The sequence below is a fragment of the Gracilinanus agilis genome, chromosome 1 (assembly GCF_016433145.1).
Source record: "Gracilinanus agilis isolate LMUSP501 chromosome 1, AgileGrace, whole genome shotgun sequence".
In the NCBI taxonomy this organism is placed as follows: Eukaryota; Metazoa; Chordata; class Mammalia; order Didelphimorphia; family Didelphidae; genus Gracilinanus; species Gracilinanus agilis.
The window spans coordinates 180,836,843-181,057,172 of NC_058130.1; the positions used below are offsets into that span (position 1 = coordinate 180,836,843).

The window sequence follows — 220,330 nt, forward strand, 5'->3', positions numbered from 1 at the left end:
CCTTTCCTTTCCTTTCCTTTCCTTTCCTTTCCTTTCCTTCCCCCCCCCTCTCTCTCTCTTTCTTTTTCTCTCTCTTTCTTTCTTTCTTTCTTTCTCTTTTTTTGTTACCTTGCCTATATGTTGAAGTTCTGTTTTGCTCTTGGTGTAGAGGGAGTACTGCTCCAATTCTGCAGTGGAGCAGGCTCTGTAGTTTGGGGTGGATCTGGCCTTTGGGTCTCACAGTGTCCACTTGCTGGGGAGGTGGCCTGGCTGGTTTGCTTTGGGGATGCTTGCAGGTGTTTTGTGTAGCTAGATCTGTTCTCCCTGTTGCCAGTTACCCTGGTGTCTCTGGAGGTGGATTGGTCCCCAATCCTACTATATCCCAATCTTTCGTCCCCCCCCCAACAGTAGGTGGACTAGTACACTAGGACTAATCTTATACCTCCCTCTTGGGCTGCACTAGGTGGACTGGTCCTGCTGTTACCTTTTCCTTGGGACACTAAAGAACTATTGGTGGAGTTGTGAAATGATCTAACTCTTCTGGAGAACACTTTGGAACTATGCACTAAGGCCTTTAAAACTGTGCACACCTTTTGACCCAGCAATACCACTATTAGGTCTGTATCCCAAAAAAAATCAAAGAAAAATGAATAAATCCTATGTATACAAAAATATTTGTAGCAGCTTTTATTGTGATAGCAAGGAATTGGAAATTGAAGAGATGCCCATCACTTGGGAAATACCTAAACAAATTGTGGTATATGAATAATGATGGAATACTATTGTGTATAATGATGAGCCAAATGCTTTTGGAAAATCCTGGAAAGACTTATATGGACTGAAGCAAAATGGAATGAGCAAAACATGGAGAACATTTGTAGATAGAAACAACAATATTGTACAATGATCAATGGAGAATGACTTAGCTATTCTCAGCAATATAATGATCGTAGATATTTCTGGAGGATTTAGATGAAAAATTCTGTCCACCTCCCAAGAAAGAACTAACGAAGTCTGAATGTAAATTAAAGCATGTCCCCATCATTTAGACATAAAAGGTAATATCACAAACAAAGAGGAGCATGGAAAATATCGCCTGTTAGATCTGACTTTTTCCCAGATAATATTCTGGGTAGTTGCATGAACCACTTAGATGAGTTATTATTGTTATTCTCCCAGAGATAGAGCCTAGTCCAATTTCCAAGAACAGAGGGATTTAGGAATCCTATCTGATTCTGCAGTATATCTTATTTTGCAAAATTAACGTGCTTTCTCAGGCAAAATTTAACTCAATCAATATCCAATGACAACATTTTATCAAACTCCTAATATTTTCATGGTACTGATAGGTGCTGGGGATACAAAAACAAAAACAAAGCCATCTCTTCCATCAAGGAGTTTTCATTCTATTAGGGGTATATAGCATACTCACAGAGAAACAAATACAAGATAATTTGAGGAGGAAGAGAACACTAACATCTTGGGTGGGGGGTGGAATGGAATATCAGGAAGGACTTAAACAGGAGGTGGCAATCTAAGCTGAGCCTTAAAGAAAGCTTAGAATTTTAAGAGGTGGAGGTGAGGAAAGGGAATGTATTTTCTAATTTGGTGATAGGTTTTGTGAATACATGGAATTGGGAATGGAATACTGAATTCAGGAAATAACATGTAGTTTAGTCTATAAAGTAACATGATTGAAGAAGGAGAATAATGTGAAATAAATTAGGAAAAATAGATTAAAGTCATTTTGTGGAAGACTTTCAGTGCCGAGATGAGGATTTTTTATTTTATCCTAGACAATAGGGAGCTACTGAAATTTTTGAATACAAAGTCTGCCTGGTCCTATCTAGGCCTTAGGAACATTATTTTGGCAGTTTCCCCATTTTACACTTAAGGAATCTGAGGCAGACAGAGGTTAATGACTTGTCCAGAGCCATATAACTTGTAATTGTCTGAAGCCACATTTGAACTCAGGTCTTCCTGGCAATAGTCCTAGTCTCTCCATTATGACACCTAGCTGTCTCTATAGTATGAGAGATGATGAGGGCCTGAAGTAGGGTGGCCTTGTTATTGGAGAGAAGGAGACAGATCTAAACAATGGTGTGGAAGTAGACCTGATGAAAACCAAGGTAACTGGCTGGATATGGGACAGGGATGAGTGAGAATAAGGAGTCAAGGATGATGCTGATTGTGAAACTGGGTGACTGAAAGAATGGTGGTGTCCTCAAGAGCTCCCTCAAGGGCAGTTCAAAAGAGGGGCAGTTTCAAGGGGGAAAATAGTGAGTTACATGTGGAAATTTTTATTGACTTTGAAGAAGAAGTAGAGATATGGTTGGAGATGATGATAGAAAATAGGAGTTTAGGGCAGAGGTTAGGCTTGGACATATTTCTTCTGTAGTCATCTGTGAGATCATCAAAGAAAACAGTATAACAAGGGAAAAAAGAAGAGGGTTCAGGAGACAGTAGTAGGTGATAACCATGGCTTTAAAAACGTTATTTTATTTCCAGCTTTGAATTCTCTCTTCCACCTTTCTCTCTCATTGAGAAATTATGTTTAGCCAGACATATCTAAAACCATATTTAGCCATATTTAAAGCAATAGACTTCAATCTGTCCCCCGAATCCATCTTCCCTCTAACTGGAGGTGGGTAGTTTGTTTCATCATTTCTTTGTGGTGATCTGAATTTCTAACTCAAAATTTTTTTGTCTTTACCATATTATTGTTATTGTATAAGTTGTTTTTTTTCTTCAGGTTCTGTTCACTTCACTTTGCATTAGTTCGTACAAATCTTTCCAGGTTTCTCTGAAACCATTATCTTTACTATTTCTTGTAGCTTTTTTGGATCACTGCCTTGTCGTGGGAGGGAGGACCTTGTTTAGTTCAAAGAAACTATGAGTTATGCCATGTTGGGTTACCCAAGACAGACAGGACAAAGTGGAGAGTGTTTTTTTAATATCACTAATTAATTAATTAACTAATCAATTAAGAGTATTTCTCCATGGTTATATGATTCATGTTCTTTCCCTTCCCTCCTCCCTTCTCCTTCCTGGAGCTGACAAGCAGTTCCACTGGGTTATACATGTATCATTGTTCAAAACCTATTTCCATGTTATTCATATTTGCTCTAGAGTGATCTTTTAAAGCCAACTTCCCCAATCATGTACCCATTGAACCATGTGATCAATCATATGTTTTTCTTCTGTATTTCTACTCCCACGTTTGTAATATTCAATAATCTGGGAAGAGATGGATGCTACCTTGACTGACAGGGATGGCAGTTGAGAGACTCAGAATGTTCCCAGGTGCCATGAATCAGGGGCAAATGTCAGTTGATCTCACCCTATAAATACCCCTCACAGCCACTTTGAGGGAGGTCTCTGGACTGAAGTCTCTGGTCTCTGAAGTCTCTGGACTCAGAGGCTGAGAACTGGAGATCATGGATCTCTGCCAACCTCTGTGGTTCAGTCTGGGCAATGGGTGGCTGGAAGGGTGGTTTGAAGAGTGGTTGAAGGGTTGCTGGGTGGTTTAAGAAGAAGAGGGTAGGAATGAACCTGAATCTATTTCCTGATAGACTGTGAGAGCTAGTGAATCACCAACACTGGTGATAAGAGAGCTGAGAGAATAAATACCATCAATACATCTGCAGCAATAGCCTCCCTATTCTCTGGCTTGGCTGTGGCCAGCTCCAGCCAGAGGTAGAGGAGAGGTGAAATATCCAGCTTCTACCTGATCAATAGCCTCCAGTCCTGATTGTTATTTAGTCTATAGATAATAGAGCAATAGGGTTTCCAATCCCCAATCCTTGACCTTGTTATAGATAAAGACTGTTCAACAAGTACCTTCCTGAGTGGTCTTTCTATCACAGCCCTTGGGAAGGGAGTCAAACGCAGTCAGATCCTGAACGTTATCCAAGTAAGATCAATAGCCCAATACTAATTTATCCAACCCCAGGTTGGAGGTGAAAGGTTACCCATTTATCTAACCTCTCTAGGGTCCTTACTTGGGCAGTTGTTAGAGGATAACTTGCAGCAGCAGTCAGGGTAATAGGAGTAGGTGTTCCTCCAACCAACTGCAGCTGAGGAGATCATAGATAGATACACATCATCACCATCACTATATCTCTATATCTCCCTTGCACCCCATATTCCTATAACACATTTCTACTTCTGCATTTCTACTATTTTTTTCTCTGGATGTGGATAGCGTTCTGTCTCATAAGTCCCTCAGAACTGTCCTGAGTCATTGCATTGCTGCTAGTAGAGAAGTCCATTACATTCGATTTTACCACAGTGTATCAGTCTCTGTGTATAAGGTTCTCCTGGTTCTGCTCCTTTCACTCTGCATCAGTTCCTGGAGATTGTTCCAGTTCACATGGAATTCCTCCAGTTCATTATTCCTTTGAGCACAATAGTATTCCATCACCATCAGATACCACAGTTTGTTCACCCACTCCCCAGTTGAGGGACACTCCCTCATTTTCCATTTTTTTTGGCAGTGGAGAATTCTGTCAAAACGTGGTCCACCAGGGAGAGAAATGACAAACCACTCCAGCATCTTTGTCAAGAAAACTTCACAGGCCATATTAAAATGATAAAATATGCCACTAGAAGATGAGTGCCTCAGGAAGAAAGATATCCAACACATTACCGGGGACAACTACAAGTAGCTCCAGAAAGAATGAAGTGTCTGGGCCAAAGCCAAAAGGAAACTCAGCCATATAAGTGTCTTGTGACAAAAGGAAAGTCCAAAGTTGTAAAGGTCAATAGTGCATAGGAACATGAGAGTTTAAGATCTAAGAATCAAGGTAAGCTGGATGTGGTCAAACAGGAGATGGCCTTGGAGTACAAAATGGAACAATGGTTTAAAGCCCTTTTCCCATATTACCACCACAAATTTGGATTTCTTCCTCTGAAAAGTGCTTATTTGTGTCCTTTGATTAATAATTAACTTGAGGATGGTTTTATTTGTATGCATCTTTAGTCAGTTCCCTCTATATCTTAGAAGTGAGAACTTTATCAGAGAAATTTGAAGAAATTCCTTTCCCTCCAAGTTTCCTGTTTTTCTTCTAATTTTAGCTACTTTGGTTTTGTTTGTGCAAAAACTTTTAAATTTTATATAATTAAACTTGTCCATTTTGTGTGCTGTGAATTTCTGTATCTCTTACTTGCTCATAAATGCTTCCTTTATCCATAGATCTGACAGACGATATTTTCTGTGCTCCTCTTTGTTTGTGATGTTACCTTTTATGTCTAAATGATGGGGACACCCCTGGTTTAAGCAGGGAAGAGATAGATAATGATTCGATAAAGGAAACTGAGAAATATTCAGGCAGGGGAACTTGGGAGCCAAGGTCAGTGAGAGTCTATGGGAAGAGGCGATCATTGATAGGGTCAAAAGAGAGAGGTTAAGCAGTTAAGAAGTTGCATTTTGTAGTTAAGTGATCTTTGGTCATCTTAGAGAGAGCAGTTTCCATCCAATGCTGAGACCAGAAGCCTTGAAAAGTAGTCAGGCAGTGAGGACACGAAGGCAATGTGTAGATGCCTTTTTCTAGAACTGTAGCTTTGAAAGCAAGAGCTGTCCTCTCACTTGAGAGGAACAAGGTTGAATAAAGGTGATTATAAGGATTGTGGGGAGCTGGGCAAGTTTTTAGGCAATGAGTAATGGAGCAACAGTTAGGACTGAAAATGAACGGCAAAGACTAACTGACAGAGAAGGATTCTTTATCTGAAATTACTTTTATCTTGGGCAATGGTCCAAAAGTCTGTTTTTCATTCCTGCCATCCTATTATCCAGTGTTGTTAGGTGTTGCTGTTTAATCTACAGAAACACCTTTATTTTAAATAAGTAAGATCATGTCATTCCTCTTTATATTTTTAACTCTTATCTTCTGACTTAGAATGAATACTGTGATTTGATTTCAAAGCAGAAGAGTGGTAAGGACTGGGCGATGAGGGTTAAATGACTTGCCCAGGGTATCATAGCTAGGAGGTATCTGAGGCTAGATTTGAATCCTGGCTCTCAATCCATTGAGTCATCTAGCTATCCCTGTAATTTATCTTTTAAAATTAAATAATATGAATTCCTTCCTTTCTGAATACACGAAAGGCAATTCTATAGAATTCTATTTCCTTCTTGTTCAGTCATTTTCAATTGTGTCTGAGTCTTTGTGATCTCTGTTTTTTTTGGGCAAAGATATTGGAGTGGTCTGCTATTTCCTTCTCCAGCTTATTTTTCAGCTAAGGAAATTGAGATAAACAGATTCAATGACTTGACCAGGGTCACACAGGTAGGAAGTGTCTGAGGCTAGATTTGAACTTGGGAAGAGGGAGAGTTCCTGTCTCCAGGTCCAGCACTCTATGCACTGTGTCACCTAGAAAAGCTGCCCTTTTCTAGGGAGATTAATTTCAAGTAACTGATAAATGTTGTGGGAGGATCTGAAGTAGTTTGTATCAGAGAGTCAATTTTAAAAATAAACATAATATTACATGACTTAAAGTGCACATAATTAATGAAGTAGGGCATAGTTTGACTTTATTATATGACCCAAAGTCTCATAATTAAAGGATTTAAATCTATAGTTCTTAAATTTGATAGAAGTACCTGCTGGCAGAATGATACTAAATGTAGTAAATTATCAGATAAAAGATATTAGGAAGCTAAATTCTAATAATTTAAAGTATGAAATGGAGAATTTGTGAGAGAAGGAAAAAGGCTTGTGCTACAATCAGAGAATTAGAACCGCATTCAGAGCATATTCCATAGAGCCCAGAAGTGCTTCAGAGACCTCTTGGAAGGCATGGAGTTTCTGGTGTCATTGCACAGTATATTCCAGATAGGCTGTCTTTTTGACCTCTTCCATGCAATAAAAAGAATTCGACTTTACCTTTTGGATGATTGGGAGAGGGCAAGAAACAGGGAATTCTTATTAATTTTATAATGGAAGGAAATTGGCAAATAGAATTCATTTTTATAGAAATCTACTTTACAATTAATGTTGAAATGCTTATATTATTGCATTCTAATAGAAAAGATGGAGTATACCACTTCATCTTTGGACCTCACTTTTCTAATTTGCAAAATGAGTGGACTATATGAAATCTAAAATCCTTCCAGCTCAAAAATCCTATTGATTTGTGATCTCTGTACTTCTGATCTTTCTCTCTAATGAGAATGGAATAGTATTTTTACAAATATAGGGCCTCTCATTTCCACTCATTTTATTTAATTCTGAATTTCTATATCATTAGAAAAAAAGTGCTTAGGAAATGAATGGCATGGAGAAGAACAAAAAGTTACACCAAAATACTTGATCCAAGTTTTTCATGTTTGGTTCTCCTACATTTTTGAAATATTGATATAAATTCATCTAATTTCTGGTTTAATACATCATCATTTTTTGGGGTACATTTATAAACCAATATTTGTTCTTTTGGTGTGTTTGTAAAAATGATGATGAGTCACTGATAGATTTTCCTTGGTTATACATTGGTCCATTATACGGCTCTTTTGAGAAGTGTGCTGAAAGGACATGGGTTCCTGGATATATAGTTTGAAGGAACCTTGCGGATAATCTAGTCTAACTCTTTAATTTTACATATGAGGAGAATAAGGCAGAAAGAGGCTAAGTGACTTGCTCACCATTACACAGAGAGCAATGGCAGAGTTTGAAACTTGGGGTCTTTTACTCAAAGACAGTGCTTTTCTCACGGTGTGTCAGCAATTTCTCCTTCCATACAAAGACAGCTCAACTCTAAAACGAGGGGCATAATCATAGCTACCACATAAGACTGTTGTGAGGATCAAATGAGATCATGTTTGTCAATGCTCCTCTCTCCTGGTATTGATATTAATAGCAATTAGTAAAATTTGTAATTGTTACTTGAGATCTTTGCCATTAATTGAATTCTTTAGTACTTTTTAGATACTCAGAGATGGTAATTTATTAAAAGTAGAATCTATTAAGTAATTAATAGCAACTATTTTAAAATGTCATCTGCTGCCAAGAGATGCCAGCTATTGGATTTCTTCATTTTAGGGATAGGAAGCAATTTTTTCCAGAGCTATTTTTGGAAACTTGAAAATAAAAAAGGGGTGGAAAAAAAAGGCAAATGAAAATCATAATGAATTTAATTTGCATGGTTGAATGTATCTTTTATGTTTTTGTCTTACGACTATTTTGGTACCTTGAAATTGTTGATGCTTTTGGTAAACCATCTATCAAATTAAATCACATTTCTCTCTTCTTTTTCTTTTTTCTAATGGATATATTATAATTTTATTTTTGGAAAAATGGACACTTTTTAAAATCAGAAAGCATTTCACATGTATAAATAATATCAAATTAACTGCCTTCTTGATGAGGGGGAAGGGATGAGGAAAATTTGGAATTCAAGATTTTTTAAAATGAATGTTAAAGTTTTTTTACATGTATTTAGAAAATATTCAATGAAACAAATAAAATATATTAAAAAGAAAAAAATTTCTCATTCAAAACTTGACCATTTATAAACTGGAGAAAGGGTCTCTTACAAATTTGAATTCTTTTCTTATTTACCTTGGATATGAGGTGTTGTAAAGATTTTTTTCAATTACTCATTTCCCTTCTAATCTTAAATGCACTGATTTTGTTTGTACAAAAACTTAAAATTTTATACAATCAAGATTATGTATTTTATTTGTGGTGATCCTCTTCATTCTTGGTGGTTAGAATGGTAGGCCTAGAGTCAGGAAGACAAACTCAGTTAAATGGACCCTCAGACACTGATTAACTGTGTGGTCTAGAGCAAGTCATGTAACACTGTAAATTTGGGATAAAAATAGCATTTACTTCCCAGGTCATTGTGAGGATTAACTAATATTTGTAAAGTGTAACAGCCCAGTGCCTGGCACATTTTGTCATTATTGTTCAGTTGTTTTTCAGTCACATCCAATTCTTTGTGACTCCATTGGGGGTTTTCTTGGCAAAGATATTGGAGTGGTTCGCTTCTCCAGGTCATTTTACAGATGAGGAAACTGAGGCAAACAGGGTTAAATGACTTGCCCAGGTCAAATTCCTATTCCCTCAATTTCATTTTTTTGTCTTGTTATAGAACTTCCATTCATAGAACTACATCAGATAGTTGAGTAAGGAACATATCTTTGTTTTGCTCCAGATCACTCAGTTCCCTCCTGGACATCTCCTGTCATAAATACTCTCCACCTTGGTGGTCTCTTCTTATGCTGCTAGACTGTTTCCTCCCAGAAGGATGCTCAGGTTCTTTATGTCCTTTTTCCTCTCCAGGCTGTGCTCCTGACTCTCTGGACTTCCTCTAAGATGCCTGCCTCCTGCACCGGTACCTTTACCTCCTTCTTTCGTTGCTATTCAGTTTCCTTTTATGTGTTGTGTTTACCCATTAGAATATGAACTCCTTTAAGGCTGCCCTTTCTTTCTGCCTGTATTTGTATTGACAGTGCTCAGAATAGAGTAAGTGCTTAATAAAGGCTTGTTGCTGGATCTTATTGGAAAGACCACTAACTTTTCTCCTTTATGTATAACACTTTTGCTTGGATTTAGATAAATAGTATTTCCTATATTTAAAAAAAAATCCTTTTATTCCTGTGATTTATAAAATTTTGTTTTTGAAAAGAAATGAATGTTGGATTTTGTCAAAAGACTTTGATAAAATCACATCATTTTAATTAATATCAGTCACATGGTTTATTATGTCTTCTTTATGTTGAACCTACTCTGAATTCTGAGTATAAACCCAACTTGGTCATTGTATATAATCTTTTTAATATGCTATTATCTCACTTGCTAATATTTCATTCAAAATTTTTCATCATTGTTAAGCATAGATATTGGTCTCATTTAGGTATCAAGACCATAAGAGATTGGAAGAGTGCTTTTTCTTATTACTGCAAGCAGTTTAGGTAATATTGAAATGAATTGTTCTTTGAATTTTCAATAGAATTCACTTGTGAATCTATTAGGTCCTAAAGTTATTTTCTTTGGCGGTTCACTTGTGGCTTATTTCAATGTATTTTATAATATTGAGTTATTTAAGAAGTCTACTTGTTCTTTTGTTAATCAAAGCATTTTATATTTTTTGTAAATATGTATCTATTTCCTTTTTTATCAGTTTTGCTAGTATACAATTGGACAAGTTTCTAATAATGTCCTTTATTTCCTCTCTTATTGCTCTCAGTAGTCCTTTTTCATTTTTGATATGAACAATTTGGTTTTCCTTTCTTTTTAATGAAGTTAACTTTTATTAACTTTTTGTGGGAAAACCAGCTCCAAATTTTGTTAATTTTTTTCTTTCAATTTTATTCATCTTTATTTTGAAATTTTCTTGTGTTCAATTGGGGTTGAATTTTTTTTCATTCTAATTAAAAAATATATGTCTAATTCATTACTTTGTTCTTCCTCTTTTTTGTTAATGAAAGGGCTTAGAGATAAAACTATTTCTCCGAAGGACTGTTTCCTCTAAGTTTTAGTCTATTATCTCATTATTTTCTATTGTTTCTATACTTTTTCTTTGATTCATCACTTCTTTAGAATTGTTATTTAATTTCTAATTTCTAATTCTTTCTTCACATTATTAAACTTTTTTCATATTATGAAAAAATATTTTTAGTATTTCTGCTTTTCTTAATTTTTTGATGAGATCTTTATGCCTATCAAGGCACACATGGTCAATTTTTAATAACGATATCATATAAAGATAAAAATTTGGTAAATCCCTTTCTCTTCCCAGGCAGTACTCTATTCACTTCTTAATTTTTCTAAACTTCTATTTAGGTCCTTAATTTCTTGCTTGTTTATCTTTTTGGTTAGATTTGTCTCCTTTTGAAAGGGGTACACTGAGGTCCCCTAAAATATAGTTTTACTATCTATTTCTCCCAGAAGACTGATTAAAATTTCCTTTAAGCATTTAGACACATTGTTTTAGTGTGTATATGTTAAGTATTGATATGGATTCATTATCTATTATACTTTTAAGCATAATATAATTTCTCTGACTGGTTTTTGGCTAATTGCCCATTTATATGTCATTCCTAAGGAAGTTTTTGATACTTAAAAACATTGTTTCATGTAACATTGTGCTTTCAAAAAATAGAATATAATAGAATGTAAACTCCTTGAAGGTCAAGATTGTTGTTTTTTTTTGGCTTTGTATTCTTAGTATCAAGTTCATAAGAATAAATATTTAAGTAGGTTGCTGACACAATTCATAACGAGAGGTAACATTGAATGAACTAAGGTCACTATTCAATGGAATTCATTGGAAAAATGTAAATCTGATTAATTTTTGACGTTTATGGATTTATAGATGAGGTCATATAGTATTGAGACTTTTAGCATAATTATTAGACTTAAAAAGTAAATTTAAGTGGCAGAGGAAAAAGACACTTTTGAGTAGTCAATTGGAGGTAGAATGCTCCTTATTTAGCTGGTAAAGCAAAGAAGGGCTTGTGGGGCTTTTAGGAATTTTGTTGAAAGAAAATGAAATAGGTCCTTGTAGATTGTCCCATGTCTTAGTGGAGCAAGAATAAAAAGTGCTAAGAATGATGGCATCTTGCTCTAGTACTTTTCTCATTCTTTATAGCTTCTGTTGAAGCTCCCATGTACTTTAGGATATATAATAAACTACAATCTTTAAGAAAAATAACTTTTCCCATTTAGAATGATTTTAGTTTTTTAAAAATATCTTACCCAGATTTATAAGCATGAACATCTTTTTTCCTGGTTAGTAGTGCCTTTATTGTCTCTCATATAGAAGTCCTTTCCCATTTTTTTCTTACATTCATTTGATGCTCTTTTGGTGCCAATTTGTGAAATGGACCATTATAGACATGGCAGCATCCTGGTAAAGGCCTATTTTTGTATTTTCAGTGGGAAATATTTTGATTTCCTTTAGTTATCAATCATTTAAAAAAGTTTTGGACGGAAGTTAATGCCTACTATCTGTGGCCAGATTTTAGTTTTTTAAAGATGTTTGGTAATGGTAGAATTTGAATAGTTTTGGTTTAGCTGTTAACCTGTTAATTTTATGAGGAACAACTCTACTATACAATTAACAACATTAGAAATACAAATACTACATTGTAATGTATTACCAAAGGTGCAATTTGAGGAGTGGTTATTTTGGTCAAGAAAGACTTGGATTTTTTATTTGACAGTGAAAAAAATGTTCAAGATTCTTCTTTAAAAGGAATAAAGAAATATTAAGAGATGGAATTCATTTATTTTTTTCCACTTGGAAAAATATTTTTAATAAAGAAATATTAAGAGATGGAATTGTTTTTCCATTTGGACTTTTACATGGTGATGTCTAAATATGGATTAATAAAGATCCTGAACCATGATGATTATGTGACTGGTAGCACATTACTTACATGTGCCTGAAATGAAGATGTTTTTAATATTTTGTTGCATTAGACCCCATCTATCATAAGCATCAAAAAGTTCTTGTTGAACCTTCTAAACATATGTGTTTTCTTTGAAAACATCAAAGTATTTACAAACATTTTTGTTTCCTGAAGCTTACCCAATTTCTAGTGTTTGGGCACTAAGGCTTGCCAAGAAGTTAGAATACAAGGATAAAGACTTGGAAGTGTAATGTGGATGCCCTGAGTTGCTCTATCATTTATATTTAACATTTATTAGAAATGTTTGCAGTGAATCCTTTAAAAACTGTATTAGAAACAAAGTACAATTTGATCCCTCGCTACAACGGATGCTGTTCTTCTGGGTCTTTAACAGAATAATATGTCTTAGATCATTAACTTTGTTCTGTTTTAAGCCACCAACAATCTCTTTTCTCCTCTTTCCAGTATAAACTATTTATTCCTCCTTAAGCAAAAATAGATTATATTTTCCTCTCCTATTATAGATTATAAGTAAATAAACTCCTATTTCTACAAAATAATTTTAAAAATTGGCAGGCATTTTTCTCTATATTAAACCTAGACTTGAAAAAAAGTATGACTGTTTGAACTCCCTGATACACAAACTGCATGGACTTGTTCTGTTTGTAAGTTAAATTATCATTTTAGCATCTTTAATTATAGCATTTTATATAATAAAGGAAAATGTCCAGAATACAATATCCTAAGCAGTTTTGAAGACCTTTTTGAATGAATTGTGAAATAATTTAGCATTAACAAATGCTTGCTATAAGGGAGTAAGACCCTAAGTTGAAGTGATTAGAAAGTCCCTTAGACATGTTACATCTTATTGATATTCATATTCATAAGAATATAGATTTGCTTTCAATAATATATTTTGTTACATGCAGAAGCAAACACCCAAATTTATTCCATTTTACTTCAATTAAAAAACTACATAAGTATCTAATATGTGGAAAGTAATGTAGATTTGGGAATATGACAAAATACGGCTCTTGCCTTAAGGAACTTGTCAATTTAATAAGAAGAGGGTAAGCCAGGTATGTACACAAATAGCTATGATGCAAGGTAGGCAGGATATTATTGTTTCATAGGAGAGATGATTTAGAAAAACTGCTTTGAAAAATTTGAAGCAAGAGGGCTAACTTACAGTTTGGAACAGGGAGAAAGCTTCATGGGGATAATATGCAAGTAGAACTTTCAAGAAAGGGATTTTTCAAGGTGGACATAGTGAGAATACACGGCAAACATGAGAGTTGACATGAGCACAAATAAAATAAGAAGGGATAATGGAAAGTCCTATTTTGTTGAAATGCAGAGTAGATGGATGGTTACATAAAATATTGATTTCTTTATTCTAAAATTTAAAAAAAATTGATCCTTTTCCTACCTCAGCCATTATTTTTCTTAATATTTTGATTTCTTTATTTTTTCCCTTTTTTTAAATTTAGAAAATGTTTCCATGGTTATATGATTCATGATCCCCTTCCCAAAGCTGACAAGCAGTTCCACTGGGTTATACATGTATCATTGTTCAAAACCTACTTCCATGTTATTCATATTTACAGTGGAGTAATCTTTTAATATCAAAACCCTAATCATATCCCCATCCAACCACATGATCAGACGTTTTTCTTCTGTGTTTCTGCTCCCACAGTTCTTTCTCTGGATGTGGATAGTGTTCTTTCTCAGAAGTTCCTCTGGATTGTTCTGGGTCATTGCATTGCTAAATACTTTGGTTTTCTTAAAGGAAACTGCTTATAGGGGACAGCTAGGTTGGAGCTGGATTGTAGAAGATTTAAAATAACAGGGTAAAAAACTAAAATTTTCTTTGGTAGGTGGTGGGGAAAGTCAATGAAAGAACAGGCCTATTCCTTCGCTTTGGCATGCTCTACCTTACCTCCACCAGACCCTACTATTTGCCTGGCTGTTGTGTCCCAAGGACTAGCAGGCTTTATCATCATTGTATTGCTACCAAATCTAGACCTCCAGGCCTTGACATTAAAATTTTTTTCCCCCATATTTTTTTACCTTTTTTTGTGTTCAAAATTCTTTCTCCTTCACGACCCATTGAGAGGACAATGTATGACTCATTATGCATATGAAGTTATGCAAATTGTATTTTCATATTAGCCATGTTGCAAAATAAAAAACGCAAGAAAAAGAGTGAAAAAAAAAATAGGCACTCAGAACTCATCAGTTTTCTTTCTGGAGCTGGACAGCATTTTTCATGAGTCTTGATCTTCTCAAGCAGAATATTTCTAATTTGTTGTGTTCTTCTATTAGAATGGGAATTCCCTGCAAGCATCTCCTAGGACACCACTGCTTGGTAGTCTTGCACAGTGAGCTGTTAATAAATGCTTTTTCATTCATTCACTGGAACCCCTAGCTTAGCTTGGTAAAGAACCAATAATTCTTAGCTGACCTCAACTCCCCATTCTATATTTGAAGATATTTCGTATTTACTTATAGATGGATCTTTTACCCTGTTACTAGAATGCAAACTCCTTAAAGGCAGAGACTTTTTATTTTTGTCTTTGTATGTTCAAGTGTCAAGGAGTTACAGGTTTAGAGTGGTACATTAGAAAGATTTTGTGTAAAGGATAGGTTGAAAGGTTTTAAGCTATTATAAAATTCCAAGTGAAAGGCAACGAGGCCCGAAAATAGGATTTTTATAGGTGGGGGGCAATAGATGGTTTGAAAGCAAGTTTTCATGGATGGAAAATCAACAAAACCATGAGGTAGAGTAAGAAGATTCTAACCATTTGAACATGGCTGCTTGGGAAGACTGAATCTATAAGATCTGAGGTGCTAATGGGTCATCTGGACAGTGATATTAAGCAGGCAATTAGGAATAGGGTCCATTACTTTGAAATGTTCTTAGTACTGTGGACCAAACACTCATTTTAAGTGATGGAAAATAAACACTTATTCTGACACCAGTATCTAATGCTGAACCAGAGTATCTAATTAGCTTCCTTGTTCTTCACATTGTTTAAGAAATTCGTGTTTATACAATGGCTTTATTTTTTTTAAAAAAGCAATTAGATTCTGGTACCATCTTTGTGGCTTTCTCTGTGGCTCAAACCAAGAAGTGTTGAAAGTCAGACTCTCAGTCGCAGCTGTAGTTTGGAATCACTTGTCGATTTGTAGGCATGATGGCTCAATTTATAGCTTTTTTAATGTAAAACATTATCCCTCTGATTTATTTGTAAAATAAGGGAGGTTTAATTCTAAGGTCCCTTTTAGTTTGAAAAATTCTAAGTATAACCCTGACAGAAGAATTTTCAATTTTTTCTTCTGAAGGCCTTTTTGAAAGTTTTTTCCCCCACTGTCAACCTCTGAAATGTTGCAGTATGATGTGGGGTTAGTGTCTTTTCTAAAAGACACTCTATTTCACAAACTGGAATTATAAAATGTTAAATCTGGAACATACCTTAGAGATCATTTAGTCCAACTCACTTATAGAGGAGGCTGATGTCTAGATATAAAAAAGAAAATTCCTCTATGCCCTGGCCATAGCGGTCTTTGAAAACCCATCTTTTTGAAACTACATGCATGGCAAGCAATCACAGTACATCAAAAAGTTTTTTATTTGAGACACAAAAATGCAAAAATGCTGAGATATCAAACATTTTCTCATTAGCTACAATATTGCCACTATGTACAAAATATTTGATGATAAATGTGCTACACATATAAAAATACAGTATGCATTACATATATACAGTACAATGTGCAAAATGTATGGCATTCAAACATGATATGGAATTAATTTCAGGGGTGCAAACAGCAAATACAAAGGCATCATGGTTTGTTTGTTTTGAACAGAAAGGCAATACATGAATGGAACCTCCCCCTCCCCTTTACCATAATTTTTTTGTTTGAAACTAGTGCTTAAAGAACAAAGTCCTAGAGACTATGGTATCTTCCTTCTTTTTTCATAAAGTGAGATGCTAAGACAATGTGACTATGAAAATAAGAAGAGAAACACCTAATATACTCCACGTTTCTATTGCAAGCAAAAAATGAAGAAAATTCACTTCCACCTGGAAAGGTTGTTACTACTATGAAATACTTAAAAAAAAAACAACCCAACAAAACACATCTACTCTATTATACATGGAAAACAATTGTAGAATATCTACATCTTTATGAAAGTAATATTTCAAATAGTTAACACCTTTTTGGGATTTATTTTGAGATATCCTCAAATTTCAAATACAAAGTGCCTTCTTTTGGCATAATTCTTGGCAATGCCTTTGGTTCCTTTAAAGCAAGTTTGCAGTACTGTCTGTTTACTAGAGGATGAGTGTAGGTATGTAACCACCGCTTCACTCATCTCACAAAAATGAGTAAGTTTTCTTACAGCATGATGTATAGAGAGGTACTTGGTATGATTGTAGGTGATTGTATTAACTTTGTTAAAGCCTTATCTTCAAAGCGGTTGGCATGAAGTCATTCAGACTTCTATAGCTGTGCATATAAACCTAATAAACTTTGCTTTATTTGACCACAGATAGTACACTGCAGAATAGAGATTACAACTATGTATTGAGTCATATGATTGTGCCACTTATTAGTAATGTCTGACATGCTATTTTCTAACAGCAGTGAAAAACTAAAACAGTTTTGTAAACACGTACAGCTTTTGAATTAGAGCTTCAAATCTAAGATTTGGAGTGGAAACGCTTTTAAAAGATGTGTTTTCTAAGACAATGCAGGAAGAAGTGCCTGGAAAATATAGAGACCTGCCATAACAACATGCAGAATCTGTGATTTAAAAAATTATATCCTGGAAATATTTTTAAAAGAACAATATTTAAAGAGCATTTCAACATGTAAGGTTTTAACAATTAAAAACAAAGCCAAAATAAACCCAGAACAAAAAAAATCTTGTTAATTTTCCAGTTTTAAATGAAATCACTTAAAAGTTTAGTTGTCTGTATTAAGGGTGCAATCCAAATGAATGTTCATGCAATGTTATGCTTGTCTGCACCTAACAGGCATGTAATACAAATCTATACACACATATATCATATATATATATATGCATGTAAGTATATATTATATAATGCCCTTCCAGTTAAAGTATTCTGATTGGAGGGAGGGGGGCTTTTTTCGTGATTTCTTAACAGAGTAGGATGGTATGATCTTGTGAGTAATGCCATTCAATTGACAGTATTCAGTAATTTTTATTTTGGCAGTTAGCCAAATCCTAAGGTAAACATTTAACATATTACTTATTTCCTCAGACTTGTATTGCTTTGCTGGTAATGGCCATTGAACACTGAGCAGGATTTTTTTCCTTCAAAACTGTTTTTTTAAAAAAGGAAATCAACTATTTTGGAGTGCTGTTATATCTCTATTTACATTATTTTCCATAGAAATGGCATGAGAATACATACTTTAAATTCAAGGTCCCTCTAAAATAGCCTAAAAGTCCCCCAAATGACAGCTCTTTTACTTGAGGCCAAATTTATTTGCACAAAATGAACAGATTCCATCAAAGAAGATCCATTCATTTTATTCTTGTTGAAGATGGTCATATGATAGTCACCCTTGGCAATTTTTATTTTATTGACTGTGAAGTCAGCCACAATGATTGGAATGGTCAGTGGCTGTGTTATGAACATGTCCTGAGTTAAGCTTTGGTGACAAAAATAAAGATTTGACTTTAGTGGTTTTTACTCTGATAAAATAGGGTATTCCTTAATACATTTATGTCCACTAAATTACATGATTGAGCAGAAACATTTTATCTTTCCTTGTCTTCAGAAGGCAGCAAGTTCAGATTGATACTAGTGTATCTTTTGCAACTTAAACTGCACTGCAAAATAATGTTATCAGTTGGTGACAATAATTTTTTTAGAAATTTCAAAGTTTTAGGTATTTCCTCAGTATTACAAAAATATTCATATAAAACACACAGATAATGTTCAAGCAAGAATTCTTTCTACAAATTTGGAATACATATATATGTATACACACATATGGCAAATTCTATACAGTAGGTTGCACATTTCAGGAAAACACTCTAAAGCAAACCATTAAACCATTCTATGTGGTTTTCTAATAGATGCTGTTCTGAAATGCACAAGATAATTGCGTAACCCTACACTTCAGGTAATCTGATAAAATCTTTGCGAAAATTATTTTTTGTTGACTCCCAAACCTATCATCAAATGACCTGATCCATATAAATTAGAAAGCAAAGGTTGATACTAAATGTTTTTAAAGTATGGAGGAGTTATGACAGGGACAAGAGATAACATAGATATGAACTAATTAACATTTTCTTGGCAATGTATGATATTTTTCAATGATATATAATACCACTTATAAACTATATACATGCTAATTGAAAATTCAACAGTTTAATTTTACCTGGTACTTTTACTATGGCTAATTGAAACTGACCATAAACAAAATTTTCCTTTAGGAAACTGAGACTCCTTTCCTGAACCCCTCCCTTGTACATTCACATAATAATCATTGAAATAGGTTGGGGTTATTTTCTTAAATTATCATCTTTGGTCTATGATTACACACTGCACATTTTAAAATACAAAGATCCTAAACATGAGTGTAGTATCCTGTAGAGCAATAATAATCATTTCACAATTATGTCTTGCTACCCAAAGCAAAAGATGGCCTAATGGAATGGTACATGTGCTTGTACAGTTAATAACTGAAGACTCTACCTTTTTTTTATTAACTGCTGACACACAAGGACTTAAATAATTCGGGAGATGGCAGTAGAACGTATTTATCCAAACTAGTTATAGTTTCTTAGCTAGAAGATAAGTTACCAAGAGTACATTCATTTCACAACATCATGTATTTCTGTGAATGACCTTATGTGATAAAGGTGCTTTGTTTAACTCATTTATGGTTGAAAAACAGTAAAAGGTTATGAACATCTCCCTTAGAACTCCTCAGAAAAATGTGTGTTTACAAATAGGGATTATGAAAATACAAAGATATTTAGAAAGTTACCATTGGTTATAAAGTTGATGAATCCCTAAAGCTTCATGACGCTTGATCTTATTTTAAAGAGTTATTCAAAACTGAATACAATAGTGTTTAATGTGGGGCAGCTTAAAAACCAAAAAATCCTCACAAAAGACCAGATGACAAACACATATCACTTTCTAACGTTAAATACTTCTGCCACCAAAGTGATGGCCTTTACTCACTATTACAGAAAAATATTATCATCATCAAATACAACAGAGTCTCCATTATCTCACTTAGTCAGGGAATGGGGTGTTCTGGTGCATCAGATAAAGAATTAGGTATTACACTGCATGGATTATCAATTTTTGAAGTCTTCAAGTAAAATAAAATACACAAAACTAAAACTATACTAAGTATAATTTAATCTTTGACAGTTCCAGAAGGCACTTCAGGATTTGATGTTGCTCCAAAAGTATGAAGTGCCAATTAAGGGTGAGTTCCAGTGTTCTGGCTGAATGAACGATGGATAAATAAATTTTACCATACTCAGTATATATATAATATATATAAAACTGAAGAAAATTCTGAAAGGAGAACAACTCTTAGTTAAGAGCACATCTAGAGAAAAAAAATTAATAAATCCCTTCCAAGCAAAGAGCCTGGTTAACACCCTGGGAATTTTTATGGGAATGTCACTGAATGAATTACAAAGGCAGCATCAGATCTAGATGTAGGGCTCATATAGGTGTTAAGACAGATGAAGAAATACCATTATTCTAATAAAATTGCAAATATTTATAGCAGGTTTCAGGCCATCTATTTTCATTTTATTACATTTAGACAACAATTAAAAATTATGAAATTTTGCTGTGAAGAATTTTAGAAAATTCTTAAGAAACTCTTCCCCAAAAGTCAAATATGTACCATCATTTTTACCTTGACCAAAAAATGTATTAATGGAAACTTCTAGTTGTTTTAATTTTTAGATACTCCACTCCTTTAACATTACTTGAAGAGTTGGAGCTCTACTTGAAAAGTTAGAACTCTTGTATAGTATCCAGTTAGCAAGCTTCTTCTTGAAGCTTCAAACTAGATATTAGTTGCAATGAACAAAAATCAGAGCAGAAAAGTCTCTATTCAGAAATGGCCCTTAAAAATACCTTTGTAATCTTTATAGGAATGTTGTCAGATATTTTACATACTCTCCCTTTGTTTTCTATTTTTACCTGACCAGGTCAAAAAGAAAAAGATTTAATGCTAAGTTTTCTTCTTCATTCTTTGAGATGGATCTGGTTATCAGAAATATAGTTCACAAGGAAATAAATGTAGAAGAAGTAAGTACTCTAGGTACTCTAAGAGTTATTAAACAAATAGAACCACAGAATACCTATATTCCCAACCTATAATACTCTGTATTATACAAGCTATAATGTCGAATAGTGTACAAATTGCCTGATATACATATTAAAAACCAATCTAATCAAAAGCAAGAATGCTGCTAAATTTCAGTGTTATCAATAATATACCTGGACTTTTCAGTGGCTTGTTCATGATAGTACTTTCAAATGAAATCCTTTGTTTATAGTAAATGTTTTCCCATAAATTTAAATTTGGAAATCTAAAGTAAGATTTCAAAAAGTCACAAAGCAAACCACAGTTACAAAATAAAAAAATTCAAAAGGTTTCTGAACCAGAAGACATCACCCATAAGGGCCTTGTCCCTGAATTGGCCAGGTCTCTTTATTGCCTTTTATCTCCCTAATGAATCTTGATCTTGGCTCAGGCTCTTTACAGGAACAATCAAGTGCAGTGATTTCTTAACTTCCTCTCAAACTAGCTCTTGTTTCTGCTTTCAACTGAAAGTTAAAATCAAAACAAACTATTTGCCTTTCATTCAGTCTTAAAAGCAGCCACGGAGTTTTAAATGTAGTTGACTTATTACCTACAAAGGACTCATTGCTATTTTCTACAGGTACTCTTCCATGCTTTTTCTAGTGGCAATTTTCATTACTTGACTAGTATACTTTTCAAATGGCCCTGTGCTATATTAAATCATAGAAGAAGTCAGAGAAATTCACTACTAAATGCAATGAGAAATGTTTTCAGAATTTGTTTCAGAGTTATCACCTTGTATTCATTCTGTGATAATATTTTAATTGCAATGCTGCAGCTGTGGACCTATCCCTTAAACTCACCTCCAAGAAAGTTATTTACATGTTCTTATAGCTATTAACTTTGGAGACCAAAAACTCTAATTTTAGTCCCAGTGTAACTGTAGGTCTTGTGGATCTAAAAAGTCTGTGGAAAACATACTTGGAGCAGCAGAGCTGAGAGGAGTAAGCCCTGATGAGGAGTTAGGCATAGTAATGTCTAACCATTCCATATTGTCTAAGTTTGAATCAGGAAGATCAAGAGACAAACAGGAATTATTTGCAGCAAATTGTGCTTCTGAAGTTTCCATGGGAGAATGTGAATGATCCAGCATGCCAGAGTGACTCAGCAGATCATTCTGGAGATCCTCAATCAGAGAGAATGATTCTCTGTCCTCGCTGTTACTTGTAAGTTGAGGAATTTCACTTGTTGAAGGTAAAGTTCCATCCAAGAAAGCTTCGAGCTGGTTCTCTAAACTGATAGACAAACTGTTAATTGGTTCTAAGGATACTGGTGGTGCCATTTGGACTTGGGGGGGTGGTCGTGATATCACTGTATTTACTGGCATTGTGGTGATATTGGCTGTCACTGGTCTCATTTTGGAAATAGGAGAAGGCTCTTCTTTTATAGGGAGAGAAATCTCTGTACAAAAAAAAGTTTTTTAAAAAATAGACGTTTTAATTATTACTCAGCACAATTGATTACAGAAATAATATTGCCTTTATGTGGTACCTTTTAGTACTTTTTTACTAAGAAGCTCTATGACTTGATTCAATTAGCATAAATCTGTCACAGAGCAGGAAAAAAGATTATTGCATTCTCACTCATAGTTCCCCAAAAGAAAATTCTTCCTGTCAACTTAGGCTATATTTCCTGAATAATTTTAGCTTGAAAGCTTACTATGTGTTCATATTTTGAAATATTTTTCTATCTTTTTTAGGGAGATTTTAATTAAGTTTGTTTTTTTTTTTCAAACCCTTAGCTTCTGTGTATTGGCTCCTAGGTAGAAGAGTGGTAAGGGTGGGCAATGGGGGTCAAGTGACTTGCCCAGGGTCACACAGCTGGGAAGTGTCTGAGGCCAGACTTGAACCTAGGACCTCCTGTATCTAGGCCTGACTCTCAATCCACTGAGCTACACAGCTGCTCCTTTAATTAAGTTTAAAGTAATTATATTCCATTAGGAGGCAATGCTTCTAGTTGTTTGTGTGTGTGTGTGTGTGTGTGTGTGTGTGTGTGTGTGTGTGTGTGTGTGTGTGTGTTCTTTTTAAGCTGAAAGTTCTAAAATTTTAGAACTGTGATTGGGAAATTTTTGTTCTAATTACATCATTGATTTATCTATCCCATAAGTATTGATAGAACAAAAATTAATTTCTTTAAAAATTTTAAAGCATAGGCAAAGCAATGATCTGTGCATATTAAAGGACTTCCTTTTGGCTTATATTACAAAGTAGTTATACTGCATCCTCCCATTTTCCAGATAGTTTGATATCATAATATTACTTGATTTGCCATTTCCATGTTGTAGTTTCAAGAAAAGCATTAGAATATATAATTCATCCTATTTTATATAATTTTAATAAAGGCACATGAGACATATGGCACATTTGTGTATTTTACCCTTTTGCTTGAGTCATTTGTTTGACTCAGTTTTTTGGCTTGTTTTCTGACATTATATAAAAGTTTAAGGATTTGGCAATGATTTGACTAACACTAATCATGACTTTTTCTTGCTAGGTGATGTGGCATTTTAATATACCATCTGCTACCTCTAATAGTACTCACCCCCATTTCTCTGAGTGTCATTGGACAAAGAATTATACTCTTTCTTTTGAGCATCTGAGTTATATAGTTTGTGTTAACGCATACATTCCACAATTTCCAATGTAGACTGAAATTGCATTTAATGAGTCTATTTTTTTTTAAACCCTTAGCTTCTGTGTATTGGCTCATAGTTGGAAGAGTGATAAGGGTGGGCAATGAGGGTCAAGTGAATTGCCCAGGGTCACACAGCTGGGATTAATGAGACTATTTTGTCAAATACTTGTAATTCCAATTTTAGATTTGCATTATTTTTTCAATGCCTCAGACCCCCTTTTTAGCTCTCTCCCAAGAAGACAAAATATCTGGCATTCCAAGCCCTCCATACCCTGTCGGCCTTCTACCTTCCATGTTTCTTACTCCTTTCTCTCTTCCATGTACTTTGCAATTAATTATACTGGCCCTTTTGCTATTCCTTGCACAAAAGACACTCCATTTCCCGACTCCAGACATTTTTGTTGGTTATTGTCTTCCATGCCTAGAATTCTTTCATTCCTTAACTCCATTTTCTGTATTCAAGGCCCAACTAAAATTTCACTTTCTATAAGAAGCTGTTCCCAGTTCCCCCTTAATAGCTAACTCTGCTGCTTTATTGCTAAGTTATCATATATATATATATATATATACACACACATATATATATTTATATCTTGTTCACAGATAAAGTTTTTTTTCATAAATTAACTCCTCTGTTAGTCTGTGAACTCATTCTGTAAAAGCAAGGACTACTATATTTTAGGCCCTGAATAAATAATTATTTGCTTTTTTTTATTCCTTTAGTAAAAGCATGAGATGTCTAATTCCTTCAATTTCTTAAGCTGGAAATAGCTTTTCTTAAGTTAGCTAAGTTTAGGCATAACATGAATTTTTTTTAAACCCTTGCTTTCTGTCTTAGAAAGAAGAACTCCAAGATAGAAGGGGCAAAGGCTAGGCAAATGGGGGGTGGTGTTAAGTGACTTGCCCAGAGTCACACAGCTAGGAAGTGTCTGAATCCAGATTTGAATACAAGTCCTCCTGACCCCAAGCCTGGCACTCTACCCATTTTGTTAACTAGCTGCCCCCATGAATAACATGAATTTAATTTTTTTTCAAAGTCAATATAGTTCTTGAACTAAAATAGTTTAAATATGTAGTTATCCTGTGATGTTTCAATAATACCCTATATATACCAAACATTACAAATGTCAACCTCAGTGTCAAATATTTTTAAATGTATAAGTAGTGAAGTTTTTTAAACTTCACTTCTAATAATATTCCTAAACTTTTTTCACATCAGTGTCTTAGACTCCTCTGAAACATTCCAATCTGTACAAAAGAAATTTCATTATACTCATTAAAAAATACAGCAACTGACGCAAGGATATCATGACCTCTTTGAAGAAATGTTCTAGTTATAACTCTAAGGTTTACAAAAGAATCATAGTAAAAGAATGACCTATGAATTTTCTGTTTTTATATGCAGAACTTTAGCATTGCATTTGAACTTTACTAATACTACTAGAGTACATACTAGTTTTACCCACTTCTTATAGTCACTGTTGAATAATGTGGAATAATATTTTAAGTTCTTTTATTCTTCTTTTGGACTTCTATGATTTTTTGGTATTTTTCCAACTAATATCAACAAACTTTCAAAAATATATTTTGTAAATTGTTAACACATCCAATTCTAATCTGCTATTTTAATCATCTTTCTTTGCTAACTTTTTTTGTGCATGTGGCCACTAAATTGTTATTTTAACAGCTGTATTCTTGCAATGCCTGTAAATGAAATCAGTGGCTTCCTAACTATCATTTATCTACCTATTATCTATTTATCTATTGAAGAAAATTGCCCAAAGTCACAAGGCTGTTTAGTGGCAGAAAAAAGTCTGGGAGACAGGTCTTGTGACTAAGCTTAGTTCAGTGCTAAGTCAAACCTAGCTGCTTCCATTAGTTCTAGTAAGACTGCTATTTTTATTTTAGTCTAGAGGTTTTGTTTTGAGAATTGTAGCTTTAAGGGATTTTAGGGAAAATATCTATTATTTATAATACTTTTAATGCTTTAATGTTAATATACCTTTTTAAAAAATAAGTAGTTTGACTAAAGCTACAGGATTATGTTCACAGTCAAAAAGATATACTCTGAGCTATATAAAAATTTGTATTTTACTATATTGATATGTTTAATATTCTCAAAAATGACAAGTTGAATGAATTTTCTTGTTTTTTACTGAAAGAAAAAGAAGTGTTCAAGTTCTTTTCTTGCACATATTGTATTGTAACTTTTGACTTACCTCCACTTTTAATGAGGATATCAAAGAGGTCATCCATCTGTTGACTATGTGCATTGGAAATCTACAACAGAAAGAATAAAGATTAATTTTTTTCATAAAGAATCAAAATGAAGACACCTAATAAAATTATAGAATATTCAAAGATTGCCTAATTTGACAGAGTAGAAAACGAGAGATGAAGAAAATTGCTCAAGGTCACAAAACAGAAACAAATCTAAGAAATAGGTTTTGTGAAACTTGTGAGGTCTTAGTTTAGTGCTATGTTAAACCTAGCTGCTTCCATCAATACTAATAAGATTGCTATTTTGTGATCGTCTAGAAGTTTTGTTTTAAGAACTGTAGCTTGAAGGGCTTTTGGGAAAATATATTTTCAAATGAGAGCTTCTTTCCACACAATTGTGGAAAATATTTTTCTTTCTACTTTGACCCCCTCTTCACCCCAACCTGCACTGATTTAACTAATGTGGAGAGAACAAAAGAAGAAAAAGTGGAAAGGAATAGAAAGGCATTGAGATGAGATATCCCCAAGGGCATGAATGACATGTGTTATGGTGACTACAGAATTAGTCTGTTTGCTGATTATCAAAATTACCCATTTTCCTTTTTCAGACATGAGATATAATTCTAAAGAAGCTGTTATACTCTGCCCCCCCCCCCAATTAATTGGGTCCGTATCACTTGGTTCATGCTGCCTGCCAAAGTAACATGAGACAAGAGGGGATCTTATTGGCAAGTTTCTAACATTCTGTGATTCTATGATTCTGACATGAGATAATCAATAAAGACTTCATTTCATAACAAATTTCATGTACATACCATATAATCATGCAAAAGGGAAATTATTACTTTATAATGTCTCATTATTCCCTCGAAATTTAGAACATAAACTAGATGTAAATTTCTTTTATTATAAGCAAACTAATAAATAACTTTACCTACAGCAGCAATTAAGATCCATATTTAAAATAATGATATGAAAAAATCTATCCAAAGAAACAAACATATTTTTCAAAAATTTAAATATGGAGTTGTTTGTTATATTGCATATTTAATTAAGTAACTCCATTGTGACATTTTCATTCACTTGAATCACAGGCTATTTTCAGTGTAACCAAAGAAGTCAATTCAATTGACAGCTAGTGATTAGAGGGTAAATGAATTTAAAGACAGAAATACATATATACAACCAACTACCTCAGGCTACTGGAACATTGCATTCATTTAGCATATGCTAATGACAGAAAAACTGATACTGACCTTTGCCTCCACCCTTTAAATACTAACACTGAAATATGAAATTCAGGTGTCCTTAACAGCACCCTCCCCCTCCTCCTGCTCTCCATCACTTTGTAAGCAGTAAACATCTTACATTCTTCTAAGCTTCAGGGCTGAATTAAGCAGAATTGAATTCTATGTTTCCATTGCCATGGAGTCTACTTAGAGCAACATGGCTTACTGCTATAATGTAGCAGAAAATTCTATTGGCCTCAATATATGATAACAAAAGCTAGGGTTAAAAAAACAAACTAAGGGTCATCACTACTTACAAAGCATTGACCATATCAGTAGGCAAGAAGTCTTCTAAATGAACCCTTCTAGATAGCAGGGAGAAGCAAACTAATGGGATCTGTTGGCTGATGTGCCTTTACTATCACAATACCCAAAGAAAGACTCCTTAAGGATGTCCTTGCCTTCTAGTTACCTTTTTTCTTTCTTTGTTATTCCCCAGCTTTCTCCTCTCATTTCCCTTGTGTACACTCTATTGCTCAAAAGAAATCCAACAGAAGCAATTAAAAAGAAAACAATTCAAACAAAAGAAGAACTACTTTGGCTTCCTGCTTGTTACCCAGGCTTAGGCATTTCAGTTTTTTTAACTTTGTCCTTGTAAGAGTAAGCTACTATTCCAATTATAAGAATTTTTTTTTAGGATGACAATATAACAAACAACAATGTTGATATTGAAATAGAAACCAGACCGACATGCTATCTGTGGATGCTTGCTGTGACATATGCAAAGTCAATGTCTGAGATTTGGCTGTCCTCATCCTGACCAAGACTAGGCATGTTTGGAGGTTTCTCTGCCAAGGCCAGAATGAAAAAAACTTTCACCTAGAATGGTTTCAAACTGAATTCAGAAAGAAGTCAAGTTCCTATAAACTCATGGAATTTATAATTTAATTGGAGAGGCAAAACAATATATATGAAATAAAGAAATGTAAGAAGTGATGTAATGTGAGATTATATATGTATATGCATGTATATATGCACTTATATATGGAAATATAATATGTAGGATATAAATATTGATAATTAAAAGGAGAAGGTCATGGTAGATTTAGTATTGAAGTATGAGGCATGGATTATTCAAAGCTATTTGAAACTCATTCTTGAAAAATCACGATTAGCTTTTCTTACCTCCGAATGAGAAGATGACTGTATATTTCGGGTTTGCTTTATGGCTTCCTCATACCGTGGAGGATCTTTTGTTTTGGTGACTGTGTTGCCAAATAGAGAATGCTGTATGATAAACTGCTGAGGCTGAGATGGAGAGCCAGGCTATGTCAAACAAAGTTGAGAAATATATTACAACAACACAAAAATCTGCATACTTTTCAAAAGGAATGGTGGCTACAATAATCAAATAATGCTAATAAAGAACTCTTCTCCTTTTAAGCAATTTTAAACAATATAACACTGTGAAGTAGATAGCAAAGGTAGATTCTTAAGAAGCTAAAAGGGTAAAAAAGGGATGATTTCAATATTAAGATACTGTTTTAGAGGGGTATGGCAATCATCACTTACCTTCTTTCCTGATTAACTAATTCATACTGATATATAAGTACAAAATCGTGATAAACGTACTTGCAGTAAGGGATTATTGTATTCAGTGTAGGCATTGCTATATAACAAGCACACCATTACCTTGTTGGTAGTGCTAGGTCCATTTTGCACGGAAGAAACCTGAGTGTTCCTGGACTGAAGAACACTGTTGGATGTGCTATTAATGAATGGCTGCTGGACTGTTGTAACAGGTGGTCTCTGGTAGGGAAATATTGTATTTGATGGTGAATTAGATGGAAAAACCTGAAATGGATCAATATTTTCACATCAACTTATTATCTATTTATCTTGAATTATTTATAAACAAAAAATAACTTATGAACTCAACAAGTTAAACCACTGGCCCAACTTAAGTCAATATTTTCTGTCTCTGATATTGGTAATAATGTGGCATATTACTGTTAGAGAGCATCATGTTTTAGCCTCTTTGATGTCTACCTTAAAAAAATCAATGAAGGGGATATCTGGGTAGCTCAGTGGATTGAGAGCCAGGCCTAGAGACGGGAGGTCCTAGGTTCAAATCTGGCCTCAGACACTTCCCAGCCGTGTGACCCTGGGCAAGTCACTTGACCCCCATTGCCTACCCTTACCACTTTTCTGCCTTGGAGCCAATACACAGTATTGACTCCAAGATGGAAGGTGAGGGTTTAAGGAAAAAAAAAATCAATGAAGTCCTAACATCTCCAGCTTCTTTTAAAAGCTCATTATGATTCCATTTGTGAATTTATTTCAATGTTTTTTAAGCTTGGAAGGAATTTTCTGAGTCCCATGAATTAACCACTTGCTATGCAAAATTTTACCTCAAGCACCAAAGGCCCACTAATTCTCTTATTATAACATTAATTATGACTCAATTTGCTCATAACTATAATAGTGTTATAGATTTATCAAATGCTATTTTAACTTTAGTCTTTCCAGGTAACAAGTCCTAACAATAAAAATTATATTAATGAATTCAGGAAGAACCATCTAGTTCTAGATAAAAAAATTTTGGGGAGAAAATGAATGAAAAGCCTAGCCCTGTATATATTTTTTAAAGTAAATTAAATTATATGTAGTGAAAAGCATTGTGGCCTAGATATGGAGCTAGGAAGACCTGGATTCAACTAACACTTTAGATATTGTGTTACCCTGGGCAAATATCTAACTTTCATTACCTGTAAAATGAGGGGATCAAAATGATCCCTTAAGGTTCCTTCTAGTAGGCATTCTGGGCTTGAACAACCATTTTCTAATGATTTATTAATTAGCCCACAAAATCTGATTACCTACTATATGTTTAACACTTGTTGACCTTCTCAGAGTTGGTATCAAAAGAATGCATATTTCTACTTGTCTATATCAAAGATGATGTTTCCAAATCTGCTCTCACTCCTAAACCAACAAAAGTTATTATTAATGCATTAATTTACATAAACACATAGATCTAATTTCTAAGATATAAGTACATCTTTTATGTATAACTTTTTTCAAAAGGTACTTTAAAAATATTGTCATAGGGCAGCTGGGTAGCTCAGTGGAGTGAGAGTCAGGCCTAGAGACAGGAGGTCCTAGGTTCAAATCCGGCCTCAGCCACTTCCCAGCTGTGTGACCCTGGGCAAGTCACTTGACCCCCATTGCCCACCCTTACCAATCTTCCACCTATGAGACAATACACCGAAGTACAAGGGTTTAAAAAAAATATTGTCATAATATGATAAAAAGAACATTGAACTGGAGACAGAAGATCTGGGTTATGTTTTACAACCTTGAACAAATTATTTAATCTAAGTTTTCTCTATAAAATAAGGAAGGTTAGTTCTCTATAAAGTGACTTACATTTCTATATCCCATGATAGGAAGGATTATAGTATATTCTTAAAGCCATAAAGTTCTACCACTATGATATGCATCTTATAGCTTATACCTCCATTACGAGAGTGAATTTCTAACAGCTTTTGTCTTTAGTGAAAAAAATGATAATTTAGAGGCACCTTTCATTTAAAAATACAATGTGGGTGAAGAGATGTTAAATGACTTTACCAAGACCATAATCAGTTGGTGTTAGAACTGAGAGGGTGAACCAGTTCAGATGGCATATAGAATTACTGAATATTAGAAAGGGGGACTTTTAGAGGTCTAAAATTTAGTCTAATCCACATCTGAACAAAAGTCCTCTCTATAGCAGAAGGGGTCATTCAGGCTTTACTTAAAGACCTCCAAAGAGGAAATTAACTTGCCAAGGCACATTCTACTTTAGTTAGCTCTAATTTTTTTTTAACCCCAAACATTCTGGTTTAGAATTAATACTAATGATCAGTTCCAAGGCAGAAGAGCAGTAATGGCTAGACAATTGGGTTTAAGTGACTTGTCCAAGATTTCACAGCTAAGAAATGTCTGGGGCTAGCCCACGACTTTCCCTTTCCAGGTCTGGCTCTATCCACTGAGTCACCTAGCTGCCTCTGATTAGCTCTGTTAGGAAATTTTTCACTGCATCAGACTCAAGTCTGTCTTTTTGCATCATCTACTTGTTGCTTATGGTTGTGTTCTCTGGAACCAAGCAAAATAAATTTAATCCCTCTTTCAAGATAACTAACACACTGCCTCCTAAATACTCCCTCCTTTCAGGTTACATATATTGATTCCTTTAACTTATCCTCATATAGAATGATCCTGAAGGATTTCTTGAAGTTGATTCAACTTGCCTTCTCCAAAATATAATAAAGGTTGGGCACCAATGTCCTTCATAAAATCATTCTAAAAGGGTAAGAAACCAAACAATACTCCAGACATGGCTAGATCAAGACTGTCACTTCCTTCATCTTGTTTTGCTTTTCTTAGCTTTTGTGACTGTAAGTTTCATACAGCTGACTGTAAAATATTAAGGCCCTTTTAGTTTTTAAATTTATTTTAAAACCCTTACCTTCTGTCTTAGAATCAATACTGTGTTTTGGTTCCAAGGCAGAAGAGCAGAAAAGGCTAGGCAATGGGGATTAAGTGACTTGCCCAAGGTCACACAGCTAGGAAGTGTTTGAGGCCAGATTTGAACCTAGGACCTCTCATTTCTAGGTCTGGCTCTCAATCCACTGACTTACCCAGCTGCCCCCCATTTAGGTCCTTTTAAAAGATATGACTAACCATATGTCCCTCATAGTAGACTTATTAAGTTGATTTCTTTAACTAAAGTGTAAGATTAGATTTATCCTATTAAATTATGTTCTAGATTCTAAATTCTACAATATGTCAAGATCTGTTTGGTCTTGCCTTTGTTATCCAATGTGTTAGTTATTCTTTTTAATTTTGTACTATTTGTAAAGTTAAGTTCACAAAAATGTTAACAGGTGGGCTAAGCACAGATTCCTGAAGCATTTTACTAGGGATCTAATTTTCAAGATGATATTAATTAAGCCATTAATAATTTTATTTTTCAAGTCTGGTCATTTAACCAATATCAAATTTATATAACAATATAATTATACTTATCTAGTCCAAAACTCTCAATCTAGTTCAAAATAATAACATGAAAGATTGCTATATGCTGGTTCAATTATATTTATGGTATTTCCTGATTTATCAGTTTAGTAGCACTATCCAAAAAGAAAGGAAAATGTTCTTGATCATGCCATGCTGGCTTTTGAAAGAAATCATTATCTTCCGAATACAATTATGATTATTAATCTTTAAAATAGGTTCTAAAGTTTTGTCATTAATCAAAACCAAGCTTATTGATCTTTAGTTTCCATACCTCACTTTCTTCCTTGTTTTGAAAATTGGAGCATTTACTCTTTTCCAGACCTGCAGCACGTTTCTTATTCTCATTATCTGTCAAAGATAGCTGATGTTGGCTTAGCCATTATACTTAACATTTTTAAAAAAAGCACATAGGGGTGTAGTTTATTTGGGTCTAATGACTTCAATTCTTTGTACTTCACCAAAGCTACAATTTATCCAAAAAAATTAATTTTTTCTAATGATAAATATTACCTTATTTTATTTTAAAAAGTCAATTTAAGTATATTTGAAGATATACTTTCATATAGAAAGGCACTATTTAAATAGATTTTGGAGGATTATCCATTTCTTCAATTAGAAGCATATGTCAAATTATTCAGGTAATCTATGGACTTAAATGTTTTATGAGTCAAGTCTTGTTCTTGGAGATGAAAAATTAGAATGACCACTATTTTAAAATAATAGGTAGACATTCTGTATCTAGGGCAGCTAGGTGGCATAGCAGATAGAATGCTGATCCGGGAGTCAGGAAGACTCCTTTCATGAGTTCAATTCTGGTCTCAGACCCTTACTTCGCTGTGCGACTCTGGGCAAGTCACTAAACTATTTGCCTCAGTTTCTTCATCTGTCAAATGAGCTGGAGAAGGAATATCTTTGCCAAGAAAACCCCAAATGGGGTCATGAAGAGTTGGACATAACTGAAAATAACTGAACAACAACAATTCTGTCTACTGCTCCACTTCAGTTGTCACAAACCTTTCTTATTTGTTGAGACTGGTTGAGTACATGTTGTGTGAAATTGTCTTGTTTTGGATGGGATGTTTGGGCCAAGCCAGAGGATGATACAGATGCTGAAACTTGGGGCTGAGTTGTAATTCCTACCTGTGGTGGAGTCTAGGAGAAAAATAATAAATTACTAATTTCACCACGTGAAAATAAAACTCAATGCTTAAAGAAAAACGAGTGCTTTCAGAGTCTCATTTATAGTAAATCATTAAAAAAAAAGGTTGAGATACAAGTATTAATGATTGGGCTACTGTCATGTATAGATGTTAATGAAGATTTAGCCTAGAGTGTTTTTAGTTAGGGAAACAAATTCTCAAAACAAAATATGTCAAGTATGCACATGAAATGATTATCCATAGTGTTTTAAATCAGAATTTGGTTTTGTTTAAATGTACCTAAGAAAACCTATATCATAAACTAGAAGTTTTTTTCTCAAAAAGCAAACAACCCAAAGCAACTTTTTTACTTGACTCTCTTTTGAGAAAACATAGGAAACTATGATAAATGGAATGTGTAATAGATCTAATCATGATACAAGTATTTTAATAATCTCATTGTTTCTATAAGGAAATGCTTGAGTCCTATGTATTTAAATTTCATTTTGTTCATCTATTATCCAAATAAGCTTATATAAATGATTTAAAGTATAAAATTTGCAGAACACAAATAAATATATCTAAACATGGATAAGGAATTTATGATAATAATTAGTCTCTTAACCATTCTCATTCCCAAATTTCAATTCACCTTTTCCATAATTCAGGATTTTAACTATTCTTACATTAATATAATTACATATTTTTGAATATTCTATAATATGTCCATGCCTTTGATTTAATAAACAACTATGTATATAATGGCACAAATTATATGTGTGTGTGTATATATATATATATATATATGTGTGTGTGTGTATAGATACACACCCACACCCACACCCACATGGTATACTATATAAACAAATATATTAAAATATAAAGACATTGACCATAAAAGAACATAAGTTTAAGAATTAAAAAACTTTATTTCCTGTCTCTGCTCTGCCACATTCTAGGAAAAGTTTTTAGCCTTCATTTTATTGATCTAAAAAGTTAGAGTGTAATGAAGTTGGATGATAGCCTGTCAAGATATTGTGGATGACATTTATTATACTAGATGATATCTGAGGTAATCTGAATAGCGATATTGAAGCTACCTTTATGCATTTAAAAGAGATCTTAGAAAACAAAGGGGAGGACTTGAAAAAACATTTATTTAAAAAGTGCTATCTATTCAGATTTGAATAACCCCACCAGTTTTTTACAACCATGAAATCTGATTTACTTTGTAGTTCTTATTGTGAATAAAACTTCATTTTAATTCAAATGAAAAATGAGTATTTAGAAGATAAACTTCACACCTGTAGTTTTATACTGCCTACTGGTAGTTGAACTGAAGTTACATTCGAACCCTCGATAGACACTGGGAGTAGCAGCTGTGCAGTTTGGGTGGTTAGTAAAGCTTGAGGCTGAGCAACAACTGTGGTTTGTGGATGTCTCTGGGAACTCACATAATACTGAGAGATGATGTTCTGTTGGTCAGCTTTGGCCACAGGTACCTCTTGCTTGATAACTACAGCCTTTTTGGCAACGAGGTTCTGGCTAGCAGTAGATCCCGGCTGGCCTAAAGAATGGCTGGCTCCTGGTATTGATTGTCTTGAGCTAGAACAGTCAGGGAGAGAATTCTCATCTTTGACAGCAGAAATGACATGCTTTTGATCTACATTATTTACAGAATTAGCAGTGGGCTGGGGTGCTGGTGGTGGCTGTTGCCCCCGTTTTTCAACTTCAAGTTGCATTTTTAGTACTTCTACAAGTTTTTGTTCTTGTTCCAGTTTCCTTTTTAGCTCTTCAATCTGTTTTTCTTTCTCCTGAAGCTTTCTGTCTTTTTCAGCCACATCCAGTTCCATGTTTGACAGACCTCCACAGGCAGGACTTAGACTGTCTTCATTATTTGTCACTCTCAAAGGAGATGAACTTAAAAACTGGGAGGGGGACATCATAGTCATAATTTCTGTGAAAGTATCTGTCATGTTAGTATCATCAGTACTAAGACTGGAGTGTTCTGAAGGAGATGGGGAGATCGGCAGAGGGGAGCTGATGGTTTCAGTGTGCGTCACACTGCTTGTTCCAGTAGATGATGTTTCTGACTTAAAACTAGGAATGGTGCTAGCCACAGAATTATTTAATGTAACTGGGAATGCCATAGTGACTTCTGGATTGCTAGTGACTACAGTAGAAGTGGATACTACAACAGCACTGCTAGTGGAAATACCACTATTAAGCTCCTGATAGGGTTTTAGACGTTCAATTAGGTCTGTCTTGGTGCCTGACACTGGTAAACCTCTTAACTTCAATTCCATCTTCAGTTCAGCTACCTAGAGACAAAATATTAAGATTAAATTATTTTCCCCATTCAGAGATATAGTAAAATTTAGGGAAGAAAAGGGGCAAATTATTGCCAAATGAAATATGTTCATTTAGGAAAGAAAGCTTTGTATTGTTAATGTTCCAAAACAAATAATGCCAGGAATATAGTTTTCAAAATATATATTGGGTGCCCCCAAAGTCTCAGTGCAGCTTTAAAAAATTTTCTTTTTAAATTAATTTATTAATTTAGAATACTTTTCCCATGGTTACATGACTTCATGGTCTTTCCCACACCTTTTCCCTTCCCCCTCCCAGAGCTGACAAGCAATTCCATTGAGTTATACTTGTATCATTGTTCAAAACCTATTCCCCATATTATTCATATTTTCAAAAGAGTGATCTTTTATAAAGCCAAAACCCCAATGGCTTTTTTTTAAAAGCTCTAATAGTTAAAAAAAGCTATACTAAGTCTTTTAGTATAGGACACCTTTAGGATGCCATCTCATAGCATTCTTAAGTGCATTAAATACTCTAGTAAGTTTTATTCTTAAAAAATTATATCAGTGTTTATGAAGGTCTCCTTAAAGTATACTTCATTCTTATGCATTAAATAAAATACTTGTTAGGGGACAAACTTGTCAATCAATAATATTCATCTAGTTTTTCCCTTTAAAATCAATTGGGATGACTTTAAAATACTATGGAAGGGTTTCAACTAATCTATACGCAAGAATAAAGCAGAAAAGACACTGAAGTGAAAACAAGCATGTCCATAAAAGGTTAATATATTTCTTCTAACTTAAGTTTCTAAGGGAAATAATTCTCATTTGCCAAATACAGGAAATGGTCATAGATTTTGACAAAGGTCATTGCCCTTGTCAGTTCACAAGTGCAGAAATTCCCTATTTCAATTATTACCTTCAAATCATCCAGGCTAGAAGGCAGTGGTCCCGGTTTTCTAGTAGGAATAGAAGCATTTTGTCTTGTGTTGGCTACTGCTGTAGGTGCATTATTGCTCAAAGTTGAATTTCCACTGTTATGTTTGTCATTTAATGGCCTTCAAAAGAAAAAGAAAAACCAAAGCCATAGTTATATGTGTTTTCTCAAAACAGGTTAACTTTAGTAGATCTGTTGCTGGTCCAAAACATGAATTTGTCAGCAATGCCCCCACTCCCCCTTTTTTTTCCAACACATTTTTTACTAGCATATTTGGGGGCTATCAAACTACCATCAGATTCTGGGAAGATGGCGGCTTAGACAGAGCAAATCTTAAAACCTCTGCACCCTTACATATGGAGATAGAAAACGATACTCTTTAAGAAGAAAGAGGAACAAATTTTAACAACGGGACAGAGCGGGGGAACCCTACTGCTTCACAACTAAAGAGGTACACCAAGAAAAAGGCTTTAATTCTTAAACTGTCGGGTTTGAGGGTATTAGAAGGAGAATCCCAGGATGCCTCTCCCACGTGCTGTGTGGAGTCTCCAGCGGCCCCAGAAATCTCAGGGGTCCCGGAGAGAGGGCCTTGCTGGCACAGGACTCAGGGAGTTGAACACAGGCACTGGAGAGGTGACTGCAGTTGAAAACCAGAGAAACAAAGCAAAAAAGCCCAGAAGAAGGTGGCTTAGAGAAAGCCAAACCTCAGACCACAGATCACTTGGCTTCCTCACACCAAGATAGAGAACAAAGGGCTTAAAGAGGAAAGGAAACCAGATCAAACACAAGGACAGAGCATGGGGACCCTACTGGACAGCTCAGCTCAGCTCAGCAAAAAAGTTCTTTCTTATCCCCCCCCACGTTTTTGTTTGTTTGTTTGTTCTCCTCTTGACGTTTTAGCCTCAGGGCAGATTAAGAAGTACAGACTAATCCAATCAATACAGGCTAAATGCCAGTAATTGGAAAGACAAGAAATCTTCAGAGGGCAGAGAAAGTAACTACAAACATCCATTGCCAATGAGGGGAAGATCTTTCATCAAAGATCTTTAAATACATCTGCTCAAACTAGCAGACCAGAAAAGGAAAAACTATGAGTAAACAATAGAAAAAGAGAAAAGAAATGGCAACTGACAGCTTCTTTCAAGGAATTGAAAAGAGAGCAAATGGAATAGAAATAGAAGAAGAGGAAGTTCCAGCAAATTGGACATAGGCTTTGGAAGATCTCAAAATTCAATTAACTCAAGAACTTCAGGAACTCAAAAAGCAATCAAGAGGGCTGAACACAATTTAAAAAAGGAAATACATGAACTAAAATAAGAAATAAAGTCTTAAAAGCCAGAATTGGCCAGCTTGAAAATGAAGCAAAGAAGGCAAAAGATGATCTACAAAGAAAATCAGACCAGAAGGAGAAGGATGACCAAAAAGCTAGGGATGAAATTCAGTCTTTAAAAAACAACTCAAAAACTAGAAGCAAATGACTTCACAAAGCAGTAAGAATATATAAAACAAAATTTCAAAAATGAAAAATTTGAGAAGAATATGAAATACCTCATTGATTCAACCAAAGATCTGGAGAACAGCACTAGAAGAGACAATTTAAGAATTATTGGTTTACCAGAACATCATGATAAAAGAAAAAGTTTAGACATCATCCTACAAGAAATTATGAGAGACAATTGCCCTGACATTCTAGAACAAGAGAGAAAAGTGGAAATTGAAAGAATCCATAGATCACCTCCTACATTTAATCCACAACTGACATCTTCCAGGAATATTATAACCAAATTAAAAAACTACCAGACCAAGGTAAAAATATTACAAGCTGCTAAAAAGAAGTCATTCAGATATCAGGGAACCACAGTTAGGATTAACACAGGATCTGGCTGCATCTACACTGAAGGACTGGAAGGCATGGAACACAATATTCCAGAAAGCAAGAGAACTGGGTCTACAACCAAGAATCAACCATCCAGCAAAACTGACTATACTATTGCAGGGGAAAGTATGGTCATTCAATAAAACTGAGGACTTCCAAGCATTCATAAAGAAAAAACTGGACTTAAACAGAGAGTTTGCTAACCAAACACAGAACTCAAAAGAATCGCCATAAGGTAATTAAGAGAATGGGGGGGAGGGGAAAATCTTTTCTTTAAAGGACTCAATAAGTTCAATCCATTTGAATCCCAAGAAGAAAAGAAGATATTGCAAATATTAAAAATTGTTATTACGAACAGGGTAACTAGAAGAAGTTTATACAGAGGGAAAAGTGACAAACTGTATAGCAACGGTCAGCAACCTTTTTGGCCATGAGAGCCATAAACGCCTGTGGAAGGAGGAGGATGGAAGCGGAAGGAGCTGGAATATGGGGCGGGGGCTGAAGGGCCCCCTGGGGCACATCCTGGGGCTCTGCCCAGACTGGCCGGTCGGGAGGTAGAGCCATATATGGCTTGAGAGCCATACGTTGCCAACCCCTGCTGTATAGGATGAAAAGTCAAGTGATATATATATATATATATATGTATGTATGTATAAATATATACAAAACCAAAGGGGGGGGGAAGAAGGTAATATTAAGAAAAATGGGAAAACAAACAAAATAGAGTAAATTTATATTCCATAAAGAAGCTCATGGGGCAAACAGGGAGGAATAATAATACACTGTGAGTGTAAAGAGACTGGAGAGAGGAAATATTTAATATTTAAGTGAATTGAAATCAACTTAAAGAGGGAAGAACAATCAGATCCACTGGAGCAGAGAATTGATTCGTGCCCTATAGAGAATTAGAAGGGTAACAGAAGAATAAGAGGGGAATAAGAAGAGAGAGGGGAGAAAGGGAAGTACAATAAGGAAGGGGATTAGGGGAACTGATTAAATACAAAACACTGGTACAGAAGGAAATAGTGAAAGAAAGGTCAGGACAAGGAAAGAGAATAAAAATGTCTGGGAATATACAGTTGATAATTATAACTCTGAATGTGAATGGGATGAATTCACCCATAAAATGGAAGCAAATAGAAAAGTGGATTAGAAACCAAACTCCTACCATATGTTGTCTACAAGAAACACATATGAGACAGGCAGACATACATAGAGTAAAAATGAAAGGATGGAGCAAAATCTATTGGGCTTAAAATGAGAAAAAAAAGGCAAGGGTTGCCATCATGATCTCTGACAGAGCCAAGTAAAAATAGATCTGATTAAAAGAGATAGGGAAGGTAACTACATCCTAATGAAAGGCAGTATAAACAATGAAGAAATATCAGTACTCAACATGTATGCACAAAACAGTATAGCTTCCAAATTTCTAAAGGAGAAGCTAGTGGAGCTCAAGGATGAAATAGATAGCAAAACTATACTAGTGGGGGAACTCAACCTTCCCCTATCAGATCTAGATAAGTCAAACCAAAAAATAAATAAGAGATAAGAGAGGTGAATGAAACCCTAGAAAAATTAGAGTTAATAGATGTATGGAGAAAAACCAATAGGGAAACAAAGGAATACACCTTCTTTTCAGCAGCACATGGAACATTCACAAAAATAGACCATGTAATAGGGCATAGAAACATGGCAAACAAATGCAAAAAAGCAGAAATAGTAAATGCAACATTATCATATCATAATGCAATAAAAATAGTTATTAGTAAGGCTACCTGGAGAGGCAAACCAAAAACTAATTGGAAATTAAATAACATGATTCTCCAAAAAAATTTAGTGAAAGAACAAATCATAGAAACAATTAATAATTTCATTAAAGACAATGACAATGATGAGACTTCTGACCCAAACCTATGGGATGCAGCCAAAGCAGTTCTAAGGGGAAAATTTATATCACTGAGTGCATATATTAACAAATTAGGGAGGGCAGAGATGAATGAATTGGGCATGCAACTTAAAAAACTAGAAAATGAACAAATTAGAAATCCTCAGATGATAACTAAATTAGAAATACTAAAAATCAAAGGAGAAATTAATAAAATTGAAAATAAAAGAACGATTGAATTAATAAAAAGTCTAGAAAAGCTGGTATTTTGAAAAAACATAAAATAGACAAAGTACTGGTCAATCTAATAAAAAAAAGGAAAGAAGAAAACCAAATTAATAGCATCAAAGATGAAAAGGGAGACCTCACCTCTAATGAAGAGAAAATTAAGGCAATCATTAAAAACTATTTTCCCCAATTATATGGCAATAAACATAGCAATCTCAGTGATATGGATGAATATTTACAAAAATATAAATTGTCTAGATTAACAGGAGGAGAAATAGAATACTTAAATAATCCCATATCAGAAAAAGAAATTGAACAAGCCATCAAAGAACTCCCTAAGAAAAAATCTCCATGGCCTGATGGATTCACAAGTGAATTCTATCAATCATTCAAAGAACAACAAGTCCCAATACTATACAAATTATTTGATATAATAAGCAAAGAAGTAGTCCTACCAAATTCCTTTTATGACACAAATATGGCACTGATTCCAAAGCCAGGTAGATCAAAAACAGAGAAAGAAAACTACAGACCAATTTCCCTAATGAACATAGATGCAAAAATCTTAAATAGGATACTAGCAAAAGGACTCCAGCAAGTGATCACGAGGGTTATCCATCATGATCAAGTGGGATTTACACCTGGAATGCAAGGATGGTTCGACTTTAGGAAAACCATCCACATAATTGACCATATCAACAAGCTAATAAACAAAAATCATATGATGATCTCAACAGATGCTGAAAAAGCCTTTGACAAAATACAACATCCATTCCTATTGAAAACACTAGAAAGTATAGGAACAGAAGGACCTTTCCTAAAAATAATAAACAGTATATATTTAAAACCATCAACAAGCATCATATGCAATGGGGATAAATTAGAAGCCTTCCCAATAAGATCAGGCATGAAACAAGGATACTCATTATCACCTCTATTATTTAACATTGTACTAGAAATACTAGCAGTAGCAATTAGAGGAGAAAAAGAAATTGAAGGTATTAAAATAGGCAATGAGGAGACTAAACTATCACTCTTTGCAGATGAGATGATGGTCTACTCAAAAAATCCTACAGAATCAACTAAAAAGCTAGTAGAAATAATCAACAACTTTAGCAAAGTTGCAGGATACAAAATAAATGCACATAAATCATCAGCATTTCTATATATTTCCAACACATCACAGCAGCAAGTTAGAAAGAGAAACACCATTTAAAATCACCCTAGACAATATAAAATACTTAGGAATCTATCTACCAAATCAAACACAGGAATTATACTAATACAACTACAAAACACTTTTCCAAACAATTAAAACTAGATCTAAACAATTGGAAAAACATTGAGTGCTCATGGGGATAAGCTAACATAATAAAAATGATCATTTTACCCAAATTAAATTACTTAGTTAGTGCCATACCTATCATACTACCAAAAACCTTTTTTACTGAACTAAAAAAAAAACTATAACAAAGTTCATTTGGAAGAACAAAAGATCAAGAATATCAAGGGAAATAATAGGAAAAAAAATAAAGGAAGGTGGCCTAGCAGTACCAGATATAACTATATTATAAAGCAGTGGTCATCAAAACAATATGGTATTGGCTAAGAGACAGAAGGGAGAATGGGTGGAATAGACTTGGGGTAAGTGACGTCAGCAAGACAGCATATGATAAACACAAAGATCCCAACTCTTGGGACAAAAATCCACTATTTGACAAAAACTGCTGGGAAAATTGGAAAACAATGTGGGAGAAATTAGATTTAGATCAACATCTCACACCCTACACCAAGTTAAATTCAGAATGGGTGAATGACCTGAATATAAAGAAGGAAACTGTAAGTAAATTAAGTGAACACAGAATAGTATACTTGTCAGATCTCTGGGAAAGGAAAGATTTTAAAACCAACCCAGTTAAAAAAATTACAAAATATAAAATAAATAATTTTGATTATATTAAATTAAAAAATTTTTGTACAAACAAAAACAATGCAACCAAAAACAGAAGGGAAACAACAAACTGGGAAAAAATCTTTTTAACAAAAAATTCTGACAGATGTCTAATTACTCAAATATATAAGGAGCTAAATCAATTGTATAAAAAAATCAAGCCATTCCCCAATTGATAAATGGGCAAGGGACATAAATAGGCAATTTTCAGATTAAAGAAATCAAAAGTATCAATAAGCACATGAGAAAGTGTTCTTAATCTCTAATAATTAGTGAAATGCAAATCAAAACAACTCTGAGATATCACCTCACACTTAGCAGATTGGCTAAAATGAGAGAAGGAGAGAGTAATGAATGTTGGAGGGGATGTGGCAAAATTGGGACATTAATGCATTGCTGGTGGAATTGTGAACTGATCGAACCATTCTGGATGACAATTTGGAACTATGCCCAAAGAGTACTAAAAGAATGTCTGCCCTTTGACCCAGCCATTCCATTACTGGGTTTGTACCCGAAAGAGATCATAGATATACAGACTTGTACAAAAATATGTATAGCTGTGCTCTTTGTGGTGGCAAAAAACTGGAAAATGAGGGTATGCCCTTCAATTGGGGAATAGCTGAACAAATTGTGGTATATGCTGGTGATGGAATACTATTGTGCTCAAAGATAATAATAAACTGGAGGAATTCCATGTGAATTGGAAAGACCTCCAGGAATTGATGCAGAGTGAAAGGAGCAGAGCCAGGAGAATTTTGTACACAGAGACAGATACACTGTGGTAAAATTGAATGTAATGGACTTCTGTACTAGTAGCAATGCAATGACCCAGGACAATTCTGAAGGACTTATGGAAAAGAACGCTACCCACGTTCAGAGGAAGAACTACAGAAGTGGAAACACAGAAAAAAAACAACTGCTTGAACACATGGGTTGATGCAGACATGATTGGGGATGTAGACTCAAAATGACCACATCAATGCAACTATGAATAATATGGAAATAGGTCTTGATAGATGACACATTGTTAAAACCAGTGGAAATGTGCGTCCTCTATTGGGGATTCAACATTTTTTAATACTGATTGGTGAATAGCAATGTCAATAAATACTTGTATTTCTAATTCTTTTAAGATGAAAACTACATATTCTTGAAAAGCTATGGAATGTGTGTTTCAAGACAACTGTATTCAAAATGAAAAGGTAATTGATTACAGCCTATGATTTCTATAGAGAATATTAAGAGGGACAGATAGGTGCCTCAGTGGCTAGAGAGCCCACCCTGGAGATGGGAGGTTCTGGGTTCAAATATGGCCTCAGATACTACCTACCTGTGTGACCCTGTGCAATCTCTTAACCCCAACTGGCTAGCCCTTACTGCTCTTCTGTCTTGTAACTGATACTTAGTAGAATAGAAGCTAAGGGTTTAGGAAAAAAAAAAGAAAGAATATCAGAAAATTAAATACATGTAACAGATTAAAGTCTAGATTTTGATTACTAGAATTTCTTGTGGAATGTTTTTTTGGTGGAGGGTTTTGGGTTTCTCTATCTTGCCCAGGGTAGAAATGTAACCAGTCACTCGCAGACCCAATTCCGTTGATGACTAGCATGGAAACTCTGCCCTTCCTTGTTTCTAACATGGACCACTTTGGCCTTCCTTGAATTGTTCCCAGGGGCTCACCATATTGGTTCTAGATTTGATTTGAATACCTTATTAGCTTCAGCTTTATTGCAGCTCAGAATTCCCAAGTCCAAAGGATCAACCAACCTCAACCCCCATGAAGTCCTTCTCCAAAAGTCTCCAGTAGAGACCTTAAACTTTTAAATAGGCATTAGCATCATTTGGCAACCACTATCACTTTTATTATTAGTGTCTATTTATAAATAGCTTACTAACACTTAAAACTTTCAGTTCAATTAAACAGACATTATGTAACTTAATGTACTGAGCTAGACTGTGGATGAAATACAAAAGTTTAGCTAAGATACTGTTCCTAACATAAAATTTACAGACTACACAAAAATACTATTAAAGGGGAATGAGGGTTCATTTTAAGGATAAAATTTTCTTCAGATAGTAGCTAAGGAATTTAGAGATGTCTTCTGTTGGATATCAAGGGCCAAACTCTAAGTGTCCATGCCATTTATCAGTGGGATTGGGCCAATTCAATTTGCTGTGCTTTTTGGATGTTTTGCCACTTTTGGAGTAGGTTTTGGATAGGATTACTGGTTGCAAATATGGACATTAAGGCCTTCAGAATTAATGGAAACCTAATTAGCCTCTTCCGCGACAATGCTTGACTTGTTTTTAACCACCAGAGTAAGTATCTGTGGAAGTTTGGGGAATCAGCTTTTCTTTAATACCTTCTTGATTTGCTTTCATTGTCAGGTAGAGATAACAAGATGCAGTAAAACTTCGAATGTCTTCCTCATTGTTTTGAATCATTAGATCAAAGGAGCTAGAAGAGACCTGGGAGGCCACCAAGTCTCACAATCTTTTTTGGAAGAGGAAACTAAGAGGCTCAGATTAAGTACAGCAACTTGCTCAGGGGTCACAAATGTAGCAAGTATCAATTGTAGAATTCAAACTAAGGCTACTGACTCCAAATCAAGTATTCTTTCTATTGCACAATTCTCCATGGCTTGTAAATATGCCATATAGTAAAATCCCAGCAGAAGGAATTCCATAGGATCTCCAAATATGATTTCTTGTAATGAAATAGTAATAATATTTATGAATAGCTAACATTTATATAATGCTTACATGTGTCAGGGACCATGATAAGCACTTTTAAAACTATTATTTCATTTGCTCCTCACATCAAACTTGGGCGACATTATTATAATCCCATTTTCAGATAGGGAAACAGAGGCAAACAGAGTTTTAAGTGTTAAAATGAATAAAATATGATGGAAACAATCTATAGTCTTAGTTTGAAGGATTTAGGAAATAGCCTATGTCCAAATTCTCTGTTGAATTAAGCCTATTACTCACTTGTATCTGAATTAATCAAATGAAAAAGAAGTACTTATGCTCTCCTAACAACCATTTCTTCTTTTCTGTTTTCTCCCCAGTTGATAATGTAGTTATTTAACTGGTAGGTATGTTTGAGTTAAGGGTAGCTGAAGAATAATTGCTACGTGAGCCTCAATTTCTTCATCTGAAAAATTAGATTATCTCCTATTGTATAAACCTCACAGCACTGTTACAACAATCAAATGGGATAAAATATGAAAAGTTCTTTATAAAACTTAATATAGACATATATTAGTTATTATTAAGCCTTCTTTATTATTTTTTCCCAACCAGGCTCCTTAATCACTTATGTAAACTTCATTGTTGAACCAATTTATTCTTCAAGGGTTAAGCTTTTTAGGGGATATTTGCATTTTGAGTAAAGAACTGTCTTGTTGCAAATAACTCTTTAATTAGTAGAATATAAGGGAGATGCTTCTTTATTCCTTTCCTCTAAGGGAGAAACAACTTGATCCTCCCTACTTCTGAAAAATTGCTCACTTAAAGTAGAATATTGACCAATAGGAAATACATAATATGTTCTTATAATTAATTATATATAAAAAATAGAATTAGCCTGTATTTTTAGTGGTAGTTTCAACACAAAAACAGTTGTCCTGTTGCCAGTTATACAATACTCTGTTCAAGTTCCACAATAAAAGGAGGCATAGTGGAATGGAAAGAGAATGGGACAGTGGGAAGTCAAGAAGCATTATAGACTAGTTCCCTCTAAATTTCCTACACAGAGATCTTAAAAAAAATCAGACCAAATGCTAATCCAGAAAACCAAGAAAGTCACATTGAGGATTTTCCCCCACCCAAACAAACTTAGGGAGATAGGTAGAAGTCTGTGGATAGCTAAGGGCAGGGTTTGCCCAGGATCTCATGCAACACAGAATATTTTCAGTGGATAGGGTCCAAAAGAGGGCCATTAAAGGGTAGACAGGACCAGGGTGTGAAGAGATCACAGGGGAATCCTTAAACCATCTGCTATTTGGAAGCTCTGTTGGCCACTACTCAGTCTGAGGTCACAAATGTAAGGTAGAGAGAAGTAGTTGCAATTGTAGGCCTTGGTTGATACAACCTGAAAAGTACCCAGAGAAAGTTGAATTCTAGAGTATAAGGGAAAGAATAAAAGTCCTAATACCCCTCCCCCACCTACTGCACTGAGACCTGTGTAGAACTAAGGCTGGCAGTGGGATCTCAGGGAGAGGGCTGCAATTACAATGGGGTACCTTGGTTCTACCACATTAAGCTCAGGGCTCTAAAAATGGTTGAGATGGAGGTGGCTAGCAGAGAGAAGTAGAGGAGAAGGCCAGCTGGTTGCTACCTTCAGCCTCTATAGGCAGCTGTGGAAGATTTGGTCTTAGGACAGATTAACTCAGCAGGTCAGCTCAACTCATCTAATCCAGTACACCAACAGAGCAGAGAAGAAGAAGCCCCTTTAGGGCAGAAAAGTTCAAACTCAAGGAGCCAGCAAACAACCAGAGAAGCAAATGTTAAACCCATAAGGTGGGGGGAAAAAAGAAAAAAATATGAGAAAAGAACAGAAGAAAATTACAATTGAAAGCTTTTATTTGGATGGAGAACAAAGAACAGATGGAACGGAGGAGGACCAAGGAACATTAAGCAAAATCTCAAAAAATCCAGTGAATTGGACTCAGGCTCTGAAAGAACTCAAAAAATAATTCAAAAAACAAATAAGACAGGTTGAAGAAAATTGGAAAAAGGAGAACTTAAAAAGCAAAATAGGTCATCTGGAAATAGAGGCACAAGAACTAAAACAAGGAAATAGGTCTTAAAAGCTAGAATTGACCAGCTCGCAAATGAAGCAAAAAAAATTAAAAATGAAAAAATGACTTACAAAGAAAAATAGATCAAAAGGAATAGGAGGATCAAAAAGTCCTGGATGAAATTCTGTCTTTAAAAATTAGAATTGAACAATTAGAAGCTAATGACTTCATAAAGCATTAAGAATTTATAAAACAAAATCAAAAGAATGAAAAAAAAGAAAATATGAAACACATGATTAAAAAAAACTGACATGGAAAATAGATCCAGGAGAGACAATTTAAGAATTATTGGATTACTCTTGACAAAACAAACAAAACAAACAAAAAAACCCAGGCATCATACTACAGGAAATTATCCAAGAAAATTGCCCCAATATCCTTGAACAAGAGGGTAAAATATAGATTAAAAGAATCCACAGATCACCTCCTCCATTAAATCCCCAAATGACAACTCCGGAGAACACTATAGCTAAGTTCAAGAGCTCCCAGACCAAGGGGAAAATACTACAAGAAGCTAGAAAGAAACAAATCAGATACCATGTAGTCTCAGTCATGATCACACTGGACCTGGCAGCCTCCACATTGAAGGACTTGGAAGGCTTGGAATATGATAATCTGGAAGACAAGGGAAATAAGTCTACAACCAAGAATCAACTACCCAGCAAAACTGACTATACTCTTTCAAGGGGAAAGTATGGTCATTTAATAAAAATAAAAGACTTCCAAGCATTCCTGAAGAAAAGACCAGGCTTGAACAGAAAATTTGAGGCCCACATACAAAATCTAAGAGAAGCATGAAAAGGTAAATAAGAAAGAAGAAAATATTAAGGGCTTCAATAAGGTCAAATGGCTTATATACCTATATAGAAAGATATCTGTAATTTAAAAATTGTTATTGTTGTCAGAGTAATTAAAATGGGACAAAATATATCACATAAAGAAGTGTATGGGGGTGGGGGGGTGAAGGTGCAGAAGAAGACCAATATAATGGAAGGGAGGAAGAGGCTGGTGACAGGTAATACTTAAACCATACTCTCATTGGAATTGGTTCAGAGAGAAGATCAGCCAGACTTATCGGGGTCTAGAAATGTATCTTACCCTATAGAAAAGTAGAAGGGAAATAAGAAATAGGGTTGTGGGGAGGGGAGTAATACATGGAAGGGGAATTATATAAAGGAGGGAGAGGCTGGGGAAGGTGATCAAAAGGTCCTATAGTAAGAGGGAAGTAAGAAGGGGGGGGTAAGGAGAGTAAAATAAATGAGGGGAAAGGGGGGAGGAGGCTGTCTAAAACAGGGGTCGGCAACATATGGCTCTTGAGTCATATCTGGCCCCACCTCCTGACCGGCCAGTCCGGGCAGAGCCCCAGGATGTGCTCCTGGGGGCCCTTCAGCCCCCGCCCCATATTCCAGCGCCTTCTGCCTCCATCCTCCTCCTTCCACAGGGGTTTATGGCTCTCACGGCCAAAAAGGTTGCCGACCTTTGGTCTAAAAGCAAAACACTAGAGGGAAGGGAAAGAATAGGAGGGAATAAGGTCAGGATGAAAGAAAGAAGTCAAAATGGAGGGTAATACACAGATGGTAATCATAACTGTGAATGTGAATGGGATGAACTCATCCATAAAAGGCAAGTGGAGAGCAGAGTGTATTAAAAACCAGAATCCTAGTAGTTGTTGTCTATAAGAAACGCAAATGAGGCAGGTAGACACATACAAAGGGTAAAGGTAAGTGACTGGAGCAGAATCTATGGGCTGGAACTAAGACAAAGAAGGCAGGAGTAGCAATCATGATCTCAGACAAAGCTAAAGTAAAAATAGATTCAATTAAAAGAGACAAAGGGAAAAAAACCTACATCTTGATAAAAGGTAATATAAATAATGAAGAAATATCAGTACTCAACATATATACCACCAAATGGTATAGCTTCCTGATTTTTAAAGGAGAAACAGAAAGAGCTTAAGGAGGAAAATAGATAATAAAACCATATGTGTGGGGGACCTCAACCTTCCCCTTTCAGAACTAGACAAACTGAAACAAAAAATAAAAACGAAAGGAAGTAAATGAAATGTTAGAAAATTTAGAGCTAATATATGTCTGGAGAAAATTGAATAGGGACAAAAAAAGAATATACCTTCTTTTCAGCAGCACATGATACATATACAAAGATTGACCGTGTACTAGGGCAGTGATGGACAAACTACGGCCCACAGGCCAGATGCGGCTCCCTGAAATGTTCTATCCAGCCGCACGACATTATTCCTAATCTGACAAATACAATGAGTAGGATGCAATATAATGAAACTTCGAAAGAATTGCCTTAGAAACAGACTGATAGAGGGCATTTCCTTTCCTTTGGCCCCCTCTTTAAAAAGTTTTCCCATTATTGTAGTAGGGCATAAAAACATCACAAACAAATGCAGAAAAGCAGAAATAAGTACAGCTTTCTTAGATCATAATGCAATAAAATCATAATTAATAAGGGTTTATGGAGAGCAAAATTTAAAATCAATTGAAAATTAAATAATCTAATTCTTCAAAACCAGTGGGTCAAAGAACAAATCAAAGAAACAATTACCGATTTCATAAAACAGAATGACAATGAGGAAAGAAGATATCAAAACCTATGGGATAAGCCCAAGCAGTACTCAGGGGAAAATGTATATCCCTGAGTGCCTATATCAATAAAATAGAGAGGAAAGAGATTAATGAATTGGGTATGCACCTTAAAAAAACTAGAAAAAGAACAAATTTAAAAACCCTGATAAGAACTAAATTAGAAATCATAAAAACCAAAGGAGAAATTAATAAAATTGAAAGTAAAAAATTATTCAACTAATTAGTAAGACTAGGAGCTAGTTCTTTGAAAAAACAAATAAAATAAAGTATTGGTTAATCTAATTTTAAAAAAGAGAGAAGAGAATCAAAATAACAGTATCAAAAAATGAAAAGGGTGATATCTCCAAGGAAGAGGAAATTAGGGCAATTATTAAGAGCTATTTTTCCCAATTGTATGACAAGAAATATGACAATCTAGGTGAAATGAACAAATATTTACAAAATTATAAACTGCCCAGATTAACAAAAGAGGAAATAGAATACTTAAATAATTCCATATCAGAAAAAGAAATTGAACAAGTCATTAAGGAACTCCCTAAGAAAAAATTCCCAGGGCCAGATGGATTCACAAGTGAATTCTATTAAAAATTTAAAGAGGGCAGCTGGGTAGCTCAGTGGAGTGAGATTCAGGCCTAGAGACAGGAAGTCCTAGGTTCAAACCTGGCCTCAGCCACTTCCCAGCTGTGTGACCCTGGGCAAGTCACTTGACCCCCATTGCCCACCCTTACCAATCTTCCACCTATGAGACAATACACCAAAGTACAAGGGTAAAAAAAAAAAAATTAAAGAACAACTAATCTCAATACTATACAAACTATTTGACAAAATAAGCAAAAGAATCTTTAACAAATTCTCTTTATGACACAAATGTTATTGATTTCCAAGACCAAAATCAGAGAAAGAAAATGATAGGCAATCTCCCTAATGAACATAGATGCAAAAATCTTAAATAAAATAATAGTAAAGAGATTACAGCAAGTTATCATGAGGATTATTCACCATGATCAGGTGGGATATATACTAGGAATGTAGGGCTGTTTTAATATTAGGAAAACCATCTGCATAATTGACCAGATCAACAACCAAACTAACAAAAATCACATGATTATCTTAATATTTGCAGAAAAAAGAACTTTGATAAAATTGAAGATAAAATTTGATAAAATCTATTGAAAACACTAGAAAGTACAGGAATAGAAGGGCCTTTCCTCAAAATAATAAGCAGTACTTATTTAAAACCATCAGCAAGTATTATCTATAATGGGGACAAGTTAGAAGCCTTCCCAATAAGATCAGGAGTGAAGCAGGGATGTCCATTATCACCTCATTTATTTAATATTGTACTAGAAATGCTAGCAGTAACAATTAAGAGAAGAAAAAGAAATGGAAGGGATTAAAGTAGGCACTGAGAAAACTAAACCATTACTCTTTGCAGATGATATGATGGTATACTTATTTCCACTAGTTTTTTGGTTTGCTTTTCTAGGATTCTTTAACAACTTTAGCAAAGTTGCAGGATACAAAATAAACCCACATAAATCATTAGCATTTCTATATATTTCCAACAAAATTCAGTAGCAAAAGTTAGAAAGAGAAACTCCATTTAAAATCACTCTAGACAGTAAAAAATATTTGGGAATCTATTTGCCAAGACAAACAATGGCATTATATAAACAACTACAAAACACTTTACACACAATTTAAAACTAAACCAGGAGAACATTCTACACAGAAGCTGAAATATTGTGGGACAATCAAAGGTAATAGACTTTTATACTAACAGCAATGCAATTATCCAGGACAATCCCAAGGGACTTATGAGAAAGAACGCTATCCACATCCAGAGAAATAATTGTGGTAGTAGAAACACAGAAGAAAAAACATATGACTTATTATGTGTTTCTATGGGTATATGATGGAGGTTTTGGTTTGATTACTTGATTACAAATACAAACAATTTGGAAATAGGTTTTGAGCAATAATACATGTATAACCCAGTGCAATTGTTTGTCATCTCCGGGAGTGGGGAGAGAAGAAAGGAGGGAGAGAACATGAATCACATAACTATGGAAAAATATTCTAAATCAATCAATCAATTTATTTAAAAAAATCAAAGGTTGGCCAGTGGAACAGATTATGCACACAAGACACAGAAGCAAATGAACAAAGTAATGATGTGTTTAATAAACTCAAAGATCCCAGCTTCTGGGGCAATAACTTACTATTCAACAAAAACTACTGGAAAAACTGAAAAGTAGTCTGGCAGAAACCAGGTACAGACCAACATTTCACACCACATAACAAGATGATATCCAAATTTGGTTATGTGATTTAGGCATAAAGGGTGACAACATAAGCAAATTTAGGAACAAAGAAATTGGCTTTCAGATCTATTGAAAGGAAAAAAGTTCAAAACTAAAGAAGAGACAGAGGTTTCACAGGAGGTAAAATGGACAATTTTGATTATGTAAAACTAAAGTTTTTATAAAAGCAAAACGAATGCAGCTAAAATTAGAAAAGAAGCAGGAAATTTGGGGAGGGAATCTTTGCATCAAATTTTTCTGATTAAAGTTTCTCATTTCTTATATATATATCTGACTCAAATTTATAAGAATCGGAGTCATTCCCCAATTGATAAATGAACCAAGGATATGATTAGGTTTCAGAGGAATAAATTTAAGCTATTCAAAAGCCAAATTAAAAAAAAAGTCTAAATAATAGAGAAATATATTAATTGAGGTATCATCTCACACTATTCAACTAAATTAACCAAAGAAGAAAATAACAAAATGTTGGAGGTGGTCAAGGAAAATGGGCACTTTAATGTACCATTAGTGGAACTCTGAACTGGTCCAACCATTCTGGAAAGCAATTTGGTACTATAACCATAAAGCTATTAAGCTGTCCATACCCTCTGACTCAGTGATACTACAATTAGGCCTATACCTCTCAAAGAGATTAAAGAAAGAGGAAAAAGACTCACATGTACAAAAATATTAAAAATATTTTTTGTAGTGGCAAAGAATTGGAAACTGAAGGGACATACCCATCATTTGAGGAAGGGCTGATTAAGTTATAGTATAGATTAAAAAATAAATTATGGTTTATGAAGGTGAGGGAATACTACTGTGTTGTAAGATATGATGAAGGGGATAGTTTTAGCAAAACCTAGAAGGTCTTATACTAATGGATTCAAAGTGAAATGAGCAGAAAAAGGACAACAATTTATAAAACAATGACTAATATTTTAAAGATAACTTTAATAGAATTGGGAACTCTTATTAACACTATGACCAGCTAGAGAGGTGATGAATTGAGTGCAGTTTGAAGTACCTTTTCCCTCCCTTCCTTCATATATAATATAGGAAATATTTTATTGGGATAACTTTTTTTAAAAAGGTCCTTAGTTAAAATTCTTTTCTCCCTCTTCCTTAATGTTTTGTAGTTACCTCAAGCTTAATATAAATTGAATTTGAGGTGACTGCAAAAAATTGAATTCATGGTCTTTTGACTCTCCAAATTTCCTTGTTCATTATTGACCAACACCATTCTATCACAGATTAAGTTCTTTTGATTTTTCTTTGAAATGTTCCATCTCTCTCTCTTTTTCTTCCAATCCAATATGATTACTATTTTTAGAGTCCAGGAATCATTTCAAGTTTAAAGAATTATAGTAGTGGCCTAGTGAGAAAATAAAGTAGGGAGACTAATTATATATCCCAATGGACTAGCTTTCCTTAAATAGATAATAGAACCATATATATTTAAACTTACAGGGCCTTTTAAAAGATTGTCTTGTGCAAACTCCTAACTTTTTAGCTGAAGAAACTGAAGCTCAGAGGATTCAAGTGATTTGACAAAGGTTATAGTTTTATATGGTACAGAACTTGAAAAGTTATCCCAATAAAATATTTCCTATATTATATATGAAGGAAGGGAGGGAAAAGGTACTTCAAACTGCACTCAATTCATCACCAGTATGAATGTTCCTTACTTCAATAGATGCAGATTAAAATCCCTCTATAACCTGATTATTTTCAAGACCAGTCAAAGCTGAAAAATTGATCATTCCACTATGGTCAAATTAGTGAATGAGCTTCTCCATATTTAGTTGGGCAAGTCATCAGTTAAGATACACAGTCTTTAGTTTTGTAGGAACTGTCATAGCTTATGAACTATTGCTTGTCTTCTAGAACACAAAGCACTGGACATTAGGAGAAAGATCTTCTTTGGCAACAAATCTAAATTTGAACCTCACTATGTCTATTCACATTTCTTTTTTTAATTTTTATTGATTTATTATGAAAAATTTTCCATGGTTATGATTCATGTTCTTTTTCTCCCCTCTTCCCATCCCCTCCCATAGCCAATACACAATTCCACTGGGCTTTACATTTGTCATTGATCAAGACCTATTTTCCAATTATTGATATCTGCATTAGGGTGATCATTTAGAGGCTACACCCCTAATCATATCCCCATCGACCCTTGTGATCAAGCAGTTGTTTTTCTTCTGTGTTTTTGCTCCCACAGTTCTTTCTCTGGATGTCTATCCACATTTCTTAACACAGTCTCTACTCTAATTATTCTCATCAAGCAAACAAATCTCTGCTAATTTCTGCACACATCTGTACCTTGACTCTTACTCATTCTTCCTGAAATGACAACTTTTTAATGTGGTTCTCAACCTTTTCGGTTCCAGGACCCCTTTTCACTCTTGTCAAGTGTACCCCCCTAAACCGCAGAATTTTTGTTTTTGTATTATATCTATAGATATTACTGTATTAGAAATTTAAGTGTCTTAGTATTATTATGAGAAGTTTCAACTCTGTGAACCCTATGAAAAGGTCTCAGGGACCTCCAAGGGTCCCTGGAACACATTTTGAGAACTCTTGTCTCACTGATTTCTTTCTCTTCTGAACTATTATGGCACTTAAAGTATATACCATAAAACTTAACACTTGGGGCAGCTGGGTGGCTCAGGGGATTGAAAGTCAGATATGGAATTGGGAGGACCTGGGTTCAAATCTGGTCTCAGACACATCCTCACTGTGTGACTCTAGGAAAATCACTTAACCCCAACTACGTAGCCCTTACTGCTTTTCTGCCATAGAACTGATAACTTAGTATTGATTATAAGATAAGGACTAAAAGTAAGGAGTTAACAAACAAACAAACCAAAAACCTTTTCAACAAATTATATACTGTATTGTATTATTTGCTATTGTTTCATTTTTAACAGTCTTGTCTCAATGGTAATTTCCTTTAAGAGATTGTGTTTATATTTTCATGCCCCTCATATCACACCTAGTACTGTTCTGAACACATAGTAGATACTCAATTAGCTACTTCTATTCTGTAGAATGCAAAGTTATATTACCAAATGCAGATTTAGGCCCTCAACTATTGACACTTTAAGTTACTTATGGGTTTTTAAGCCATGAGGGAATAAGCATCAGAGAAGAGCATTAAATAACTCTAAGTCTCTAGGAACATGTTTTCTCAGTCAAACAATACATATATATATCTCAGCTAACAAAATATGGACAAAATCTTCCATACTTAAGTGGTGCAGGTAGAATAGTCTGGTAGTTGTAGTGTTGTTGTTGTTGGCTCAGGATCTGTAGCTGCAGGAAAAGCTGCTGTTGTTGTAGCAAACGGGCATAGTTGGAGTCCATCTGTGGCTCGTTCTTCTCACCTTTCTGATCTGGTGGGATATACTGATGGTACTTCAACTTCTTAACCCGTGGTTTGGGATCTTTACATTTCTTGCTTCGGTGCTTGTCATTTGGATTCTTAGGATGACTTTGCTATTTAGAGAAAGAAAGGAAACAACAAAAGTTTCACAGATGACATTATACTAAAATCTATTCTTTTACCTGTCTAATTTTAAACCATCAAATAAAGGATCAGGGCATTTACTTGTGAGAAAAATGGAAATTAGAGAGTCTTTCTGCTTGGTGCCTTTTTCTCTCAAGTTAAAAATGACTGCAATCTGATCATCCTTCTTTTTTTCAACACCTACTTAATGGAACATATCACTTAATATTAACCTGCAAGGTTGTAATCCTCAATGAACTGACTTCATATTTATATTACTTTAAAAGATAGATCATGGAATTATTATCATGGCATTATCACTAAAGATATGCTTATTCAATACTTTATGGGAAGTTAGCCACCATAGCACCAAAGCTTCTGATTATTAAATGAATGCAATTCAAATTCCCAACAACAGTTGCTGGCAATTTACATCAAGTAAAATTTAATAGGACTAATGATAGATTATATTGAGATGTGTAAGACCATGTTCACACTAGGAATAATAGGTATGGTTTTATGTCTCTCACACCTACTTAGAACCTCAATTCATTCTTTATCTTCCTTTTACATAATTCTGCAGAGAAAAGGGTATCTATTTTTTAAGATAACAAAGGTAAAAATATGTTATATTAATCATAGATTGCTAATTTGCATATTGAAGAAAACAAAGAATGATTATATATATGAATGACCACCCAAAGAGTGGTCAAGTCAGTGTACCAAAACCTGAACTACTTGCATATTTTTCCATTACTAAATCTGTTTATTCAAGTCCCATAATATCTGCTGTCAAAAATATATGACTTGTTCCTAGGAAGCAGTATTTTCATCCTCATTATGATAACTGCAACCTGACTGTAAATCACACATTCTAAATTGCATTTAATTATTGAATACCTACAGATTGTATATCATTATTTCTATTCAAATGTCTCATGTACAGTAAATCACAACTAATCTGTTTTCCTTACTTCGTATCACTGTAATGAGTTTTTTCCCCCTAAAGCAGCTAAATCTCAAAACCAAACTGTGATGTTTATGTGTTTTTTGAAAAAAGTTTACTAGACAAGAAATTATATGAATCTAATAGCCAGCAATAATGGTATGAATTAGTAAAGACAGGACACTCTACTGAAATAACTGTTGTACTTGTGTCTCCTTTTTCTCACACAGAACTTTGCTTTATTTTAAAATCACTGACCTGATTTAGATTAAGATATATTATACTTGGTAAGAAATATATATATTCTAGTAATAATTGAAAATTCCATATTGCTTTATTGTTTTGCAATGCATTTTGCATATATTATCTCATTGAGATAGTGTTTTAAAATAAATTTTTATTAATCATTTTGTGTTTTTTATGTAACTAAAATTTCTCCCAACATCCCTCCTCCCCTGCCCCTGGAAGCCATCCCATATAACAAGTGCCATTTTTAGCAAACTTATCAATACAATGAAAAAGTCTGAACATGTATACAATATATTCACCTGGAGAACTCCCACCTTTGGCAAAGGAGTGTGATGGGGATGTCTTTTCATATCTCTTCTTTGAAGCCATGCTTTGTAATTTTGCAACATTCACATTTGATTTCATACTTGTTTTTTCCGTTTACACTGTTGTGGTCACTGTGTTTATTTTCTTTGTTCTGCTTACTTATATAAGATCATATGAATCTTTCCATGCTTCTCTGTACCATTTATTTATTATATCACAGAAGATTCCATTACATACACGAACCACAACATTTAGCCATTCTCCATCAATGGGTATCTATTTTGTTTCTAATTCTCTATCACAAAAAAAAAATGCTGCTATAAATACTTTGATGTATATGGAGGCTATTCTCCCTATCATTGGTCTCCTGGGGGTACAAGCCTAGTAGAATCTCTGGATCACATATGAACATTTTAATCTCTTCATTTGCATGATGCCAAACTGTTTTCCAAAATGATTGTCAGGGGGCGGAGTCAAGATGGCAGATTAGAAGCACCAGAAGCTGAATCCTCTGTGACTATCTTCCCATACCAATAAAAAATAAGTGCTTCAAAAAAAGACAGAAATCCAAACCCAACAAGACAGAGCCACAGGACTCTCCTACTCGAAACAACCTGAAAGGTACACAGAGAAAGTTGAATTCTAGGGTATGAGGGAAAGACCTGATACCCACCTGACACCCCTCCCCAACATATTGAATGAATTGAGACCAGCATTAGGACCTGGGCTGACTGTGGGATTCCAGAGCAAAGGCTGCAACCAGGACTGAGTACCTTGGTGCTGTCACTCAAAGCTCAGGGCTCTGACTGAGGCTGGCAGAGAAGAGCAGAGGGGAGGGCCAGCTGGTACTACCTTCCACCTCCACACCTTCACCTTCAGCCTCTGCAGGCACCTGGAGAAGATTTGGCCACAGGACAGATTAGCTCAGCAGGTCAGCTCAATGGGTCTAATCTAGTATATAAGCAGAGGAGAGAAGAAGCCCCTTCAGAGCAGAAAAGCTCAAACTCACAAGACTCAGCAAACAAACAGAGAAGCAAGCGTACAGCCCATAGGGAAGGGAAAAGAAGAAAAAAATATGAGTAAACAATAGAAGAAAAAAAATTATGAGTGAAAGCTTCTATTCTGATAAAAGACAAAGAACTGATAGAACAGAGGAGTGTGCAAAGGAAATTTATCCTCCCCCCCTTTCTGGGGTCGCACAGCTACCTGCATACCTGGCATGAGTTTGACCCAGAGGCGAATATTGTATGAAGGAAAACATTGAGTAGATTGGGTCACAAGGATAGAATGGCAGCTGGAAAAAGGCAGCAAGAGTCAAGAGATCACGAGACAGGGGGAAGGGTGGATGTTCACTGCACTTCTCCCTGGATTAGCCCCCCTGGACAGCCCAGGCAAAAATAGGAAGCCACAGTTGGCTCCCAAGATGTGAAGTGTGAGAGTTAGTGAGCGAAAAAAAGATTGATAAACTGAGGCAATAGTGGATTTTGCTCTCTTCTCTTCCGTGTTTGTGGCTGTCTGGACTTCCTTGTAAGTGTAGCTAGGGGGCCCTAATGGAAGCCACAGAATAGCAAACTAAATGGAGAAACAAGTAAAGTAACATATATCTCTCTTCTATTTTTCCATCTTTTCCCCTACTACTTTTTATTTTTATTTTTTATAAACCCTTACTTTCTGTCTTGGAGTCAATATTGGGTATTGGCTCCAAGGCAGAAGAGTGGTAAGGGTAGGCAATGGGGGTCAAGTGACTTGCCCAGGGTCACACAGCTAAGTGTCTGAGGTCAGATTTGAACCAAGGACCTCCCATCTCTAGGCCTGGCTCTCAATCCACTGAGCTACCCAGCTGCTCCCCCTCTACTACTTTTTTTTTTTATTAAACATTTATTAATATTCATTTTTAACCTGTTTACATACTTTATGCCCCTACTTTCCCCTTCACCCCCAGCTCTCCCCCCACCCATGGCTGACGCACATTTCCACTGGTTGTAACATGTGTCCTTGTTCAGGGCCTATTTCCATATTGTTGTTCATTGCATTGGTGTGGTCGTTTCGAGTCCACATCCCCAATCATGTCCGCCTCAGCCCAGGCATTCAAACAATTGTTTATCTTCTATGTTTCCTCTCCTGCAGTTCTTCCTCTGAATGTGGGTAGCATTTTTTACCATAAATCCCTCAGAGCTGTCTTGTCTCATTTGCATTGTTGCTGGTACAGAAGCCCATTACATTCGATTTTACCATAGTATATCAGTCTCTGTGTACAATGTTCTTCTGGTTCTGTTCCTTTCACTCTGCATCAGTTCCTGGAGGTCTTTCCAATTCACATGGAATTCCTCCAGTTTATTATTCCTTTTAGCTCAATAGTATTCCATCACCAGCATATACCACAATTTGTTCAGCCATTCCCCAATTGATGGACATACCATACCCTCCTTTTCCAGTTCTTCCCTCTACTACTTTTGATTTAATAAAATGATTAATTTATGGTCAATTTCATAATTATCCCTCTTACAGAAGGAACAAGGAACATCAAACAAAACCTAAAAAAATCCAGCGAATTGGACTCAGGCTTTGAAAGAGCTCAAAAAATCATTGAAAAACAAATAAGACAGGTTGAAGAAAATTGGGAAAAGGAGAATTAAAAAAAGCAAAATAGATCATCTGGAAACAAAGGCACATGAACTAAAACAAGGGAAATAGGTCCTTAAAAGCCAGAATTAAATTAATAATTAGTAAGGGCACATGGACAGACAAATAAAAAACTAATTGGAAATTAAATAATATAATTTTCCAAAACCAGTTAAAGAAGAAATCATAGAAACAATCAATAATGTCATTGAAGGCAATGACAATGATGAGACACCCTACCAAACTCTGTGGGATGCAGCTAAGGTAGTACTCAGGGGGAAATTTATATCCTTCAGTGCATGTATTAACAAATTAAAAATCCCCAGCTAAAGACCAAATTAGAGATTATAAAAATTAAAGGAGAAATAATAAAATTGAAAGTAAAAGAAGTATTGAATTAATAAATAAGACTGGGAGCTGGTAATTTGAAAAAACAAACAAAACTGACAAAGTACTGGTCAATCTAATTTAAAAAAGGAAAGAAGAAAACCAAATCATCAGCATCAAAGATGAAAAGGGAGACTTCACCTCTAAAGAAGAGGAAATCAAGGCAATCATTAAAAACTATTTTGCCCAATTATATGGCAATAAATATAGCAATCTCAGTGATATGAATATTTACAAAAATATAAATTGCCTAGATTAACAGTAGAAGAAACAAAATACTTAAATAATCCCATATCAGAAAAAGAAATTGAGGGGGGCAGCTGGGTAGCTCAGTGGATTGAGAGCCAGGCCTAGAGACGGGAGGTTCTAGGTTCAAATCCGGCCTCAGGCACTTCCCAGCTGTGTGACCCTGGGCAAGTCACTTGACCCCCATTGCCCACCCTTACCACTCTTCCACCTATAAGTCAATACACAGAAGTTAAGGGTTTAAAATAAAAATAATAATAAAAAAAAAGAAATTGAACAAGCCATCAAAGAATTCCCTAAGAAAAAAATCCCCAGGACCAGATGGATTCACAAGTGAATTCTATCAAACATTCAAAGAACAACTAATATCAATAAGCTAACAAACAAAAACCACATGATTATCTCAATAGATGCTGAAAAAGCCTTTGACAAAATACAACATCCATTCCTATTGAAAACACTAGAAAGTATAGGAATAGAAGGACCTTTCCTAAAAATAATAAACGGTATATATCTAAAACCACCAACAAGCATCATATGCAATGGGGATAAATTAGAAGCATTTCCAATAAGATAAGGCATGAAACAAGGATGCCCACTATCACCTCTATTATTTAACATTGTACTAGAAACACTAGCAGTAGCAATTAGAGAAGAAAAAGAAATTGAGTATATTAAAATAGGGAATGAGGAGACTAAGCTATCACTCTTTGCGGATGATATGATGGTCTACTTAAAAAATCCTACAGAATCAACTAAAAAGCTAGTAGAAATAATCAACAACTTTAGCAAAGTTGCAGGATACAAAATAAATGCACATAAATCATCAGCATTTCTATATATTTCCAACATATCACAGAAGCAAGTTAGAAAGAGAAACACCATTTAAAATCACCCTAGACAATATAAAATACTTAGGAATCGATCTACCAAAACAAACACAGGAATTATATTAATACAACTACAAAACACTTTCCAAACAATTAAAACTAGATCTAAACAATTAGAAAAACATTGAGTGCTCATGGGTAGGATGAGCTAACATAATAAAAATGACCATTCTACCCAAATTAATTTACTTATTGAGTGCCATATGTATCAAACTACCAAATTTTTTTTACTGAATTAGAAAAAACTAATCAGAAAATTTTTCTAAAAAAATAAGATATTTAAATTAAAAAAAAAAAAGCCAGAATTGACCAGCTCGCAAATGAGGTAAAAAAATTAAAAGATGAAAAGAATGACTTGAAAAGAAAAGTAGATCAAAAAGAAAAGGAGGATCAAAAAATCATGGATGCAATTCAGACTTTAAAAATTAGAATTGAACAATTTTAGAAGCTAATGACTTCATGAAGCATTAAGAATCTATAAAACAAAATCAAAAGAATGAAAAAAGGAAGAAAATATGAAACTGACTGATCATAAAAACAGATCCAGGAGAGACAATTTAAGAACTATTGGACTATCAGAAGGCCATGACCAAAAAAAAAAACCCTAGACATCACATTACAGGAAATTCTTCAAGAAAACTGCCCTGATATCCTTGAACAAGAGGGTAAAATAGAGATTGAAAGAATCCAAAGATCACCTCCTCAATTAAATCCCTACATGACAATTCCTAGGAACATTCTAGCCAAGTTCAAGAGCTATCAGTCCAAGGGGAAAATACTACAAGAAGCTAGAAAGAAATAATTCAGATATTATGGAGTCCTAGTCAGGATCACATAGGATCTGGCAGCCTCCACCCTATAGGACTGAAAGGCTTGGAATATGATATTCTGGAAGGCAAGGGAACTGGTTCTACAACCAAGAATCAACTACCCAGCAAAATTGAATATACTCTTTCAGAGGAAAGTATGGTCATATAATAAAATAGAAGACTTCCAGGCATTCCTGAAGAAAAGACTAGATTTAAACAGAAAATTTGAGGCCCAAATACAAAACAATTTTGTCAATTCGCAACTTGGCCAATAATGTACTAGTGGGCTCATCTTCTCATTACAACTCTATCATGACTATTCCCATCTCTGCAAATTTGCATTCTTTGCCTCTGAGGTTGTTTTGATTTGTACTTATTATTAATGATATAGATAATTCTTCTGTATGACCATGTTTGTAATTTTTTATCTTGGATACAAATCTTATCTAAGAAACTTGATATAAAGGGTTTTTTCCCCCAATTGACTGCTTCCCTTTTTGTCTTAGGTACATTAATTTTGCTTTTGTAGAAGCTTTTTCATAAACCAAAGTCATCAAATCTATCTTTTTGATTGATAATTGCTAGTATTTATATTATACCTACTATGTGTGAGACACTGTGACACTGTGCTATATGCTTTATAAATATTATTTTATCTTCACAACAATCCTGTGGGGCAGAATGCTATTATTAACTCCAATTAAAGTTGAGTAAATTGAAGCAAACAGAGGTTAAATGGCTCTCCCAAGGTATATGTTACATACATTTTCAAATAAAAAATCTGTTTTCCCCATTAGATTTGAACTCATAGTAAAACAAATTCTACAACTCCCTGCAACTTTCCTTTTCCTTTTCTGTTGAGCATACTATCACCTGTCCCACTTACCCAGGAGTCATCTTTGCCTTTTTCTCCTACCTCTCTTTGATTCTACCTTCACAATATCTCTGATATTCACCCTTTTCTCACTGGATGAGGGCTGCCTCTTGCTTGGACCATTGCAGTAGTCTCCAAATTGGTCTTCCTGAATCTTGCTTTTCTCCTTTCTAATTCATCCTTCACATAGCTACCAAAATGACCTTCCTAGGGCACTGATATTTACTAACTCAAATTTCTTTAGTGGTTCCTTTTTGCTTTTAGGATGAAATACAAACTCCTTAGCCTGCTATTTTAAGGTTTTCTGCCATCTGGCTTTCAGTTAACCTTTACGAAAATTTTTGTCATATTATTCTTCCTTTACATACTCTATATTCTAGCCAAATTATACTACTATATATACTAGTTCTCAACATTCTATCTCCAGTCTCTTTTGTTGGCCTTGAATCCACTCTCTTCTTAGGTCTACCTCTTTCAGAAGTCTTACTTTTATTCAAGGCTTAGTTCAAATGTAACTTCCTCCATGAATTCTTTCCTGAAACTCTGGGCTATCAATGTCTCCCCTCCCCCACCCCCAAAGACTTTTGTATATGTTCTATTCCCTTAAGTAGAATCTAAGCTCCTTGAGGACAAGGATAGTTTTTGTTCTTGTCTTTCTACCTCTAGTGTCTAGAACACAGACTAGGGATGACAGTGCCCAAGGATCTTGTGAGTATAAAGACAGGGCAGATGTTTAGGCCTGGTGGTTTTCCATCTCACTCAAAAGAATAGAGTTGGAAACCTTTTTTCATCCAGACTGAAGGAAATCAAGCAAGTCAAATAGCATCTCAGTAGCCTTGGGAGAGGGTGAAAGGCAATCTACTGGTAGGTTTTCCCTGAGAAAATAGAAAGAAATCTGGTTGGTGATATTAATACTAAAATTTCTGTGCTGATTAGAATGAAACAATGTTTTTACCCAATAGTTTCCCATAATTAACTTTTTCAATTGTCCAAGTATCTCAGCCATTAAAAATAACATTTAAAAATTAACTTTTAATTTATTTTCAAAGATCAGCCTTCTTTCTCTCTTATCCCCCCATCTTCAATTGAGAAAGCAAAAAATAAAACAAAACAAAAAAACTACCAATGTTACAAACCTACTGTTTGGCAAAACAAAATTCCTCATTGACTGTCTAAAAAATTGTCTCATGTGCATGACGTTACTTTTCAGTGGGCAGCATGTTTCATCATGAGAACTTAGTAACTGAGGTTTGTTATTTTGTTGATCAGAGTTCCCAAGTTTTCATATATATATATATATATATATATATATATATATATATGATGTTTTAATTAGCCAAGATTCATCTTCTCACCAGCCCCCACCAACTGAATTGAGAACCCAAGAAAAATAAAACCCATTACACCTGTAGAGTCAACCTAAATCAAATGTCTATATCGACCATGTCCCTAAATATCTGTCTTATTCTGCAAATCCTTCATCTCTCTATCAGGAGTTTGGTAGCATGTTTCATTATCAGTCCTCCGGAATCTTGGTTGGTCATTATTCTAATAAAAATTCAGCACAATAGTATTCTATCCCATTTATATACTATGATTTGTTTATCTATTCTTCAAAATATATGCATTCCCTCAGATTCCTATTCTTTGCCATTTCAAAAAGAGCTATATTTTTGTATATCCTTAGAATTTGTGATTCCAGTTAAAACATTTCTCTTTTAATTTGTCATAATCTCCCTTATTCCCATGCTGTCCTCCTTACCCTTTCCCTCTTTTTACTGTCGAGGAAAATGTATTTCTGAACTCAACTGTGTATTTGTTTCCCCTTTGACTAGTCAAGGTGAGTGAGGTTCAAGCATCAGCTCTGTTCTGCCCCATCCCCTCCTCGTTCATATTTGTATAGATGTCTACTTGTGCACCCTTAATATGTGATAATTCCCTCTAACCTTCTTTAATATTCCTTGTAATGTATTACTCGTCTCCTCTTTTTCCATTCTTAAGATCATTAAGATATAACTTATCTAACTGGTCTCCCTCTGTGAATACTACAGAGACCACAGAGGACACATATATTATTCTCCCCATATTTAAAAGTAAATAGTTTATTCTGTAATCCATCATTATTTATTCACATTTACATTTTTATTTCTCTTCACTTCTGTGCTTGTATTTCAAGAGTTTCTTTGCAGCTTTGGTCTTTATTAAGAATGCTTGGAAGTCCTCTATTTCATGAAATATCCACCATCCCCCACCCCCAAAACAGTTTATTTATTTTTGGTGAGTAAACTATTCTTGGCTATGAGCCTATTTTTTTTGCCTTCTGAAAGATTATATTCCAAGTTTTCTGCTCCTTTATAAGGTGGCTACTAAATAATGTGTGATCCTGACTGAGACTCTTTGATACTTGAATTCTTTTTTCATGGCTGCTTGCAATATGCTTTTTTTTTCTTTTTTCTTTCTTTCTTTTTTTTTTTTTTAATCTGGAAGGTCTGGATTTGGCTATCTGTGTTCATGGGAGTTTTCATTTTAGGTTTTTTTCAAGAGCCAGCTGGTAGATTCTTATTTTCACTTTACCTTCTGCTTATAATAGATCTGGATAGTTTTATTTTAATATTTTTTCAAATGTGATATTTAGGGTTTTGGGGGATAGTGTTCAATAGTCCAGTGATCCTATTTTTTCTCTACTTTTTTTGCATTAGTTTTTGTTTTTACTCTGACACATCTTACATTTTTTCTATTTTTTAATCTTTGATTTTAATATTTCTTGACTCATGGAATTACTGGCTTCTATTTGGTTCATTTGAATTTTCAGGCAGTTTGTTGTTTTATACTTCTTGTACCAAGCTGTTAACTCCCTTTTTAATTCTTTTTTCCATAGTTCTCATTTTGATCTCCATTTCTCACTTCATTGGTAAAAACATTTAAAAACTCCTTTTCAAATAACTTTTCACAGGTTTCAGGAATTTTAGTTGAGTTTGTTCCCAACTTCTGTTTTTCTGAGGTATTGCTTGTAAATGTTTTGGAGTAATTTTCTTCTTATAGGTTTGTTTTTGCTCTCATAATATATCAGTTTGATGGGATTCTTTTATTGTTTGCTCATTCTTTTAGCCTACCTTCCTGACTTTGGACTTCAGGTTAGAACCAGGTTTTGTACACTTCTACAAGGAAGGGGTAGTCCTATTATATTTTCCTTGGGGTATTGAGTTTTGTGTTACTCCTGGATCTCAGGGACAACTCAGGTTGGAGACTTTCAAGCTTTCAATGTTTTCAAAGTGTTATGATCCAGGGCAAAAGTCTGATTGCTTCTCCCATGATCTGAACTTTGCAAACTCCTGACCTTATTTTTGGGTCTGAGTAAGAGTAAAAGGCTGTTGGACTTCATCTCTCTCAGGCAGCTGGAAACATTTATTTGCTTCGAGCAACAGAAGTTCTAGGCTCCCCTTTGTTCTGAGATTCCTGCCCTGGTTATTCTTCTGCAAGCTAAGTTAGCATTTAGAAGTGAGATTTTTACACTGCACCTAGGGTCTGAGCCATAGCCCTTGCTGCTGTGAAAACTTTCACTTTTCTTGGCACACTGTCTGGGGACTTCCTATCCTAGAACACCATTGCCTGTGAAGGTGCCCTTCTCACTGCACTCTGCATCTGTGACTATGGACAGGATAGTGGGTGACAAAGCTGCCAGTTAGCACCTGTCCCTGTTGTAGTGCTCTGGTGTAGTGCTGAGGCTATTCTGTATGGGTCTGAGGTCTCTTGCCCTAGTGCACAGCCCTTCTCCCTCTACACTAGAATGGTTTACTGTTAGAATGCTCCTGGACCAATCCTATGCTCCTTATGTTAAGCACAGTTGGACAAAGGACTCATTGATACTTTTTTTTTCTGGATTTCCTCATCATTTGGTCTGGTACATTTTCTAGAACTATTAGGATGAGTATATAGAGAGGAATTAATGGAATTCCTATCACTCTATCACCTTTGAGTCTGCCTCTTCTTAGATATTAGAACTGCCTTTAAGTTACACAAAATGGAATTGACATTAAAGCCAGATCAAGCCTTTTGTTTTAACCTTGGTCTGTGGGGGTGGAAGTTCTCAGGCCTGATGGCCAGTGATGCAGGAGGTCATTTGTCTAGGCCTGTGACAGGGATATCTTGGTGTCCTGCCAGGTTTTACTATTGTGGCAGTTTCTGTCCCAGGCTCGGGCAGATATTGGGAGATGAGGAAGGGGGAGGGGCACGGGCCTTTGGTCCCAGGGTCTATCAATGGTTTTGTTAGAAAAGGATCTATTTGGGGGAAAGAAAATGAAATAGTTTTATGTTAATTAATAAGCTGAGTATTTTGGGGGGAAAGCATAAATTTATTGGACAAACATATAAAATTTAGGTTTATTTTTTGCTTTATTGATAGGAAATAGTTTTTATTAAAGACACTCTGTTCTTCCTGGAATCTCTTGGATTACTCTAATTATACTGTTTCCAGTATAGCTAGAAAGCTAAGATGGTATGGTAGGAAGGATAATACACAGTGTTAGAATTCTTGGGTTTAGTTTTCAGTACCAGTACTGTGAAATGTGACCTCAGGATAGTCACAACCTTTTCAAATGTCATTTTCCTCATTTGGAAAATGAGGATTATAAAACATGCACTCCCAATTTCACAGGTCATTTGGAGGATCAAATAAGATCATGTATGTGGAAGTTTTACTTGATACTTATTATAGAAAAAAGCACAGCACAACTAAACCATTTACTTTGCTTTTTTTGTGTGTGTTTTATTGATGCCTTTTTTTTATTAGACATTTATTAATATTCGTTTTTCCTTTTGTTTTAACATTACAGTTATTTCCAGATATCTTTTCCCTTAGTAAGCCTCAACATAGGACAAAGAAAAATAATTAACAAATCTACACAGCATCTATTCTGACAGCATATGCAACAGTCCAAATCTATAGCCCTCCGCTATCTAATGAAAGGAGGAAGGAGCATTTTCTTCTTTTCTCATATCAAGACTGATTTCATACTGATATCTATACATAATGATATTTCTATATCTTCATACATGGACTTCTTTGGTTTCCTTTGAGTATATTCCCTAGAATAAGTTTTCTAGGTCAAAAAGTAGAACAATTTAGTCATTTTTCTCATATAATGATAAACTTTTCCAGAATGGTTAGATTAGTTCACAGTTCCACCAGCAACATACATATATCTGTCTTCCTTTAGCACTTCCGATACTAATTCCATCTTTTGGTGTCTGCAAATTTGAGAGGTATGAAGTAAAATCTCAGGGTTGTTTTTTTCACTTTCTTATTAGTGATTTGGAACATGTTTTTATATGGTTTATAAATTCTTCTGAAAGCTATTCTTTTGGATATCCTAAATAATATTTTGAAAAAAATCCTTTAATTGCTTACCTATTAGAAAATGTTCTTCTTGATCTTGAACTTTTTTAGACCAAATGTGATTTCACTGGTATGGGAAACTCCCAGTGAGAAGTATTCTTGTCTTTATTAATGCAGACTGGCACATGGTGTGAAATTTTCACCTTAAGAGAGGTGCCTGTGGCATTAAAAAGTTAAAATGACTTGCCCAGGGTTACAATGTTCTGACCTAGCATGTATTAGTTGGGATAAATTTAACCCAGGTAGTTTTCCTGATACTATGACTAGCCTTTTAAACATACGAAAATCTATCTTTAGTCTACATTCACCATAAATCTTAGATATCAGACTTTGTCAGAGACAATTCATACAAAGATATTTTCTCAATTTACAGTTTCTAATCTTGTGCTTTGATACATCCTGCATTGATTTTCTTTTTCTATAGCACACAGAACCAAAGAAGTATTATTTAATTTGTGAAATGACTTGCTAGAGAACACCTTTTTTTTTTTTTTTTTTTTTTTTTAAACCCTTACCTTCTGTCTTGGAGTCAATATTGGGTATTGGCTCCAAGGCAGAAGAATGGTAAGGGTAGGCAATGGGGGTCAAGTGACTTGCCCAGGGTCATACAGCTGGGAAGTGTCTGAGGCCAGATTTGAACCTAGGACCTCCCGTCTCTAGGCTTGGCTCTCAATCCACTGAGCTACCCAGCTGCCCTCCAGAGATCACCTTTTTTTTTTTTAAAGCCATAGTATTAGCAAAAATAGAAACAAAGTGGGCTGAAAAGAAATTACAGCATCTGAGGGTAGTGAAATATATTTTGTATGAAATGATAAATATAAGGAATTCAGAGAAACATAAGAAGACTTGAATGAATGGTTACAGAGTTAAGAAAGAAGAACCAATCAACAAAAATCTATTAATTATCAGTTATGTGCTAGGCAACTATGAGAGACTTTTATATAAAACAAAAATGAACCAGATAGCGCAGTTTTAAGGTATTAAGTACCTTAAATATATAAATAATAATACCTTAAAACTGCACTAAGAATTTTGAGATACTGTTTACATGCAAAAAGAATACAGGGATACAATATAATTTGGAGGGGGCACGATCAAGAAAAGTCTCATGCAGAAGGTGGTACTTGAGCTAAGTTTTGAGGGAAACTAGAGATTCTAATAGGTAGGAATGGGAAAGGTGTGCATTTCAAGCTTGGAGGACCATCCTGAGTAAAAGTATGCTAAAAGAGATGGAATATTGTATAAGGAACAGCCAAAAGGCTGGTTTGGCTGGCCAATATAGTACCTGAAAGGGATAATATACAATATTAAGGCTGGAAGCTAGGGGGGAGCTAGATTATGAAGGGCTTTAAAAGATAAACAAGGGAATTTCTATCTGATCCTAGAAGTATTGGGAACCATTAGCTTTTACTGAGTAGTGACTCAGACCTCCTGTGCTGTAGAAAAGTCACTTTGGAAGATGAACTGGATTTGAGAAGAGAGGTGAGACTTGAGGAAGGAAGACCAAATGAAAGGCTACTGATATAGTCTAGATGAGATATGGAGAGGAGTGGTGGTATTGACTCTGGATAACTAGGAGAGTGCTGCCTTAGCCTTCTGAAACAAAACAAAGGGACATTTAATCCTCTTATCTTTGGAATGACCTCTGTGGGGCCATGCTGTCCTGGCCAGTGAATCAGTCAAGGCTGATATGGTCCACTATCATCTAGTTACTGTCAAGCTATACTTTATCCCATTCTTTTATTTACTTTGGCCATATCTTTACTATCCATTATGCTAATGTGTGTTACATATCGTTCTTTCTTAAGAGTGTAAGCTTATAGGATCATAGATTTAGAGATGGAAGGGACCAAGTCCAAGCTCATTTTACAGATGAGGAAACTAAGACTGACTTGTTTAACTTTGTCCAGTCATATAGCTGTTATATGTTAGAGGCAGGAACTCAGGTTTTCCTAACTTTATACTCAGCACTCTTTCATGATAACATACCGTTTCTTTTCCTTTTAGTTTTCTAATGACAAATTCAGTTCAGAATTTTAATTTTAGAGCTTAGCAATTATAAATGCTTGGTATATTTAGTCAATCAAGAATCAAACCTTAGTCTGAGCCATTGCATATATACATGGAAACAGAAAATTTGTACAAGTCATGAAAAAATGCTTTGGGCTTCTTTACCATAAGGAAATGATGATATTAAACTATTCTGAGTATTGAATATCATAAATTGTAAAGTCAACATTTTATATATTACTGATTTTATTTATTAACTTAAAAAAACACAACTACAGTTAAATACTACCACAAAAACAACAGTGAATTAAAATGACTGTCCTTTATTTAGCATTGCATACAAAAGCCAGCATTGTAATAAAGAGTACTTTGCACTGGCCCCTATTCAGAAGTTTGAGAATAAACATCACCTCTGGGATAATTTTCATCATCCTCAGAAGCTTCTCCATTATAATGGCATCTTCTTTCTTGAGATGGGTCAAAGTCCACCAGTTTTACCTGATCCATTTTTTAGTCTCCTCTACTTTTTCTCTTAGGCAGTGACTTTTCCAACAAAGATGAAAGAAACCCATTTTCTAGGAAGTTTACCTTAAATTTAGCTATTAGAATCCCTTTTCCATAAGACGAGTGACAAATTGGTATGCCTTAATCCAGCACACATCTGATATCATCATGTTTGACAATCTGACTGGGATAAGAAGTAATGACTACAGGTAAGTTTAGAGTTTATATTAGTTTCTTTAACGAAACTGGTTATTTCATAAAAATAAAAAGGTCCTGGTGGCATAAACATAGCATTGCCCTTTCTGATCCAAAACAATGATAATATCTTTTGGCTCAAGTTTTGGTTCCTGGTGCCCCTCATCATGGAATATTATTTTCTGACCAAATATTCATGGCCTTGTTAATATGAGCCTCCAGAATCTCTTTCTTTTGAATAATTTTCCTTCCATTACGGGTTAAACATCTCTTTTTGGTGCTGATCTGTTTCCAATCCTTAGATATTCCAAGCAAACTAATTAAATTTGTTGAATCATTCTAGGTCCTATCTGATCAATTCTTATATGCATTCCAATACTTTTTCAATCGGAATAGCACTTGACAGTTCCTTTCTTACTACCATGCCCTTCATATTTATCACAAATAACATTCTTTTGCAAAACCAGTTTTCTTGTTGCCCCATTGTATAAATTTTCTAAGGTCACAGTTCTTAGCATACAGTGATTATTTAACAAATGCTTTTCATTCATTCAGGGTCATAAGAGAGGTGGGTTTTGGTGGGAAGATAATAAGTTCTGTTTTGGACATAAGAGAAGCCAGAGTAATTAAATATAGAAAGAGTCAGCCTTGAATCTAGGAAGTCCAGAGTTCAAATGCCTTTGACCCATGCTGGCTATATGGTCTTAAATAAGTGCTATAGGCAATCTCTGAGATTTAAGTTTCTGAGAAGGTGTTGGCCTGCCTATATACTTAGAGAAGACTTTTTCTCGCCTGAAATTGTCTATATCAGTGGTGTCAAACTCAAATAGAAATGGAGGCCAGTAAATTAATACATAAGGATTCTTATGGACAAATAATGTCTTAATTTTGAAATGCAATATGTTTTATTGTAGTTGGTGATGTGGGGCTATAGATTATGAAAGAGATTAGGGCCAAGTATAATAACAATGCCAAACTTATGGGAGATGATTGTGTATTACACAATGACCACAATATTGTTAAAGAACACAATGTTAGAAGAAAGTTGAATTAAGCTGAATTTGACATTAAAAGATCATTCTCTCTGTCATTTTGCACAACTATTTTTATCCCTTAAAGGGAGGTAGAGAATTTCAGAAAATAATTGTTTTGTAAAAAACAAAAGGTTCAAATAAAGCTTTAGTAATATTAAAAGTTAACCTTAAAAATATTTTGTAAAATTAGAAGGAATCCTCCTACACAATACCTAGTCTAGCCACATGATTTTCTGGATGAGGAAAGAGAATCTTGAAGAGGCTAAGCTGCTTCAGGTAATGTAACTAGTTAATGAAAATAAAGCAAAACTTAGAACAGGAGTGTTAAACAAGTGGCTAGCAAACACTCCTGAGTAAGGTTAGAATCAGCTTAAAATGTAACTGGAAAATATTTAACAAAACAAATAAAAGTACAAAAAATATGAAAAACATTACATTTTCAAACTAAAGCAATATGTGACCCACAAGGATCTGTATGTATGGATTCACAGCCCTATTTCTCTAAAATCATTGGTTTAGAACACAGGTTTCCTGATCCCCATAGCTCAATGCTCTTTCCACTATACTACATTAGATTTTAGGGTAAGGTGAAAATAGATAGTTGAAGATAAGTCAGTCTTTAGAAAGCAGACAGTGGAACATTATAAAGGAATGGCAAAATGTTAGAACACATAAAAAGAAGGCACTTGGTTGAATTAAGAGAACCCAATAAAGTGTATTTTGTCACCCTTTTAATTATTTGTATCAAAGCCTTCATTGGTATGCATGAAAACTATGCTTTTAGGTTCTCTAGCATCTATTTCTAATAAAAATCCATTACTCTGAATAAATATCATCCTATATGTAAACCAAATTCCTGCCCTTTTCAGAGGTAAAGTTAACAACTCATATATAAAAATTAAATACATAAGAATCTGAAAACAAATTTTTTCACTTCTTAATTGTATAATTATTTGGGGAACAATTTGCATTCCTCTTTGACTCCATCATACACTGGTTCTTTTAAATAACAGAAACCATTCAAGTGATATATTTTTCTCTTCTCTTAGTCAAGGGTAAATATGAATGTCTTTTTCAAGACTATAAATAACTTAGCTAAACATTACCCTTACAACAATTGTCTTAAGACAAAAACCACTGTTTTGAATACACATGGCATTATTTCACAAAACACGATTGACAACAGAAATTTAGAAGCACTGAAATATGTATTTTTTTGTTTTTTTAACCCTTACTTTCTGACTTAGAATCAATACTAAGTATTGGTTCTGAGGCAGAAGACTTGCCTATGGTCATACAACTAGGAAGTGTCTGAAGTCACATTTGATCCCAGGATCTCCCATCACCATGCCTGGTCCTTTATCTAAAGAGTCACTTAGCTGGCTCATTAAGTACTTCGATATTATAGAGAATATAAAATGAATTTCCCCTGTGTTTCTTTTAACCATTTTCCCTACACCAAAACATACCTAATAAGCATTTAGATATTGCCAATAAGCTCCCTCAGAACACCTTTATCTAAAAGTGAGATTGACATTGTATTTTTAAATGTTTAAAAATTCACATTGTACCTCCATGCAAAGTAAATGAGCATAATTTGAGTGGCTGAAACAAAGGTATGAAGAGGATCATTAAAATTGAAAAGAAATTTAAAAATTCCAAGGTTAATCCAAACAACAGAAATTAAAGTCACAGTTTAGATTCAGCTATCAAGAGGAACTGAAACAGAGAAAATAAGTAGAACAAACTAAAAAGGAGGAAGCTTTGTTTGCTCAGATCTTTGATGCTTTTGGTTCTCCTTCTATTAGCTATATCTATTCACTTCAATATCTTGGCCTTACGGATTTTAGCATGGTAGGTCACACAGTGGACTAGATATAATTCCCTGATTTAAAACTTTTCTATTCAATCAAGAATTGTACTTAACTGAACTGTGTTTGGGAGGTCTAGTCTTACTTGGAGTACAAACTTTTTTCTGGAATGACTGCAATGCAGGGGAGTGTAGTGTTTCTTTAGGAACAAGGGCCAATGAAACAATTGAGCATAATGTTGGGGAGTTCTAGTCAGAAGGCCCCACGGCTAATGACCCTGAATGACTCAAAAAAGCTGATTTCTCAATCTAGTTTCTCAAAAGGTACTAGAACTAGAGTTACTTTGTTGAAAGACACACCTTTTTCTTCTACTTTCAACACTCTCTAGGTGTCAGGTAGCACATTATGGCAAATCTGATAGTTTTCGCAGTCAGGAAGGCAGACAAAAGGGGATTATTAGTGAGGGGAAATATTGTGAAAAAGTGTGGTTTAAAAAGAATGTTGTATGTTGTAAGTGAATGAGCAATAAAGTTGATAAAATAAAGTTTTGCTATCAGTCATCAGGATAGTAGGAGAAATCATCCAGAATGAAATTCTGAAAACACAAATAGAAGCTGGTCTAAAGAGAAGGATGTGGATACCAACCAACAAATTAAGATTTTAAAAAGACATGTATAGAAGAAAAGAAGTTTTGCTGTTCTTATTTATTACAAGGGTGGGACCTGTTAGGAAGGATTATGTGGGGAGGAATGAATAGTGATAGTGCTGCCAAAAAGAAATGAAATGTCATTGTCCAATTAAGATGAAAAGAAAAAAGGAAATTGAAGAGGCAGAAAAGTAGGTAGCACAGGTACTATCATATTACATTTAATATATATTTGAAAAAACAAGATGTATTAAATATTCACTGTTTCACATTTAATAATTTTTTTATTCTTTTTAGTTGAATAATTTCAAGTTTGTCAGGTTTATAATAAAGTTAAGTATTGAAGATGGAAGCAAAGACAGAGAGATTTGGAAGGAGGGATCTAATGGAGTACCACCTGAGATGTCTGTGCTTGGCCCTATACAGTTTAAAACTTTTATCCATTACTTAGATAAAAACTTAACCACTGTAACTAAATTTCAGAAACTATGAGGCTTGGAGGGAGATGGCACATCGATAAGATTTTGACAAGCAAGGACACTGAGTTAAAATCACTAAGATGAAACACAACAGAGATAAAAGTAGTCTTACACTTACTTGGCTGCTAGGTGATAAGGATTGGACTTGAGTTAGCAGACAAGATTTTGAAGACTGTCTTGGATACTTACACTGTATGATCCTAGATAAATCACTTAAACTCTGTCTTACTCAGTTTCCTTATCCATAAAATGAGAATAAATGGTATAACCTATATGTCAGTCTATTGTGAGAATAAAATGAGATGGTACAGTGTTATAGAACCTTAAATAAGAAAGCATGGAATAGAGAGTAATTGATCAGTAGTGTTCAATGCAAGGTAAAGAAAAATGTGATAAAAGCCTTTTCGTTTTGCAATAAGAAAATTATTAATGAATATTGATTACAACGATTTCAGTTGAATGGTGGGAATGAAGAAGTAAAAATGCTTTGCAAAGGCTGGATGACTAATAAACTATCTAGGCATATCATAAGAAGTATTCTTTTTCAGAAATTGGTAGGACTAGTTGTTCAACAAAGGCTCTTCTCTAAGCCTGAAATTCTGTGATATGATGAAGTTGAAGAGGTAGAGGAGATAAAAAGTTTTTTTTTTAAAACCCTTAACTTTTGTGTATTGGCTTATAGGTGGAAGAGTGGTAAGGGTGGGCAATGTGGGTCAAGTGACTTGCCCAGGGTCACACAGCTGGGAAGTGCCTGAGGCCAGTTTTGAACCTAGGACCTCCTGTCTCTAGGCCTGACTCTTAATCCATTGAGCTATCCAGCTTCCCCCTAAAGTTTTTTTTATGGGAACATATGGGTAGCCTTTACCACAATGGGAGATTCAGAACAATGGAGGGAGTTAGCCATTTTGATCGATATTAAATCACTAATTATGATGATGCTTAGGTCCTAGGGTGAGGTGTTAATTATAAAAGTCCAGGAGAACTACTGGATGGGCTTGAACTGATGTAAGGAATTATGGTTGAGGTTCGAGAGCTTATGTGACTAGGTAGGAACTGGGTGGTTCTGTTAATTTTGAGGCTACTAAAGTAATTTTCTGTAGTCTTCCAAATTTTATATACTTTTGCCCATCTTTTGAGTTGAGTTGGCATGGCAGAGCTATCAAATCTTTTTCTGTTCAAAGAAATCATAGGTATGAACTTCCAGAGTTGGGAAAAACCCACAACATATTATGTAGAGACTTAGGCTGGAGAGACCAATGAAGCAGCTACTCTGAGCCCAAATTACTTTGATAACAAGGAGAATGATAGAAACAAAATAGGGATAATCAAAAGGATTTGGCATTTGGCTGGATAATGGGTAAGGTAAAAGGGTCAAAGATGACTCAGGTTTTAAGTATGAATGATTGGAAGAATAGTAATGATCACCAACAGGAAAAAAATGCTTTTTCCTGAGATATTATTAAAAAAGAATTATTTTCAGGGCAGCTAGGTGGCTCAATGGATTAAGAATCAGGCCCAGAGATTAGAGATCTCTGATTCAAATCTGACCCCAGACATTTCCTAACTGTGTCATCCTGGGCAAGTCACTTAATCCCTATTGCTTAGCCCTTACTGCTCTCTTCTGTCTTAGAACTAATACATAGCATTGATTCTAAGACAGAAAGTAAGGGTTTAAAGAAAAAAAAAAAGGAATTATTCCCACAAAGTAAAATGTGGGAACAGTGCCATAAATCTCATGCTTATCTAAAGGAATAGTACAGACAGGCCAAGCTTCAACTAGTCAACCTCTCTTTCATAACTGAGAAAAACAAACTGTATTTTGTTCTCTAAACATTGAACTTGTCATATAATACATCTGGGATAACATTAAGAAATGATCTCAAGTACAAATTCCAAAGAACATGTTAACTATTAAAGTCAGCATCTGGTTGTGAAAATCCATAAAACAGAGAAAATGTCACACTGAAACTTTAGCTGCTAACTTTTTTTCTGGCTTCCTTCAGTGGCATGAGAAGGATTGATGATTGCTTGTCATATGGTTCCTAGAAAATTTTTTCATAGTCTTATTAAGTTTTCTTTAAGCCAAATTTTACAGTTTCCCAATCATTATAAGACAGTGCTTAATTAGTTTGTTGATGATAGCACTTCCGATGTTAATGCTAATAATTCAACTGAGTTCATGCTCTGTTATTATAGACATTCCACAAGGTTGCAGTGCCATAAGTGACAAGGAAACTGAAAGAATAATTTTAATCTAATAAGCACATATACAGGGTACTCACCTTTACCAGTGCTGGCCCAGGCTTTGCTGAAGACACACTGCTTGTAGTGAGGACAGGAGCTGTAGAGCGTGATGTAGAATGATCAGCAGCAAGAGGAGTTTTCAAGAATTCAGAAACTGCTGTGGAGAGTGAAGTATACTGGCAAAAAAAAAAAAAAACAGAAAGGGGAAAGATGAAAATTCTGTTTCTTTAACTTGAAATTCATGGTTACAGCAAATATAAATAAGCAAATGATTTTTTGAGACCAATATAAAAGGAAAAAAAGACAAAAAAAGAAAAATAAAGTAATATGTTGTGAAATCAGAAAGGAATAAAAACTTAGTTTACATATTCTCAGTTCCATAGGATCTTACTTCACTTATGTTGAGAAACTAATTCTAAAGAATATTACAATGAACAAATGAAGTATGCTTTTAGAAACACGGTCTTTCTTTCAAGTGTTGAGAACTGTAAGCTCTTGAGGAAAGGCATTATGTCTAATGTACCTCTCTATCTCCTTTTGTGCCTTGGATACAGTAAGTAGAAACTCAAATATTTGCTGAATGAATGAAAAAATAGTTAATTCTAATGTAACTTATATTTTAGACATAATGTATATGGAATTCATTTGAAGAAAAAACTAATAGACAACTGAACAATTTTTGCAAACTGTTACAGGGAAATCAGGGAAAGCAGGAAGTACCAGGCAGAGGCAATTTCCTTGATTAAATCCCTAGAGCAAGGTAGTATTAGATAGGATAAGATAGATGAGTGTAGGTTGTTTGTTATTTTAGGTAAGAATTTAGATTTAAGGGAAATATAAGTTTGTTAGTGCACACATACCAAAATATTATTTACAACATTATTTTGGCTTTGTGCAAAGGGAGGGGGGGGGGAACTGTTATAAGGAAAGCAGGAAGTACCAAGCAGAGGCAGGGAGAAAATTCCAGAATTCTGGAGTCAGTGACTCTCTGAGGAGACAGTTTGTTGCTGGACTGGCTCTCTGGATCTTGTCTGTGTGGACTTATTCTTCAAGCCTTTTACCTGCCTGGATGTGGTTGAGTTTGGGTTAAGCTACACGGGTGGACTGTGCTAGTAAGATCCTTATTCCCTTTCCTTGTGCTGCTGTGATTCAACTGGATTCCTGCCAGACCCAGAAGAGAACAGTTGTGAGATCTCCCTGCTAACCCAGTGGACCTGTATATCTTCCAGCTTTCCCTACTCTTAATTACTATCAAAGGGGGTTTGGGGGAAGAGTCTGGTTAAGACATAATACAGATAGTTGGGGATCTTGAGGTAGAGATCAGTGTAGAAACATCTATTGGAAACCTATTGGATTTTGTTGGGAGGAATTCACTTTTAACTTTAGTTAGACCATCCCACTCCCTTCCCCTACCTGTCCCAGTTTTATAATAAACCCTGTTTAACAACTTAGTGTTAATTGGTCAGTTTTCCCCTGAATCCTTCTCAAATCTAAACGACTTCTGAATAATTGGCCCAAAGGATTATTACATCGAGAACCTAGAAAACCACCTAAACCCCTCTAACCATTATACCATCTACTAATATTTATTATTTACATATTTCAATACTTACAAATATGGGCTACACATAAGAAAACAGAATAATTATTGTTATGGGAATGATAATATTATTATTATGAGGTTGCTAAAATTTTGGTTTGTCTAGCCTGTCTTTCTATAGTTAAGATAACATTCATATAAGTTTTACAGTTATTTAATTCTTCTGTAAATCCTAGCTGCCAGCACCTTCCCAATTAATAACTGAAAGACAAATTAATACAGTATAACCTACACATAATGCCTACTTATTTAAAGCAAGTACATGGATAGAGTATCATCCTGAAGGAAATAATATGTGTATCTCATAAAATAAACCTATTTCAAGAAGTTGTAGTCTTTTGCTACTTGCAGTCTTTCTTTTTTTTTTTTTTAATTTTACCTTTTAAAAAAGTTTATTTAATTAATTTAGAATATTTTCCCACGGTTACATGATTCATGTTATTTCCTTCCCCTCCTCCCATTCCCTTCCTGTAGCCAACATCTAATTCCACTAGGTTTTACATGTGTCATTGATCAAGACCTATTTCCATATTACTGATATTTGCACTATAGCGATCGTTTAAGAGTCTACATCCCCAGGCATATCCCCATTGACCATGTGATCAAGTCTACAGTCTTAAATATATAAATATATATATGCATATATATGTGTATATGTATATCTATAAACATAGATATACACATGCAAATATAGTTATTCAGTTGTTTTTCAGTCCTGACTCTTTGTGAGCCCATTTGAGATTTTTTTTTAATTAAAAATTTTATAGTAAAACAAAACAAGCATTTCCACATACAAAGAAAAAGATAGTATACATACAAATGAAAAATCTCCTATATGCTTAGCTTACTTTTTTTCATAGCTACATATTAAATCCTGTCCACAAGTGTCCCAGCTTCTCCCCACTCTCCCAGCATCAAGGTGGTCAACATGTACATATAAATGAAATCTTTATGTTTCACCCATTTGTTCACTTTCTGGAGGTGACATTCGAAGTTTATTCTTTCAGCATTAATTCTTTGCCTGTGTATAAAGCTCCTGGTTCTGCTTATTTCACTGTTCATTATCTTGTGTAGTTCTTTCCAAGTTCTTTTTTTTAATGTCTGTTCATCCCTTCTTATGGTGCGGTGATATTCATCACAGTCATATACCACAATTTATTTAGCCATTCCTTATTGATGAACATTCTCTGTTTTGAATTCTTTGCCACCATAAAGAGAGGTGCTAGAAATACTGTGGAACTTAAGGATTATTTCCTTCTTTCCCTGATGTCCTTCGGAAACAGATCCAGCAATGGAATTGCTGTGTTTAAGGGTACACATAGTTTTAACTCTGGATGTCTGGATCAGTTCACAGCTCCAACAGTGCATTAGTGTCTCATTTATCCCCTTCTCTAACATTTGTTACTTTGCCCTTTTCTCACTTTAGCCACTCTAATGGGTATGAGGTGATATCTCATAATTATTTTAGTTTGCATTTTTCTGATCGGTAGGATTTAGAACATTTTTACATATATCTATATATGTTTTGATTTCTTCATCTGAAAATTATCTGTTTATATGTTTTACTCATTTATCAATTGGGGGATGGTTCTGATTCTTATAAATTTGACAAAGTTCTCTATATATTTTAGACATCAGACCTCTGAGAAGCTGCCTATAAAAATTTCCCCACAATTTTCTGCTTTCCTTCTGATCTTGACATCATTTATTTTATTTTTATAAAAACTTTTCAATTTAATGTACTCAGAATTATCCATTCTACACTTCACAATACTCTCCATCTCTTGTTGACTCAAAAATTTCCTCTTATCTATAAATCTGATAGGTGGTATATTCCTTGTTCTTCTAATTTACTTATGGTATCTCCTTTTATGTCTAGATCATGTATCCATTTTGATCTTATTTTAGTGAATGGTGTAAGATATTGGTTTCTACAAGTTTCCACTTATATCAGCAATTTTTATCAAACAGTGATTGCTTATTTATTTGGGATTTTCTTGGCAGAAATGACAGAGTGGTTTGCCATCCTTTCCCAGCTCATTTTATAGTTGAGGAAAATGAGGCAAACAGATTAAATGACTTGCCCAGGGTCATATAGAGGGTCTGAGGCCAGATTTGAACTCAGGAAGATGAGTCTTCCAGATTCCAGGCCCACCACTCTCTCCATTTAGGCTGCCTTGCTGCTCATACTTTTCTGTATACATACATACATATTTAAAAAGAAGATAATACAAAGAAATTTCAAGGCAAGTAAGACAGTAGCAGCTAGGTAGAATCGCTGGGTCCATATAGATGGTAGCACTTTAGATAAGTTTTGGAGGAACCTACAAATTTACATTATGAAATTTTGACAAATAATTGACAAAGACAAGAGTTTCTATTTTATCCTGGAGGTAAAAGGACACAGGATATTTTTGTACAAGGGAAGACGCATGCTCAAGCAGTATTTCTTCAACAGCTGTTCAGAGCATATATGAAGGGAAGAGACTGGAGGCAGAAAGCTCAAGTAGGATATTATTGAATAGTTCAGGTGATCCAGGATATGCAAATAGAAAGGTGGCAGATGAACCAGATCTTATGTAGGAAGAAATGGCAATCTGACAACGGACTGAATGTAGAGGGTCCTGTTAGGGAGGGGATAAGAGGGAATATTTGAAAATGACTCTGAATGGAAGGATAGTGGTGTCCTTGACAGAAACAGATGTTAAGAGGAGACAAATAATGAGCTCTAATTTAGATATGTTGAATTGGAAATGTCTGATAAGCAACCAGTAATGCTTGATGACTCCTGAGAAACACTAGGGGGGCTAGGAGAGATACACAGATGAAAGTACAGATCAGTCCATTATCTACATAGAGATGATAATAGAATCCACAGAAGCTGAACGAAACACAGAGAAGTTATATAAAGAGATAGAGGACCTTATGATACAACCATAGTTAGGGAGTAGGATGGATGTTAATTCAACAAGAGACTAAAAAGGAATTATATTTTACCTTGGCCTAAAGAGGGAAAAAAACAAAAAGCTTGATTTTTTTTTTTGATAGCTCACAAAGTATATGCAAAAGAAATCCCTGGTGATGACATGAAGAGACTTATCCATGGTCATATGTTTGGCAAAGTTAATGTACTTTATATACACTACTGTATTTAAGTATCAGAACTGAGGTAGTATGACAGACAATCTTCTTTTGAATCATGTTTTTCTTTCAGCAAAAATCTGCTTTCTGGGAGCAGCTAGGTGGCTCTGTGGATAGAGAACTAGGCCTAGAGATGGGAGGCCCTGGGTTCAAATCTGGACTCAGACACTTCCCAGCTAAGTGACCCTGGGCAAGTCACTTAACTCCCATTGTCTAGCCCTTACCACTCTTCTGCCTTACAACCAATACACAGTATTCATTCTAAGATGGAAAGTAAGAGCTTAAATAAAAACCTTTTCCTTCTTTTTCTTTTCCTCCTTCCCTTTCCAATCTCTTCTCTCACATAGAAAAAAAGAAAAACAAACCCTCCATTACAAATATGGAATATTGTCAATAAAAACAAATTTCTGTTTTGGTTATGTCCAAAAAACATATTTATATCTGCACTTGAGCATTATCTTTCTCTGTAAGGAGATGGATACCATGTCTATCATAAGACCCCTAACATTATAGTTGGTCACTCTGTTGCTCATGAGTTCCTAATTCTTTAAGAGTTGTTTGTCTTATCATATTGTTGTCAGTGTATAAATTGTCTCCACGGTTCTATTCACTCTTCATCAGTTCACATGAGTCTTCCCAGGTTTCTCCTGGAACCATTGCCTTCATCATTTTTTATAGCATAATTGCATTCCATTCCATTTTTATACTATAATTTTTCAGTCATTCCTAATTTATGGGCATCCCCTCAGGTTCCCATTCAATGTTACTTCTAAAAGAGCTACAGGCATTTTTTTTTGTCCTCATGTGAAATGTATTATTTCTGTACCCATCTGAATGTTCCTGTATATCCTTCCTTCACATGACCAGTTCAGACGACAATGAAGTTCAAAAACCAGCTGCTTCTCTCACTCCTTTCTCCTTGTTTATACATATCTATTAGCCCACCCTGATTATGTGAAATAATTTCTTCTAACTTTCCTTTACCTTTCTCTTACTCTCAATGTAGTCTTCGCTTCTCTTTCCATTATTCTTTTAAGATCATCAAAAAATGACTGAACCATTCCCAGAGCTGGTTAATTAGACTCACTCTAAGCTATCTGTTAAGGAAAACATTCAGAGATTACTGAGAAAATTAAATTGATCCTGTATCATTTTTTATTGTTAATATTTATAATTGGTTTTGTCCTATAATTGTCTAAGTCATGAATCTTTGTTTTTGAAATTAGTCCTAAAATTCAGCTGGCCTGTAGTGAGTCAGATTTAGAAATCCAGTTCTCCTACTAATTACTTGCCTCAAGAAAATCTGCTATTCTTGAAGGTTACAGTAGTCATCAGGGAGTTCAGTCCACTGTCTTTAACCTTGCAGATAAATTCAAACAATGAACAGCTTTCTTTCTTTTCTTTTTTTTTTAACCCTTATCTTCCACCTTAGAATCAATACTACATATTCCTTCCAAGGCAGAAGAGGGGTAAGGGCTAGGCAATGGGGGTTAAGTGATTTGCCCAGGGTCACAGAATTAGGAAGTCTGAGGCCAGATTTGAACCTAGGACCTCCCATCTCTAAGCCTGGCTCTCAATCCACTGAGGTACCCAGTAGCCCCCAAAATTTCTTAGTCATAGGAGTTCAGTTACCCCTCTGAGTTAGTTCAAAGAAAACTTGTCATTCCTCAAACTTCAGCTTATGAAAAACTCCATAACATTAGTTTGCTATCTTTGAAGACCCGGTACATTTCGACAAGATATAATGTCCATTCTTGCCTAATTAAAGAGTCTTATCTCTCCCCAGGTGCCAGGGTCTCTGCTTTCCTTGGACCATTATCAATAGCTCCAGGATGCAGATGGGTCCCTATACATCAATCATTTATTCCTCTAGGATAGAGAAGGGAAGATGTTGATTCCATTTGAGTGTTAGCTCACTTCTCTTAATGTATAGTTCATGATGTTGTTCTCACCTCCATGATGATGCCAATCCTATAACCAAGTGTATTATTTTCCTAACTTCTCCTCTATTGTTCTTTGTTCTATGCCTATATAAAGGAGCTGTACCTTCTCCTTTGAGTCTTTTGGCCTATAGACATTTGGTACATTTTATTAACAAGTTCATTCTCTGTGAATAAATAGATAAAAGAACAGAATTTTGCATCTCTGTTAAACTTTAATAAATTCCATTGAGACAGGACATAAGTAACAGTTTTCTCATATTAGAATATAAGCAATTTATTCTTTAGTCCCATATGATTATTTGTGTTTACCTGTTTATATTTTTCTTAAACACCTATATTAGAACTTCAAAGTTTCTACGCAACTTTGGTCTTTTCATGAGAATTCTAAGTCCTCTATTTTCATTAGAGAATTATTTTCCCTTCTGTAGAATGATATCTTTTTGTGTGGTGGGTTATTCTTGGCTCTAAGCCTAGATTCTTTGCCTTCTAGAATATATTCCAAACTCTCTGCTTCTTTCTAGTGGTGGCTGTTAACTCTTGTGTGATCGACTGGCTACTCAGTACTAGAATTCTTTCTTTGTGACTACATGCAACGTTTTTTCCTTGAACTGGGAGCTGTGGATTATGAGTTTAAAATTCTTGGAAGTTTTTATTTGGGGATTGCTTTTAAAAGGTGACACAGATTCTGGGAAGATGGCAGCTTAGGCGGAACAAATCTTAAAACCTTCGTACCCCTTGCACACCGAGATAGAAAACAATGCGCTTTGAGAAAAAAGAGGAACAAATCTAACAAGGGGACAGAGCAGGGAGAACCCTACTGCTGCACAACTAAAGAGGTACACCAAGAAAAAGGCTTCAATTCTTGAACTATCGGGTCAGAGGCATAGATGGGGAATCCCAGGACGCCTCCCCCACGTGCTGTGTGGAGTAGTCTCCAGTAGCCCCTCAAATCTAAGTAGCCCCTCAGTTCTAAGGGGAAAATTTATATCACTGAGTGCATATATTAACAAATTAGGGAGGGCAGAGATTAATGAATGGGGCATGCAACTTAAACTAGAAAATGAACAAACTAAAAATCCTCAGATGCAAACTAAATTAGAAATACTAAAAATGAAAGGAGAAATTAATAAAATCAAAAGTAAAAGAACGATTGAATTAATAAAAGGACTAGAAGCTGGTATTTTGAAAAAACAGATAAAATAGACAAAGTACTGGTCAATCTAATAAAAAAAGGAAAGAAGAAAACCAAATTAACAGTATCAAAGATGAAAAGGGAGACCTCACCTCTAAAGAAGAGGAAATTAAGGCAATCATTAAAAACTATTTTCCCCAATTATATGGCAATAAATATAGCAATCTCAGTGATATGGATGAATATTTACAAAAATATAAATTGCCTAGATTAACAGCAGAAGAAATAGAATGCCTAAATAATCCCATATCTGAAAAAGAAATTGAACAAGTCATTAAAGAACTCCCTAAGAAAAAACCACCAGGGCCTGATGGATTCACAAGTGAATTTTCTCAAACATTCAAAGAACAACTAATCCCAATACTATACAAATTATTTGATATAATAAGCAAAGAAGGAGCACTACTAAGTTCCTTTTATTACACAAATATGGCACTGATTCCAAAGCTAAGTAGATCAAAAACAGAGAAAGAAAACTACGGACCAATTTCCCTAATGAACATAGATGCAAAAATCTTAAATAGGATACTAGCAAAAAGACTCCAGCAAGTGATCACGAGGGTTATCCATCATGATCAGGTGGGATTTACACCAGGAATGCAAGGATGGTTCAACATTAGGAAAACCATCCACATAATTGACCATATCAACAAGCTAAGAAAACAAAAACCACATGTTTATCTCAATAGATGCTGAAAAAGCCTTTGACAAAATACAACATCCATTCCTATTAAAATACTAGAAAGTATAGGAACAGAAGGGCCTTTCCTAAAAATAATAAACAGTATATATTTAGAACCATCAACAAGCATCATATGCAAGGGGGATAAATTAGAAGCCTTCCCAATAAGATCAGGTGTGAAACAAGGATGCTCACTATCACCTCTATTATTTAACATTGTACTAGAAACACTAGCAGTAGCAATTAGAGAAGAAAAAGAAATTGAAGGTATTAAAATAGGCAATGAGAAGACTAAGCTATCACTCTTTGCAGATGATATGATGGTCTACTTAAAAAATCCTACCGAATCAACTAAAAAGCTAGTAGAAATAATCAACAACTTTAGCAAAGTTGCAGGATACAAAATAAATGCACATAAATCATCAGCATTTCTATATATTTCCAACATATCACAGAAGCAAGTTAGAAAGAGAAACACCACTTAAAATCACCCTAGACAATATAAAATACTTAGGAATCGATCTACCAAAACAAACACAGGAATTATACTAATACAACTACAAAACACTTTCCAAACAATTAAAACTAGATCTAAACAATTGGAAAAACATTGAGTGCTCATGGGTAGGATGAGCTAACATAATAAAAATGATCATCTTACCCAAATTAATTTACTTATTAACTTCTGTACTGAATTAGAAAAAACTATAACAAAGTTCATTTGGAAGAACAAAAGATCAAGAACATCAAGGAAAATAATGAAAAAAAAATGTGAAGGAAGGTGGCCTAGCAGTACCAGATATTAAAACTATACTATCAAAACAATATGATACTGGCTAAGAGACAGATGGGAGGATCAGCGGAACAGACTTGGGGTAAGTGACATCAGCAAGACAGTGTATGATAAACCCAAAGAGTCCAACTTTTGGAACAAAAATCCACTATTTGACAAAAACTGTTGGGAAAACTGGAAAACAATACGGGAGAGATTAGGTTTAGATCAACATCTCACACCCTACACCAAGATAAATTCAGAATGGGTGAATGACTTGAATATAAAGAGGGAAACTATAAATAAGTTAAGTGAACAAGGAATAGTATACTTGTCAGATTTATGGGAAAAGAAAAATTTTAAAACCAAGCAAGACTTAGAAAAAATTACAAAATGTAAAATAAATAATTTTGATTATATTAAATTTAAAAGGTTTTGTACAAACAAAAACAATGCAACCAAAATCAGAAGGGAAACAACGAACTGGGGAAAAAAATCTTTATAACAAAAAATTCTGACAGAGGTCTAATTACTCAAATATACAAGGAACTAAATCAAATGTCTAACATATCAAGAGATTCCCCAATTGATAAATGAGCAAGGGATGTGAATAAGTAATTTTCAGATAAAGAAATCAAAACTATCAATAAGCACATGAGAAAGTGTTCTAAATCTCTAATAATTAGAGAAATGCAAATCAAAATAACTCTGAGGTATCACCTCACTCACACTTAGAAGATTGGCTAAAATGACAACAGGGGAGAGTAATGAATGTTGGAGGGTATATGGCAAAATTGGGACATTAATGCATTGCTGGTGGAATTGTGAACTGATCCAGCCATTCTGGAGGGCAATTTGGAACTACGCCCAAAGAGAGCTAAAAGACTGCTTGCCCTTCGATTGAGTCATAGCATTGCTGGTTTTGTGCCCCAAAGAGATCATAGATAAAAAGACTTGTACAAAAAAAATTTATAGCTGTGCTTTTTGTGGTGGCAAAAAACTGGAAAACGAAGGGATGCCCTTCAGTTGGGGAATGGCTAAACAAATTGTGGTATATGCTGGTGATGGAATACTACTGTGCTCAAAGGAATAATAACCTGGAAGAATTCCATGTGAACTGGAAAGACCTCCAAGAATTAATGCAGAGTGAAAGAAGCAGAGCCAGAAGAACATTGTACACAGAGACTGATACACTGTGGTAAAATCGAATGTAATGGACTTCTGTACTGGCAGGAATGCAATGACCCAGGACAATTCTGAGAGATTTTTGGAAAAGAACGCTACTTGCATTCAGAGGAAGAACTGCAGGAGTGGAAACACAAAAGAAAAACAACTGCTTGAACACATGGGTTGATGCAGACATGAATGGGGATACAGACACGAAACGACCACACCAATGCAACTATCAATAATATGGAAAAAGGTCTTGATAGATAGCACATGTTAAAACCAGTGGAAATGCGTGTCAGCTATGGGTGGGGTGTTTGGGGGGGGGTGAAGGAGAAACAAGAACATGAATCATGTAACCATGGAAAATTTTTCTAAAAAATAAAAAAATTAAATAAAAACCCTTTCTAATGCAATAAAAAAAAATAAAATAAAAGGTGGCCAGTTCAATCGAACATAGTGGATTTCTCTACTAACAGTAATGCAATGATCCAGGACAATCCTGAGGGACTTATGAGAAAGAACGCTATCCAAATCCAGAGAAATAACTGTGAGAGTAGAAACACAGAAGAAAAACATATGATTGATCACGTGGTTCTATGGGGATATGATTGGGGATATTGACTTTAAATAACCACTAGATTGCAAATAGTAATAACATGGAAGTAGGTTTTGAACAATGATACACGTAAAACCCAGTGAAATCACTTGTTGGCTATGGGGATGGGGGGAGGAAGAGAGGGAAAGAACATGAATCATGTAACCATAGAAAAACATCCTAAATTAATTAATTACAAAATTTTAAAGAAGGTGACCAGTTAGTCCTATTTTCACTTTGTCCCCTGGTTTTATGAAGTGTGGGAAGTTTTCTTTATGGATTTTTGAAATATGATGTCCAAGCTTTTTTGGTCATGAGGTTCAAATAGCTCAATGATTCTTAAATATTCTCTCTTTAAACACTTTTTCCAGGTAACTTGTTTTTTGCTATAAGATATCTTACTTTCTCCCTTATTCTTTTTACTTTATTTTAGTATTTCTTGTTGCCTCAGACTCATTGGATTCTTCTATTTGATCCACTTGCATTTTCAGAGTTAGTTGCTTAGCAAGATTTTATAGTTAACTTCAAGAAATTAACTTTCTTTCCAATTCTTTTTCATAGCTCTCACTTATGTATTTAAAAAAATACAACCATAAGCTTTATGAAATGAATTTTCCTTTAGAATTCACCATTGGAAAGCTCTGGCCAGATATGACATGGATCTTTTTATTTAGCCTTGAAACAAATGCAGGAAAAAGTATTGCAAGTCAGAGAAACATTTGGATTAATTATCATTCTGTAAGACATGTCTTTATATTTTAGGTGTTTACATGTGTTCTCCATTGGAAAAATGTGTGCCACATTTTCCAAGGAGAATAACTGTCCTCTGGCAAATGTGCCTTTCTAGTTATGATATCTTGAGAATATGCACTTGAAGGAAAAATTCCCACTTGAAGATACTTAACAAAATGAACTTTTAATATTCATTGTTATTGTTACCAATCTCTAGATAAATAAAATGAATGAAAGCAAGTGAATAGTCACAACACCAACTAGATTTTTTTGGGAGTATGCTAAATAAACACATTTACATAAGATTCTTAATATATGGAGATTATATCTATAAACTATGGCTTCTCTAAAATATATCAGACAGAAAGAAATATAATTAGTGGTTCTAATATCCTAGTATTAAATTTCTCAATAAATGCACAAAAACAAAATTATCTGACATATTGATGTCCTCAAATGAAAAAAAAAATCCATGGTAAGTAGCACAGAGCAGAAAATCAATACTTGACTGATTTTCCGTGAATTACATTTGTCATTGCTTATAAAATGCATATTCTTTCCCAGGTATCTTTGGGAATTCTTCCTGCAAAACATAAAATCCAGAAAGGTAGAGACTTGTGCTTATCTAAAATCTATCCCTGATAGGACTTTGCACATGGTAAGCAATAATAAAACTGTTTTCTTGAATCTCTAAGAATCCATAAATTATTTTCATCATGTTGGGAAAAAGTGTGAATGTTTGGTACTTCTCTTGTTCTACTCAAATAGGTCCTTATTTCCCCTAGACCAGCAATGGGCAAACTATGGCCTGTGGGCCAGATGTGGCCCCCTGAAATGTTCTATCCATCCTGTGTGACATTATTCCTAATCTGAGGAATAAAAAGGAATATAGGCTATAAGAAAAATAAACATTTTCCTATTTTCCCCTCTCTTTCATTTTATATCAGTGATGACATACAAATTTATTGACTTATCCTAGATACTGGAATATTATGTTGAGAGTGAGAGGCACTGGCTGCTGGTAACTTTGTAGTGAAGAGTAAAACTGGCATCTGGGAGGGAGAGGGGGCAAAAATCACACAGGGGATTTAGCTATTGCTCCCTAGGCTGGTGAGGAGGGTGGGGTGGGAGCTGGAAGGGGACTTAAGTCAGTTTCCTTAACTTCTTTAAAATCCCCTTGGGGGATTGCAAATTGATAACTCTTTTCTTCTTCCCTCACAGCCTAGGACTTCTCAGTACAGGTCGACTGGAACCCTGCTCTCTAGTTTTCCATGTTTTCCCTACCACCTGCCATATGCTGTGACTTCTGGGGTTCTAGGGGCTGCTGCTGCCGCTGCCTCCACCCCAGAACAAGGGAGCCTCCTCGCAGTAGCTACCCCCTCCACCACGGCTAGATAGCGAAACACGTTTCTTAATTCAGCCCTGTTTTAGCTTTGCTAGTTTTACTCTGCATATTGTGAAAAATTTTAGCCCTAAGATGTTATCTAAGAAATGTAAAGTTGATTCTAAGTGCAGTGTTTTCAAAGATGAATGGACTTGGAAGTACTTTTTCAGTTTTTAGGGATAAACCACTATGTCTCATCTGCAATGAAACTGTAGCAGTCTACAAAGAATATAACATTTCATGACACTTCAACTCTAAGCACAACGATGTCAAGGTTAGAGCCATGACCTAAGAAGAAAGAAAACAAAAATCAAAAGATCTATGCAAAAAACTATCAGGTCAGCAAAGTATTTTTAAGAAAGGAAATAGTTCTCAGCAAGCAGCTACACATGCAAGTTATGTTGTAGCATATAATATTGCTAAAAGTAACAAAGCTCTTTTGGATGGAGAGTTTGTTAAATACTGCATGCTCAAAGTTTGCAATATTTTATGTCCTGACAAAAGAAAAGATTTTGAAACAATAAGCTTATCTTGGAAAACAGTGACTTCTAGAATTGAAGCAATAGATAAAAATATGTTATCACAGTTGGAATCAAAGATTGGGCAATTTAAGTTCTGCTCAATTACTACAGATGAAAGCTCTGATATAAATGATACTGCACAGTTGCTACTATCTATAAGAAGTGTTGATGAAAACTTCTGTATTACAGAGGAACTAGCATGCATGAGGTCATTGAAGGGAACTACAAAAGGGTCAGATATTTTTCATGAATTTATAGAAGGAACTTCAACTTTGAAAGTACCTATAAATTGCATATGTAGTCTAACAACAGATGGAGCGAGAAATATGACAGGGAAAAAATGTGGATTTGTTGAGATCTTTAATGAAAAATATCCAGATAACAATGTCATTATTTCTACATTGCATCATACATCAAGACACCCTGTGTAAATCTGCTTTGGATAGAAAACCTGTGTTTGACGTTATTGTGAAGCTGGTTAATGCTATTCGATCTCGAGGGCTTGCTCACAGACAGTTTCGGGAGTTTCTAGAATCCATGCCATCTGAGTACTCTGATATATTGTACTACTCGAAAGTAAGGTGGCTTAGCGAGTTTGGCAGCTGAAAGACGAAATAGTGACATTCTTCCTTGAGAAACAGGGGTCTGCAGAGTATAAAATCCTGGAAGATACTGCATGGCTTTCAGACTTTACATTTTTTATGGATCTTCTCTGCCACATGAACAAGCTGAATGTCAAGATGCAAGGCAAAAATCAATTTATCGATGACATCTGGGGCCAACTTGTTCTATTCGTGAATCAGCTTGCTAAGAATGACTTGTCTCACTTCTCGAGGTTGAATTCAGTAGCCCGGGTGATGAAGGAAAAGCTTAAGAGTTACGAAGATAGTCTGAGAAGACTCCACGGTGAATTTGAACGAAAATTTGAAGACTTCAGTGTCATTGACAAAGACTTTGAAATTTTCAGTATGCCTTTTAATGTGGACTGTGAAACAGTGAAACCGGATTTGCAACTTGAATTGATTGAATTACAATGCAACACTCAACTCAAACAGTTGTTTCTTAATGTTCCAAAATTAGAGTTCTACAAGTTCTTGTCAAAATCCACTTTCCCAAATCTGATATCTCATGCCCAGAAAGTTACTGCTATGTTTGCTTCATCATATATAGGTGAACAGGTGTTTTCTACAATGAAACTTTGAAAGAGTTGCCTTAGAAACAGACTAACAGATGAGCATTTAACTTTTCTTCTAAGAATAAGTGCATTCCAGTTTGAACCAAATTATGAGAAACTTTTAGAAATGCAGTCACAGTTTCATTCATTACATTCTCCTTCATAATCTTTCAGTCATTAATAGGGCTTAGTATCACAAAAAATACAAGAATTTTGTAAAATGTATCATTGTTCATCTTTAATAAATTATATCAGCCCACCTAAAGTTTTTTTTCCTTTCCTTTGGACCCCTCTTTAAAGTTTGCCCATCATTGCCCTAGACCAGTGATAGGCAAACTACTGCCCACGGGCCAGATCCAGGCCGTAGCTTGCCTTAAGCAAATTGCCCTAGACTACTGCAACAGATTTCTAAGTCTCTCTGCCACAAGTCTCCTCAGTCCAATTCATCTTACACTTAGCTGCCAAAGTAACTTCTTCTTAAAAACAACCACAACAAAAACACCTTACTTTCTCTTTTAGAATTGATACTAAGTATCAGCTCCAAGGCAGAAGAGTGACATGGGTTAGGTAACTGGGGCTAAGTGACTTGCTCAAGGTCACAAAGCCAGGGAGTGTCTGAGGCTGGATTTGAACTCAGGACCATCTGTCTCTAGTCCTCTATCCCAGTTTTCTATTCTGAGCTACCTAGCTATCCCCAAAGTAACTCCTTTAAAGCATAAATCTGACCCCTCTGCTAAAGGAATTCCAGTAGCTACCCACTATCTTCAAGATCAAATATAAACTCCTTTGGTATTTAAAACTTTCCCTAGCCTCGCCTCTTTTTACCTTTCCAGCCCTCTAATGTCTTACTTTATTTTATTTTATTTAAATACTTTATTTTTTTTAAACCCTTAACTTCTGTGTATTGGCTCCTTGGTGGAAGAGTGGTAAGGGTGGGCAATGGGGGTCAAGTGACTTGCCCAGGGTCACACAGTTGGGAAGTGTCAGAGGATGGATTTGAACCTAGAACCTCCCATCTTAGGCCTGGCTCTCAATCCACTGAGCTACCCAGTTTCCCCTTTATTTATTTTTTTTTTTTTAGAAAAATTTTTCATGGTTACATGATTCATGTTTTTAATTTCCCCTTCACCCTCTCCCCCATAGCCCACGCACATTTCCACTGGTCTCCGATGTCTTACTTTAATTTTTTTTTTTATTTTAAACCCTTAACTTCTGTGTATTGACTTAAAGGTGGAAGAATGGTAAGGGCAGGCAATGAGGGTCAAGTGACTTGCCCAGGGTCACACAGCTGGGAAGTATCTGAGGCCGGATTTGAACCTAGGACCTCCCGTCTCTAGGCCTAGCTCTCAATCCAATGAGCTACCCAGCTGCCCCCATCCGATGTCTTACTTTAAAAAAAATTAATTTTAATTTAAAGTTCCAAATCCTCTCCCATCCTACCCCCTTTTCCCCATCCATTGAGAAGGCAAGAAAACAAAGGCTGTTACAAATATGTATAGTGAAGCAAAACAAATTCTTGCATTTTTAGCCAAAAAAGAAAGGAAGTAATCTTCAATTTAAACTCTGAGTTCATTAGTTCTTTATCTAGACAAGGAAAACATGTTTCATCAAAACTTCTGGAATTGTGGTTGGTCATTGTTCCTATACCTTATTTACATTCATGTATTTGATGACCCAGCAACATTGGTTATCTGTAGTCCTTTGAAGACAATACTTCATTTCTCATTTATGTCCCACTTTGTACCAAATGTTCTCCAATACTTGGAATTCTCTGTTACCACATGCCTTCTCTTAAATTTCCTGGCTTCCTTCAAGACTGAGTTCAAATCTCATGTCCTTCAAGATGCTTTTTCTTGGGCCTTCACTTTCAGACTAACTTCATATGTGCTTTCTTTATCTTATAAATACCTAAACATTTACATGTAATATCCATTATTAACAGTGGATCAGAAGGGTAGCTAGGTGGCTTACTGGAAAGAACACCCAGCCTGGAAATGAGAGGTCCTGGGTTCAAATCTGGAACCAGACATTTACTAATTCTGTGACCCTGAGCAAGTTATTTAATCCCAATTGCTTAGCCCTTGCCACCCTTGCCTTGGAACTATTATGATCAAAATTTTATAGAAACTGTATTTTAATTTTATTATTATTATTTATGAAATATCAAAAAGTGGGTGAGGAGAAAGGGAGAGGAGAGTCAGACAGACAGACATATGAACTACATGTGGCTGCCTAGCTCTTTCAACTACCTCCTCTACTACATGCATATCTTCTTGAGTCCCTGATTTCAGGAAAGACAGCTAACCTCCTGTCCCCTCTATTAATTTATGCTCTTCATGGTGTGCCTCCCTTTCCTGAGCCTCTGACTGGAGAATTCAGTCTTTAATTAGGTCAAGAGGAGAGTCTTCTGGAGACCAGGAGTAACTATTGGCATTTAAAATGTCTGGACAGAGCATATGTACTTTTCTCCATATGATCTTGCCTGCCTAGCTCATATAATTACTTCAACACCTAAGATACTTCTTGTTTACAGAAAAACAAAGAGCCTGTCTCTAGTCTACTTCAACAAAAGGGAAGAAAAGCCATTTCATAGTTCAGTCCAAGATCAAACTGATCTTTAAAATAAAAGTTTGTTTCAGGGGCCAAAAAGGGTTATGAATTAATTATTCACTTCCCACAGAACTGATATTTAGTACCAATTCAAAGATAATTTAAAAAAAAAAGAAAAAAGAGGGGATTCCAAGTCCCTTGGATACCTTTCTTTGTATCTCTATAACATGATGCCTGGCACATTCACGAAACACTAAATAATTGCTTACTGATTGATTTAGCCCCCAGGATCATACTATAAATTATTTGCAATAAAAAGTAAGTATATTCTAAATATTATAGTGCACTTTAATAAAAATGGAGAAGCACTATGGCATACTGGATAAAGAATCAGCCTTAGATTTCAGAAGACCTTTCTTTAGGTTTTGCCTTTGATATATGTTAACCATGGTCAAGTCACTTAACCACTCAGTGCCTCAGAAATGTCTCTAAGATTCTAAATTGATGAACAGTTTCTGATCTTCATTGGTAGAGGGAATGTCCTCATTTGGAACTCCCTGTACTAATGAAATCACAGGTACAGGAGATGACCACTGAAGTCTCCTTTCAATATTAGCAATCTATAACAAATATGGCTTTTGTTACAGTATAAGATAGTAAGATGGCAAAATTCTAGGACATTATTAAAGAGATGATTAGTAAAAAACTTAAAAAGGAAGCAGTAATCATAATTAGCTAGCATAGCTTCACAAAAAACAGGCTTTGCCAGATTATTACTCATTCATTTTTTGACAGTTACTACTGGTAGATCAGGCATATAACAAAATCTCCCATATCATTATTGTGGACAAGAGAGAAAGATATGAGTTTCATAATAGTACAGTTAGGTAGATATGAAAGTAGCTGAATAGCTGGACTGAAATAGTGGTCCTCATTATTATATATTATTAACTTCAGGCTCTAAGGGCATCCTCTCATGACTTGCTCTCGACCGTGTGCTGTTTAAATTTTCTATCAATCACTCAGATAAAAGCATAAATAGAATAGTTATCAGATATATAGATGATGAAATCCTGAAGGGAAAGGTAACATCTTCGATAAGAGTCAAGATTTGACAAGATCATGACAGGCTAGAGAACTAAGCTAAATGGAATAAAGTGACATTTAAAATGGATAAGCAGGAAAAATTATATTAAGTTAAAACAAATTTCACATATATATGAGATGGTGGAATCATGGCTAGATAGCATATTTATCTAGAAAAAAAATATGAAAATTTTAGTGGATTGCAAATTCATTATGTCAAAGATATATTATGGGAGTATTATTACATATCATATTTTAGGGAAGATGATGATCAACTGGAAAATGTCCAGGAGAGTGAACAAGATGGTAAAGATCCATGAATCAGATGAAGATTAGCTTAAGACAGTGGGGATATTTAGCTTGGGGAGAAGATCAAGGTTGTACATGATAGTTTGTATTAAAGTATTTTAAATAATGTCACCTGGAAAAAGCATTAGACTTGGAATGCTTGACCACAGAGAATAGAACTAAGAGCAATGGACAGAAGTATTGAAGAGGCAAACAAACACAAGCTGATATAAGGAAAAACTTCCTGAGACTTGGAGCTAACCAAAAGTTGAGAGGGCTGACTTCGTTTGCTCTTAGTGTATTAGTTCTAAGGCAGAAGAATGGTACGGGCTAGGCAATGGGGGTCAAGTGACTTGCCCAAGGTCACAAAGCTAGGAAGTTTCTGAGGCTATTTCTGAGGGCCTGGCTCTCAATCCACTGAGTGACCCAGTTGCCCCCAGTTCCTTCTCATTTTAAGTCTTCTTGCCACATTTTAGGATAACCACTTGTTGATCATACTGCAGATGACCAAATGAATTGAAATCCTGCGAAACAGTTAAATATCAAAGTATGTATATATAATGTGTTCTTTTTCAGTGGTCAATTACAAGGGAGAGGAAATTTAAGAACAGCTGTTAATCTCCTGAGAAAGGAAAACCCAGCAATAGTTAGGGCGCTTTCATATTGTGGATGGCTGCTCAGAATCACGCATAGCATTCTGTTATTCAAGCATCAAATAAGCAAAGCCCTGACACATGTATGTGTCTTTCACTGACACTTGGGCAATCTGCTTTCCAGTTGCACTTTAGTCAGAATGTAAAAGAAAAATATTGAAAGATAGGCAGCTTTGCCATCACTTCACATGAGAAATGCATTTAGAAGGATATTTTTGCTATCTTAGTTTACATCATAAAGAAAGGATGTATGTGGTACAGTGCTGTCTTCATTGTCATATAATTAGCTCTAGGGTCTTGTGGATAGGAAGTAGGAGCAACAGGAAGCTTCTTTTCCTAGCCACTTTGCAAATGGTAAGAATTTTAAATAATAATGTTCTGTGGCATAAGGAATGTTAGGTGTTTTAGTGTTTGGAGTTTTTTTGGCCCCAGAAGGCCTATTACTAGGCATCTATGTATTCTAAAAAAGACACAGGAAGACATCTTCTTGACTTAGTGCCACTTTCCCCTCTAGCAAAACGTTTCTAAATGAAACTTTTATTGACTTAAAAGGAATTCTTTGACATAGCTTGACAGCTACATAATAGGTAAAATGAAATCCAAGAGAAGAGGAATTAGAAAAATGTTATAGGTCTACAGAACCAGAATGAAATGGAAATTATTTTAAATTGGAGCAAATCTGAGGTAGGATGCTTGAGCAGTTAAGAAATGTGGTTACTAGTTTTTAAGAACAAACTAAAATGAAGAAATTCACTGTAAATTATATTTCTACTTAGGTAGATGTAAAAACTGAAGAATATACAAAATACCACATTTGATAAGAATTTGATAAGATATGAAACTTTTGCTCCCTCTGAAGCTTTACATCAAACCCAAATATAAAATGCAATCGGTGTTACTTTTCATATCTATACTTCACCCTCCTTCCTCACTACCTTTACAGAAATCTCACTTTATGGGTGCAGCATATGTGTGTTTGTATATATGATGGAAGTCTATATTCAGATAAATGCATTACAGTTCTTTTCTTTTATACTTTTTGCACTCCTTTTTCTAGAGTTTAAATAATTAGTGACTGAAAAATACTTTTTTGATGTGATACTTTAAAAAATTTATTTAAATTTTTATTTTGAATATTTCCCCATGTTACATGTTTCATGTTCTTTCCCTTTCCCTCAAACCCCCTAACCTGCCTTAGTCAATGCACAATTCCACTGGGTTTTAGATGTAACACTGGTTAAGACCTAATTCCATATTATTGATAGTTGGACTAGAGTTATCGCTTAGTGTCTACATCCCCAATAATAATATCCTCAATGATACTTGTATTTTCAAAATATTAACATGTAACTGGAAGTGGTACTCTATTGCATATATGGCATTGAAGGAAACAACAATGTGAAAACCCCTTATCTTAGTGGAGGAAAATATAAGATGCAAAGGCACACATCCTTACTTACTGTGAAAGGTTTGGATCAAGTGTGAGAAAATGCTTTGGATAATGTAGAAGAAAACTAAAATAAAGCTCAGGTGTTGCTGCTTTCAGAACACATAAAAATCCCCAAAATCTTATTGATATTATTATAGTCTTTCTTTATAGTCAGTTTAAAATAAGATATTAAATATATGTCTTTTTCCTTTTTCTCATGCTACTTAAGAACTTTTCTTTCAAAATAAATTTTATGGATTTTGTTTACAATTGCAAACAATTCATCAAAGCCCCTCTATTTAACTTAAGAAACCATTAGTACCACAAGTGACTGAAAATTCTATAACAAATATTTATCATTGTACTTAGATGTTGGGTTAAGTAAAGAGCAAAGAAATTATCTAATGATTATAACATTAATATAGACAATATGGATACATCTGTGTTCTTTTTTTGACTAAATATCTATAATATAGGGATTATTTGTGATATTATATATATTTTTTTCTAAAGATCTAGTTTATATGTCTTAATAAAATATAGATGCATCAGAATTCACATAGCAGACAGAAAGAACATGTATATCATGAAGAATTTAGTAATAAAGTAATAGTACAACCTGTTGCCAAAACTGCTGCTTAAATTTAGAAAGGACATAGGATCTCATGTGCACTATTTTGGCAAGAAATATATCATACTTCTTTTTCTTAGGAAAAAACCCATATATGTTATTATTTTATTTCAAATAACATTGGAATGCCAATCCACTGGGTAGGATTGACTTTGGACAAAGTTCTTCATATAAAATTATGCTTAAAGTTTCATCTTAATATAAGAAAATGGAAGATAAAACTAATGAAAATACAGAGAAAATGAGAATATCAACTTTTGTTATGAAGTCATTTTTAAAATGACTGAGTTGATAATTAATTTTCTTACTAAAAAAGGAAAGCCAGACCATACTCACTCCTATATGACAGCCTGATACCATTGACAAAGTGAAAGGATGAAGCACTCAAAGGGCTAAAAAACAAAATTGCTAGTAAGTTTTAAAGTTCATTTAACTTGCATACTTGAAATTCATTTTAGACCTGTTTTTGTAGTTCAAAAAGGGGGGAAGTAAATATGGTAAGGCTGCTTTGTGCTTTCCTCTCTTTGGGATAATTTGGTTCTCAGAAATACTTGCCTTTTTCTTAACTCCACAGCTTCCAGAGTAAGAGGAAGGTCATAAACGAACTTTGTCATGCTGTGAAGCAAATCTTTATTAAAGACCATTGGATCCCAAGTACTGTCATATATCTTTTATGGAATCAAAATTGGAGAGGGGTTTCTATTCTCAAATGAAATGAAAAGGACAAGAGTTAGTCCTTTTTTCCTCATATCTCCTTATTTGTAAGATCCTGGGTCATATTTTTATTCTCTCCATTGCTACTAGGTTGAATCTGATGAGCAACTATCAATTCTTTGAATAGAAAGTCTCCCCACTAAACATTCTGGCGATTTTTGAGTTCAGAAGTCATACCTGAGTTGGAGTGTTTGTGGTAGCAGGAGATAGTGATTCACTGATTTTTGGCTCACTTGGAGATGCTGCTGAACCCTGAGACTCCTGGCTGGCTGGCTGGTCTGGAGACAAAGCATCGCTGCTGTCTTCATCAAATGAGAAATCACCCTGAGTATGGGGATAGTCCTCTTGTCCAACCCCTAAAGGAAGAAATGACTTTAGTATTCTCAGGTACCAATAAGTTTTATCACATGAAAAAGATGAAAGGTGAAACTTTCATTTCAAAATACCATTTACAAAATACCTGAGGTTACTACATTTTTGTTTATTTAAAAACTGTACCTTTTGTCTCAGTATCAATTAATTCTAAGACAGAACATCAATAAGGGCTAGGTAATTGGAGTTTAGTGACTTGCCCAGGGTCACAGAGCTAGAAAGTGTCTGAGGCAAGATTTGAACCATGTCCTCCTGACTCTATGCCTGGTGCTTTATCCACTGTGCCACCTATCTGCCCCTACCTGAGCTTACTTTATGTTTGGGTCACTTATATTTTAGTGACTAGTCTATGGGAGGGAGGGAGAAATGGAAGAATGGAAGGAAGGAAGGAAGGAAGGAAGGAAGGAAGGAAGGAAGGAAGGAAGGAAGGAAGGAAGGAAGGAAGGAAGGAANCCTTGTATGGCTTGTTATCTTCTCCCATGTATACGTTTGTGCTCTGGGCCGAACCCCCTCCTTTCCAGCTCCCTGGGCCCAGCAGGCCCTGCACGGATGTTTGGTGACTCCTGGTGGGTCCCTCTCTTCAGCCTCCTCCAAATAACCCGCGTAACCCAGCTCACTCCTGAGAGAGACCTTCGAACCCAGAAGTACCGGAGGCCATAGAACAAAAGCTCTGGAGCCTGGGAAGGAGGGAAGGTGGGAGAGAGGGAAGGAAGGAGGGAGGGAGACAAGGGAGGGAAGGAAGGAAGGAAGGAAGGAAGGAAGGAAGGAAGGAAAGAAGGGAGGGAGGGAGGGAAAAAAGGAAGGAAGGAAGGAAGAAAGGGAGGGAGGGAGGAAGGAAAGAAGGAAGAAAGGGAGGGAGGAAGGGGAAAGAAAGAATTAGCTATTAGAACTTACAGCAAGTGTTTACCTTATTTTTAAAGATCTAGCAATAGGATAATTTTAAATATATATGCAAAATTAGTAATATATATGCCTTGATTTTGGGAAATATGGGATTTTATAAATGAAGCTTTTATTAAATAGCTAAGCAAATTTATCTCAAGAAATTATTTTGCTTACATTCATTAAAAAATTCTCCATAAGAAAAACAATGAGACTTTGTTTTATATTAATACAATTTGTTAGGGCTATTTTTCCTCTCAATAGAAAACTATCTACTATTCAATTTCCTTCATGTATAATACACAAGAAGCCTTTTGTCTTTTTTAGAAGCAAATGAGTAGTTTGTGAAAGCATATAAAAAAATGAAACTAAATGGAGTAAGAATAAATATAATGTATAAAGTATTTGCTGTGCACAATGATAGAATGTGTGAGTCCTAGAGTCAGAAGGCCTGAATGAATTCAAAGTAAGCCTCAGACACTTACTAGATCTATGGTTTGGACAAGTCTCTGAATCTTTCTTGGTTTCCATATCTGTAAAATGGAGATGGTAATAAAACATCACGTATCTCCCAAGGTGGTTGTGAGGATCAAATGAGATAATTTTTGGAAAAGCACTTACAGTAGGTGCTATGTAAATGTAATTATTGTTATTAGCATATGACTGGAAGGAACCAAATTTATACCAAACATTAGATAAAGGTTACAATGACAATGTAGAGGAAAAGCTAATAACTGAAAATGTTAGTGGAAAGAAAGTTAATGAAATGAAAATTTTATCTTATTATCTTTTGATTTGTTTAAAAGGGTTTTTTTTTTTTCTAAAAAAGCTTTTCCCCCTAGAATATATGGTTTTTAGGCCTTGCCTATAATTGCTTCCTTAACACAGGAATCTACAGGAAGGATGTTCTTTTCTACTAGTTCCATTGGCCCAGGTCTTTGAGCAATCTTCTCATTCAGATCATCTGCCAGCCGAGCTCTCTTCAGTTTCATCTGTGTAGCCTGCAGGGATGGCTCTGCAAATGTTTCTAAAAGAGGAAAGATAACACTGATCATTTTCTTCATCAACTGTTAGTATCTTATGATATACTTCAGACTATTATGTTTAACTTAAATTTGATTTTAAGAGGTTTTCAATATATTTATGGGGACAATATGACTGTTGAGTCAATAATAATTATAAAGTTTTACATATTAGAATATATTTTACATATTACCATCTCTAGAACCTCAAATTAACATGAACTTGAATTTTAAAAAATATTATATAAAGTTACCTACTGATAATTTATAAGGGGGAGTCAAAATTCATACTCATGGTTGCTTTAAGGAAGAACAGGTAGGGTTTCTCAATTTTCTACGATATTGCATATGGGCAAATAAATACACAATTGCAGCTTGAGGGAAGTGGATCTCAACATATATTCCATGAAAAGGAATTGGCTTTTTTGCTTTTTCCTTTAGAAAATAAATTCTGATATGGCAAATATGGTGTTCTTGGCTTACTTGAAAATTATGAAAATCATGTGGACTGCAATATTCACAATGGATATGAATGAATATGGGACAGTAAGCATCTTATAATTATTAGTTAATCCTCAATCATTTAGGAAAGGATAGTCTAACATATTTATCTGGGATTCTTACTCTTCTCTGTGCCTGATTTTGAATATGAGCATATCTAAAGAGCTGGATGGGAAAGAAAGGAGATGAAAATTAATCCATGTTTATTTCTGACTGCCCCTGAATCATACATTTCAAATGTTCAGATGTCCTTCTGAGCAATCAGAACATCTTGTCTCTCTATCATAAATGTTTTGTGCTATAGAATACCTATGGTAATACCAGTTATATTGTGTTTTAGAAAATCATTTACAGTAATGTGAATTTTTCCATTTGAAAATGTAAAAGCATTAATACATCTACTCTTTGATTTGTGTTCTTTCAATTTCCTATCGCTTTTTTGTACTTCTCATTAATGTTCTGTCTCAATGTTCTAGATAAAATAAATGTAGAATTCACTATGTATGCTTATCAAAAATTCAAAGTTGAAAGTAGTTTGTCTTTTTAAGAAATCCTGGTAGATCATTGATAGTAAAAGGCAGGAAAACTGAAGTAACCCATACCACATTTGAGTCACTTAAAATGCTCTTTTCATGAGCTTAATAGGATGGGAGGTAGGATAGCAATGAGGCCAGTCCTCCCTTTTATCAGTGTCTTCCTAGCATTCCCTTCCCTCATCCAAATATAAGAAATGTTTCTTCAAGGAAACGGGTTCTTTCAATGGAGAGTTTTCAAAAAGAAGCTAATATGATGTCAAAGAAAAATGTTGACTTTTTCTTTAATGCTGCTGCAAGACAAATCTATGATTACTAAAAGCTTTAAACTACTCAAGTAGAACATATCTTTGCTTAAGAGTTGGGGTCTTCATTTTAAACATATCAAACTGAAACCTGAAACACTAATGCTAATCTTTTTCCTTTACAGATGTTGGATCTTAGTTATTCAAATTCAGAAAACAATCTAACTTATTAAAAGTTTAACTAAGCTTATTTTTAAAGTATAGGTCTTGTTTTCTTTTGCTGCATGATTTTAAAAATATTATGGAGGACAAGTTCTTTCTTCATAGTTTAAAAATCCCACATTGAGAATTAAAATTTGACCCAAGTTGTTTATGGTTAATGCCCAAAGAATGATAGAAAAGAAAAATACAAAGTAATTTTTGTCAGCAGCTGGAGCTAGAACCAGGGGCTTTCACAGTTGTTTGCGACATTTATTGTTTAGGTCCCCAACTAGTTAATTATAATTTGCCAGTCAAGTTTCAAGACTCTGAAAGCTATTTACATGGACCTCTTCCTAAGACTTAATGAGAATTTCACTTATGGAAAATGAAAAATTGCTCTTGTTCTAAAAAAGGTTGATATCCTAGGCTTGTTTTATTACTAGATTAAGAGTCTAAAGGTCCCATGTGAAACCAGAGAGCAAAGCTAGGTGTGCTGGGAAGAATATGTCTCCTCTTCCTCTCTCAAGTTACTTCATCTATAGCCATGCAGGATGCTGGGAGTCTTCAAAAGAGTTTAAGCATAATTAAGGTGTCCTTGTATTCAAAAAGGCTTTTCCTTTTTCCAGTACTTTGAACAGTGCAATAGAGACTCCTACAGAAGCTGTGGTAGAAATCAGTTTTTTTCTTTTGAATATTTAATTTTGCTTTTAATACTAACAATCTAAGTAGCAGTCTTGCTTCTATCCGATTTTGTAGTTCTTAAAATGATAATAAATGATATAATTCTTTTTTTTGTTAAGAAATTCAGTTATTCATGGGTATTATGGAAATGTTTTGCATGATTTCACATGTATAATTTATATCAAATTTCTTGCCTTCTCAATGGTTGGGAAAGGGTGGAGCAGGAGAGAGAATTTGGAATGCAAAATTTAAAACCAGAGAGCTTAAAAATAAACACATTAAAAAAAAAAGAAATTAAGTTAGGATTAGAGATGGCCCTTACCTTCCAAAATGTGCATTCTGACAAGTTCAGAACGATCTGGTCGACTACGTATCTTGTGCTTCAGAAAATTTTCAGTCTTTAAAAAGAAAAAAAAAGAATCTTGTTCCATTCTATTATGGAGAGTTGAAGCTTTTTTTGTTATTATATATTTATATGTATATATATATATATACACGCACACACACACATATATATTAATCCAAGTCCTCTATTTTCACACATATGAGAGGAAAAAGAGAAAGCAGTATTTATCAGCTATCATGCTATACATAACTTTAAATATTGTCATTTTAGGTATTGGCATTGTGAATGGAAGCAGAGAGAAAGGAAAAGCTATAGTAACATATCTTAACACTTGGTGTTATTTAATTGTGTTACTCAATCTTTTGAAAATGTACTTTAATAGTAAAAGAATGTACAAGTCAAAAAATGTTTATTCTGCAAGAAGAGTAAGAAACCTGTGTAAATGAGATATTTTCTAACATGTTCAATATGATTTTCTTTCATTATTTTATATGTATGGTATTATTTTCCTTAACTTAAAGAAAAAATATATGGGTTGAAAAGAATTTTTTTTTTGCCATTAAACTAATGTGACACCTAGAAATCTTATAAAAGTTCTCAAGAGTCAAAACCTTTTTTAGACTTTCCTGAATATTTATGGAAATGATATGCAAGTAATTTAACTAGAGGCCCATACAGATAGGACATAGATATAAGCAAATTATTTATTACATATTATGTTGCCTGGAGTAATAGACTTGAAATGTGACTACTAAACACAAATTTGAATAATTATAACTTTTTTTTTTCATTAAGCCTGATTTTCCCACCCTTGGTTTAGAGGTATTGGTCATGTAATTTTTGTAAGGAAAGTCCTTTGAGGGTGTGAGAATTTATGTACATTTCCATAGGAAGGAAGATGGAAGATCATCTCCAACATGTCTTCAAAAAATGTACTACTACTGCAGAGCAGGAAGAAGAAACAGGCAAATTCTGTACCTAATATACATGGCTAGTTTTTCTAAGCAGGTGGCTATCATTGATTTTTCAAACTTTAAAAAGTATGATGGTCATAGGATATCATTATACTATGTTCAATATAAATTGTATAAAATCTCAGATTTTAGCATAAAATCACTTCCTGTCTGCAGGTATTTTGAATATATAGAAGTGAAACATTTTGAATTAAGATTTCTTACTCTGGCTCGTTCTAAGCTTTTTATCTGTTCATGGAATGCTGCTGGGCTCTTTAACGCTGTGGAGAGAAAATAAAGTTACTTTAACAGGAAAATTTTTTTCTTAACATTAGTACAGAGAATTAACATTTTAATAGTTAAATCTTATAAACCATTATATATTCATGTTCCTTATTCATTGTTCATAGATAAATTATATAATTTATTTACTGAGTCATTTAAGGAGTTAGCTCATTTTAAAAAATTAACACACAGGTTGAGATGAGTATTGCAAGGATTATTTTTTCATTTACCATATATTTAACAGAATTAATTACTTTTATCAAGTTATGTAATATGAGGGAATTTAAATCATGAATGCTTACACCATTAAGCAAAACAAAGGCAAAATTAGAGTGTGTTCCAGCCAATATTCCAGGCAATTCCAGATGATTCAAATTAGTACTGTGAAGATTGATTTGTTACCATTGATTTTCTTCATTATGTAAATGTATGGCTTATAATAATAGTGTGCCAGGATATCAGGATCATACATTTCTAGTCTGAAGTTAACTTACAAGCCATTGTAGTCCTATGGCCCATTTTATATATGAGGAAGCTAAGGCCCAGAAAAGTTAAGAAAATTTGTCAAATGGGCTAAAGTGCTAAGTAACTGAACCAGAATTTGAATACAAGTATTATGGCTCCAAATCCAACATTTCCCCTACATAGCTAAACTAAGCAAGATTAATTGGTTGTATAGGATAAAGTGCAGGGTATTCATGGGCTCCCAAAGCTCCACAATATAGTTTGAGCCTAAACAAAGAGACTATTAATCTCCTTCAAAAAGACATCTATTCACATATCTGATAAGTGAATCTTTAACTGGAATAACAACTCAGTGAACATCATCAGTTCATTATCGCTAATGATGCAAAGGAATGTTTATAAAAATATTATACATTTTGAATTAAAAATCAGTGGTTTCTTTGATTTTTTTTTCCTGTAGAGTATCTACCACCATGCACACATAACACATTTATCACTATAGACTATGTTGTACTTGAAGCATATGACTGATCTTACATGGGCTGATCTTTCACCTCCAGGCCTGGACTGGTCAGCTCTTGAAAACTATAGTGCTATTCTGAGCCCTGATGCTTGGGACTCTGCAAAGGCTCATATGAGCCAAATCAAGTATGTGTGCCAGGCCTGACCTTTGCCCAGCTCCCAAAAGCAGTTTTGGGCAAGTGGTAGGCTTGAACATCATAGTCAATTCATTTGCATATTCCTGCCCAATTGGCTGATAGTCAAGCTTGTTGTAGTGATGTGGCCATGAAGATTATCAAAGCAGCTTTTGTCTTCATCACAATGCAAGAGAAAAAAAATTTTATCAAAAGGAGAGAAAAATTATTGCTTATTCATAACAATATGCTTTTCAGAAATTACAGAAAAGAAAAAGATCACTCTCAATGACAGAGAAATTTTGGGGAAATCAATTCACTTAATTATACCCTTCTTGCTCAGAATCTTTAGGCTAGAAATAACTTTTTGGAAATGGTCAATTTACAGGAGATATAGACATAACTGAATCTTTTCATTAGGAAATAACAGATTAGAATTTTGAAATATGAAAAATTATACTGGTTCTTTAAAAACCTCTGAAATAATCTGGGACATTCCAGTGGATGCTTAGGTAGTAGTTAAAATTACAATATGGAAGATTTTACTAATCATAACAAAAAATTTTAAATGTACATTTTCATAATTTAAGCACATTTGGTTATATAAATCCTATTACTGAAATAGAAATATATCATTTTAGTGACATTATGAACATAAACAAGATTTTACACTTGATTTACTTAAACACATCTAGCTAAGCTGTGCCCTTTTATATAAATTACTTTAGCATGAAATTTTCAACCAGTGTATAAAGGTGAAAATCAATTCATGAGATATTATCTTTTAAAGATTTGTAGTCATTTAATATAAGAAAATACAAGATAATCTTTTAAGGAATAAAATATTTTTCACAAAGTAAACTACTGGTGAGGAAATTCTTCTACAAATGCAGATAAGTAAACTATTCTCCAACAGTTTGTGTGTGTGTGTAGATAAATAAAAAATATAGATAAGTGAGTTAGCTGCCTTTGTCACTAAGATTAAGTAACTTGAATAAGGTCATAGCAGTACTTGAACTCATGTCTTCATGACTCTGGAGCCTACTTTTTATCCATGATATCATGCTTTCTCTCCCTAGGAATTACCAGCAAAGAAATCATGGGTCAGAAATAAAATCACACCATTCTAAAGTGCCTTTCTACTCCCCCAAATACTTTCTTAGACTTGTACTTTTTGACCCTAAAAAACTTCACTTATGAATTCAGTTTGTATTAAAGGGTTATCATTCATGACTGCATTATTGTAACTTAGACAAGTTCATTTAGACAACTATTTTTATAGCTTTGAATTAGAAATGACTCATAAACCATGTCTTACGTGGCATGATGCCCTGGTCCACTAGCTGTTCTCTTGTCCTTCGTTGTTGTAGCCTCAGCTGTAATACTAGAAAAAGAAAAAAAATTAATTTACATGAGATTTCAAGAGTCAATAAAATAAATTCTGGAAAAGATACAATTAAGTTTTTGTAATTGCCAAGCAAATACATATATGCGCTCATCCATTTATACTATAATTATTCTAGTTTTAACTTTATTTATTGTTTAAAAGCAGTATGGAGTAAACAAGAAGTTACAAATTTAATGTTAAGATATGAAGATATAAAAGCTTTAATCCATAGAAAAAGAAAAATTCTTTCAAATGACTAATAAAAACTCTTTTCTTATGGAAATATTAACTTATTTCTGTTGTCTTCTCTAACATGAAAAATTCATATTATCTTTAAAAAAGAAAAAAGATAAAAATGTGTAAGAATGAGGCTGAGCTCCCTGTGTACTTTCTGAAATACTAGAACCCCCAAAACATAAAGTGAATTCTTAAATTTTAATTATTGTTGCATAGAGATAATACCACATTCCATTCTGGAAGTACTAAAGAATTCATAAAATTATTTATCACTTTTGCCTAAAATAAGAAACCTTGAGAACTAGTTAAGAATACTAAGTATGCCATTAAGTGAAAAAAATCAATTTTGTTTAATAAGACTCCAAATAATCTGTTAAGAACTCTAGCCAATAAAAGCAGTTTTAATAAGAAATGTATTAATTCTGAGACATAAACCCTTTAAGAGCATGACTATTCAGCAAATAGTTTTGCATTTCATAACATTTTGATCTTGAAAAGTAACTAATTTCAAGAAGAAAACATGAGGCACTTATGGAAGATAATTTTCTTATAATTTATATAGAACTTCAAATAAATTTTAGTATTAACTTAAGATATTGGTTCACAATATTGAATCACAACCGAAGCAGAGATTTATTGAGGTCAACAGAGTAGTTTTAAAGGATCTTTTAAAAAAAATATCCTGACCTCCTGGCTATATTTCCAAAACCAGATCTTGCTTCCAACACATAAAACATCTCCTCTTATAGGGGATAAATCCATGAAGATACTCCAGATGAATGACTCCCAATTTAAAGGAGCAGCCACCTCCACCATCCACCCCTGGATGACTGGGAGTAAAGTAACTAACTGGCTACTTTGTTATGACCATTATACATAAATAGTTTTTAAAATACTAGGTAGTATCTGTTCATGTTTCATTTTTAAGTCTCAGCATATAAGAGGATTGGGTTGGAATCAGACAATCTGGTTTCAAATTCTGGCTCTGATATTTATTTACCTGAACTAGTCACTTGGTCTCTCTGGGTCTCAGTTTCCTTCTATGCAAAATAAGAAAGTTGGATCTGATGACCATTAAAGTCCTTTCTATTCTAAATTCAATGAGTCTATGATTAGGGTTATAAACCCTCATGGATATCCAGTTTAGGGTAATAGAAAAGGATGCTAGCTGGTCACAGATATGACAGATGGCCAAAGAAAATAAGTTATATTTGTTGAAACATTCTTCTCATGTTAAAATGTTTTGGAATACTTTGATTGTATTCCAGAATGAAGATCTCTCTCCTGATAACTTTTGACTTACTGGGGATAGTATGTTCCCATTATACTTTATTTGGGAACAAAAATAATATTGGGAAGTGGCCTTTAGAACTGGTGGCACCAAAATGGCCATAGGTTTTACTATTTGGCTATGAAAAACAAAGTAATACTTTTCAGAATTTAAGAGGCAATATCCAACAAAAGAAGAATTTTGAAAGGAAAAAGGAGGGAGAGAACAAGTTGGGTTTAAAATAGGGAATGATCCTCCAAAAGCTTGATAATAGAAGTCTGTGTTGGAGGAACTTCTGACAACAGATTCACTGTGACTTTTGAATCTTAGGAAAAGAATGGAGGCAACAAAAAAGAAAGGATAATGGAAAGATACTTTTAAAAAGCCATTTTGTGATTACAAATGTAACTAAATAGAAGTATCTCAGTTACTTAGCACATTTACAGAACATGAGCAGTGCTGCTCCTATGATTATATATGGTTTTCCAACATTGGTCATGGGCACTTACTATTTTTATTATCTCAAATGAAAAAAGATTATAGTTGTACATTGGTTAACTTAGCTAACCATATACCATCAGATAGAAACACTGTTACTTTATATTTAAAAACAAATGATAAATGTAGACATATCATGAATCTATTAAAGTAACAAACAATGACATGAGATTTTAAAGCTACCATTCCGTTTTTACATCTAAGACAAAAATTTTTATAGTTTATTACAAGTAGATGTAGTTCTATCTGAAGATAAAGAAGTGATCTTTCCATTAAATCTATATTGCTTAAAATTTTCTCTAAGCAATAGGAAATCATTTTGTCTTGTAATCAGTATTACTCAACATAATATTATTTTACAATCATTTCCCTGACATGTCAGTTCATTTAACTAAAACTTTCTGTGCATCTTCTATGTGCAAAGCATTGTGCGATGCAATGAAGGGCCAACAAAGATGGGCTGTGACATAAAATAATGAATGTAAGTGAAAATGTTGGGAAGAATATAAATCTAAGAGACAAATTCACAAACAACTACAAAAACTTTGTGTGACTATCAGTTACTGGCTGTTAATTTCTCCATCTATGCACACATACTGAAAATAGATATCACCAGCAGTGATATATTAAACAATATGGATAAATAATGTTATATTGCCATGGGGTAATGACAGAGACATGAAAGAATGCTTGATTGCCATGTGAGAGAGGAGCATATTGATACCTTCATTCTTTACTTTCATCCTAGTTACTTAGTTTGTTTGGTGCCAATATCTTAGATTCTATCCCCCACTAACCAATTACCTTTGATCTGTGCCACACACAGACAAGTATATGCCATGGATCATAGGAATATAATAAGCAAATGAGCATGTCAAGTGAACATTCATCATCACTAATGAAAAAAAAAAGAATTCCCAACTACTGGTTGACCAACATTATCATTGGGACTTATAAAAGTCTTTATATAAGAAAAAAGTCTTTATGTAAGAATCTTAACATTTCATTACACTAAACATATATTAAACATTCATTAGGAGCAATGCACCTAAATAGCCACCAAAAATAAAAAGATAGCTTTAGCACAAACCCTGTACTGAAGAAACTAATTAATATAATAGAGTTCAAGGGGCATCTGGGTAGCTCAGTGGATTGAGAGCCAGGCCTAGAGACGGGAGGTCCTAGGTTCAAATCTGGCCTCAGCCACTTCCCAGCTGTGTGACCCTGGGCAAGTCACTTGACCCCCATTGCCTACTGACTCCAAGACGGAAGGTAAGGGTTTATATATATATATATAATAGAGTTCATCACCCTTTGGATATTTTAAAGGACAATTTTAATAAAAAATAAGTTTATACTACTCAATTTTCAAGAATGACTCACATATTAACATTTTTTTGTTACAAACAAGATTTATAGATTACTGTCAATACAAAATACTATATAATACATGTTCCTTGTACAAATAAGCACATGTACCATGGCCATAGTTAGAATCACAGAAAAACTGTTGATTTCTAGAATAAAAGGAATTTAATTGAAGGAGCTGAAGTTATACCTACTATAATGTGCTTACCAGAAATACTTTTTTCTATCTGGCCTGAATTCTAGACCCCTAGGTTTTTTATCCAGGCACTGTCACATTAATAAGCACTGCAAATAGTTATCTTTATCCATAAATTATTTTAAATAATAAGAGGGTCATAGGCATCTCCTCTTTCTTGATGAAATATATATATATATATATATATATAAAATGGTATGTTCTTTAATCATACAGTTCAAAAAATAAGTATATTTATACTTTTAAAGAAATGTGGACTTATAAGTATACAAACAGAAAAAAATTCAGAAAAGAATTTAATTAATAACTGAATCTTATTCTAATATAATGTTTTCACAATACCCTAACATTGTGAGTCGCTGGCTAAATTACAACTGACAAATTAGAAAGCTGTTAAAAAAAAACCCAATCTAATCTTCAGCACTAATTGGTTTTTTAAAAGCAGACGCATGTACTTATAGTAATACTGTATTAGCTGATCTACTTCATGTCTGCTCTGAAGCACCAAACTGGTGTTTTAGGATCTGTTTTCACTTAATACATTGATTTTTGTTCAACCACTTGTTGAACCACCATTTAAACAATTAAATTTAAATTAAAAGTTTCTCTAGTGCTGAATTTCAAATGCTTCTTTGTCTGGTTCCTCCTATCTTTGTTAATTGATTGCATTTTTTACTTCAAATCTTCAAGGAGCTGGGAGAAAAGGTTTAACACAAAGTTAAATGGGGAAAATACTTTTTAGGTAAAGAGACTCTACCTAAAAATCTGCTGGTATTAGAGAATTTCCAGAAGAAGAAACTCCTATCACAATGCATCTTATAATCCTAAGAGTTACTTAGAAGACTAAGAGAGGTTAATGACCATATTCATATAGCTAATCAGAGGTATTGGGGTAAGAAATGAACTCAGGTTCTCCCAGTTTCAAGACAAGTGGTCTTTTTCACTAGTCTTGTTTCCTCTCTGCAAATTAAGAAATTAAAAAAAAAAAACAACTTACATATTACAAAGGTTTATATTTTTGTACATTACAGATAACTCTTGTCTTGTGCTCTCCAATGAGGAATATTATTTTAGATATGAAGCAAAAGAACTAAGTTAACATACCCTGATAATTTTATAATTATATTAAAATCACAGTTTTCAGTATTTCTCTGATGTAGCTCAAAGAAAGATACCTTTTCACAGCAAGGAGAAAACATACAGCATCTTAAGAATATATAACAATTGACTATAAACTAAGCAAGTCTGAACAATACACAGTATCTGGCCTAAGGAATTTACAAGGGCACACGTGAATAAAGTATAACACAAAAACAAGTTAGAAGTGATATTTGCAAATAGAATAAATGGCATACAGCCATGTTAGCTGGAAATAAACAAGTTAGACTGAAATTATTATTTTATGGGTGGTGATGGTTTCCATTCTAAAGGATAACAGTAGGAAATAAAGTGCTAATGAGTGACTGAGCTATGCTTAAGAATAAAACGTGGAAATATGAGTGGGTGAAAAGACAAAGAAAGCTACTAGCAGAGATTTAGCAGACCAAAGGCAACAACAGAGTTACAGAAACAAGGAATGTTTTAAAAGCACTAGTTCAAAGGAATGAGAGCATATATTAAGGGCAAAAAACAAGGTAAAGGAACTAAGAAAGTAATCCTAGCAAGAGATTATTTTCAAGACACAAGAATAGTCCAGTCAAGAAAGAAATAACTGAGGTAACACATTTAAAAAAAAAAGAAGATAGCCCACAGAGTAACAGTAAGAAGTGGCAGGTTTGGGGCAAGAACTTGGTACGTATTATTCAAATACCATTAAGTAGTCAATTTAAACTAATAAAAACAAGGAATTTCAGAAAAGTTAACATCTTCAAGTTACCCTTTGTGTTTGAACACAGGAGTAAGAATATTTGGCCTAAAAACTGAACCCCCAAATTGTAAGCCACACTAATTTAGCTCTGATTTGAGAATGTTATCATTAGTTAAAGTCAAGTTACCTGGTAGCACCTGTTTAATAATGGTATAAAATCCATAAAAAAAAGATTAGGGTGGAGAGAACAAATGGTTGATCAAGAACTAACAGAAATCCTTTGATTATTCTTTAAAGTAAAGGCTTGTTGCTTTAAACACTTAATGAAGATTGTAACTGAAAAAATACTTTTTAAAAAAACTTTCTTTAAAAAGGTCTTTAGTATTTATTTAAATGACTTTAAGTTTCAGAAACTTAGTACCCCTATTATCAATGTTTCTAATATCAGTAAAGTTTATTGTGATAGATTTTAATATTAAAGTATTTAGTTAGTTTCTTCAAGTAGTTCCAAAGCTCTTCATTCATTGGTACAAATACTGTCCAAGTAGACCATGTAACAGAGAAAGTTCCTCTCTGGAACCATTTTGGTTTGCAGAGAGCCAGTACTGTATCACAAGAGAGCAATGGGTGAGGAGTAGGGAGAGTTGGGAAGAAATCCTTAGGCAAATTACTTAATCTGTATTGGCTCCAATTTCTTCTAAAATGAAGGAGTAAGATTAGATAATATACCTAAAGTCCCTTAAAACTCTATATTGTGGTATCTGACTTATGTCACTCATGGGATGGTCTGTATCTGTATTTCATATTCTGAATTTTGTAAAATTTTAAAATTTAAATCTCTACAAAGTTATGCATTGATGGTTCTACATGGTATAGGGGTAACCTTGAATTCTCAAAGTTAATGTGGGTGTAGTATAAGCTCTGGTAGATTCTACCATGATAGAAAGATTTCCCACATGGCCCTGGCAAGAGAAATTTCTATTTCCTAAGGACATAATTATAAATGGAGAGATATCACCAGTAGGCTGGCCATCTGTGACAATTTTTTTTGGTGATAGCAACCAATAAGACAAAGAAAAACATAAAATGTCAACGTTGGGCTTTTCAGCCTTTCTGTTTCTCCAGATACAGTAGCAGAGTGGTAGAAATGGGAGCAGTTATTGAAAACTTAAGTTTTTATATCATCTATGAATTTTTTACTATTGGTACTCTGATTATGATATATATCCTTGTGTAATAATCAACAACCTTGACATTCTTGCTATAAATAAAATTCAAAGAAAGAAGGAAATTATAGTTAAAAGGAAGGATAGTTCACAGATACTCCTTAAAGAGGCAAAGAAAGAAGATAATGGAGTAGGTTTTGCTATATGCCCATAGGCAATATGAGACATTTCATTAAATATCTGGCCATTAATTATATATTGCAGAACTAGGAGAAAATATTAGCAAAAAAATCTATCATGAAAAAAGTACATCAGCATTAAGTTGCTGAGAGTGAAGAGATACAGAAATTCTACAAAGAACTTAATATGGCCATGTGAATTAAATCAACATACATTTTGACTTCAATGCAAAGGCAGGAAAAGGTGAAGATTAGGCAGTCATGACCCAGAAATAATAACTTTTACACACAAGAGACTAAAATTACATAGAAACTTCACAACTTCATATCATGAACTCTTTCTTTGCATAAGGAAATGGTAGTTGCTGGACTAGGCAAACATTGAATAACATCACAAAAAATGAAATGGATATCCTAAAAGACAGGAAAAAACTTATAACTGATGTGGGAGTTAGCTTTCTGTGCAGTCAGAAAACATTAATTTGTTAGAACTAAGATGAAAAGTACTAGGAAGCAACAACAACAATAAAAATAAAGTATAGTATACAAGAGAAACTACTCAATATTATACTAAACAACTGACAATAAAAAATGAGAAATACACAACAGAAATGACAGTGATTATGATAACTTTAGATAGAAGTTTGAATGGTGTAAATTAATTGCCACGACAAAGAGACCCAAAGAGTTCAGAAAATGACTTGGTCAGCAAACACCTAGCTTACTTGCCAAATGGAAAGAGATGTCTCTGCCAAAGGCAATAGAAACCTGTAAAATCTAAGATAGAAAGATGATGGATGATTGTGAGCAGTACTGTCTCAAGCAGTAGAGGGTAAAAACCATTTAAAGAACGTTTGGCAGGACATTTAACTAAGCAAAGCCATCCCAAGGGCACTCAAATACCAAAAGGAGAGTACAATAAACAAAAAAAAAATGGAAAAGATTTCTAAAAATTATTATAACCTTTTTCTCCATCAAAGAAGTAGAATTGCTCCATTTAAACCCTAACATCCAACGTTCACATCTCAACCATTTCACATCTAACTGAAAGAATGCAGAGAATATTAATTCCTACTGTGTTTATAACTGATTATAAAAATGCATTTGATTTGATAGAGCAAAATGTCACCTTACCGCTCCAGATGTCTCCCATTCATACATCAAAATCATCTAAGATTCATTGAAAAGATAACAGAAATAACTCTTTTCAGTTACTCTCTGATTATAAACACTAGACAAGAAGTAAAACAAGGGAGATGTATGCTCTCCATTGTGATGGTGGCAATAGAGTGCGGAGTCCAAGTTGAAAGATTATTTGTGGAAAGTAAAATCCACAATATTCTAAATGCTCCTTTGTGGATGTCATTTTTCTGATTGTCTTGTGGCCTGAAACTTTACAGAGAACTCTGAAAAAGATCTATAATACTCAAAGGAGTTTTCCCCCATCATCCACATAGGAAAAGTGAATGAAGAATGTTTATTGCCCAAATAACAAACATGCATTTGTATGAACAACCTACAGAGCTTGTCTGTAAGAATATATATCTTGGAAAGAGGCCACAGATGGAAAATGAGAAGGACTTGAGTTGATTGGAGTGAGCAGATTGGGTGGGGGAGACTGTATTCAGGAAAATTGCAGAGCTCCTTTACTGACCCCAAAATTTATATGAAAGCAAAGGTCCATCTTTTTAATACTCATATTTTGCTGGTATTGTTTTGATAGTAAGATATGGGATACTGTAGCCTTTCAGCATTAAAAATGACTAACACACAGAAGACAATGGAAAGGTGCAAGAATACCAGAACTGACACTGGGGCACTGATCCTCAATCTCACTGAATAATGTTGGGTCTAAATCAGCGATGGGTAAACTTTTTAAAGAGGGGGCAAAGGGAAAGGAAATGCTCATCTGTCAGTCTGTTTCTAAGGCAACTCTTTCGAAGTTTTATTGTACTGTATCCTACTCACTGTATTCATCAGATCAGGAATAATGTTGCACAGCTGGAGAGAACATTTCAGGGGGCCGCATCTGGCCCGCAGTTTGCCCATCACTAGTCTAAATGATTAGTAAACTTTTTATTGCATCTTTCCAATAGCTGCTTTGCTTTACCTAAGCATATTTTATTTTAAATGCAAATACTAAATGATAAATAGGTATAAATCACTCCTTTAAAAAGTTAAAACTTCTGTACAAACTTTGTACAGAATAATAATAATAAACTACTCTTATTAACCCTTTCTTCAGATGAGACACCAGATTTCCTCATTTATTATCTCTCTTTTTAGCAACATTTTGTTAAAAGAAGAAAGGAAAAGAGATGATTTAAGTATTGATCCTGGCTACTACTTTCAACAAGGTGAGCTATGCTGCAGGTCACACAATTAAGAGCTCTATTAGTACTTTCCAGTTTAGGTGAATAGCATCATTTACATACCTTCAATTATTCCTGGCATTATGAACAATCAAAACAATCTACTGACAAGAGGAAATGAGGGTTTTAATAAATTGTACATTTCCTGCTCAAAATTGGTAGCAGTGACAAAACTCAAGGGAATAAATTTAAGTAAAAATTATAAATGTTAATATCTTAATTTTCTCATAGCAGGGGGGAAGGAAGTATTTCTTTCGGTCTAAACCTTTCATAAGCTGAAGTGGATTGGTTATTCATTAGTAATCATCACCAAAGAACAATTATGAAGAGTGTACTTGTGATTGAGGCTGTGTGAGGTATCAAGGAAAAAGGTGCCAAGACTGTTCTTATAATTTCTGGGCTTATATTCAAACATCCAAACATTATAATAATATTATATTTATGTCAAATTTATATCATATATTATATTATTCCTATTAAAACCCACAGAAATAAACAAACATAAAAATGGTAAGTGTCATTATTAACAAGGGCATAAAGTTTTATTAAATGTTTTATGGAGAAAATTCACATATATGTTGTATTTTAGTTAGTGATTAGTTGATGGTTAGAAGACAGATAAGCAGAAGCGATCAGTGGATTTGGAATCAGAGTTCCTTCATTTCTTAGCACTTCAGCCAATGATTTCTAAGGTCCTCTTCTATAAATACCGTTTCTTTGAATAGGAGTACTTACCTACTCTGTGCAAAGCATTAGTTGTGCCCCAATTAACAAAAACTTAAGGATACAAAAATTTTAAATTATTCTGAAAGATTGTACTCTTACAAGTTTTATATTGTTTACATTCTGACAGCACTTTCAAGCTGTCAGAATTAAACAAAGAACTGAGTTTAGTGTTAATTTAGCAAGAGTGATTAGCTGAACTAAGAAGCTTTCATACTTTCTCAAACTAGATTGGTTATCCCTTTTCTCTCACCCCCTTCAACTGTGGTCCGAGTATCCTCATTATGGGACAATGTCCTAGGAGCTCTGATCCTTTCTACAAAGGCTGATGTCCTAAAGTCTCCTTTCTGCTCAATTGTATTTGTTATTTTTTTTTTTGGTATTGCTTTCACATTACAAATTACAAAGTTGATGTGAGAATTATTTGTCCCAAGTGCCAGAATTGCTAGTAGGAGACACTGTACTATATATGCTGAAAGAATAAATGAATGAAATATATTGGATAAAATGTCCCTCCCACCAAGGAGCTAAGAAATCTGTTATTAGATACATTGAAAAAAAGTAATACAGATAAAGGAAGGATTGTTGTTTATTTCTGAGGTACAAAGAAGATAGATGGGGAGGCTTCACACACACACACACACACAAAAAAAAAAACCCTAGCTTTAGATGTGTAGTATTTTGATAGGTTAAACAATTTGGGGTATATGTGTAGGTAAAAGCAACAGTATAAATAAAATGCCATGGAGAAAGCAAAGTGTAGGGCAGGTTAGGGGAACAGTGAGTATTCCAGTTTGGATGGAACACAAAGTTCATGAGGGAAGCAATGAGAGATAAGGCTAGAAAAGTAGGTTAGAGCCAAATCCTGATGTTTAGGTCTTTAGTCTTATCTCTTGTTAACAGGGAGACATCATTGAAGCCTGTTGAGAATGAGGGGGCAAGCCGGTAAGCAGATTGCACTAGAGATGTCAAGAAGAATAAAAGCACCCCAAATGATTAGTATGTGTGTAATCTTGGGAAAATTATCTTATTTCTCCAAGCCTCCATTTCCTCAGTTGTAAAATGGTAATAATACTTATAAGTATCTGCCCCACAGGAGTATTCTAAGGATCAAATGATATGTTGAAGAAGTGTTTTGGAGACTATGAACTATGATGATATCACCAGGTACTGTAACTATCATTATGAATAAGAAAAAAACCAAGAGTCATGAGACATTTAACTGGGGAAAAGTGGTAGTGACTAATTTTGCCTAGGTGGAGTCACAGGGAGAAAAAAAAGAGTTAGGTAATATAGTATGGTGGGAAAAGTGCTATATTCAGAATCAGAAAATCTGAATTTAAACAAAGACTTTGCTATTCATGAGTTATAATATGTTGAATAAATCATTCTGGGCCTCGGTTCCCTCAACTGTCAAATGAAGAGGTTGGATTAGATTATTTCTAAGGTTCTGTCTGATATAAATCATATGATACTGTGTTAAGTAGTTAGAAATTGATTGGTTGGGAGTTTAATCCTGACGAGGACTGAGAGAAAGCCAAAGTAGAATTTTTAACTATCACACTTTAAAAAAAAAAAGAATTACTATTAGTAAATAATACTATAAAAAAGGGAATAATGCCAAAATAGTTTTTGAACCTGCAGAAATTTAGTACTTTACAAAATTTTTCTGCATTTAGACTAGACATGGGAGTTTTAAAAGAGAGAGACTTGAATGTAGGGGAAAAACTTTTAGTATATACCAGTAATAAGCATTTCTAGAATTCATTTTCAATTAACCAACTAATACTTTTCTAGTGGGACCATTAAAAGAAGATTGTTACAAAACTATACTGGGCTATTCTAATGGTTTTCAGTGGCATTTTCACCTTTGCTCTGCTCCATCTCGTGCAACAGATTTTTTAAAAGGAAATAAAAAATACTTTCCCTGCAAGTACATAGCAAGAATCTACTACATGTATCAATAGATTGTTGTTATATACATGTTTAGAGACTTTTAAATATTAGAAATGTTTGTAGTCTAACAAGATTTAATAAAATTTCTGTTTCTTCCTAAATAAAACCCTTTATCTCTATTGTTACAAAGCAGAAATCTCTAACTGAAATGATCTTTTTCATAAGCATATTTATGGAAACAGTAAATTGCCTTTAATGGCACTCTATCTTATCGGAAATATACATAGTTAACTATCTCCTAAATAAAAAGTTAATATAATTAATTGTTTGGGTTTTAGTACTAGAAAATATTATTCATGTATGGACAAATAATGCTGACATTTCCCAAAAACAAATGGTAGAGCCAGTAGAGAGACTTGTCATTTTCATAAAGTGTTATAACATTTCTATCTATGACTCCTCTTTCTTTAAAAAAGTCATCCTTGGTATATGAACACGATTTTTTCCCCAACCTTCATTGCTATCACTTTCTGAAACATAAATAAAGCACTCAATGGATTAACAACCTCACACTTTCAAGGACAGTATTATGCTATGTTGAATAAGCTACATTTATTAGGGCATGGTGTGAATAAGCCCTAGGTAGCAATCTGGAGCCTCATAGTCATAGACTATTAAGAGTTGGAAATCACTTAGTCCAACCTCCTCATTTCCCAAGACAAGCCAATTTTACTTGCTTAAATTATGACATCACCAAAATGTGCTTTCCACTGTTTATAACGGTAACGGAGTAAAATGGGAATAGAGCTAATTAGTGTAAGCCCATGAGTTCTATGAGAGAAAATACCCAGAGCATGCACTTTATGTTACTGTGGTATGTCACTGCAAGAAGAGGACCCACTGAAGACAGGCACAACTGTTTCCTATCCTATCACAACTGACAAGATCTCTGCATCTCATTTACTGGCAACTTATATAATGAAGAAAATGAGTCATTCATAGAGTTGTCAATCAAGTCACTAGTTAGCTCTGAACTCTGTCAGTTTTATCAAAATAGAATAAGACTAAATCCACTGGAATAATTCATTTGGCTATTCTTTCTAAAGCTCATTATAGTAGTAAATAGTGTAATAATGAATTTATTTTAATCAATACAAATTCCTTTTCTTATCTCCTCTATTACTTTGTAATATTAAATGTGCCAAAAATAGAACACTTGCATATTCAATACTGCCACTTATATTAATTTTATATCAGAATTGCTAATGAAAAAGGTAAAGCATTTATTTTTTCCAAAAAAAATTTTTTTAGAATAAAGAAGTAGCTCAATTCACAGTATGAACACAGAGAATACCTTAATCTTGCTTTGATTATGGACTTTCAATGGGTACTATCTGAGTCTATTCTAAAAACAGAGCATATCATATTAAAATATCAAGTAGGGTAGACAGAGCAAATGAAATCTTATACAAAAAACACTTGGCAAAGTTTTTTTGGAATATTTTGAATAATATGTTTCTGTACAAATACCAAAAGAAGTGCTATATAAATGGTAGTTCTAATGCTACCACACTAAACTTATTTTTCACCTTTTTTGTCATGTAGTGTGAACTTGGGGATAATTTGGGCAGGCTGGGGAGAGAAGGGAAAAATTACAGAAAAATTGAGAACAAGGCAAAGGAATATAAGTGGAAAGGTTGGGATTGGGTGATGGAGAGAAGATAGGTAAAAAAATTTTTTTAAACTTTCACATCATGAAAAACCCACACAATAAAGATTATAAAGGCAAAATTTAAGCACTAGAAGTTTATGATAATCTTATATTTGAAGTTATAGTTTCAAGAATCTCTTTTGTTAATTATGGAATCACAGAGTTCAAAGTAGCATGAAGTAATCACAAAACCTGGAATGCAAAGAAGCCAAAAATAAGTTGATGGTTGTCCTGTAAGAACTGTGCTATCTGTACTGATTAAACAAACTTTCATCACTATTTCTTGACTGGAACAAAAGTGAAAAGGCACATAAATACCTACAGTAAATCTAACTACTAGATAATATAAGTGAAAAGACTTATTTTAGACAATAATTTTCATGTGCTATCAATATTTTTAGAACCCAGAATGAAAGGCAATAGTTCAGATAGTGACATAAAAGGATAAATTAGAAATAATTAGGAAATTGCAATATCTAAAAAACTTACACTTTAATAACAAAAATGAAATCCAAGGAGGAACAATTAAGATATCAACAGAATTATAATTTCTTTATTTCCATAATTTGCGTATTTTGGACCTACTTAAATCTTTACTTTATATATTATTTGATCAAAAAATTATTTTCATCATATAGCTCTATGATACTTTGCTAACTCTGTGGGTAGTTATGGCTTCTGTTAGAAGAAACTGTTAAAAACGGAACATGTTCCTTTAAATTAATAATAGAATTTTAAAATTCCCATTTTATTTTTGCTAAAGTTTTAATGATATGAAAGGGTATCACTTTTGAGCCAGAAATCTGAGATCCACTTAAGCTTCCAAAGATGAAATTATAATGGGCATGAACATTATTGAATCAATTAAGCATATTAGATTGTAAATGGCATTAACACATTTTTTAAAAACCAAAATTTTACTTAGCTGAAAATTGTAAAAATAAAATACCTCCTGGTGAAACTGAGCAGAACTAGATGGATAAATATTAGATGATTTATCTGTAGATAGTCCGACTGGAGATATTTATGCTTTTCTTAATACTTTCTAAATGATAAATCTGATTTATGCAAAAAGTTCAGTAACTATTTCATGCAACTTTTACAAAAGAGCCTGGAATAAAAATGCATTCAACAATGAAACAGAAATATCCAACATTATTAGAGTTCTGTTTTAAACAGCGACAAGAATAGGTTGGTTCAAGATTTGCGAGTTAAGATATAACAGCTAAAAAATCATGGATAATTATTGTAGCTTTCTGATCTGGATGAGAGATTTGTTCCTAGTGGCCGAATTAAAACTTTTATAGTCTTCTATTTTTTTTTTTAGATACTTTTACTAAGGAATAACTACAAACTTGGAAAATTTTCCAGGTTTTACTTCATTTACTTGTGTAGCAGCAAAAACTGGTTTTACTGTGTGCATAGCTGAAAAGTAACAAAGATAAAAATCCCTGAAGTCTCTCACTGTAGATGCCAGCCATGAACAGGAAGTAGCTAAAATGGCAAAGAGGTGCCAGAGGGGGAACCAATAGGCTCCAGAAAAAGAAGGAACTATATGGCATGAGAGATGGCAGTGGCTGGCCATTGTTGTGGGTAGAGAAACGGTTTATAGCAAAGAACTCTTGGAACTAGCATCCTGTTGAGAGGAGAGGAAATTCTTAAATGATGCTTCATCCTCTCAAAAAGTAGAGGAGTCCCAGGGTCAACAAGGATTAGGAATACCTTCTTTAACATCCCTAACAAATAGTCAATTTCTATTTGAAAATTTTTAGTTGTGGAGAACTGATTCTTAGATTATTTCTGTTAGTTTTCTTTGAATTGTTCATATCCTTTTTTTAAGCTGTGGAAATGGAAATCACGTTCCCCTCAAACTCACTTTGAAAATGGAAAGAAAATGTTTAGAGGATGATATGAAATGAGAATAAAAATTTTAAAACAAACTTAGATTCCATATTGCTGATGTAGCAAATAAATAACTTGTCTATTTTATTGATGTGAACATATAGAGATATAAATTTACCCTAAATACAGCTTTGGCTTCACGCCATAAATTATAGTATATTGTTTCCTCATTGTAATTTTTCTTAATGAAATTGTTGATTGTTTTTATTTGTTCTTTGACCCATTCATTCTTTAGGATAAAAAATAACTTGTTCTTTTACTCAATGAAAACATAGATTTGGAAAAATTTAAGCTACATATGATTATTTTCACTGTTAATAGGAAGGAAGAGGTAATGAATGCTGACTTGGAGTCAGGAAGTCATGAATTTTAATCCTATCTCAGACACTTCCTGTCTATGTGACCCTGAACTAGTCACTCAAACTTTTTTTTGGCCTTGGTTTCCTCATCTGTAAAGTGGGGTGATAACAACGCCTACCTTATACAGCTATGAGGATCAAATGAGACAGGCATTTGGAAATCTTAAAGTATTATACAAATATTACACATTATTATGATTTGTTTATTATTAAAACATCTGATAGAGCCAAATAATGCCTCAAATGCTCATTTCTACATGTGAAAATCACACAAAATTCTTTGAAAGATGAAAGAATGCATTCACTAACTCTTTTATTATTAATTTTAAAAAGAGGTATAAAACAGGGAGAAGTATTCTTGCCAAAAAATACCTTCCACTGTTGTGGAGGCTGTCTCATGCAAAGTCCAAGTGAAAAAGGAATTCTGTATGGACAGTGAGGTCCCCCCTGATGCTCAGGTTTATGTGTGATACTATGTTGATTACATCAAGCCCTAGAATTCTGAAGAGCCTTCTAAGTGAACTCTAGAATCACTTAAAAGACAAAATAGGAAAAACTAAGTGAATGAATTATACCTATTTTGTCCAAATTATGATATGAAATTGGATGGACAATCTATATAGTTGGTTCATCAGCAGACTCAAGCACCTCTTACCATAAGATCTCTTCTGTTTCTCTTGTCTATTAGTATTTCTCCTCCACCAACCACCTGCCCCCACAAAAAAACCTGCCTTGTACTTAATTTGCATTCGTTTTATATTTACTTATATGTGTATTTGTTTCACCCAATAGTATTTAAATTTCTTGAGGGAAGCAGTTTTTTGGTATTTGTATTTTTATAACTACACCCCCAACATTAAGCAAAATGTCTGACACAAAGTAATAAATATTTATTGATTGCTTAATTAGAGAAATATTGGACATACCAGGGCATGGACAGTGATCTGGACCCAGAACTAAATAACAGAAATATAATAGCTAGGATCATATTTGGAAAATTACACAGTTTGAAATGACCTCAAACATTTTTCTGAAATGAAGATCCACCCTTACAATATCAGTGTATTTTTTGCCATATGGTATGAATATGAATCTTGGAATTAAAGCTACAGATCACCTACATGTGGAGTGGGTGTTAGTTGGTTATGGCATATTATCAATAAAAAAATTACAAAGAAGTGGTAAAAAGGATATCATCAGAAAGATGCATGACAGTAAGGGAGGAAGACCAGTCATGAAGCAACAGTATAACTTGATATATGGTATATAATCAATGGACAGTCTACATGCTCCATTGGTATTTATACAATGTTAGGAGATCTAGAAAGTCACTAAAATGTTAGGGGGCCCCCCTTTATAAGAATTTATGGCAGAGTATGGGCAAGATTTACACACAGAATATGTGAAATGAGTTGTAACTGACACAACTGAAGGCAATTACCACACACTGGTGAGATCAGAGACCCATGGAAGAATCAAGAATACTGAAGGATAAGTGATAATGGTATGGTTTACAGAAAGGCTCTCTCACTAATGTCCCACTCTGATTTCTTACTAATTAGGGTATGGAAGTAAAGGCAATCTCAGGGGACAGCAACTGTGGCTGATAATACAAAGCTGAAAAGGTTTCAACCATAGGCTGTTATATGAGAATCACGCTGGCTAAGTTCTGAAACACTCAGTACCGGGTTGGTTGGAAGATGATTACTCTTTCTGCTGAAGTAACTTTTGAAGAACGTTTATTAAGTTACATAGGGGCTGTGATTTGCATTGGTGGAAAAGTATACATATTGATAAAATTATAGATTGAAGAAATATTGAAGTAACACACAGCTTGATAAAGCAATTAAAATGTGCCCCCTTCTAACTTTCCAAAGGGAATTACTTAATATTTTCAAACAATATTATCTAAACTTTTGAAACCTACTAGTGTTACACATTTTTATTTCTTGTCTGTCACACCTACAACAAACAACCATATCGTAGGGATAAAAAGGTAAGATTCACCAATATTTGATATTTATGCTGTACAATTAGTACCGAACTGATAATGAATTCTTTTTTCTCTACCTAGATAGGCAGCCTGTATTCTATAAATTGTAAATTGTTTAGAAATAAGAATACATGTTCCTTTATATATAAAGTGGTGTTTAGTTTCACAAGTCAGCCATTAAAACCTGCTTAACTTATAATGTTACAAAAGTGTGGCACTAGATCAAAAACTAAAGAATCAACTCTTGTATAATGATGAGTTTTTGTTAGGAAGATCTGTTCAAAGTTCCAACATGGATGATAGGATATTTCTCCAGCACCAGCATCAACTCTCTTTTCTCATCTGGTAGACAGTAGGAACAGGGATTTTATTAAATCTAAACCAGTGTTGGGAGCAGCTGTGTGGTTCAGTGGATTGAGAACCAAGCCCAGAGACGGGAGATCCTGGGTTCAAATCTGACCTCAGACACTTTCCAGCTGTGTGACTCTGGGCAAGTCATTTAACCCCCATTGCTTAGCCCTTACCACTCTTCTGCCTTAGAACCAATTCACAGTATTGATTCTAAGACAGAATGTAAGGGTTAAAAAAAAAAAATCTAAACTAGTGCTGGTAGAAAAAGTTATGGATAGATTGAAGAAGGGAAGAACTGGGATATAGAATTGGGATTCAGGAATACTTATCAAGAAGCAAGATTATGGGGACAATAAGGTATTCAGGGTAAAGAATTTGTAGACATATGCCTTCTGCTAGTGTAAACTTCTAAGGAAAAATCTTGGTCCTGAGGAGTCCCTATCTATGTTCTTTCTTCATGTTAATCAATATTTTGGAAAGGCCAGTCTTTTCCCCATTTTCCTTTTAATCTTCTTCCAGATTTCATTTTCTCCCCTTCTTCCCAAGGAAGCCTGTGTTACAGTGGATGTGTGGAAGTCCTTAATTTGAATTCTGCCTCAGTTACTTCCTGGCTGTGTGATCCTAGGCAAGTTACCAAACCTCTCTGTATCAGTTTCCTCATCTATAAAATGGAGAGAATGATGGCTCCTACTTCCCAGGGTTATGAGGACAAAATGAGAGAACTTATACAAAGTACTTTATAAACCTTAAAGTGCTATAATTGCTAGCTATTATTATTGTTCCCCTTCCATTACCTAACAACTCATGCTCTTTACATTGGAAAAACTGAAGGAAAATAGCTAAGTAAAATACACTGTTAGTAAAACTGTGAATTGATCAATATGTTCTAGACTAGAGTATAATATGGAATTACTATTGTAAAAGTAACTGAAACAATTTATACCTCTTTGACCAGAGATCCTATTGCTAGGTTTATTCCTCTCCCACCCTAAGATTAAAAACAAAAAGAATTGTTCCATATATATAAAAATATAGTAGTTTTCTTTATGATAACGAACTAGAAAACAAATACCCAACAATCTGGGAATGTACAGAAGAGAAAAAATGATAAATATGAAGAATTCAGAGAAGCATGGAAAGATTAGAAAGACTGATGCAGAGTAAATAGGACCCTGCTCACCCCCACCCTCAGCCTCATGCACTTATACACAACAACTAGAGCAAAAATGGCAAGATTAAACAATTAAGGTGGAACTTCTATAATGACCAAGTTTAGCCTTATAGTATATTGGTGAAAATGTACCTCACTGGCCTCTGCAATGGTGGGGTCTATGAATGGGGACCATATATATACAGTCAGATGCAATAATGTCAATTGGTTTTAATGAGCTGCTTTTGTTTTCCTCTTTATATTCTTCATGTCAAGGAATTGTTCATTGGGTAGGGAACAAGGAAGATTTGGAAATAAAGATGAAATAAATGATATCAATGAAAATATTTAAAAAACAGATTTATAAAGAACTTTACTCATAGCTCATACCCCATGAGCCAGGTAGCTGAAGTATTATTTCCATTTTACAGAAAAAACTTGGGCTCAGCAAGGTTTAGCACCCAGGTCATTGTTGCTCCTGTACTGAGATTCTGCCCTAGTCCCGGGAGCTCTCTTTCCCCACCCTAGTTATCTCATTAAAGACCAAGTTGACCTGAAGGTGACTGGAGAAGGGGGCACAGGGCAGGTCAAAGCAAAAATGCACCGAGAAGTGGGAGTTCCAAGATTACATGTATGCATGTAAGAGGAAAGAGATATCAGAGAAAGGTAGATCTATACACTTGACTAAGCATTAGGAAACACTGCCATATTTCTCTCCTCCTACCACCAAAGAAGCTGAAGAACATGAAACAATGTTTCATAAAAATTCAGTAAAGTAAAAATGTTCTAGAAACTAGTCCAAAACTGATATTTATTTTAAAATATCCCCCATTAAGAACAGTATAGTATTAATTATATTCCTGGACCTGTTATTGAGACAGCAGGGGAAAGGTCTATAGATAGATATTTAGCTTTTTTTTTTTAATTTAAAATTTTAATTATGGGCAGCTAGGTAATGAAGTGCAGAGTGTCAGGAGCTAGTGTCAGGAAGACCCGAGTTCAAATCCAGTCTTAAGACAATTGTTAGAGCTGTGAACTGGGAAAGTCACTTAACCCTGCTTGTCTCAGTTTCCTAATCTATAAAATGAGTTGGAGAAGGAAATGACAAATTACTTCAGTTTCTCTGCCAAGAAAACCCCAAAAGGGATCATGAAGAATCCAGCATAACTGAAAATGACTAAATAATAATAACTTTTATTTTCACATATGGATTAACTCTATGACTGAATGAGAATTAGCCATACAATTTAAAATTAAGAGTTTGGAAGTTAAGATCTATAGTGGTTTATTCTAATTTTATAGACTATATATAGCCTTTGCTGTTTGACTCAATGAGTACATATTTTCTCCTTTTAGAACTTATCACACCAAATTCTATAGAAATCCAATTTTGCATATGGAAGGATGAAGAAAATGAGAGTATCCTTATTTTTTGTTGTTTTTATTTTTTAAAACCCTTACCTTCCCGACTTGGGGTCAATACTGTGTATTGGCTCCAAGGCAGAAGAGTGGTAAGGGAAATGGGGGTTAAGTGACTTGTCCAGGGTCACACAGCTAGGAAGTGTATGAGGTTATATTTGAACCTAGGACCTCCTGTCTCTAGGTCTGGCTGTCAATCCACTGAGCCACCCAGATGCCCCGAGGGTATCCTTATGACTAGTTAAATGTGTGATTTTTTTTTTCCAGGTCTGGACAAAACCAAATGAAACTCTTTCTTAGCTCCTTTATCAACTATAAAGATATATATCATCACTGTGAACTTTAATTTGGAACAACTATTTTCCCCTCATGTTTCCTCTGTATAATAATATGAGTAGAAAGCAAAATAATCTACTAAGACATTAAGCAAAACCTAAGTTCTGTGTTAGCAAACATAGAATTGTAAGAAGATATGCCTTAACATACATAAAGATTATGTCAGAGTAAAAAAACACAAAGCAAGAGAGATTCTCCTTTCCCTTCTAACTTAACAGAATAAGTAGAGACTTAAATTTATTTGTGGCTCTACAAATATTTACAGACTATAAAATGCAGATGTTACGGTTAAAGAAAAAAAGAACAGAAATATAAATAGGAAAGAAAAAACCTTCAGATTAAGGAGGAAAGAGATACAGGAAAGAAAAATAATTTTTATTTTATCTTGCTAAGGCCAGAAGTCTAGCTGACAACAATAATCCTAAAAGGGACTTTTCACATATTATGCAAAAAACAGGCTAGACTTATTCTGTATGTATATGTTTATATGTAAATGTAAGAAGCTATACCATATTTTTCTATTTCTTATTATTTTCTATCATTTATTCCCCAGTACTTGCTTTCTGTGCTTCTCCAATATTGTCTACTATAATAGCTTCCTTTTATTCTTTCTCTAGAGTCACCTATTCTTCCTGTTTTGCAGGTATGTTTGTTTTCCTCCTTGTTTATTTCTCCAAGCAAAGTAATTTATTTATTACTTCATGTAAATTATAAGAGATTAAATTTAATAGTAGTAATATTTCAAAAGTCCCAAATGATATTTTAAAAAGTTTCCCATGCTAATTATTGTGGCAGAAAATGTTATTGAAAGTGTATTTATAATGAGAATTAAAGTAAGATTTACTTCTTATGAATAGAAGTAACATGACTGTTGTGTTCCTACCAACTGCTATTTTCACTGTCATAATACATTTGTTTCTATCTAGACGTTCCTATATATTTTTCAAACAGTCCAATAGGAATTTAAAGATCTAATTTCAATTAATTTTTCTTACCTTTATTTAAAAATTTTCAATAATAATAACTTCTAAATTGACAAATACTAAGACTCAAACAAAACATTCTGTCTTTTGAAGTTCTTAATTTGGAAGAGAAAACCAAAGCTATTTAATCTCTGGGCTTGTATTAGATGAGCAAGAGTGTGTGGGGAGATGAGGGGGTGGCTGATGGCAGGAAGTCAAAGAAGATGAAACACAAGTGCAATTTTTTTTTTCAAAAAGGGCTGGAAAATTATTTTTCTAATTTAGAGCAAATTGGGAGGCAATGATTTTTATGTCTCAAACTCAGAAACAACTGTTATTTTCTGTAGGAGCTTTTGTATTTCTTAAATTTCAACCCTCTCTACCTTCAACTGGTAATGGCAAGCCAAAGGTTCCAATAGTTTTTTTTTGATTATCAATTATCATCATAGTGGTAAAGTATAACTTGTAGCCTCCTCACCAAGATTCTTTGCTTTGCTTATGAGCTGAACACTATACAGTTTGCAAGAATTTTGAGACTATTGATAAGAAATTTTTGCCTCTTGTGGGGGAAAAATAACTAATATTAAATGAAAAAAATTTTCATCACACTACTTATAGATGAAAGAAGCAGTTATCTAAGCTAATTTTGAAAATGAAATGTCATTCTTTTTTTTTAACGCAGGTACTTTATGAGGGGAAAAAACCCCAAAACCTTAAGAGGACATCACAATTTCTAAATGGACTAACACATTTTTAAAATTAAACACTGATTTAAGATGTATCTTTACTAGATTAATTACTGTACAAACTCATTAAATATTCTTTGGTAAATAATTAGTAGAGCTACCATTAGTAGCATCATTTTCTCTTTACAAAGAAAATAGAGGTACATGCTTATAAATATAAATAATTAACAATGCAATAAATAGCCATGTGAAGGTTGATTGACAGAAATTATTTCTCAGGTTGGCCTCATTCATAGACTGACCTTCCTTAAGACTTTTCTGGTTGTTCACCTCAAGGCATTCCTTTTCTTTCAGTGGTTCGAAATCCCCAGCAGTTAAAATCTCCGGGAAGCCCTGTTGCTGCTTCTTGGAGCTATCGATCATGGTTAGAGGTGCTTTCAGAATGGCAACATCAAGCAAAGAAGAAAAGATTAATTTTCCACACAGCAGCAAACTGCACTGTGAATACTTGGGTCCCAGTTTCCTCTTCACAAAATACCAATAATTGAGCAATTATGTCTTTAAGCAGTTGAAAGCAGCCATTACCCTTTAATTCCCAGTTCAACCCGCAAATACTCTCACTCAGCTCAGAACCCTCAGCCCTCTCCCAGACTGGGAGGCTGAGCTGGTGAGAGAGAGAGAGAGAATGCGTGCGCACCCCCGCTCAAGCTTCAAGATCCCGCCCCTTTCCCAGACAACCCCCTTCCTCAGCCATTCTCGCTTCCTCTCTGCTGGGGTGTTTCAGCAAGGGGTTTGACGGCCAGAATCATCTGACAAACACTGAGCCAAGGAGTTAAAAATAAATCCTGCCGTTGTTAAAGGAGAAGCTTTGGCTAATACAGAAGAAGAAAAATTGTTGCCTAGGGGGTGTTTGTGTCTCTCTCTCTCCCTCTCAGTACCCACCCCCTCCAGCCCCTCAAGGCTGGGGAAACACTTTACATTGTCCAGACAAAAGCATTCATTATTCTGTGAGTTGCTGAGATAAACAAATGGCAGTCTAGAGTACTTGACAGAATTAGGTATTACATTTACTAAATATTTTAAGAGCAAATCTGAATGAAATGAAATTTGAGTTTTATTTCACAAAACTTTTTATTTTTTTAAGCTGTTTATATAATTTATGGCTAGTGTTATGTGAAGCCTATGTTCTTCGTAAAATGAAACACATTAGCAGATTCCCCCCTCCCACTTTGGCATCACAGACCAAAAGCAGCAGTTTTCCTTTCTACCACTAGTAGGCTATGAATTAACATCTAACAATTTTTCTAAGCAAAAATACCCTGTAGCATTGCTACTTGTGATAAATGTCTTTATTTCAAATTATGAGGAAGTTCAATGGAAGATGAACAACTTTCTGTGAGATTTGCCAACTTCTCTAAAACCTAAAGCATATTCAATATAAGTTAAGAGAAAGTAAGTTGAAGGGAATTCTGATGATTTTACCTTCTCACTGTCCAGTCTTAATGTATGTGCAATAAACAATTAAATCTCCTCTAAATCCCATCTTATATTCACAGATGTATATGTAAAATACTTAGAGTGTGAGAGTGTGTGTGTGTGTGTGTGTGTGTGTGTGTGTGTGTGTGTGTGTCTCCCTGAGTAGTCAAAGAAGTCTGTATTATTTCTCTGGTAAGAATGTGTCAACATGGAATCTAGAAAACCCAGATTTGTAGCCTAGTAAGATCTGATGAACCCCAAGTTGTAGGACTAACTTGTAAGATGGAGACCCCAAAGCCTGTACTTGTTCCCTATTCCCATGAGAATCTACCCTGAAGGGCATCTCAGGCTAGCAGTTTCAGACTGAATAATGGACCCTAAGGTAAATGATAATCCCAGTCAGGTGGGGCCAAGCATAAGCCAAGTGACTTTAGCACAATAGGCAGTTGAAGGGGTTCATCAGATCTTACCAGGCTATAAGTTTGGGGTTTCTAGATTCCATGTTGACACAAGCAAAGTTTAAAAAATTTAAGCAGATTTACCAGATCACAGAGGCACCATACCCCTAACATCACGGTGCAGCTGGAATACCTGTAATTTAGGGACTATACTATCAAGAGAAACAACAATGGTCTAATGTAGGAGGTGGCATATGAGCTGAGTATTGATGGAAGGAAAGTATTCTAAGCAGTGGAAGTCAAAAGTCATACATTTTCCGTCACGGGAGACAACCTGTGAAAAAATGCCAAGAAAGGCAAAGGAATTTCATGCACATGGAACAGTTAAGTGGACAAATTTGACTAGGCAGAAGTAATGTGGAATTAACCTGGAAAGATAGGTTGAAGCTGGATTTGTAGTGTCTTAAAGAAAATAGAGAGCTACTAAAGTAGAGGATTGATGTGGCCAGTCCTGCACTTAGGAGTATCAATTTAGCAGCTACAGTGAGGATGGATTAGATGGGTGAAAAAACTGCCTGCACAGAGACTATTTAGGAGGCTATACCAGTAGTACAAACAAGGATAATAAAGTCCTGAACTAGGGGTGTTGTTGCAGAGTGAGAAGAGAAAGGAGAGATGCAGTCTCTAACTGCATTGAAGGATCATTTCTCAAGTTACCCAAAGGAAGGGAAAGATGAAATATGTGAAAAAAATTTCAGGTACTATCACTGAAAAAGCATGACTAAGGGAATATTAATAGGTATCAACCATATTCCCACTTTCCTACTACTGTAAAATTGTTCCAAGAAATGTATACATGCAACAATCTTATCTTTGATTGCACAAGGTAGGCTTTTGTAAGCTTTTGTTTTTGGGGGGTATTCACAGTACCTTATATGCACTTATGAACTGCTCAACTTTAAAAAAATATCTCTACATTTCTAGTTTTTGTACGTCATGTGCTGGCTTTTGGATTCTTTTTTCAAACTTTAACTGCAACTTTAAAAAAGAGACTCTAATTATGGTCTTAAAAGATAAAACATATTGACATCATACAACACTATACATATACTTTATGCATTTTTTGAGTTTCTAAGCTTTTTCTGTGTTGTCTGTTGGCCTTTATGTGCCATCCAGGGGCTTCTGTAAAACTTCCCAAAATTCCCATTTAATTTCTTATGCTGTCCCATAATATAGCAAAACCATGATGGGAAAAGTTGCAATATGGAAGAAATACCTTTATCTTGTTTTTATTTTATATAGATATGACTGTAAATACATACACATGTATACATGTGTATTTGTCCATGTGTATACATACATACAAATAATTTTCATATATGCATGTACAGATTATATATACATATACACACACAAGTTATCATTTCCAATAGAATGTAATTTTTTTCTTAATGGAAAGAACTGTTTAATTTTTGTCTTTGTGTCCCCCAGTAACTTGCATAATGACAGGTACATAGTAGGTGCTCAATAACTGCTCACTGATGACCAAAATTCAGCTATTAGAACATATGCCTTAGACATAAGTGGAAAGTGGACAACAGGCTGAACTCAGAATTGAGTAAGAAAAGGATGGCAATTTTGGGAAAACATCACAGTTCTTTAAATGACTCTAGGGTACTCCCTAAACAAAAGCATATCGTTTTAATACCAATATATTCTTGCTGCTATTATTTTGCTGCAACTCAGTGACACTATAATCTTCAAAAGCAATAAAGACAGATGTATGACACAGTAAATAGCTTATTGCATGTTACAATAGGAGAACTACACAGAACTGGTATGCATTCAAATGGAAAATGTAAAGAATAATCCTGAGGATACTCTGTATATTCTGCTAGTATCCAAATAATGTCAAGCAATATTCCAGTACACTGGATGAATCCCTAACAATGAACTAATGGGAAAATATGAATAAAAAAATTGCACAAGATGAGTAGGCATAGATAAATTTTAATTTGACTTAATGAAAGAAGTATCAATATTGATGATATCAGAAATCTTAAATATTCTTTGTGAGTTAGGCATAGGTATATTAAAAGAAATATAGGGGATAGAGAACTGGCCTTAGAGCCAGGAAAACTTGAGGTTCAAGTCTTGTCCCTAACATATACTGGCTAGAATGACCCTGGACATAATATACAATGCTCCAATAGCTCTCTAAGACCAGACTGCAAAACATTTGTTTATCTTTGTGGGTGAAGAAAGTTAAATCAGTGAGTCTTTCATAAATGAAATCAAAGGTCTGGACAATACATATATGGACCAAGGATTTATACAAATATTGCAGGTACAAAGAATGAAACACTCCTTATTTACAATTAGTTTACATTCTAATGGGTGAAGAGGAAGTAGTGCATATTAGATATGTGTAGAACAAATATAAAGTAAAAAATATTATGTACAATATAGTTAAATACAAAGTAATTTAGGAAGTCTTAATATTACAGCTGGCAGGAAATTGGGAAGAGATTTTCTAAAGGAAACAATTGCTGAACTGCATCTTAAGAGAGGTACCTTGAAGGAGGAGAAAGGAGAGGGAAGAAGGCATTCCAGGATGGGAAACAGTTAGTGCAAAGGCATGGAGATGAGAGAAAAAATTACATGAGTAAAGAACAGAGAGGCTAGTTTGAGCAGAACACAGAGTGCTGGAAGGGCAGTAATGTCCCCTGAGGCTGGAAAACATTTGATTGAGGTTGTATAACATTTAAAAAGATAAACAGGAGTTTATATTTTGGCCTAGAAGAAGCCACTGGAGATGGTTTAGTAGGGGTCACATAGGTCTGTGCTTAATGAAGATTACTTTGACACCAGTGCATATGATGGATTGGAATGGTGAGAAACTTCAAACAAGGAGACCCATTAAGAAGTTGTTACAAAATCTAGGTGAGAGGGGATAAAGTTCTGAACTGAGATGGTAGCTATATAAGTACAGAGAAGAGACTGTGAGAGAGAGAAGTTGTGAACGTAGAAATGGCAAAACTGGGCAATTGATTGGATATGTGGATAGAGGGAAACTGAAAAGTCTAGGACGATGTTGAAATTAGGAACCTGATATTTTGGAAGGATGTCCTTTTGACAGAATGGTCAGACATTTAACTCAGAATAATTCACATGAAGCACATTCACTAAAATAAGAATAAATTGATCAAGGAATGAGCATAAGGAAATTGTAAAATAATTATCAAGGAAGAGATATTCCTTGGTATAAAATAGTAAGGTGTTTCATATGCTATAAAAATGATCGAGAAAATATTTTTAATTTATTTATTTATTGTGTAGTGGCCATTACCACCACAAAAAATTTAACTAAACATAAAAACACATAAAAAAGATTATGTGCAGAAACACAAAATCCATATTGTTTACAGTTTATTTAAAATATGTAAATTCTATATGTAAATGAACATGTTCTCTGCTTTTAAGGTACCCTTGCATTTGTTTTACTTGGATACTTTTTTCTTTTGATTTTGTGGCTGTTATTTTTAAAAATGTAATAATGGCATGTATTAGTCTTATTCTCTTTTCATCCCTTCATGTATTTCCCTTATTTTCTTCATATTTTCAATATTTGTCATTTCAATAATATGATGCACTTCATTACATTCAAATATTGCAATCTATCCAGCCACTTCTTCCATTCATTGCATTTGTGTTATTCATGAATATTTTCATACATGTGCATTTTTTAACCTCTCAATAATGCCCTTAGGGTCAAACCCTAGTAATGGGACATCTAGGTTGATAAGTATGGGCAGCTTTATAGTTCTTAATGTATATTTCCATTTTGCTTTCTTAAAAAAAAATTCACAGCTGCTCTGGCAATGTAATATTAGTCCTCTTTCTCATGTTCCTATCAGCATCTGATCACTTTATCCCATCTGATTCTCAGTTAACATATATTATCAGAACTATATTTTGCTGGATTGTACTTGGGCAGCAGACACAATCTATTGCCAGGACCATACTCTTTCCAAAACAAGTCTTTCTAGTTTGGTCATACCCAGTGGAACTGTTCTTCTAGTACCACAACACCTCAGAGATGCAGGATTACCCCCATAGTATAAAGAGTGTTAAAGTAAGACTTTTGGAGAATATTTATGCTCTTTAAGCCAATGTTGTCCCATCCAAAACTATATTTGGATTATATGCAGGCTCAAGCTTAGATCTACTACTAACTTCATGATGTATGTGGGCTCTAAAGATATCTATCTAATTTAACTTCTCTAAAGTTCTAGTCATCTCCTTAATGTCTTTCTTATTTGTTTTTTGGTTAGATTCATCTAGTTCTGAGAGGGGAAAATTAAAGTCTACTAATATTATTTAGTAATCTATTTTCATCTATATCTCATTTGGTTTTTCCTTTAAAAAAGCTGGGTGCTATAATGCTTACTGCATACAGATCCAATATTGATAGTGCTTCATTTTTCACAGTGACATTATAATCCCCCTTCAAAATAATATAATTACTCTCTCTGTTCAACCCTTCCAATGATATTCATTTTAGCTCCAACTCTGTCAGAGGTTATGACTACTATCCCTACCTCCTCTGGATCAGCTGAGGCATAGAATATTCTGCTCCAGCCCCTCACCTTCACTCTATGTTTGTCTCTCATTTTCAATATGTTTCTTGTAGACAACACATTTCCAGGTCCTAGTTTTGGGGTTTTTTTTTTAATCCTTTCCGCTATCCATTTTCTTCCCATGTGTGAATCCATTCCAATACACTTAATGTCACAGTTACTAGTTGTACATTTCCATCTACTCCATTCTTCCTCAATGTTTGTCTCCCCTCCTCTTTTCTTTCTGTCCTATCCCTCCTCAGATGTCCAATTTATTTTTGATCAATACCTCTCCTATTCATATCCCTTCCCCCAAATCCTCCCTTATCCTCTCAATTCCGCAAAGGCAAAGGCCCACCTTTCCAAAGGTCACTCCCTTATCTCTTCCTCCTTTACCTTTTAATTCTTATTCTGTATATCCTTCTCAAAATCAATTCCTTATCCCCCAATTGTGTCCTCCTGCTTCTGGATTCCTTATCCCCTCACTTTATCCAGCTACTTTTTGATAGATACTCCCCTCTAGATATCATCCTTCTCTCCCTCCCTTTTCTTCTCTATTTAACTCATTCTTCTTCCTCTTATTCCCTCAGTCCCCAAAGGGGACTCCCAGCCCTGCCTTTATGCCTTCCCCCATCCCTTCAGTTTCTCTATATATTAAGAAAAATTTACCCTTCTAATTGTATATGTTGTTCTCCCTTTATCCTAGGTCTGAGGAGAGTTGGGTTCTAGCACTCTTAGTCCTCCACCTATTTGTTCTCTTTTCCATGGCAATCCCTCCACTCATTCTACCTTCATATGAGATAGCCATTTCACCATGTTATATTCATTATCTGGGAAATGATGGATGCCACCTTGAATGACAGGGAAGGCAGCTGGAACACATGGAATGTTCCCAGGTGCCGTGAGCCAGGGGCAAACATCAGTTGGCCTGACAGTATAAATACCCCTGACAGTTACTTGGAGGGGGTCTCTCTAGGTCTCTCTGGGCTCTGGACAGGGAAATTCTGAGTGAGTGGTGAAGGGAGGCAGAGAGATCTATGAAGAAGAGGGTAGGAATAGATCTGAATATTTCCTGAAGACTGTGAGAACTAGTGCATCACCAAACACTGGTAGTGAGAAAGCTGAGAGAATAATATCACCAACACAGCTGCATCAATAGCATTGCCTATTCTCTGGCTTGGCTGTGGCCATGCTGGTCAGAGGCAGTGGAGAGAATAAAGCTCCAGCTTCTACTAGATCAATAGCCTCCAGTCCAGATTGTCAACTAGGCATAGATAACAGATTGATAGGGTCTCCAATCCTCATTCCTAGTCCTGATTATAGATAAAGAGAGTTTAACAAGTACCTTCCTGAATGGTCTTTATATCAGGACCCTTGGGGAGAGAGTCAATGCAGTCAGATACCCAACCAAGGCAGATCAAAGCCCTATATTAATCTATCCAACCCCAGGTTGGACCTGAAAAGGTTACACATCCATCTAACCTCTCAGGGGTCCTCCCTGGGTAACTGTTAGAGAAAAGGGGAAATTATAACAACTACCAAAGGTGATTGGAGTTGGTGTTCCTTCATCATCTGCAGCTAGGGAGAATACAGATAGATACATTCACATCCACTATATATCTATATCTCCTTAGGACCCTCTTTTTGTTTATAACAACCATGCCTCCTCTTGGACTATTCCACTACCATTTTAGTTCTTTCCATTATCTTCCCTTGATCCTGAATCTTCCATCCATACATACCCCTTCAAAATACTCAGGCAATGATGCCATTCCCAGGGACCAGAGATGACATTTTGCCATGCCAGAATCAAACAATTTGGCCTTTTTGGTTGTTTAATGATTAGTTTTTAATTTCTTTTGTATGTTTCTTATAAACAAAATTTTCTCCTGAGTTCTGGGTTTTTCCCCCCAGGAATAGTTAAAACTCTTCTAGTTCATTATATATCCATTTTTTCCATTCATAAATATGCTTATCTTTACTGGATATGTTATTCTTAGTTGTAAACTCAGTTCTTTTGCTCTGCAAAATTCTGTGTTCCATATCTTTCATTCTTTTAATGTTGTAGCAGCTAAGTCTTGGGTTATTCTAACTATAGCTCCACAGTATTTAAATTGTTTTTTCCTTATACTTGTAGTATGTTTTCCTTAACCTTGGATTAAGGAAATTAGCAATGATATCATTTGTCTATTCTCATCTTTGGGTCTCTTTGAGGTAGTGATCGATGAATTCCTTCTTTTTCTATTTTATCCTCTCTAGAATTTCAGAGCAATTTTCCTAGATTTCTTGGGAGTATGGAGTCTAAACTTTTTTTTTTTCATTATAACTTTTCAAAAGTCCAACTATTCTTATGTTGGCTCTCCTTGATCTATTTTCCAGGTCAGTTGTTTTTATGATGTTTCATATTCTATTTTATTATTTAATTCTTTTGATTTTTTTCTTGTTGTCTAAGGAAATCATTTGCTTTCCCTTGTCCAGTTCTAGTTCTTAATACATTATCTTCTTTCATAAATTTTTGGATCTCGTTTTCTTTTTGGGTGATCTTTACATAGTTTTCATGATTTTTTTGCATTGCTCTTTTTTCCCCCTAGTTTTTTTTTTCCACTTCTCTCACTTGTTTTTGGAAGTCTTTTTAAAGCTCTTCTAAAAGCTCTTTTTGAGCTTGTGGTTATTTACTATATTTCTTTGCTATTTCTGAAGTAATTGTTTTTACTTCACTGTCCTCTGAATTAGAGTCATGGTCTTGTCTGTCCCCATAATAGCTATTAATAGTTGAATTCTTTGCTTGCTCATTTTCATTTTATTTATTTAAATCTTAGTAGTCAAGCCAATAGACTTAATTACTTTCTTTTTTCATGATCCCCAGGGATCCTATTGGGTTGATGTATGTTATCTCAGGTTTCAGTGTGTGTGTGTGTGTGTGTGTGTGTGTGTGTGTGTGTGTGTGTGTGTGTGTGTGTGTGTGTTTTCCTGGGTTCTATTTAGTTACTGCAATTTTTATAGTCCAGAATCAGATGTGCACCCAGTGTCCTGCTCAAGCCCCTATTCATGACTGACAAGCAGTCAGTTCACCTCCCACTGTGACAACAACCAGGGACTCCACTCTCCTGGAAGTAACCACAACTGACAGGACCCCAGTCCCTCAGCAAAGCACTATTCATGCTGGGTGTGCCTTCCTCACACCTCCTTTCCTGCTGTAGCCCCAGACAGAGCAGTATCCAGTCCCCATTTGGGCCTCCAAATATTTGTTAGCAGAGAGGCTTGAGTTGCTGCCCTTTGGGCCTGACGCCCATCAACTCTGGCTGAGGTCAGAGTCAAAAACCTTTCTCCTTAGTTGTTCTTAGCTATTCAATTTCACTATGGACTCCTGTCTTCAACACATTTAGTGTTGATTTTATGAAGTTATTTTTGGTGTTGGGGGGTAGGGGGGGAGGCAAGAAACCTTCACACCCTACTCTGCCATTTTCCCATTATGCATCTTACCACACAGCCTGAGGAAATACTTTTTTCATTTACAATTAATTTGGGTATTTGAAAGATAACTATTAATACAGATATATGAATATAATCTAAAGATTGAGGAAAAGAACAGTTCTTGTAAAAATAAAATATTGTGCTATTAAAATGCATATTGAAAGCATTTAATTAAAAGTATTTTTATCAGACTTTTGAGTGATAGGGAATAAAGTATGCATGCCCGATTCTCCATAAACATTTGACATAATTCTAGAAATACAACCAGTAGTGATAAGATGAAAACAAAATTGAAGGCATAAACATTAGCAAAGAGTAGACAAAATCACTTATTTGTAGGTGACTTGATAATGTACTTAGGAAACCTCGGAAAATCCCAAAATAAAATGTGAGACAACAGCATCAGTAAAGAATCAAGGTACAAATTAAATCCATAAAAATCATCAGAATCTCTACAGAATATCAATAAAGATCTAGAAGGAATAATAAGAGAAATCTATTCAAAATAATTACAAAATGCTTAAAAGTATGGGAGCTCACCCACTAAGTCACATGCAAAATTTATGTAAATATAATTTCATTCAATACAAATAAAACGCATTCTTCTCATATTCAGGAAAACAAATAATTGGTGTGATATTCATTCTTCAAGTTTCAGAAAATGAAAGTAATGATACTCCTTGACTTAATTTATAGTTTTAGTGAAAACAAATGTCAAGGAGCTACTTTATAGAAGTAAGCAAAATGGTAATAAAATTCATCTGGAGGAACAAAAGGTCTGTGGGCCTTTTCCAAGAAAAAAAAATTAAAAAAACAAACACAAATAATGGGGATAAAGTATTGGCAGACCTCAAACTGAATTTTAAAAATGGTGATCATCCCACTATTTCGTACTGGTTAAAAAAAGATAAAGATAGAAGTAGATCATTGGCACAGATCATATAAGCAATAGAAAATAATATCCCAATGTTTGATAAATGACACACATAAAACTTATGATAAAGATGTTAATGAGGTAATGCCCTGGAAAAAAAGTTGTATTAACACTCTCCATGTTGCTTTTAGATCTGGTTTAAATGTTTCTGCATTATTTATCCAAAAATTTGAGCTATCTGCAATGAGTAATTAATTTAGAGTTCTCCATTCTTTATTCCCAATTTCTTAATTTTATAACTTATATACTAAAAAATATAATCACAGACATCATACAGATGCCATTTTCTTATAAAGTTAGAATCCTTAATCTTGCAATGATGAGAAATAACTTTCCTGATTAGATTGCAAAATATAACTGTTACCATTTACACTGGGATATTTTACTGAGAAAAAATTTTGGCATAAGTTGTAGTGCAGCTGAAAGACACTATACTACTGTAGCAATCTTTCAGTAAGAAAAAAATGTAACTTTTAAAAAAGTATTTTTTTTTCTGTACATGTCCTTGTTAATCATTTATAATAAAACATCTCTTTTGTCAACTAAAGTGCATGATCTTTAGTTATAGTCATTTACCCTACAATAAATCCACACTCATAGCAGTGGCTTACTGTGTGCAGTGAGGATGTTTGAGTATGAAAATGTATTGCCATAAATCAAGTCAGTTTTCCCACCACCCTGAGAACAAATATTTATTAAGCGTGAGAAAAACTGTATGGCTTAGTGACTAGGAACAACACAAGAACGGCGTCCAAGGAAGCAGAACACAAACAAGCACTGCTCATGGGACCTATACAAAAATTTGGCAGAGTTAGTATATTCTTACAAAACTACAGATAAATTACAGATTATTTCTGTAAGGATTTCTTATTACAATGAGGGGAAAAAAACCTGAGAAAATAGATTAAAGAATGCTTCATTAAATCAATGAATGATCAAAAGAACATAAATGAAATAACTAATAATTAGTCTTCTGACACAAGGAAAACGCTTTAGCATTTAATCTTCTGCATGTATGTATAAAGTGTATTAGAATATGCATCTAGCTATATGATTTTGTATTATTCAGAACTCTAATGTCACTTTTTGGGTACCTCTTGTGCTCTTCAGCATTATTCTGTATTTTAGTTGTATGAGACTCACTGAAAAGGTTAAGCAACTTGCCCAGTGTCACAAAGGTATTAAGTTTAAGTTATAGAATTCCAATTGAAACCCTGTCACACCAATCCATCATTTGACAAATAAGTACCTAGTTTGTACCTTCTTAGAGGATACAAAGACAAAAATTAAATAATGCCCTTATGGAACTTATTTATTTCTATTTGACATCAGAGATGTCAAATGTTCCAGTTCCAGCTCTGTAAGTCTCTGTTCACATCTGAGTACATACAAGATATAAATGAAATAAATGCAAAGTATTTTGGGGGTCAAGCTGCAAGGAGGAGGTGGTTATGAAAGGCCTAATATAGAAGGTAGCATTTGGTCTCAACTTTGAAAGTAAAAGAGGAATTCTTAGAGGCAGATTGAGGAGTGGGTACATTCCAGGCAGGGAGAAAAGATAGCTAATGGAGACTGTAAATTGAGTGCAATATGTGAAGAATGAAAGGACTTCTTAAGAAGGCCAATATGGCTGGTCTATAGGATACATGAAATGAATGGGGTAGAAAGGAAATAAACATTTATACAATATCTATACTATGTGCCAGGCATTGTGCTAAGCAATTTGTATATATTATCTCATTTGATCCTTACAACACTCTAGGAAGGAGGTGGTGTTATTATCCCCATTTTACAAGTGAGGAAAGTGAGGCAAGAAAGAGGTTATATGATTTGCTCAGGGTCACATAGCTGGTGTCTAAGGCTAGATTTATACTCAGGTCTTTCTGACTAAAGGGTGAGCATTCTATCTACTGTGCTACCAGGTACCTAGATAAAGAGGAATAATGTATAAAATTAGAAAGGCAGTTTAGAGCCAGATTGTAAAGGGTTTTAAGTGGCAAATAGGAATTTGTATTTGATCCTAGAAATAAAAGTGAGCTATTGAAGTTTACTGAAAAGGACAGTGCCTTGCTTAGACCTGAGCTTTAGAAATAACACTTTAGTAGCTCTGTAGAAAATAAAGCAATAACATTTATTAAGCACCAACTAGGTACCAGGCACTATACTATGCACTGGGTTTACAAAAAGAGATAAAAAACCAGTTTCTGTCTTCAAAGAGCTTATAATTTAATTGGGGAGACAGCATGCAAACAAACATACATAAAGCCAGCTATGTTCAGGATAAAGAGGAAATATTTAACAGAAGTAAGGTACTAGAATCAGGAGTTAGGGAAGACTTCTTGTAGAAGGTAGGATTTTAGTTGAAACTTGAAGACAGGGAGGTCTTAGTCAGAGTGAAGGAGAAAGCATTTCAGGTGGGGGGTGGGGGGGGACTGCCAGAGAGAAGGTCTAGACTAGAGCTAAGAGATGAGGCTTTTTGTTTATGGAATAGTCAAAAGGCCAGTGTCACTGGATAGAAGAGTATGTGTTTGGAAGTGGGATGTAAAAAGACAGGAAAGGCCTAGGTTATGAAGGGCTTTAAATACCAACCAAAGCATTCTGTATTTGCTCCAATGGGCAATAAGAAGTCACAAGAGCTTAGTGAATGTGGGGAGTGACATGATTAATGTCTGCATTTTAGGAAAATCACTTTAGTGGTTAAATGAAGATTAGATTGGCTAGACTGGAAAGAGGAAACACTTGGCAAGCACAGTTCCTGGCACACAGTCAGTCAGCACTTAGTCAATTCTTATTGACAGACTAGGAGACCAATAAGGGTCTACTGTAATATGCCAGGTGAGTAGTGATAGGAACTTGGACTAGAATGAGTCTATTTGAGTAGAGATTGACAGTTATAAGAAATATTATGGAAGTAGAATCAGCAAGATGTGGAAATGGATTGGATATGGATAATAAAAGAGAGAGTAGTAGAGGATTTCAGGCTGCAAACTCAGATAATTTGAAACATTTTGTTAACTTTGACAGAAATAGGAAAGGTCTAGTCACTGGGCCTCTACTATCTGATTGGTGAGTACATGACCTACAATATCTAGTAGCTCCTGCTATCTTCTTGCCATCTGTCCCACTAATGGCTACACCTAGCAGACCATTAAACTTTATTATCCATTTTGCAAATGAACCTGAGTGGAGGACCCCCTTTCATATCTGGAATTCCCATTCTATGGCATTCATTGTCTTTATTTATGAATAGATAATGTGATTAATCCAACTCTATGCTTCACATTCCATCTTGGCCACTTTATTGCCATCCATTATCCTATAACATAACTCTGCTATTCCTGCTTTCTGAATCTGGAACCAAAATCAACTTACTACTGACATTATTTTAAGCAAAAAGGTGTGCGTAGTGGAGAAAGTACCGGACTAGCAATCAGGAAGAACCAAATCCCAATCCCGCATCACACATTTACTAGCTGTACCATCATAGGTGAGTTAATCTCTCTGATCCTTACATTCTTTATTTGTAAAATAAGGGGATTGGACTCCATGGCCTTCAAGATCCATTACAGTTCTAAATCAATGATATTATAAGCCTACTTGAAAAAAGTTTATCGGTTAATGCCTCTTTGGTTCTACTCACTATCACATGCCAGTTTCATGAACTGACCTCCTCCTGCCAGCAAGGAGATCAGAGACACCATGGTATTGCATGTGAGTGCCTGGGCTGACCTCTTCCCACTTGCAGAAGGCCATTCCCAATTTGGAAGTCTCTTTAAATTGAACTTTGTTTGGCATAGCAGGATCACAGGATTTAAAGCTGGAAAAAGACTATATACTTTACAAGTGACAAAACTGAGACCCAGAGAGGTGAAGAGAGTTGCACAAAGTTAGACAAATAATCAAAGTCACTGAACTGGGTCTCAAACCTGGATTCTAAGACACCATTACTATATTACATTACTTTAGGCTCTCATGATCCTAGGCAAATTCTGTAGGTGAACACAAGCATTTTGCTGTCTTTCCTAAAATAAGAAACTTAGAAATGAATACAATATTCCTGATGTGGTTCAGGGCATACAGTGTATCTTTTATCTCTTTGCTTTGGACACTATGATATACAGAAATGGGCAGCCATTTTCTGTAGGTACAAAATAGCAGTTTGCCACTTTGGAACACAGAACTTGGCAAAGCACCCCAGGGCATGTGCCAAGGTGACAATTAAGGACAGGGTATAAATTGGGGTCCACAAACCCCTGAGACTTCTTTCTCTCATCTCCTTGGATTAGGTGATGGCAAACTGGGCCCCAGGAGGTTTGGGGAGATTGGATTAGGCAGGCAGGTAGGGACAACCTTCATTGTTAGCCAAATCAATACCTTATTAGCATAGCCAACAACCTTTAAATCAAGCCAGAGTGAACAGCTAACTTCAGGAAAACAACAGCATCTGACACAGGGCCTTGACAGCCTCTGGGCTCAGGAACAAACAGCAACAGAGTTGGGAGAGACCCCCAAGGACTTCCCATACTCTGCACCTTAGGAACAACTTGTGTTTTAGTGTTTTATTTAGTCTTTAATATTTAGGCAAGATCATTTAGGGTGCCTTCACCCATTTTCCTTCTCCCTCTTACCTTCCCTCAGTTTGATAACAAATAAATGCAGTTTGATCCTGTAGGAAATATAAGTAAAGGTAATGGGGACACCAGGGATATATAATAAAACTAGGTGATTGTGGGTACACACACTGGGGTTTATGAGAGACTAGACCTGGACATGGGGACCAGAACAGCCAAGCTGCTCCTAACTGAAAAAGGGACAGTTGACCAACTGTCACCCTGGGCCAGAGGCTTTGAATCCAACAGACAAGGTAACAGGATATAACTGTTTGTTTTTTTTTAACCCTTGTACTTCGATGTATTGTCTCATAAGTGGAAGATTGGTAAGGGTGGGCGATGGGGGTCAAGTGACTTGCCCAGGGCCACACAGCTGGGAAGTGGCTGAGGCTGGGTTTGAACCTAGGACCTCCCGTCTCTAGGCCTGACTCTCACTCCACTGAGCTACCCAGCTGCCCTGATATAACTGGTTTTAATTATGAGCAACTAAAAGGTGGGATAGGGATGGCTACTCTAAATCCTTAAAACCTAATAACAAAACCCACAGGGGAAGGAAAGACTTATTTCTACACTAACTTAGTAATCTAAACTGACAGGGCCCAAGGAGCAGTAATGGAGACTCTGAGTGACTGCCTTAGTCTGGACCTGCCAGACTTGAGCAGCACAGCTAGGGGCTCTGTGGCTTTGGGATTCTCACTGCAATCCACTGATGATCTCTGGATGCCAAGAGCCAAGGTGGTCTCAGGTACCAAGTAGGGAGGGTTTGCTTGAAACACTGTCCACCAGATCTCAAACTTCTCCTCTTCCCTGGCATAGCACTGTTGATCTTCTCTCTTTGCTAGATGCCACCACCACACAGGATCCCAGGGGAAAATCAGGAAGCAGGGTGTCCTTTGCTCTGAGATCTCCCAGGCTGGCGACAGTTTTTGCCCACCACTAATGGAGTCCTCTCTCAGGGCACAAGGCACTTCTTCCTGCTCCTTCATTCCATCCTGGAATTCCCAGCTCCAGCTCCTTCCTGATAGGTCAACCTTAATTCCTAATCAATAACTACCTATTCTTCCTCACAACAATCCTAATGCCTAATAGTCTTTGAAAGCCAACTTTTTACCCTAGTAACAGTAACTAGTTTCAAGCGGTCAGATGCAGGTAACATCTCTAACTGGCTATAGTAATTTCCAAGCCAGTGGTGATCCTTCATTTCAACCTAAGGTTTCAGGAACCTACATTCTATTTCCTGGAAACTCCTACCAACTGCCTGGCTAGAATTGGTTTCTAAGGCTTGTGGTTTAGCAAAGAATCTTCAGTTTAAATAAGGCTTAGCCCAGCTGGTGTGGGAACAAATCTATACTCATATCTTGTTGTGGCTAGGTCTCTCTTTCCTATTTGGCCAACCATCACTAACATTTCCTAAGCCCCCTACAACACAAAGCCTTTTTTTTTTTTTTTTTTTTTTTTTTTTTTAATGCAGCCAGAATTTACATTAGCTGTTTTGGCTGCCCATCACAATATTGAGATTGACAGATAAATTGAAGATTAAATTAAAAGCTCTGCTATACTATTTTTAATGCAGTTATTGTTTCTAGGCAACTGTACAATCTAGGTCAAGTTCTTTCAATGAAAGCTACATACTATAGTGAGAATAACATTGAGCGTCACCAAATCAGTTTTCTAGTCTTGATTCCACCATAAACTAGTCCTTTTCACTTGTACATCTACTAACCTGATGTAGGCCCTCATCAACTCATACCTGGACTACTGTAGGGTCTGCTAGTTCGCCTCCCTTTCTAAAGTCTCTCCCCACTCCACTACCCTCAACTCATGTACCAGAGTGAGTGCTAAAGCATAGATCTGACTGTGTCATTTCCTTCTACTCAATAAATTCTAGTTTTTCCTTATTAATTCTAGATTCAAATATAAAACCCTGTTTAGTTTTAAAGCCCTTCACAACTTGACCCCTTCCTACTTTTTAGTCTTCTCATGCTTTTCCCCTCCATATACTCTATGATCAATCAACAAAAAGTCCTTTTGTTGTCTCCTGAAAATTCAACACTCCCAATCTTCTAATCTTTTTTTTTTGTTTTTAATTATATCAAAAGTTCGTTTTCCCTTCTTCCCTCAATGCCCTCTCCCATGAAATATAACTCCTACAATACACATGTATAGTCAAGCAAAACATATTTCCATATTGATCACATATCAAGAAAGCATGTATCCATCTGTACTCCAAGTCTTCCCTTCTCTAACTGGTCACTTAGTAAGTGCTGGAGGTAGATTTTAAAGTCAGGTTGAAATATAGTGGGATAGCATACTTCATTGGTAGTACTCTGAACTCAGCTAAGTTTCTAATTCTTTTGAAGTTGATTGTTTTTATCATATTTCTGTCACTATAAATTGTTCTCGAAGTTCTGTTCACTATACTCTGTATCTGCCCACAGAAGTTTCCCCAGATTTTCCTGAAATCCTTCCCTTATGCAAAGCAGTATTCCAAAACTTTTTCATCCTTTCCCCAATTTATGAGTAGCCTTCAGATTTCCATACTTTGCTCCCTAAACAAGAACTATATTTTTATAAATCCTTAGGATTTGTCACTCAATTTATCCTCACTCTAATTCTCTTCTCTCTTCTTGCCTTTCACTCCTGCTTCTCCTTGAGTGAAATGTATTTCTGTACTCAATCATGTATGTATATTCGTCTCACTTTTGAACAGTTCAGATAAGAGAAATTTGCTTGTTAGCTTATGCTTTCTTCCTTGTTCTATACCTGTCTATTGGCTTCCTCAACTCTCTGGGTTTCAGTTTTGTCATCTGTGAAGTTGAATTACAAAATCTCTAAGGTCTTTTCTAACTATAGTCTATGATCCTGCTACACCATGTAAGGAACATTATTTTATTTAAATAATACAATGTAAGAGAGGGTATTTCTATAACAGTAGTTAATTCCTTGTAAATAATGTTTATATGATAACAAATATCATAGATAAGACATTGATATAATACTTCTAAAGAATTTTTTCTCCATTACCTTGTTTAATCTGCTTTATGTCTTATGTGATTGGCTGAAAATCTTTGTCATTTATTTATAATTTATTAATAATTCTTCAGCCTAGAAAGATGTTATATAGGGTAGGTTCTGTTGATACCATATAAAGTACAATACACACTTTAAGTTAAAGCATAAAATACCTTATTTCCCACCAAATAGTGATGGTATTGATTTTATTTCAAAAGAAAATAAATGAATTCATTATGTCAAATCTTAGTGGAAAGTCACAGTTATAGTCATTGGGAGGGGGCAGGGGAATTTTATATTTAAAATGATATAGAACTGAAGGTCTCCCCAAGAGGATTTTTGGGTTGGGTGGGCAATTCTAAACAAATCAAATTTCTGTCAGCTACATATTTTCAACCACTACAGATAATTAGGTAAGAAAGCATTACACTCACATAGCTAACAGTAATGAAATCCAGTAAATAAAATCATTTTAAACAAGAGACAAGTCTGTTCAAGTTTTTAAACTGTGACATCATTTAATTGATGCAATAAGTGGGTCTCTAGAAAGCCATATGCAACCTATGTAATTTTAATTTAGAAGAGTTGAGATTGACATGTTGAGTTCAGAAGATTTTGCTTGCTATTTTGCATGTAAAGCAAATATTGGGATAATTTCTTCCTTCAAAGACATTATTCTATTATTCTTACTTTGAACAATTGGTAAGAAATGGAAACATATGGCTCTAATTGCAGAGGAACATGGTCCATGTAAAACAATGCTCAGAGAAAGGTTACAAGTATAAAACAGTATTTTAATGTAAAAAAAAATAACAAAGCCCCAAATGTACATTCACAATGGCAAATCACACCTGCAAGTTAACATTGATTTAATTAATTGATTGATTGAATTAATCCTTTTTGCAGTTTAAAGTGTGGGAACCACTAACCATCAACTTTGAATTAGCTTAATGACTCAAGTGACAGGATTCATCATAGAATCAATTTTCTTTTCAGAACCCATTTTTTATCCTTAGCACATGAATACAAAAGAGAGTTTTTGTTTTCAGTTTTGAAAGGTTCTGTGATTTCATCAGTAGTGTTTCTAGGGAGGAAAACTGAAACAATGTAGATCAGTAGATTCTCTGCAACTTAAACTTCTAGAGCATCAAGCACTGAAAAGTTAAATAACTTTCCCAAGGCCATACAATAACATATCAGAAGTAAAATTTGAACTCAAGTTTTCATGCCTAAGAAATAAACTCTCTATCCTCTTCAACCATAATGCTTCTCAGTTAATAATAGCATAATAATAATAGTAATAGCATGAAAATATTTGTATATTTTGTACTGTCCAGATTATGCAAATAAAACACAGAAAAAAATGTAGATACAGATTTCAAGTTGGGAATATTATGAAGCACTACTATGTACAGTGTACCAGGAAATGGGCTAAGTGCTAGAAATACATAGAAAGGCAAAAAATAGTACCTTCTCTCAAAGATCTTACAGTCTAATGGTGAAGACAACAAACAAATTATTATGTACCAAGAAAAGCTTCTTGCAAAGATGGGACTTTAGCTGAGAAAAGGCAATTTAATCTGATGATTAAGAAATTAGTGATAATATTGGGGACCAGTTTCAGTTGAATAATAAAGTCATAATTTAGACTGCAAAGAGTTAAGAGAATGAGAGGGAAGGAACTAGAAGCATAGACTGTAGACAGCCTTCTAAAAAAAATTAGTCATAAAAAGGGAGAGAAATATAGGACAGCCACCAGGGATAGACAGATCAAACTTATTTTTTTTATGAGGACACACTTAGACATGGGTGTGCCCATGGAAGCAGAGAATCAGTAAGAAGACAGGGAAAGAAGGAAGATTAGTGAGAGTGTAGGGATGCTGAAGGGGTCAAACTTCTAAAGAAAATGGGAGAGAGATAAGGAGAAGGATTCACCTCCTAATGTAGATAGGTGTGAGAGGAGATAGTAGACGAAATCATTGAGTGATGTGAAACAAGGAGGGAGAGAGTAGAAGAGACCTCTCCTATTTTTTTTATTTAGAATATCTTCCCATGATTACATGATTTATAATTCCCCTCATCCCCCACCCTTCCCTCTCCCCTACTGGAGCTGACAAGCAATTCCACTGGGTTATATATGTATCATTGTTCAAAACCTATTTCCATATTATTCATAAGAGGGAGCTCTCAATGAATGTCCTCAGTTTTTTTCAGTGAAACATAAGACAAATATTACAGAGGTATAAAAGAACTACCTTATCATAATGAAGGCCTAGTTGAGATATTTTAACATAATTTTGTAGTAGACCCAGTACCATTTTGAAATTTCTCTAGCTTCTTTCAATAGCACATGAGTAGGACCTGTAAAAGTGAAAATTGGGAAAAAGCCATCTAGAAGTGTATATATTTCTATGGACATGGGAAATGTATCAAAACTACATTTCCCGTGATCCAGCTGTTTCCGTTTCCGGGTCTTTGGGGCATGGGGAGGTCTACGTCGACGCAGAGAGGCCTTAAATCTCCTGGGTTAGGAGGGAGTGGTCTCTTTTGCCAGTAGGCTCTTGGCGAGGAGACAGTAATGGAGGCGGCAGTTTTGAATGCTTACAAGCGCGTGGTCTAATGATTTTATCTATCAGCATGGCTTTAATTAAAATACTAATTTATATATTTATACCAGCCTTTATTATTTTTCATATTTATAGACCAAAGGCAGAAGATGGTGGGAATAATCTGAGGCTGGGATTTGGCAGGACAAATCCTTCAATAGGACAAGGGGAAAAGGAATTTGAAAGAAGTCAAGTAGAATTACACTAAGATACTAAGGGGGCAAAGTGAATATCACAACTATCTTATTTCATGTCTAATCAATTTTGAATTGATATTGTCTGTTCATACTTGTATCTTTAAGTTTATCATTCCTATGATGCTCCCCTCACCACGTATCCATGTAAGACAAAATAATTAAATGATCTCTAATCAAATATTTAGAAATACTCTATTAGTCATAACTATAAAGCATTCTATTGGTTCAGCTTTGGGATTTCATGATTCTTTTGCATCCCTAGTCCCTCAAACCTGCAGAAACTTCTCCAAGTCCTTTTCCCCAGAAACAGCCATTAGAAGCTTGGACCAGAAACTGGAATGGAAGGAAATCTTAGCCAGAAAAATAATCTTTTATCATTTAGTCAGGTGTTTGGGCTTCAATCCATCTTTTTCCCTTTCTCTTTCAAGGAATAAATGGTAATACTTCATTCTAATTTTTTTTCTCTAATTAGAAAGGTAACAACACAGTGGATAAAGGTCTGGACTTGGAATCAGAAGGGCCTATATTCAAGTACTACTTCCCACACATATAGGTTATGTGACCCTAACAAGTCACTTAAGCCACTATCCCAGGCAAGTATGTACAATGACAATCTGTATAGGTAGAGTTTCACTAAAAGTTCCATACACCTGAAGAGATCCACAATTTCAGACAAATAAAAAGTATACTAAAATGTTTATATGTTTTTTTTTTCCTCCCCAGCTTATGACTTTGCCTGTGAAACAAAGTAGGGAAAGAAGGAAAAATGCAAGAAGACTTTCTCTTTCCTCCTTAATGTTCGTGCTTTCTTTCTGATTATCTTCCTTTTATCTTCTTTATATCTTGCTTTTAATAGTTTTTATGTTGTCCCTTTCATCCTGTTTGATGACAGTAACTATTTTTGTCTTTCTTGGTATTCCTAGTTCTTAGGATACTGCTTAGTATATAGTAGGTGCTTAATTAATGCATGCTGATTTGATTTGAATAAATACTGGCATAGTCTACATGAAACTGTCCAAACTCATTTTGCAGTAATGTTATTAATATAACTAAGTATGTATAGGGTGTGTGGGCGCTTTGCCAAGTCTTCTTCAGAGCTGTTTTCTTGATTTAGTGTCTACCTGCTATCCAGCTCTAACTTGTGGCTCCAAAAGTTGATGCATGCACAGTGTCCACATCAAAATAAGCCATCTCAGCAGGAGAGCTAAAACAGGCTGAGGGCAACTGAAAGGCCTCAGACCTATTGGGGCATCTACCCCAGGCAAGTGAGGACTTCCCCTGGCAGAAGGGGCAGATGAGAACAATTTGTTCCAATGGCCATGAAGGTAACTGAAGTAGGCATTATGGAGAACTTGAGAGCTTGGTCAGACATCAAGTATGTTAAGGTCATTGCATCTGAGCTATCACCAGACTTGTCTTTTGTCTTGCAACTAGATTGTGATGACTCTGGGAAAGATGTCATTTTGGCCCTCTTTGAGAATGAAGGACGACAACTAACAAACATTATAACCACATCTGATCTCAAATTCGGTTTCCCCTTCATGGAGAATATAAAACCAAGCATCAGTCAGCAAATATTTACTAAGTATCACTGGTGTTCTAATATACAATAAAACCAAGTAGAAAGGTGTATTAATGTATATACATATATACTAAATATATGTAAAGTACATTCTTAGCTATTAGGATTTTAACAGTCCAAAAGGTAAGTTCTAAGAAGTTCAACCAAATATCAATCATTTCTCTTTCAGCAATGAGGAGACCAATAACTTTATAGTTGAAGTGACACAGTAAAATTATACTTAAGAAAAATTTTCTTTAAAAATGACCTTGATAGATAAATGTTCTAGTGCATCATTTTGGTTGGAAACAGTATCCCATACATTAAAAAATAACAATAAAAACATACATTATACTTTTGATTACGTTTCAAAAATACCATATGCTATTATTGCCTCAAAATTTTCAATTATCACTAAGATATTTTCTTTAAAAACTGTGAACAAAAAGACCACTCAATTAATAGATATTATTGAATGCCCTACTATGTCTGCTAGGTACTGGGATCAGGGATGGAGAAGGGAGGATTTTGCAAAAGTAGCATAAATTACAGCTCATACTCTCAGGTTACAAACATGAGAGGAATAGAAAACATTAGAAAAGGCTTATAGTATAGATTTGCTGTAAAGTAGAATACATTCTTATGCTGTAAAAGTTTAATTAGTGAATTAATCTCTAAAGGCTTTTGCAGAGAATGTAGAACTGGAACAAGGCCATTAGGTTAGGTAAATGTCTTCATATGTAGAAGGAACTACACATGGACAGAAGAACAAGCATGACAAAGCTTTCTTTTTTGTTCTCTTCTAAATCTCATCTCCTTTTCTGGATCATCATCTATGTCTAATATTCTAGGAAGTACATATTTACAATTCCAAAAGACTTGTAATGAAACATGCTATCTACTTTCAGAGAGTGAATAGATTCAGAAAGGAGAATGATCTGTTTTTTCTCTTACTTTTTTTTTTTTTGGAGGGAAAGTATATATAGCTAATAAGGAAATTTGTCTTGCATGCCTAAACATTTGTAATAGGTTTTGTTTTTATGTATTCTCATTGGGTAGGGGAAGAGTATAAGGAGGGAATTTGAAAATGAGAATATTAAGGTATTTTGCTCTAAAGAAATAAAAATAATTTTTTAAAAGTAAAAAAAAATGTATTCACAAACATCCTTGGGCTTTCTCCTAAATTAATTTTTTTCTTTCCTCTCTATAGTTTCCTCTCTTTGGAGCACATCAACCACCACAGGTTAAATTCTCAACTCTATTCAAATGACTCATGGAACTATATATTGAGGAGAGAAAGGACAATATTCCTGATGAGGCAAATAACATGAACTACACATTGAGGGAAGAACAAGCATGACATACTCCCTTAAGCACAATGCTATTCTGCAAACTGCCCGAGCATGTTCATCTAGATCAGGGGTCGGCAACATTTTTGGCTGTGAGAGCCATAAATGCCACATTTTTTAAAATGTAATTTCGTGAGAGCCTTACAGTGCTCACAGTGCGCTCCTGTAACAGCGCCTGAAAAAAAATTGGCTTTATGGCTCCTGCAGAAAGAGCCATATCTGGGCCTCAACAGAGCCAGATAGGGCTCGAGAGCCATACGTTGCCGACTCCTGATCTAGATGTTCCAACAGCATCTCAAACCAAGATTGTCCCCAAAAAGAACTAATAATCATTCCTCCTAAAATCACTGTTCTCTCAACTACTTCTGTTAAAGATTATCCTTCTAGTCACCCAGGTACAAAAATTCAAAGTCATCTTTGACTCCTTCCTCAGCCTGCCCAGTATAGTCAATTAATTGCCAGATGTTGTTGATTCTACTTCCACAACACATTTCCCATTTGTCTTCTCTTTGTTTATAAGGCTATTATTATCCTTATTCAAAGCTTTATCATCTCTTTTTTGACTCTTAAAATAGTCTCCTAATTGGTTTCCCCACTTCTAGTCTCTCCCTCTCCAAACTATCCTCTATACAACTGCCAAAATAATCTTTGTAAAACTGGAAAGTAATTTGACAGACATCAGTTAGGTTTGGAATAACATTTTATACTATAAATAATAAGAGAGGTGTGTTGGTGTGACAAATTAAATGCATTCCTAAAAGTCAGGAAGACTTGGGTTCAAGTTTTATCTCTGACTGGCTATGCAAATCATTTGTTCTCTCAGTACTCTAGGTAACTCTAGAAGACAATTAAGTTGCAGAGAAGATGCTGCTCTGCATTAATAGAGAAAATTTCCTTTCATTATACTGATGAAATTATAGGTCCAGTTTCTGGCCCCATATTACAATAAATTAAAATTAGATCCATGACCCAAAAAGTAAAGACTACACCACAATGAAATTAGAATAGAAATATTGGGTACTAACTACTTTCCATAAATAAGGATATATGAGTTAACTAACCAAGAAATAAGAGCAATCACAAAAGTTGTGGAATATGATTGTAATGGAATACTACTCTGCTATATGAAATGATGAGGATGATTTAAGAAAAAACTGGAAAGACCTACCTGACTTGATGTGAAGTGAGCAGTGTACACAGTAACAGCTATATGATGAATGCTTAAGAAGACTTAGTTATTCTTAGCAATAAAGTGATCCTACACAATCCTCAGTCTCATGATGAAAAAACTCCATCCAATTCCAGAGAAAGAACTGATAAAGTCTGAATACAGACTGAGATATGCTATATTGCACTTTATTTCTGTACTTTTCTCTTGTTTGTTTGAGTTCTCGTTCAAAAAATGACTACATGTAAAATCTATACCAGATTGCTTGCCATCTCAGGGAGGAGAAAGAGGGAAAATTTGACTCAAAATTAAAAATAAACTTTAAACATGTTTTTCCCATGTAATTGAGGAAAATAATAAAAAAAGAAATAATACAAGTATATAAAATGAAAGCCCTCTCTCACTGGATAAATGGCTAAAGTATATGAAAAAAGACAGAACTGAGGGCAGTTGGATGGCTCAGGAGATTGAGAGCCAGGCCTAGAGAAGAGAGGTCCTAAGTTCAAATCTCACCTCAGACACTTCCTAGCCGTGTGACCCTGGGCAAGTCACTTAACCCCCATTGCCTAGCCCTTATCACTCTTCTGCCTTGGAAACAATATATAGTATTGATTCTTTTTTTTTATTAGACATTTATTAATATGCGTTTTTAATCTGTTTACATACTTTATGCCCCTACTTTCCCCTTCACTCCCCCTCACTCCCCCCACCCATGGCCAACGCACATTTCCACTGGTTGTAACATGTGTCCTTGTTCAGGGTCTATTTCCCATTCATGTCCGCCTCTGCCCATGCATTCAAGCAATTGTTTATCTTATATGTTTCCTCTCCTGCAGTCCTTCCTCTGAATGTGGGTAGCATCTTTACCATAAATCTGTCCTGTGTCATTGCAGTGCTACTGGTACAGGAGCCCATTACATTTGATTTTATCATAGTATATCAGTCTCTGTGTACAATGTTCTTCTGGCTCTGCTCCTTTCACTCTGCATCACTTCCTGGAGGTCTCTCCAATTTGCATGGAATTCCTCCAGTTTATTATTCCTTTTAGCACAATAGTATTCCATCACCCGCATATACCACAATTTGTTCAGCCATTCCCCAATTGAAGGACATCCCCTCATTTTCCAGTTTTTTGCCACTACAAAAAGCGCAGCTATAAATATTTTCGTACAAGTCTGTTTATCTATGATCTGTTTGGGGTACAAACCCAACAATGGTATGGCTGGATCAAAGGGCAGGCAGTTTTTTATAGCCCTTTGGGCATAGTTCCAAATTGCCAGCCAGAATGCCCGGATTATTTCACAACTCCACCAGCAATGCATCAATGTCCCGATTTTGCTACATCCCCTCCAACATTCATTACTCTCCCCTTCTTTCATTTTAGCCAATCTGCTAGGTGTGAGGTGATACCTCAGAGTTGTTTTGATTTGCATTTCTCTAATTATTAGAGATTTAGAACACTTTCTCATGTGCTTTTTGATACTTTTGATTTCTTTATCTGAAAATTGCCTATTGATGTCTCTTGCCCATTTATCAATTGGGGAATGGCTTGATCTTTTATACAATTGCTTTAACTCCTTGTATATTTGAGTGATTAGACCCCTGTCAGAGTTTTTCGTTATAAAGATTTTTTCCCAATTTGTTGTTTCCCTTCTGATTTTGACTACATTGTTTTTGTTTGTACAAAAGCTTTTTAGCTTAATATAATCAAAACCATTTAATTTACATTTTGTAATTTTCTCTAACTCTTGCTTGGTTTTAAAATCTTTCCTTTCCCAGAGATCTGACAAGTATACTATTCTGTGTTCACTTAACTTATTTATAGTTTCCCTCTTTATATTCAAGTCATTCACCCATTCTAAATTTATCTTGGTGTAGGGTGTGAGATGTTGATCTAAACCTAATCTCTCCCATATTGTTTTCCAAATTTCCCAGCAGTTTTTGTCAAATAGTGGGTTCATGTCCCAAAAGTTGGGCTCTTTGGGTTTATCATACACTGTCTTGGTGACATCATTAACCCCAAGTCTATTCCACTGATCCTCCCTTCTATCTCTTAGCCAGTACCATATTGATTTAATGACTGCTGCTTTATAGTATAGTTTGATATCAGGTACTGCTAGGCCCCCTTCCTTCACATTTTTTTTCAGTATTTCCTTTGATATTCTTGATCTTTTGTTATTCCAAATGAAATTTGTTATAGTTTTTCCTAATTCAGTAAAGAAGTTTTTTGGTAATTTGATAGGTATGGCACTAAATAGGTAAATTAATTTGGGTAGGATGTTCATTTTTATTATGTTAGCTCATCCTACCCATGAACAGTTAATGGCTTTCCAATTGTTGAGGTCCAGTTTTATTTGTTTGGAAAGTGTTTTGTAGTTGTTTTCGTATAATAGCTGTGTTTGTTTTGTTAGATTGATTCCCAAGTATTTTATATTGTCTAGGGTGATTTTAAATGGTGTTTCTCTTTCTACCTCTTGCTGTTCTAATGTGTTGGAAATGTATAGAAATGCTGATGATTTATGTGCATTTATTTTGTATCCTGCCACTTTGCTAAAGTTGTTGATTATTTCTACCAGCCTCTTAGTTGATTCTCTAGGATTTTTTAAGTAGACCATCATATCATCTGCAAAGAGTGATAACTTAGTCTCCTCATTGCCTATTTTGATACCTTCAATTTCTTTTTCTTCTCTAATTGCTACTGCTAGTGTTTCTATTACAATGTTGAATAATAGAGGTGATAATGGGCATCCTTGTTTCACTCCTGATCTTATTGGGAAGGCTTCTAATTTATCCCCATTGCATATGATGTTTGTTGATGGTTTTAGGTATATATTGTTTATTATTTTTAGGAAGGGTCCTTCTATTCCTATACTTTTCAGTGTTTTCAATAGGAATGGATGCTGTATTTTGTCAAAGGCTTTTTCAGCATCTATTGAGACAATCATGTGATTTTTGTTTGTTAGACTGTTGATATGGTCAATTATGTGGATGGTTTTCCTAATGTTGAACCATCCTTGCATTCCTGGTATAAATCCCACCTGATCATGGTGGATGACCTTCTTAATTACTTGCTGGAGTCTCTTTGCTAATATTCTATTTAAGATTTTTGCATCTATGTTCATTAGGGAGTACAGTATTGATTCTAAGATAGAAGGCAAGGGTTTAAAAAAAAAAGACAACATTAAAAAAGAATTGTTAGCTATTGACACTTATATGAAAAATTATTACAAACCACTAAAGAGAAATAAAAATCAAAATAGCCCTGTAGTTTTACCTCATACCCTATAAACTGAGGATGACAAAATAGGTGAATAGTCATTGCTGAGGAAACTGTAGAAAGATACACTAATAATTTTTTGATAGAGTTGCAAAGTGACCCAAACACTTTTTTTAAACCCTTATCTCTCATATTAGAATCAATACTGTGTATTGGTTCCAAGGAAGAAAATAAGTAAGGACTAGGCAATGGAGGTTAGTGACTAGCCTTGCCCAGGTCACATAGTTAGGAAGAGACTGAAGTCATATTTGAAGCCAGAAACTCCTATCTCCAGGCTTGGCAAGAAAGAAGGAGAACATGAATGAACATTCACTCCAATATGGAACAGACCAATATGGAAGGCTAATTAGGCCTTCTTTATCTGTTCTATGAAGAGACTGGATTAGATTAAGATTATCTCTAATGTCTTATATAGCTCCAAAACCTATCAGTATAATATAAGAAGGACCAAACTGAGTCAATTTTTCTAAATACATAAGTATAAAAAATTTTTTATTTCTAAGTAAAATTATAATATCTGTTTATAATTATCTCTGTTTAAAGCGCATTTGCAGAGATAGGAGAAAGAATATTTATCGATTATATTTCCTTGTAATCACCACTTGGGAATAACATTCTGCATACCATTGAATATAAACAGGCTCTTTGTAAATGAAGCACGTATCTATGGTCCTGTTCAATCATTAAGTAGTATCATAAGTGTGTAGCACTTTGGCTAGAGAGGCATCTATGTCTTTGACTATGGTTGCTATAACTTCTGATTTACTTCTTGGACAATCTCCTGTAAGTTATCCATTTACCTCTGGGTATATTCTTGATGGCTACTTGAATTACAAAAAAATATGAATTATTGATAAGGGTCACATCTACCCAACTATTAATAAAGGTTATATTGTAGAAAACATGCTCAGGCCATTTCTAATTTGGTGTTTTCACTGACACCATACCATTTTGTCAAAAATATCTCTTCTTACTTTACTCTTGTTGTCAAACAGGATAGTGTGAGGTCTTTTTTTTTTTTTTTTGAGTTGTTCTCTGTTGGATTCTGAATAGCTAGGTGGAAGGTTGCTATATTTATTTTTACACAGATTTCAAAACCAGTTTTCATGGTCTCTGTATCTTTGCTACTAGAATATCTCTAAGCTTATGAAGAATAGTCTAACTCTGCTGTACATTGCCTTGCAAGTCTCCAGGAAAGAACAAGAGACAGATGTAAAATACTGCTCCAGATTACTTTGTAAACTTCATTTAAAAGTAGTTTCATATACTGACATACAACATCTGCAGATATGCAGGTACTATTGCTTCCAGCACCAGCACCCAAGTAAGGGAATTTTATTTTAAACCCTTACCTTCTATCTTAAAATCAATATTGTATATTGGTTCCAAAGCATTAGAATGGTAAGGGCTAGGCAATGGGGGGTTAAGTGACTTGCCCAGGGACACACAGCTAGGAAGTATCTGAGGTCAGATTTGAACCCTGGACATTCCATCTCTAGGTTTGACTCTTAAACCACTGAGCCACCCAGTGACCCCTAAGGCAATTTCTTGAATGAGTATTTGCTTTCAGGGTCTATTGCCATCCAAAATTGTCTGATTTGTCTGACAGATATTGAATAAATCTTGAGCATGCTTTATTAGGCAACAACTGTTTATCCACCAACATGTACATCAGAAATAATTATCTAATAATCTTCAACAAAAAGATTCCATAATGAGGACAAAACCTGACTTCTGATAGATTTTACTTCCTTTTAGTTTTCACCTCAAAGCAAAGGGACCTCATTACATCTAGGAATAGATCACAAGGTATATTTTTATTAAATAGCGGACAGTCACAGGAGCTATTCCATGTACTTTTTATCAGCGGATTTCTTACACCAATAATATCATAAGCCACTATAAGAATAATGAATTTTTCTGATTCATCTAAAGTAACAGACTACTAAGCATTCCTGTTACTTACTAGCCCTCAATATTTGTATATTTACAACTGCTTCTAAACACTGGCACATGAAATAAAATTCAAAAAGAAGAACTGGAACGTTTCTCTGGGACAAAAGGTGTAGAATATGTGGTAGAATTGGATCCAAGTGTAATAGCATTTAGCTGTTGCAGGTGTCCTCATGCTGAAAAACAATAGTCCAATGACAAGAAAGACCATCTTTACCTTTCAGACTTAGTGGCTCCTCATCTCTTATTGAGAACTTGGTGTTGTTCATAATCTTTTAGATTGTTAGTTGTGGAAAGAACTTGACTAATGGACTCATTGTGGGTGGAATCAGATGACTCTTTTGCTGGTTTACAAATTGAAATGTAGCATTTATATTGTCAACATGGAATCTAGAAACCCCAAACTTATAGCCTAGAAAGATCTGATGAACCCCAAGTTTTAGGACTAGCCTATAAGTTGGAAACCCCAAAGCTCCTACTTGTTCTCTGTTCCCAAGAGAATCTTAGGCTAGCAGTTTCAGACTGAATAATGGACCCAAAGGTAAATGACAATCCCAATTAGGTGGGACTAAGCATATGCTAAATACTCTTTTAGTCTTAGGTAGTCTTCTCCATTGTATCAGAGACTCTTTCCCAAGAAGATCCACACCTGTGCAGGGACCATCCTTTTAGTATCCATTGTAAGTAGCCCCTACCCTTACACCCTAGTCTCTGGTTATGATTCCTTTTCCAAGCTTGATTGTTTCTTGTCAGTATAGTTTGAACCCTCCCATTTCCTTGTAGTTATGGTAATGTCAATCATCTTTCCCTGCCCCTGGATCTCCCCAAATGGTATATAGGTTCCCAAATTATTTTGTTCCTGGAATTGTCCAATCTAGCACAGTTGGCGTTCCCAGGTGTCAGTGACCATAGCAACCAGAGTTCAATCCTTGGATTCTGTGTAGGCATGTGGCGTGCAGCTCTGCATGGAGGCCTAACTCAGCACTGTACCCCTTTCCTTAATTAAAGAGTGGTTTTTCTGACTAATAGTTCTGTGTGTTTTTAAGTCAACAATATAAATGTAGCATTTATACCACTGAATTCACTATCTGAAATTTCATCATTGGATCATGGGATTTTTCTTATTAGCTTCCAAAACTACATTTTAACACTAAGGATGCAAGCAAAGTTTATATATTATGACAATCAAACTATAAATTCTAAAAATCTGAGAAAACAAAAACTTTAAAAATTAGTAAAACACATTTAAAGAACAATAGTTCCAGCATTATAAAAAGTATTTTGGAAAATAGGTAGAGAAGGAATCCTACCAAATTCTTTTCATGACACAAATATGGTATTTTTAGCTTAGCTAAGGAAGAGAAAAAACAGAGAAAGAAAATTATAGGCCAATTTCATTAATGAATATAGATGCAAAAATGTTTTAAAACTGGCAAGGAGGACTACTACAACAATATATTACAAATACAGGCCTAGTTTAATATTAGGAAAACTATCAGCATAATTTGACCATCTCAATAACAAATCACATTTTATCTCAATGGATGCAGTAAAAGTCTTTGACAAAATACAATACTCATTCCTTTGAAAAACACTAGAAAACATAGGAATAAATGGGTCATTCCTAAAAATGTATCTACCTAAAACTATCAGCAAGTATCAAGTGCATGGGGATAATTTCGAATAAGATTAGGGATAAAATAAGGATGCCTATTATCACCACCACTATTATCTAATATTGGACTAGAAATGCTAGCTTAGGAATAAGAAAAAAGAAACTGAAAGAATTAAAGTAGGCAATGAGGAAACTTAAACTATCACTCTTTGCAGATGTTATGATGGCATACTTAGAGAATCCTAGAAAATCAACTAAAAAACTGTTGAAATAATAACTTTAGTAAAGTTGCAGGATATAAAATGAACTCACAAAAATCATCACCCTTTCTATATATTACCAACAAAGTTCAGCAGCAAGAGATTGAAAGAGAAATTCCATTTGGAATAACTCTAGACAATATGAAATACCTGACAATCTATTTGCCAAGACAAACACAGAAATTATACAATTACAAAACATTATTCACACATATAAAGTCAGATCTAAACAACTGGAAAAATATTAATTGATCATGGGTAGACTAAGCTAATATGATAAAAATGACAATTATACCTAAATTAATTTACTTTACTACACCAAACTATCAAATAATTATTTTATAGAACTAGAAAAAATAATAAAATTCATCTAGAAATACAAAAGGTCAATAATATTGAGGGAATTAATGAAAAAAATGTGAAGGAAGGTTGCCTAGCATTACTAGATCTCAAACTGTATTATAAAGCAACAATCATCAAAACAGTCTGGGACTGGCTAAGGAATAGAATGGTGGATCAATGGAAATGATTAGACACATAATATATAGGGGGTAAATGACTTTAGCAACCTAGTGTTTGATAACCCTAAGCCCTTGGCTTTTGGATTTGGAACTTACTATTTGACAAAAACTGCTGGGAAAACTAAAACACAGTATGGCAGAAACTAGGCTTAGACCAATATCTCACACCCTATACCAAGATAAGGTTAAAATGTATATATGATTTAGATACAGTGATACCATAAATAAATTAGGGGAACATAGAATAGCTTACCTGGAAGATCTAAGGAGAAGGGACGAATTTATGATAAAACAAGAGATAAAGAGCATTATAAGATGTAAAATGAATAATTTTGATTATATTAAATTTTAAAAGTTTTCTATATAACTAACGTAACCAAGATTAGAAGGGAAACTGGGAAAGATTTTTTATAACAAATTTCTCAGATAAAGGTCTAATCTCACAAATTTATAGAGAACTAAGCCAAATTTATAAGAATACAAGCTATTCTCCAATTGACAAATGGTCTCAAAAATATGAAAAAGCAATTTTCATTTGAAGAAATCAAAGCTATTAAGAATCAAATGAAAAAAAAAGTTCCAAATCACTGCTGACTAGAGAAATGCAAAATCAAAAAACTCTTGAGGTACCACCTCAGACCTATCAGATTGCCTAATATGACAGTAAGGGAAAGTGACGAACACTAATGCATTGCTGGTGAAGTTGTGAACTGATCTAACCATTCTGGAGGGCAATTTGGAACTATGCCCAAAGGGCTATAAAACTGTGTAGACCTTTTTAATCTTATAATACTGGGTCTGTACAGCTAAGAGATCTTTAAAAAAGGAGAAAGGACATGTACAAAAATATTTATAGCAACTTTTTTGTGGTGACAAAGAATTAGAAATTTAAGGTATATCCATCAATTGAGGAATGGCTGAACAAACTGTGGTATACATTGGTGACAGAATAACTATTGTGCTATAAGAAATGATAAGCAGGATGATTTCAGAAAAAGATGGAAAGTTCTTCATGGACTGATGCAGAGTGAAATAAGCAGAAGCAGGAGAACATCATACACAGTAAAGGCAGGAAAGATCAACTATGAAAGACTTAGCTGATCTCAGCAATACAATGATCCAGGACAATTCTGAAGGACTTAGGACAAAGAATGCTATTCACCTCCAGAGAAAGAATTGTTGGAGTTAGATGCAGAGCAAAGCATACTATCTTGCATGTATAGTTTTATAGTTTTATTTTGGAGTTTTGGTTTCTATGAGTATTCTCTTACAACAATGACCAATATGGAAGTATGCTTTTCATGATAATATATAAATATATAATTCAGATCAAATTACTTATCATCTCCAAGGAGGATTGGGGGGGGAGGGAAGGAGAAAGACAGTTTGGATCTTATTCATTTTGGAAAAAATATGTTGAAAATTGTTATTACATGTAATTGGAAAATAAAATACGAATAATAAAAAAAATTGGCAACAGTTGAAAAAATGAAAAAATAAATTTTATTTTGCTCTATAAATAAAATAAATTTTACTTTACTCTATAAATAAAATATTTACAAGATTTTACAAACACTTGACAAATTCCACTGATGCTCCAAGGAGGAAAAGATCAATAGGAACATAACAGAAATAAATCTAGGAGCATTTTCTCTTATTTGCAATAAAAGTACAAAGTATTTATTAAGTATATGTGTCATTGGATATATCTGATCCTTATAGGCAGAACTACATGTTTTATTTCTTTTGTTATTTGAAGTATTTAGAATGCTAAGGAATATGAGTCTTGAAATGTTAAGTAGATATACTTAAGCCTTTTCAAGTTTCAAGTATCAAGTATCAAAAAAAAAACCCAAAACTATCAACTGAAGCAAATGGTTAAACATTATTATATTTTTCATTGTTCAGTCATCCTTGTTTAATTGAATGGCATGTTTTCAAGACGTGGCGTGAGAAAAGATTTGTTTGGGGAAGTAGTAGTAAATATGGCTAGTGAGATTAGATCATAGGACTTTAAAAACCAAGCTGAAGAGTTCAGATAATGGCTAGGTATCAGTGAAGAGAAATTATATAACTTTAAAAGTGCTTAAGGCAAATATTTAGCAGTACTACAAGGAAGAGTATATTATGGTATGATATATAGTGCCCTGGATTCAAGCAGGAAAGACTCAAGTTAGAATCTTAGCTCTGATATGCTCACTTACTCTTTCATCATGCGATCCCTTTACCATTTTCACAGCTGCAAAACACAAATACCTATACTACCAACCTTCACTTTACAAATCTTAAAGGACTATAATTAATCAGTTATCTTTATCATTATTATGCAAGGTAGATAATACAATGAGACTGCAGTAAAACAGTTTTAAGTCCAAACGAACAAGCATTTATTAAGCATTTACTATATAGCGTTCCCTGTGCTATTGAAATGAAAAAATAAAGGAAAAAAGAAACCGGACTTTGCTTGTATCCTATAATGGGAAACAATATGTTTCCCCCATCCAATTTTATAAGCCAATTCCTATCTCAATGCTACTTATCACTGAACGAGAAAGAGAAAGAAAGAGGGAGTGGGGAAGGGGAATGGAAATAGGAATTGGAGAGGGAATTCAAAAACACTCTGACATAAAAGAAGCTTTTCCTACTTCATTATTTTGGAGGAAAATAATGGCAATAACCAGGCAGTAACCCGGCTACCTAGGAAAGAGTCAACCAAAAGCAGAAAGGCCTTCTGAAGCCTCAGGAAAATAATGTAGATCCATGGGGTAACATTAGAAAATTAACTAAAGCTTGAAATATTTATAATGACAGAAGTTTGTCTGTGGCTGACAGCATGTAGAATAGTAATGGGGAACCTATGGCACAGGTTCACTATCACTGATATAGAGTATCTCTACCTATAATTTCTGTAGCGTTGGCCAGAAAATATTTTTTGTTAAATATAACTCATACTTACATAGAGCATAGCAACTAAGACAATAAAGATATAATAATGGGTTATTACAGAGTTTTCACATATACTAGTATAGAATGAAAAGAAAATGGGATCTGGGGTCAGAAGGCCCGAGTTCAAACCCTGCTGTTATTTCTTACAGTATTATCTTTATCTCTAGACAAGACAGTTCATGCTCCTGGGGATGAACTAACCCTTACATTAGGATATTATCTGTTATATTGGATTATGTAGGTAGTGACTGTATATGACTCAGGGACATCAATATTAAGAGTTTTATCTCCTTTTTGTAGGAAAATTCTGGTCCAAACCCAAAAGAGTTTGAGGACTTCTGGGATTAATTCACAATATTAGTTCTGTAAGAAAGAGTAATGCAAGAAAGGAAAACTATTCTACATATCTGGACCTTCTAAGAGGAAAGTTTTTTTACCCTCCAAATTTCACATGGGTTATACCCATGTGAACTGACTTCTAGTGGTAACACTTTTTAGCTATTTCTCAATCATTAGGATTATAAATAGTAAGCCTGGAAATAAAGGAAACAAATCCTAATTACCAAATTCCCTGAGCTGTTCTGGCTCCATATCTCTTGGATTTCCCTCCATTCAGCTATTTTTAGAATTGGCTTTCTTTTTATAGAAATGTTAAATGTGTAAATAAATCACTTTAAGAAGTCTAATAATGAAACAATCTATAGGTTACCAGTGCTAGTCTATGAATTTAAAAAAAATCTCAAACAATTCTTTTAAATAACTAAAATCAGATAAAATCCTTTACAATAGTACTCTAAAAGCACTAGGGTGTTTTTGCTTTGACGTACTCCAAGGGACATGAAGAAATAATAAATAGGCAGTACATTAAACCTTGTTTTAAGAAATTTTTATTTTAAGTGAGGACTTTTGAATAAACAATTACTTAGGCCATTGGATCAACAGTGTAATATTTTTGAGCTAAAAATGTGTTTAATTATATACGTAGATTTCCAGGGAACAAAATTAAAATTCAGCATTAGCTTCAAGAAATCTCTTTAAAGAAGACAAATAACTCTCTTATCATTTAAAAATAGCAAATTTTTCAGCATAATACTTATCATATATGTACATCATAAGCCTTAAAACAGTCTCAACTGATTATGTCAACCATCTTAATCTCTTTACAATACGCACACAATAAACTAGAAAAATTTATAAATCGGCCCTTGATGACAGAGAGTTCATTTAGTAGTTTACCAAATGGAATAACCCTGCTGGAATTCATTCAAGTAGCCTGTGAAAATGTCAGAATGTAGTCTGTTTCAAAGGTCATAATCCCTGGAGAGCTCTGAGTTTTGGCCTGTTTGTCTTTTCACATGCTTTAAGATTTGAAAATTGTTCCTTGTAGACACTGACTGATGCCCACGGAATGCTAGGATTGTGGGAACTGGCAGTACCAGCGGCAAAGACAAACTTCATGGGAAATCAGTGTCTACTTCATTTGTCCTATGATTTTCACTGGATAAGTTTCTATATTCAAATGGTTTAGGAGTGAAGGGCAAGAAACAAAAATTTCTTGTGTCAGCTGACATCTCAAAAAAAATCAATGCTTACAGGAGAAAATTTTCTAGGGTTTTAGAAAAAAATACTAGGTGACAGATATTTTTCTTCCAACCAATTGTGAATAACCATACTCATGTTAGTGACACTAAAATAAGATAGAAGTGTAGCTGAAATATCAGTTATTTCTAAGTCAACTCTGCGTATGCTTTCTAGTTATGATTAGAAATAACATTTTAAAATATTTCTAGTCCTATTAGAAAACTCCCAACAGAGAATCTATTAAATGATAAACTAATTTATGGTAAGGGTTATGTAATGTTTCATCTTTGCATTCCCAGCATCTGGCTTAGTGCCTTGCTCAAAGGAGGTATTTAATAATTGTTTACGAAAGTGAATTAATTATCTACGTAAGTATTTATGTAAATATAGATATAGTTACATTTTAGATATTGAATTTTGAGTACTTCTGAAATAATTAGTTCAGTAAGTGACATAACACAGTAGACATCGCTTATATGATTTTTTAAAAAAAGTACTGGAATGTGATTAAGGAAAATTAAGTTCTAGTCCTGATGGTATCACTATAAGCAAGTTACTTTTCCTGAATTTCATTTTCCTCATTTTCAAAAAAAGTAGTTTAAGCTGTGTGACCCTGGGCAAGTCACTTGACCCCCATTGCCTACCCTTACCACTCTTCCACCTATAAGTCAATACACAGAAGTTAAGGGTTTAAAATATAAAAAAAAAAATTTTTTTTTAAAAAGTAGTTTAAATAGATGAGTGCTAAAGCCCTATCATTTTAAAATTCTATGGTTCTGGGGACAGCTGGGTGGCTCAGTGGATTGAGATCCAGACCTAGAGATGGGACGTCCTAGGTTCAAATCTGGCCTCAGACACTTACCAGCTGTGTGACCCTAGGCAAGTCACTTGACCCCCATTGCCTACCCTTACCACTCTTCTGCCTTGGAGCCAATACCAAGATGGAAGGCAAGGATTTAAAAAAAAATTCTATGGTTCTATAAAATTATGACACTTTGGCCAACTGTGTACTATGGGTACAGAATCAAAATGCTTTTATAGCAATTGAGATTTGAGATAAAGTGCTATTTGTTTTCTACATATGAACTGGAAATCCAGTTAAGTACTGAAAAATGATAACTTGAATCTTCCTAACTTAAATCAAGCAAATAGGAGAATATATAAATCAAGGCTTTTGCTTTTATTTTGATGCCATTATTGAAAATGCTGAGTACACAAATATACATGAATCAAAACTATACTTTCAAGTTGGAGTTGATGAAAACACACCAACCTAGCTATAGTTTTTCTGAAAACAATTGCATTAACAGGCAAAAGGTATGAATATTCTGAACTAAATAAGCTATGTGTCTTTTTTTCTGATTAACAGATACTACTACACAAACACCATCACATGCCTGCCAACCTTTGAAAACTATACATAAGAAAACATCCCATAATTTCACAGGTATATTCTAAATTAGATAACTTATAACCAAAAAAAACATTAATTAGGTCACTACTTTTTCTTATAAAAACAGAGATTTTCCCACCTAGATATAGAAAGTTGACACATACGTTCACTGTAAGATCTGTGATGTAGATAATTGATAGTTAACATTACTAATGCAAGTTCAATAAAACATTTCACAAACTGACAAAAGTGGAATTTCCCCACTCTGTTCTCTTCTTTCCTTTTCTGCTTCCCAAAGAACAGCATAAAGCAGAAAGGAGAATGGGATATCAGAAGTGAGCACATGATGATATGCAGAGAGGCAGCCAGAGAAAGACATATGGACTGAAAGCTATCATACAAATAATACAGATGGCCATACCATGACACAGATAGTTTTTAAGACTTACCCACACTCACAGATTGAGTCAGCAGAGGAGACCGGAATCCTGACTCCCATAAGACTATACTTCCTGTTAATAATAGCGAGGGCAGTAGGTAAGGGTGGAAGAGTCAGACAATATGGGTTAATTTAAAGGCGTTAGAAAAACGCTTAAATTTTTTTAAAAAATGAATTTGGGTTATTATCCTCTATGGACTAAAAAGAAAAAAATCATTACACCCTTAAATTCACCATATTTTTTATGGTTCTTTTTTCAATATTTTTAAGTGATGTCTAGGCTATTCCTCCACCAAATTTTAACTTAAAAGAGAAACAAAGAGGAGAAAAAAGTAAGAGTTCAAAAATATCTTTTCCCTAAGAAGTTTTTAGGTTGGGATCCTTTCCTTTCCAGTCTTTATTCCTACACTAAAATAGTCTTGGTTTACTTCTCATACAGTGTTTCAATTGTACTTGACAATCACAGATCCCTTACCCCTTTGGTAGTGATGAAGCAGCATTTCTCTTTATAGGTGTGTGAGAAAAAGCAGCTATAAGATAGCTGAGCTCAAAGATAGGTTACGAGATGAAAGAAAACATAGTATATGTCTTCAAATTTTTGAAAAGCCATGATGAAGAGTTAAAATCAAAATGCTGATCTTAGGACCAAAGTTGCAGAAGTTACAGGAAGGAAGTATGCTTTCAAGTTTACTACTGAAGGAAATTAAAAAAAAAAACTTGTTAAGAATACCTGTCAAAAATTGGAACATGTTATTTCATGAGGTAGAAAACTCTTCATCACTGGAAAGTTTAAGTAAAAGCTATATAACCATCATTAGGGATACTTGGAGGAAGATTCATACTTTGCTCCGGTGGAAATAGAGGAAGAGGGATTGGGCTAATAACATCTAAGGTCTTTTTCAACTGAAGGGTTTCTTTAATTCTGAGAATTCCTATCACATTTTTCATTGGTAAGGTGATTTTCCAATTTTTATTTTACCTCAAATCACAATGGTGCTTACTGCAGAGGAGGTTCTGATTCAGATACAGGTTAGCCGAGATAGTATCTGAGGTCCCTTTCTACTCTAAGATTAAATAATTCTAGAACCTGTTCATTTCCAAATAGATTTGAGAAGGGCAGGGAAGATGGATTAATAGGTAAGGAAATGGTATCCTTTATCCCTGATATTTATTTTATCTATTTTTGCCAACTGCAATTAAATAAACTTGCCTTCTGTGGAGCAGCACAAGATTGTTATTACTTCATGAATTGATTTAAATGAATAAGTCAAAAGCCCCCAAAATTGAGAACCTAAAAGATATCATTTGGTATGCTTTAGAATTAAATAGGCCATTGGTATTTATTTTCTTAAGATATATAATATACCAACTCCAGATGGCTCTAGTAATGGTAGAACTACCCAATAAAAGTTCTAGATCCAGTAAATTTTTTTTCCAGGTCTCAGATTTGGATCAGTTTGGCTTAACTTCACAATTATTGTTGCTATTTAAGCTTACTTAGATTCACATATTAACTGTTTGTACTCATGACTCAGGACAAATATGAAAAGTGCTTCAATTTAATATATTAAATAATAAACTTAAAAACAAAGCTTCTTTGGGCCTGATAATTTTGCTGCTTCATTTTTTAAATTGTAAGTTTTACCAGATACTTCACAGACTTGCCAAAACATGCTTACCACAACAGCTGCGGAACTAAGTCAGGAGTTCAAAGTAATTGCAAATTAATGCACCTCTTTGGATGTTTTCAGTAATATATTGGAACAAAACTACACTCTAGTAATAAAACTATTTAAACAAGAAATACAGACTAGGAAGAAATGGGCAGAACTAAATTTGTCTATTTACATCACATATTAGTAGGAAAATTGTCTTCTGAGCTATTTATATTAAAAAAGTTTTTTAAAAGTTATTTTGGATTAGTGTACTTAAGTTACTTATTAAGACTTATAAGCATTTTCAAGGATCAGGAATTTACCAAAAGAAAGAAATTTGAGAGCTACAACAATCAGTCATAGATTTCATTTGCATTTGCTAAGAAGTTCACAGTTCTTTTAAATTAAAACCCTATTGTAGTATTAAGTTATAAATCCTGATAAGATTACTGGCAAAAAAATAGAAACTTAGTTAAAGAAAGTTCTAATTAAGGTCTATACATTTCTGACTATTATATAAAAGTTCAAGTATGATTTCTATAAACATCTACTGTTGTAATTTATATGCAATAATTAAAATATAATTATAGAAAACTCTAACATCATTTTTGGCAAAAATAACTGATTTATTGCAATTACTCAAGAGATGAAATATCTTAAAGGGCTAACCAATGGCAGAGGTAAATTCAGTCCCCTAATCATTTAACAATAGCTAGTATGTGCTTTAAACTTTGCAAAATGCTTTATAGATGTTAGTTTATTTGATCTTAAAATCATTTTAGTAGAAAAGAGGGAAAACGAAAATTCTAGAAACACTATTTGGTTCCATCAATTAATTTTTTCTTAATTACTATTCCATCTGTCTACTTATGTTATTAATCCCTCCAGCTATTTGTACAATGTCTGGAACATATGAGGCATTTAATAAATGATTGTTGACTGAATCTATGCCTCAAATACTATGAAAGTTATCAAACTACTCTGGAGGCTTCCTACTGTTTCCTTAGGATTACCCTAAATCTATCAAAATATTGCCTCTATGCCTTACCATCATGTTTGAGATAGTATTAGTTCTAATGTCAAATAAAAAAGAAACAATCTATAACTAGAAGTGAAGATTAGATACTAATGTAGAACTTTCATTTTTGCACTACAACCTCTAAAATTTGTTTTGGCTGAGATGATTGAATTTTACTTGCTTTTGTCCAAGTATGCTAAAATAAGTAAAACAGCAAATCAATTTGTAATGTCTTATGTTCAACATATAGTTTTAAACTATTATTTCTTTTGAGACAGAAGGAAAAATGCTTGGTTTATGATCTAAAAGAAAATTTGCACGCCTTTATTGTCATAGTTGTTGAAATTATAGAGAATACTACAGCAGACAATAAAACTGAATTTATAGAAAGTTACATATTTTTTAATTGAGCAGACAAGATTATTCTTCTCGACCAGACTTAAAAAGTAAATACAAGTGGAAAAGACCGTTCAAAATTAAAGAGAATGATGGCAGATACTCCTTTTAACTATTCCTTAATATTATAGCATAATTATCCATTATTTGAATAAGCATGACCTATCCTGAAGGTGAATTTCACATCTTAATGACTCCTTTACAGGGTTCAATGAAGAATCTATGGAAACAACCAACCAAAAAAGTGAATCCTGCTAGCTTCTTGACAGTTTACAGAGAGATTCCTAATTAAATATGTTTAAAGTCTTAAGCCATTTGAAATACAGTACTAATTACACTTGTGGAGGAGTTTTCTGCCTATAAGCTTAACAGTATTTTGCAGTACATGAAAATATAAATCTAATGCCTAAATTAATGTATAAACTAGGAAACAAATTTGCGGAAAAGTCAACATTGAGTAATGTAGGTTTTTGATAATTTTATCTTTTTCTGATTCCTATACCATACTTGCAACATCAAGTGTGATTAAAACATACTGTCACTGCAAATAAGAGACATTTAAAGAATTAATTCTTCTCTTTGAAAACTGAAAGAATGCTTCCTATAATTAATATTCTCAGTTTTCCCTGTATCAAGAATCATTCATCTCAGACTATGGTAATAAGACTAGATCACTTTGTGTACAATCTGATACCATGTTTATGTTCAGAGCTTAATTTGTGTAGCAGTGCATTGATTTTTTAAAGGCATACTATTTGAACACAGTTATTTTTAACCAATTTAACAATCTGAACTAACCTTACAGAAAAACTTAAGCAGTTTGCCCTGCTTCAAAGGTGCTAAGAACAATATAATTTTTATGGCCTCACTGTAGGTACAGAAAAACACTAGTATGTTCTGATGAAAAGGTTTTTCATATTTATGTTAGCAGTGGAAACACTTTTCCACTTCACTACCACTGCCAACATAAATATTAATCAACAATGAGGAAAAATCCTGGAAACATTTCTTAAATGTAAACTTCATTTTCCTTGTAAAGTTCATCTGTAAACTATTCTGTGAAGCGATCATTCCACAGTGTCTCAAAATTTAAATATCTCCTTTTGTCAACAAAAAAGAAACAATTTTAGCAAGTGAACTTCAAATGCTTAAAAATAACAATAACAAAAAATTCCCATTGGATGAATAAATTTAAATTGGATTAGTTTAGTCTTCAAATACTGCTTTTTAATTTTAAGAGTTAAAATCACTTATTCATGTGGTGAATGTATGTTACTCTTTTAAAAAAAACAGAGACGATGAAGATGAATTTTTCTCCACCCATGTATTGTTTCATGTGAAAATATTATTCATATTGAGGTGTCTCAAGATTATGATCAACATATATACATACAAGGTTCTCACTTATATCGTCATGATATCACTTGCAATTTCTTTTCTTTTGTTTTTTTGTTTACATTTTTAAACCCTTAACTTCTGTGTATTGGCTCCTGGGTGGAAGAGTGGTAAGGATGGGCAAAGGGAGTCAAGTGACTTGCCCAAGGTCACACAGGTGGGATGTGCCTGAGGCTGGATTTGAACCTAGTTCCTCCTGTCTCTAGGCCTGACTCTCAATCCACTGAGCTACCCAGCTGCCCCTACTTGCAATTTCTTAAGGTATAAGGTAGACTAATTTACTATAAGTCTGAAATAAACTTTTTCGAAGCAAGGCAATAAGAAATAGTGTTTTAAATGATATTAATTTAAAGCTTTATCTGTAAGAAAGAATTAGTCACCCATAGTAAGTAATAGAAATGCAATTATGCTCTATTTTCCATTCCTCATATAGATAGTCTCTTAAATAACTGAGTTTCTCAACACCTATTTAATCTTTATTCTTCTTATTGATCCCAATGGGTACATTTAATTAGCGTTATTTTACTATTATGGAATCATAATTAATATACTGACACCTGAAATACCAGGTAGCATTTTTTCTACTCACTACTAAAAATTGAAATAGTTAATCACAGTATGGTGCTATAGGTTATTATATATTGCTGAAGCTGCTCAGATATCCTTATATTATTCTATTTGAGGAACAATTTTAGAACCTTCAAACTATTGAAGGTTATCGAGCGTTTGAAGTTTCTCATTTTTAAAAGACTATCAAAGTTGTTCTCACACCTGAAGTACCTATAATATACCTATTATACTTTCAATATAAAAATATGTAAATAATATATATATATATCTAGCAATTATCATTGAGGAAAACAAAGGGGCCATCATATGCAAAGTCTTTCATTAATGTTTTTAAAACTGTATCCTTTTAACAATGAGCTTCCTAATATGACAAATAATGAGTTTCAAGGCATACCTCAGAATGTTGAATTTGATTATTTTTAGAGACAGGAGTTTCTTTTCTACTGAGAGATTTCTCCAATATTAATATTCACATAGGCTAGATTGTCTTAGACTTTAAAGATAGGACTGTTATTCACTTTAACTGATTAATACTTAACAGTATCTTTGTTTAATATGACAAGAGATCTCAGAAAAACTAATTTATATTTATGCTAGATTCGACATAACTGTGGACATCAGAGTCTCAAGTATTCATCTGGAGATTATTAAGTATCTGATAAACAAAGAAGTGGAAAATATCTATTTTGACTTCAAGGATAGAACAACAGTAGATTTTATAATAAGAGCCTATGTGACATGATTTAGCACATTAGAAATAAGAACTACATTTACCCTAGAATGTAGTTCATTCATAGTGTTTTTTTAAATATTTTCCTCTCATTTTCATATAAAAGATAAAACATATATTTAAGGTAAAGTGAAAAAAGTATAGCTTAACATTAGGACAAAAAAATTAACTATAACTTCAAAGAACATGTTTTTCCTCTAATATATAAAAAAATTAAGCTTACAATGCAAATCTTTACTGTCAAATTTGACAATATAAAAATTTTAATATGAGAAAAAGTTTTTAATCAAAACATATTTTTCTCAGAAAAGCTACCTCACCATTCCCAGATTAGTGAAGTCATTCATCTGAAACACCATCTCCAAGTATATCAATGTACAAAAACTGAATTTCTCAATATCAAAATAATTTAAAAATAACATTACCAACAAGAATATTTCAAGGGGAAAATAATTCATAGGTATGTGAAGTTTGGAGTATTGCCTATAACCAGGCTGGTTGCTCTCGATGCCTGGAACTTTCAGGCCAAGTAAGAGTTTGTGTGTGCTCTTAAAAACATTTAAACACATACACACACAAATATGTTTTGCTTGTTTATGTAAGGTTATACCTGAAATACTATCAATAAGAACAATTATTATTTGAAATACCTTAAATTGCTATAAATGATAATAAATGTCTTTAGTAGCTCAACAATTAACAAAAAATTATTTAGATTTAATTATTATAAGATTTAATAAATTCATGTAATTGTGATTTTGATTGATAATATATTTCTATATTTTTAGCTGAAACTATTAAGGTTACTTGAAATAATTAAGACAAAATTTCTTGGCAATAATATTTATCCTGGCAAAATATCTCTTTATCCAGAGGTGAGTGGCAGGGGAGAGAATAGAAAAAAAGACTATCAAAATGAGGTACTAAAAATATATCATTTATAAATATCATTAATTGATTTAGAGTTATTAGATATTAACAATATAAAATTGCTGTTAAGAGGTTGAGAGCATAAAACTTTAAAAGATATAACTCATACCACAAATTCTTTAAAACTCACCATTCTTCCGTTCATTAAGAGGAGGCAAATGCTGACTAGACTGTAAGGAAAGTTCCTGGAATTCATGAGCAACTGCTTCACTTTGAGGACTTGGAGCAAGATGAACTAATGATCCCAACTCATCCTCAGGCTCTACTATTCCGGTATGATCCATGATGTTCCAACCACCACAAACACAGGACCCAAGATGCCTCTTAACTACAGCTGGTAGATGTGACTGCCAAATCAAAGAATATATAATGAGTTTGTATAGTTTCTTCTTTTTTTGCAATGAATACAAGTTTCAAATTCTGGGTTAATATGAGAATCAACATGTCAACGAATATATATATCAAGTTATATACAGAATAAATAGGAAGTAATTAGAAGAAGGAAGCCATGAGAATTAATTAGGGTAAGAAAGGCTTTTGTAGAAAGTAGAATTTTAGCTGGGACTTAAAGGAAGTCAAGAAGCTCAGTACTGACAGAGTGGATAAGGGAGACTGTGCAGGTATGGGTAAAGGCCAGAGAAAATATCTAGAGTCAAGTTCTGAATCAAAAGTGGGCAAAGCACTTTGTGGCAATGTAGAGGTAAGTTCCAGATAGGTACAGGTTGGAATATATAGTCTCTCTGATTCTGAAAATCCAAGTTTCACTTACTGTTCTAACTCAGACTGATCTTCCTGTATTTCAAAAGTTCCTCCTGCATAACATGTAAATAACACTTCTACTTCCTACCTCAAAGGGCAATTATGAGGGTAAAATAAGTTTGAAAACAATGTTTTGTTAAAGCTCATGTATCAGGAGAGGTAATCCTGATACCATTATTAAAATAGCATTATAATCTTTAGTCTTAATAAATACTAGTGAAAACCAAGAAGTGACATCACTGCTAGGGAAAAAAAAACTCCTCTTATGTATCAAGTATTTTTAAATGTTAAGAATTATATGTAGAAATTTCTATAAAATAGCTTCTAGAAACATCAAGAAAAAACATGCTATAGCTTTTATAAATAGTATCCTTTAGTATTTCAAGATATATTTAAAAGAAAAAGAATCAAAATGCCTTCTAAAAGAGAAAAGAATTTTTAAGCTGCAGTAAATTTCAGTAAGGTAAAAAACACAAGTTTCAAGTTGCTTATAATTAGAGTAAAATGTGGGTTTTATTATGCTAAATCCTAGCGATGATAAGTTATACATGGAGACACATAGTGCAAAATTTAGCCTTAAGAGACCACCCAAAATGAACTCTGGACTTGATGAGTGCCTAAATACATAAACCACAATTATACATGAGCTCAGTCTTGTAATGGTTCGTTAAATAATTATAAACCTAGAAGTTATTTAATGATATAAATAGAATGTCTATTTTTAAATCATTTAAAAATTCAAAGAACTTCTCTCAGTGTGAATTTAGGTTAAATTCCTAATCAATCAAATCTAAAATTAAATATGATTGAGTACTATTGTTAGAGTTATATGATTCAAAATATCCATCTACATATTATTTGTCCCCAAATTACAGAGGATAAACACAATACTGGAACCAAAACATAGAAGTGTTAAAGAAAATGTAAGCTAAGAGACTTGAAAGAAAACATTTAAAATGATGTGATGAAAATATGACAATAAGACATTAGAGAAACTGAATTTAAGGGTAACCTTTATACACTAAGATTCAAAAACAGATGAAGTCACATAAAACAATTAACAATTAATTTCCTGTTAGTAATTTCGTATTTCTAAGATGTTGGCTCTCTTAGTCATTAAAATATAATTATTTTATAGAAATATCTTCAAAATTAGTCTCCGGAGACAATAAAAGTTAGCTTTGGATATAGGATTTTGTCATCACATTGTTTCCTCTGAAGAATACATTTGACAATACAGTAAAAACATTTAAAAATTTTTTAGATCAGAGCTTCTAATGGAATACAGTTTACATATAAACCTAGGGCTAAAGTAGACCTCTAAAATAATTTTAATCATGGCTTTTTATTTTTAAAAACTTTAATACTGATACATATATTGTACTCATCCATCAGTGGGGGTGGAAAAAATACCATCCTTTAGATCACAAGAGAATATGAATAAAGGATCCAGGGCCCAGGAACTCTCTTTGCTTATATATGTCTTCACTGAGAAAAGAGTAAGTGTACAGAAATACTTACTCATAAGATTAGACTGCTATATGAAATCAATTTAAGTTTGCTATCACCAACACAATTGGCAACAAGTAATTATGAACTCTTAATGTTTAATGTAGGTCCATCTTGAATAAAGATATATTATAGAAAAATGAAGTCAAATTCAATCATATTTTAAAATAAGAGCCAAGTTTGCCATTTAAAAGAGTCTAAACAAGTGTGTTCAAAGCAAATTCCCTAATCTTGGGTTTGGTAAATTAAGAGTTTCCTATAGCTGAGGTTCTGAGAGATTAAGTAATACAGAAATACCATCTATACCAGAATGCAACAAAGGTAACTATTTGAACAAAGATATTTTCTAAATCTGAGGCCAGCTCAATCTCTATCCAATATACATCAGCCTCTCAATATGAAATATATATATATACACATTAAGTATAAAATATTTGTACTGGAGATCAAGAGGAATGAGGGGTGCCAGCTCAATATGACTATTGTTATAATAAAAAGGACCCACCTGGGGTTAATTGATATTATTTACTGGGCTCTTTAGCTGGGTTGGAATCTACTGTGTCTCTCCCTTCCCAAAGAAGCTTTGAATAACCACTTCACTTTAAACTTTGATTGTATTTAACAAAGGAGGATAATGGGTTTGGATGGAGGTATTGGGAAACCCTAATTTAAAATGATACTAATGAATCTCTAAACTGTAGACAAGTGAAAGGAATTAAGATGATTAGCTTCTCTCTGGTACAGCCTGGCCAGAGCCACACCAGAGCAGGCAAACTGCTGTATAATCTTTCAGCTTCTTCTTCACTAGATAATAAGCCTAACCAGTTTGAGATATCCACCCCTTTCCACCCTCTTCTTCGTCTCCTGCCCACTTCCCGGATCCCTCCGGGGCCCTGGGAAACCTAGATAACTAGGATGATTGATTTCCTAATATCTAGGGGCAGTAGAATCAGAGATGATGGTCTGGGTACAGGTACAAACAAGAGGAGCTTGCAAGGCTGAGTCTGCAAGTCTCAATCCCACAAAAACCAGGATCCACTGATCTCAGGTCTCAGGGAAAGGACAAGAACCCAGAACCCCTGCCAGGGCTACCAGGGTGGTTTTATACCCCCCAACCCCCCGGGCCAACTGCTCTCTCCTGTCCACATCCTTCTCTGGGAACATTCTGACATCCAACTGATCCACCTGTCAATCACAGTGTGAACTCCTGGCTTCCAGAGATTCAATATAACACTATATAGAACATGCAACAAGATAACTAGATTAGTAAATTAAAGAAGTCTAGCTGTGGACATAATATACATATATGTCAATAAAGCAGTTAATTAACAAATAGAATCTTTTGCTATATTTATGAATAAAATGTAGAGCTATAGGCAGATAATAGAGGGTAGCTAGATGAATTTAGAATTGTCTGGATCACCAGTAGTTGATAGTAAGTTGATGTCAACTTAGACCATGATTTCTAGTAGAGTTCTCTAGGGATCCTGCTGCTCAACATTTATATTAATAATTTGAATTATATTAATTAAAATATAATTAATTATAGTATAGTATATATAATTAATATTGCATTAATTATAATTAATTGAGCTGCCTTAACTAAAATGTAATTAAGTAATGCAATGAATATATTAATAATTGAATGTCATAAATGGTAAGCTTGCCAAATTTGCAGATTATAAGAAGGTTGAACAGAAATGTAAAAGGTGATAGAATTGGCATCCAAAAGGGTCAAACTGGATAGAATGATGAGCCAAATGAGATAACATAATGTATAATAAGACCAAATATAAAAGTCCTATATTTGCATTTTTTAAAAATTACATGACTATAATGGAATATGATTGTGTGCTACAAGAAACAAAGGAGTGCTTTCAGAGAAATCTAGGAAGACATATGAACTGATAAAGAGAAAAGTAGAGCAAAGCCAAGAAAACAATTTATATAAACACTGTAAAACTTAAGAACTCTGGCCAACATCATGATCAGTTATGATTCCAGAGTACTGATGATGAAGAATGTTCCCCATCTGCTGAAAAAGAGATGATGAACTCAATATGCAGAATAAAAAATACATTTATGGACATGGTAATATGGGGATTTTTTTCCCAAGGAGGAGGATATAAAAGGGAGAGAAAATGCTTGTTAACTGAAAAAAATTAATCTAAACTTTTAAAAAATAGCTTTATAAGTATAATATAGACTGAGGAAGCATTACTAGATAATGGTTTATATGAAAAAGCTGTGAGTCAACAGAGTGATGACAGTATAGTATGGAATAAAAAAAGTATTAATTCCACTTTATCTACTCTCAACAAAACACATTTAGACTATTATGTTCAGCCCGAGTTCTACATTTTAGGAAAAAGAAAAAAACTAAAGCATAGCCAGAAGATTGCTATCAGAAAATTGAGAAGACAAATGAATATGTCATTTGAGACTTGAAAAATGACTGTCATTTGAGAAACCTGTAGGAGAGAAAATTTAAGGAGAACATGATGGTTATCTTCAAATATTTGAAGGGCTGTTGTATGGAAAAGAGATTTGACTTGTTTTTGACCCTAAGAGAAGAACCAAGAGCAATAGGCAGAAATTTGGGAGAGGTAAATTTCGGTTTGATGTAAGGAATAAACTTCTAACAAACAGACATGATTAAAAGTTAAAAGGTCAGCTACATATTGGGTTCCCATCAGAAAAAGAATATGGATGACCACTTCTTGGGCATGTTATAAAGGAGATTCTTATTCATGTGACAGTGAGACTAAATGACCTCTAAGGTTTTTTCTAAGGTGAAAATCTTTCTCTCTTAGGAAATCTTTCTCTCTTCTAATAGCCCAATTTCTCCTTTTTTGAGCTATTTCAAAAAGCACTACAAAGTAATTCAGATAATCCCTCATAACTATCTCAAGAGGAGGAGGAAGCAGTGACCAAAACTTTGTATAGAACTGAAGGAAAAAAAAAAAGACCTATTTCAACAGTGCATGGAAAGGGTATTCCTAGAGTATCCTTTAAAAAAATAAAAAAAAAGATAGACACAAGGCCAAGAGCTAAAGAAAGGCATAACAAAAGGCCTGTTTTCTTTTCTGTTTTCAAAGAACCATCCAGGTCTTTGCTTAAACTTTATTTCTTATTTATTAATATAGATGAGATTCTAACAACAAAAAAATGCTTACAACAAAGGAGATGCCTATTAAAACTGAATACACTCAACAGCAAGAAATGACAAAGAAGGAATTTCTTTAGTCATATATTACATAATGGTTTCTACTTTATCAGCTATTTGTTAACACAAAAATGTTAATTTAAAAATTGTGTTATATTTCAATACCCAGTTAACAACCTCCCTATCCTGTCCTCATTAGCAACATTGTTTGACAAAACAATACATGTAGGTTCTGTTTGTACAGAAATATTTATAGTTGTGTCTTTTGAGGTATCAAAGAATTAGAAAATGAGGGGATATCCCTCGACTGGGGAATAGCTGAACAAATTATGGTATATGATGGTGAGGGAATGAGAAAATGCTTAGGTCGCCAACAGAGGAAAACTCCATGGTACAATAAACTAGGAATGTAGCATTTAAATTAACAATAAATATGGCCATTAGGAAAGAGAAAAATCTATCAAGAAAAATGGATTTGAATAGGACCATTACCAAAGAACAATAGGAATAGAGAAGAAAGTATTACAAACAAAAAGAATATATAAATGATAAAGATTGCCTTGTTTTTGAGAAGCCTAACAATGAGTAACCAAGTCATAATAGGAATTTTCCAAAGCTTATCAAAATATAAGATTAATATCCACTTTAGGAAATAGTCATGAAGCATTACATAAATGCTTGTTGAATTCCATTAATTCACACAGGCCCAAAAGATACTGCCAAACCTAAAAAGGTAGTCCTAAAGATTATGAAGTCTTGGACAAAAAACTAAAGACCAAAGGGGCACAGTTTGTTTTGCTTATGTTGTCCACTGAGGGCAACAACTGCAAAAGACATGGCAAGAAAATGAACATCTGGCTAAGTAATGGATTTGCATTTCAGAAATATGGCCTATAATACTGAGACAAAAGATTCGCGGACAGGGATGAAGTACATCTTACTAAGGCTGCTAAGAATGTATTTGTCTGGCAGCCTTTGCTACTGTTGATCATTGTCTCCTCCTTGATCCTTTTTTTTCTCTTAAGTTTTTGGGACACTACTTTTCTCATTTACTTACCTGTTAGACTTCTCTTTCTCAATCTCCTTGTCCAGATTATGCCTTCTAATCTTAGGTATCCTACAGGATTCTGTCCTGGGCCCTCTTTTCTTCTTTTTCTTCTGCCTTTATATTAAATCTTTTTGGTGATCTCATTAGCTTCCATGGACTTGATTATCATATCTATTCTGTCTCAAATCTCAGCCCTATCCCCTCTGTTGACCTCTAATTTCCCATCTCCAGCTACCTTTCTGACATACTAGACTTGATGTCCTGTAGACATCTCAAACTTAACAAATCCAAACTCACTGTCTTTTCTCTTACTTACTACTCCCATCCACCTCAGGTCCCTTTTACTGGAGAGGACATGGTCATCCTCCCCAGGCTGCAAACTAGATGTCATCTTTTGATTTCTATCTCTCACCCCCAAATTCAATCTATTGCTAAGGACTGCTGATTTTACCTTTGCAACATATTTTGAACATGCCCCTTTTCTCCTCTGATACTGCCACCACTCTAGAGCCTCATTACCTTATGTCTGAACTAACACAATAGCCTTGAGGCAGCTGGCTTGCCTGCCTCAAGTTTTCCCCCCACTCCAATCCATCCTTCATTCAGCTGTTTTCCTAAAGCACAGGTCCCTGTCCCTACTCTCCTCTACCCTGGCCAAAAACACCCTCTAGTAGTTCCTATATAGTTAAAGAATTTAAATACAAAATTTTCTGTTTGACATTCAAAGCCCTTCTTAAAGTAACACTCCTTCCTGCTCCTTTCCAACACACCATGTACTCCTTGATCCAATGACACTGATCTCCTTGTTGTTCCACATATAAGCCACTCAGTCTCTCAGAATAAGGCATTTTCTCTGGCAGGCCTCCTTTCTTAGAATGCTCATCCATGCCTACTGGCTTCTCTGGCTTTCTTCAAGCCTCAACTAAAATTCCATCTTTTACAGGAAGCCTTTCCCAACTCCTCTAAATTCTAGTGCATTCCTTTTAAAAAGTATTTCCTGTATATAGCTTGCTTATACATATTTGTTTACTTGCTGTCTTACCCCTTTACATTGTGAGCTTCTTGAGGGCACAGATTGTTTTTTGCTTCTTTTTGTACCTTCAGTACTTAGTATAGTGTTTGGACATAGTAGGTACTTAATAAATGTTTACTGACTAGTATCTTGCAAATCAAAATGAAAAAGAAAAAGGTTGAAGAAGGAGACAAATATTTAACCTTATTCACAAAACTAGAAAACATTGAGAGTAGGTACAATAAAGAAAAAGAATAGATTAAATATCTAGAAATTCATATTAGAAAAGTTGAGGCAAGCATTAAAAATAGAGATAAATTTGATTTTAAGGATATGATTGAAATTTTATGGGCTGAAACTGAAGTTCTATTTGAGTATAACTTATTCAAAATCTGCCCATGCCAATTCATTTTATCTAGAATGGCAAACTGCCAACATGATGATGAATCTGAGCAACCACATAGGGTAACAGATAGTCTTGAGGTAAGAACATGTGGGTTCAAATTTTGTGCCTGACAAATGTCCCTTATGTTACCATAGACTCTAGGTTGCTGAGATTCTAAATTATACAAGTTACTAAAATGTATTAGTGGAGAAAGTCTCAACTTAACTGAAATGCCCATAGGAATGAAATTAGATATCTAGACCAAAAATCGCAGAAGACAAAAACCCTAGGTTTTTTTTTAAACTTTGAAGGTGATAGTTCTTCTGAATTTAATAGTAATATAAAAATTTTTAAGTATTTTCAATTCTTCATGCTAAAGCTACGTGATTTTCCAACTTAGTACTTTCTGACATTAAGCTTACCTGAAACTCCCACTCACTTCTCCAAATTAAGAAAATTATAAGTTAAGAGCTTTTTGAAAGTGAGAAGTTGACAAGCAACCCAAAGCTATATATTCACACACAATCAGGATCGATTAGATGCAAATATCAAATAGCAAGAGGTAAGTTAATGATTATTTAAGTCTGTACAGTTGTTATTTTCAACTCAAATGTTTATTAAGTGCCCATTATATGTTAAGTACTGGCACTGAAAAAATCAAGAAGAGTCCTGATTCTTAAGAAGTTTACATTTTACTGGGGTGATACAATTTACATATAACTAAGTTAAATTCAAGATGATTTGAGAAAGGAAGGGAAAAATAAAACCTAGATGTGATGGGGAAAGAGCAATCATGAAAAACTTTGAAGAAGTGGCATGTGAACTGGGCCTTGAGAGACAAATGTGATTCCAAAAGGGGAGGCAGAATGTCAAATTGTTTGGGAGATAATCAATATATATAATGAAGCCTCAAGAATAAGGAGAGAGTTGAATAGGAACAGAAGGTCATTGATCAGGAAATGATCTGCATTAAGGAAGAAAAATCTGAATGAAGATAGATAATTGCAAGCTTCCTTCAGCTAAGGTACCATTTTATGTGAAAAATCTTTCCTGAATTCCTAATTGTTAATGATTACTCATTATGTTCAAGTAATCTGTATTTGCATATTTGTACCATCCCTACAGTGAAACAATAAGGACTTTAGGAAAGAAAAGTTAATTTTTGTACTTCTATCCTTGTATACAGTATTACTTAGTGCTTACTGAACTGAATGGAATGGGAATATGGTAGAGATCGATGAAATAAACACCAAAGGAAGATAAGTTGCTAAAGAGAGTGTAAAAGTTATAATTTGGGATTGCTACCAAAAAGGAAGGAGGGGATATCCAATAAAGTCAGTTCACTGAATAGTGCCAGATGGGCTACTCCACATATCCACTTCGGCAAGAATTTTAAATTCTCACCAAACCAAATAAAGATTAAGAAATACAATGTGAAACTAGATGAGATTTTTTTTCTATTCCAGAACTTACCCAAAAAGCCAGCCCAAGACCCTTGTGCAATAGTAGTGAGACCCAACTGTAAAGCCAATGCCAAGTCAGGCAAATAAGCTGGCAGCCTCCCAAAGCAAAAAAAGATTGGCCAGAGATACTTGCAACCTATAAGGCTCTGTTTGTGGAAGCCAAAACAACAAAGGGCTGCCAAAAAAGATGCAGGGATACTAGAAAATCACAGAGTGGCCAGAAAGTCCTTGGGCAGGGACCTTGGAATCTGCCAAGAGTGGCAATGGCCAGAGTGCTACAACAGTACTCAGACACTGGTCAGGAACAAGCACTCCAAAGCTCTAAGCACTCTATCTTGAGATGCCATAAAGGAATGAATGTGTCCTGAGGTGACCAGGATTTGTTCTAAAAGTTGAAGGAAGTTTTTAACCCAGGAGAAAGAAGCAGCATGTGAACCCAGGGAGAGAACAAACAAAGATGACCAACCAAATTAAAAGCAAAGCAGAAGAGGGCAGAGCTTAGTCATGGGACAATGGGCTATTCAGGAACTAAAGATTGAGAAATAAGTTAATTACAATACAAAAAATATTATTGGAATAAAAAGTTGTTGTAAATCTAAAGATATCTAAAAAGGTGTAACCCTACAACTGCAAGCAAAGAATGAAAGGGAAAAATACTTTTTGCAAGGAAAAATAAAAGATAGAATATATATTATATATATATATATAAAATATACACATGTATATTAAGATTTGTAAAGTATTTTATATATGTGTATTATCATTATTTTATTTTAATGTATACTTCTATCTATTCATCTAGAAGATCTCATTTGGTTTTTATAATAGCTCTGCCAAGTAAAGGCTATTACTATCCCCATTTTACAGATGAGGGAACTGAGACTGAGAAAGATTAAATAACATGCCAAGAATTACACAGCTGGTGTCTGATGATGATGAAAGAACCCAAAATAGGTACCAAAATTTTTTATTTCCATAAGGAATATAGGGAACAAATAAATAAATAAATATAAAGGCCATAAGCAAAAGAGTAAACGTCTAATATAGCTATAAAGGAGAAAATAAATAATAATAACAATAATAGTTCATGGAAAAGAAACCCTTTCTAGAAAAAGGTACAGAAAATTAAATTTTAAAAACTAAGGAATAAAACAAATTGAAAAGGGAGAAGAAAAGGATTATTTTATTTGATTATTTAACTGAGAGGAGAAAAAAGTAGGGGGCAAATTAACTGAATTAAAGCAAATAAAATGGAACTAAAAATCAAAATTACAAAACTAGGGAATATATTAACAAATAGGGAGGTGGTGGTAGAGTGATGAGAAGAGAGCTGGTGAAATATGGTTAATTTAAAATAGATTAAGCTAAAAGAAGTGAAAAGACATAGCATTTATAAAAAAAAGAGGAAGATCCCAATTTTTTAATATCTTAGGAACAAATGGAAGAAAATAAAACCTATTATACTTTTAAAGATGAATGGATCAAAAATTTCAATTAAATAAAAATGTGACAGACTGAATACAAAAATGTTCTACAATCTGTTGCTTACAAGAAACATAAAAAAAAAAAGTTATTCACAGAATAAAAAAGAAGGACTGGAAGTAAATTTACAATGTATCAAGTCAATCCAAAAAAAGCAGGAGTCTACAATCATGCTATCAAATGAAGCAAAAATATAGATTCAAAACAAAAAGAGATAAACAAGGAAAATATATTATGTTGAAAGGAATCCTATATAACAAGCTAATATAAAATGTAAACATATGCATCAAATACATTAGCATTTCACCTAATATCTATGATGGGGAACTACACTGCAGTTGACAGGACTGAAAGCTGGCACCTGCTCCTGCTTCCTAAAGTTTAGAGGCGCTTCTATGGTGGATCTTGGACCACCAGTGCATAACTTCCCCCTATCAATGGTCGGCCTGGTACTGCTGCCCAATCTCCATTCCCAGTATTCATAAGTCTTTCTGTTTCCCTATACTAACCTGGGCTCAACAAATAACTTTGGTGGTTTTGTTTCCTTGGATTTGGACTAGCTTGCTTTATAGATTTGCTTGAAGGAATTAGAGGGTGAGAAATCAAATTAGATAAATAATATATGGGAGACAAAAAATAACTTAATAGTATAATGTCTGATAAATCCAAAGACCTCAGTCTCTTCAGTTAAGGCTCACTACTTGACAAAAATTGCTGAGAAAAATGGACATTCTGTCCAATTAGGTTCAGGAAAACACCTTTTGCCATACTGCCAAAGGATATATGATCCACATTACATAATAAACAAGTTAAATAAAAGGAAATTACCTTTCAGATATATCACTAGAGAAAGAGTTCACACCAAAACAAAGGGAAGATAAAATAGAAAATTTTGATTAACTATGAATTACTTTATCCAGCCATTTTGGAAAGCAATTTGGAACAATGCCCCCAAAGTTATTAAATTGGGCATAACCTTTGACACAACAAATTGCTAGGCCTAGACTCCAAAGAGCAAAGAAAAAGGAAAAGGAACTATATGTCATGTAAATATATAGTGTGTGTATGTATACATACACGCACATATAAATTATCCTTTTTGTTATAGCAAAGGACTTGAAACTATAGGAGTCCATCAATTGGGGAATGACTAAATAAATAAATGATGATATACCAGCATAATAGAATGCTAGTTAACATATGAACTGATGATAGTTTTGGTTTCATAAAAACCTGGGTAGATTTGTGTAAATTGATACAACGTAGTCATTACAAGGAGAAAATTTTCTATAACAACCAATAATAATAAGCTATTTCAGGTTGGAAATACTTAGAAACTGATCAAAATTACAAACAACGACAGTTCCAAAGAATTTATGTTGAAATATATTACCTATTCCCTGACAGAAAGGTGATGGTTTTAAAGTGCTGATTAAGACATTTCTTTTCGTTCACTTTTTTGGGGACATGGAATGAATTTGTTTTACTTGGGTATAAACATTCTTAAATGTTTTGTTTTTCTTTCTTTTTAAATGTGTGAGGTGGAGGTAGGAGGAGAAAAAGAATGTAGACCTGAAAATAAAATAAAAACTAGTACATTTTTAATTACTGTAAACAAAATAAAAAGGAATTATATATACAAACACATTTATAGCAGTTCTTTTTGTTGTGGAAAAGAAAACTAAAGGAGCATCCATCAAGTGGAGAATGGCTAAACAGATTATGGCGTATCAAATGCTACAAAAATAATGAAAAAAAGTTTCAGAGTAACTTGAAGCTTTATATGAACCTATGCAGATGAAGTGAACAGAAACAACAATTTCTACAATAATAACTATATTGTGAAGACAAACAACGTTGGAAGTCTTAAGAATTGATCAGTAAAATTATCAACTATGATAATGAAGCTACTTATCTCCTAACAGAGAGATAAAGGCTTTGAAGTAAAGAATGAGACACACGTTACTGAACATCACTAAGAATTCAATATAGCAATTAAGAAAAATATCAATGGCTATTATTATTTTATTTATAAATATTGCTTATAATTTTATAATTTATTATTAATAATTAGCTTACAATTTAAATAGTAAGCATTTCCATCTACTAATCTCTACTAAAGAGTAGGATTCAAAATTAATTTGGTGTCCATCTTGAATAAACCGATCATTTTAATATTAAAATGAAGACTTTTATAAAATATTGTTTGAAAGAGAACAGGTTAATATGTAGATTCTGTGATTATGATTATATTTGAGAAGTGATAAAAATTCCTAAAGGTCTTTTATAAGCCATTGTGTTTACGGTGAACATTAATGATTACAAAATATGATACTTGGCTTTATCAAGTCTGTGGTTTAATGGCAGAAAAAATAATTTTTGTTACCATAAAAAATGTGTTTCAACATATATTTATTGTTAGAAATGTAAATAAGATACAACCAACCATCAGGGATATGTTCTTGGTACCTAGCTGGCATTTCAAGGGTCCTATAAGTGACAATTGTCACTTGAGCCATATCAGTTCCTGATTAACCCAGCAATAAGGATTCTATATTCCACCCATAATTTTCTTAACAAATTACAAGGATTTTTCCTCCCTTAAAAACACTGTAAATACTGTTCTAATAAACTTCAATGTTGATTTGTTAATCATTAATATCTATTATTATACACATACAAATATAATAATTCATCACATATGACATAACTACTAAATGACAGGTACCCCCCAATAAATGCCATAGGCATTCAGAAGAAAAAGAAATCATTGTGGGCTGAGTTAGTAAAGGAAAGAACTGGGTAGGACTTTTTGTGCAATTTGAAAGACCTAAAAAAAAGATAGAATAATAAAAATGAAAAAGAGAGATGGGAACAAAAAGAATTTATTATAGTTAGTTGACAAGCATTTATTAATGGACTAATATGTGCCATGCACTATGCTAAGTTCACTAGACATGGGTGTTAGAACATATAATTTGAAGTCCCAGCTCATACTCTTAATACTCAGGGAAATATAGGCAAAGTTCAACTTCTCTGCATGAGTTTTCTGTAAAATGTGAGAAAAGGACCTATTTGCACAAAAAAATACTTGTATCAGCTATTTTTGTGGTGGCAAAGAACTGTAAACTAAAGTGATGTCCATCAATTGGGGAATGGCTAAACAAGTTGTGATATGTGATTGTAATGGAAATATTATGGTGCTATAAGAAATGACTAGAAGGATGACTTCTGAAAAACCTGGTAAGACAAATATAAACTGATACAAAGTGAAACGAGCAGAAACAAGAGAACACTATATATAATAACAGCAATATTATATGATGATCAACTGTGATGATTTAGCTATTCACAACAATACAATTATCCAAGACAATTCTAAAGAACTCATTATGAAAAAATGCTATCCATCTCCAGAGAAAGAACTGATGGAGTATGAATGCATATTAAAGCACACTATTTTTCACTTCATTTTCTTTGTGTTTTTTTTCCCATGTGTAGTATCTTCTTCCACAACATGACCAATATATAAATATATTTTGCATGATTGCACTTGTATAACCATATCAAATTGCTTAGTTTCTCAGGGAAGGAAAAGGGGAGAGAGAAAGGAAGAGAATTTGGAGCTCAAAATTTAAAAAAAAAATGTTAATTTTTTACATGTAATTGTGATATTTTAAAAAAGTAAATAAAATATGGGTAATAGTTATAACTACTTACCCCCATGGGATTGTTTTAAGGAAATCATGTAGCTCTGTAAACCATAAAACACAACAGAAATATGAACTATAATACAGAAGGGCATTTTTATTGAATGTTGAAGCTGAAAGGTATATTAAAGATCTTATCTAGAAGCAGCTATTGGTCCAGGAGATAGAGTACTCATCTTGAAGTCAAGAAGACTTGAATTTAAATCTGACCTTATACATTTACTAGCTGTTGCCCTGAGCAAATCACTTAACCTTTCATTGCCTCAATTTCCTCAATTATAAAAGGAGAGGATTAAACTAAATTATCTCTAAGGTTTCTTACAGTTTTAACAGTCTCTGAATTTGTTACTCTAAGACTCATGACCTTTTATTAGAAAGTGAATTCACTTAAAAAATAAACAATCTCATTCCTCTAGTTCTATGATATGCCTTTGTACAATCCATAGAATCCCCTACATTATCGAATGCTAAATTTTTTGCACCAGTTAAATATTAAATAGCAGTGGAGTATAATGGGAAAAATGCTGAATTTAGAGTCAAAAGGACTCAGGTTCATACCTGCATTTACCACTTATTAACTGTGTTCAAGTCACAATAATAACAATAATGATAACTAACATTTATATAGTGCTTACTATATGCCAGGCACTATTCTAAGTTCTTAACAATTATTGTCTCATTTGGTCCTCACAACAATTTGGGGGTGGGTGGGTGCTATTATTATCCCCATTTTACAGATGAGGAAATGGGAAAAAACAAAGGTAATGACTTTCCCAAGATCACACAAATAGTAAGTATTAGAAGCCAAATATGAACTCAGGTCTTCCTAATTCCAGACCCAGTTCTCTATCCATTGCACCACCTAGTAAGAGCTCAAAACCTAGGGGCAGCTGGGTAGCTCAGTGGATTGAGAGTCAGGCCTAGAGATGGGAGGTCCTAGGTTCAAATCTGGCCTCAGACACTTCCCAGCTGTGTGACACTGGGCAAGTCACTTGACCCCCATTGCCCACCCTTACCAATCTTCCACCTAGGAGCCAATACACAGAAGTTAAGGGTTTAAAAAAAAATTCAATCAATCAAAACCTAATGGGACACACAACATGTAAATAGCTCTGTACAAACAAGCTATATACAGGACAAAGTGGAGATAATCAATAAAGAGATGACACTGGAATTAAGAGAGATCAGGAAAGGTTTGCTGTAGAAGGTGGGATTTTAGCTTGGACTGGAAGGAAACTGGGAGACAGAGATGAGGAAGTATAATATTCCAGGAATTGAAGATATCACCTTTTGAGAGATGAGAGTATCTTATTTGAGGATGAAAATAATAATAATAATAATAATAATAATAATAATAATAATAATAATAAAGCAAGGAGGAAGCCAGTGACTCTAAGTATAGGGAAGGGAAGAGGTGTAAGATAAAAGACTAGAAAGGTGATGAGATTATGAAGGCATTGAATGACAGAAGATTTTATATTTTATTCTGGAGGTGCTGGGAGTCACTGGAGCTTAATGAATAGGGAAGTGACATGATTAGACCTACACATTAAGAATAACACTTTAAGCCTGGAGTATTGTTATATTGAAACTCTGGGAGCAGAGAGTCTCATCCTTGAATGTCGGGCAAGAACCATTGGATCTTGGAATGTTCCCAGGGGCCGTGAGAACAGGGGAGAGAGCGGTTGGCCCAGGGGGGTATAAATACCTCGGCAGCCCTGACTTTTGGTTCCTTTCCTTCCCTTGGACTTGAGATTTGTGGATCCTGGTCTTTGGGGATTGGTGACTTGCTTGGATCAACCTGGCAAGATCCTCCTGTCTTGTACCTAACACTGTCAACCTGTACCCAGACCATCACTCTTCTGATCCTACTGCCCCTAGATATTAGGAAATCAATCATCTGTAGTTATCTAGGTTTCCCAGGGCCCAGGAGGGATCCAGGAAGTGGGCAGGAGAAGAAGTGGGTGGAAAGGGGTGGATACCTGAAGGCTGTTTAGGCATAACATCTAGCAGAAAGAAGAAGAAGCTGAAAGACATCAAGAAGCAGCTTGCTTAGTCTGGTTTGGCTTTGGCCAGGCTGAGCCAGAGGAGCTAACCACCAGAATTGATTACCTGCCTGCAGCTCTGAGGGTTTATTATCATCAAGTTAGTTAGGGTTTCCCAATTCCTCTATCCATCCCCAATACCCCATCTTTGCTAATTATAGATAAAGCCTTTCAAGTACCTTCCTGGAGTGGTTATTTCATAGCTTCTCTGGGAAGGGAGATACGGAGTCAGATAAACCATTACCAAAGCTGATAGAGCCCAATATCCATTATCAATCAACCCCAGGTGGGACCTGAAGGGATACCATCCATTGACCTGAAGGATCCTGCCTGGGCACTGTTATAAAGGAGGGAGGTGTCATATCATCTAGCTAGTTGGCAAGCCTCAATTGATCTTGCCCTAGCCACCTATCTGGACTCCACTGATGTCACACAATTACCAGTGGTAGTATCCAGTTTAGTTTACCCTCCCTCTCCATCCATCTACACATCTTTCATTTTTATAACAGTATGAAGAAATTTGTGGCAGGTAGGCCAATTGGCAGACTACTGTAGTAGTTCAAATATGGTAGCCTGCCTCAGAATGGTGGTGACTATCAGAAAAGAGAAGGGAACTTATTAAAAAAGATGTTACAAAGGTAAAAGTCCACTAGCCACAGCAAAAGATTATATGGGGGAATTAAGAGAGACCGTTTAAGTAGCATACCTAGGGCTATGAGCCATTAATATGTAAATGAACAAAACATCAAATGTAAATTCAGTAGATACTAAAATAAGGAGGAATATTACTCCAATTTGATCTGGGTTATACATATATTCTCCTACAAAACATATTTCCATATTATTCATTTTTGTAAGAGAATAATCATATAGAACCGAAACCCTCAATTAAAAATCCAAATAAATTAAAGTAAAAAATCACATGCTTCGATCTACATTTGGACTCCAACAGTTCTTTACGTGTTGGTAGGTGGCATTCTTTATCATAAGTCCTTCCAAACTGATAACCAAATTTCTCATAAATGTCCTTTCTTGCCTTTGGTGTCTAGATAAAATCAACTTCACAGACTCCCATAGGTCTCCAAAAAGAAATTGCTAATCACCTTTCCATTTGAAAGCAACATCCTCTTATCTTCTGCATTCATCTATAGTGAAAATGTCAAGATTGATGACACTAAATGATTTCTTATACCAACTTTACTGGTCAAAGATGTAACATTTAGAACATGAAGTTATGTTAATGGTCATAAATTATTAGCATTCTCTGTCCTTTTTTCTGTCTCATTTTCTGACAGTTACTGTAAGATAATATGTAACAAAAGGAGGCAGGAGATAAAGGGCTAAGGAACATATATTTTTATTTGTACACTTTCTACAAAAAATAACCAATGATAAGCACTGAAGCATCAGAGAGGAGGAAATTGTACATGAACAGACAGAAAATGACATTACTGATACTGTATTATTTATCTGGGTAGCTTGTTTACACAAAAATTAAAGTTAATATAAAAAAACCAAAAGAATAAAACTGAGAAAAAGATATGATGTTTAATTTTAAAATGAACTAACCAGTTTGAACAGGTCAATAATTTTTAAAATACATGTCCATTATGAAGTACATAAATATAATAGCTATAAGAAATGATGGATATGAAGACTTCAGGGATTCATACTTTCATGAAATGAATAATGAAAAAGAAATTAAAAAACAAATAAAATGACTACAACAATGTAACCAGAAAGAACAATTTTTTTTACCATGTCATAATGACTAAGCTTGGTCCCCAGAAAGAGAGAAGAAAATGCATCTTCCTCCCTTTTTTTGCCAGGGGCATTTAATGCCTAAATTACGGGAACATGAGAGTGGCACACTATAAATAATATCAGATTCAGTGGCGATGCTGGTTAATTTTTGTTGAAGTATTCTTTATCCCTTCTTTTTATTATTTATTACAAAGATAAGCTCATGGGTAAAGAAAAGGGTGAATGGAATATCAATATGATATAAAAGCAAAAGAAACATAAAAGGGATAAAAGAATGTAAAGTATGTTATATTGAGCCTCACAACAAATAGGAATAAACAAATGCTTATTTCCACAAGAGAGTAAATAATGCTTACTGAAAAGAAACTACCACCAAAACAAAACAAACAAACCGAAAACTAGCATGACTGTATTTGGAGGAAAACCTAAAAACCTTTCCAATATGAGCAGTTTTAATACAAAGATGCTCATTGCCATATTGTTCTTTAATATAGTTTTAGAAATGCTGGCTACTGCAATAAAAGATGAAAAAAGAAATTAAAGGAATAAGAATAAAAAGGAAACAAAAGTATCATTTTTATTGATGACATATTTACCTTAAGGAACCCCAGAGATTCAAATAAAAATTAATTGAAATGATTAATGTTTTCATTATCAAGATATAAGACAAATCCACAAAAATAATCAGACTTCCTGAATATTAACAAAATCTAGAAGGAGAAAAAGGAATCCCATTCAGAATAACCACATATATCAGGGAGCACATTTAAAAATTCATAGTTTGGAGGGGGGAGCTAGGTGCATCACTCTTATTTTTTTTTTCTAATTTTTCCTCAACCTCTACCACTTGATTTTTAAGTTCTTTTTAAAACCCTTCCAAAAGCTTTTTGAGCTTGTGGCCATTAATTATAGTTCTTTGCAGTTTCTGAACTAAGTGCTTTTACTTCACAATCAACAATGTGAAGTTACTAATCTTGCCTTCCAGGGCTGCTTTGTGGATTCCCTGTTGGTTCTGTTCTTGCCCCCAGGTCCTAAGGCAATAGAAACCTTTCTCCCAAGTGGTCCAAAGCAGTTGAGTTTCACTCAGAACTCTAAATCTGTTTTTGAAGCTTTTAGTGTTGATTTTATGGAGTTATTTTTTGTTGGGGGTGGGGTGGGGGTGAGAGGGTTAGGAGGGCAAAAAAGTTTCAGACCATATGCCACCATTTCCTGAAGGGGGGAGAGAAGGAGACAATTTGGATCTTATAATTTTAGAAAATGTATGCTGAAATTTGTTATTACATATAATTGGAAAAAATAAAATATTTTTTAAAAAGATACACAGAGGGAAAGGAAACACAGAAGGGGAAATAAATAGAGCAATTTATAGTTTATAAAATGTATATATAAAAACATATTTACACTTCTTTTCACAATTTTACATGTGGCAGTTTAGTTTCCTGTCCAGACTGTTAAATGCACAAGAAAAAAAAAACAAAAAACTCTTATCTATTCAAATTTCCCGTTAGGGAAACTATGTTGATAAAATCAAGAAGAAATTGGGATCCAATCAGTGGAGACTTCAAAATTAAACACCTGCATATTTGCAGCTAATATTATAGTAGTGTGAGAAATTAGGAAATTAATAGTGGTGCATCATGATGCGTATTTTAATGCTCTGAAAATGAAATATGTAATGTTACAGATTTTAAGCAGAACCTTACCCTGGAAGGGCCCTTGCTCCCTTGCAACCACACACATTCCTTTCCACCCTGAAACTTGCTACACAAAACTGGGCTTGGGCAATGGATTTGCCAAACAATGTCCAAGTCCTACGTCCAACTGGTACTTTCCAACTGTCTCTTCAAAGAATAACAGAATTAAAAAACAATAAGGGGCAGCTGGGTAGCTCAGTGGAGTGAGAGTCAGGCCTAGAGACAGGAGGTCCTAGGTTCAAACCCGGCCTCAGCCACTTCCCAGCTGTGTGACCCTGGGCAAGTCACTTGACCCCCATTGCCCACCCTTACCAATCTTCCACCTATGAGACAATACACCGAAGTACAAGGGTTTAAAAAAACAACAACAACAAAAAAAAAAAACAACAATAGCCATTTCCCCTTTTAGTTCCTTGCACAGCAGAAGACATTTTCAAACTTTCTTTTAAAACTTTATTTTGGATACAGAACTAAGATAGTTATAGTTGGAATAAGTAGCCCAAAATTCCCCCCGAAATTGATTCCTGGTTTGGTAAAGCCAACAAAAAGGTCCAAATGACACATTTTTCCAGTCCAAGAAAACTTTGGAGGTCAGAGAGGTCTGTAACATTGGCAGTGCAACCTGGTAGCAACAACTGCAGTAGGCTTTGGAGACCAATACAAGGGTAGCACCTGTAGCTTTAGAAGCACTCACTCCAGAGAGTGTAAAGATATTGGACAACTGATTTGAAAAGAGACTGTGTCACAGGAGTACCCTGCAGTCTCTTTCCAACCAGCTGGAAAGGACCAGTTGGACATAGGATTTGGACATTGTCTGGCAAATCCAATGCCCATACCCAGTTTTGGGTAGCAAGTTCCAGGGTGGAAAGGAACATGTGTGTTTGTAAGGGAGCAAGGGCCCTTCCAGGGTAAGGACTGGAACAAAGACTAGCAGAGGAATGACCATATCTCTCCCCATATCATATCACTTTGGAAACATTGAAAACTTACAAACCCCTAGAACAACTTGTGAAAACAGCAGTATGAAAATGTATAATGCTTGAAACAGTACCCACTAACCCCCAATCTTAGATGAACAGGGCCCAACTTTAACAAAAATTTTAAAGTCAAGAAATAGGCTGCAAAAATGAGTAAACAATAAAAAAGAACCTGGCATAAAAATCTACTATGGAGACAGAGATGATCAGAAATAGAAACACAAAAGAAAATAATGTGAACATGAGTATAAACACAACCTAAAAGAAAACTGTTGACTCGACATAAGCCTAACAAGAATTCCTGAAAGGGTTAAAAAAATGCCAAAAAAAAATTTTTTTAAAGCAAGAGTAGTAAAATAAAAATTGAGAAAAGAAATGAGAACAATGTAGAAAAATTATGAAAAGAAAATTAACAGTTTGGTAAAAGAGGCTTAAAAAAATACTAAAGATAACACCTTAAAAAAAGAGAATTGAGACGTAAGACTTTTGGACACAGCTAATGCAAAATATTTTTTTCTTTTGGATAAGCATATTTTCATAATTTATTCCATATTTAAAACATAAAATGTATTATTTTCCTATGGAACTTGTTAATAGTAATAGAAGAAAAGTTTCCAGAGGGAGATGTTTATTGTAAAAGAATTATTTTATTTTACCTTTTCTCTTGATAAAGGACACATTGCATATTATATGTTCATTTGAAAGTATGTTAAAAACACATTCAAATAGCTATGTAATATGATTTTTTTCAATAAACACTGTTTAAAAAGTAAAGATATGGTTTCTAAAAGGAAAATCAAAAGCAAAAACGAAATTGGTCAAATAGAAGTGGTACAAAAGATCACTGAAATAAAATAGAATCAGGCAAATAGAAACTAATGATTCCATGAGACATCAAGAATGAGAAAACAAAATCTAAAGAATGAGAAAAAAAAGGAAATGTAAAATAGCTCATCAAAAAAAAATGACCTGAAAAATAGGAGAGATAATTTGAGAAGTATCAAAATACCTGAAAGCCATCATCAAAAAAAAAAATCTTCTCAAGAAATTATGAAGGAAAATTTCCCCAGTATTAAGAATCAAGAGGGTAAAATAGAAACTGAAAGAATCCACTAATCACCTCCTAGAAAAGGTTCCAAAATGAAAACTTCCAGGAATAGTATAGCCAAATTCCAAAATTCCCAGGTCAAGGAGAAAATATTGTAAATAATGAAAATGAAACCATTAAATATTATGGAGCCCCAGTCAAGATATCACAAGATTTAGTAGCTTCCATGTAAAAGGAACAGAGAACTTAGAATGTGATATTCTAGAATGCAAAGAAGGTAGAATTTCAACCAAGAATAACCTGCCTAGAAAAATTCTATATAATTGGTTTTTTTGGAAAATGAATATTTAAAGATTTGGAGATCTTTCAAGCTTTTCTGATGGAAAGACCAAACCTAAATAGAAAATTTGACATTTAAATACAAGACTCATGAGATTCATAAAAAAGATAACCATAAAAGAGAAAACATACAGCATTTAATAATATAAAATTATTTACATTCCTATATGGAAAGTTGACAATTTAACTTCTAATAACTTTATAATTATTAGTTAGGAGGAGCCTCTCTCTCTCTCTCTCTCTTTCTCTACATACACACACACACACACACACACACACACACACACACACACGAAAGGCATAGGTATCCATCAATTATGTTGGAATGATCTCAAAAAAAATAGAGGAATGAGAAAGAGGGGTGCAGTAGGAGGCAGAAGAGGCAGAAAAAAAATAGGAGAAATTATTCACTCAAAAAAAGCAAGAGCTATTACATTGGATGGGGAAATGGATGACGGAGGTGACCTCACTCTCCCATGAACTGGTTTGAAAAAGGAAAAATCTATCTAGTCAATCAGGTGAATTAGAAATCTATATTCCCTAACAAGGAAGTACAAGGGGAAGGAGATAAGATAAAGGAGGAAAAGATATTAAGAGGGAAAGCAGATTAAGAGGGACAATTGGTCAGAAACAAAATAGACTTTTGAGGAGGGAAAGAATAAAAAAAGGGAAGAGAAAGAAAGATAAGCAAGAAGAAAATAGGATGGAAGGAAATACACAGTAATCATAACTTTCAAAAATACAAATGGGATAAATGCACCCACAACAAAACAGAAGTAGACAGTAAAACAAATTAGAAATCAGAAACCAACATATGATGTTCAAAAGAAACACACTTAAAAGATAAAGAAACACAGAATTAAAATAAGGGGCTGGAGCAGAATCTATTATACTTGGGGGAAGCTAGGTGGCTCAGTGGATTGAGAGTCAAGCCCAGAGATGGGAAGTGCTGGGTTCAAATCTGACCTCAGATACTCCCTAGCTGTGTGACCCTGAGCAAGTCATTTGACTCCAATTGCCTAGCCCTTACTGCTCTTCTGTCTTAGAACCAATACACAGTACTGATTCTAAGACGGAAGGTAAGGGTTAAAAAAAAAAAATCTATTATGCTCTATCAGAAGTAAAGAAGAAACAAATAAAGTCAAATCTAAATATTTGGAAAAATATTAATTGCTCCAGGGTAGGCCAAGCTAATATAATATTGTAAAAATGATAATTTAACCTAAATTAATTTATTTATTCAGTGTCATACCAATCAAACTACCAAATAATTATTTTCTAGAACTAGAAAAAGTAATAACATCCATCTGGAAGAACAAAAGGTCAAAATTATCAAGGGAACTAATGAAAAAAATGTGAAGGAGGGAGGCCTATCAAATTGTACTATAAAGCAATGATCATCAAAACAATCTGGTATTGCCTAAGGAATAGAATGGTAGAGCAGATTAGATAAACAATATACAGGGGTAAATGACCTTAGCAACCTAGTGTTTGATAAACTCAAAGATCCTAGCTTTTGGAATAAGAACTTACTCTTTAACAAAAACTGGTGGGAAAATTGGAAACCAGTATGGTAGAAGCTAGGTATAGACTAATATCTTACACCCTATACCAATATAAGATAAGAATGGATACATAATTGAGATATAAAGAGTGATGCCATAGGTAAATTAGGGGAATACAGAATAGTTTAGCTGGCAGATCTTTAGAGAAGGAAAGAATTTATGATCAAACAAGAGATAGAATTATGAGGTGTAAAATGAATAATTTTGATTATATTAAATTTAAAAGGTTTTGTACAAAGGAAACTAATCTTATCAGGATTAGAAGGGAAACAAGAAATTGGGGAAAAAATTTTATAACAAATGTCTCTGATAAAGGTCTAATTTCTCAAATTTATAAAGAACCAAGTCAAATTTAGAAGAATACAAGCCATTCCCCAATTGACAAATGGTCAGATGATATGAACAAGCAATTTTCAGATGAAGAAATCAAAGCCATCAATAATCATAAGAAAAAATGTTCTAAATCACTCTTGATTAGAGAAATGCAAATTAAAACAATGCTGAGGCACTACCTCACATCTATGAGATTGGCCAATACGGAAGTAAAAAGTAAAGGAAAGTGGTAAATTTTGGAGGGGATGTGACAAAATTGGAATACTAATGCATTGTTGGTGGAGTGTGAACTGATCCAACCATTCTGGATAGCAATTTGGAACTATACCCAAAAGGCTATAAAATTGTGCATGCTTTGATCTGGTAATATCAATACTGGGTCTATATCCCAAAAAGATACTAAAAAAGGAAAAAGGACCTATTTGTACAAAAATATTTGTAGCTGTTATTTTTGTGGTGACAGAATTGGAAATTAAGGGGATATCCATCAATTGGGTAATGGCTAAATAAACTATAGTACATGTTGAATACTATGTGTTATAAGAAATAAGTAAGATAATATCAGAAAAAGTTGGAAAGATCTGTGGGAACTGATACAGAGTGAAATAAGTAGAACTAGGAGAACATTGTACACAGTAACAGCTATATTAGATGATGATTATCTGTGAAAACTTGGCTCCCCTCGACAATGTGATGACCTGGGACAATATTGAAAGACTTATGATGGGGGATGCTATCCATCTCCAGAGAAAGAACATTTGGAATCATCTTTCAATTTATTTGGGAGTTTTGGTTATGTATGACTTTGTTCTTACAACAATGACTGATATGGAAGTGTGTTTTGCATGACAATAAAAAAGTGGGGGAAAAAAGAACTGGAAAAAAGGAAAATGACAAATGTTGGAGGGGGTGTGGGTAAATAGGACACTAATATACTGTTGTTAGAACTGTGAACTGATACAGCTGTTCTGGAGAACAAAGTATTATATATATTCTTTGACAGAGCAATACCACTACTGAGTCTGAATCCCAAAGAGGTCAGAGATGGGGAAAAAGATCTATTTGTACAAAAGCAGTAGTTCCCTTTGTACTGGAAAAGAATTGGAAATTGAGGGGGAGTCCATCAGTTGGAGAATGGCTTAACAGGATGTGGTATATGGTTGTAATGGAATACTATTACACCATAAAAAATTACAAACAGGAGAGGTGAAGTGATGGTGATTTAGAAGCAGCAAAAGTTGAGTTCTCTGTGAAAACCCTTCCACACCAATCTAGAACAAAGCACTTTGAGAGAGACACAAAACCAAATACAACAGGACTGAGCCAGGGGACCCGCCTGCTCAATTCAATTTAAAAGGTGCTAGGGGCAGCTGGGTGGCTCAGTGGATTGAGAGCCAGGCCTAGAAATGGGAGGTCCTAGGTTCAAAGCCAGCCTCAGACACTTCCCAGCTATGTGACCCTGGGCAAGTCATTTGACCCCCATTGCCCACCCTTACCACTCTTTCAACTAAGAGCCAATACACAGAAGTTAAGGGTTTAAAAAAAAATCTTTAAAAAAAAAAATTTAAAAGGTACTCAGAGAAGGTTGAATTCTCCTGTTTAAGGAAAGAAGGAAGGTCCCAAGACCCTTCCCTCACCTACTGTGCTGAGACTCTGGTGGTTGCTGGGACCTTGGGGCGAGGGTTCTAGCCCAGAGGGAATGTCTTGCTACCACAGCTTATCAAGGCTCAGGGCTCTGGCCACAGCTTGCAGGGAGACAGCTAGGGGAGAGGGGTAGAGTTGAGGGCAGCCTGGTCACAGTCTTCAGCCACCACTCCTCTGTCTTGGGCCTCTGCCTCTGGAGGTTTTGGCCTCAGGGCACATCCAGCTCTGCAGATAAGCTCAGCTAGCTTAATCCAGTCTAGAAATAGTGCAGATAAGAAACTTTCAGAGCAGGGGTTGGCATGTATGAGCTCTTTCTGCAGGAGCCATAAAGTCCATTTTTTTTCAGGTGCTGTTACAGGAGCGCGCACTGTGAGCACTGTACGGCTCTCACGAAATTACATTTTATATATATATATATATTTTTTTTAAACCCATAACTTCTGTGTATTAGTTCCTTGGTGGAAGATTGGTAAGGGTAGGCAATGGGGGTCAAGTGACTTGCCCAGGGACACACAGCTGGGAAGTGTCTGAGGCCAGATTTGAACCTGGGACCTCCCGTCTCTAGGCCTGACTCTCAATCCACTGAGCTACCCAGTTGCCCCCATGAAATTACATTTTAAAAAAATGTGGCGTTTATGGCTCTCATGGCCAAAAAGGTTGCTGACTCCTGCTTCAAGAGGGATGAGAAAGTCAACCTCCAACGCCCCTCCCCCACCTACTGCACTGAGGCCTACAGTAAGAATCCAGCTAATTGGGATCCCAGGGTGAAGGCTGCAACTGCAACAGAGTACCTTGGTACCATCATGGGAAGCTCAGGGCTCTGACCTGGCAGCTGGCAGGGAGGCAGCTAACAAAAAGGAAGAGAGGGGGACAAAGGTAACTACCTTCTGCCTCTATACCTATACCTTCATCATCATCTTCAGCTGGAGAAGATCTGGCCTCAGGGCTCATTAATACAACAGGTCAGCTCAGCTCCATCAGCCTAATCCAGTTCATCAACAGAGTAGAGAAAAAGCCCCTTCAGGACAGAATAGCCCAAACCCACAGATCCAGGAAATAAAAAGAGAAGCAAGAATACAGCCAATGAAGGGGAGAAAGAAGGGAAAAATATGAGTAAACAACAGAAAAAGAAAAAAGAAATTATAATAGACAGCTTCTATCCAGGTAATGAACAAAGAACAAATGGAAGCGAGGAGGACCAAGGAACAGCAAGCAAAAACTCAAGAACTCCAGCAAATTGGACTCAGGCTCTGAAAGAGTTCAAAACACAATTAAATTAAGAGAGGCTGAAGAAAATTGGGAAAAAGAACTTAAGAAGCAAAATAGGTCATCTGGAAACAGAGGCACATGAACTAAAACAAGAAAATAGTGCCTAAAAGCCAGAATTGACAAGCTTTAAAAGGAGGCAAAGAAAGTGAAAAATGACCTACAAAGAAAAACAGACCAAAAGAAAAAAGATGATCAAAAAGCCAGGGATGAAATTCAGTCTTTAAAAATTAGAATCCAACAACTAGAAGCAAATTATTTCACAAGGAGCAAGTCTATAAAACAAAATGAAAAAATGAAAAAATTGAGGAAAATAGGAAACACCTCATTGATAAAACAACAGAACTAGAAAATAGATCCAGGAGAGACAATTTAAGAATTATTGAACTATCAGAAAATCATAACAAAGGAAAAAGCCTAGACACATCATTATATAGGAAATTATCCAAGAAAACTGCCCTGACATTCTTGAACAAGAGGGTAAAGTAGAGATTGAAAGAATCCACAGATCACTTCCTGTGACAATGCCCAGGAATGTTATAGTCAAGTTCAAGAACTTCCAGACCAAGGAAAAGATACAAGCTGCTAAAAAGAAACCATTCAGATATCATGGAGCCACAGTCAGGATTACACAGGACCTGGCAGCATCCACACTGAAGGACCAGAAGGCATGGAATATGATATTCTGGCAAGCAAGGAAACTGGGTCTGCAACCAAGAATCAACTACCCTGAAAAATTGACTATATTCTTATAGAGGAAAGTATGGTCATTTAATAAAATAAAAGACTTCCAAGCATTCCTAAAGAAAAGATGTGACATAACCAGAAAATGTGATGGCCAAACACAGAACTCAAGAGAATCACTAAAAAGTAATTAAGAAAGGGAAAAAAAATTTAAGGGACCCAATAAATTCAAATGATTTGTATTCCTATAAGAAATAGTGAAGAGGATGATCAGAAAAAACCTGGAAAGACTTATATGAACTGTAACAAAATGAAGTGAGAAAAACCAGAACAGTATATAGAGTAACAAAAAACTGTTCAATGATGAACTGTGAAGGACTTAAAAAACATTGCCCCAACATAATCTCAAAGGACTCATGATAAAAATCTATCTATGGCCAAAGAAGGAACTGTTGGACTCTGACTGCAGATCAAAAGCACACAATTTTTCACTTTATTTCCTTCATGAGTTTTTTATTATGTGTGATGTCTTCTGTCACAGCATGAAAAATATGTAAATATGTATTGCATGAAATGGTGTAGCCTATATCAGACTATTTACTGCCAGGACAATAGGTGAAGGGAGAAAGAGAATCTTAATTGTAAAATGTCAGAAAACAATCGCCAAAAATAGTTTCTACATGTAAAAATAAAAAGTTAGAAAAAAGACATTGGTAGCAAACATGATCTCAGACAAAGCGATTAACTGATTGATTAATTAAGACAATTGGGGAAGCTTTATTTTGCTAAAAGGCACCATGGGCAATAAAGTAAAATCTAAAAATCTAAAGTAATACTAAAAAACAGGTACCAAATGGCATAGCACTCCAAATTTTTAAAGGAAAATGTAAAATACACAGGAAATAGACACTAAAACTATACCAGTGGAAGATATTAACTTTTTCCTCTCAGAACTCAATAAATTTAACTATAAAATAAATAAGAAAGAAGTTAAGGAGATGAATAGAATTTTAGAAACATTAGCTATGATAGACCTCTGAAGAAATCTGAATGGGAACAGAAAGAAATATACCAGAGGGCAGGTAAGTGGTGCTGTGCATTGAGAGCCAGTTCTAGAGACAAGAGGTCCTGGGTTCAAATCTGTTCTCATATACTTCCTAGCTTTGTGACCCATGGCAAGTCATTTAACCCCATTGCCTACCCTGTTATCACTCTTCTGTCTTGGAGCCATTACATGGTATTGATTCTAAGATGGAAGATAAGAGTTTAAAAAAAAAAAAAGGAGTATACTTTTTACTCAGTTGTACAATGCACAAGCAAAAGAACTGATTATATACTGAGGCATAAAAACCGTATGAATGAAGGAAAACAGAAACACGAAAAAATTTGGGGGCCAAAATGCAATTTTTAAGAATACATTCAATAGAGAGCCTTGGAAACATGAATTAAAAGTTAATTGAAAACTAATCTAATCCTTAAGAATGTATCAAGGAACAAATCATAGACACAATCAACAATTTAATGAACAATAACAATGAGACAACATACCAAAGTTTATAAGATATAGCCAAAGCAGTACTTAGGGGAAAATTTACATATCTGAATGCATACATCAACAAAAGAGAGAAAGAGAAGATCAGTGAATTGGGTATACAATTTTTAAAAAACCAGAAAAATAACAAAAAAAAACTCCAATTAAATACTGAAATAGAAATCCTGAAAATAAAAGGAGAGATTAATAAAAGTAAAAGTAGAAAAAAAAACAGATTTAAACATGTGGATAAATATTAATTGTTCAAGCCAAGCCAATATAATAAAAATGACAATTTTATTTAAATTAACTTTCGAGGCCATATCAAATAACCAAAGAATTATTTTATAGAGCTAGGAGGAAAAAAATCATCTGGAGGAACAAAAAGTCAAGAATATTAGGTAATCATTGAAAAAAATGTGAAAGAAGAAAGCATTAGTAGTAACAATTTCAAACTATATTATAGTTTTTATCAGTAGTAATTATATAATAGTAATTATCAAAACAATATTGTACTGGCTAAGAAATATAGTAGTGGATTAATGTAAGAGATTGGGTACATAGTAATCTAGGGTTTGATAAATCCAAAGATCCAAGCTTTTGTGAAAAAAAAACTTACTATTTGACAAAAACTGCTGGAAAAACTAGAAAGGAGTCTGGTAGAACCTAGGGTATGACCTGTAAAAAGAGACTCCTTCAGTTGGGGGACGGGTGAGAGAGAAAGGAAAGTCAGAGTGGAATCCTTCTCTCTCACTTCAGGAACTCTCTAATTACTTAGGGGGATCTTTGATGGTGGCTTCCCTAAATGAAGTGACTTGATCTACTTCTGCCACCCTTCACTTGATAAAACACCCTTCACTGTTGATCTCTGTTAAGTTGTCAGCTAGAGATAGCCCAAGAAACCTCCCCCCACCACCTCCTCTTCCAACTGAATGTCAGTTGGAAAATGGCGAATCTTCTTCAGGTAGGCAGCAGGCTTGCTTCACTCCTTGATAACTTTGCCAACTGAATTAAGAATGCTATCTGACTTTATAATTAACTTTTAATAACAGGAATTATCAGAGGGAAGTTGACACGGTTGAAGAAAGAAAAGAGTGAGTAAGGGAATGTCTAGTTATCTCTCTGTTAAATCCTAGAACCCAAGGCCTGGCCAAGGTCAAAGCCCCAAGCCGAGACCTTTTCACTTTCTCACTAAAATCCTTATTCCTAGCTATCTTGAAATGGATAAGTAGTCACTAGGGAAATAACTGGTAGTGGAAATTTAGGGTAAGCAATTGTAGGAAATGAGCTCTCAAAAGAGTCTCTAAATCTCCAGGTTGAAGCAGTGATGAAGAATCAATCTGTAAGAACCAAAAATGGCTACTGAGATTGTTGTCCAGGGACAGCAAGGAGATTGAGCAGGTTTGACTAAGGAGCTGCTGTCATTCACCTCCTTCTCCTTTGCAGCTCCCAAAACCAACTTTCCCTTGCTTGGGAGGTTCCCCCCCCTTTTATACTCCTGGCTCCAATGGATTTTAACCGATCTTTCTTCTTGGGGTTCCACTGTAGCCCCCCTATAATTCCACTTTTACAGACCCACATACCAAGATGAGGTCAAAATGGTTACCTGATTTAGACAGAAAGAAGGATATCATAAGCAAATTAGGGGAGCATGGGAAAATTTACCTGCCAGATATGTTTGATAAGGGAAGAATTTATAACTAAACAAGATAGAAAGGATCATGGGGAATAGAATGGATAAGTTTGATCATATCAAATTAAAGACTTTGTACAAACAAAACCAATATAGCTGAAACTAGAAGAAAAGCAAGAAACTACAAGGAAAAAATTTAGAGTAAGTTTCTCTTATTTCTTAAATATATTGGGCACTGTGTCAAATCTATAAAAAATAAGAGCCATTCACAGGTGATAAATGGTCAAAAGATATGAACAAGTAATTTTCCAAAGAAGAAAAATGAAAGTTATCAATAATCATATGAAAAAATGCTTTAAAAATTACAATTTATTAGAGTAATGCAAATAAACCAACTGAGATATCACCTCATACCTATCAGAATTACTAACATTACAGAAAAGGAAAATGATAAAAGCTGAAGGTAATGCGGAAAAAATGGAAAACTAAGGCACTGTTGGTGAAGTTGTGAAGTGGTACAACCATTCAGGAAAACAATTTGGAACTATGCTTAAAGAGCAATAAAACTGTGCATATTCTTTGATCCTACAATACCACTACTATGTATCCCAAAGAAATCAAAGAAAAGGGAAAATAACCCATATAAAAATATTTATAGCAGCTCTCTTTGTGGAGGCAAAGAATTGGAAACTGAAGAGAATAATTTCCATCAAGTGAGAATAATTGAACAAGCTGTGGTATAAGATTATGATGGAACACCATTGTGGCATAAGAAATGACAAGCAGAATGGTTTTAAAAAAACATGAGAAGACTTATAGGAACTCATACAAAGTGAAGTGAGCACAACCAGGAGAACACTGTACGCAGAGTATAGTAATATCAAAAGAATAATCCACTGTGAAAAAATTAACTACTTTGATCAAATACAGTGTTCCAAGGCAGTTCCAAAGGGCTCATAATGACAAGTACTATCCAGCTTCAGAGAGAGAATCGGTGAACTCTTAAGTACAAATTGCAGTCCTGCATATTTTCCCCCTTATTTTTCTTGATTTTCTTTCTATAACACGACATGTAGAAATGTTTTGCATGACTTCACATAGTATCATATGTTGTTTGCCTCTTCAGTGGCTAGGGGAAGAGACAATTTGGAAATCAAAATTTTACTTTCTAAATTTGGTAAGAAATAATCCATCTGAAATTTCATCATCAAGAGGTTTGCAACCATAGGAGTAATAAATGTTGGAAATAAACAGTTTCAAAAGGCTTTTCTGACATCATATAAACTAATAGCTTTAGCTTTCATCATTTAGTGATACTCAAAAGTATAACTATAAGATCAAAAGTATAATTTAAAACATAATTATAGGGGCAGCTGGGTAGCTCAGTGGATTGAGAGTCAGGCCTAGAGATGGGAGGTCCTAGGTTCAAATCCAGCCTCAGACACTTCCCAGCTGTGTGATCCTGGGCAAGTCACTTGACCCCCATTGCCCACCCTTACCACTCTTCCACCTAGGAGCCAATACACAGAAGTTAAGGGTTTAAAAAAAACCTAAAAACTAAAACATAATTATAAAAAAGAATGCCAGAAAATTTTAAAGATTTAAAGGCATGGTCAAAGTGTCTACCTACATTATTTGTCCAAAATGCTTTGCCATGTTACAATCTTTTTCTAACAATGTTGGTATAATGTATGGCCTTTTTAGGGTTTGTTCCTGAGTTAAGCCTGCGTAGGGATCTGAGTCACACAGTTACTCTAAGAAACTGAGGACTAAGTCTAATTCAGTTCAGAGCCAATTTGCTACTTAGTTTTGAATGTGAAAAACTATTATACAGTGAAGAAATATGGACACCAGACCTGTTAACATGATTTTGAGAGAAGTGAAAACATATCTGATTTTAAATATTAGATATTTAATGTGAGTCACTTTACTCCAGAATCCCCAGACTTTTCTACCTCCTTCCCAGAAAATATTTCACCTTGGAGGTGCCCCCTTCCTCATCTATGATGAGTTCCTGGTCTTCAAAAGATTTTGGGAAGTGCTAAGCTGTCCATGCTCACACAGATTCCATCTCTACTCCTAATTCTTCAGGCTTTTCCACCTCTTTCCTAGCTGCCTTGAGTCACTAAGAAGGTCCTCTATTCCCCACATGTAATTGCTTTCTAGCTCCCTTTAATGTATTGTCTTCTCTCACTGGAAGAGAACTTCTCAAGAACAGAAATTCTTTTTTGCTTCTGTGTATTCTAGCATTCAGCACAGTATCTGGTATATAGTAAGCACTTAATAAACCCTTTATCTAGGGGAATATTATTAATTAAAAAAAGTGTTTGCAGAGAAGATCAGACTCTAAACCCAAAAAGTGGTGAAATATTTTAAAATTCTATTAACTTTGCTTAAAGCTAGAAATGATAGATACTACAGCTGTTGAAGAATAAGTCTAGCTGAGCATATAGTTTATAAGCAAAACATTAAAGTTATTCAGCAGATGGACTAACTTGACCAAAGTACTGTTCCATGCAGTACTAATTGTAGGAAGTAAGTAAGGGATACAGTAAATTTCATAGATTAGCTTTAAGAAGAAAGGAGGAGAATGTGGATACAAGCCCTGGGAGAAGATTCTGACAAGGAGAAAAGGATTTTGGGATTTTTACTGGAAATTAACTCTCACTTGGGAGGTATTTTTTGTGATAATCTAAAAACTTTTATTCATTTTAAAAATAGAAAAAATGAGAAAATGAGGTTCAATATATAGAAACTGACTTTCTAGATAGCTGTCAAAACTCTCAACAATAAGTATATATTAGTTGCATTAACATATTCACTGAAATGCTTTTAAAATAAAGACAGTGAATCATTTGTCAATGAAAGTATCTTTTAAAAAACTTGTTGAGTTTAAAACCAACATCAGATCAATAAAAACACATTGCCACTAACCATAAAGTACTGTAATTTAGCAAAATATTTTAAAATAGAAAATTGATAAAATACATAATTGAGAGGCACTCACATTTCAACACTGAAGACTAGAAACACTGAAGGTTCCAACTACAAATATATCTGTATGAAACAAAGGGCAGCTAGGTGGATAAAGTATTGGGCATGGAAATCAAGAATTTAAATAACAAAATCTAGTTTTTCAGATAAATGACATAGATATAAAAGGCACAACTGAAGCAACTTAAAAGATATCTTACACACACTATGGAAAGAAGAAATGTTGGCCAAATAAAGGGGATAGCCACAGTTAATAAAAATTGGAAATTTGCGGTGTTTCTTAAGAGCCTGGATCTTTCTATATGACCCAGGCCAGAAGTATACTGACTACTCAAAGACCTAATCCCACTGTAGATAAGCATAGAAGCTTTGACTTGCTTGGTTTCCAGTCTGGGCTGTTCTACTTTTCTCAAGCAGCTTAGTAGCAGGGTTTCTAAACTACTGATGAGTGAATATAGCACAGTTGATGGATTAGAATTAGGAACACTTGGGTTTAATATCTTCCTCTAAAATTTCCTAGTTTTGTAACATTGAAAAAATCACTTAACCTTTGTCCTCCTTTTTAGAAGGTATCTACTTAATTTAGAGATGAGTTGACATTTGCTCTAGTGAAGTGAATTTCTCAAATTGACAAAAGCACAGATCCTTTCCTTCATGTATTGTACACTATTTGATTATGTAAATGACATCAACATAATTTATCTTGAGCTTTAGCAGGATATTTAGGAAAATGCCCCTCAGTTTCCATTTGGAGAAACTGGAAAGGTGCAAAATGGATAATACTCATGGGTTATTTCAGAACTGATCTACTGACTAGACCTAAGGAGTATTGACAAATGGACGAAAGAATCTGGAAAACAAAACTTCAGATTTGGAAAGTACTTTAGTAGCACTATAATCCAAACTATACACACAAGGAAATTTCTAGCACACCCAGATGGCCATCCAGACAGAAGATAATGAATGACAGGGAAACTATAACTTTCCTGGGCTGCCAATTCTATTTGTAGATAACTCTGATTGGCAGGCAGCTTCTTTTCCTAATATGAAGCCCAAATTGTCCTCCTTGCATTGTCATATTGAGCCATAGAAATATTCCCAATTGTACAATAAGTATACATCAAGTACATTTTTTAAAACTTTTTTTTTTTTAACCCTTACCTTCTATCTTAGAATCCATACTAAGTATTGGTACCAAGGCAGAAAAGTAGTAAGGGCTAAGCAATGAGGCTCAAGTGACTTGCCCAGGGTCACACAACTAGGAAATGTCTAAGGCCAAATTTGAACCCAGGACCTCCCATCTCTGGGCTTGGCTCTTGATTCACTGAGCCACCTAGCTGTTTATGACGTTCTCTGGATTCTGCTCACTTCACTTTGCATCAGTTCATGCAGGTCTTTCCAGGTTTTTTTTTAAATCATCCTTCTCATCATTTCTTATAACACATATTCCATTATAATCATATACCACAACTTGTTCAGCCATTCCCCAACTGATGGATATCCTGTCAATTTCTAATTCTTTGCTACTACCAAAAGGGATATAGAAAAAAAATTTTATAAATAGGTCAAAATAGTCTAACTTCCTTTTAAAAAAAATCTCTTTGGTGGGGTGGGGGGTGGATAGCTGGGTAGCTCAGTGGATTGAGAGCCAGGCCTAGAGATGGGAGTTCCTAAGTTCAAATCTGACCTCAGACACTTCCCAGCTGTGTAACCCTGGTGAAGTCACTTGACCCCCATTGCCTACCCTTACCACTCTTCTGCCCTGGAGCCAATACACAGTATTGACTCCAAGATGGAAGGTAAGGGCTTTTAAAAAATAAATAAATACATGAATAAATGAATAAATCTCTTTGGAATACAGACCTCATAGTGATATTACTGGATCAAAGGGTTTCTATAGTTCTAATGTCTTTTGGGTATAGTTCGAAATTGCTCTCCAGAACAGTTGGATCAGTTCTCAACTTCATAAGAGTGCATTAGTGTCCCAATTTTCCCACACCTGTACAACACTGATTATTTTCCTTTTCTGTTATATTAGCCAATCTGATAAGTGTGAGATGGTACCTCAGAGCTGTTTTAATTTGTATTTCTCTAATCAAGAGTGACTTAGAGGAGTAGATAGGTGGTTTAGGGAATTTAGAGCCAAGAGGTCCTGGGTTCAAAATCTGGCCTCAGACACTTCCTAGTTGTGTGATCCTGAGTAAGTCACTTAACCCTCACTGCCTAGCCCTTGCCACAAGTCTGCCTTGAAATCAATAGACAGTATTGATTCTAAGATGGAAGGTAAGGTTTTTTTTAAAAAGGAGTGATTTAGATAGCCTGATTTCTTCATTTGAAAACTGCCTGTTCATAGTCTCTGACCATTTATCAAATGAGGAATGGCTTGCATTCTTATAAATATGGCTCAGGTCTCTCCATGTGAGACTGGAGTGAGAAATAAGGCCTTTATCAGAGATAATTTCTATAAAAATTTTCCCCCAGCCTTCTACTTTTCTTCTAATCTTAACTTCATAGATTTAGTTTGTGCAAAACCTTTTTAATTTAATATAATTAAAATTATCCATTTTCATCCTATAATACTCTCTCTTTAGTCATAAATTCTTCCTTTATCCATAGATTTCACAGGTAAACTATTCTATGTTCTCTAATTTGCTTATGGTAGCACCCTGTTGTCTAAATCATAAACCCATTTTGACCTTATCTTAGTATACAGTATGAAATGTTGGTCAATATCCAGTCTCTGCCATACCATTTTCCAGTTTTCCCCAGCAGTTTTTGTCAAATAGTGATTTCTTGTCCAAAAAAACTTGGATCTTTGGGTTAAAATGAAGTTTTCAAAGGAAGAAAGACAAGCTACAAAGAGCAAAATGAAAAGTGCTCCAAAACTCTAAGATTAAAAGAAATCTTAATTAAAACAACTGAGATTTTACCTCATATCTTTCTGATTTAGCAAGGGTACCATAAAAGGAAAATGACAATTTTAAAGGGGCTGTGGAAAGACAGGCACATTAATGCATTGTTGAAACTATGAAATGGTTTGACATTCCAAAAAGTTGTTTGAAACCATAAACAAAGTCAATAAACTGCGTATAGCCTTTGCACCTGCAATATTACTAGTAGGACACATGTCCCCAATAAGTTAGAGGCAAAAGACTGATGTGCATAAAGACCTATAAGTACAAAAATATTTATACCACCACTTTTTTAATAGCAAAGAATAGGAAACAAAGTGAATGTCCATCAATTTGGGAAGAAAAGAACAATATATATTACATAAATGTAATGGAATACTAATACCTTGTTAAAAAAAAAAAAAGATGAAAGGGGAGAATTCACTGAAACCCAAGATATCTTATATGAGTTGATACAGAGTGAAGTGAGCAGAACCAAGAGAACAGTTCATACAATGACTTCAATATTATGGCAAAAAGAATAAACGTAGGCTTTACTTTAAACACTCTTAACCTAAGGACAATAAATGGGTCAATGGAAAGATTTTGAAGGGATTCAAGAACTTGGATTGGAAAAAAATTTACATCTTAATTTTTACTAATCTCCAACAAATTTAACATTTCCTTCCATTATGAAAGTGGGCAACAGTATTAGCAGTCTCTGTGATTTTGTCACCAGTAGAAATCATAGGTATCTTTGTATCACATAATTGTTGCTGATAGGGTAAAGTATCATTTACAATCTGTACATGATCTGTCTTCCTGCTCTAATGAGGCTTGTGCAATGCAGCACTAACCTACTATTAAGCAACTGTGCATCTAGTAATCTTCCAGCAATCATCTACATTACTTCTCAGTATTCTTCCTAGAAAAGTATTTATCAATATATGGAGGAAGTTTTTTTTTTTTTTGCTAAAATTTTGCAAAGCTTACCAGTTCTAATGAGAATTAACTCTCCTTAATGTAGTGTCACCTTTTGTAACATAAATATGCATAAGAGTGTTAAGTTATTAGAACAGGCAAATTCAAACATATCTAATGGATAAGATATCTTTTGAAATGTATCATTTAAAGCAAGTTCTAATTATTGCTAAGAGATTGTGCAAGGATAAGGGTTGGGGACTGCTTTAAGTTCTTTAAGTAGAATCTTTCTAATTTGTTTTTTTTTCTTCAAATCCCCTTTTTGTACACTGCCATGAAATAAAGAAATGCAAACAAGTGCTGTTCATAAATTATAATTTCAAAAAATATCACATTTTTAAAAATAACTTGACAAAACCTGAGAATGTTAATAGGAATGAGAACCATTAATTTTAGAAAAGTACACAAAGCAACTGAGCTTCATATACAATAATTGAAATGCAGGAAGAAAAGGACTCCTGAAATTATACTGCAATCTATAAGTCTATCAAAGGATTAAAAGTTAATGAAAACTGTTGAAATTTTCAATAAATTGTAAAATCTGGTTTATTTTTTACAAATTTCTTAAAGATCTTATACCTCATTTAACTGATATATAAATTATTTCTATGTAAATTTGTGTAAAAATCTCTTAAAACATACAAAAATACTGGGTTTCAAAAAAATATGAAATGAATCAGGTATTTTGCTTTAATGTTATTCACTTTTAATTTTTAACTTTTTAATTTTTATTAACTTTTATATTGGAAAGACCCAATTTAAAAAAATGTTGAAGAAGATAGCCATGATTAAGGCTAAATCATGTATTTTCACTTGCATTAATAAATATGATGGATGATTTGTATCTAGGAAATACTCTAAATCTATGTCTGGTCAGAAAATTTTAAAAGTTATAGTGACTTTTTTTCCAGCCTGGGTCAATATAAGGAAATGACAAGCCTGTGGACACCAGGAACATTCCAGAACAAGTTGTGCACCAGGGCAAGGGGAGTTTCAAATCCACCAAGGTGGGACAGATGTTGACTAGGGTTAGAAAAGGTACCAAATGGCAGCAATGTCATTTACTACATAATTCCAAGTACAAAATTCAAGGAAGAAGGAATATGGCATCTATGTCCAAGGGTGGCAGGATAAGGATAAGTTGTATACCATAGACTCTACACTGAGCAAAGCACAATCTTGGAACATTTTGAAAGAAAGGCCTATTGGTTTACTTACATAGCACATTATCTTTTTTTTTTTTTTCAACAGATATTTTCCAGATTACATGTAGAAACTTTTTTTTTTTAAACCCTTGTACTTCGGTGTATTGTCTCATAGGTGGAAGAGTGGTAAGGGTGGGCAATGGGGGTCAAGTGACTTGCCCAGGGTCACACAGCTGGGAAGTGGCTGAGGCCAGATTTGAACCTAGGACCTCCTGTCTCTAGGCCTGACTCTCACTCCACTGAGCTACCCAGCTGCCCCCTTGTAGAAACTTTTAATAATTGTTTTCAGACATTTTGTGATCCATGTTCTCTCCCTACCATTTCTTCCCTTCTCAAGATGGCAGGTAATATGGCATTGGTTGTATATATGAGCTATCATATAATACATATTTCCATGTTCACATGTTGTGAAAGAAGACACATATGACTTATACTAGAGAAAAATTCATGAAGGAAATAAAGTGAAGAATGGTATGTTTCAATGTGCATGCAGCATCCATCAGATCCTTCTAGAGTAGTGGATAGCCTTTTTCGTCATGAGTCCCTTGGAATGGTCTTGGATCCTTGCAATACTGATAATAGTTGTCATTCACAGTTGATCATCATACATTACTACTGTTATGATGTACAATGTTCTCCTAGTTCTGATCACCTGACTTTGGATTACTTCATATAAGTCTTTCTAGGTTCTATAGTGATCATCCTATAATTTCTTATGGCACAACAGTATTACATTAAAATCCTATATCACATCTTGTTCAGCTATTTCCCAATTGACTGACATCCCTTCAGTTTCCAGTTGTCACCACAAAAAGATGTAATTAATATTTCTGTACAAGTAAGTCCTTTTTCCTTATCATCCTTGATCTCTCTGGGATAAAGACCAAATAGTGATATTGTTGGACCAGAGTGTGCACAATTTTATGTAGTTTGGGGAATGTTTCCAAATTGCTTTTCAAAATGGTTCAGTTCAGATCAGTTCACAGATCTATCAGCAATATATTATCATCTCAATTTTCCCATATCTTCTCCAACATTTATCATTTTCCTTTTTTGTCATATTAGCCAATCTGATAAATGAGAGGTACCTCAGAGTTGTTTTAATTTGCATTTCTCTAATAAATAATGACTTGAATCAGTTTTATAAGATTAAAGATAGTTTTATTTTTATATGAGAATTCCCTATTCACATCCTTTGTGTCAACTGGGAAATGCCTTGTATTCTTAAAAATTTGCCTCCATTTTCTAAATATTTTTTTCTATAAAAATTTTTCCCCAGTTTTTTGTTTCCCTTCTAATCTTGGTTTCATTGGTTTTATTTGTGCAAACCCTTTTTAATTTAACACAGTCAGTTATTTATTTTATTCTGGTAATTCTCTCTGTTTCTTGTTTGGTCATAAATTCTTCCTTTATGTATAAGTATGATAGGTATATTATTTTGTCCTCCTCTAATTTGTTTATGGTGTCACCTTTATTTCTAAATCATGTATCTATAAGGTTTTTATCTTGATATATGGCATGAGGTGCTGGTCTCTGGCCCCAGGATTTTTTCCTTAGGGAATTCAGTGATGGTTTGTTTAATTTCTTTTTCTGAGATGAGGTTTTCTATTTCTTCTTCTGTTAATCTGGGTAATTTATATTTTTAAAATATTGATCTATTTTGCTTAGATCATCAGATTGATTGTCATAAAATTAGGCGAAATAACTTCTAATAATTGCTTTAATTCCCTTTTAATTGGTTGTGAATTTAATTCTTTTTAATTTTTTTAACTAAATTCACCAATGATTTGTCTATTTTATTGTGTTTTTTTCTCACAAAACCATCTCCTTGTCTTATTCAATGTTCAGTGTCTTCAATGTTGAATGGTTTTCTTACTTTAGAATTTTATTTAATCTCTCCTTTTATCTTTAGGATTTCAAATTTTGTGTTTAATTGGAGGTTTTTCATTTGTTCTTTTTTTTTTTTTTAATTTTTAAACCCTTAATTTCTGTGTATTAGTTCCTTGGTGGAAGAGTGGTAAGGGTAGGCAATGGGGGTCAAGTGACTTGCCCAGGGACACACAGCTGGGAAGTGTCTGAGGCCAGATTTGAACCTAGGACCTCCCGTCTCTAGGCCTGGCTCTCAATCCACTGAGCTACCCAGCTGCCCCGTTCTTGTTTTTAGTTTGCATACCCAACCCACTGATTAGCTTTCTTTTTTTTTACTGATGTAAACATTTAAGGATGTAAATTTCCCCATTAGTACTGCTTTGGCTGCATCTCAAAACTTTTAGTATGTTGTCTTCTTGTTATTCTTTTTAATAAAAATTGTTGACTTTCTATGATTTGTTCTTTGATCCACTCATTCTTTAGGATAAGGTTATTTAGCATTTTTAGGGTTTTTTTCTATAGCCCTTTTTAAAGTTTTATTTTAGTCTTTTTCTGTAGCCCTTGTTGAGTGTAATTTTTATATCATTATGGTCTTAAAAAGGATACATTCAATATTTCCGCATTTGGTTGTGAGGTTTTTATGTTTCATTATATGATCAATTTTTGTAAAGGTGCTAGATACTGCTGAAAAAACGTATATTCCTTTCTGTTCCCATTTGGTTTTCTCCATAGGTCTAGTCCAGTGATAGGCAAACTTTTTAAAGAGGGGTCAAAGGAAAAGAAATGCTCATCTGTCGGTCTGTTTCTAAGGCAACTCTTTAGACATTTCATTGTATTGTATCCTACTCATTGTATTCATCAAATTAGGAATAATGTTGTGCAGCCAGAGAGAACATTTCAGGGAGCCCGCATCTGGTCCACAGGATGTAGTTTACCTATCACTAGTCTAGCCAATCAAACTTTACTAAAATCTATTCACTATTTTAATTTCTTTCTTATTTTTTGGCTTGATTTTTCTAATTATGAGATGAGGTATAATGTTCCTTACTAATATTGGCTTTATTGTCTATTTTCTCTTATAATTCATGTAACTTCTTTCTTAGGGATTTGGATATTGCCATTTTGTGCACTGATTGATTTTTTTATTACTTCATTGGCTTTTGTAACTTTAACCAAGATGTAATTTCCTTCTTTATTCCTTTTAATTAAATCAATTTTCGCTTTTGCTTTGTCTAAGATAACTGCTACCCCTGCTTTTTAAAACTTTAATTGAAGCATAATAAATTCTAATCTAGTCCTTTACCATTAGTCCTCATCAATCTGCTTTAAATGTATTTTTTGTAGATCTCATATTAAGGATGGCTTTTAACCCACTATATGATCTCTTGTTTTATGGGTGAGTTCATTCCTTTAATGCTCAGAGTTATAATTACTTTGTTTCTCTCTATCTCATTTTTCCCTTTTATCATGCTGTTCTTTTATATTTTCTTTATCTGAAACACAGCAGTGTTCACTATGTCTTTTGTTGGTTCTGATGCTCCAAATTTGTTTTAAAGCTTTGGGGTTGGGGGTGGAGGATTGAGTTTGGGTTAGGATGGCATGAATTATTCCTTAATCAATCATCTAGTTGCCAGAAGCAGAAGTCCTTGTTACATTATCTTAAATGATATGACATATTTCAATTCCAGTAAGATATTTTAGATTTTCTCTGGTCTTTTTACAATCTTTTGAATTTGTTTTATTGTTTTCTGCTCTTATGGAGTCATTAGCTTCCATTTGTCTCATTCTACTTTTTAGGGAGTCATATGCTTTTCTTGGTTAAGCTAATAATATGGACAATATTATTATTATGATAAGCTAATAATATGGACAAAGTAAATAGAGGCTAAATCCTTGCAAACTTAAAAATATGTATGTGAGAGAGAGGGGTTAGAGGACTTTAAAAAACTGCCAATTTCTTTGAAAAGAGAAATATGTAAACACTTTGAAACACTTTAGAATTCACTTTGGTAACTGAGTAGGGAAAAGAGTCTGGAGTGGGGGAAAGACTTGTGGCAAGGAGATCAACCAGCAAACTACTAGAATGGTCTAGGGATGAGATGATGAGGGTTTTCACCAAGACAGAGAGTGTCAAGTAAGAAAATTTCATTTTTGGAAGATGTTATAAAAATAGAAATCAATAGGACTTGGCAACAGATTGGATATAGAGGGCAAGGGAGAATGAGGAGTTAAGGATGACACCTAGATCAGTTATGAACAGGGATGACTGAGAAAATTCTGGTATCCTCAACAATAATAGAGAAGTTTGGAGAATGAGAAATTTTGGTGGTGGGGAATATAATGAACCCAGTTGAGTTTAAAATGCCCAAAAGGCATTTGGAAATGCAAAAATAAAGGTCAAGAGAGAAGCTAGAACTGGATAAATAGATCTGAGAATCATCTAAACAGAGATGATAATTGAATCCACATGAGTTGCTGAGAATAGCAAGCAACCAGTAGACAGGAAGAGACAGAAGGATCCATGTGTGCATATAGAGGAGTTTGACTTGCAAAGAGAAGGGTAAATACTCCATTTTTTTTTAAACCCTTACCTTCCGTCTTGGAGTCAATACTGAGTATTGGCTCCAAGGCAGAAGAGTGGTAAGGGTAGGCAATGGGGGTCAAGTGACTTGCCCAGGGTCACACAGCTGAATACTCCATTTTTTAAAAAAACCCTTACCTTCCATCTTGGAGTTAATACTGTGTATTGGCTCCAAGGCAGAAGAGTGGTAAGGGTAGGCAATGGGGGTCAAGTGACTTGCCCAGGGTCACACAGCT

The 220,330-nt window shown here is 34.4% G+C and overlaps 1 protein-coding gene across 4 annotated transcripts; it reads right to left on the reverse strand.

The window, feature by feature from the left end:
- Positions 1 to 21,590: 21,590 nt before the first annotated feature.
- On the reverse strand, positions 21,591 to 176,800 carry MRTFB (myocardin related transcription factor B). Of its 4 annotated transcripts, none has more exons than XM_044659148.1 (15): positions 176,647 to 176,800; positions 107,784 to 107,849; positions 105,306 to 105,361; positions 104,104 to 104,179; positions 101,464 to 101,625; positions 99,522 to 99,700; positions 77,126 to 77,263; positions 55,183 to 55,430; positions 36,243 to 36,381; positions 34,466 to 35,332; positions 32,887 to 33,024; positions 28,501 to 28,662; positions 27,994 to 28,134; positions 25,579 to 25,639; positions 21,591 to 22,126 (listed from the first exon to the last, which is right to left on the reverse strand). In XM_044659148.1, exons 1-15 carry the CDS (start codon positions 176,798 to 176,800, stop codon positions 21,591 to 21,593), a joined length of 3,123 nt encoding a protein of 1,040 aa, XP_044515083.1. The 4 variants fall into 4 exon arrangements, with proteins under 4 accessions (XP_044515083.1, XP_044515067.1, XP_044515074.1 ...); XM_044659132.1 differs by having other exon boundaries at positions 34,316 to 35,332; XM_044659139.1 differs by lacking the exon at positions 176,647 to 176,800 and adding an exon at positions 130,736 to 130,856 and having other exon boundaries at positions 34,316 to 35,332.
- Positions 176,801 to 220,330: the final 43,530 nt, after the last annotated feature.

Excerpts from the sequence above, each read along its gene's own strand:
- MRTFB (XM_044659132.1), bottom strand. The coding sequence starts at position 176,800 with ATGGATCATACCGGAATAGTAGAGCCTGAGGATGAGTTGGGATCATTA. Across the intron at positions 99,701-101,463 it reads TGTTAAGGAAGCAATTATAG|GGGTTGGACAAGAGGACTAT; the intron begins GCAAGGCCTAAA and ends TTCTTCCTTTAG. Across the intron at positions 35,333-36,242 it reads CTAGCCTGGATGATTTGAAG|GTAGCTGAACTGAAGATGGA; the intron begins GTAATAATTGAA and ends TTTTGTCTCTAG.